The following is a 218007-nucleotide window of genomic DNA, read 5'->3' on the forward strand; positions in this document are numbered from 1 at the left end:
TTCCTCCTCTCCCCCTTCCTAATGTTAGAAGTGTGCAATATTGCAATCCTCAACTTCCGCAAACTTTCAGATTAAGATCACCGAGAGCTGTCATTTACTAGAAATGACAGTTTTTCCCTCCCTTGACATCGTGGTGGCCTGTATGTTGTATGCGTATTCAGGGTTAGCTGTGCTGTGGCCATACAGCAAAATAAAACAAAACCCAACATCCACAAAAAAGTAGTATCTTTATTGGTCAGCCAAAATGCACATAACACATGATGTAAATTTTTCAAGCTCGACTGGCTTCTTTATTAGGCAAAAGATGTTTTAAAAATCACACAGGAAGAAGAAAGAATGACAATGCTGAAGTCACCAGCCTACACTGTGTATGAATGTTGTCTCTTTTCTAATGCAGTTGGTTTGGAGGGTGGAAGCCATACCTCTCTTGGCCATGTAGGGACTTTAGCCAAGGACAGTGGAATTTAAACTCAATTAGCGAAGCCACAGGCCCCTTTCTTGTTTGTTGCATGATTATTATCATATATATTCCAACTCTTGTTTTACCAGAATATAGTCATATGTAGTTATTTTATTTGGATAGATCCATCTTGCCCATGGCAAGCTCTGTCTGCTCTTTGCTGGTATGAGCAGAAGTCAAAGGACTGAGAGGTAGTAATGGGCTGCATTTAGGGACTTATAACTTGTGAGAGGGCCTATGAAACATTCCTTCTTTTAGGTACCCCATGGAAAATAAACATCTTTTTATGGAACTACCAATGCTTTTGTGACATTTCTAGTCAGTATCATACTATTCACCCTTATTTTACACAGATTTGCAGGTCCAGTAACCAACAAACCTCAGACTAGGGAAAACATCACCATGCTTAGCAAGAGTGAATGAATGTGGGTAGTAAGGATCAGCATAGCTAATCCAAACATATTCTTGCCACATGGTGTGCCAGTCTTCTAGAACAGTGTTTCATGTTGGAAGCAAAGAGGTTTCAGACTTTTTAAAAAAGTGATTAGTAAGAGAGGGGAGTCTAGATCAGGGGTAGGCAACCTGCGGCCCGCGGGCTGGATGCGGCCCGGCGAGGCCTTGGGACTGGCCCCAGCCTGGTCCTGCCGCCGATTGCCGCCGGGGCCTTTGGGGGGGCAATTGCCTATAGAAGCCTCAGAAACATGCATTTATATTAACATTTTTTTAAAAATCAGCAAATTTTTTCGTGTGTCCTCCATTTTTTTTTAAAAAGTGTCTTCCATTTGAAAATTTTGTCCTACATTTGTCCTGATTTATTTATATATTTAATTTTTTTTAAAAAAATTATTTAATTATTTATTTTTTGGCTTCGGCCCTCCAGTTGTCTGAGGGACAGCAACCCGGCCCCCAGCTCAAAAAGATTGCCTACCCCTGGTCTAGATAATGCCTGCCCATTGTTTTCACCTCTCTGTATCTTTCTTTGGTATGTGTACTCATGCTATTTGCTTCCTTCTTACCTATAAAAATCACTTCCCCCTTCTCTCAACAAGTCAGTCTCTTTGTTCCCTTTGTCTGGGAAGAAGTATCCATGTGGCTCCAACCCCAATAATGGATGCTAGCCTGTACCTACATATGACATCCATCTTTTATACACTCTTCTAACCAAGTATAGGTCAACTTCTTTTGCCTATCTCCTTTCCTATCCTAAGATGGATTTCCTGGGACAGTAAGCATAAGTTCTCTTTTTACCTTACAAGAGCATTCTGAGTAATTACTCTTCTTTCTAACACAAGTTCATATTGTGCTAGCTGCACTTTGCTTCGTACTGAAATCACGAACTGTGAAAAGATGCAGATATTCCTTCCTGCTCAGTATGTTAGCCAAAAAACTGAACAAGAAGCCAGAGGATTTTAAACAGGAACAAAAACTTTATTTGATTTTGCAAAATCAAGGCAAGTTTGACCGAGACAAGAGGCAAAGCTCATTTTATACTTTTTCAAACCCTCTCTGACATCATCTTTGGCAAACCCCATTACATCATTACACTAACAATACCTGCCATTTTAAAAACTAATTCTATCCATTAACAGATATGGTTACAAATGACAGATGAACACTCTAATACATAGCCATTACATGTATATGTTGTAAATACAATGGTGCACTCATAGCAGATTACATTATCTTAAAGACCATAACTTTTTAGCTGTTCTTAAACATAATTAACTCAAAAAGAGGGTATAGTTAGATCATATAACTCCATCTGTCCCCTGTAAACTGAGTATACCATAGAATATAGTTGTTCTTTGATTGCTGGAAAGGTCAGGTCACAATATGCCTCTGCATTTTAGACAAAGGCACCTTCAGTTCTATATGTTTCAAGTTTATCTTTGAATTTTAACAGTTTTGAGATTTGGAGTATCACTCTCATGTTTAATTTCTCTAAATCTCGCGGCTTCAGTACCAAATATTACTACATTTCACATGTCAGTTTGCATTTGCTTCTCATCTTGAACCAATTCCCCAGCATAAGAAAAGAGTTATAACTGGAAAGACAAGGGGGAATGAAATGAAATAGTCCTGACTTGGGCCTTTTCATGCAGGACAAATTCAAGACAACCTCAGATTTCAGTATCTTGTGAACTTCATCAGTCAACAAGCATTGTTTCTCTTCTGCTCATATTGATATTTGCAAAATTCTGTCCCATGTCATAAGACAACTGGCAAAAAGCAGGGCCAGACATGGCAAGCACTAAGTTCCTAGAGAACTTGAGCAAATAATGTTGCCTAAGAACAGAAACCGCTCTAACCAGCAGTGGTAAGTTTGAGAGGGGAAATAAATACATTAGATAGTTCTGAGAGAAGAAAGCTGGAAGGAACTAAGGAAGAAATATCTCAGGGAGCAAATAGATGTGAGAGAGCAAACAGAATCAGGAGCTGTTCTTCATTTTGGGATGAAGTTCTGAACCTATGTTTGGCAAGACCATATGAAAAGGGAGGATGAGTAGTCTCACTTATATAGCTTTTATTTATTGCACAAAACCGCACTGATGTTTAATAATCCCATGTGAAAAACCTGCTGTAACCCCCCCCCAAAAAAATCTAGAGAAAGCATTCTCCAAAATGGGAAAGATGCCTGATTTCTGCTTTTTAAATTTATTTATCTACTTATTCACTAGTAAAATGGTGCACTGACACAAGAAGCCAGCACTGTTAAGCAAAGCTAGACAAGATCCTAAAGAGTAAAGATATACAACTGAGTACTAACATTACAATTGTCCACATCACTGCATCTCTCATCACCCTGTATGGGTGTGAGAGGACCAAAAAGACAAACAAATGGGTCCTTGAACAGATCAGGCCTGAAATCTCCCTGGAAGCCAAGATGATCAAACTGTTGTACTTTGGCCACACCTTCAGAAGGCATGACTCATTAGAAAAGACAATAATGCTGGGAAAGGTGGAGAGAAGTACATTAGAAAGAGAGGAAGACCTCAAGCTAGACAGATAGTCTCAATTAAGGAGGCCACAAGTATAAATTTACAGGACCTAAGCAGAGCAGTAGAGAACAGAGGAGCCTGGAGATGTCTCATACACACAGGGTTGCCATGAGTCCAGGTCAACTCAAGAGCATTTAACAACAAATGACAAATGATGGGGAGGAATCAACCCATGGAAATTGATATGAATAGACCAGGAAGACAAAGGATTTGCTGTGTCAGCACAGGTATAAGCCATCTCAATGGCATGCACTTAGCATCATTCATATTCAGCAGCAACAGCCCCCAGGTCTACATGACACTGGTTCAAGCTTGGTGATGGCATGCTCTGTGTCACAACATATCACTTCACTGTCTGCCTGTGCCTTTCTTCAATACTTGTGTATTTTAAAATACTTTAAAAAACACTACACTTGACTGCCTGATGAACTGAAGCAACATATTACTCAGTACATGAATCAACTGTTACAAGTCTTACTTATGGGATCGCCTTCTCCCATATAATCCATCCCACATATGGAGGTCCTCTGTAAAAATCTATTGCAGCCAGCTAAAACTAGGCTGGCTGCAGTTACTCAGAGGACCTTTTCTTTTGCCGCTCCCAAATTATGGAATAGCCTGCTGGAGATTTGATGTATTGCTTTAGAAAGGCAATCAAGACATAGCTCTTCCACCAAGCCTTCCCCGGATTAATATTTTAGCAACCTTGTATTTAATCATTCAGCAAATTCCCTAACCACCTCTGCCTTGTAATTTTAATAATTGTTTTAATAACTGCTTAATAATCTGATTGTATTTTATTGTGGATGGGAGGGTTAGGGATGGTTTGGGATACAATGGTAGCAAGCAATTATTGTATTTTAGGGATGTTTTTAGTGTTAGCCACTTCGATCTTCTGGAGAAACAGGATATAAATTATTACTATTATTATTGGATGAAATAATGCAAACAAAAAAACCTGAGGAGTTCAGTTTTTGTCAGTACAGTTCTCTGCTTTACACTTGCATCTGCTTGGTTCTGCAGCAATTTTTGGTAAGTATTGAAAACGAGGAAGAAAGAAGCTGAGTGAAAGAGGATCAAGGCAAATGTCTAATTTAAAATAATGTAAGCCGCTCTGATAGCCTTTTGGCTGAAGAGCAGGGTATAAATACTATAAATAATAATAATAATAATAATGAAATGTTAAGACATAAGACAGGTGACAGCTAACATAGTACACAGTGTATTACCTTTCATATTTGTTCGTAAGATCCAAAGTCATGTTGGTGCTTGTGAAGTAGTTGGCACAGAGACTATCAACTCCATGGAGAAGGGAAGCACAAAACTGTTGCATAGTGAGGCATGTCATAAGTGGTTACACAACCCACACAAGTAAGAAGGAAGTGACTAATGAGAATGGGATTTTCAGTGCAGGGAAACATCCCGAATTTGAACCACACATTCTTTTAAGGATGTTACAGACTGATAAGTTTGAGGCTAAATTTTTTGGTTCCACTTTTCTTGTTGTGATGGTGTGCTTTCATTTCTGACTTATAGCAACCCTTCCACGAACCTATCATGGGGTTTTCATGGCAAGCTTCTTCAGAGGGGGGACTTGCCATTGCCATCCTCTGAGGCTGAGAAAGTGTGATTTGCCCACGGTCACCCAGTGTGTTGATATGGCCCAGCTGGGATTTGAACCCTGGTCTTCAGAGTCATATCCAATGCTCAAACCACTAAACTTCGACTAGACACCATTTAGTCCATCAGGTTTAAAGAACATTAAATATAAGCTAACAACCATCTTGTCCAAAAGTGTGAATGTTAAGCAGTACACTCCCAGAAAGGTGAGACTGGCAGCTTTTTTGCTATCTTTCCACAGACAAGAGTGAAAACTTTTGTCTTGTTTTGTTGGGCCTTGGAAGAGTTGATTACGCAAGGGAAAAGGGAGACTTCTTTCTTTTTCTTCAGTGGTTTATGTTTTTCACAGGTTTTTTTATTTTTTACTGTTTCATTACGTTTTTAACTTTCCAAGTGCTCTAAGCTGCCCTGAGACCCAAACTTTGGGAAAAGGAGGGTTAGGCATAGTGGCTTGAGTGTTTGACTATGACTCTGGAGACCATGGTTCAGTTCCCTGCTCAGCCCTGAAACTCCATTGGGTGACCCAGGGCAAGTCACACTCTCTCAGCTTCAGGGGGAAGGCAATGGCAAACCTCTTCTGAACAAATCCTGTGAAGAAAAACATGACAGAGTTGCCTTTGAATTGCCATACGTCAGAGGCAACTTAAAGGCACATGACAATAAATAAATAAAATTGTAAAAACAGTACTTGGGAGTGAGCAACTAGGATATAAAAAAACCTGAGTCAGGATAGATTCTGGGAATAAGAAAGCAACTCCAGCCCTGTCTGTTGGTGGTAGTTTTACATTTTTAGCAGCTACCAAAACAAAACAAAAACCATCCCAAGCTGCAGCAGGAATGCCATAACCATCACTTTCTCCCAACCCTTCCGTTGCAAAACTCAATGTGCCATTGACTGTAGACTGTACAGTCAACCCTCCATAGCCACAGATGTTTTTTATCCACAGATACAACCATCCCCAGCTTGGAAATATTAATCTATATAGATAGAGATATATGCACTCCTCCTTCCACAAGAAAGCCAAAGCCACAAGGTCTGGAGTCTTTATAATCTGTTCATTAGTACACTCATCCCTCCACATTCGCTGGAGGTAGGGGGCACAGGATCCCATGAATGTGGAAAAAGCGCAAATAACAAAAACACTGTTTTTACCTGAGAGAACACCTCTCTAGGAATCTCTAGGTCAACATTTGCCAGACATTGACCACAGAATTGCGCTGGAGGAGCTATAGATGCCTAGTAGAATATTCTCTCTAGGAATCTCCAAGATCCTTCAGTGCAACTTTTGGTTAAAGTTGACCATAAAGTTGCACTGGAAGACCTAGATATTCCTAGAGAGGACATATTCGTAAAATCCGTAAATAATCAAATACACAAAAGTCAAAGCCGGAAATGTGGAGGAATGAGCATGATTTTGCTTTTATATATATATAAGGGGCACCATTTTATTAAGCCACTGTATGTAATGGGATTTGAGCACCCATGGGTTTTTGGTACCCACAGGAGGGGTCCTGGCCTGGAACCAAACCCCGGCGGAACCAAGGCCCACTGTATTTTCAGATCTTTTTAGGAGGACTACTGCCATCATTTCAACTTCCATGGCCCAATACTATGGAATTTTGGGATTTGTATTTTTGACAAGGAGGGCTCAATCTCTCATAAAACTACAGTTCCCAGAATCCCACAGCATTGAGCCACAGCAGTTAAAGTGATATCAATCTGTTTTATCTCTACAGCACGCGCTAATTAAGGCTGCAGCCGCCCTGCAGATACAATCCAGTTTGACACCGCTTTAACTGCAGTGGCTCCATCCCACTGAATTCTGGGATTTGTAGTTTGCTGAGGGCACCAGAGCTCTCTGACAGAGAAGGCTAAATGTTGCACAGAACTACAATTCCCAGAATCCCATAGCACTGAGCCACATGGCAGTTAAAGCGGTGCCAAACTGAATTATTCCTGCAGTGTGGATGCTGCGCATAAAAGTCCAGTTTGACACCACTTTAACTGCCATGGCTCAATGCTAGGGAATTCTGGGATTTGTAGTTCGCTGAGGGCACCAGAGATCTCTGACAGAGAAGACTCACAGGAACTACAAATCCCAGAATGCCCCCCCAACATTGAGCCAGGGCAGTTAAAGCGGTCTCAAAATGGATGTACCCTGCATCACACGACACAAAAGGAATCAGCAACATTCCCACAAAAGGGCGAGGCCGAGGACCGACTACGCAGGCGCACAGCCACGCCGCCCGATTGGCTCTTCCCGGCCACGTTCGGTCCCGCCCCTCGCGCAAGGTGATTGGCTGAGAGACCAGAGTGGCACCTCCGCGCAGCCGGAGAAGAATAAAGAGGCAAAGCGGTTAAAAGGCGGTTGCGCATGCGCAGTCGAAGCCTCGGGAGGGAGAGGGAAGATGGACGAGCTTCAGTCTGCGGAGGAGGTAACGGGGGTTCAGCGGTGCTGAGGTCCCCGGGTGTCTTTGGTTCCCCTGAGGCGTTGCTAGGGGAGACCCCGCGGGGAGGGGGGCGGGGAGGAAGCCGTTCGGCTCCCCGGCTTTCGCCCCGCCCCGCCCCCCTCCCTGCGGGGTCTCCCCTAGCAACGCCTCAGGGGAACCAAAGATACCCGGGGACCGGTACGGGGTTTCCCCTAGCAACCTCTCAGGGGCCTCGAAAGCCACGCCTCCTTCCCCATTGTCCCTCAGAGCCCTTCCTTTGTCACCCCTCGAACGAAGCAGAGCATAGGGACTCATTGGGGAATCTTTGCTTATAGGGAAACATTGGGGAATGCTTTCCCATGAGGAATCATTGGGGGACATCTCCAGTGTTTCATTGTGGGCAAGTGTTTGCCTGTGTTTCCCTATGGGCAAGGATTCTGCAATGCTTCCCTATGGGCAAGGATTGTCCAATGATCCTGTATGGGCACCTGTTGTGCAGTGTTTCCCTATGGGAAGGTAGTGTCATTTGTTTAGTTCGTACTGGTTTCGACACAACTGCCGTGTCACCTTCCCCCAGAGAAGGCTAAAGACCTTGTAAAACTACAGATCCCGGGCTTCCCTGGGACGGCGCTGCAGCGCTGAAAAGTGGTGTCGAACTGCGTTATTTCTCCAGTGTGGATGCACCCTGAGAGGAAGAGGCTGAAGCCCATGAAAACTTCCTGCTGCCAACTTCTCTCTTTCATTTAGCCTCACAGGTGCCACAAGGCCACTTTGCCCACCGATTCCCCAGACTATCATGGCTAGGTCTTTGAAGTCTACATTGTTCATGTGTGTAAAGCGGAGGTGGCAATCATGGAGGCTGAACTGGACCCTTCAGAGGGAATACTGTGACTCTTGGGGCACTTCATTGTCCCCTGACTTAAAAAACAGCCAACTTTCGACCCAAAAGACACTCCACTGACCATGGTTTGTAAATGATGTCTCTCCCCCAAACAGGAAGAAACTGCGTGTTAACAGTGGAAGGAAACGGCTTCTGGGCCCCTTGGCAGTGGGCCTAGAGACTCATGGCGACCCTGAAGCATCTCCAGGAATCCTGCCCTCCTCTGCTCTGCTTAGCTCTTGTAGATTCACACTCCTCACCTCCTTAATTGAGCCCATCCATCTAACACAGTGGTCCCCAAACTGTGCTCTTCAAGGGACTTTGGACTTCGACTCCCAGACTATTGGCCAACGTGGCTGAGGCTTTTGGGAGCTATAGTCCAAAATCTCTTAAAGGGCACAAGTTTGGGGACCACTAGCATGAGGTCTTCCTTTCTTTCTACTTCCCTCCACCTTTCAGCTCAGGCCTGTGATCTCCCTGATCGAGTCTGTCTATCTGGCGTATGCTCTTCCTCTCTTTCTGCTACCTTCTATCTTTCCTAGCATTGTTGTCTTTTCTAGTGAGTCATGCCTTCTCATGATGTGGCCAAGGCACAACAGCCTCGCTTTAGTCGTCTTGGCTTCCAGGGAGAGTTCTGGCTTGATTTGTTCTAGGACCCATTTGTTTGTCCTTTTGGCCCTGCATGCTATCCTCTGCATTCTTCTCCAGCAACACATCTCAAATGAATCGATTTCCCTCTTATCCTCTTTATTCATTGTCCAGTTCTCACATCCATACATGGTAATACAGTGAATTGGATGATTATCATGGGAAGGCACAACTCATTAGAAGAAACAATGATGTTGGGAAAGGTAGAAGGTGAGAGAGAGAGAAAGAAAGAAAGAAAGAAAGCCACTGTGGCTTAGTGGTTTGAGAGTTGGACTACAACTCTGGAGACCAGGGTTTGAATCCTGGCTTGGCCATGAAACCCATTGGGTGACCGTGAGCAAGTCACATGCTCTCAGCCTCAGAGGATGGCAGTGGCAAACCACCACTGAACAAATCTTGCCAAGAAAACCCCATGAGAGAGTTGCAGTCACTACAACAACAAGAAAGAGAGGGAGACTGTACACCAGCTGCATAGACTCAATCAGGGAGGCCAGGGGGCTTGAGTTTGCAGGACATACGCAGAGCAGTGGAGGACAGGGGACCTTGGAGATGCCTCATCCACAGGGCTGCCATGAGTCAGAGTCGACTTGAGGGCAGTTAACAACAGCAACAGACTAGAACTTGTATGTGGTTTCGCCATGATATATAAATCAATAATTTAACTGCATAAATTAACCCCATGTAAAATAAACCACTGTATCATCCCTCCTCCTTCGTTTCTTTTTTGTAGTCTAGTCGGTATGCATTTTGAGGGATATTAGGCATATGGTTCTCTGAAATTTCTTTCTCTGCAAGTGGTTATGTTTGCTGTAGTTTAGTCACAGGGTTTAGGCAATCACCTGATACTCTTTTTGATGCTAATACTATGGATCATTAACATTTGCAGGTTTGATTTTTTCCCCCTAGCAAGTGTATTTTAGCCAGTTTTGCAAAAAAGCAAAATTGCATCTTTTGTTTAACATGATTTCTTGTTTTCCTCTTTTTAAAGACCGCGTTTATTGTGGATGAAGTAAGCAACATCATAAAAGAGGTAGGATGGCGTGTGTGCACATTTCACAAGAATATAATCTTGCAGTATATTTATATTAGATGTTTTTCTTAATTAAAATTTGAAGAGAATCAATGCCATGTTTACACTGTTGGGAGAGCCAGTGTGGTGTGATTTGAGCATTGGACTATGACTCTGAACAAGTCTCAAGTTTCCTGTCAGCCATGGAAATCCATTGAGGGACCTTGAGCTAGTCACACTCTCAGCCTCAGGGGAATGCAAATGAACCCCCACCCCCAACAAATCATGCCAAGAAAACCCTATGATAGGGCTTCTTAGGGTTGTCATAAGTCAGAAATGACTTGAAGGCACGTATCAACAATCAAGTACTGTATATACTCAAATATAAGTTGACCTCATGTATACCTGTAAATCGAGGGCAGGTTTTGAGGCCAAAATTATGGATTTTGATATGACTAGTGGACAAGTCATGGGTAAAATTTAGGGGCATATAGCAAAGGATTTACAGGATGAAGCAAAGCAAAACAATGTTAAAGAACATACAAAATTCCAGCAGACATAACTCTTTGTGCTCACTCTTAAGGCTGCATGGATGAGAGAGTAGAGGGGTTGTCGGTGCTTCCAGGACAGATTCTGTTGTTGCATTTCACCAGGGAATGGATCCTTCTTTTAAATAAGAGTCAAGACACAGTACTTACGTTGACCCTTGGATAAGTTGACTCAGGGTTTCGGGGTCAATTTTTTGACCGAAATTTCTAGACTTATACATGAATGTATACAGTACTCACTGTGTTAAATTTTAAGCTTAAGTCTACTTATGAGAGGGGTAATATCCACGTGCCAGACTAAATAATTTTGTTAACTCTGACTAGAGTAAACCCATTCAGTCAGTGGGATTTACAGATATGTTAATTCAATATTAAGCAGTTGATTAATTGGGGGCTGACAGGATGCTAGCTGTAGTGTCTTAGCAAACATCCTAGCATGCAGTTCTTAAATTTCTTATCTGAAATTTGTTGAAGGGAATGCTGTACAGATATCTTCTGTTTCATTTGACACTTGTAGTAAGCTAGTCATGTAATTTGATCTTAAATATTTAGATAGTGTTCTTACTAGAAAATATAAGGCTGAAAAAACATATAGGCCGGTTACAAACTGGCACTTGGGACGTCCGCAGGACGTCCCATTTTAAAAACGGGGCGTCTCTTCTAGACGCCCCTGGGTCTAATACGGACTCTGTCCGTACAATATGGCGCCGGCCGTTCCACCCGGCCAGCGCCATCTTTATGTATCGGACGCTGTGCGTCCGAACGTGTCGCGGCGCCTGTGACGTCGCGAGTGTGCCAGCGGTGCCTCGCAACATCACAGAGGCGCCGCAGAAAGAAGCTCCATTTTGGAGCTTCTTTTTTGCTCCGCAAGGGAGCCGCGCGGTGTGGCTGTGATGGCTCCCTTACGGAGCAAACGGCGGCGGCGGCAGACCGCCTCAAAGTAGCGGTCTATAACCCGCCATAGAGTTGCTTCTACAAATAAAAAAGGATATCTAACCATATGTATGGTCTTTTTTATTTGTGGAAGTAACCTTGTATATTTTATTCAGCAAAAATTAAAAAAAGGACCATACATATGGATAGAAAGCCTTTTCTCCCTGTCCCCAATCTTGAGTCTACAACTCCTTGTGCTATATTGCAGGGTTTTTTTTTTCCAACCTTTGATCCTCCAGCTGTTAGGACTTCAATTACCAGAATCCCAGACCATTGGTAGCAATGCCAGAGGCTTCAATGAGCTGAAATCCAAAGCATTTGGAAGACTGTAGATTGAAAAACAGTGCTGGATAGAGTTCAGTTTGGGAACATAACCTGATTTTCATGAGTGATTTTTCAGGGGGTGTAAAGAGTGGTAAGGCAAAGCCTGGAATGTTTGGTTTTTTTGTGCAGCATTGCAGTGCCAGCAGAGAGTTCACAAAAACAGATTTTCCCACCACATTCTTGCCACCAGCCCACTAGTCATTTCATAGAGCTTCCTGAAAATGTTATCCAAAGGGTTAAGGTATGTTCCTGAATTTGGTGACCTCTGGCAAGGAGAAGGCAGAGAACCCCCTAGAATGGTTGAATGCACCTGCTGTGAGCAAAAGCTCAGTCTGCTAGTGGAATGACACCATTGGAAGGAACACCCTATGAGTGCAGTGTTCCCTGTGTGATCTGTTGAATCCCAAATTAGTAGAGAGCTATAATTCTCTATTACTTTCTTGACATCCATACAGAACTGCTTACAGTTTTTATCTCTTAAGGGCATCCGATTTAGGACTTTGCCTTATGTAATATGACCTGATCTGTAGCCTAATCTGCAAGCTGTTTAAACCTACTTGAACTCTAGTTGTGACATCAGAGGGACAGAGCTCAGTATTTAACGCTTGTACATCAGCTTAAATTCTACTCCATTAAATTCCAGCTTCAGAAATAAATTGTGACTTCCAGCCATAGAATCAATATAGTTGCTAGCTTTAGGGGAAGTGTCCTTGGTAGAAGAGTTGCCAAGACACCAGTGTTTTTGTTACTGATGGCCTGCTGTAGCAACCTTCTTGATGATTAGTGATAGGAGCATACAACAAATATGCTGTATATGAAAGAGCAGAGAGGTCATGCCATTTTTTTCTGAAACACATGCTTGCTTTTAGTAACCTCACAAGTAGGAATAACTGTTTTAGAACTCCTCATACACCCCTAAACTAAGTACAATATGCTTAGCAGGTGCTGGCATATTTTTTCCACATTTGTCTGGAAATTTAAAGTCTGCAAAAAAGAGTAAAGAACTCAGAACATGATGACATCCAGTGGACAGCCACAGTCCAATATACGGAATACCACCTTTTTTTTTTTTTTACAATTATCTGTGATTATTTCAGTGTTTGGATGCACCCCTGAAGAATTCACCAGCCCAAAGACTGAAGCTCAAGCAAGCAGCTCAGTTGATCAGTTTGTTAGTTTGTTTTTGAAGCATGTGCTGTTATTTGGAGGCACATGTGTAGCCTAAATTGCATGTAGAAAAATTATGAAGTGATTCTAGCCCTTGAAGCTAATGAATACACTTTAAAAAGGAGAAATAAAGGCACTTTTTGAATTAAAATTCCTCAGCAGGATGATGGTAAACAGGGACCTGTTCTCTTTTGTAGGCCATTGAAGGGACAATAGGTGGAAATGCATATCTGCACAGCAAAGTGAATCAATGGACTACAAGTGTCGTAGAGCAAATTCTAAGCCAGTTAACAAAACTGGGGAAACCATTCAAATATGTTGGTAAGTCCATCCGTTTCTGTTTTCTGCTAATGGTTTGGACAGAAATGGATTCAAGTCAAATTACAGGAGGAGGGGAGAGGTAAGTTTCTCCATGCTGTAATATTAAATCATGCTGTAATATTAAAATGGTATAAAAATAAGACCATACAACTTCAAGGTTAAAAGCAAAAATGATCCATCTGTGCAGCCCTTTTCTAACAGTGCCCTTGCCATCTTTTTACAGTGACATGTGTGATTATGCAAAAGAATGGTGCTGGACTTCATACAGCAAGCTCTTGCTTCTGGGATACTACTGCTGATGGTACAAGAATATTTGAATATTTACTTTCTTGGTTTCTCTGCTGAGGTGTTTCACATAGAGTTCATGTAATTCTGGAAGCAGTTTCTTTTAGGATTGGTTTTCTACACACTTACCCTTTGGTTACTAGCTTCAGATTCCGGCAGATAAAAATGATCAAAGGCAAAGTTACTTATATGTTTCTTGCCTCAAGGTGGAAGATATGTATTTTAGATTTCTGCAGAGCAATCACTGGGTGTTGTCCATGAATTTAAACAATGAGAAGTTTGTTTAGTGCTGAATTGGCTTAGACCCAAATATAGGTTTGGAACAGGGACGGGGAATCTCAGATTGTTGGACCAAATACTATGCTCCTGGAATTCCAGGGTATCCTGGAGGGTGATGCCTCCTTCCTTATGATGCCATCATTTGGTGTTGTTCCAGCTTTTGTACAGGTTCATTTTCTCCTATAGTGCCCCACCTAAAGGTTTTACTGCTAGTAAATAATTTTAAACTGGTGGATTTGGTCCAAATCTTGCCAAGAAAACTCTGTGATAGGTTCACCTTAGAATTGCCATAAGTCAGAAACAACACGAAGGCTTCCCAACCACTGATTGTGGCCCCTGTGGACATCTTAAAATTTGGTCCAGCCTTTATGATGGAGGAAATTCCCCATCTTTGGTTTAACAGGAATGAGAGTAGTGTGACCCCACCCCACCCCTTGAGAGCTTACCCACCCACCCACTAAAACAAACAAAAAAAGTCATCCTCCCAAATGGAGACTCTTGGCCCTTGATTACTCTAGGAGGTGCAGTTTTACATTTTAGGGATGTTTCAGAGGACCTTTTGGAGCTGGAAATATTTTCCTTACCAACCCCCCCCAATTGTGTGGACATGGTGGGAAATGTCATAGGTACGTCTTGATTTCTCCACAGCTCCCTAACCTTGGTTATACGGTAGAGTCTCGATTATCTATCCTTCGGTCATCCAACATTCCGGATTATCCAACATCCTATGCTTCTTCGTGAGTGCACCACATGGGCAGCACGCTCACAAAGAAACATGGGACGCTGGATAATGGTGCCTCGTCATTGGAGCCTGCCCGTTTATGTCAGATAATCGAGACTCTATGATGTGAAAAGTACTATATTCTATAAAGAATCTTAAAGGCATAGCTCTAACTTGATGCATTGGTATCTTTCATTTACCTTAATGGAATGCTATCCTAATGGAATGCTTTTTTTCCTTTTGGGTAGGAACCTGCACTGTGAGATGGGAGAACAAGACTATGTACTGTATTGTCAGTGCCTTTGGACTTGCAATATGATTGCCTTGGAACTCTTCAACCTTTGTGTCATCACTTCCATTTCATAAATCCACTGAAACTGTGAATTCAATGAACAGATCTTGTTTTTTTTAAATAATTTCTTTCTTCCAGCGAGCAAATGGGAGAGCAATTTTTATGCTGTTACATAAACACATTGTCCTTTGTCCATATCTAAAGCACTTCCTGTCTTAACACTTTAAGGACTCTTTCTCAAGGTGCTAAAACCTGAAACTTGCTGCACTTCTTCAGCTTTATTGCAACTGGTTTGAATAAGACTAATTTTCACACAATAGCTTTGTTTATTAAATTATTGAAGTTCTGGACATGTGTATGTGTGTTTATATACAATACAAGTTCAAGAAGGAAGAGTGAGGCTAATTCCATGCCATTCCTAGTCTGAATTGCTGGGTGTTCAGCTATCCTGGTCAGCGCCACCATTGTTTCCCTTACGCTTTAAAACCTATTGCAATTTCAGAATTGCCTTGTCTCTATTCTCTACTTGGGTAGCTGAAGCGCATGTAAAGAAGTCTTAATATTTACAAAGAGCTGAAAGGATAGGACCAAGGATGGGCAACTGGCATGCCAAAATGACTTTTAAAAACAAATCTTCCAGCAGTATTGGCCAGCACTGCTCACAGGGAAGGGTTCTGAGAGCTGCAATTCAGAAGCATCTGGTGCACTGCAGTTGCTCAACCCTGTTTCGAGGACTGTAAAAGTGAAAGCATAGGTCGCCCACCCATGAATGTTGTCCCAGTTCAAAATTGTATTTTAAAAAAAAAGATACAATGTATATCTATTTCTTCTATTTGGATGCAGAAAACAGTGTCTTGTTTATCCCATCATATTATCTCTCAGAACAAAGATGGAAGAAAAAGCAGGAAGGTGTTACATGCCGGAACACAATAGCATCCCTGAAGTCAAGAGGATCTTATTTAAAGTTTGCAGGGTATATTAATACAATACCATAGAGAAAAGGAACATATTACAACATACTTGGACAACATGCAATGAGCATACTTGTCTATATCAAGGCAGGGCCTGCACCAGGTCAATCAGAAGATGATTTATCTTGTGGAACTCTGATTTTATGACTGGTCCTCATAATTTACTGTAACATTGGCTTGGCTATGCAGCTGTAATCAATCTGATCTTTATATAATTTCATTTATATAAAAGTACACACAGGATAAACCACAATGCTTATGTAATTAATACATTTTTGCCAAGAGGGGCCAATAACACATTTGTAGACACTTGAGAGAGATGGTAAATAATGCTTTATTAGAAATTTTTCTAGCGTACCAAGCAGTGGGCAGCATTTAGTGATAGCAAGTGAAGTTATAATTTTGTCAGTGGTTACTTGCAAGTCCCCTGATGGAATCCAGGGTGTTTTCCATAAATAAAGATGGCACAGTCTAGCCAAAGCACCTGTATTCAGATACCTTGCCACTTCTAGAAAATTCAAGAATGTCTCGAGGCATGCATAAATCAACAGAAGCCAAACGCGAAACATCATGGGTAAGCACTAGGCAAAGAGCCAATCAGCACTATCTCTGGAAAAGGAAGTGACCAAGGATTTCAAGTACCAGTCAAAGGAATCCTTTCTGTAGTGACAGGACAGGCTATTGATCAGTGCATGCAAAGAACGGGGGATTTCCAAGCAGCTGGGTGGCAGGAGCTCCAATTGCTGGCCAAATCCCCTTGTTCACTATCCCAGTGGGGACAATGAGTAGCACACAGCTCAAATGGTGCTTGGAGAAGCTGAGGCTCAGCCCCAGCACCATTCCCTGTGCAGAGAAGATCCAGCAACTGGAATCACTCCACTACCCAACCTCTTACTTCAGGGTTTAATCTCCAGTCATATACATGCCTATACTTTCCATTTTTATCCCCTACTGTAACACTACATAGTTGGAAGAGTGACTGTTGGAACACTGATTCTTTAGATAGGTTCACCTAATTCTAGAGATTCATAACAGATTTGTTAAGTAGTTTTCTTTTGTATCTACTTGTTTTTTTCAGGTAGAAACAAGTCTTGCGATCCACTAAATAGCCACTATTTATATAAATCCTAAAAATCTAAGGACTGTAGAATATTTGAGTATTGTTTTAGGGTAAATTTATTCAATTTTCTTGAGTCTCATTCATGTTCCCTCAGTCTTCCCTCCTTCCATGAGAGAAATATCACAAAAGAGAGCAATGGTCACTATTGTGAAGTGACACTAATTTACGGTATATATACACACCAGAAAAATGAACATATGGTACTATTTATTGTCTCCAGGAAATTAGGCAACTGATGTGGGTACAGAGGCTCAGTATAAAACTTTATTATGAACAGGTTGAACACAATGACTTTATTATGCAGCATCTCCAAAGCATTTCAAAACCCAATACGTACTTAGTGTAAATCTTAATTTTGCTCTTAGATTATTGTTCAGTGAATGTTATCACCCATATTCCTGGTTTCCATCATAATTACAAACAGCATTTTCCCTGAAGCATGAAGATAACATATTAAGATAAACCATGCATATCTTCTGAAAAGCATAACTATTTACAATTTCTCATCAACATGAACATCACTTTGAAAATTCTTTAGCCATATTTTGGTATAAAATGTTTTCTAGAGATTTATGTCTTTGTACATTTATTTACAAATGTTGGGTTCAGTTGTACACTGATGTCAGGATCTTTACACATCAATTACTGGCACAATTAAAAATATGGCTACAAATGCAACACAGAGAATTATACCACTGAAATGCAACATTTGTCTTTTTGCTCAGTCACCAATGTAAAATATTTTATCATTAGAAAGCCACAATGTTTTCCATTTCATATGGGAGTAGTCCTATTGAACCAATTAGGATAAGCCTGTAGAGTAAGTCTGACAAGGATCAGACTGCAAATCTCTTGGTAAAAACAAAATATTTTCAATCATACTTCTTATAGAGATCATCATATGCTTCTACTGGGTTACAATGAGCTGAGATAAAATTACTTTCTTGTACTTTTTGGCAGTAATGAAAAGACTGAGTTTTTGAGACAGGATTCCCCCCAAAAAATGTTCCTTTGTTTTAAAATTGTCATCATACAGCCAAATCCAATTGGCCAAATGGGAGTTATAACACCAGCCCCTTTCATTACCTGATCCGGAGTGAGTGGGATCATCTTTGTGACTGAATCAGGAACAAAGCAGCAACAGGCACAAAGAAAAGGATGCTAAAGCAGCAGAGAGCCAGTGACTTTTAGAAGCTCAGCAGAGAATTTACACTGTCTGTAGGGCAGTGGGGACTCATAAAAATTTCCAGTTTCTATTCACAAATGTTGAATGGAGAATATTCAGCACAACCCTAGTTATGCTCATGTGTTTTAGTTTTATTGGCATTGTACATGTCTTTCTGTTTTAATTCAAGACTTTAGTTAACGGCAGAGGTAACAACTTAGATCTTCAGATGCTTTTATCTATACAGGTACAATCACAATTGGAAAGTTAATGTGAATATAGCTACAACCAGGTCCAAAAAGAAGGCGGTATAAATTAGAAGCATACATGAACACACTACACAGCTAAAAGACAATGCTCATGTTTCTTTAGAGACATTTTGCACCCATGAAACATTAAACAAAACTTTCTATACATGCCACTGAAGCCATTTCTTGAGTCCTCTATACAAAACCAGCAACGTTTTTGGTAACAAAGAAAAATACCAAGTTTACTAAAAAGTGCTATTTTCCTTCACTAAAGCTGACAATTACCTTCTGAGGACTGTTTTATTATACAAGGGGAAAGACAATTAGCAAGTTTTGTAAGGAATGTTACTTTCCTTCACTGAATCATACAGTTATCTTCTGAGGATCGTTTTATGTACAAGGGGATCTATTTTACTTAAAAGCTCACTCAAGTAACAGGGTTTGGCAACTGTCTTCACAGGTGCAAATCCATACAACAAACAAAAATACATTTTCATTGGCAGTTATCAGCAACTTGTAGGGAATATGGAATGAGCATACCAGTGAATCTCCTGTTTATTGAAAGGGTGTATTATACATCCCGATTAATTATATCACCACTACATCAGTGCAAAGAAGTTCTGATTAATAATAAGATTAAAATACTCTCAGCTTCTAAAGAGCAAAGGATCAGAAATAAACACACCATGTTTCTAGCTTCATCACAGACTACATCACAATTATTACTTTGCTTTCTGAATTTTTTTTAAAAAAATTGAAAGCTGCCTTGGATCCCTTGGTGGGGTGAAAGTAAGGGTATAAAAATTTAGGTGTTTTAATCTGGGCATTCAAGGCTGCATCATAAAAAAATACAAACAAAATCAACAAAACATTTGTTTCCCACAAAAAGTTTTCTGAACAAAAATGATTCATCTCTACACCAAGGATTCCTTTCTTTTACAGAAAGAGGTACACAATTATATTCAATACCATTTGAGCTTCGTCTGTCAAACCAGTTTAAAGATGCCAATCTGGACAATGAAGTTCAAGATGACAAATACATTAAGATAATATTGTTTTAATATTTCTTTCTCTTTTTTTTACACAAAATATTTCTATATTACCAGCATAATGCAGCCACAATTTAGCATGTAAAAATCTCAAGTTTTTAATTTATAAAATTTTTATTTCTGATTATTATTTTGTTTTGCTGAAATCGATACAACTTACATTACCAGCTTAAAAAACAAAACTACCTTTCTAAAATGCAATGAACTTAGGGTCATTTAATAAGGAAATGAATCCAGCAATTCATTTGCTTTCTCTGGACTTAAAGGAGAAAAACAACCTGGAAACTATGCCAACCAAAATTAGATTTATAAAAGCTTAGATAAGCAAAGCAAACAATCTGAAGGAATATGTACATCAAATGGTGAATAGCACAATTTTTTCACATGATTACCAGGAGCCAACATAAAGCATTTAAAAAAGCCAGGAAAAATGCACATTAATTTTTCAGTTCTCTTTATGAGAATTTTGAATATACTGTACTCTGTTTTGGCTTTAATTTACAGTAAAAAAATATTATGTTAACTATATACTAATATTCTAATATGCTAAACACCACAGAATGAAGGCATCTGAAATGGTTTAACCAACGTCTGACTTTCAGCTAAAGTGATGTTTCAAACTCAGCTGATCATATTACAGATCTAAGACTTTTGATATGCAAAATGTGTTGCATCTTTTAATAGCTTTAGTATCAGTGTAAACAATGACTTGCAAAAATTAATGAACTAATCCTTCATAATATATTAGTTGCTTCATTATATCACTTATTACACACTTCTTTTATGTATGTGGGATCCAAAGCTATGTATGCAGCATTTTGTGGTCACACTAAGCCTTTTCCCCACTGTAACCCCTTGAAACAATGAAGAGCCACTTGTTGTCACACAAAGGGAAATACTTTCTACCCACAAAAAAGGTTCTTTCTAGCCCAACTTAGGACTTGAATCTATATGTGTAGAATGAACTGTTGACAAGACTACTTGGCAGCCTAAAGCATATTAAGGGCAATATTTGAAAAACAGAGATAAATTTGTAACAATTCAAGTGTGAACAGTAGAAATTGACTTTTACATTCAATTTGAATGGGGCTCATTGGTCTAAAGCTTTTGACCAGTTTCATTTTGCTCTGTAGTATACGTTTGAAATGCTTGTGTAACCGGAGTTTACACAAATTGCAGTTTTGAAAGAACATTAAAATACTGAAATACTTTTGTGAGGTATGTGGAGACTATCAAGTAAAATTAATTGTCTGTGCTACTACTTCACATAATGTGTTTAGAACCAAGGCCCTGGAAGATTACAGATATTCCCAATAAACAGTAACTGGTGACACCATTTTGGCATGCCTTTTCATGTTCAATACTATAGTGTAAAATTCCAGTATCGTCAAGAAAGGAATACACACAAGTTGGAGAAGTATGTCTAAAATATGTCTGGAAAAAAAGTCTTTAAAAAAGGCTAAAATAAAAGGTTGCTTCCAAACAGGCAGGATCTAAAAGGGTCAGATTAAACTTGTTACTGAATCGACTTTGAGCACGTTCACAGCCACATGACACATCATCATGCCACTGCTGTGATGTTTAGAGCAACTTGATCCCATTGTACTCATGTGCAGTGATGAACTATTTCACGTTACAGCCAGCATATGGGACAGCCACCATGCAAAGACTATCTCAAGCAACCTCCACGTTGTCCTCTTCTAAAAAGTAATTATCAAAACTTTGAAATCTAAAGACTTCTGTGCAATTTGAACCTTCATTTGCCAACACAAAAATTAATCCAACAAAAGGCTCAACTACCACTTTTGCATCTTTCTTCATGAAATGAGGTTCTACTTACATATGTACTAATCACCTAAGTACTTAATCCAACACATTATGTGTTTGTTTCTATGTTACTGGTTCTTAAGGTCCAAACTAATATATTCATATTCAGGGGGAAAAAAGATGTAGAGAGAGGTTACAGGAATGTGTGTTTAAGTTACCAGTGGTTCCCTTTCATAAGAAAATTAGCATCCACACATTTATATGTGCGGAAGATCCTCAGGTATAAGGCTAGGCTTTTTACTAAATTCTGCAGTCTATTTTGAAAATTTTAAGACAAGAAAAAGAGCCTTGAAACAATTCTCTTGCTCAGATTATTTTCCCTGTTTATATAATATCACTTAAAATTACATTAATCTCAAGATTGAACCTTTGTGCACTAGTCACAAACTGGAAAAAAATCTACTTCATGAACTCAAGTCACAACTAGGTTAATCACAATTGTGATTCTTGCCTAACATCTCTCCACCTATAAAATGAGATCCCAATCTCTGGGTAGGTTTGGGATGAAGAGATGTTGAGAGTTGAGGCACTCTGTTTTCTTCCACTCTACCCACAGTTTCCAACTAAAATAGTACATTCCTGAATATCACCTCCAAGATAACAGCTATGAAACAACTGGGAAATTGATATTATCACTGAACACATTGAATTATCACTCCCAAGGCCTTTTGAGCTCAGCAATCTGGTGCCATCTTACTACAAGTGTCTTTTTTTTAAGCTAGTGCTTTTGTATTTTTTAAAACCACAAACTGGGTTTTTTTAAAAACCTAATATTCTCTCTCCTACACACACTTCATTTTGGAATTTGTAAACACAGAAGGAGAAACAGGAAGTATTTCCACAGAAGACTAGGCTTGTTAACTGTAGACATGGCAGAAACACGGAAAAGGTCAGCATTGCTTCTAGTTCTCAATACAGCAAGTCACTTTAATCACTGTCCGATTCTTCTTTGAATTTGGCTCTGATTGCTTGACCATTCTGAAGAGGCATTTCTTCATAGTCACTCCTGTTTAAAAACATATTTGAGAACAATGCAGACACAAGCAACATAAAACTATGGCTGGAGTCCTCTGTGGCAGTTATACTGTAAATGCATATCTACAGTTATTCAGTTGTGACCGTTACCTATTCATGATCCCTATTCAGCTCCCAGTTTAGGAGCTACCTAGGGACTGAAAGCCCCCAATCTCCACTTACCAGGGAGCAACTGCTGCAATAAACAGAGCTCTGTTCCCCTGTCGACCAGGAAGCAGATGATTGACAGTCCCACTCTCTGAACCCTTCCCACAAGGCATCTGACTCCATCCTTGCCTCTGAGGGGGAGAGAAAGGAACTGAACCCTTCCCACAAGGCATCTGACTCCATCCTTGCCTCTGAGGGGGAGAGAGGGTGGGCCAATGCCGTCAGGCCTATCCTTAAGATACAGAGCCCTCCATCTGTTCATCTGCCTTGGTCCAGGCCTCAGAAGGAGAGAAGAATGCTGGACCTGATCCTCTTCCCCACCCCCCCACCATTCCATTTTCCTTTTGTGTCGTGTCTTCTTAGAGTGTAAGCATGAAGGCAGGGAACCGTCTAATTAAATGATTTTACGTACAGTGCTGTGTAAATTTACAGCGCTATATAAATAAAGCTTAATAATAATAATAATAATTTTCCACAAGTGATCTCTGGCACAAGGGGGAATTGCAACAGGATCCTGTTTCTGCCCATCACACTGAAAATTACTCATGGGAGGGGGTGAGAACAGCAGCCAGCTGTTTCGTGAGCAAGAGGATGGCTGCTTGCCATGTATATAGTTCAAGCTGCTGTGTATTCTCCACAGCCCAAAAGGGTACGAGCACAGCTGTTTAGGCTGGTCTTGAAAGGGATGAGGAAGCAAATCAGCACTTCTTCTGGCCCATTCAGTAGATAACTATGTGCCAGAAGGGACTGAGGTAGAATGTGCATTTTTACAAAGCAGCCCACTTTTATCTGTGAGGGTTGGCAGCGAAAACAGCTACAATTCACTCACACAAATCTACATACTCAGAAAAATACATTTCATTTGCAACATATACAATTACCTATCCTTGACAAGTGTGTTTCTCTTAACCATTATACTTTCTGGACCACACATCATTTGTACATGAAATTCAGGCCTTACTCTGCTCTAAAGGGTGATTTTGTCAACAAATAGGCAAGATTTCTTGATGTCCTAAATTGCTGTTACGTAATACACTGGGTCATGAAATGATCAGAAGTAAGGCAATTCTGGACTCAATTCTAAGCAGTGCTGCCCAAATACAGCAAGAGATATGAGTGCAGCTGTATCCAGATACCACAGTGCTACAAAGGGTTACATCTCTTGGGGGCTAGTCATGAACACAACAAGAGACTCAACTAGAATGTGCAAACAGGCAGGGAAAGAAAATATATTGTTCAAAAGGTCACCAGCATGGCTAGCAACAGTGTAAAAGGAAGCTATAAGACTAAAGAAAGAAAGAAAGAAAGAAAGAAAGCTATTAGAGATAAAAAGGTTTCTTCCAGAAACCAGACATCTTGGTTAAATGAGATGAGCACAAAGGAATACAAAATGACATAAAGGATACACAAGCTCACAATTAGGAGTGCAAAATGGGATTTTGAAAACCACAACTCTAACTTGATCAAGAACAGCAATAACAAAAATCTTTAAATATATTGGGAGCAGGAAGTGAGGTAGAAAGGCATTTGAACAGTTTGATGACAACTGAATTAGAGGGTTAGTAAAGGTGGATACAAATGATAAATGATTTTTTTCAGCTCTCTTCACAGAGGATAAGCAGCTAATGAAAACTGTGACAGGACAAGACAGGAAGTTCTAGGCCTTATTGATAAATTACAGACAAATCATCAGGTCTAAATGGCACCAATTAAAGAACATAAATGCAAAATTGCAGATCATCTAATTAAAATATGTAACATGTTCTTAATCCAGACTCTGCAACAAGTTTTAATAAGGGAATTGGGAAGAGCTGGGGAAGAGTTCGTTTAATGTGTGTTCCGGATAAAGTGGTAGCGAATGCTATTAAAAACAACTGTCAAGCATATAAAAGAATAAGATCTTCTGGGAAAGGTAAACTTGTGTAAAGTCTTGTTATCACTAACCTTACTGAAGTCTTAGACAAGGTAACTAAACACAAGCACCGAAGTAATCTAATAGACACTATTTATTTGGACTTCCAAAGGCTTTTGGTAAAGTCCTTCATCAAAGACTCCTGAGCACATTTTGGGGTAGGAAAAGTCTTCAAATGGGTCAGAAACCGGATAAAGGACAGAAAGCAAGAATTGTCATTTCTTACAATGGAGGGAGGGAGATGAGTAGTGGGATCCCTTAGGGATTTGTGGGAGTGATGATTTTTAACTTGTTTCTAAATTAAAAGAAGTGTAGTGGCCAAAGTTGTCAATGTCGCCAAATTATTTAGGATGATTAGATAAAAACAGGCTGCAAAGAGCTCCAAAAAATCTCTTCAGACTGAAGGAATGGACATTAAAATGATAAATGTGATTCAGCACTGGACAAGTTAAAATGATGCAAACTGAAACAAAAACTGCATTTCTCATATACACTGATAGGATCTGAACTATTCCTAACTCACTACAAAAGGAATCTTGGGCTGTTGAACATTGTATGAACCAGACCTTTAGTCGGATCTGGCATGGGTTTTCTTATATTGTTGTAACATGAAGGCAATAAAGAGGTAATTTGTAAGCCAATGTAGTTTAAACTGTAAGAGCAAAAGAACTAGATGATGATGATGATGATGATGATGATGATACAATTTATTTATATCCCGCCCCATCTGCACTCAGGCAATCAGAGCGGCTTACAGCATTAAAAATTATACAAATCATATCCCCCCAAACCTCCCTCCCTTAAAATAGAATTAAACATTTTACACTTTAAAACATGTTAAAAGTTAAATAGTAATTTTAACAATAGATAAAAACAAACAAACAACAATAGAGAAGCAAACAGCAAATGGGATCGATCCATTACTTTCTCTCTTTGGTGGCCAGACATCTATTCAGGAAAGGCCTGCCAGACTAACTAAGATAGGAGAAGCTGTGGTTCAAAATGATTTTCATCCATGAAACATGGGAAACCATGGATCACTCACTCTCAGCCCAGTCTACTTTACAGGGTTGTTAAGAGAATAATGTGGGTTGGGGAACCACGTGTTTCTGATTCCCATAGTGTCATAAAAATACAATAAGTAATAAGCAAAATTGACTCAATTTCAACCACACCACTACCATTTCCTTATAATCTTACGTGAATTGCTGACTTACACCTATTAAAAAAATTAGCCAAAGAAGTCCCATGGTGTTTCTAACTAGGAGAACATTTATGATGGGGAAAACTACCTTTAAGGTTTTAAAAACAATTACATCACCCTTGCTTACAGTTTTCTTTCTCTTAATAAAGAACTGAACCTAGTTAAAGTGAAAGCTGCATTCTTTCCCCAATAATCATGCAGCAATCCTTTTAGACCTATTTTCCACAAATGTGGAATGCTTTTATGCCACAGTGGCTATTTAAAAGGTGGCCCAAGATTATTTCATCCCACTCTTTAAGGACTTGTTGTCTTATGATTTCCTTTCACTGTGCAATCATGGCATTAATCCAATTGTTGAGCCCCACCAGAGTAGTAAATGAATTGAACTGATATTTAAGTGTTAGGACACCAAGGATATTTAAGTGTTAGGATACCAAGTTCCCATTGATTTAAGGGGCATACTCAAAGACCTCAAACAGCCCAAAAGGGCTGCCATCAGGCTGATTCAACGGCGGGGCCTGCACATGATACACGCCTCCGGATCTCATGGAGCCTAATGAGGCGCAAACCCAGTAGCAAAAGGAGTGATTTCTTACTATTCCTTTGCAGCTTGTTTGGGACCACAGCAACAGCCACCCTCAAGACCACGGCATCTGGTTGCTGTAGTCCTGTGGGGATCAGTACAGGAGCAACCTCGGCTGCTCCTTTTACCCTATCTGCTTCGCTCCAAACAAAGACTACCAATTGAATTTAAGCCAGGGGAGGGAACTGTATAGCCCTCCAATGTTGAACTACAACTCTCACCAGCATCAATCAGCATAACTATGAGTGAAGAATGATGGGATTTGGACTTCAGCAACATCTGAGGAACTAGCACAGTTTCTATCCTTGATTTAGCACCATTACTGGTGAGGGGTGATCCTTTTAAAAAGAAAGTAAATTCTAAAGTCAAACATGAAAACCCATCATTTGTAATCTGTAGATATAATGGGGTGTGTGTGTGTGTGTGTGTGTGACATAAATGACACTGTTATTACGTACCCATAAATCACATCATCATCTGAGTCATTCAACATGGAAAAAGCAGGATTATCTTTCAGCTGAGACTCTGAAAGAGATTGCAAGGAGTGAAGTTCATTTTTAAACATATTGCATTCCTCACTGGAGTGAAAATTCATAAGGTATATCAAATGCTTTTCAATATTATCTATTCTTCCTTGTCACACAGTTGTTCCATTTTGTGAATACCTCCAAACCTCCCTTGCAACCATTTTTCTTTCTCTTGCTTATTATTAGATATACACAATGGAAAATATGAACAAATCCTTGAAATGAAAAACAAAAACACTTTTTGTCAACTCTTTCAAGAATGTTTATGAACTGACTTCCAACTTTTATATTGCTCTTGATTTCCATGTAAAAGAGGGCATTTTAATGGCTGCTATATAAAATAGGTAAAAGGCAAAGATAGTGCCTTGACATGAATGTCTAGTTGTAACCCAATGTAGGGGGTGGTTACTAAGCTGAACAGCCAGCATTGTCTGAGGACTACTCTGGTGGTCATGTGGCATGACTGCACCGAACACTGTTACCTTCTCACCAAAGTGCTCTCTATTTATCTACTGGCATTTGCATCCTTTTGAACTGCTAGGTTGACAGAAACTGGGACAGGAGCAAACCCAACCATGAAACACTCAGGCCTCGAACTGCCAACCTTCTGTTCTTCTGATCATCAGAATTGGCATCTTAACCACTAAGCCACTGCATCCCATATATAAAATAGCATAAAAATATACTCATGTATAAGTTGAGGGCAGTTTTGGGGGTGAAAATCATGGATTTTGATATGACCCGTGGATAAGTCAAGGGTCAAGCAGAGGGGCATGTTACGAAAGATCTGAAGGGGGGAAACAAAGTACCATGTCCCTCCCTACATCTTCCTCTCTAGACCTCTCCCAAGGGTCACAGTCTCAGCATGGAAAAGGGGAAATAAACCTCGGCACACACACACACACTACTTCCTTTACCCCCCTCTCTCTCTGCCCTTCACCCCAGGATTCCCAGGGCTTATGGCTTGCAAAAGGGGGTTAAACCCCCCTCTTCTCTTTACCCAGGATTCCCAAGGCTTATGGCTTTCAGAAGGGGGGGGGTAGAAATTCCTCCCTCTCTCTTCTCTTTACCTAGGATTCCTCCCCCCCCTTCTCTTTACCCAGGATTCCCAAGGCTTATGGCTTGCAAAGGGGGGGACAGACCTCTCTCTCTCTCTTTCTTCTCTTCACACAGGATTTCCAGACTCATGGCTTGCAAAACGGGGTCCAAGCCTGGGCATACTCACTCTCTCTGTCCCTGGCCTCAGCAGCTGCTTGTTAGGTTTGGCTGAGCGGGAAGGCTGGGGGATAATACACACACATGGAGAGAGAGAGAGAGAGGAGAGCGAGCCAGGGACGCAAACGGGGAGCTGTTACAAGATCCCTGGCTACAGAGGAAGGTGGGCACTTCTTTCAGGAAATTTATAATCAGCATTAACATTGCCCCGTATTTAAGTCTACCCATGATTTTGGGGTCCATTTTGGGGCATAGATTTCTTGATAAATGTACTTGACTGTACATCAAGATTGATGGGGTGGTATTTCCCACAATGGTGCACCAATTTTCACAACAAACAGAATCTGGCAAGAACGAACTGAGATTAACTTACCATACAGGGCATTTTTTGATGGCGAATACACAAAGGCTAAAGTGTAGAGATAGAAGTTCAATAAGCCATAAAATGATAAGAACTCTGCAGGTGATAAGGGTCAAGGATATCACAGCATATTTTACTTCTGACCCTCCCCCAATCAAATGACATTCTCCAAGTTTAAGAAAAAAAATGACTCTAGTTACTGCATGGGCCCATTCAGAACAGTAGTTCTCTTTTGAACATTATAGCTTACTTATTGTCTACCCTGAAAATGAAAACTGATTTACAAAGTTTCCCTAACCTATACAAACATATGAGTCCACCTGTTTACAAATATATTCTACAAGAGTTTCCATCATGTCTCCTCCTGCAAATCTGTATTGCCTTGGTTGGGATGGGAGAAGAAGGCCTTTTCAGTGACTGCACTTAGGCGCTGGAAGTTCCTTCCTCAAAGTCTCGCCTCAACCAATCAGCTCCTTGAGAATTTTCAATTCACAGCATATTCAGAGCACATTCCTAGTTTCAAATCTTTTTGACATGTCAGTTCTTGGAGGGATTTTTCATCCCATGTCCACTTTAAAGTTTCTCTTACTTTATCAAGATCCATACTATTGTAACAACCTGAACTGATATTTTGCATGAGATTCTGTGTACGCAGAGATGAAAACACAAGGTCTAGATAGAATTGACTATGGAATTTATAAACGAAAATGCAGAATATTAACCCCTTATCTTGTCCCCACATATACAGTTTGATTGAAGCACCTCAGAAACAGGATGTCAGAAAGGATATAATTATGATAATGAGTTGAGAGTTCAGTCACAAAGTTGTCCTGTAGAACTTGTGATCCAAAACGCAAATAAAGTATGGTAATGCTGTAAGAGGGGAAGGAATGAGGAGAAATAAAGGCTCACTCCATAATTATTTTTCAAATCAAAAACACATTTCAGCAAATAGTAAAGTTATCTGTTACATTTTATTTTGTTTCCTCTTTTCCTGACTTATTTTTGCTAGTTGGGTGATATATGTGTTCTGTGCCTTCAAATAGCTTCCAGTATATAAACCTTAAACAATATTTTAAATATTTTTGACATTATTTTTCATACACAGAGATCTGATGTATATGTAAGGTCAGACCATAGGTCCTAGCTCTGACCAATAGCAACTTTCCAAGGTCCTACACAAAAACACATTGTAAACCGCTTAGGCTGAGTGTGCTTAAATGCACTGATAAGCAGTATAGAAATGTACTAGTGATTGCTATTGCTAACCTTCACCAGCCCAATTCTATTTCTCTTACACTAGCAATAGCAGGGACTGATATGTAGGAGCAAAAATTAGGTAAACTGCTATTTTAAGAGTTACACTATAATCCTGCATGGATCAGCATAGCATAGTAGTTCTGCATGAGGAACTACACAAAGCCTTTTCCCACTCCCTGGACCTACCATATAGCCACAAAAGTCCACCACCCAAAGCAATGAATAGCAAGAGGAGAGCAGTTGGGGGGCAGGGGGGGGGGGAGAAGTATCACAAGAATATCTAGCTGTATTACAAGAATATCTAGCCAGACACAAAATGATTATGTCATCCACAAGACTTGCTGTGGTCCCCTAGCAGTGTCAGCAGCTGAGATAATCATTTTGTACATGGTTATAGGAATATAGTCAGAGGCTCCTGCAATCCCACTAACTCTACTCCAAACAAATGACCAACGGGGGGTGATAATATAGTAGATCTGACGGCTGGTCTGTCACTATGTAAGGGAAGATGGGAGGGACTACCAAGTTCCACAGCGATCAAAAGTAAACATATGCATAATTAGGGTTAATTTACACACACGCATGCCACCAACAGGATGCCAATCCTAATCTAGTTTGTTTTGCCAGAAATGTGAAGCATTATAGTGAATTGCAGCCTACGATTTGGTACAACATATTCTACATCTATAATACTTTTTTATTTTGAAATTAAACCCCAAATGTATGGCTCTATCTTCCCAATAATGTTCCCAATAATCCCAGTACCACTGGGGTTGTGGCCTTTGGAGCCTATTTTACCATTGACACACCTTTCCTCTCACACCATTTGAAGAAAAAATTGTGGACTACATCAACTTAACAGTGTCACTCCCCACCTCCTTCCCTGCATCATTTTTAGAACACCACTGCTGCTGAAAGACCTTTGGTTGAGGAAAGGCACATCAAGATTTTTGTACATTTTGATTGGCCTAAAAAAAGGTCTAGTACCACATTATGGGCCACATTTATCATCTTTCACACTTGCAGCCAGCTTTATGATATTTTTCCTCCCCAAGGAAACACCATCTTACCTAAAGACAAGCACAACAAATGTCAGTGCAGTTAAGAATTTCAACCTGAGATCTGAAAGAATGGGAGAGAATGGGAGGGGAAGAGAAAGAGTTATCTGAAAGTTTCACTAGGGATACTAAATCTTGATTTCTTCAAATCTCAACAGATATCAAAAATAATTAAAACATTTTTTCTCCCATAGCTTTGAGACACTTGAAACCTTCCCTCCCTGCAATCATGGGAAACTGCATAGCTTTTCTACAAAAGCTATGTAGCTTAAACAGAAAACTAGTTTTCTGGAAGCTATGTATCTCCTCCTGAGAACTAGACATCCCTCTTTGAAAACTGTACAGCTTTTGATATGGAAATCATGGCTTTCGGGCAGCTGTGCATGTGTGCTTTGCACAAGATTTTTTTTTTAAAAGACATAAATGTTGAACAACAAAAATTATCTGCATACTTGCTACATAACTGGATTTTGTGTAACTTATTTGTTGTGCAGCATTGCTGTATTTTATGTAAAAACCAGCAATATTGCATTACAAAGTTGTTGTACAACAAAAATATTGAAAACCCAGAAATATTGCACAACAAAACCACATGGCTATTTTTTGTGCAATAGGTGATTTTGCACAACATTTTCATTATGTAAGATTGATGTTTTTCTATGTAAAAACCCAGCAATGATGCACAATGAAAATGTGCATAATAATAATGATAATTATTATTATTATTATGTGTATCCCGCCTCTCCCTGTATTGGATTGAGGTGGGTAACAACAAACATAAGAACAATAAAAATAATGAACAATGTTGCACAACAAAACCATGCAGTTATTTTTTGGTGCAACATTGTAGTTTTTACACAATACTTTGGTTGTGGAACACTGCCATTTTCTTTGTAAAAAACATCATTGTGGCACAACAAAAATGCTGCACAAGACTGTGCAAAATCAGCAATGTTTCACAGAAAAACCACATGCGGCTTCAGCTTCAGTTGGCTCAAGTTTCTTTTCCTGCTGTGTAACAACTGGTTGCAAAACTTTCAGCCAACAAAGGCTGCAGCCACAATGTTGAATGTTGCACCAAGTTGTTTGTATAGTATAGTGTGCAGTTTAGTTTTGTATTTTATTTAGTCTCCTGAAGCATATAGAGAAATACAGTGTACATGAGGGTGGGTTTTTTTCTCCTTCAGAAGCTATGCATTTTTCTGTACATAATAATAATAAAAAGAAAAACAGTCTGTGAGTGTAGTTTTTTACTTCAAAGATGTGCTGCTTCCCAAACATTTGCACAGTTCTCAAAAACTGCAGCTTATGTTGTGCTGGGAATACGCTGTATTTCTTCCCACCTAAGTTTCTCAAGGGGTCGAGAACTCCAAATTTGACTCCAAATCGGAAACTGACAAATTTTCATTCCATCCTTAGATGAACCAGTCAGAAAAAGAATGCCACAGAAGTAGTAACAGGCACAAAACACAGCTTACCAACATAGGGCAGGTTACGAAGTTCTGAGCAGGCTCTGATGATCAGGAACAAAAGGTACAAAATGTACACTGTTGCTACCACAAGGAAGAAGATTTTCATTCTCTGTAACAAGAACATCTTACTAACATTACTCTGATGTCACTACATTATTCTGCTATCACTAAATTTCCTCCTGAGTCCTTTATACTATACAGAGGGCACCATTTCTAAAAGTTGTGTTATCTGCTTGCAGAAATCATGTACAACACATCTAGGAAGAAGAAAATGCAATGTCAGCTTTCTGCAGCCTTGTACTCTCCAGATATGCAGAGTACAAATTCCATCATTTCCAGCATCCAATTACTTAAGACCTTTAAGATCTTAAACAATAGTTCACCTTTTGGGGCAGTTAATTGTAACAGCTACATGAAAATAACTCTAGGAACATCCAAGATTTATTACTGTATATACTCGACTATAAATAGAAAAATGTATGCCCAAAAATTGACCCTAAATTTAGGGTTAACTTATATATGGGTCAAAACAGTAATACTACTTAGAAAGGTCCTAAAAAAGCACCCCCGTTGTGTGTGTGTGTGTGTGTGAAAGAGGGATTCCCTTCTCAATTCAATGTTAAAACCATCTCTCCCTATCCTCCTCCAGATTTCTCTGCCCACCAAACACCCCCTTTCCCTCCACTTCCTTCCCCTCTCAATCCAATGTTCAATGTTAAAATCTTCTCCTCCCCTAAATTTTACCCTTGACTTATCCACAGGTCATATCAAAATCCATGATTTTGGCCCTAAAACCTTCCCTCAACTTATACATGAGATCAACTTGATCACGAGTATATATACTGTACTCTTCTTTGGATGTACAAACCACTTGCTGTTAAAAATTTAATCAACAGTATGGCACAGAGGCTGTCCAGGCATGTAATCCAGCTGGACTTATATGTGCACATTTGGTCAGATTTTACAGAAACTTAGAACTAATGTGGTTATTTTCTTCTTTTTTGTGTTTTTATTTTCCTGCTTTTATTAGACGAGAACATTATTATATGTAACTGAGATCCCTTTTGAATGCAAATAAATTTAAAATTTTCTTTTAATCTTTCAATATTCAAATACTTCATTCTACAGAAAGAGATCTTGTAACACCTTTGGGACTAACTGAAAGAAAGAAGTTGGTGACATGAGCTTTCATATACTTAAGTCTACTTCCTCAGATGCATTCCAAAATGCATCTGAGGAAATAGACTTAAATCTAGTAAAGCTCATACCACCAACGTCTTTCTTTCAGTTAGTCTCAAAGTTGCTACAAGATTTCTTTACATACTGATTTTACAGAGTAACACGGCTATATCTTTGAATTCTCATTCTACTTAGCCAGCTATGTTTTTCTCCTACTCTTTCATTTTCTCTTAATACTATTATTATCCCCTATCTGGCATGTTGTTGTACTGTACTGTTAAGAAGTTTTAATTTGCACTGTACTCAGAACCATCTCAAATGTTGTAATCAAATTAGGTTTCTAATTATGAATGCAAGGATCATATTAAGCAGATATAACTCCAGGAGTCAGTCCTTTCTTGAAAATTAAATATAAATACAATACATTTAAGAATAAATTGAAGTCTATATTTACTACTTTGCATTTCAAGCAAACTGTTTTGCACCAAGGTCATTGAAAGAACAAAAAGGCAGATGAAAACAGCTTCAATTTTTTTGTATTTATTATTTCTCATGTAACCCCAACTATTGCTTCATACTCACTTACTTGAAAGTTACTTGTGTCAATCCCATACTGGTAAGTTGGATCATGAAGCTCATTGACTCTAAAAACAACAATCCACCACAGTCATGAATACACAGATTTCCATGCAGTGTCGAAGCTTGTGATAAATGTATAGATATAAGCATTTTAACAAACATTTTCATCAGAACAGATCCACTGAATCAGTGGTAACTTGGTTTGTCAACACTCATGTAAATTACACGGATTCAGTGTGCTGATTCTAGCTGGAACTAATAACAGGATTCAGGCCTCTAAAAGCTATGGAACTTTACAATGTTTTCTAATAATTATACAAAGCGTTCTTGATTAGAAACACTGAAAGCAAAGGCACAATGACAATAGTAAGTTGCTATAAATTGCAGGAACATCCTGGCCGTATGTTAATAGGGCAGGCAATATAGCTAAGGAAGAACTATTTTGAATTAATCAACAACTCATGCATGAACCCATCACTTTCCCTAACAGCAGAGACTACACATTACAGAGAAATAAAAGAAAAAGACAGCAAAGCCTGCCACAAAAACAGAGGTGCAACTCCCATCAGTTCTAGCTAGGATGGCTAGTGGTGAAGAATGGTGAGTTGCAATCCAATAACAAGGAGCGACTACATGCCCCCCCATTCCTGCATTAAGTTATTGTCCTCCTTGTTAAGGTTGATTGTCAAACAGAGGAAAACAGGGAAATTACTTACGTCTGCCATATTCCTAATGTAACAGAAGCCAACCACAGAAGACCAACAATGAGGAGTTTAGGAAAATAGAATGTTACGCACTTCCTTTCTCCCTAATAAAAAAAACAAATATTGCATTTGTTTTATGGACTTCAGTTAATGTACTATAATGTGAAAATGTACCAAATATAAGTGAAATGCACTTAATTTATCTTACTAGCTTGTGTCATCCTTTCCTTTAAAAAACACCCTCTCACTACTAAGAGAATAGTTCTCAAACTTGTGGAAATTCTTCCAAAATACATGCAAATATACACAAAGGTTTCCAAATTATTCCACATTGTGTTTATTACTGATTTTAAAAAACCCACCTCATAGAGTATGGTGAGTCAGTAGCCCAGTCTGCTCCCCTAGAAGGGCCAAGAAGTATCCCTAATATCTGAATGCAACCCACAAATACAGGTCAACAAGAATGCATTCCCCCCCATATTTTGAGGGAAGCAATTCTGTCTTCTCTGATGAAGGTGCCACCAAGTAATCACATGTGTATTTGTTTATTTGATCATTCTGTTATTCTTAAGAGGTAAAGAATAAAGAAGGAAAAAGAGAGAGAGAGAGAGAGAAAAGAGAGAGGACAGAATTTAGGTGGTGATGAAATATTTTCCGCTCCTCACCTGCACTCTGATCCCATGGTAGACACAGAGCCAGAAGAGCAGCAAAGCACACAGAAACAATGACTGGAAGAAGTCATCCAGCATTCCAGGAAACCAACTACTGATTAGGAATGAAAGGGGAAAAAAGGGATCTGCAAAAGAACGGAAACAAGACAGTTGCAAGTCACTTAAAAGGTAACTCAAGATGAAGTTGGAATTCTTTTTGAAGTTCAGTATCAAGGAACAATTAATGCAATGGGTGACAGGCTTTTCTATGTACCATGCCCAGTACATTCTACCAGGTATTCCCATTCAGTAATATGTAGCGTGCTCAGAAGCCCTACTACTAAATTTGGAGTTAGAACCAAAGTTAATGCAAGCCTAGTAACAATCTGATTAAGGGTTTGGCATCTGTCAGCTTTATTGAGAAATCTGATTTGTATTCAGAACTACAGAGCCCAAAAAACTGGGAAGATGTAACAACAACAAACGAAACCAAGTTTCCCACTTGTCATAGGGATTCCGGCCTTCCCCGTCCGGTCAAATACTCTACCAATTTTCAGGGCACCCTAATGAATGATGAGAAATGAGGGGAAAGCGCACTGCACCAAAAACCAGGGCAAATACACCACCTTGATGCCTATAAGACCAAAGGAAACTGGTGACCTACTGGGTGACAAGGCACCTGAGATAAGGAAAGAGTAACTGGGCTAAGAGACACACAGACAGAGCATAGGAGGGCAACTTACATCTGAATGTTCCTGATTATTTGTAAGGCTCTTCTGTGATGCACCACTAGAATATTCTTCTTCTCCCTAGTAGTGAGATTACGCACCATCTTGCAGCCTGAAGCCACACCATCAAGCCTATGACAAGACTGGAATTTGGCAGAGACTTCTCAGTGGCACACCCTGGGAACTCTCTTCCCAAAGAGGCTCACTCTCAGACAGGCTGAAGCAGCAAACAAAATATTTATTTTGAAGAAGATTTTAGCTTGATACAATGATTGTGTTATACCAGTGGGACTGTTTACTGAAGTCATGTCGGCTTTGACCAAGGACTACACTATGAATGAGAGATTTCTAAGTTATCATCAACAGCCCTGCTCAGGTGTTGCAGATTCAGGGCCGTGGCTTTCTTGATTGAGTCTATCCAGCTGTAAGACAGTCTCCCTTTTTTCCTACTGCCTTTTACCTTATCAAGAATCACTGTCCTTTCTAACGAATCATGTGATAGCACATGGTTTTAGGTCAGAGACTGTTTTTGTTTGTTTCTGCTTTTCAGAATCTTGGTTTATGATATCAGGGGTATAGCTGCAGGAGGGGAGCAAAATGATGGCATTGCCCCCAATAAGAATTCTCTCCCTATGGAAGCTTCCTTCAGTCCCAAATTTTTAGCATTTCGGAGAGTGAGACACTGAAAATAGTTTACACCGAGAAATCTTTGCTGTGAATGCAATTTCTTGATAACTTTACCTGTACCTTTTTGTTGGATATTTAAACTATCATTCTAACTGCTCAAATGAAGCTTTAAATTATAGCAATGCTAGAAATTTGGAGGCTGAAAGAAAATTTCATAGGGGGGCATAATTATTGCTTAGGCAATAAGAGCTGGTGTTGAAAACATCTGAAAGACCACAAGTTCCCTTTCCCTCCACTAGGATCCTGTCAATTCTCACAGCAAATCCAATTCTGCTTCACAGTATAGACAACCATTATTAAAATAGGTATGTATGTATTGATGTTCTCTTTTACCCATCCCATCAACAAATTAAAAAGGGTTTTATCAAGTATAGCCCTAGAAACCTATCATAGCACAATGTACTTTAATATAAATACCATTATAAAGCAGCAGCAGAGGGAGAAGGATGGACATCCACTTCTGCTCAATTCCCCAATCACGCATGGAGAACTTCCGCAGCGAGTGTGCAAAGAGGCACTGCAAAAGAACACAAGAGAAACTGTCAATGGCTATGCAGTGCCTGTTTCTCTCCAGGAAAAAAAAGGAGGTGGAGTACAGCAGGGGCTATATCAAAAAGCAAGGTTAGAAAGGATTTCTTGTACTCCAGAGAACAGAACAAATGATTGTAAGATGAAGACAAGATGTAGCATACAAATTCCTGCTCTTCCACGGAGCCACATACTGCCTTGTGAACAAAACAGTGCCAAATAAAGTCATACAACAGAAACTACTCCAAAACATGTTTGTGGGTCAAAGAGCTTAGAAAACGTACTTTGTTTGGACTACAGTTATGGCCATGCTGACTCTGGGATTCTGGGAGCTGTAATATTAAAAGTAATTTTCCAAGCTGTGTGTTTGGGAGGGCATGTTTCAGATCTCTCCTCTTTCTAGATTTTTTCTTTCATCTGTATTGCAGACAGTCTGAGCTACAAAAGTTCGTTTTTAAAAGTAGTGTTTCCTTGTTACAGTGTTTGGAAATTAACCCACTATTAGTTGAATTTAAAAAAATAGTTTGTTGCTTTACATGTTGCACTGTTCATTGCTTTTTTCCTTCATTCTGTTCTTCCTTACTTTCTTGCTTTCTGTATGTGTGTGTGTGAGAGAGAGAGAGAGAGAAAGAGAAACCCCAAGGAATGATGTGAATAGCAAAGAATTTTAAAGCCTTTGTCAAATTGCCTCTAAAATGCCTTTTAAAAAAATGTTTCAAAGTAACTACAAACTGTCAACCTGTAACATTAATATATTAGCTTCATATGTTACTTTTTAAATTTAAGTGTAATAAACTAACTAGTTACTATTTGTGACTTGTTACTTCCAAGCTCTGCATATAATGTTCAAACACAGCAAAAGAAACAAAGCAAGTAAGAACATGTATAACCAAAGGAGATAATGGTCTATCTTACGGAGAGCATACTTTCTGATAGTGATACAGATTAGTTACAAAAGAACACAGCTTGCTTTTTGTACCATTTGATCACGTACTTCCAACCCATGACTCCTCCCCCCCAGCAACCTCTAAATCTTGTATTTAAATAATCTAAGGAGGCAATACTCACTGTGACTATGAAAGTAAGAACGACAAAAACAAATCGGAACCAGATTTCCATTTGCGAGAAGGACGGATTATAGGTTTTCCACTGAAAGAAAAACAGTGAGCATGTTATCATACACACACACACACACCCCTCTACCTCTCCAGGAATGTAGATGGCATTAAAATACTTAATATACACAGAAACAATGCATAAAAGAGCCAATGTGATGTAATGGTTTGAGTGTGGGACTACGGCTCTGAAAACCAGGGTTTGAATCCATGCTCTGATTTATTCAGAAGAGGTTTGCCATTGTCTTCCTCTGAAGCTGAGAAAATGCACTTGCCCAAGATCACACAGGGGAGTTCCAATGCCAAGCAGAGACATGAATCCCAGTCTCCCAGAGTTCTAGTCCAACACTCAGATTATTATATTACTACAATGACTCACCCTGATTTATGAACTCTTTATTATTTCTTTGGCTTCTTTCAAATTTCAACATAATTAAGTCTATAAATTAAAACAGAGGTCTCTCTCCATTTGCCTGACCAAATACTGAGACCATCTGGAGAGGCTCTACTTCTAGGTCTGCCAAATTTTGAACTACCATATATACTTGACTATAAATTGAGAAATTTATGCCCCAAAATGGACTCCAAAATCAAGGGTAGACTTATATAAGGGGAAATAGGCTATTACTCCTGATAAAGTTCATAAAAGAAGTGCCCACATTCCTCTGTAGCCAGTTCTTCATTTGAGCCCTGGTGCTAGCAGGCTCTCTCCTCTCTCTCCATGTGCGTATGTGTGTGATCCCTCAGTCTTCCCTCGCAGCCGGAGCTAACAAGCAGCTGCTGAGGGCAGGGACACAGGGAGTGGTAGTATGCCGAGGCTTGGACCCTATTTCGAAAGTCATGAGCCTGGAAATGCTGGGGTTAGGAGCAGAGGGAAAAGGAGAGGTTTGTGCTCCCAATTTTGCAACCCATGAGCCTGGAAATGCTGATGCAAAGGGGTGTGTGTGTCTGTGTGCATGCGCCCAGGCTTGATTCCCCATTTTCCATGCTGATACTATGACCTTTGAGAGAGGTTCAGAGAGGGAGATGCAAGGAGGGAAGTGGTGCTTTGTTTCCCCCTTTAGATCTTTTGTAACATGCCCCAGTGTTTGATCCTCAACTTATCCACAGGTCATATGAAAATCCATGATTTTGGCCTCAAAAACTGCCTTCGACTTATACATGAGGTTGATTTATACACGAGTATATATGATATGTTTAGTGGCAAGAGCGCCCTATCAGTGTCCACAGCTCAGCTTAGAACTCCCTTTCCTCAGAGATTTGTTTGTCTCCTTCTCATCATGTAAATATTTTATTTATTTGCTTGTTTAGATACCGCTTTGGTCCATCTGGTTATAAGTCTTGTGTTTCTTTTTTAAACTGCTTAACATAAGTTAATTGTCTGCTGTTTTTAGTCTGAGGGATTTTTTAAAATTTTCTTGCATTTTCATCATTCATTTATCTGTTCTCTTATGCTTATCCTTGAATATATTATTTAGATTATACTACCCACCACTTTAATGCCATTGACAGAAAAGTGGGATATAAACTGAAATGGAAGAATAAAAAATGCATATCAACTGCTAAACAAAGCTTTCAGTATTAAAGACTGGCTGTCCTTCTGCATTTCACCCTCACAATATGCTCCCAAAATTCATTCTTCATAAACCAAAGCATTTTGCAATTCAATAAAACATTTTGAAACTAAGCCCAGCCTATGCTGACAGCTCTGTTCCATGAAACAGAGACTTTCCTTACATTACAGTCTGCAAAAAGATAAAGGACTGGATCCAGGCTTGCTCCTTCATGACTGAAAAGGCTCCATTCTCATTATCACTAACTCCCTTGCAGCCTCCATGCTATTCTGTACTGTCACCCAATCTTAGAGATCAACACAAGAGATGACAATGGGGTGAGGATCAGAGACAACTGCATGCTGCCATCCAGAGACAGGGAAACTCTACCAGGTGCAAGTCTTGACCCATTTCCATTGTTGTTTTTTTACTTGGAGTCATCTCAAGATCAGAACCAAGTCAACTGCCATTTTTTACAATGGCTGCATCCATACTGCAGAAATAACCCAGTTTCACACCACTTAGGTGGTATCAAACTGGATTATTTCTGCAGTCTGAATGCAGCCAGTGTTACCTAATCATATTCAAAGCTAGAAAGGACATTTTATCCATTCAGAAATAGAGGTCTAAAATTGTATTCAAAATTGCCATTTTATAGTTATCTAAAACAGATTATTTTTCATCATGTACTACAATAACTGATATTTGGGATTTTAGCAATGCTAGCACTATTCTAAAAATTGCTACTGATTCTTTTCTGGGAAATACTGTATCTTTTAAAACTGTGACATCTATGCATGGAAATCTGTAATTCAAATTAATATTTTATTTTATGTTTCCTTTCCCTATATTTACACTTACTGTGAAGTCGTAACTCTTGATCTGGTAGAATGGAAGAAGATTGTCAAAGGATACACTGATATCGTAACGAATGTAGTTCAGGTAACCCAGATGAAGCACAATGATTTCAGCACATTGCTATGAACACACAATAAAGAAACAGAGAAGGGCAGGGAAAGAAATACAAGGACAGTAAGAACAAAAAACACATTGGCCAGCAGTTAATATTTCTGGAATTCTGAGACATTCATAGCTATGTCATAATGAATGAGTAACAAGCTAAAACCCCTTTAGAGAAGCAGTTCAGTCTGAGTTTCTAGAGTTAGAGCACATCCATCCTGCTTCTGGCATTAGATGTCTTTAAAACCATCTGATATTCACTAAAGCATGCTGCTCTGTTTTCATAAAAAACTGGTGGCAACTGTGTACTTCCACCAGCCATAGTCACCATGGCTAATGATGAGGAACTATGGAAACTGAAGTCCAACACCTGGAGTGCCACAGCTCCACAGCATAAGACAAAGTAGCAGGTCACCTGGGACTATTAGTTGCATGTAATATTTACAGCAAGCAAACTGATTTGGAAACATTCAGTCTTTCTAGAAAGTTGAGTTAAAGATTGAAAAATAGCTGAGGCTGCAGCCAATATGAGCAAATGACAGCTGGCACAACCAGTCTTTCTAATTCACCCTGCAGCTCACTCACACCACAACCCACTTCAGAGGATGTGGGGCCCTAATTAATATCATGAGGTATATCACATTCAACTGCAGTAGCAGTGGAAAACTGTGCAATATTGGATGAAGGAATCTTGCACCAGCACCAGGTCATGCAAGGTTCCTCTCCCTGCAGTTCCATGTGACGCAGCCCATCCAGTTCAAAAGAACTCCCTGAGCCTCTGGCAGAGGTCTTTAGGGATACAGGAGGGTATAGGAGTGAGAAGGGGCAGGGGAAGATTAGTTAGTCTTCCCTTCACTTTACTACTGAACATGGCACCTGGTGAGTAGATTATCAATAAACCTAAATATCCTTTGGTTTGTAGATGTCAGAAACAGAACTTGGATGCTCATATTTAAAGAACTTGCACTTAGTAATTCAGATATCACCCTTCCCACTTTTTTCTTTTTTTAAAACTGTCTTTACCAACTAACACAGTGTAATCAGTCCTGGTTGACAATGATTTCCCAGGATTTTTGGAAAATCTTTGCCTATCACTTCTCCCTGGAAGGACAAGTTTTGAATTTTAGGTATCACATGAAGAAGCTAATATTTTTGAAGTAATTCTACTTAACCATATGCTCACACCCCATTCCTTTAATTCCACTGTAACAAACTTCACAAAGTACATACTGGTGCACAGCTGAGTAGCTTTGTCTGGTTGTATTTTTCCTTGTTGAAATGTCTTACGCTTGCATTCTCTGTTACACCACGTATTGTCACTGACATATTAAAACCAACTTTCAAGTTTTTCCATTTGTCATCTGAAAATTTAAGAACAAAGAATATTGCTTTAAGATGCAGGTTGGAAAATATAAATTGAAAACAAGATAGCATAAGAATATCAACTCAAAATTAATGGATTCTACTAAAAAATCAACAGTACATCAGGTTGTCATTAATGACAACCTGATATCAACCAGCTGCTGCAATTTATGCTCTGAAATCTTTTATGATCCTAGAGGTGTGGTTCATCAAATTCACATGCCCTGGCTTGGCAAAAGTACCAGATGTCCTCTACTTTCAGCACCTTCTCCATTCACACGTGGGTACAAGAGAACAGGTACTGGTGTTTAGCCCAATGAATGAGCACTCCAGAAAAAGATCCAGCAGCAAGAGCCATATAAATAAATTGTAAATTTAGCATATAGGCATGGTTTTTCTCACACGTGACATTCAGAGAAATGTAGGTTGCTTTTTTCTTTTCTTTTTTTTTAAAGAAATAAATTTTACAACCTCACTCTTGAACAGGATAGTTTAGAAACATATGGATAACATCTGGTAAAAATTAAAAATAAAAACAAAATATGCTTAAGGAACAAGTGGTAAGGAAATGATAAATATCCTACACAAGCTACTTCTTCATCTCCTGTAGATACCGTTCCACATTTTATTCACTACATCTGTTCCTAATCTCCAGTTGTCTACTTTTTCATCCTTATATTCTAAAAAAATGGGGGGATCAGAAGCTTGGAAGTAATATTCCTAATTTATTTATCTCCACAATTCATTCTATAAATAAGTACACCCACAGTTTCATCTATGAAACTGTAATGCACCTACTGGGGGCTTTGATCCAGTATTGCCATTCAAACTGCCATTTTACAAATAGTACAAACAATTTACCCTATGAAATAAAAAATATATAGTGACATCTATGCATTGTGCACACTATCACAAGTCCCTATCCGTAATGTAGTTTGCTGTCACCTACCCCATCTGATAAAAGTTACTGCAGAAGCCCTTATATACAGAACATCTGTATATACAATACATCTGATGCAACTGTATATACAATATAGTTCATGCAAGTTTGATAGCATCTGACACTTAGGAAGATATTTGATTTTCAGAAGAACTTTCCTTGTCTTTATTTTTTAAAAAAACAAACAAACCTCTGTTTGTGAAATTCAATCTACTATTTAACCCTAGCCATCTTCTTTTTACAGTTTGATTTTCAAAGCAAGATGTTGCAAGAAGTCATTCTGTATTGACAAAAGGACTGGGCACATAGCCTAGCCTCCCCAAGCCTGCACAACACATTGGTAATACTCTGCAATCCACACCATGCTTGGCACCACTTCACCATTTCTGTTACCTTCTCAGAGATACAAAACCAGGAGGTGAGGGGAAGAAATCTAAAGGTAACACATCATGCAAAGGCCAGGGACCTCTATGTTGTACAGGCATGGGACAGACAAACATATTTATGTGCATATTGATGTGTATACAATTATATGGTATAGTCAAACTAATACAAAACAAACTAAATAACTCTTACCATAAGGCTGACCCAACTGCATTGTGCAAGTCAGCCATAACTGTTGATTATAAGTAGATAATGGTTTGGAACTTAAATTAAATTGGCTTATCTAGAACAGAAAAAAAATAGAAGCAAAGGTTAAATTACATTAATTTACTCTACTGTATTAGTTATTTGACATTTTATTAGCAAGTTAAGGTCTGCGATCAAAAGATCTCCCTTCATAAATCTGGCCACGACATTCCTGTTACAGGCTAATAATATAAGCATTGCTTAATTCAAGACCAAGGAGACTTATTTAGCAATATGGAAGCAAATTAAATAAGGTCTCACAACTAAAGAGCAATGTGCACTTTACTGATACAGTCCTAACAGAACTTTCATTAACACGCTCTCCTTGGCAAATCATAAGTGCTGCTCAAACATTCACAGTAAGGTTTCACAATGTGTGAGGAGGAAAAGGAAGTGTATGCTAACCCCACACTTTCTGATATCTTTTTTCAAGAGAGGACTTTGGGGGGATACAGACCGGCTTGGGGGGGGGGAACAGTCTTAGACCTGGATCTTATTGGTACTCCCAACCAGATTAGATCCATTGATCTATGTAAATCCCATTAATTAAATGGGTTTACTCCAATTGGGGCTAACAATAGGATTTAGGCCTTAATGCATATAACCCATAGTCTGAATAATTCTGACCCCTGTCTACAACTGAGATTATGCTTACTTGCACACAGGCCTGAAAATGAGCCAAATCAATCTGATCAGCATAAGGAAGGGCAAAGGCTTCAAGAAGCAGAAATGAAAAATGGCAGTATGCCCAAGCAACACAGTAGAACGTACACAGATTATTCTGTTTGTTCTCTCTGATTTTTACCTTTATTTTGCTAAACTGTATGGATTAGGATGCAGACATCTCTTATTTTTGAACAACTGGTACTCCACTTAAAAAGGAAAACAGTTGTTATGTTCTGTGCTATGAACATATGGGTATTTGATAGAATTAAGCCTCGAAGAATGGGATGTTGTTAGGTATTTAAAAGACTTGGGCTCTGTCCCACTTTGATGTATATTACCTGGCTATTCGTTCCACAGCCAGCACTTTGTTGGACAGGCCAACGGGTGCATAATCAATCTGGTAGCAGCTATCCAAAGAATTATGCCAAGCCAAATGTAGAGATGCATTATATAGGTCCCACATGCCTCATGGAACTTAATAATAAAAAAGACACTGTGGAAACATATACAAGATTTTTCCTTACATGCCTCCTACCCAGTCAGGTGCTTCCTGCAGACTGGCTGGCCAGACGGCATTTTTGCTGTCTCTGTTGACTGAAGTACAGGAGCTACAGCTTGGGAGAGGGGCAGCATCTATTACATCCTTTGTTATTAATGGGCTGAAGGTGATGGAGAGAGTCTAGATATGAGCTCGCTGAGTCGCAATAGCTGGCTGGGGGACTGTTTACTGTCTTCCCACACACAGAGGAAGCATTATACTGAGTCCATTCCACAACCTCAAGACTATAATCAAACTTCTTGCCTCAAGTGCTGCAGGAGTTAGAAATAATTAGGTAAAGTCAGCATGCACCCTCTACAGACAGAATCCAGTAAGACTTACCTTGGAACTATTATTCAACCGAGTTGTTTCTGAAAGAATGACATTGGGACCTATACAATACACAGAGAAACAGCACTCAGTTAACAAAAGTTGCACCATGATATGTCAACGTCTACATTTACAACTGAATACTTTAGAATGGTAGAATATATTGAAGGTCTCTGTTAAGAACAGCAAACATTATTCTATTTTACACATCTATCAAATGAGGGGCAATCTCTAACATGCATTAGCCAGAGATTTCTGCGGCACAGCAGAATTCTAACAAAGTGCCAGGCATGAGCTGCAGGAGAGGATTTTTTGCCTTCATGCCTGGTTTCTGGGCTAAATACTGCTGGAAAGCAAAAGAAATTGGACATGGAACCCACTAAGAAAGAGACAATGGCCTGTTACAGACTGCCAAAATAAAGCTGCTTCGGGTCTCTTTGGAGGTATGCTATTTAAATGATGCATGGGTCCTAAGAGTTCGGAGGTCGTGCCAAAGCCACACTCCATTCCTAAGCACTGGAGTGCAGCTTTGGTGCAACTTCCGGATTCTTAGGATGCATGCATCATTTAAATAGCACCCCTCCAAAGAGACCCAAAGCAGCTTTATTTTGGCAGTCTGTAACAGGCTCAAGATTTCAAGAAAGTGTTTCACTGAAACTCACGAATGGCAACTGTTCACATGCTTAGCAACTTGAAAGGCAACTTAAGAGCACATTTTATTAAAATACCTGAAGGAAAAGTTCTAAATTGTTTTCCTGCTCCAAAATGGACTGAACTATGGGAAGGAGAGAACAAAATCCATTTTTAATTAACACAGAGGCTTTCTCTTTTATCTTAGACAATGCTGGCAACAAGCTGATGAAGTAGACAGCTCACTGGTCTGACCAAGCAAAGCTGTTATAAGAAGGAAACACATTTTGTCCATGCTTGGTTTCCCCCTCTTTCCTCTCCAGGTATTTCTCTGACCATCTATTTTTCTGCATCAAATTTCCCATCCTGTTTTAAAAATTTAAGAGTCCTTTTAAAAGCAGCTGAAGTGTCCTGCCTACAGCTAAAGCAAGCAAGGATTATCAATAATTTGAACTCAAGTCAACAAATCATGCTGCCAAAGTAACCTTGTAAGGTTTTAAGAATCTACTGCATCACTAGTGTTTTTCCATGATAGCAAAGGTCAGGTCCAACTTTCCAACATGGCACAAAGTAGCAGACAGTATTGGAAAACAGTTTTAGAGAGGAATTTATCTCAAGCTAAAAAGCATGAACTTATTAACTGTATTTTCTTTTTCTTCAGAGAACAGGAACTCTTTGGGGATAGCATTCTAATCCTAAACACTCTAAGAAAATTCCATTAGAAAACTTACTTCTGAGTCAATGGAGAGACACTTGCAGCCTATGGGCCAAATCTCCATCCAACTTGCAGAAGCTCCCATTGAAATCCTCCCCAAAGTCTCATTCGCTCTCAGCTAGAAGTGAAATTCTGCTATCTCCGGTCCTTCATAAGAACCAACAACAGGAATTGTATTTTGTGCCCTGTACAAACTACGGGGTCTACATTCCTCCCTCCTCTGCCCCTACAGGGGAAAGAGGAATGAAGTCAAGTTCTGGACTGAAGAGCCAGGTGGAAAATCTCCATCCTGAAGTTTAACTGGGGACTGGACAATTTAGGGGTACATGCATCCCCAACTCTGTCATCAGGTGTATGGCAACACCCTCTGACATAATCTGGTCCAAGAAGGGGCTCTTCTCTCCTTCCAGCAAACATAGGCCCCATACAGACAGACCGAAAGCCGCACCAAAGCCACGATCCAGTCCTAAGGACTGGAGCACAGCCTTGGCACAACTTCCAGACTCTTAATACACATGCATCATTTAAACTGCATACCGCCATAGTGACTCGAAGCAGCTTTATTTTGGCCTGTCTGTATGGGGCCATAGTTTGCCACCCCAATCTTAAGTAAAGACTTTAAGCAAAAGCAAACATGCACGAACCCTATCCCTATCACCCTCACTTCAAACACAGACATTTGCACTCACTGCAGCCTTCTTTGTGAGTTCTCTGTCAACTGCTGAACAGGTCTTCAAGTGTATTTAAAATTAATTTCTAAAACCATACATTTTTCTTTTTTTTTTAAATACCAGTATACAAGGGTATCTTATAGCACCTTGGAGACTGACTATGTGAAAGAAGCTGGAGCATAAGCATTTATAGACTTGGTCTATTTCCTCATACATATGGAGTGAACTGTTGCCCAGGAGGGTCCTTTATAATCAGAATTTATGAACAACCATAGACATACCAAACTTTGGGTATAGAACCATAGAATCATAGAGTTGGAAGAGACCACAAGGGCCAGCCAGTCCAACCCCCTGCCATGCATGGGTGACCCTTGTGGTCTCTTCCACTTCTATGATTCTCTGATAGCCATCCAGACTTTGTTTAAAAACCTCCAAGGAAGGAGACTCTCCACCACAATCCAAGGGAGTGTGTTCCACTGTCTAACAGTTCTTACTGTCAGGAAGTTCCTCCTGATGTCAAGGTGGAATCTTTTTTCCTGTAGCTTGCATCAATTGTTACGGGTCCTATTCTCTGTAGCTTGCTCCATCCTCAACATGATACCCATGTGATGAGGTATGGTGTATGCTAACAAGTTTTTAAATAACCACACATTATTTAGAAGCTGTATATTCTTTAACACTGCTCAGTTACAGTGCTATGATTCCACTTTAGCTACCAAGGTTGTATGGAAAGCTGGGATCTTTAGTTTGGGGAAAGATTTAGAATTCTCAGCCAGCAGGTTCATGGTAGGATAACCCTTTCCAGAAAGGAAAGATCAGCTTACTTTGAACTTTTTAGTAGCCATGACTGGGACAGTGTAAAGGAAAGAGTGCAAAAACAATTTAAAAGTTGGCCTTATGGGAAGTCTATTGGGCAAGGTATTTACTTCATATTAGCTTGAAGCAGTTGCACAAAACCATTTGCTACATTCTACATTCTAACCCCTCACATATTACACATGGAAATGGTACACATACTAGGTTATCTGTCTCACTAACAAAGCAGCATTCAGTAGAATGACAGGCATGCACCTATACACTTTGTCATTTTTGTTGTGTGCCTTCAAGTCATTTCTGATTTATGGCAAACCTAAGGCAAACCTGTTACGAGGCAAATTCATAGCTTTATTATGGCCACAGACCAATCTACACAGACAAGCCATTGCAGAATCAAATGGGCAAAAATCTTACCTACAATACCAATTAAGACAGTCAAACCAAAACATAGGAAGAATACAACAAAGACCAAGACAAAGTGGCGCTTGGACAGTGTATACAATCGCATTGGGGCCAACCTGCAAGGAAAAATAGAAATAATCAAGTTAGAAACATTCCAACAAGGAGGCATTTAAAAAAGACTTTAAGTTGCTGTTAGTTTTAATGTACTACCAGAAAGCTGATGAAACAATATCTTCAACCAATAAAATGAGCATGTCTTTGTGAAAGTGGTCTTCCTGATTGAGGAAACTGTCTAAAGCTGAGTTACACTAATAGAATAACCCTTAACAGTTCTTTACATCACAGACTTTTCTTCACACTAGAATAGTTTCATCAACTCTTTGACCTTTTCCAGCACTAGGAGAAAAGGACTCCACTATCTGTTATACTGTAAAGAGAAGAACTTTAAAAACACACACACAAAGAATGTGCACACAACTAAGCAGATGGTATGCACATCCACATTTGTAGCTGTGGAACATTGGATTATCTTACTGCCACAATCTTGACATGCATATACAATATTTTGTTGATTTACAGACAATAGGTAATGGATCTGTGGCAAAATCAACTGTTTACTTTGTCTTCAGAACAGAGAGATGAATGAACATGTTCCACATGGATAATTATGAAATGAAATGAAGATTGTGCTTGGAGCAATGGGGAAAGCAGTAGACAGATAAACTATGGAGACATTTGCATTGGGGCCGGATCTCCCATATACACTAACTCAACTGGAAATATAATGCCATGTTTACTGAAAAGGTAATTGGTGCAAGTTTTACTATTCTGTCTCTTGGAAATGCCAGGGAAAACTGAAATATTATTTTGAAACGTGTCCCTGGTATTATATTTACTTGTACTTTTTAATCGTTTACTCGTTTTCCTTATCAAAGAAATGCTTCTACATTATAGAAGCTAGATGAAGAGAAATAGGAGAAGGAAGCATGGTAAAACCAAAAGTGACGATCAAGGGAAGGGTTAAAAGGTCATTCACAAAAAAAGTAAGAAGGATTGATTTCAGGTTCAACAGCAAACATGAGGCTGGAATGAGGGTTAAATGTATGTGTTCCCACTGTTCTCCTTTGTATGTGCCATAATTGCTTTTCTTACAGTATTCCTAGAAGTATAAGAATGTGACTGCAGACAGAAAACAGTAGGCAAAGGAAATGTTAAGTACACACAGACCTGCAAGTTATCACTCTAATGAATGTGCCAGTACACTGAAACACCTCACCTACACCAAACAAAAGGTGCATCTACACTGTAGAAATAATGCAGTTTGACATCACTTTCATTGTTATGATTCCATCCCAGAGAATCCTGGGATTTGTGTTTTTCTGAGGCACCAGCACTCTTTGGCAGAGAAGGCTAAAGACCTTGTAAAACTGTAAACCTCAAAATTCCATAGAACAGAGCTACAGCATGTAAAACTGCATTATTTCTACAGGGCATATGCACCCAAAGTTTCTGTCACTAGGCACAAGAAGAACAAAAAACTGGAATTTAATACAGTGGACCCTTGTTATATGCTGGGTTTTGGTTCAAAGATCCCTGTGTATAAGAAAATCTGTGTATGCTCAAGTCCCATTAAATATAATGACATAGCAAATTTGACATTTATACTTTTTTTTTAATATTTTCAAACCGTGGATGCTTGAAACCGTGTATAAAAAATCCATGTATAAGAAGAGCCAACTGTAATATGTTTCCTGCTTAGATAAAGTATCAGCTTTTGTTTTACTCTGGTAGATGTTTACAGGGAAGTGACCCATGTAAAAATATGCTGCAGGGAAGAAGGTAGAACTACTTTCCAGGGCCCTGAATGTTCAGGTGTTGGTCATGATTGTACATAAAAGATATGGCACATAACAGTGAAGGAGACAAAATTGTACACTGACGTCTTTATCAAAAGAATCACCTTTGAAAGTCCTAAGCAGGAAACACAAACAGGAAAAGCAGAAAATGATTCATTGACCTTTCTTTTAAAGTGTCTTAAAAGCCAAGATCAGGTAATTCAACTTATTCCTATATATGTGATAAAGTTATTTTTTTTTAATCTAGACAGAGGACCTTTAGCTGTTTTTCTTCTTGACATGCCAAAAAAAATGGGTATGGAGAGATCAGAATGAGAACCACCTAGAACTCAGCAAACTAAGCTGATCCTTCCTAAGACATTTGCAAACATGACAAATAATAAACCTTTAACCCCAAATAACAATATATTTAAACAAACAAGTGGAAAGAGCAAGTGACAGCACTTGTTTCCTTGAGTTTTTTAAAATGCAGAAACTAGAACTTTCAGTTTTCACCATCAAGGAGATCAAGGAAGACTCTGGTCAATTTTTAAAGCTTTGGAATCTCCTTACAAACAGGGGCTGCATCTGCACTGTGGAAATGATCCAGTTTGACACTACTTTAACTGCCATGGCTCAAAGCTATGGAATTCTGGGAGCTGTAGTTTATGAAACATTTAGGCTTGTCTGTCAGAGAGCTCTGGTGTCACAACAAACTACAAGGCATATAGTAAAGAACTAGTGATCCCTGTCCCCACACTTCGTTATAACCTTTGAGATCTTGTATGGCAATGTAAACATTCAAACTAATGTTCTGGGCATTTTTACACCCGCCATCCAAATCAGTACACCCCAACTTTATTGTTGTAGCATGGCTCTACAAGTGGAAGGAGGCAACACTCGTTTCCACTGTGCATTTTGGATTTTCTTTTTAAAATCTGCATCAGCCCACTAATACCCATAACATGCTCCTGATACTTCAACAGGTGACAGATACATAACAAACAAGGATCCTCACAGGTTCACTCCTCCTTCTCCCATGTCACCAATAAGGATAAAGAGAAGAAAGAGTCATTCTTGTTCCAACTTAGTGCTCCATATATGTTTTGGACTTCTTGTTGTTGTGTTCCTTTAAGTCATTTCCAACTTATGGCAACCCTAAGATGAGTTTTTCTTTGACAAAATTTGACCAAAGGAGATTTTCCGCTGCCTCCTAAGGCTGAGAGCGTGTGACTTGTCGAAGGTCACCCAGTGGATTTCATGGCCAAGTAGGAATCAAATCCTAGTCTCCAAAATTGTAGTCCAACACTCAAACCACTATGCCACACTAGCATAGTTTTGGACTACTGCTCTCATAATTCCTTCCCATTGATCACCCTGGTTTGGGATGATATGAGTTGCCATTCCAAACATTTAGTGGGCAGCAGACTGGTAAAAGCTACCTCAAGGGTTTCTTTCTATAATCAGTGAAGCTGTGTCTGAAATACTGTGTTAAAATGGTGTACACTGAAAACAGCAGCTCTTACCTTACCCATATTTGCAAGGGGCAGGAGTCACCAAATACTTTTCAAATGAAAAACTACTCCTTTTTCCCCCAAGAAAGGAACTTCCCAAGGGGAATTATGTTAAGATTAATTTAAAAGCAGAGTGGGAATCATATGGCTTGTCAGATGCTGAACTACAACGCCCAGCATTCTTTTCCCACATATTATGCTGGCAAATGCTGTTGGAATTTGTAGTTCACTAACATCTGGCTGACTCTCACTCTGATTTAAAGCATGACTCAGTTTCAGCCAGGTGGGGATGGCTGCTGACCCTTGTTGCTGTTAACTGCTGTCGACTTGGCCCCAACTCACGGTGACCGTGCAGATAAGACATCTCCAAGAACCCGTCCTCCACTGAAAATTCAGACCCATGACCTCCCTGACTGAGTCCACCCATCTGGCATGCAGTCTTCCTCTCTTTCTACAGCCCTCTACCTTTCCTAGCATTGTTATCTATTCTAATGATTCATGCTTCCTCATGATGAGGCCAAAGTACAACAGCCTCAGTTTAGTCATCTTGGCTTCTAGGGAGGGTTCAAGCTTGATCTGTTCAAGGATCCATTTGTTTGTCTTTTGGGCCATCCACAGTACCCTCAGCACTCTTCTCCAGCAGCCCATCTCAAATGAGCTTTCTCTCTGTCTGCTTCCTTCACTGTCCAGCTCTCATATCTGTACATGGTAATGGGAAATACAATGGCTTGAACCATTCTGCCTTTAGTGCTCTTTAGGATTTTGTCTACTTCTTTCATGGCTGCCCTTCTCGTTCCTAATCCTCTGATTTCTTGACTGCAGTCCCCTTTCTGATCTATGTTTGATCCAAGGTATGGGAACTCTTTAACTATTTCAATTTCTGTCTTTTTGGCTGTCCTTGTTATTCCCAGACCTCATCTCCAGCACCACAACTCAAACACGTTGATGTTTTTTGCCCTTATCCTCTTCCTTCATTGTCCAGCGCTCACATCTGTCCGTGGTAAAATGTAAAGATATAGCCGTGTTAGTCTTGCAGAATTAATATGTATAGAAATTTTGTAGCACCTTTGAGACTAATGGGGGGCGGGGGGGGGGGAGTTTGTAGCATAAGCTTTCATAGACTTTAGGCTTGTTGTGGAGTGGAAGCCAGGTAAAGACAGGATTGCAGGAGTTTAACTGACTTAAACTCACATAAAACTGCTGCACTCCTGTCTGTCCCTGGCTTCCACTCCACCATAAGCACCTGAGGAAGCAGACTAAAGTCTATGAAAGCTCATGCTACAAACTACTTCTCTCCCCCCCCCCCCCCAAGCTCTACAAAATCTCTATACATATCTGTACATGGTGATGGGGAATACTACAGCTTGGAGAATCCTCCCTTTAGTGCTCAGTTGTTTGTCATTACTCCTTAGGCTCTTTTCCACAGTCCCTCCAGCCCATGTCTCAAAGGAGTGGATTTAAAACGCTGTCCTTATGCTCTGCTTTGCCAGACTCTCCCTGGGCACTTCTGGCAGTCTCTCCCTTTCTCTCACTTTCTTGAGCAGGGGAGGGGGGAAAAACCTCTTTGCCACACTATGGGCAAACAGAAGTGCTACAAGATGGAGTTGACATATATATATATATATGGTCCCCAAATATTGGTCCTCCAGGTTTTTGGACTTCATCTCCCAGAAGCCCCAGGCAGCTTGGCCAGCAGTCAGGAATTCTGGGAGATGAAGTCCAAAATATGTGGAGAACCAAAGTTTGGGAAGTAGTGATATATAACAACATAATATAAGAGTTATACTGGGTGGGAGACCCATTCCTGGGCGAGGAGGGAAGGGTGGCTCTGAGCCCCCTTTCCAACCTTTGCAACGATTGGCCCAGGCCTCCCTGACCCCTCTTTTTGCCGCCCCCACCACCCCCTTTTGCTCCCCAACTCACAGCTCCATGCCCTCGCCGCGCATGCGCAATGCGCCACCTTCCCTCTGACGGGTTCCTAGTCTAGGCGGCTCCTGCACGACTGCACTTCCGCAAACGTCACCCGGCAAAGCAGCCCCTCCCACCCGGATGCCCAACACGTGACCAATGAGGCTCAACCTGAGGCATGGCGGCTGTACGCATGCGCATTATTGCAACTAGCAGGCGGAGCGGGGAAGTTCGAAAGCCACCCAAGGCCTGGGCAGTGGGGCTTTTCCTGGAGAGTCCCATGATGGCAGGATAAAGACTTGACACATTTATTACAGCAGGGCTCGCTGCAGGGTGCATCTACGCTGCAGAAACAACCCAGTTTGACCCCACTTTAACTGCCTTGGCTCCATCCCATGGAATCCTGGGATTTGTAGTTTCAGAGGGTCTTTAGTCTTCTCTGCCAAAGAGGGCTGGTGCCTCACAAAACTACAGATCCCAGGATTCTGTGGGATGAAGCCAAGGCAGTTAAAAGGGGGGGGGGGATCAAACTGGGTTATTTGTATTATTATTCTATTATTATTTGTAGTTTTCTGAGACACCAGCCCTCTTTGGCAGAGAAAGCTAAAGTCCTTCCAAAACTACAAATCCCAGGATTCCATAGGACGGAGCTACAGAGCTTATAAATGGTGTCAATCTGCATTATGTCTACAGCACAGACGGCACCCACAGTCAACAAAAGCACATAGGATAATAAATGTGGTAGCATGAGCTTTGGAAGACTTGAGCCTACTTCCTCAGATGCATGTTTTGGAGCAGAGAATCCAAGCTCACGTTTCCAGCTTCTGTCACTTAGGTCCAAAACACACTGCAAGAAATCATCCAGATTGAGACCGCTTTAACTGCCCTGGCTCAATGACACGGAAATCTGGGAACTAGTTTTGTGAGGCATTTAGCTTTCTCTGTCAGAGAGCTCTGGTGCCACAATAAACTACAATTCCCAGGATTCCCTAGCACTGAGCCAGGGCAGTTAAGGCGGTCTCAAAATGTGTTATTTGTGCAGTGTGTTTTGGACCTGAGTCTATCCATCTGGAATGGGTCTTCCTCTTTTTCTGCTGCCTTCCACCTTACTAGGCATTATTGTCTTTTCTTACTACTGTACATTTTCTATTGGGCTCAAGAGTGTCAATTTTGATTTGTATGATTAATTGTAAGTATAGAGACAATGGCTAGTGATTATTCCACGTTAATTAACATTAGTTTGTATGCAATGGTGACTTTACACAGGTGGAAAACACTTCTACACTCACAAGATAAGGCACCTGATTTTCAGAGATCTCACTGACCCATTGCAAGTGTCCACTCCCTCAGCGGAAAATATAAAAACAACTGTTCCTGAAAATGGGGGGACCCTTTAGATCTGTATGGTATTTGACAGAAAAGACTGTGGTCCGTGGTATACTTTGTGAGATATTTAGCCTTCCCTGTCAGAGAGCTATGGTGCCCCACCAAACTACAAATCCCAGAATTCCATTTCACTGAGTCATGGCAGTTAAATTGGTGTCAAACTGATTATTTCTGCAGCATAGCAGCATCCCCCAGTTATAGCACTATGGTTCTACTTTAACTGCCATGGTTCCATCCTATGGAATTCTGGGATCTGCAGTTGAGGGAGGGCTATGCAGAATTCTCAGCCAGAAAATTTTAATTCCTCCCCAAAGTATAAATCCCAGAATTCCATGGGATGCAGTCACCACAGTTAAGTGGAATATTTGTGTAGTGTGAAAGGATCACTGGTGCCCTACTAATACCATGTCTCCACTGGAAACCACTGAGGAAATAAACAGCAATCTGACATGTGACATTTTTACTGAACCTAGCAACAGAATAAGGCAGTCACCTCAGACAGTTTATTTTGAGTGTTATTAAAGGGCAGCAAATTCGGTAGCTATTCTTTTTATTGGGACTGTATTTTTATTGTGGGGAAGAAGTATTTATGGAGGATTTTCTGTCATATGGACCAAAATAACTCAGCCAACTTTGATTTAGGGTAGAATGGATGGCTGCCATTTTCAGTTGCGGGAATAAAATGTCATAGACCACCTCTAGATCCTTATGAAAGTATTACTCTAGTATAGTTTATGGATTGTCTAAACCTCTTATGTATGCTGTTAGTCATATGCCTACAATTAGCAATAACCTATAGTAAATTTCCTATTGGTAACATTCTCTGCCCCATGGATGAGAAGGTTTTTGTCTTATAATACAGGCATTCCTTGCTTAGTATTTTTCCCCCGTTTAAATTTCCAAGACTCTAACTAGGGAATTCAGGGGCAAGACAGAAATGCAGAAAAACACCATAATCAGTTGCATTTGAACACACATATTTACTATTAGTAAACCATATCTATCAAAATAAGTGTAGTTTAACTACAAACTATTATACTGAGTATTGGAATGAAGGCAGCAGTCTTAGTTGTACTTACTAGGGATTTAGCCCAACTAAGTACAGTGAGGAGTCTCAATAAGCCTGCAGAGGATAATACTGTATGTTCTTTGCAGAGAAGCAGGAGTGGGAAAAATCAGCCCCACGGATTTTGATGGACTTTACTAATGTTCAGTATGTTAAAAAGGCTTTTTATGGGGAGAGGAATAAAAAAATACAGAGCCAAGACTATTACTAAAGCAATTATTTCCCCTTCTTTTTAAATAACCCTTTTGATAATCTTCAGTCTGAATCCTGCTGAACAAGAACTACAACGGATAGGCCTTTAAATAGAAGACAGTCCTCCCTCTCCAACAGCCATATTGAAAAGAAATGCCTCTTTTCCATCACATTATTATAAACAAAAACAAGAAAAATTTCATTCATGATGAAAGCGTTGTCGCTGAACTACCCCATCCAGCAAGGAAGGGATGTGATTGAATGAGAAAGCCTCACCCTGATAAGCAGTCTCCTAAACGGTCAGTTTACTCCTGGGAAGGCCTGCTGATAATGGCCATGGCTATGCTAATGCTCATAAGTGGGTTGTTGCCTCTGAATAACAATATTGTTATGGCATACATATCCAGGGGTAGCCATGTTAGCCATACTATAGTATCCAAAATCTACAAAGCTGTGATACCTTTATTGCACCATGTCTTTTGTGCACTTTAGTTGTCTTCATAAAGGTATCACTGTTTTGTGGATTTTGGATACTGTTATTGTATGGTGTAACAGTTTGAGTGTTGGACCACAACTCTGGAGACCAAGGTTCAAAACCCTGCTCAGCCATAAGACCCACTGGGTGACCTTGGGCAAGTCACACTCTCTCAGCCTCTCAGGGGAAGACAATGGCAAACCTCCTCTCAATAAATCTTGCTAAGAAAACCCCATTAGGATGTGAAGGCCTAATGACTTGAAGGCACACAACACCTATTGTACAAGATTATTATTGTTATTAATATTGCTTTCATGATCTAGTAATAATTTGGATTCTACACAAGATTAGGAATCAATGATGTTTGGTTGAATAATGCAACAAATTCTATTAGTATTTTTCTCTTTTTGACGGCCGTTTCCCAGAAGCCTCTCTCTCAGCCTCAGCCTCTCTTCCTTCCTTCCTTCCTTCCTTCTCCTTGCCCTAGACCAGAGAGGTTTGGTGAGAGCCCCCTGGACCCTTCCTCTTTGTCTTCAGACTGACCAGCCACCCTCCTTTTCCAGGACATGTCCTACATGTCAACCTTCTGTCCAGGAATTCTAAAATGTCCTCCACTTTGAACATGACTAAGAAGCTTGCGCAAGCATGGCCAAGTGGTTTGAGTGTTGGGACTACAACTCTGGAGACCAGGGTTCGATTCCCACCACAGCCATGAAACCCACCTTGGGCAAGTCACACTCTCTCAACCTCAGGGGAAGGCAATGGCAAACCTCCTCTGAACAAATCTTGCCAAGAAACTCCCATGATAGCTTCGCCTTAGGGTCCCTATAAGTTGGAAACAACTTGAAGGCACACAACAACAAGAAGAAGCATGATTTACAGTGGGCCCTTGGTATCCAATGGAGTTTGGTTCCAGGACCATCACTACCCCACCTTACCCTGATGGATACCAAACTCTGTGGATGCCCAAGTCCCATTAAATACAATGGCACAGTAAAATGGTATCCCTTCTATCAAAATGGCAAAATCAAGGTTAGCTTTCTGGAGTGCGTGTGTGTGTGTGTGTATAATATTTTAAAGCTGTGGACGGTGGAATTTGTGGGTAAGAAATCTGTGAATATGGAAAGCTGAGTGTTTTTAGCTTTGATTTGGTCATGTCTTCCATTTTTCTTGAATGACCTCCATTCTGAACATGACTAAGAAACACGGATTTCTATTTCTAGAAGTGTTCATAGCTTTTATTTGGTCATGCCCTCCCCTCTTCTTGACTGTCCTCCATTCTGAGAATGACCAAGAAGAATGAATTTCTATTTCTAGGAGTACTTTTTACCTTTTATTTGCTCATGCCCTCCATTCTTCTGGACTGTCCTCCATTCTGAGCAGGACTCAGAAGCATGAGTTTCTATGTCTAAGAGTGCTTTGAGCTTTTAGTCATGTCCTCCCTTTTTTTTCTTGAATGCCCTCCATTCCAAGGAGGACTAAGAAGCATGCATTTCTATCTATATCTATATCTATATCTATATATCAATTAGTGCTTTTACCTTTGATATGGCCATGTCCTCCATACAGATAGATAGATATATAGATATAGATACATTTTTCTTGAATGCCCTCCATTCTGAGCATGACCGAGAATCATGAATTTCTACATATCTATTAGTGTTTTTACCTTTGATTTGACCGTGCCCTCCATATATATATATATACACACACACACACACACACACACACACATATATATATATATTTCCATGCATATTGAGCATGACCAAGGAGCATGGGCATCTTATTCCTAGGAGTGTCTATATACCTTCGATGTGGCCCTGTCCCTCCCTGTTGGCCGTCCTCCATTCTGTGTTGCCTTGTCCTCCTCCCCTCCCCTGCTTTTTAGAAACGTACAGTATTCCTATTGGATAGTTTTAAATCCGTTGATGTTTAATCTCTTTTTCTGGGTCGATCACTGTTTTTATGACTGGGGGGTGGGAGGGCTGTGGTTGGGGGGGGGTAACTGTAATGTTTTAATTGATGTTTTAATTTATACTGTTGGGACCCGCTTTGATGCCTTTGTGAAAAAGCGGAATACAAATAAATACTAGTAGTAGTAGTAGTAGTAGTAATAGTAGTATCATCATCACCAGCATCCTCATCCTCCTGCTCCTGGTCCTACCTGTAGTATCTGTCATCCTTGTAGGGGGTGAGGTCCTCCTTGATCTCCTTGTAGGTCTCGCGCAGCCGGTGGCAGATGTGCTTGAGCTCTCCGCAGAGCGGGTTCTCGAAGGCCGGGTAGTCGGCCTCCATCCCGCAGCCCGACATCGAGGCCCCTGGAGGCCTCAGGCGAGGAGGCCCTCCCTTCTCCGCCTTCGCCTCTTCGCCATGGCTGCCCCGGGGGCTGGGAGGAGCAGAGGCCGAGGCCAAGCAGCCGCGATACCAGCAGCAGCAGCAGCAGCAGCAGCAGCCCTCCTCCTCCTCCTCCTCCTCTCAGCACAGCGCCCCTGCTGGCCAATGCAGGGACTGTCTGTCGCCAAGGAAGGAGGGCGTCTCTAGCGTCTCCTTCTTCTTCTCCCGCCATTATTGCGCTAGCAGCCATTTTGCTTCCCCTTCTTCAGGGCGAAACCACATCCCCCCCTCCTCTTCCTCCCCCAGGAAAGTGGGGCCCGAATAGAGGGACCTTTACCCCATGAAAGAGAAAAACACAGCCCTAGAAGTGTAAACCCACTGGTCAGGAATGTAAGCTCCTGCTCAAAATGGAGGACCTTCAAGGAAAAGTAATAAATGGAGGGAACGTGACCCAATAAAAACGAAAGGCATTCCTAGAAATAAAAAAATCATGCTTCTGAGTCCTGCTCAAAATGGAGGACCTTCAGGAAAAATGGAGGGACATTTTACCACATAAAAGCTCAAAATACTCCTAGAATGTAAACTCGTGCTTCTGAGTCCTGCTCAAAATGGAGGACCTTCAGGAAAAATGGAGGGACATTTTACCACATAAAAGCTCAAAATACTCCTAGAATGTAAACTCGTGCTTCTGAGTCCTGCTCAAAATGGAGGACCTTCAGAAAAAATGGAGGGACATGACCCAAATAAAAACTGAAAACACTCCTAGAAATACAAATTCGTCTTCCTTAGTGTTGCTCAAAATGGAGGACATTCAAGAAAAATGGAGCGACATGACCTAAGAAAAGCTAAAACCATGCCTAGAAATAGTCATGCTCAAAATGGAGGACCTTTTGAAATTCCTCCTGGACAGAAGGGTGAGATGGAGGACATGACCAAACGAAACTCAAAACACTCATGAGAAATGTAAATACGTGCTTCTTAGTCCTGCTCAAAATGGAGGACGTTTTGAAATCCCTCCTGGAGACAGGGCTGAAATGCAGGCACAGGACCCAATCAAAACTAAGAACACTCATGGAAATATACATTCATAGCCATGTTCAAAATGGAGGACCTTTTGACATCCCTCCTGGAGAGAAGGTGATGTAATGTAGGACATGGCCTGAAAAAGGAGGACACGTACTACATTGTTGCATTTCACTCTTATAGTGGTGCTAGTCCACTTTTCCTGCTCTGGCTGACTCCTGTTGCATTCTGGGATTTGTAGTCCAGTGAGGCCTAAGAGCTCTCAGGCTGAGAGTTCTAAATGCAACTCCTTAAATTGCAAATCCCAGAATGCAACAGGAAGAGGCAGCCAGAGCAGAGCAGCTTTTCCCCGCGGCGCTGCCTCCCTTCATTCAGGCTCCCTGGCTCAGCACCACGGACAGCGCCCTTATAGGACACATTCATTGTGCCTCCAGCATTCATTTATGCTGGGTTTTAGTGTATTTTTTAAATGTATATGCAATTTAATTGTTATTTTAAGGCGGGGAGGGTACAATTTGGGGTTATTATGCACTGCCATTTTACTATGTACCAGATCGCTTTTACTGTAAGCCGCCTCGATCCTAACAGTATTTTATGTATTTCATTCTTTTTGTTTAAAGTACAGTTGGCCTGCCTTATCACCTGATTCTACTTCCCTGGATGTAACTATCCATGGCTTGAAAATATTTCCACATGTGTGTGTGTATAATTTCAGTATTCCAATATATATATATATATATATATATATGAATACAAAAATATAAATTCCATGCTAGAGCGCTATACAAAATTCATGCTTCTGAGTCCTGCTCAAAATGGAGGGCATCCAATATTCCAGTATATTCATGTGTGTGTGTGTGTGTGCATACACACACACATATATATACACACACAACATTCCAGTGTATACATATACGAATATACACATTTCTGTAATATTGGAATGATAGATATATAGCGTTCTATCATGCAATATATATATATATATATATATATATATATATAAACATATATATAGTGTGTGTGTGTGTGTGTGTGTGTGTGTAGTACACATAAACACGCAATATATATATCAATATACTGGAATAATGGAATAATATTATATATACATGCATACATATTATTCCAGTATTCCATTATATTGATGTGTGTGTGTGTGTGTGTGTGTTGTGTGTATACTATATATATATTCCAGTATTCCAATATATCCATATATAGGAATATTTTCAAGCCATGGATGGTTGAATAATGGGAAGCAGAATCTGGTGATAAGGAAGGCTGAAAGTACATTAAATAAAAATTCTATGATAGAGCACTATACATCTGTCTTATCATTCCAATATTCCAGTGTGTGTATGTGGGTGTTGGTGTGTCCAGTATTCCAACACACACACACACACACACACACAGGAATATACTTGAATACTGGAATGATAGACAGATATACAGCGCTCCATCATGGCACCCCAGTGGGTGTGACCTTAGGCAAGTCACACTCTCTCAGCCTCAGAGGATGTCCATGGCAAATCCCTGAAGCAACTTGCCAAGAAACCCCTGTGATAGGTTTACATAAGGGTTGTCATAAGCTGGACTCAGAAACAACTTGAAGAGAACAACAATAACAACCTAGATTTCTCTCTCTCTCTCTCTCTCTCTCTCTCCCTCCCCCCAAAAAGTAAAATTTTATTTATATAAGGGACATTTATATACAGTGGTACTTGAGCATCCTTGGATTATGGTATCCATGGGGGGGGGGGGGGTCCTAGAACCAAACCCCAGCAGACACCATGGACCCACTGTATTTCTGTATCACCTCCAAGTCCTTCAGGGCTCCACAGGTGATAAACAATAACAACCCAATTAAAACAACACAAAGATAGAAATGTTTTTAAAACACATTAAAATACTCATTTTTAAAATCCCATGTTTGTTAGAAGCCAGGTTTGAAACAGTTAAAACAGCACTGTTGAACACTGAATGCCATGCAGAACAACACCATTTGGGCTGCTCACCTGAAAAGAAATGAGGCCAGCCGAACTTCCTTGAGTATGGAGTCCCACAGTCAAGCCACTGTACCCACCAACCTAACTTCAATTTATGGTGACCCTATCATGGGGTTTTCTTGGCAAGATTTGTTCAGAAGGGGTCTGCCATTGTCTTTTTCTGAAGCACAGAAAGTATGACTTGCCCAAGGTCACTCACTGAGTTTCCATGGCCAAGCAGAGATTTGAATCCTAGTCTCCAGAGTCATAGAATCATAGAATTGGAAGAGACCACAAGGGCCATCGAGTCCAACCCCCTGCCATGCAGGAACTCGCAATCAAAGCATCCCTGATAGATGATCATTCAGCCCCTGTTTAAGAGACTCCACTAAACTCTGAGGGAGTGTGTTCCACTGTCGAACACTGTCGAGGACAGAGTTTATTTTGGGATGTGGACCCTTCGTAAATGCAGCAATACTGACATCATATAATTTATGAATGTGAACAATTCATTAATTTTACAGAGAACTACATGGTTACTGCCAGTATTTTTGCTAGATATGTAGTCTTCAAAGGCAAAAACTTGATGCGTATTAACTCCATTTGAATCATATTTATTGAATCATGCAGCCAAATTTTACAAAAGGTTCACAAGCTCAGTTTACATTGAGGGATTAGATGTGAAGTAAGTGTCAGAAACTGATTTAGCAGTATAAATTTCAGTCAGTGATTGGCCTTGTATTTAGACTTCTTCCCCCTTTAAATTTAAATCTGGTCTCACCAAGGAGAATGTGGTCAAAGTTATTTACAAATGGTACCTAATCGCTGTGAAATTAGAAGTGTAAAGAAAGTTATCCCAGTTTGTTGGGAGGGGTTATTCCTCTGAGGTTGCTTACCTTTGTTATGTGGATAGAATGCCCCATTGTGGAGGGGTTTTGGTCTCAAACTTTAAAACAGGCATCCGTGATAACAAAGCACTACTGCAAAGGTCAGTTGTTATTATGCCTCTTTATTAAGGACAGTAAGAAATTACAATACAAATAATTTATTACTTTTCTCCTAGTTGCTGCCCAATAACCATTGTGAAGCACTGCAAACAAACTTTGAATCCCACAGAAGGCTGGTGAGGAAAGTTTGGGATGATCTTCTTAAAAATATTGCATAATATAAAAGCAGCCAAAAACAAAAGTGATGCTTTTATCACATCTTGGGTTCCCTTTATAGATTGTATCAACAGTAGTATCAGATCCTTACACCCGCTATTAACCGATACCTCTGATGTGTCATCTTAAACAAAACTATTGTATTTTCTATTCTGAATGTCCCAGTCTCTCTTTTCCTCCCACTTCCATTTGTCCACAGCTTCCTTCAGTTGTTGCAGACTGAGTTCAAAGTGCAAAAATAGCTTGCACTTAATTAACTCAACAGAGGGTAGCTGATGAGGAGGTGTTTTATTGCTCAGGCCAAAGCAAACTGCTTTGTTACATGCTGAAGTTTCTCTTAATTCATGTATTCTTCCTCATTAATAACTTGTACCATCTTGACCATACTCTGATGTTGCTTGCCTACGTGTGTCCTGATTTTCATCTGTAAAATATTGGAGATTATGCAATTGCAAAGCAAATACTTTGAAATATTTCCCTCCTTCACATGGAAAAACTGTTGTTGTTTCCAATATTTCTATAATAAAAATGAACCAAAAGGATCTCTTTCACTGAGCCACCATTATATACTGAGACCCAGTGCACAATTATAATTACTATGAACTTCAGTGGGATTAAATTTGGATGCCTAATAGGTGTGAAGACAGTTAACATATGGGGAAAGCTTTGCAAGATGCTACAAAATCTCTCTATATAATTTTTTTAAAAACCTGTGTGGCATATGTGACATGTCTTTTAGTAAAAGTGAGGAATATTACATTTTTTGTGTCGTTACTGATTCCATCTACATTTAATTTAATTGTCACAGAATGCTATCAGAATACACTTTATAGAGTTTTTTGTATTTTTAAAATGAAGAATAGGTATAAAAACCACATCTTCTATTATTATTATTATTATTATTATTATTAAACTTTATTTCTATAGCGCTGTAATTATACACAGCGCTGTACAAAGTCGGTAAAATCTTCTAAGCAAGCTTTAACAAATGTAATGTTGCATTCCAATTAAATACAATGTTTTCTTTAGGGGAGTATATTCACTGTAGCATGTTTTTAAAGGTAGCCAGTAAGAGATGCATCAGTGTACATTTATTAGTAAACATCCATTAAACATAGGTTGTATAACTCTGTTTTGAAGAGATTTGGACTGTTTTTAATTGTAGAAACTGAATGTGGATGAAATATGAATATTTCAGATCATGTGAAAGGGAAAAATAATATCCATTGTTGTCTCATTGTTACCTTTCAACTATCAGGAGGAGCTTGTGGAATCTTTACAGATGTTTGTATGCTGCTGTTATGTACCATAAATAATCTTAAATAAATATCTTCAAATCAGAGTAGATGCCCAATTCCATGCTGAAAGCAGGACAATATATAGTCCTTTGGAGAAAATGCTGATGTTTAAGAATCCCCTGTGAACATACATTACTATTGTAGCTGGGGAAGGTTCATGTTTGAGCTTAAAGGATATCTTTGAGTTTGAAGGACATTTTATTTAGGATCGGTTCCCCTTCTGCGCCCAAATGTTTGGTGACTATACAGCCCTTCTGGTAAACTGTTGACCGACTGACTGACTGACTGACTGACTGACTGACTGACTGACTGATTTATGGCCTGTATTTCTCATCTCATGACCAATCAGGACTCCTGAGGTGAAGCACAATTGACAAAAGCATTTTAATAACATCAAATAATAAAGAACAAAAAACAATTTTAAACAGTTCAAATCTCTTCAAAAAAACAACGAGCTTTTTAAAAGCAGCTAAAGGAAATGCCCCTAATTTTAAGAGCCAAAGACCTGACCTTCTTCAGGAGATATCATTCAAGGTACTCCTACAGAGAAAGTCCTGTCGTGTACCACCAGCCTTGCCCCATAAGGTAGTGGGACACATAACAGGGCAGAAGAGGCAGTGTTTCAGATATCCTGGCCCCAAGCTGTTCAGGGCTTTATAGGTCAAGACCAGCATCATGAATTGGGCTCAGAAGCTATTTGGAAGCAAGTGCAGTTCTTCTAAAAACAGTGTTATGTGGTCTCTAAAATGCAGACCTGCTAATAGTCTGTCTGATGTATTTTGTACTAGCTGTATCTTCTGAACACATTTCAAGGGCAGCCCCACATAGTTCATGTTACAGTAGTCTGTCCAGGAGGTGATTAAGGCATGAACCACTGCGGACAGATTTGCCCTCTCTCAGAAGTTAGCTGTAACACTAACCCAAACTGGGCAAAAGTACTTCTTACCACATCAGGAGCAGTGCTGGGTCCAAAAGCTTTAAACTGCATGGTAGTTTTAATGCAAAACTTATACATATTTTAATTTCTGTTAAGATCTTTCATACCAGGATAAAACATAAAGTAGACTAGTTTATTCAATCCTATATTAGAGGCATCACAGTTCTCCTATGATTATGCTTTAATTCTAATCCTACAAGATTAAACACTGAAGCGAGCTCTCCTTCCAAAAGATTACCCAGTCTACATTTACCCATCTTTAGAATAGATCCTTAGAATGGTTTCTTCCAGTTTTCTGGGTCATGGATAAATCCAGAGTTCAACAGAAGATTCTACTCTTTAACTGAGGATCAACTTTCAGATTTTAAACCTGATGGTAGAAACGGTCCTGTAATATCTTTCCAAGCCACCTTTGAGGCCAGCTGACCACATTGCCCCAGTTTCAAGTTAGTGTTAGATGAATACAGGTTGCAGGAGTTAGCATTAGAACTATGGCACATATATTCAAATCCAGCCATATAAAATCATTGTTACCAGGGGATGAAGCTCTATCATGGCAGCAAGTGCATGAAGTCTTTGAGTTTAGCTGACACATGTGAAGGGCACCAGGCTCAGGAATGCGTTCAGTGAGGAAAATGTGTCTAAAAGACATTCCTACAGGTTTTAAGGCATCAACCTGTATTCTCTCCATCCACCCCCAGGCTAGGAAGGAAAGTATCTTGACCATGACTTTGTGAGAGACTTCAGTCTGAGGAATTAATCAGAATCCAATGTTGGTTGTGCTAATTAATAGTTTGTAGCTCTTGGTCATCCAACAAATAATTTATCGCCTGAAGCCTTGCAGAAACAGGTTCTGTGACAGTCCTGATCATATTATTTGACCAACAATCTGGAGAATGTGATATTGATACAAAATCAGTCTCCAAATGATGCTGATGGCACCTTCTACCAATTCTTATAAGATCTTTTGGGAGCTTGTAATATCAGCCTTATATAGCCATGTATCTGGAGTGTATGTGTACGTCAGAATATCTTTAATTTTCTGACTAGAGCTTCTACAGATCCACTCTCCATGTGCTTCCAATGAAAAATCATGTGGAGCAGGAGCCAAAGCAGGGCTTCTTTGGGAATTCAGTGACATGTTTATGTAACCTCACTTGGTTCCACTTTAAAAAAAAAAAATCTTTCTATGTTGAAATGCATTGCTCCAAGTACACGAGCTTTCATACACCAAATTGCATCTTGGCTATTATGTATTCATGAGGATTTTGTGAAAGAATAAGAAACAAAAATGCTATTCATAGACGTTCATTAAGTAGTCAGAGAAAAATGAATGTTGCCCAAATTTGGTTGTAACAATATTATAAAGACAGGTTTCTGGGGCAAAAATCCTGCTATATCAGTAACAGAAGGTGTGATCGATAGAGGAATGAACAATGGAAGTCTCGATGAGAGTAAAACTGTTGTGAATATTCAGGCTTCCAGTGCAAAAAATATGCGCAATAACGGACAAAATACCAGAACCAACTCACAAACTCTTCTAGTTTGCAAAAAATTTAATAAGCAACACCTGGACAATTCTTACAGTTCCAAATTCATCAAGGAAAATAGGGCAACTGACCCAATCTCAATCATGTAGACAGTCAAAAGTTTGGACAAACCACATTATTGAAGGGAAACCACTTAATGCTTTCTAGAAACCTTCTGCACAATCTATTACACAGGGCACATAACAGGAGAGAAAGGTCATGGGAAGGGTCATAATTACAAAGAAAATCCAGGTCTGAATGTCATATTTTAAAAATAATAATCCATAATTTTTAAAAGGCCATTGAAAAATATTGTAGGTATGGACCAGTCATCAGAGAAGTGTACCATTTTCTCTGCAGAACTGAGAACATCATGCAGGTTTGGCATGGTTAGGAAACCCATGCATCTAACCATATATGATTCATAAATTTAAAGAAAAAAATCCCAGCTCAAAATAGAACAAAAAAGAACTTTCAAATGACAATAAAAATGCCAAAAAGTAGTAAATCAAAAAACAATGATCAAAGTTACAGTACCCAAATGATGCATTTATAAACAAATGCAATTTTTTTAAAAAATGACCCCTTTTCCAGTAAAGACTACAATGCCTTTTTCAACCAAACATATCCCCATGCAATTCCACAACAATACAAAAATTGTATCTACAACAAACAGCAAGATCTTGAAAACCTCCTGTAAATAATGTACACGAGAGGATAAAACATAAAGTGAAAAGTGGGAAAAACCAAAATGGATAGCCAGATTGACAATAGAAAGAAAGGAAAAGGAGGGGAAAACTTACAAGCCTAAAAAAGGAACTTTAAATGACAAGATTGATGAGATGTATGGCATGAGCTCATTGAGCACTATCTTAATAAAACACTGGAAATACAAGCATCTTCTATTTTAATTTTTTTTTGCAGTTTATTTTTTTCTTCTTAACACATGACTTAAAAGGCCTCCTTTAGACAACCATTTACGAGACAGACCAAACATTCATAAAGGGAAGACTGCCTCAACTCTCCAAAACACCTTGAGCAGGGGACAATGTTCTGCATGTCATATATTGGTTTACAAACTACCCTGACAGAAAAGGTTGAAATCAGATTTGTTTTCCCTTCCATACCCAATAATTTTGAATTGGAAGTGAAATCATAGGACTGTAATTACAAGATGGACTTTTTTGAAAAAAATAATTCTTCCAAAAACATTCTAAATTTTATTATTATTATTATTTAAAAAAATCCTTTGTAAACCATGGAAGTTCCAAATGAGACTTCTGCCTCTCATGCACCCTTATAGGTAAGAATGGACTGCAGAGAAAAGGAGCTGACCAGATCTCAGTGACTACCATTGCCTTGCTTGGATGGATGTGATATGGCAAGGCTGGAAATACAGTTCCAATAGCACATAGATCCAAGATGCTGCAGAGAATGGAAGAAAACATTGCCATTGCCATTTCCTAGCACATCCAGCCCTATAAACCACTGCCATTTGTCCAATACCAAGACCAGTTAAAATGTTATTTTCTCCTCCTCACTTCTTTTCAGGTGTGAATGAGAGCCACTTCGCAGATTATGGTTTTTAGGTCCATACCCACAAAAGTAAACTGGGGGTGGCAAACACAAGTATTCTGCAGGTACACTTGGCCAGGAAATTTTGATTGGCTATAGCACCTTGCCCAGTGTACACTGTGGGCAAACCTTTTGGCTTTACAAAAGGTGTGGAATGGTCTTGAGAAGGCAGGAGAAATGATGAGATATGTTTCATCTGCACAAGATGCTACAGTATCTGTTCCCTGTAGAAAACTAGAATTTGTTCATGTATATCCCACTCATTTATATCCCAAGCTTAAGAAAGTCTCCTTTTGGATGACAGCGCTAGAATCCCCTCGCCAGCACAGAGGAGTCTGGGAGCTGTGGTTCAGAACAAAATAACTTTCCCAAACTCTGTTTAGATCCCATCTGTCTTCCATGTAATTGACATCTGCTTATATAAGGTTCTCAGAACACTGCTTAGCTTCAGACCACTTGCTGTGTCATGTTCCTTCACCCTTGAATCCAGGGACTTAGCCAGTCAACCAGCAGAGATTTCCCCACTGCAGCACAGACAGAGCTTCCCAATAGGAGGTGCATGGATTACAGTCTCCAAAAAGCATTGGATTCCTGAATCCAATGAAATGCTCTTCAGATGCTCAGATGGGACTACTGAGCTGGAGTCCAAGGCTGAATGCTTTAATACAAACAGTGAATATGGTCTTACTGGCTTCCTGTTTTGTCCTTTTACTTAGTTAAGTTGGTCTTGCCTTCCTTTTCACAAGCACACCAAAAACATATTACCAAAATGCTTTATTTTCTCAATATCTACCAAGACTTCCCTTCAAAGAAAATGCTTACCATTGGGCCCAGGTCATCTATTCCCAGGGTATCTGGTAAATAATATTAAATTTGTGGAAACAAGAATCATTAACAATTAGACAGCATACTGGGGGACATCTCACAGGCATGTATGATAAACATAACCAGAGCAGAGAGAGGACCACAAAGCTCATTACATTCTTGCAACAGTGAGTGAAGTGAAATACATTTTTTACTCCATGGCCAGTGGTCTGTGCAAACTGGTCTATTTGATTCAGTTGCTCTTCTAGAATTGGGCTCTGTACTTGACAATCTTTGTTAACTGCAGGAATAGGCACTTTTAAAAAAAAGATCATCAATCCATACAAAAAACACAGCCTGAACATTTTAATGACTCTGCATTGGCTTCTGTTTGTTTGATAATAAAGTTCCAGATGTGGTTTTTGTGCCTATCTGGCATGTTCATGGCTGGATCAAGATTTGAGGGAGGGAAAACATGTCTTCCAGGCACCCCTTCTTGCATCAGTAGGAGGGCATACCTGAATATGGTGGCAGTACTGCTGGGCTCCTGACTCTATCCAACCTTTTTCTTTCCCACAGTACTCAGGAGTAAAGCTAGGTCAGGGGCAATGTGGAAAATTAGATGGTTTTTTTTTTTTACTGGTTGGAATACCAGGCCTCCACCACCATTTCAACATTTGAACTTAAGCAATTCTCCGAGACATATATTGCTGTCATAAATTTTTGACTTTCCTCAATGGATTAACAACCTCAATAGCAGTATCAATCTGATGGTTTTATATTTAACTGTCATCCTTCAGCCTGCGAGGGAATGAACAGGCAGGCCCAGCTCCACCAGGGCTAGCCTGAAGAAGCCTCCATTCCATCTGCCTTGGTCCAGGCCTCAGAGGGAGAGAAGAACCACTGGACCTCATCCCCTTTCCTGCCACCATTCCCTTCTCCTTTTGTGTCATGTCTTTTAGATTGTAAGCCTGAGGGCAGGGAACCGTCTAATGAAAAATAATAATTGTAAGCCGCTCTCATAGCCTTTACGGCTGAAGGGTGGGGTATAAATACCATAAATAAATTAATAAATAATAAATATACTTTTATTTTATATTATGTCTACTGAGCTGTGGTTATATTGGAACTTAGCAAGTTTTTGTTGTATTCTGTTTTAATAATAATAATAAAAAAAGAAATACCAGGCCAAAGAAGAAAAACTGAGAGACCCAGAGTAAGCACTGTCATTGTGCCCTACCAGATAGCTGGCATTTGCCCAAAGATGCCAGGTGCTAACACTAGCCTTGAACACATTAACATTTCTCCCCTCGCTTTTATTTTGAGGTATTTGAGAAGAAACAATTATGGTACTGTAGGTGCACTTTTGGCTGCTGAACATAACAGATTACTTTGTTAAGGAAAATGCAACATGGGATATACAGTGTAAGAAATAAAACATGTATGTGAGAGTCAGGATGACTCAGCAAAAGCAATTAGGAGCCACACAGGTGTAAAAGGTAATGTAATTAACAAGTCCTAAATGCCAAGGACAGAAATGCAAAGTGGATAATTGAACACACCTGAGAATTGTTAAAGTGGACAAGGTGAAATGATGAAATCATTAATTATGGGATGAACTAAGAGAACCAATGAAAATGGTTGTACACGCCCACTGGGTGGAAACTGACAAGAGTGGGTGGTGTTTTCCAAGGGCTATAATAATGGCTATGATTCCCAATGTATTTTGTGGGTAGTAGTAGTTGGTAGTAGTGGAGGAATATTGGAGTTGTGTTGGATAGTTTTGGAGCTGTATATAGTAGAATAAAGTAGATCTTTTATATAAGACTACTGAGTTGTCTGGTGTCTTGAGTGAAGATACAAGAGCCAGCTGGATCCTGAAGAAGTGTGAAGACTTCTGTGGAAGCAAGAGTGAGAAGGCTTGGAGAGTTTGTCAGGGTCTTCAGCCTATTCTCTGTAACTCTGCTGCTTTAGAGCAAAGCTTTAACCACTGGCCAAAACTGGTCAGCGCCGGTGCGTAACAAGGTGGTGAGTTCGAGCCAGAGGTGAAGTGCTACAACTCCCATCATCCCTGACATACTTCACATTTGCAGATGTGTTTTATGTGGGCCTGAACTTAAAACTCCACTTGATATAGTTATTTACTATAGTTCGGTCTCATGTTTTCTCTTTTTAAGGAACAACCTGCACTAGAATTCTTTCCTTCTCAATGTCAATGAGCCAGGGAACTTGTCATAATCTTTCTCACTCCTTCCCTTGCTGAACAGAAGCAGTGATCTGAGTTTAAACTAAGGTTTTGCCCCAACACCAATGTCCTTGTTAAAATACTAAAAGTATTCATTTATCCTACTACTGATTTCCAATATTACTTGGTGGCCTGGCATCTTGTCCTAAATACTGCCTATCACTATAATTTTCTCTTCTATCTTTTCCCAGTCCTCCTGTTGAGTCAACTAGCTGGGATCCCCAGGTTCTTCCTTTCATGTGGAACTGTGATTAATTCTGTTGTAGCTCACAAACTGGGAAACACTTGTGTAGAGCCGTTTCAGGTTTCTCAGTTCTGGGAGCAGGGAATGCAGTTGTGGGACTGCGGAGGGGGGGAGCCTTACACAAATCCCAAAAAGAAGGGCAGGATGCCGCAGAAAATGGCAAGACAGAGTGTTGGCCTTCTCAACTGTGCCACCTCAATTGTGGAATATGTTTTCCTTGAAGGTCCAGCTAGTGCAAGCACTGGCTTTACTTAGGCACCAAGTAAGAACGCTGCTATTCATGAAAGCTTTTGGGTGCTGATTTACTCCAACATATTTAGGCATGTGGTTTTAAATTGTTTTAACATTCCTAATTTATTTTTAATGGATCAACTTAGGGGCTGTGCAGATGGGCATGATACCGCAAGCTCAACCTATGCTATCCTAGCCTTGGTGCTCACCCAGGTGTGGGGCCAGGCAAGTGTTTACACACCAGTCCCCATGCCGACCTGGGAACTACTACCAGTGCACACTCCTTACTTTGCTGCACTGTTGCTGGTATTAAGAAGCCCTGTCATGTGTGATGCAGAAACAGGTTGCCTGGCTGCACCCTCACAGTGAGGTGCCCCATTTCTACATCAGGCATGGCAACAGGAAGCTTCTCAATACCAGTGATGGCGCAGCAAGGTAAGGAGTGCAGGAGGGCCATGTAAACATCTGGAGTTTCTAGGAAACTTCCCAGCAAACCAGGGATCAAACTGACCTAGGTGAAGGCTTTTTATCCTGCGAGCGGGCCAGATCCAGCAGATCTGTGTGCAGTCTGGCAGGATTGGGCCCGATCCTGGCCTGGGGTTTGGTCTGTGTCATCTGAACTGGATGTCCAGAAGCTGGAGAAAACATGGCCCTTTTGGCTCATACAGACAACCTTTAGTATATTTGTAGTCGACCCATGTTCTATACTCCCCTGGCATAAGGCCTGTATAATACAGTCAGCCCTTCTTATACACAGATTTTTTTATACACGGATTCAAGCATCCACGGTTTGAAAATGTTCAAAAAAAATGTATACATTTCAAATATCAAACCTTGATTTTCCAACTTTTATAAGGGACATCATTTTGCTATGTCATTATATTTAATGGGACTTGAGCATCCGTGCATTTTTTTATCTACAGGGGATCTTGGAACCTAACCCCAGCATATAACAAGGGTCCACTGTACAGCAGAAGACTTTTCCTAAGAGAATCTGCTCACAGAATGGCATTTGCCTCCTTCCACCACTTCTGCCCATGCAAAGTTACTCCCAAGTGCCAGGGGTTCACTGGAAGATCATGGGGTGGGTGAGTAACAGGGGGAACAGGTAAAAATCAAGGACCTTTCCTCGAGTGAACAGAAGTTTCTATTCTACTTTAGTCAGACTTCACCTGGAATATTGTGTCTAGTTCTAGGCACCACCGTTAAAGAAGGATATTGACAAGCTGGAACAAACTCAGAGGAGGGTTAGGATAATAGTAGGAAGATATTAAGAAGTGTGGAAACAAAGTTCTATAAGGAATGGTCAAGGGAGGTGGATATGTTTGGCTTGAAGAAGTGAAGATGGAGAGATACGATCTGTCTTTAAATATCTGAAGCTCTCTTTAAATATCTGAAGACCTATCATGCAGATGATGGAATAAGCTTGTTTTCTCCTGCTTCAGAGGATATAACCTAAACCAATGGATTCAAATTACAAGAGACAAGATTAGAAGATTCCCTTGATTGTAAGAGCTGTTTGACATAGTCGATGACTCTTGGGATCCCTTCTTGATTTAGGCCACCTGTAATTTATGCTGTGAGAGACAATGTGGCATAGTGGTTTGAGTGCTAAAGTACAACTTTGGAGACCCAGCTCCGATTCTCAGCTTTGCCATGATACCCACTGGGTGACCTTGGACAAATCACATTTTCTTAGCCTCAAGTGAAGGCAATGGCAAACCTCGTCTGAACAAATCTTGCCAAGAAAACCCCATGATAGGGTCACTTGAGGGTCACCATAAGTTGGAAACTACTTGAAGGCACACAACACAAACAGACACAATTTATGCTGTATGTGAGAATTATGTGAGATTTCAAATGGGGGAAGGAAAAAGCTGTTTTGTTCATGCAGAAAAAAACATTTTCAAAACAACAGTACCAAAAAAAATGTCAGAGCTTGAAATGTCACTTTGTGTGAAACTAAGGCTCTCAAAATCTCCCAGCCAGCTTTGCCAAGCTCTGAAAAACTGGTTGGTACCAGCATCACATTGCAAGCTAGTCCTTGTGAAGTTGCCTCAATTGGTACTTGATCAGAGTAACCAACTACGCTGCTTTCCCCTCAAATATTCCTTCCTCAAAGCATTATGGGAGCACCAGAGTGTTCTACAGCTTCCAAGTGGACCTTAGACTATCAGCAATGTCCTGGTTTCAGGTTCATGGATATACTGGGATTCTGTGACTATACCATTCAAGGATGGAGTTTGTACAGTGCGCCCACGCCATACGCAGATGCACTATAAACGGCTTTAACTTTACACAGAAGGTTAAGCCGCCGGAACTGTAATGGTGTGTGTGGTGTGCCGCACACGGAAACACTCCCCCATTAAAAATAATGGAGTTTGAGCATACACATTTTTCCCCATACGTGGGGGGGGGGGGGGGGGGGATCCAGAACAGATCCCCTGCACATGGGGAGGGCCCACTGTATTAGGCAAAAAAATCAGCAAACTCATAATTTGAGCTTTTAAAAACTATAAATTTCTAGCTCTTAAGACTGTGAAGATGGGGTCAAAAGTATGAAGGCAAGGCCAGATGAAAGTTTGGAGGCTAGAGGTAGATCAAGAAGTGGACAAGATTTATAGATTTTGGGACCTCGTATACATGGGATTCCCCCCATCACCACCTCCCCATATTTTATTTTATATTTATATATTTATTTATGGGATTTATACCTTCCTCCCAAAATGGGACTCAATGTAGTTTACAATAATTTGAAAAGATTAACAGAAGGAATAAATAACTAAGGGGCTAAACAAACTGACATTTAACGATGGCCTCAGGGCAGTGTGGGGGCATGGGGTCTGCACGCTGCATGCTCTGATGCCACCCTGATGCCAGCATCACGTTGCATGCTCAACTGCACAACAGGGGGTGTCACAGCACTCTTTTGGCACAGTGTTTAGACATACTGCGCCAAAGGAGTGCCAAAAAGCCACCCTTGTAGTGACAAGGGTGCCTTTTTGCCAGCGCTAAAAGGAGCAGCATTTTACCATTCTTTTTAGCGCCGGCAAAGCTCCGGATCAGGGCTGCAGTGTGTGTTTGCCACAGCTCCAATCTGGTGCTGAAAGCTGTGGAGCCGCTCTTTTGAGACAGTCTGTAGAACCCCTCAGTCTGTATTATGCTATAATTGTCACAGAATATAGAGCAATTTTTTCAGGACCAAAGTTTCAAACATACAATTTGCATTATGTGAGCTCATTCAGTTTGCATATGATCTTGTTTGCTAATAGGTTTTCTGCTGGAGACAACAGAGCAAAACAAAAACAACCTCCTAACCATCACCTGCTTAACTTTACTCCTAGTAATATTTATAAAGCTTTTACTTGACTTGGTTGATATCTTCTTTTTAAAATATAAAATATGGTGAACATCCTCCCTTGAGGAATGAATAGATATAAATGAGGTAGAAGCCTTCACAGCCACTGTGATGTTTAAATGTTATCTCTTGCCAAGGATCTGCAGTTAAACTTTGCTATCTGATGTGAAAAATTACTCACATGAAATTTATTTCAGTTTGCACACACTCACTGGTGAAGCAAGGGCCAGCTTAAAATCAGGAAAATACAGGAGCATAATGAGTTTATGAAACAGATTCACTCTCTCTTGAAACCACCTCTTCTGAAATACCTGTCATGGCCTCTGACACATAATGGAGAGTTCATCAGGTAGAAACAGTCTCTCTGACTACATAAAGTTGATTAAAGAAACCATTATGTTCTCCATCAGTTTGGGCTTTCAATCCATTTACTGGAGCATTGCCCACTTCAATTTATAGCCAGAGGAGGCACGCTATGACTACAGAACAGGGAAATAGCAAGTATTCACCAACTCTTTCACTGTTCAACCAGCAAGTTACCAGAGTCAACTGGACTTGAACTAGGAATATTTTGATTTGCACACACTCCTCCAGTAGTGAACAACTCCAGAATGTTTGGAGAACAGGAAGTATTATCTTCTCTGATTTCCAGAATGGCCCCATTTGCAGCAATCTATTGATCTGCTCTGACTGAGCCAGGCTACATATCCTTATGCGTTTTTGACTGGACAAATGCTGGCCTTGGCATTACCTGGTTGGCAATTCCTATTCTAGCCAACATTTGTGTCTCAGCCTTTTATCTATCTCATTCCTCCCTCCAGCTATCTAAGACCATGAGTTTTAGCTTCCTTTCAGCTTCAGCTTCCTCCAGAGAAACTCTCAATATTCTTCTTCTTGTCCTTACTGCAGTGTGCTTGCATGGATGTATTCATAAACTCAAGACTCAAATTGCTAATGCAACCTCCTGCCAATTCTGTCCCACACAATCCTATCAGATCTTGGCTCACCCAGGAAGCCAGATATGACTAGGCTATCTAAGGCTTAATCTTGACAAAGACATGTACTGCTTCAGCCTATGGGACCTTTCGCACTATACAGTTACAGCACTTTGGCCTGATCCAGACAGGCCTTTGAGGCACCCTCATCACATGCGAGGGTTGCCTGGTAGGCGGAGCGCCCACACAACCAGCAACCCTCACATGTGACGAGGGTGCCGCAGCTGCAGCGCGCCCACCAGATGCGGCACGTAACGGTGACATCACAGCTGCACTACCTCCAAACGGGGTGGCGCAACTGCAATGTCTCCGCGCCACCACTGGTGCTTTGGGGTGGCGGAAGTGTGCCGCAAAAAGGAGCCGCTTCCAGGTGCTCTTTTTTTGCTGCGCAGGAGTGTCATGCAATTTGGTTGCTGTGGCGCTCCTGTGGAGCAAGGAGAAGCACTGGGGACATGCCATGTTCTGGCGGTGTGTACCCCGCCTTTGATTCCATTTTAACTTCTATGGCTACATCCTGTACAATCCTGGGGTTTGTAGCTCTCTGGCTGAGTATTCTAAATACCATGGAGCCATGGCAGTTAAAGTGGAATCATAATGCAATAATTGGGTAGTGTGAAAGGATCTTGTGTTGACATCCTCCAAATTAACACTATAATGTTTTGAAACTGATTGTGCATCTTGAATTGATCAGAGGATACATTGTTAGTCAGATGTAAACATTATGAAGTGAGGATCAGCAGATGTGGTTCTTGCTCAGTTGTCACTCCTAGCCAAAGCTTGGAAAAGTTAACAAAAATCCACCAGTGATACCTTTATTGACCAACCAAAATGCACAATATACTTGTTGCAAGCTTTAGAAGCTCCATGGGTTTCTTCATCAGGCAAGATGTTAGAAACCAAACAGGAGGTAAAAGAACAAACAATTGGAGATGTTAGTGAGATGCCTGCATGTTGTTTCAGTCCTTAGTAGAGATGGTATACTGGGGAGGATATCTTTTGCAGGCAGGCTTCTCCTCCTTCTGGCCATGTGGCAATAGGGAGATTTTCAAATTCCATTTGCATCTCAACAGGGACCCCTCTTTTGCAATCCAATGTCCCTGCTGAGATGAAAATGGACTTTAAATTTCCTGGACTTTGAAAATCTCCCTATTGCCACATGGCCAGAAGGAGGAGGAGCCTGCCTGCAAAAGATATCATCTCTGGCATACCATCTTTACCAAGGACTGAAACAACATGCAGGCATCTAGCTAACATCTGCAATTGTTTTTCCCTCTCCCATTTGATTTGTAACATCTTGCCAGGTAAAGAAGCCCATGGAGCTTCGAAAGCTTGCAACAAGTATATTGTGCATTTCAGGTGGCCAATAAAGGTATCAGTGATAGATTTTTGTTTGTATTTGTTAAATGGCCAACACAGCTACCCCTGCATGTTTTCTACTTGGAAAAGTTATTATTTGGACCACAACTACCCAAATCCCCCAAGGTTCTGGGAGCTATAGTCCAAACAAATAACTTTACTTAGTTCTGGTCACAACCTTTCATTCCACACATATGAACCAAAATCAGTACTGTATAAGTATTTTAAAACAATATGTGCACCTCATCATTGCCTCTCTCCCCTGCCCAATTTGCCAGTGGCTGGTACAGACTCATAACCCAGGTCACAGAACAAAGGAAAAGAAAGGGGGAAAAATCTTTAACACAGTGTCCTTTTTCAAACAACCCCAAAGGTAAATACCTTGCTTTGTTTTTTTTCACCTGCAAATGATATTTTTAGAAACTAGGTAAGGACTTCCAAAAAAATCTCCATGGCACCTACAGTGCTCCATTATCAGAGAATAAACATATGTCTTCAAGTATATTATAGCTTTTGTCTTTCTTTGCCATTTGCTATTGAAGTACAAAGTGGTGGTGGGGGGTTATGTTCCTTACTTTAAAAGGAACAGCATGATATAAGGCAATCTATAAAATAATGAAAGAAAGAAAAAAAGAAGGGCAGTCTTTTAAAATCCTTCTCTCGGCTTACATTAGCTACTTTTTGCGGCAAACACAGAAAAACCATCACAACAAGCCAAAAGCTACATTTCCCAACAGAACACAGAATAGCTCCCATCTTTTGCTTGCCCTGAAAAACCAGCACGATGTTGAGTCAAAGAAAACAAATCCCAAACCAAAAGAGCCCCACCCTATCCCCATTAATGTTCGAAGCTGATGCCCTTCTTAGGGCACTTGGAGACTTTTTTTTCCAGTTGCACTTCCTTCTTCACTTCCAGATTCCTTTGCACGCTTCTCCCAGGCCACTTCCTGCGATGGCCCTTATGAGAAAGCTTTGTTACGTTTCCCCCCCACTCTTTCTGGTCTTTTTTTCTTTCTTTTTTTTTTCATTTGAGGCGTTGAGTCACATTAGCCAGAGCTACTGCAAAGGCTTGCACCGCAGAAAATGGATACTGAAAGTCCAAAATGTAAGCGTTGCCATCAATCCTCCCAAACTGCATGACCTGAAGGACAAAGTAGTGGGAGGAGGAAAAGGAAAAAGAAGCGGACAAAGATGAATAAATAAGGACTGAAAAAGTCACTAAGTAGAAAGTGTGCCATTAAAAGATGAAAATTGTACAATCTCTTGCCTCATACTGAGAATTAACATTTCATTTGGTATGTGGTACAATAGAGTCAGTAGGGCTGAAACGAGAAAAGGGCAGGGTGACCAGACATCATCCTTTTTGAGGACATTTCAACTCCCTGTCCAGGAAGAATTCCAAAATGTCCACCATTTTGAGCATGATTAAAAAGTCCATTGACTAACACCATGTTTGTTGTTTCCCTTTGAGAAATTCATCTACTTGGCAGCCTCTAATTGCGGCACATAGGGGGATGTGTAGTATAGATTCTTCTGAAGTTTGTTTTTCCTAGGAGCAGCAGCAGACAAGAGTTGCCCCCAAAGCTTGGGGCACATTTGTTTCTTGGAACAGCAAACATGTTAGGCAATGGGATATTTGAGGACACAATACAAAGCAATCTTTCCTTAATTTCATCACAATGGACAAACAACAAAATTTCATCACAATGGACAAATAATTTAAATATCGATTCAGTCATGAGTTTGTTGCTATTAAAGTACAAGCCTCTGTCTTGCTAAAAGTTCTATAAATATATTGCAAGCCAACAAGGCATTTTAACAAAGGTAAGTTCATAAAAAAAATAAGGTTAAGTATATGTAATATAGCTGTAAATAAACCATATGAAATGAATGTATATTTATATTAGTGTTTTAGCTTTCATTTTGTAATGTTCTACATTTTGCAGTGCCTTGTCCTCCTCTGCAGTTATGACATTTACTCACCCTGGAAATAGGATGTTTTCCCAAAAGGGATGGGGAGGGCAAAGCAATTTGAGAGAGAGAATTCAAGAAACTATGGTGTGTCAGCACAACAGGAATAGCAGATTCAAACCTAAGAGTTCTGCTTGTCCTTGATTATTTGGGAATCAGTTGGACAAAACATGATTGCAATCTTAAAATTATTTATGAGTGTCATAGGCTAATTGGGGGTCATTTGGCGAGGGAGACTTAAAAAATCTCACAAAACAGCAGAAGTAGCCTTCTTCTTGTGCTCAGAAGGTACCTAGAAGTTTGTAAACATACTGGAATGTCTGCAAGATCACTCATGTCTATTCCAGGTGACCATTCTGGAATAAGTGAGACATCCTGGTTCTGTTCACCTAACCTGAAAACATCATGGTACATCATTACTTAATTTAGAGAGCATTCTTGATCCCTTCTTTTATTTAACTTGTGTTCTGTTCTTCCTTTAGAAAACCTAAACTGTTGGTGATAACATCTGCCTGCATGGGGCTTTTTGTCTCTCATGAACAGATGAGAACTGGAGCTGGGGAAAAGTATTCTTTGGACTACAACCCCCTGAATCCCACAGCCACCATGGCTATGGAAGCCGTAGTTCAAATAATGTAAATAACACTGAAGCCTACTGAGAAGCAACACAGACAAGGGTCCTAAGAGCCCACATGGCTAGTGGGGTTGAGGCTGGCAAATGTTCTATCATTTTATGTAGGGGGATGCGGGGTACAAATAAATTATTATTATTATTATTATTATTATTATTATTATTATCTCTGAGTCACACAACCTAATTGCTGCTACCAGAGGGAGACTGCCATAGTTGTAATTCAAACCAATCTAAATCTCATTTCTTATTTGGTTTTTCCAGGGGCAAGCTAAGCCAAAAGAGATAGACTGAGATGTGCAGCAGGAAGGTTTCTGCTATCTTCTCACCCTACATCCCAGATCATTTACTATCTCCCTTCCTGCTCAGCTTACCTCAAAGAAAAGTAGAAGAAAGAAACAAACAATTAGAACAGCAGCAGGAAGAGGATTCTTCATTTCACTGATCCACTCAGGTCTCTATTCATACCTACTTTCAAGCAGTGTCAAGGGTTCTGGATCATGGACATAGCAAGGATTTTGGGAAGGGGGGGGATCCAGACTAAGTGCCATCATTATAATGGGGCTTGGGTGCGGCAGTGTGGCGACACGCACCATTCATTGTATCTAATGGAACGGGGGATCCAGAAAACCCACCCCCCCGGCTACATCCCTGTGTGGATGGGACAGAGGGTGAAACAAGACTGATAGTTGGAATGCCTAAATCTAACTAGTAGAAATTAAAGTCAGCTTTTCTTTCTTTTTTTGGCAAAATGCTATGTACTTCTGTTTATACGTCTTAGCTATTCATATGCAGCATCTCCTTTGAAGATTTAAAAACAAATGAGCAAGATTTCCAGTTCATATATTCTTTCATCATTTTCTGAATATATTTTACTGTTTTCTGCTTTAGACATTAGGCACACCTTAGATAGCCAATCACTAGTATGGTTGATTCTTGTGCATGATTAAGTACAGTCTCAGGACCTAAAGACTCTTTTGCCCACTGCATTCTTTTGCTAGTAAATGCCATACACAAATGTGAGCACAACATCACCCTACAGACCATGACGTTTTCATACTCCTAGTTACATGGCCCTACATGTCTGCACACACTGGGTCATCACACATAATCAGCTGAAGCTTCCCTAAGGAGCACAAAATGATAAGCAGCTCTTCTCCATAGCTTTCCTTCCAGAATGGAACACATTTGGGTTTATCTATCCAAACCTTTTCTGCTTCTGAAAAGTTCTATTATCACAAAAGGGAACCACTTTTCAATACGTGGGCTGCTTTGAGGAAAAGGCACTGAGAGACACACAAATATCACACAAGAAATCTATGTCTAAGACACATTTACACTCATTAATTTATTTGATTTATAGTCCACTTTTCTCCCAAAACAGGACTCAAAATGACTAGTTAATTATACCTAGGAGCCTAGGCAAGAGTGGGAAACTGATGGTCCTCCAGATGTTGTTAGTCTTCAACTCTCAGCTGCTCTAGTTAACATGGCCTATGGCTAGGAATGATGGGTCCCACATCATGTGGAGGGCCACAGGTCCCCACAGATGGGCTAAGGGATCCAAATCATCTGCACCAGGCCTTACATAGACCACTATTTTACTCCAAGGCAGAAAAACATGTCTGCCATTTTAAAAGAAGTCACAGTAAACTAAACTTGATATTTGTGAAGGCCTAACATGAGAAAATAACATATCAAGGCCTAACACAATGAAATGTCTTCAGTTTCTTACTTGTTCTCCTACCTGTCTCCCTTCCAGCTCAATCTGGAAGTTTTTTGCTGATTCTTGGGTCACTCTCCCTCCAAAGTCCAGCTGATAGACTTGTGTTGCCTCATTCCACAAGGGCTGCTTGTTAGCCATCACATACACAAAGCCCTGGCTGCCCAGTCGTCCATCTTCTTTTTCATTTGCTTTTCGGCACTTAAATTCATCAAGCTCACTGGCTGTCCTCAAGTTCCTTTTCGTTTTCCACCCCTTTTTACTGCCCTGGCTCTGATTCATCAGTTCATCCCCACTAATAAATAGTTCAGGCTCACTTTCTGAGCTGTCCTGAAATTCATTCATCTTGTTCAGTTTTTTTGACTTCAGCTGGTCCTTCTGACTTTTGACTTTCTTCTTCTCCCTGCCCAGCCTAGGGCTGGATATCAGTGAGTTGAAGTCAGTCAGTGTTGTCCTGGCCTCCTTTTTGACTTTCCCCTCTGTGATAGCCTGCATATTTCCCTCATCTGCACGGCTATCCAAGCGCTTCCGGTTCTTCTTCCCAAACTTGTCTGTCCGTTGAGGGATGGGGCTCTCTGTCAATGAGAGTACTTCCTGGAAGTTGTCTGCTGTCTCCGCCATTGCATCTGAGCCCACATGACCCGGAGGATCTGCTGGGGGTGGAGACATAACTGGTTTCTCCACGACCAGCAGGGCCTTGGGGGGGAGAGTGCTTTGGGCACTCTGCGCAGCAGGTGGGCATGTGCTGTAGGGATTCCATGGGTGCAAGGCCATCGGTGGCAGCTGTAAACTCGAGCAAGTGCTGTTTCCAGGGTACATGGGAGGCAAAGGACAATAGGAGAGGTTGGAGGGATAACCTGGCTGAAGCACAACTGTTGGCTCCTGTTGTGCAATTTTAGGAGGGGCCAGACTTTCTTTGGGAGAACAGGGCACCTGCATTCCCTGAAGAGGTGGGGGTGGGGGAGGAGGGATACCATAGGTCCCTGGGTAGGGTGCTCCAACCCCATAATTCATCTGGAAAGTGGCAGTGGGACTGGTTGGAGACTTGGGAGAAACAAATGGTGCCTGTGAAATATCCAGATGTTGAGTTTGGCCAATAACTAAAGGGGTGGGTTTAACAGGATGAGGCAAAGTATGTGCTGTCCTTTCTTGAGGAACCCATATCTCCTCACTCACCATAGGTTCCCACTGATAGGGAGGTGGTCTTTTCACACCAATGCTAGGCTCTGCCATGGCTACCGGAATATGACGTATTGATTTCTCTATAGGGCAGTGCTGAGAAAGAGCCTCATCCTCCATGAAGGCAGAGTTCACATAATCTGTCCGTTCACGAGAGTTATCTGGTGGACCCAATAAACTGTATGAGGACTGGGAAGCCAAAGGTGAAGTACTGACTGAGTGTGCAATGACAGAGCTGTGTTGAGAGCTGTTCCCCGTTGTTACATCTGGCCTTGTGTTGCCAATGCCAGATGTGTTGTTGTTACTGTTGACACTGCTGATGTTCCCATTCCCAATATTAGCAGCACTGCCACTGCTCCCGCCATTGCTGTTGCCATTGCTGCTGCACTGACTGCAGGTGTATAGTGCTGTTGGCACCCTCTGTTGGTACTGGGCGGCCACAACATTGCTCTTTAGTTTGGGTGGGAGCTGCAAGGTGGCTCTCTGGTTGTCAACCATTTGAGCCATTTTCAGTGCTGCCTCCCTGCTATTCCTCCGCAGAGTGGCATGGATGATGCTGTTATCTAGCCTCTGCGTGATGCCACGGCCTTGAGACAGCTGGGCAGCAATCTCTGGGTAAGGAGGTGGATCCCCAGTGGGAATGGAGTAGCGTGGAACCGTAAGTCTATTCAAGGTAGCACTTGTACAAGGTTGCTGAATCTTTTTCTCTGACGAAGTAATCCTTAGAGTGGCAGAGCTGCCAGGTCCTGGCAGAGTGTAAGTGTTCTGGGAACACAACATGCGCGTCCGAGGCCGACACACCTCCTCAACATTCCCACTACTGTCAAAAGTGGTTATTCTCTCATAGCCTAGAGGGGTCTGATAATGTCCTGCTGGATAAAGCGGGAAGTCTCCTTTTTTCAAGCAGAGGTCTACCGGAGGTTGTTGAGGTACAGGAGGAGGTGGTGGTGCTGTAGTAGGAGCTGCTGGTATGGTGCCTGGGTATGGGGGAGGGGGGTTCATTTTGTTCATCTGGATTTCTTGAGCAGTGCTGAAGACAGGCACTTCTCCTTCAGCCACCTGTGGAACTGGACGCAATGTTTTTGCCTTCTGTAGGTGTTCATGATCTCTGTCCCCATCTCTGTGTTCCATCATGGTCATCTGGATTGCACCCTGAGGAGGCAGGGGTAACTGAGGTGGTGTCTGGATGATGCGCCCCATTTCTACTCCTCCAAAGATCACCTGGCCTGGGTTGGAGTACCTGCTTGGGATTGGGTAGTGGATTCCATTATCATTCATGTGGTCTGGTGCCGCCACAGCTGTTGTCTGGTTTGCAAGGACATCCAGTTGTACATTCTGATTGGCCAACAAAGACTGGACCAGCCCTATGCTCTGAGTCGGGGACATTGCTTGTGCTGAACTGTGAATAGGAGCAATTGGGATGTTTACGGTGCATGGTGGGTTGTTCTCAGGAACTCCAGATGCTCCAGTCACTATGACCAAAAACACATAGTATTTTAAAGTTTGCAATGGGATATTGTGTTACCTTTGAGACTAACTGAGAGAAAGAAGTTTGCAGCATAAGCTTTCACAGACTGAGTCTACTTCATGCAGATGCAGACTCATCAGATGTATTATATATTATATAGACTGTAAGCCCGAGGGCAGGGAACCGTCTAACTAAAAAGATTGCATGTACAGCGCTGTGTAAATTTACAGCGCTTCATAAATTAAGGTTAATAATAATAATAAATAGTGTATTATTTAATATTATGACAGAATTAATCTAAAGTTTTTTGTTCATGAGAGACATCATTCATCCATCAATTTGTTTATGTTTTAAAAATCCCTGAGTGATTTGTTAATCCCCATTTAGCAAACATTATTTTGCTTTGGCCAGTGCATTTATTAGATGGTTTCCCTGTTAAACACGGGAAGCAAATCATGAACTAGGCCTGGGAACATACACTCTTTCTGCTAAGCCCCTCTGCTTCTGCAAATCCCCCTTCCTCCCTGCTCATGGCTCTCTCCCCAAGTTTCCAATCTTGGTTTAAGAGAAAGCCCAGTTAGTTTCAGCATTAGTAAATTTTGGAGCTAATTGTGTGATTATAAAAAAGAGCTTCTGTATAAGTAAACTTTAACCAACACACCCTGGTTAGCTTTTTTTAAAAAATTCAGATTAAATATCAATAGCAAGTACATTTTTATACCGCTTATCAGTGCACTTAAGCACTCCCTAAGTGGTTTACAATGTGTAAGCTAATTGCCCCCAACAAGCTGGGTACTCATTTTAGTGACCTTGGAAGGATGCCAGGCTGAGTCAATCCTAGAACCCCTGGCTGGTATCAAACTCACAACCTTGTGGTTTGTGAGTGAGTGGCTGCAGTACTGACATTTAACCACTGCGCCACCAGGGCTCCTAAAATTACCTATGTGTATGAGGTATATATGAAACATAAATGAATTTTGTGTTTTAATTTGGTTCCCATCTCTAAGATATCTCATTATATACATATATGCAAATGCAAATATTCCAAAATTCAAAACACTTATAGTCTCAAGCATTTCAGGAGCATAAGGGAGATTCAACCTGTAATGAGTGCCCCTATTTCACTTAAAGCACTGCTTAATATTATACTCAATTTGTCCCTCAGTCAGAGCAAGCAGGCCCTGGAAACTTCCAGACATGCAAGAACAATCCAAGACAGCTCCTATAATAGCATGAGGACTACCTAAAGGTTGTACCCTCCTTGCCTTTCCAAAATGTTACTTGACACAAAGAAAGACATTTAGATTTCCTGCATGGCAGGGGGTTGGACTGGATGGCCCTTGCAGTCTCTTCCAACTCTATGATTCTACATGATTGTGGAAGATCTCTGTGCTATGCCAGCTCCTGATGATGTCATTGGAAGTATAAGGCCCACAGGCCCTTTGAGCCCAATGTTCAAATCTAAGACAGTACAATGGAGGCAAAACAGAGCAGGCTACTAAACTGCCCCCTCCCCTAGTCACTACCACAGCTTTCAAACATTTAAAATAATATTACATCTTGGTTTTTTTTATTGTAAAATGGACCAAATTGTACTTTTGGGATTGAACTATACATTAGTACCCTAAAGAATCCAGATCCCATCTGCTATTGGAATTTAAGCAAGGTCAGCCTTGGTTAATACTTAGATGGGAGCCAGCCAATGAATACTGGGTGCTGTAGGTTACATTTCAGAGGAAGGAACTGGCAAAACCATATCTGAGTAATCCCTTGCCTAAGAAAACCCTTTGAAATTCAAGAGGTGACCGTAAGTCGATAGGCAATTTGAAGACACAAACACACACTGAACTATATGTATGTAATTGTACATAGCTGTATGTAATTATATGTCTCACCTGGCAAATCATCTTCATCTTCACTAAAAACATTTGGGTTGAAAACAGGCAGGTTTATATAGTCCATGGAAATCTTACGTACTTCTGGAAGATATATTGTCATTTGCCTGGGCTGGAGATGCAGCAAGCTGGTTTTATAGATAACTACGGGAAGGGTGCATGAAAAAGAAAGTATTTGTAAGAGATATATATATATATATATATATATGCATTGTTATTCCAGCATACTCTAGGAAAGAGTATTCAACAGATGGGGATGTACTTTCTATTTAGGTGTTTTGCCACTACTGAAAGAACCAAAACAAACGAGAATACCGTATATACTCAACTGTAAGTAGATCTCATGTGTAAATTGAGGGCAGGTTTTGGGGCCAAAATTATGGATTTTGATATGCCCAAGGATAAGTTGAGGGTAAAATTTAGGGGTATGTAACAAAGGATCTAAGGATGAAGCAAAGGAAAACAATGCCAGAGAACTTGCAAAATTGCATGGTTCTTAACTGTTTGTATTCACACTGAAGGATGGATGGATGAAAGAGTAGAGAGGGGTTAGTGCTTCCAGGAGAGACTACATTCTTGCATTTCATCAAGGGATGGTTTCTATTTTTATGAAAGTTAAAGTACAGGACTTACATTGACCCGTGGATAAGTCAGTGTTTTGGGGGTCAATTTTTTGACTAAAGTTTTAGACTTATACATGAGTATGTACAGTGGGCACAGGCAATTTGTGGCTCTTTAGATATTGGGTGCTGCAGTCCAAAAACACTGGGAGGATTCCAGGTTGACCACCTCAGTTCTAGAAAAAAGATAATAAGGGTGCATTTACATTGTTAAAATAATGTAGTTTGACACTGGTTTAAGTACTGTAGCTCCATCCTATGGAATCCTGAGATTTGTAGTTTTACAATGTCTTTAGCCTTCTCTGCCAAAAAGTGCTGGTGTCTCACAAATCTACAAATCCCAGGATTCTGTAAGATGGAGCCATGGAGGTTAAAGTGGTGACAAACTGGATTATTTCTACAATGTAGATGCACCATCAGTTCTAATGCAGAAGCAGAAAAAGTTGGGATCAGGCCAGTGTCTGGATGAGACTGCTTGGGAATCCCACATATAAGGAAGGACAGGCTACTAGTATGACCACAAAAGAGAAGTACAAATCAAGTACAAACTATTAATAGGACTGCAGATATTATTTATAGCTTGACATTATAGTTACAAATCAAATGTAATATGTTTAAAAAGAAAAAAACAGATGCAGTTTATCTTTAAAAATATGTCTAATATGCAATATGTTTAAAAAGCAAAAACAGATGCAGTCTGTCCTTAATAATGGTAATATAGTACTGTCATTCTGTTTGCTGGAGCAAAGGAATTTCACCCTTTATCTAGAAGAAAAATTCTTCTAGATAAAGCTCTCATAGCTAGACACAGTATCTTTTAAATCACCTATTCTAGAGAGCTGCTAACACAAATAACTCATAAAACTGTTCTTGGCTACTGACAATGTGGCGGGATTAAAAGGAAGATGGCTGTTCTAAATTTCATCTTAAAAGTATTTTCTTTGCTATTTGTTTGCTTGATGGATATCACAGGTGACAGTTTTTCCTCCTGAGATGAGAAGTATTTGTCCCATTTGAAACCAACCAATCAATGGATGAGGTGGAAAAGAGAATGCATGCTTGTGGAAGGAAAAATATTCTTGCTGCTGTGTTTTAGTGCAATGACCCACAGGGCACAAGGTACAGCCAACTTCAAGACATTGGTCCAGAAAATGATACGAAGGCACAGCAAGTCATGGTTCTACTGCTGAAGTTAGTCCTGTAGGCCAGATGGAAGACTGCCTGTGAACTAGATCTATGGATATAGTTGGTTGTGTGTGCAAAATAAAAGCACTGGCCCTCCAAATAAGAATTCTGTCTCCCAATGAAATTTTCCTTCAACTCTCAAATTTCTATCATTGCAGACATTGAAAATTGTTCACACATTTCCTGTGTTTGCATATCCTTGGTATCTTTGTTTGCCTCCTTTCCTTTGGATGCCTAGACAGTATTTCTGTTATAAATTTGGAGAATGAAGGACAATATTAGGGGTTGGGTACACATTTTACTCTCACACACAACCCTTTGCTATACCTCTCATTATATGTAAGTCTTTCTGGGGGGTTTTAGAGGAAGAGTAGAATATAAGTGTAATTCATTATCAAGCATCATTAAATTTTAAATGAATTAATAATCAACAATTTTTGAAGAGGCAATGCACTGTAACGCCACCAAATAACATTCACAGATTTAGATGAGTCATATTCCAGGGCATCCATAAGATTATTTATCTTGCAAAACTGCATTAAAAATCTGCTCATCCAAACTTCATCACACAAACCATGGCTATGGGAGTTGATCCTTATTCCTAAGACATTTCAGTGGGACTCTATGTAACCATGTTGAGTAAAAAAAATCAATTCAAAAATAGGTTTTTAAAATCCTCAGTCTGCAATGCTCTGGACACAGTGATGGTGGGGGGGACTACCAAATTAAATTTGGATTTGCCAATAAGTCTGCAAAGTTTGTGCTGGCTGAGTACTTATGGCTTGCTATATATTAGGATTAGATACTGGGTGTTAACTACTGCTAAGAAAATGTGTGTGCTTGTTTCAGGTTACCAAGGAACTGAAATGAAGAAAATTCAGAATTTTTACCTGCCCCAAGATTGGTTGGAAGGAAAGCAGCCAAACCTACAATTTTGAATTTGGTTCCCCAGATGTTTGATGTGACCTGAGCAAGGTAGTTGTGCTGCAAAGAAAAGATGAAACAAAATATCCACTAGCATTGTGTAAGGTTTTTAGTTTGTTCATATACATTATTTTAGCAATATTTCCCCCAGCCCTTGTTATCACTATTATAATCCCCATATTGAAGATGCTGACACTGAGGAAGTGTTTTGATTCAATGCATGATGGAGGTGAGATATGAACAAGTGTGAAGTCCACAATTAAAATGTTGGTCTATGTTATGTAAATGGCCATCTTCCATGCTGATACATCTTTCATGTTAAGGACTATTTTAGAAATGCTCATAGGTAATTTACCTGAGTGATATCTTCCAAAGGAAATTCCCGACGAGTTAGACTTGGTGAACCTATGGAGGGCTTTCTGATGGGGAGCCGAGGAGATCTTGATATCTCCTGAGCAGCTCGTGATAATTTGGGAGATTTACGAGCTTCTATATTAATTCTGCATAGAATACCAAAATAAGGAATAGTCAGGCAACCGCAAATAATTATTTTCTGCCTCTAAAATAGAATGTGGAGGATTATAAATGAGTGTGGTTAACATGATAACAGGCTTCTAGTGGAGAATTTGCTGCAAGACATCATTCTTCCCCCTGGTCCAGAATTCTTCAGATGTGTTGCCTAACTTTTTCCAGAGCTAGGAAAAGTTATTTTTTGGCCTGCAACCCAGAATCCACTGTCCAGAATGGCTAGTAGCCAGGCCATCTGTCAGGGAACTTTCATCCAAAAGAGTAACTTCCTCAAGTTGTGCTCTTTCCTATGTAGTTGTTTTTCTTTTAACATGCTGCATATATATACAAGTGTACCTTTTATTTGTCCCTTATTAATGGAATAGTAACTTTCTTTTTCTTTTTAGAGTACAAAATTGCTCTTAGGGTTAGCAGGGAAAGGGATTCTGGCAGCATTACAAGGTAATATCCAGCTAGTGGCTTCTGCTTCATTCTTGCAAGCTGGCTTTTTTTTTTTCAGAACTTGACAATGGAAAGTAGTGCATGTTAGTACTAAATGCAGCATTAGAGTGCTCAAATAGGCTCTGCTATTACAAAGAATTGCTACCTGTTCTTCCCCATGCATACCAAAGGCAAACACAATTCTGAGTAAGTGCTGCATGACATCTTACTTTTGGTATTGCTTAACAGTGAAGCCTGGGCATACCTAACACAGGAGGTTTAGCTGACTTTTTATACTAGAAAAACAAAGTTGTATTTTAATAATTAGCAACTGGCTTGTAGATACAGAACCTGACAAATACCCTGTGCTGTTATATACATCAACAAACATCTGAAACTGTCCACAGTTAGAAACAGGACTCTAGTACTTGGGTCTCTATCCTGTTCTATGCACAGGAGCTTTGTTTCAGCTTGATGAACCTTCCATTACAAATATGGGAGCTATTTCTTGACTATTCCTGTGGCATATCATAGAGGAGAATTCCAAGGGCCTTATAATATTTTGCATTGAGAGACTAAAATTTCTTCAGGAGTTCATTTTCTATGCACCATGTAAAATGTTCCCATTTTTTCTAACCCTATAGGATACCCTCTTGGCATAATAAAAACTTCAAAGACCCAGAGAAAAGAAAGATGGAGTTTTTAAAAGGCTAGAGTGATTACCTGGGAAGTTTGGGTGATTTGCTAGCTCGAGTGATTTTGGGAGACTTTTTGGCAGCCCAGTCATCACTCAGTTCAATATCACTGGAATCAGAGCAGTTGCAGCTGTCAATCACAGTGGAAATCAAACTGTTTCCATAGATTTCATCTATCAGCACAGGCCCCACAAAGAAAGAAAGAAAGAAAGAAAGAAAGAAAGAAAGAAAGAAAGAAAGGATCATTTCAGAAACCAGATCCCAATTACAACTGTCAATCATCTCTTAAGATATTTTACAAGCACTAGCTGAGATATCTCTGCAGCAATGAACACTTGGAATCCTTTGAAACTTATGCAGAATCAGCAACAGCCTGAAATCAAGTGAATGGTGCTCAATTATGCTATCTGACAGATATATCTCCAAAACCAAGGGGAAAATATGTCCACAGCTAATTAGACTTTTTCTTCCCTCACCAAGACATAGAATATTATAACACACTACAGATGGCACACTTGAAACATAGCTTCTGCCTCCAGTCTAATTCAAAAAGGTTGAGAAGATGAAAAAGAAAGTAGTGTGGCCATCAATTCTTTGGTGGATAGACCAGAGCAGATCTAGAGGCATTATTCCTTTTTGCATATGAAGATCACTTCCTCCTCAAATAAAATTAACCATCTTTCTACAAGAAATCATTGTCCACGCTGAAATCCATGTGGATCTCTGCATCAAATTGTCCAGATCTGAAATCTAGAAATACACCTCAGTAACCTGCTAAAAAACTTTGTACCTGCTTTTCCATCTGTTTTAGGATCCATAATGACAAACTCAGGTCGCAGTTTGCTAATCCTCCGTCCTTTCAAGATAGGCACCAGACCTCCCAAGTATTCCAAGTACAATGTATAGCAAGGCCCTCCAACCTCTGGATCATCTTCTGTCCTCTTCATTGTACAGTGAAGCCTTTCATTGCCGGATGTTGGGTAGCTAACAAAATCTCTCATGTTATTAGGGTCTGGGATAGGAGGCTGTGTTAAAATACAAAAGGGTGAAAATGTGATTCACAGAAATAGTTCTCCTGCCACCCAGCACCATTACAGTCACAGAAAGTCAATCCATTATTATTCTGAACCTTAAATATATTAAAAACTATCAACTGTTTAAACAATTGATATGAAGTATCATCTAGAGCTGTGCTACACACAATGGCATCCCTAGGGATGGTGTCACCCAGTGCGATAACTCCTGATAACTCCCCATTGAACTCCTCCTATACCACACCATATAGAATCCCTAGGAATGTTTTTGTACAAATTTACTTATAAATAATAATTGACATATATCACTGCATGTAATGGTAATAGTTGTGATGTAAAAAACTAGCAAAACTAAATTTATTCCTTTAAATTAAGATATATACACAGATAATACATGCGTTTACCTATACGTAGTTTCATGTGACTAAAGTGAAAATTTGGTAAAATGTGATTTTTTTTGAAATTTTTTTTAAATATATATATATATATATATATATATAATTAAAATATGATTTTTAAAAAAATCTCTAGGTCGTATGAGAAGGTTGGACTGGATGCAAAACATATATGAGCAGGGTATTTTGGGAGGAGGGGCTGGGAACATCTAAGAACAGACTGGAAGATTACAGGAAGCTGGAAGTAGATCAGGAATATTATTTGTGTATTATTTTCAATATTGTATATATGTAATAAAATTATTTTAATAAAATTTTAAAAAATGAACAAAAAATCTCTAGGTCTTCTTCTTTCTCCTCCCACTGAGCTTCGCCCCACTCCCTCCATCTCTTAAAACAGTGATGGCGAACCTCTGGCACGCGTGCCAGAGGTGGCACTCAGATCTCTCTCTGTGGGCACATGTGCCATTGCCCCAGCACAGAGTTTGCCAGACTAGAAAGCCAGAGGGACATGGCACTTTGCAATAAATAAGTGGGTTTTGAATTGCAGTTTGGGCACTCAGCCTCTAAACAGTTCACCATCACTGTCTTAAAACATTTTAAAGGGAAGCAGATGAATGTCACAAGGATGGCCACATGCACCAAGCTGCAGTTTGCCCACCCATTTTAGACCCTGAGAGATATTCAAATTCAGCTCATTAACAAATACCCAAAACATCTCCATCCTTTCCTGGATATCCATTTGTAATAATAAGAATGTGTGCAAACTTACTCATCATGAAAACAATTGAATGCAGTAACTACGAAAAATAAGCACTACAGTCACAAACAGCTGCTTACTGGATTTGTAATTAGCTGGCTTTGTCCATATGTTATCCATAGATGCAAATGCCTGGTGCACATCATTAACTAATTGGTAAACCAGCTTGTACAGCCAAGATAGCAAAAGACAAAGTGCTATCATTGTGTAGCGTGAAAGAGACCTTAGCCATACTGTATTTCTCTTCCTTTGGTTGCTTTTTATGATAGAATCCAAACACAACAGGAGAGCAATACTTTCATTGGGAAACAAAATGCAGACAATGTTTTGCACAGGACAGAGCAGCCTGGATCTCAAAGGAAGTTAATGGAGTTGTAATTTTATTATCTGTCTTTTATTGCCCTTTATTCACCCACATGGCCAAGAAGGTGAATGGCCTCTTCCTGCATAGATATCCCTCTGGATTATCTTAAATGATAACATAAATAACACCTGAGACAAAAATATAGGCCTGTGACTCTAACATTGTAGTTTTCTTATCCTGTATGACGTTCAACATCTTTGCCTGATAAAGAAGCCAGTGAAGCTTCAAAAGCTTACATGATATATATATATATATATATATATATATATATATATATATATATTGCATTTTGCTTGGCCAATGAAGATATTACTGTTTTGTGGATTTTGTTGTATTTTGCTGCATGGCAATCATGGCTACCTATGAATATGCTTATGATAGAGTTATCAACCCATCATTTGTTGCCTTGTATTTACCTTGATCGTTGGTGTAAAGGCAGTGGTGAGGTATGAGCACAGGCGGGGAGGCAGGATCAATTTGCTGATATCTTTATCATCCCGCAAGGAGCTAGCTATGGTCTGTTGGCATAGAAGCTGTAAGCTGGACACTCTGTGTTCCACTCTGACAACATACAGGGCAGGGCCAGAAGCCATCAACAGACGAGAGTCCCTGTGACCCCAGCAGATGGAGATAATAGGGCGCTGTATGAAAAATAACATTTGAGATGTTTTCCTGTCAATGAAACACATTTTAACGACTTTTCTGTAGCATACATCACACAGGTCATATCACCTTACTTACAGAGCTCAGCTACATGTTCAAAATGTAATTCAAAATGGCTCCTGGGACTACCATATTCCAAATCATAGAGTTGGAAGAGACCACAATCCCCCTGCAATGTAGGAATATGCAATCAAAGCATTCTAGACAGATAGCCATCTGCATTGCAGAAATGCCTCTGTTTAAGAACCTCCAAAGAAAGAGACTCCACCACACTCAGGATAAGGTGTTATTTTACTACATATTGTCAAAATATAATTTTTTTTCAGTATCCTCTTCATTACTTTTTGTTCTTTACTGAATATTATCATCATTGCTAATCTGAAACCCCATCTGATTCTGTTGTGTACAGAATAGCACAGAAAATTAAATACATTACACTGGTCCTGACCAACTGTTCAAGCCTCCCCTACATATAAATTAGGGACACATGGGTAATATTGGTAGTTTTTTGTGTTTGTATGTTTGTTCTGAGGAACTTCAAATTAATTGTTACCTGCACAGGTGTCTCCAGAGTGTAGATATGTTCTCCATGAATATTGTAGAACTTGACGAATGCACTTTTCAGAAAAGAAGCTCCACTAAGTTCAGCTAGTTGGCTTAGTTTTTCCATTCCTGCTACAGCCAATAAGTCTCCTTGAGTGCACCATTGAGCAACTACATCTAAAATCACAAAAAGGCTCATTTTGCAATACAGCAAATAGTCTTAGTCCTAGACACATATGTTGTTCTTGTTGATGTATGCTTCCAAGTTATTTTTTACTTATGATGACTCTAAAGTGAACCTATCATAGGGTTTTCTTGGCAGGTTTCTTCAGAAGGTTTGCCACTGCCATCCTCTGAGACTGAAAGCATATGACTTTCCCAATATAACCTAGTGGTTTTTTATGCTCAAGCGCAGAACTGAACCTTCACTGCCAGAGCTATAGTCCAATGCTCAAACCGCCAGACCATACTTGTGCTCCTCACATACATATAATCTGTCTCTAAGTCACATAAGCTTCTTATCAGCCTTCCTGATAACAAAATTTAAGGTGGTAGCCACTAATAATTAAATAAATGAAATGGTATATAAAATTGAGCTAGCATGTGGAACTACACATAATAGTGAAAAACAGTAGTGAAAATGCCCCTTGTCATGTTCTTGCCCTCTCCTTCCTTAATGCCTAGGTCCACTACTTACCAGTGTTGTGAGATCTTCACATCATGCATTTACCAAGCTTTCACTACATGATGAAATCACAGTCTAAGTAAGTAAGTATGCCCTGATGTTATGGGAGAGAGGAGGAAGAACTTGACATAAGGCTTTCATTTTGAGTGATAGAGTTGGAAACACCTTGTTCCCCAATCCAAACATCACGTTCTTCCAGTCTCTAAGTAAAGATGCAATCTGAAACCAGAAAATCATTGAACACTGTGGGAAGCACAAAATGGCCTGGTACACATGGGTGCTTTGTGATGCCCTGAGGCCAAAATTAGGACTCAATAGGGCTGGGCATCCAAACACGCCCACCCTTAGTGATGTCACAGGTGCACGCGCCTGTCCACATGGTGGGTGCTGCAGCTGTGGCGCCACATACAGACGCCTGTCAGCAAAAGCAGTGTCATAGGGCTGTGCTGCAAGCAGCTCTTATGTCACAAAAAAGGAGCCGCCTAGAGCGGCTCCTTTTTTAGTGTGCATCTGTGCAGTAGCATGTGGATGCTGCTGCACCACTGCACAGCAAAGAGGGATGGCATTTCACAGGCTGTGTGTACCGGCCCTTAGGCAAAGATTCAATATTGATTCCATAGCATATAAAATGGGCCTCACTAAGTTTGCCTAGGAATATATCCACACTATGTAATTATAGCACTCTGATATCACTTTTACGGTCAATGGCTCCATTGTAGATAAGCCTGGATCATAGTTTCATGAGGGACATAGAATTTTCTGCCATATCACTCTCATACTATAGCTCAAGTAATCCCGTGAGATAATTCTGAGTATTTTATCTTGGTATCGAGACATGGAAGTTAAAGTGGTATCAAACTGCTACAACTGTGCACTGTGGAAACATCCTAAGGATGTTGAGATAGAATGTAAAGTTGTTCTTGAAAACTCTTTTGAAAGAGGCAGGAATTACTCATATAAACCAACTTTAGCCAAAATAAAGTGAGTGCAACATGGGAATGTGTTTCAATAAAAAATAATCCCACTTTAATTAGGGTACTTAAGTTACAAAGAAATGGACACAAAACTGTTGAATTGAATGTAATCAGAAGGGGGGCCTTCCTTAATATGATCAACAGCCATCCCATTTGTTTGATTTATGAGGAGGGTATCATCTTGAGAGAATTGTCCAATGTTAAGGATACAGTATATCAACAACAACAACAACAACTTTATTCATTAGTCAACTAACCATATCAAGGATATATCAAAAATTACAATTATTCTGTCTGCTAAGTGTACAAAATACACTGTACTGGTTGACCTGAAAGGAGTAATACACCAGTTGCAAAAACAAATTAACAACAACCCTACTCCGGTTTTTTTCTTCTTTGCAAAATGGTATATATGTCTTGTTTTGAAGCCCAGCTTTGATTCCAGGAGCACAATTAGGCTTTCAGTGGAATATGCCATTCCCTGTATATCTCATCTTAACATGAAAGTGTGTGTGTTTGTGTGTGTACATAAGTATGCAGAGAAGGAGTGGAGGTATTGCTGCCATACAAACATTGAAATTTGGTAGTGAGGCAGCAAAGGCTGGAGTGGTGGCAATAAAAATGGGTCAAGCCCACAGGCAGCCTGATATGCACTCTTGATTCACAGCATTAACTGATTTAAGCTTCCAGCTCTATTCTGAAGTATCACTTCAAACTAAAGTAACGTTAGACTCTGGCATTTCTTTTGGCTTCATTTTCCTTCGGGTTTTACAAAACCATTTAAGGTAGAGAACAGACAAAGCAAAACAGAATGAGTCATTCCATAAAGCTAGAGGTTATTTTGGAAAGCAGATGATTGCCATTTTCTACAGTGAACGCCAGAGAACATAAAACAAGCTCCAAAAAAGTAGTTCAAACAAAATCCCTTATTTGAGTTTTGTGCGTTCACCAGTAGGTGTCACTCACTTCTGTTAAGGAAATCTCTGCAAAGGGATGCTGAGCTTTCAAGAGACAGACCCTGAAATATTCATGTCAAAGCAATCAAAATTTAAAATGGAAGATAAATTGGGTGGAAGCAGGTAAGAAGATGTCTTCCTTTCCTACCTTTCAACCCTGAGCGGATGATGGTAGGTGACAAGTCGTCATAATTGTTCATTAAGCTAATGTCTCCTGATGTGAAACTGACAGTGAGCAGTGGTTTGGTGTTCTGAACCAGGACAGGATATGAAGCTGGACCATCTGTCAAGGAGAAAATATATTTTAGGAAACAAAAGTGATTCAAAGCCAGATTTCCAGCTCATCAGCTGTTGGTCATATCAATCATGCCACCAAGTGGACACCTCTCCACCACACCTTTTTTATTGTCAAGAAACGAACCCCATCTTCACCCCACAGCGAATGGGATGGTCTGTAGGATTATATGAATACCACAGTTTTTGCATCCTCAATGGTCCTTAAAATACAACTCATCACACAGAGATGAATATGCACTCAATGCAGATTCTATATTTCTTAGTATTCATGAACATTTTTGTACACTTTTATACAAGCCAGTTAGCCTTACAGGTGATTCCATTGCACCACTGTTTCTTAAATCAAGGAGAGCAACCTCCTACTGGGGGCATAAGAAGGTATCTGGAGAAGTTGTGGGGTGGTGGGTGGAATTCATTTTTTAAATGACAAACTAAACTGAAATAATCAAAAATTCATAAAGTTGGCTGTGTTAGGTTAATTAAAGGGGGGAAAAACTCTCCTTGATTTGTGATGTAGATGCACAAATGAGGAAAGAAGGAATGAACAAGGCAACAAAGAAGTAAGCTTTGATGATAGCTGCCAGTCATGAAGCAGCTTTTGAGACACAGGTTACTAGAGGTGGGTTGGCTGGGAGTAGCTGGTCGTTGCCTGCAATGTAATGTGTTTCTTTTAATAAACTGAAGGTTCAAAGAAACTGTGTTGTAGCTTTTCATCCTTCAAACTTAGAGTTTTTGAGCTTGCAAGGAGAAACAGTATTGTAGTTGTTGTTTCTATCCCATCTTTCCCCCAGATTGGGACCCAAAGAAGCTTACAATGATTAAAAACGAAAACGTTAAAAATCCACAAGATACAAATGTTAAAACACAATTAAACAATAAAAAATTAAAACCAGGTTAAAACATACATCATGAAAACACACACACACACCAATTAGTAATATCTACCACATTGTGTAAGATGGCCTTATATAATCACTCCTCAAATGGATGTCAAAATAGAAAAGTCTTTGCTTGTCTGCAAAAGGAAAATAGGGAGTATGCTAGTCTAATTTCTCTGGGAAGAGCATTCCAGAGCCTGGGAGCAGCCACTGAGATGCCCTTCTCCTGGGTCCCCACCATATGTATATGTGAAGATGGTAGGACAGAGGGAAGGCCCTTCTCATCTATCTCACTAAATTGTTGCTGTTATAGTGATCCTATCAATAGGGTTTTCTTGGCAAGAAGACGTTGGCTCCTACTTTCCTTGAAGGCACAAAGACAGTGACTTGTATAGGGTCAACAGGTGGGTCTTTATGTCTGACCAATTTGAACTCTGGTCTCCTGGATTTGAAACGTTATTGTCTTAACATTTCTGTTTTCTTTCCCTCCCACCCTTCATTCACTCCCCCTGCAAAGGTAAAACACTGGAATTCGAAGTATTTGGTGATGTGCATTATACATTAAAAGAGACAACGTTATTTTTTGTTCATTGGGAAATTTCAATGAAATGGGATGGCCTAAATCTAATGCATAACACCAATCTTTCTTTCTCCCTGTAGCCCCTGGCTCCAATGCATCTCAAAAACCTAATCCACAGATCTGGGGAAATCCCCAGAGCTATTTGTGTGTGTGTTCAGTGTAAGCAAGAGTTGCAGAGAAAGGAGAATAAAAGAAAATTCTGTTGCGTTGGCACCTGCAACAGCAGGGTCATTTTAGAGTTAGGCCAATACGATTCAAGTTTTTATGAATATATTTCTATCTTCTCCACAGGCATCAAATTCATGGGTAAAATCATTACATGATTGTTTATCAGGAACAACATTCTGAAAAGTGAAAGGAATATTTCCAATCTTGCCTCTTGAAAAATTCTTTTAGGAATCCCCCCATTGTCCAAACTGAGGACCTCATAGTACTGAAACACATTTGCTCCATACCTATGAATCCTTTCTCCTAGATGATGCCAACTTTGACATCGCACCTCATCACTGATGAGGGGCCATGACAGATTAGGCCATGAGAATGCAGAAGTTGGCTGTCTTAGTTCTATGCACTGCACAAGGGGGCCTTCTATCTATGAGATTATTCTTCAGTGTTCACATCATCTCTCTTTGTATTTTATATTTAACTGCCTGCATCACCACCTGTGGCCTTCAGGATTTAATTCTTTGTCTTTAACAAGTTCTGACAGAAGGTGCTGCTACCCCAAATGATAGGCATTCTTAGGACATTAGCTAGGTGTATTCTAATTAATCATACAGGTTACATTGAGTAAGAACAGAATGTTGTTGTTCACACATTTATTGAAACGAGACAACTGAGATACAGGGAAGGTGTGCAGTAAGTAACCATTTTAAAACCAGCACATCATAATTGGTGCACTTTTATAGACAAGAGAAATTCAATCAACCTCCTCCTACTCCATTGTATGAGTCAAACACATGTCTCTTTCAAAAAGTTTCAGAGGAACATGCAATACTTCATTAAATTATATTAGAATAATCATTAGAAGCAGGCATGTACCACATCCACCCACTCCTGACTGACTCAGCACTGTTTACACATTTGCCAACTTTACTCATCAACAGAGAAGCATCAGATGTCCTGCAGAGAACTGCAAATCGATCTCATGACAAACATAAAACCATAATAGTCATATAATTAGGATATACTTTAATGTGGGGAAACCCCAACACTGGAAGCAATTCCCCTTACCAACAGGCAAACAGATATGTGAAGAGAAAGCCTTTTCCTCTTACTACCACTGTGTGCTGGGGAGACATTTTTTGCTTCCATGCTTCCATGCCCATAAGATTATGGACTGAGGGAGGACTAGCTGCAGACTTCCAATCCTATAAAATCTGTGTATGGCTGAGGAAATTTAAGATGGCTGTGTCCTTTCAGAAACCATACTAAAGTAGCTTCTTCTTCTTCTTCACAAAGTACAAGATAAACTACTTTCCATTGGGTGTTAAGGAGGAATTTGGGGACAGACTGGCAAACATTGCCTGCTTAAACAACCTTTGCAACTACAAGGCACAGACAAGCCATGGGCCATGACAAAGTTAAGTTAATGTGAAAATCATATATCAACTTCCACAGATGTCTTGAACAACCAATGCCATCACTTGAAAGACTGGAAATATCTGCACAAATGGGAAGATTTCTCTTACTCCCATGCTTATTTAGAGCTATGAATCATTTTCTTTAATACTCTGTTTAGTACTGCAAACCTGATAATGCAAAATGGTGACATATATGAGAGCCCTTGTTACATCAGACCAAAGGCCTCACTATCCCCATAATCAAGGACATTAAGTACATGTAATACATTTTTCAATGTTCCTGAGTTCCTAAAAATTAACTATGGAAAGGTCCTAAGCAAAATTAGTGTTCTCAGACATGTTTTTTGTTTTAAGAGTATATATGGAAAGGCCCCAAAGTTACAGAATTAGATCTGAATCTGTGAGGCTGATTTGGATACATCTTTGTTTCATACAAAGTTTTATTTATACAGGTTGAATCTCCCTTATCCAGAATTCCAAAATCTGAAATACTCCAAAAACCAAAATAGTTTGATGGGTGGCTAAGATAGTGAGACCTTTGCTTTCTGATGGTTCAGTGTACACAAACTTGGTTTCATGCACAAAATTATTAAAAATATTGTACAAAATCACTGTCGCCAGGCCCATAGCCACTCCTATAGGTGTAGATTGGAGGTGGGGGTCCATGTTAGAAAGAGTGAGAGACGCTCATGGATGCTCAACTTTCTTTATTCCAACTTTAACAAGTCCCAAATGGGAAACTGCCAAGGACTGGTTACATCACCATCCGTTTATAATTTCCGCCCAGACTCTGACTCAGGGACGGTGCCTTCCGCGTCTGGCCCCATCTCTCTGACTGCCTTGACTCTAGAGCCCTGGTTAGCAGGCTTGGGCCCAGGGTACTTGGCGGACCGCCTCTCCCCATATAATCCGCCCCGCACACTCAGGTCGTCCGGGAAGCAACTGCTACGAGTTCCAGAAGTAAAATATTCTACAACAGCACAGAGGGCCTTTTCCACCTTGGCCCCACAACTCTGGAACTCGCTTCCCGACGAGCTCTGCTCGGCCTCCTCCCTTGACTGATTTAAGAAAGACTTAAAAACCTTCCTGTTTCGCCAGGCTTTTCCCTGATGGTATCAGGATATCTCCCCTCCCCCTCCACAGACCTTTTTTGCACTATGTATTTAATGGAAGTTGCTAATTTTGTATTTTGATCGTAATTGAATTTTTAACTTATGTATTATTTGTGTTTTTGATGTTTTATATTGTATTATTGTGCAATCATTCGATTGCTTTTGTAAGCCGCCTTGATCTGTGGAAAGGTGGGGTATAAATAAATATTTTATTATTTATTTTATTATTTAACACCTTCCTCGTATATCCCAGAGCAGGCAAGGTCCTGGGCCAATTACAGGTCGTGCTTTGTAAGGCCCACTGGTTTCTTCCAGTGCCAAGGGGTGAACACGGGTGGCGAAGAAACCCTCCACTGGGTGGTCTCGTTCACTACCACGCCCACCTCCCTCGCCTTTGCCCCTCCAAATACCGGCATCCTATTTCTGCCGTCCAGGCGTCTCTCACCCGGGCTGTAATCTCCTCCTCATAACCTGTCTCCAACTCCACACTCGGTGTCCACTTCCGCTCCCCCTTCTCGGTGTCGCCCTTCCCCTCTGCTTTTCTCTCTTCTAGCCTTGACTCCTCCCCGGTCCCTATCCCGTGCCCAGCTGTTTCCCCTTGGGCTAACACCGCCCGTCCTTGGCATCTCTCCCAGGCTCCTCTTGCTCGGTGTCTTCAGGTGTGGAACCCCAACCCGACTCCTCCCCTACTTCCACCCTCTGACAATTACCTTCAGGCTATGTGTATGAGGAATATATGAAAAATAAATTAATTATGTGTTTAGATTTGGGTCCCATTTCCAAATATATATGCAAATGTAGCTATTCCAAAATCCAAACAACAAAAAATATCCAAAATCCAAAACACTTTTTCGGATAATAAGATACTCAATGTGTAATACAATGCATTAATAATAGATACTCAACATGTAATACCATGCAAATTTCCTTAGGAGAGATATTGGCTCACATATTGATAACAGCATTAGAGTATCAATAAACATTTCTGGACATCTGTGGTCTAGTTCTCACTGAGTGGTAAACTTATATTTTGCTGTTTCACTTTAATCTGCAGGAGTAGAAGTAAATTTGTACCACTTGCCTGCCTGCCCTCCCTACCTATCCCTCCTAACAGAAATGTAGATGTTTGGGGTAAGTGTTCTAGAACAGATTCGTCTGACTAGTGTATGTAACTATTTTCTATGTGAAACAAGCATTTTCATATAAAGGCATATGAGCATTCTAAATCTGTATAGTCAAGATCCATCCTTAACATTTCAGAGAGAAGTAGACCATTGGCATTCAAAGAACACTAAAACAAAGCAAAAAAAAAAAAAAACCCACAACCTTGTGGTGGAGAATAATCATCTGAATCGGTGTCACTCTCACTGCTGTCTTCTACCAAGAAGCTTGGATAGTTCCAGGACATACTAAGAATGCCATCAGATTCATGAAGGAGAACATGTGCTAGCATTCGGCCATGGCAATCCATAACGATCACTTGCCCATCTGCAGTACCAAACAGGACCTAAAAGTATACAAATGTAAAGGAGAACCCTTTTTTTAAAAAAAATGTAAACAAGACATTTCTTTCCATCCTCTTGTCTTCCCAACTCTTACCCCTGTTATGACTAGTTTATGTCAAAAATCTTGTGCACATGCTATCTTTCTACCAGAAAGGAGTCTTTGATTTGGTCAGCTTTTCAGATGTGTTTCCCCTGGAGAGGATTCTGAAGTGGCACAATCTAATAAGGACATAACATAATACATTTTTAATGTATAGCTCAACAGTTAGCGCCTCCCCCACATGGCACACAAGTGTTTACTTAAATAGAAATGCTATGAGTAATTTCAAGCAGACAATGGTCTGACTGCAAAATATTTAGCACACTGGATTCACAGTTTGTCAGCCAGTAGCAGTTTACAGATGGTTGTGGATTATGACAAAGATGGAATACTCAACCAATGCATCGCCAATCATCTGAGGGCAAGCAGATGCCTGTCCCTGCAGCAAAACCGGCAAAAAATCAATATGAATTAATCAGGTGGAACTAGAGCATTAGAATCCAGGTGGAAAAGCAATGTTAAAACTTCAACAACAACAAATAAAGGAAAGTTTCCACCCACAATGTCAAACACAGAACGGATGAGGCAAGCCTTTTATGTTGTTTAAAATAGCAGCTAGCAGACAGCCAAGGTACATCATCTTAGATAAGAGAGACTATAACCTACAGATATCTCCCCCTGGAGCATGTTTTGTTCTCTGATGTACTGAACAGTCTATGGCTTGCACATTTTCATAGATTTTAAAAGACATGCAGCATAATTCAGGAGGGCACACATCACACTTTTCCAGTGACACACCTAGGAAAGTAAACTCTGGACTATAATCTTGCGCGTACATATAGTACTTGCACTGTAGTTCCACTCCAGTGACACTAATGGACTCTTTTTCACATGAATATTTTTAGTATGTGTATTACTACAATCCATTTATACTACCAGCTGAAAACTTTAATATAGGTCAAGAGTCTTCCTCAGTCTATTAAAGGAAATGAAAAGGACAGAGCAATTTTTTCATGACATGCTATAAACAGCACCTGCAGGATAAAACTAAATCTCACCATTGCTATATATCCATGAAAGATTCTTACAGTTCATATAAAACAGGATAGTATGACACATACTTAACTAGCAGGACTAAAGAATAATTAACAAATAACCATCAGTGCTATTAACTTGACACCAATGTGGCTTCTTTCAATTGGCTTCTGGTTTCAATTGGTTGCTTTAAATTTGATGTTTTCAAACAGGGCAATTTAGAGGTTTTAAATCAGTATGGGGAGAAGATTATTTGTATCTTTTTATGTTATCTGTAATGCTTTGGAAGACCTTGTGGGTCAAAAGGGTAGGATAGTGCAATCCTATGCACACTTACCTGGGAGTAAGCCCCATTGAACATATTGGGACTTACTTCTTAGTAAACATGCATAATATTGTGCTGTATGTCCATCAACCTTTAGTAAATAAGAGATAAATAAAGGCATTAGTTTGTATCAGTATTGACAACTGCAGTTTTAGGGATTACATCTGTGTCTCTCCTCACTCATCCAATGCTACAAGGTCATTGGCAAAGATAGATTTTACTTTTGTTTCTGCACTGTAGACAAAGAAGTCGTGTGGCCCTTCAGATATTACTGGACTGCAACTGCAGCATTCTTTACCATATCTATGCTGCCTAGTTTCAGGTTGACCACATCGGGAAGGCTTTATGATTCCCATCCTTACCTGTAGTGTATAACAGTCTGCACACTCCTTGTAAACGATCCTTTTCTGAGGACTATACATTGGATAAAAGTTTTCAAGAAAGATTTTCTACCTCTTTGATGTCCTCCCTACTAAAGATGAGGCTTTGATTCATAGAACACAATCAAATCCACTTCCAAATTTATTAACTTCTAGATCCGTGATTCTAGATGTGTGGGATTTTCACCCTGTAAAACAGTTGCTGCAGAAATGGGGAAAACTCATCCAGGAGATAACTACTGATGAAGAATATTTGCTCACAATCAAACTTGGCTTGGGAAATAGCATTCTGCAGAAGAGAGACAATAAGCAGCAACTGCATCTGTTTTTATCAGAGGAACAATGCCAAAAGGCTACATGGGAAATTCTGCTTCAGTTCACCCATCTGGCCTTTTATGAAAATATACAGGCTAGAAAATTATTTTACAGTCTTTACCCACAGCCCTATTGCATTCATAAATAGAATTATGAGAGGGTAAAAATTCTGATTTTTTAAAATGAAAATCCCCCTTTTCAAAGTTTTCAAATGCTACCAAGATTCTTGAAAAGCAGGGTAGTCAAAGTGCAGGTCTCAGGATGTCATTGGACTACAATTCCTATGTGCCATAATTAGCATAGCCAATAGTGAGGAATGTTGAGAGTTGCAGTCCAAAAACATCTAGAGTGCTACATTTTGCTCACCCCATAACAGAGGCTTTATCAGCCTTCCAATATCTCATGCTCTTATGTAACTATTGTCCAAGAATGCATTCTACTTAAAGTAAATTTTACTGATGCATTTTCCTTTTTGTGCCACTGAATGTGTATAATCTTACACCAGTTTGCAATTAATGAAATGTTATAATAATGTGATTCCATTTACATTAACTGTTTTAGTTTTATTGCATCCAGAAGAGATTTGGTCCATAGAACTAAATAAAGCTAAGAGGCAGAATGCTAGAAAGCACAGAGGAACCTTTTCATACACTATGAATATTTTCATATTCATAACTGATTATTAGGAAAGAGTGCAGCTGAAAACAGCCAGTTAAGAAAACAGAAGAAAAGGTCGATCTCCAAATTAGCCTAATTTCTTTTTATATGGGGTCTATAAGTCGTTTCATGGAAACTTATAAACATAAAGCAACTGAGCAAGAAGCAATGCATGTTATCTGTTTCCATAATTTATAATTATATAAAAGTAAGCAAGTATCACTAAAATATGTTTAAACATTCTAAATATAGAAAGAAAGCCATGTATCCAGCCCAAAAGTGCAGCAACAGAACATGAAACATTCATAATGCTCTTAGCATGAGCAACTGGAGATCATTAATTTTCAATGACAAGACTAACACAAAAACCTGAAGGAATTCTAAAACCAGTCTAAAATATTATATAGTGGGATGTTTTGTTTATCCTGCAAGAGATCACTTGTAATATCAGCTCAGGTCTTTGCTTGTTACATTTGAACTTTCCAGATAGAAATGTTACTGATTACTACAGGACCCTTTATGCAAGCAATTTATCCATTGTCTTTAATATACGCAGCTTAAGTGTACTAATTAATTAAGAGTGCTTCTTTCTATTTGCTGTTTGGTGTGGCCATAACTATCAAAACTGTAACAAGCATACTAGTTAGGATGGAGAATGCACTGGAAATCACATTTTGCAACATATCTTTGTACCCAGGATGAAAAACACCCACAATATTTCCTGGCATTTTCAGACTTTGACAATAGACCTAAATCACTATATGGAGCTTGAGGGAGTAATAAACTGCAGATTGCTAGCTGCTGGAAACCTTCTAATGCTGCTTGGACAGCTGAACCCTGGCCAAGATATCTTAAGGGCTCTGGTGGGGCAGGCTCATGCTTTGGACATAAGAGGAAAATCTTATGGCATTTCACCTTCTCTTTCTATAACAATGAACAAAGAGAACAAGCATGGAATCTTAACCATATAATGTAAAATACATCATTTTTTGTATTCTGGAGATGGAGTCCCAATATATGTTCTTGCCTATGTTAGTGAATTCTGTACACAGTATGATTAAACCTGAAGAAATTACCACAATCTGACTCTGTAATCTAGATTTTCTAAACTCCATTTTCTTTTACTACCATAGTCTAAATAAAACTACAGTCGGCCCTTCTTATACACTGATTTTTTATACACGGATTTAAGCATACACGGTTTGAAAATGTTCCAAAAAAGTATAAATTTACCTTGATTTTCCTTTTTTTATAAGGGACACCATTTTGCTATGTCATTATATTTAATGGGACTTGAGCATACACAGATTTTGTTATACACGGGGGATCTTGGAACCAAACCCCAGCATATAACAAGGGTCCACTGTATAACCCTCAGTTTTTTGCTGTGGTTTTGTCTGACCAAATTGCAGCTGCATAGCCTCTGTCTCTGGAGGAAAGCCATGTGGCCAAGTTCAAAATGTAATGTGACAATGAGCCACATGTGTGCAATGTGTCTGTAGGACACAAAGTGTACTAAATGTGACTGGTTCTGTGTGAACGTTTTCAACCCTTTCTGATTCCCCTAGCATTTTAGCAGCAGAAAGTATTGTGAACTCAACATGAGTTTAGAAGTCTTAAAAAGGATAGGTAACCAAGCAACAATACTATGTTTCAACCACTAAATTCGATATTAAAAACTCTGCAATGAGTACAGGTGATGAACTAAGTGACTATGCTGGGAGCAGGCAAATTTGTGATCTGAGCCAAGCATTCTCATTTAATTGTAACCTGATAATCCACTGGAATCAGTGAGAACTTTCCTATCAAGCTGCAACAAGATTTGAATTGGTTCATCCCACAGATACTTTTAACCAAAGGAATCAATTTCTTACTCTATTTTTCTATCTGTGCATCAAAATGAAGAGATGAGAAGATGCACCCCTAAAAGAATGGTAGGGATATAAATTATTCCCTCTTCAAAGTAATATGAGACCCTCTCAGACAGATAAAACTTTAAGAGTACTATGGTATATTTTATGAACATCTCTCTAAAGCACTCACTGTGGACTATTCCATTTGGCATGGCTTGATAAATTCCCACAATCTATAAAACAGCACCCTGAATAAAGTTTCAGATCTAAAGTCTACAAATGCCATCCTGAGTTCATCTGTGATTATGTATCTTTCAATTAGCTGGGCACCCTGCTTGACAAATACAAAGCTAGTTCTCATGTCTGACCTGATGCCAAACTTCGAAAGCAACAACCTCTTGCAGATTTTAGTATCACCGAGCTTGAAAAAGTTATTTTATGGACTACATCAGAGAGTATTCGAAAGGGTATCACCACTGTCTTTGCAATGTTAAATGGCTCCATTCTAGTGGTTGCAGGCTTCAAGGGTTAACTGGGTACAAAAAAGGAAAGGTGACCTGCCAGGTATGCTGGCCTTGAGACATTCAGGATTTTGTAGGGAAATAAATGGCTCCATAGCTAATAGGCAGAATCAATACAGTTCATCCAGCACATGGGCATAGCCTGGCCCTCCACTGAGCATCCTAATTGCTCAACTCAGCAAACATTGCAAGTTTTGAAACAGACACAAAGACAGCTCTACACAGAATATATTGCAGCTGTCTAGTTATGTGGTTACAAGTTCATGAATCAAAGTGACAAGGCAACTCTTACCTAAGAATGGCTTAGCACCAATCAAAATTGGTAGTAGGGTGACTCTGACCTACTGAGCTCTCCTAAGCCTCCAGTAACAGATTTAAATATAGGAAATTCCCCAAATTATACACCTTTCCCTTCAGGGAACAAGTAAACACATCTGGTGACATCCAGAGAATCACTGTCTTCAGCTTCAGTTAATTAGTTCTCATACAGCTCATAACTGCATTTAGTTCAGAGAATTCACAGCTACTTTTGATGTTACAAATGTTACCGAGAAAACGGAATGGCTTATATTATGACACTTCTGTCAAATCTCTTAACCATTCCCAATAATTTTACACTGATGTAAAACAACACTGTGATATCCCACAGTAATATAATAATAATAACAATAGTTTTATTGTTTACTCTAACTCTCTGTCAAAAAAACCAGTCAGAAGGTACAGTAGGTATATCAGTAGGTAAGGCATGTGCCACTGTGGCCAGATCAAACACAATGGGCACAATTGGCATGGGCAGACACTCTGTGCAAAAATATTTTTGGCTGCTGCTACAACCACAACAACTGAGTTCAGGGCTGAATCCAGGAGTACAACCAGACTGTGAGTGTAAGTCCTCAAGGGGAGTGATAGGAATTTATTTAGGCACATGGTCTGTGCTTAAATAAACACAATAAACATTTTTAGCTGGGCAACCATGAGGAGTGCATTAGCCACTGAATGAATGAGAGTGCATTGAATAAATCTAACTTTTTCTTGTTCTGTTGAAGCAGAAATATATTTATTAATGAATGCAAACCCTGATACACACACACACACACACGTACATACACACAGAGTGAGATCCAAGGCTTCCTCTTAGAATAACATTACCTGTTGATCATCAGGAGTCCATATGCCACAGGTGATCTGACTCTCCAAGTTAATCTCTGAAGACCAATGTCTCTGTCCACTGACTGATCCAACTAGCACAAACCCATCTCTATAGGAGATAAGTGCTTGTGTTCCATCATGGCTCCACGTAAAGTCGCTCACCTGAACGCATACATAGATAGAAAGTTAGATATCATGCTCATGATGTATACCACAGTTAAATAAACAGTAGCATACAGAAATAACTAAGGTCACTGATATAAACATCTCCCGGAGGCTCCAGTTGAAGAATACATCTTTTCTCTTTTAGAAATATTCACACAGTTATTCAGCTCCCAAGCTAGACCTGCCACTGGTGTATTTTATATTTCAAATGGTTCTCCCCAAAAGTGTACTCAAGACAAAGATAAACAGCTGATCTTAACAGGCCATGTATACATTTGATCTCTCTAGTTGAAATGTACATGGTTTTCAAGTGCCTCTAAACAATGATTAGTTTTAATAGTGCCTTGATTCATATTTAATAGTAAGCTAGGTTGCTATGTCTGAACCTATCATAGCAAACAAACCACCATTTCTTAAGCCATTTACAAACCACCGTTAGAAACTATATTTTGCTCTTGGCTTTATATTTCTGGCTTGTTAAAACCGTGCTTTATCATTACAATCAAACCCAAAACAGGCTTGCTCATTCCATTAGTTGCCTGCCTTGCAAAAAGTGCAAACAAAAAAGATGAGAGAGGGAAAAAAACAGAAATTGGGAGAAAAAAATGTGATTTCTTTAGTCATCTGTGGAAAGTTTTTTTTAAAAGCAGTATGGCGAATATGGCTTAATGCTGCAGTAAGCACAGTGTGACCATATACCCTGTGACAACTTACACATGACTATAGTTTCCATTTGGGAGTCAGATATAGTTGTCTTTGTGGCAAATGATAAGAATGTTCCTCATCTCAATTTAAATGTTTCTCTAATAATTTCATTTTCAGTTTTGCCACCAAGAATTAATTAATTTTTTTATAGAAAGTTCACTAAAATTTTCAGACCAAACCAAAAATATGAATACTAACCTGTGCCCCACGATCATTCACAAGTTCCACAGACCATCTCCCTTCATACTGAATCCAAACAAATATTCCACCATCTGCATCGCAGGTTGCTAGCTTCTGAAATGGTTCATTCCATCTTACAAGCACCACCTAAGAAGAGTCCAGAAAATAAAAAAACATTTTTTCATGATTCTGGACAGGGTGCTAACTTACTATCTGCCAACCCATATAGCAAAAATAAACTGTCATGTTTACACTCTGAAGTACAGCTATCAAAACAGAAATACTCAAGTGATATTTCTCCCTAAGAACAGCTGGATATATTTCACTGCAACTGTAAAAGAAATTGAGAATCCTCATGGATGCGCTTTGCTGAAATCCAGGATGCTTATGTTCAAATCTCTCCAACATTTTAAAACAGAAACAAATCAAGTTCCCAGTACATTATCAGACCTTCTCTCCACTCTAAGCATAATTATAGCTTCCAAGATCCACACACATGCAAATATGTCTTGATATCTCATTATTCTTTCTCATTGAACAGCCACATGAAAAATCTTTCTGACAAAGTACTTTGTATCTGTCCTTTCAGTCTTGTGCAGCCAGTTTGTCCCAGACCTGTCTTTTAATGTAGTTTCCTGTAAAGAAGACTGTAGCTGTTGCCACACTACAGAATTAATGCAGTTGGACACTGCTTTAAATGCCATTTCCATCCTATGAAATCTTTGGGTTTGTAATTTGTTGGGGCACCAGATCTCTCTGACAGAGAAGGCTAAATATCTCACAAGACTACAAACCCCAGGATTCCATAGCATTGAGCCATGACAATTAAAGTGGTGTCAAACTGCCTTAATTCTGCAGTACAGATGCAATCTAAGTCAAGAACGTGATCCTCCCCTCCACGAGATCCAAGTCAAGCCACTGAAACTAACTGGTCATGTGAGAAAGGTATAAATGATGGACCACAAAGAACTTGTTCCATCGTTTAGAACCCCATATAATCCAAGACAACCAGAGCCAATTCTCCCCAACCCCTGCCGGTTGCACCTCTCCAAGTCCAGACACCCCTATTTTCCTCTGCATTTTCTTTCAAAATGATAACAGGAGGTGATGCAATGTCACCTCTAGATGCCATTTTCAGATGGACTGCAGAGGAAAACAGAGTTATTTGGGGGTTAGCATGGTATTCTAGAAAGTTTGTATGGGTGGTCTGGGAGCCTTTTTGCATGCATTTGAGGTTTTTTCCTATAAGGATTTGGAGGTGAAAAGTGCCTGAAAACTGTATCACTTTATTTTATTTTATTTTTTTAAATGGAGCTTTGGAGCTTTGGAGGACTGGTGATGGGTTCAGGAACCATAAAAGTGGGGTCCAGGGGTTATGTGCAGCCCACTGGTCATACTTTGCCCACCTGGATCTAAACATCTGCCTCTGTCATTTAACAAATAAAAACAGCTTTACTAGATCTTGTCCTTCTTGTCCAGCACTGATCTCCAAATGTGGTCAGCCAAATGCCAGGAGAAACTCTAGGCAGGCTATGATGTAAAGTGGCTTAAACAAACCACAGCAACTCTGCATTTCCTCTCCCTCACAAAACCTAATGATCCATAACACAGTCCATGACACTGTCATCACATTCCCTTGCTCTGCTCCACTTCACTGGCAGCTGTTTGTGGGGCGAGGAAATTAACAGTACAATGACAGTGCAGTCTCAAGTTTTAGATCACTAGATGCCTTTGGGACAAGCAGAGAGGAAAGAAAAGGTCAACTGCAGCCACACAATTATCATAAAGTTCACTTCCAGCCACAGCCCAAATCCACTGTGGGTTACAGGCTTGCAACAACCAAAGATACATTCAGAGCATGGAAAATAACTCTTTATAAAGTTAATTTGTTCCCACTAGTCATTACAACAACTTGAAGGCACACAACAATAACTCATTATAGAGACTGAAAAGCAATCCATTGTGTTCATTGTTACCATAGTGAGAAAGTTGGTTTGAATGTTACTTGTTACTTCTTCATTGAGTTAAACTTTTAGGATTGATAAAATAATGGGATAAAACTTGAAAACATCTCATGAAAGTGCCCTTTAAAAGTAACATTTTAAGTTAGAGTCTGCTACCTGTTACACCAAAAAATAATGCTATTTCCATTCATCGTATTACTTCTGAAACGTGCCCTTGTTATTCTCCCGCTTCCAAGAAAAGCAATTCATTACAGGTAACTTTGCTGCTTGCAACCTGATATTTCTAAGCTCACAGTGCACTGCACTGAGGCATAGAGGTGCCATTTGAATTTTGTGGCAACAATTCAGTGGCACCTCTATGAATCTAGCTAATATTTTATTTTTAAAAAATCATGTAAGGAATGGGTGACTGCAATGGTTCTGAGGGCCAATTCTATGCTTCAGAACCCTCCAGAGATCACATGGAGTACCAAAAATGGAAAGGAAGGGGGAAGGATGATGACTGGTAGCAGCAGTTAATTATGCATTGTGTGGAGAGCATCCTTTTCTCTGAAATTACTTCCAGCCAACTGCATTGGAAGGAGAGACAATTTAGGATTTCTTTTAATCACTGCAGGATCTAGGGGCATCAAGTTAAGAGCACAATCTGTCTTGTTTCTAAGGGGACACAAAACTATGGATTTCAATCTGTTAGCACTGAAGACATAATGTAGCACTTCCTGAATATTCTGAATCCATTTGCAAACTTCACAGTACAGTATTTAATTTCCAATAAGCATGACTATAGTCCTAGCAAGGTATCTATCAGTTATTTGAAGTGTTATAGTAACAAACTCTTCGGATTTCATGCATCAGCATGTAGGATGTTATAACTCATTGCAGGGACAGTTCCAATCCACAGCCTTAAGTGTATGTTGTCTTCTGTAGCTAATAAGGCCATTCCTGCTATAAAGCTGGCAATGTTATACAATTTTCCTAAGGCCAGAACACTCTGCAATGGCACCACTGTTTACAGGAAAAGCAAACAAACCACTGCAGTGTGTTGTTGCCATGTACTAACTCTTCCGCAGATAGGGTTGCCATAACCCTCCTGCCGGCGGGACATTCCCGGTTTTTCACCACTAGGGGGCGTCCCTGCACGACTTTCACACCAAAATGGGTCCTTTTCAGAGCCTTCGGTGTGATTTTGGTGGTTGGTTTTAATGGTAATTTTGAGAGCTGAAATAAGTTCCAATTATTTTTATTCAATTAGGGCTACGTTTTATTGCCATATGAACATTACAGGGACTTTTCAGGGATTTTGACTGAATATTTGGTGAGATATGGGGGGATTTGGTGAGTTTTGGCCAAACGTTTGGGGAATTATCTTTGAGGCTTGTTGGCAACAATTGTTGCCAGACTCAGGAAGAGGAGCTCCTCCTCTATTTGGTCCCAGCAAGGCAGCAGGGGGGAGAGGGCCATTTCCTTTGGCACTGAGGCGAGGATGATGATGAGGAGGAGGAAGAGGTGCTTGGCCATTTTCAATATTTATTTTGCCCCTGTGTATTTTTTCTAACATTGACTGCCCTGGCTCAGTGCTCTGGAATTCTGGTGTCTGTGAGGCATTTGGCCTTCTCTGTCAGAGAGCTCTGATGCCGCAAGAAACTACAATTCCCAGGATTCCATAGCACTGAGACCTGGCAGTCAAAGCAGTGTGTTTTGGACACAGATATCCTCCTTTTGTGAGTTAATGAATGAATCCAGTCCCTAGCCTTTCTATCTCTCTCACACACTGCAGGAGTAATAACCCACTTTGAGACTGCTTTAACTCAATGGTAGGGAATCCTGGGAATGCTAGTGTTTGGGAGACATTGAGACTTCTCTGTCAGAGGCTCTGAGGCCACAATAGACTACAATTCCCAGGATTCCCCAGCACTGAGCAGTCTCAAACGGGACCATTTCCTCAGTGTGGATGCACCTGGTGAGGCATTCTGGGCACTGCAGTTCAACTACGTTTGGAGAGTTATGGGACTCCCTGTCAGAGATAGCTCTGGGGCCACAGTGTACTACAATTCCCACGATTCCTCAGCACTAACCCAGGACAGTTAAGCCACTCTCGAACTGGATTCTTTCCCCAGTCTAGATGCAGCTTTGGTGAGGAACTCTGGGCATTTCAGTCCAGCTATGTTTTATTTCTGCAGTGTATTTTGGACCAGAGACAAGGTGACCAGGCATCCTCCTCCTTTTCCAGGACATGTCCTCTTCTGTCAAATTTCAAAATGTCCTCCATTTTGATCATGCCTAAGAAACATGCATTTATATTAACATTTTAAAAAAAATCATCAATTTTTTGCGTGTCCTCCATTTATTAAAACTGTGTCCTACATTTGAAAATGTTGTCCTACATTTGTCCCAGTTTGGAGGTCCTGACTTATGGCAACCCTATCCGCAGAGGAACTTCATTCCACTTCTATGTAAGTAGCTCAAATTATGTATTGCCTTCTTTAACAGTACTTCTTCCCCTCTGCCTATCCCATGCTTTGCATGGTCTCTTACAGATATACAGAAAACCCTAAAGCAGTTGCTTCTCTCTCCACAGTCAAATGCAGAAACAAGTCTGTCAGCACACATCCAGGATGTACACAACAGTAACAAGGAGGTGGTGAAGAAAAAGCATTCTTTACTGCCAGCATGTGGTTGATTTTCTCCTTAAATGGAACTGAGTGTCTGAAGCGTCTACTGATTAACTATTGTGGCTTAGTGTTTTGAAAAATAAACACTTTTTAGAACTTGATAAAATAATAAACAGAGATCTTACAGATAACATAAAGGAAACTTGCAATGGGGAGATCGCGCACAGGCCACAAACTAATTACCTCAATAATATGCTAAGCCCTATCTGATACCAAGAAAAGCCAGTCAATTTAGCTAAGGATTTCACAACACAGCTGTTTTGAAGAGACAGATTCTTTTTTTTAAAAAAAAAATGCAGACTGCATGTAATATTACAAATTATGCTTAGGGAAATATCCAAGAACAGAAATCTGCTGAAAAGCGACAAAATTTAAATTTGAAATGTCATGTTTTGGCACTCTTAAACTGGATTGTCAGTAATATCTTAAGGTCGCCAAGTTGGTGAATGGAAAAATGTGCTATTAGCAATATCTATTCCATTTCTATACCACTTACTGATGTACTAAGCAGTTTACAAAGTGTAAGCTAATTGCCGGGATGGTCTTGGGTTTGGTGATGGAGTATCCACAACTAACAGTGCTGGGTGACTTCAACATCCATGCTGAGACTGCCCTGTCAGTTGTGGCTCAGGGCTTCATATCCTCCATGACAACCAAAGGTCTGTCCCAAGTGGTATTCTCCTATCACCTCATCAAGTGATTCTGTTGAAGGTCTGGCTGACCTCTGGAATGGGGAAATGGCCAGGGCAGTGGACACAATCACTCCTGAGAATCCTCTCTTACAGAGTGGAGTCAAACCAGCCCCCTGGTTTTCCAGGAATTGGCAGTGATGAAGCAAGTGAGACAGAGACTAGAGCAATGTTGGCAGAAGACTCAAAGCGAGTCTGACTGAACATGGGCTAGAGCCTGTTTGAAGGCCTACTTCATGGCAGTGTGGGCAGCAAGGAAATTATTTTTGATGCCACTGTTGCATCTGCAGGGAGCCATGCAGCAGAGCTGTTCTGAGTAGTGAGACGTTTATTATATACTGGTCCTCAATCAGAAAATGCAGACCACCCAACAGTGCACTTCGAAGAATTTGCATGACCCTTTGTATCTCCCTGAGTGTGAGTTGGGCTGGACTCTGAGCTCATCAGGAGAAAGGCCCTTCGGTCAGTCCCACCATCATTGCAAACATGATTGGTGGGGATGCAAGAGAGGGTCTTCTTGATGGTTGCCCCTAGACTCTGGAAATCCCTTCCAGGAAGCCCAGAACAGCCTGTTCCTTGTTGGCTTCCATAAGGCGCCAACAAGGTTTTTTTTTTATTCAGATAGGCTTTTAAAACAAAGTTTTCAAAGAGAAGACCAGGGCATGCTGTAAAGCTTTAACTGTACTGTTTTAAAGGCTTTTAATCTTTTTCAATGTAGTTTATTTTTTCATTTCAAACAGTTTAATTCCCTTTTAATGCTTATTTTGTGTATGCTTTTAAATATATTGTTCCTTTAAATTGTGAGCTGCTTTGAATCCAAATTTTTGGGGAAAGGTGGGATATAAATAGAAGAAGAAGAGGAGGAGGAGGAGGTTTAATACTGAAAAATCTCGCTCATTCTCTCTCACTCCCATATACACACAGCCTGCCATATTGTTTTACAAAGACAGTGCTAGGATTACAGATAAAACAAAGTCATGGATATTATAAGTCTACTGGTCACTAACATGACAACATTTTATAATTCAGGTGCATCTAAAAGAAACGTTTGCTTTCCTTTTAAAATATGTCATTGGACCAAAGCATCTGACTGCTTCAGCATCAATTTAGTAGCATTAGTTTATGACTGGTGCAGTTTTTTGGGAGAGGTAAGAATTGGCTTCAGCTCTTCTTGACCTTCTCCATTGCTAATCCCAGGTTAATGCTGCTGTTACCTGCCCATGCTTCATACTCAAACCAGACCAAATTAACTGCTTGGCTCCAGCTCTTACCATAGCTACCCTTTCAGATTTCTTAATGATTCTCCCTTGACTTTCTGTAGTGCAACATTCCACAGGTTGGAATCCTCTAGATGTTTTTAACTTCAAACCTCATTGTTGTTTACCACTGTCTGGGGTTGATGACAGCTGTAGTCCAAAACATCTTAAGGGAAGCGGGTTAGGAAGAGTTGTCCCCGCATGTGGGACTCTGCTGATTTTGAGGAACAAAGCCAGTAAACAAACCATATAGGAAGAGCTCCAAAACAACGTATAGCAGGACATGGATGAGAAGTGAAAATCACTTCAGTCTGCTTCTGCAACAAAGTAGTAGCCAAAGTAGACTTCTAGGATCAGATCTGTGGAATATACATCACTCACACACACTCTCTCACACACAATGTGTTTACTCTTCAGATTATACAGAGTAATGTGAATAGGCATAAAAACAGCTGTGGCCTATGCTACCATGATTTTGATTGGGTGTTTTTTAAATTTTTGTATGTTAGATTGTTTTAACTGTGATGATTGTAATGGTTTTAAAATTGCATGTTTAGATTTTAATTGATTTTCTTCCATGAGCCAACTTGGGTCCCACACTGAGAATAAAGGTGTCATATAAAATAAATAAATATGATTAGAGCTGGGAAGGGTTACTTTATTAATGACTCCCAGAACCCCTCAGTCAGCATGGCAAATTTCCATGCCTCCCTCTTTCCTCCAGAAGAGGCTGGATCTGCACCTACCATATTTCTTCCCTCACCTTACTGTTTGTACTGCACCTACCTCCACACTTTACAAACTCTGTTAAATTAACTCATGGGCAATTCTAATCACCAACTACTAGTGTACCATATTAATGACTGAATTGTGCAACTGGACATTAGTAGTACTACATGGCCATGAATACATACTCGATTGTACTCATTACGAATGACATACCAACAGCAGTAATTACTACAAACATGCAATAGACTTTTAGTTTAAATAAGTATAGGTCTTATCTATACTACTATTTCCAAAGACACTGGCAAATGGGTAAGAGGGAGACAATAATCCTACTCTGGCAGAAAAAATAGCTGTGGGTCAGAGTACTCGAAAAACTACAGCACTGGCAACATTGAAGTGTCTAGGTTTGCCAGATAATGGCTGCTACAAACAGAAAGAAATATATGGGAGCTATCTGTAGAAGGCATGATAACTTATCTTCTGTTCTTTCAAGGATAGGACACAAACCAATTGTTGTTGCTGTTGTTGTTGTTGTTGAGTGCCATCAAGTAATTTCTGATTTATGGCAATCATAAGACAAACTTATCAAAGGGTTTTCTGGGGCTGTGAGTGTGTGATTCACCCAAGTTTGCCCAGTGGGTTTCAATGGCCAAGGAGGGAACTCAACTCTGATAGCCAGAGTCCCTCCATCACTCAAACCACTACACCTTACTGACTCTCATGAACCAGTATATCCAAAGTAAAAGAAAGGAGTATTACCCAAGTGTCAGGAAGATAAAGAAGAATGATACAACAGTTGTATAAACTGCTGTAGTGAGGTACTCACCCAGGTGGAGAGAGCTGAAGGGGCTAAGGGCAGCCAGGTGGTGGAGGTTGAGGGGAAGGAGGAGGTTAACCCAGAGGTGGAGCCAGTGGAGGAAGGAGGAGGAGCTGGAAGGATTATAAAAGCAGAAGGGCTGAGGCGTGCGGGGAAAAAGAATGGATGTGGAAGAGTTGGTCGGGCAGTTGTGGCCGGGGAAGGGAAAGAACAGGGTTTAAGGAGGCCAGAGAGGGACAGAGTCCCTGTGCCTCTTCCAAGAAGGGCCCTACGGCCAAAGGAAAGGCCCCAAGAGGAGGAGAGGCGACAGAACCCTCGAGAGGAGGGAGTCTGGGCTTTTGTGGGCTCTGGGGAGTGGGCAACCAGAGACCTGGAGGATTTGGAGGATGAGTGGTGGAGACCACAAGAGAAGCTTTGAGAAACAAGCCATGTCACGATGGGAAGATGTCTGACTTGAAGACTGGACTTTATGTTTTGAGTTATCTACTGGATACAAAGCTATTTTCTTATTAAAGGTACAGTTGTACCACACTTGCCTGAGTAAGTTTGTTGTACATGTGGGAGAGAACATAAGGGGAGGAGTCTGTTTCCTTGCAAGATGGAACCTGCTATGCCAGCCCTGCCCACAACTGCCTTGGACTTTCCTTCACTTAAAAAGATTTTTAAACAGAGGTTGTTTGATCACCAGACAGGGATGCTTTAGCTGTGGATTCCTTTAGCAGGGGATTGAACTAAATGATTCTTGGGGTTGTTTCCAACTCCACAATTTTATGATTCTGTAATTGCCAAGGAAGGAGGCATCTCACCACCTCAAAAAGAGGTAGGGGAATGCCATTACCCTATTGAAAACACTGAAAATGAGATGGCAATAAAGTCTCCAAACCTTTCTCCTTTTCCATGATCCCTTCTGATATCAAACACAGTTTAAATAACCAAGCAAAGTATCAGGAGGGAAGAATTAGGCCAATGGGTAGCCAATCTCCACCTCCATATGGTAATTTCTGTAGTAAATGAGTGCTCAGCTACTGTTTAACCCAGAAACTCTGTATAAGTACCTGCATGAATACCTGGGGAGGCAGCATGATGACAAAAATTCCAAACTTTCTGTATCATTTTTTGAACAAAGTAGTGGGCTTATTATTGAAAGACATGTGTTCAGACTGAGTCATATTTCAGTTGGTGTCAGCCAAATTACTACAGGATGGCAGATGGCTGAAATGGGTGCTTTTCAGAACTCCTCTATAAAAAAATTAACATAGATATATTGTCACATAGAGGTAGAGAAGCTGAGAGGTATTCTTAGAATAAGAATGAGGAAATTCTACAAAATACTACTAACACAGACACATATCTTATCCACTGCTCTACTGATTTTAGACAAACAGCCAAATGGCTGGATCACTGACTCCTCACTCACAATTCCAAGCAGAGATTGTATGAAAATTATTTTTATATACAATGATGATGATGATGATGATATGCTCTGTCAACACACGTGTCTACAAGCATGTCTTCATTTCCATTTCAAGACATTTCTGCTGAAATAATTTCTCTCATTCCTCTTTATACATGCTTAGGCGGTATGAAGTGGTATATAAATGAAGCTTGTTTTGTTTTGTTTTATTGTTATACCCATCTTTCTTTAAATTTCTACAACAGCTAGAGTCATCTTCTGAACCAGCTTCCCATTCAGAAGTTCTACTATTTTTCTATCCTTGACAAATTGACCAAACTGGTTGTTTTTAAGACTGGCTTTCATAATAAACAGTTTTGCATGCAGATCTGTTTGTCTGAATAGTTTCCCATGAGCAGAGATCACAAGGGTGTTTGTCTTAAACCATATATGTGCGACTGCTGCCTATCCGTTGTCCTTCCAGGAGCACTGCAGACCAGCCTCCTACTCTCTAGCTGATCCCTTTCTCTACTACCCAACTGAGAAGACAAAGAGTGATCAGATGGACCCAACTTTAGGGATGCTCTGGAGCCTTGATGTGTCAAGAAATATTGCACAGGGATAATCAGCGGCAATCCTACAGCCGTTTCAGACTATTTCACTTCAGGCAGCAGGTGGGAGGGTCACATTTTTTCAGTTTACCCTTATATTAAAAAAAATTCCCTGTATATAAGACAGAGGTGATACTAAACCTTTCTTCCTGATACATTGGTTTAATTACACAAAGGGAGTGCATAAGGAAACATCCAAAAACATGACACACATACCATAATAATAATAATAATAATTATTATTATTATTTATATCCCGCCTCTCTACAAAAGCAATCGGGGCGGCTTACAAAGTTAAAATATTAGCAATCTCTACAGTCAAAAGGAACAAGATAACATCTGATCTTGGAAGCTAAGCAGGGTCAGCATTGGTTAGGGCTTGTAAGCTATTTTTTCGAGGAAGAAACTGACAAAAGCACTTCTGAGTATTCTTTGCCTAAGAAAACTCTATGAAATCCATTGGCATCACCATTGATAGACTTGAAGGTGCATGCATGCATGCACGCACACACACAGAATTCAACCATTGCAATCTACCACCTCCATTCTGCATGTGTTATGATGGCCATGTAAATCAGTTCCAAAAGTCAAACAAAAAGAAAAAGGGATAAATTACACATCCAAGTGACTTTTTTTTAATCAACCTCAAATGAATCATGGGAACTGATCTTTCATTCTCAAAGGCTATTTCTTTTACATGTACTTTGTCATTATTGTCATTGTCATTCTTTAAAATGACAACCTGTGTTAGTTAGTTTCACAGTTGTCCACAAAAGCTTACACTTAAATAAATTTATTAGTCTTAGATGAGAATAGAATATCCAAATTTTGGTAGAATATCCAAAATGGTGGCACATCAGTTCAAAACATGCTCTATTTTGAGCTATTGTTAGATATGGGAAGGACAGAAATTGACTAAAAAAGTTTAAAAAAAAATGAATCAAGGCAGAACTGATGGAAGAAAAAAATTAAATTAAACAACTAACTATCTGCCACCCTTTAATGGTACCACTAAGTAATAAATCTGCCACCTGAGGTGGGCAACTTCACATTGTCCTCAGGCTAGCCCTGAAGAGAATTGTTAATGGAAAAACCACTTTAAAAACTGGCACTGTTTTGAGTTAACAACAACAACAAAAATGCTTCAGATTAATAACTGCCCATTTCCACAATGCCAAAATGAAGAAATTGTATCTGCTGAATAATGTAAGAAAAGGAATTATAAACCCATTTCCCTTCCTACCTCATCATCTCTGCAAATCACTCCTGGGCATTTGTCTGAAGTGAAATCATGAAGGTTACATAATCCACCTTTTCAGGTTTTTAAAAACTGATCTTATATAATGAGTATATAAGAGAAGGTACAAAATAATTGGGTATGCTGATCTTAGAGAAATGGAGAAGAGGGCTTTGAATTTTTTGCATTATTAGAAGGTTCATCAGAGGTAGGGAGAGGAGAAAGAACTAAAGATCATACCGAGCTCAATGCAGGAAAAAAACAACAATAAATATTTAACTTGGATGAAGGTAGATTAAGTGGTGTCGTATAAATCTAATCTAAAAAACAAGGGCCAGACTCTTGTACAGTCAGCTCTTCAAATCCACTGATTCTTTATCCACAGATTCAACTATTCCAAAAATATATAAATTCCAAAAAGCAGACCCTAGTTTTGCTATTTCATAGAGGGCACACCATTTTATTATGCTATTGTACATAATGAGACTTGTGGATACCAAAATGGATTTTGGTATCCACAGGGGGTTCTGGAACAAAATGCCAATGGATACCAAGGACCCACTGTATAGCAATTGGAAATGTGTAACCTGGAATTGCACACTTGTTACTGCTTTGTATTCACAACCTATATGTAGTCCCTCATTTAGGGGACTGTGAAAGTCCCACAATCTTCACTTACTAGGAAGCAACCCTGTTGATCAAGAAGCTGACGGTCTCTCTCACATACACACATACACATACATTGAGCAAGCAATCTCTAGTGTGAGAAGGAATTGTGACAGTATTCTTTCTTCTTGTTTCATGGGTGAGCTTTAATGAGGTGGGAACATTGATCAGCCATTTCACAAGCAACAAGAGAACAGACCACCATCTATTGCAGCTGCTGCTGACAAGAAAGCTGGGATTGGGTGGTCAGGCCGGGATTCACTATGGAGCTATATCTTAAATACTTTATCTGTTACTGTTCATTGCTTTAGGTGGCCTGTTGGGTAGAAAAGTAATAAGCAATTGTCGTTGTTATTGTTGTTACCAGTAGTAGCAGCAGCAGCAGCAGCAATTGTTGTTACTGTTTTTTCAAAGCTGTAAACTTTCTCTCAGAAATGGCTAAAGGTAAACAAGAATGCATCAGAGGGTAACTGCAGCCTCTTTCTAACATAACCCACAAGGAGATGTGAATTATCATATGATAAAATGCTACAAAATATAGTTGCTATGTACCAAAAGGCTATTCAGTCAAACACTTAGCTGTGAAGCAGTAGCTGCTTAGCAGTCATCATCAACCCACCATGCAGTAGCCTACCAAACCCTAATCACAGCATGAAATGGGGAAAGGAGACTTGCAAATGGCTCAGCTAAATTAGCACAGCTATATTCCACAAAGGAAGATACAATTAAGTTTGAAAATGAAAAGGAAGGAAAATGGGGGTGGGGGTGGAAACCTTAGAATCCCAATCAGTTGAAATAAGTGGAAAATGCCTTTCTAATTCTTAATACAGCAATCCATGAGCTACCTGAGCATGAGAGAGAGAAAATGATCCCAAGGGAAATTTTTAACCCAGTTCAAGTCTATAATGTCTCTAATTTCTAATTCCAAAGTACAATAACATTCAAAATCCACATAAGAGTGATACCTTTATGGGAACAACTCAAATGAACAAAATACATGATACAAACTTTTGAAGTTCTTCATCAGGCAAAGGTGTTAAAAATCATACAGGAGAAAGAAAAATATGACAATATTAGTCACAACAGAAAATGGTAAGGTGACAAGCTCCATGTGATGACTCTGAGACAGTTAACTGCATTGCAGGGGGGTCAACTTGATGGCGCCTGAGGTCTCTTCCAACTCTTCAATTCTATGATTCTTTGATTTTATGAACTGTTTATTTGTTTAAAAACCCAACACATTTCATCCACAGTGAGAAAAGGCTCTCTTCAGGGCCTTGAAAATAATTCACTCATAGATACTCAGTGGTGCTGTGTTTGGGAGAGTGTTCTCAACTCCAGTGAATTCTGCTGAAGGCTCCTGAAGAAGGCCTTTTCTCATTGAGGCCAAAATATGTTGGGCCTTTTAAACACATAAACAGCTGACCATCTCAGAACGTGTGGAGCTTGTCTACTTTAACATTTCAGTGCTCTGTTCACTACGTTAGCCACAGGCCTACATTTTGTCAAGCTGTTGTTATTGTTCTCAACTAAGACGGTATGGAGGGATATCCATGAAGGCAGTCCACTCCTCCTTCTGACCATGTGGCTTGTGAGAGACAAAGAGTGTAAAGTCCAAAAAAGAAATTTAAATTCTATTAGCAACACAAAAAGATACGTCCTTTGAAATCAGGACTGCCTCAGTCCTTTGTGAGGCTACCAGCCCCTTTGTTTGACAGAGAACATTGAACTTATAGGTTGGCCCAGTAAAGGTATCACTGCTGTATGTACTGTACATTTAATCCCTAATCACCCTCAGCTACCAGGAATACTTTATGTATTTTACTTATTCATCCCTGTATAACTGTTAAGCCAAGGTGGGGAATGAGAAGCTGGCACATGTCTCCGAATACCATGTGTGACACCCCAAGCATCCCCAACACTGCCACATCCCCTAATCAACTTGAAGTTCATGTTTTTTAAAAAAGCCTCCCCTACATCTATACTGGATGGAAGTTTGGGAAAATTAGCCCCTAATGGGTATGACAGATATATATATGCTATTTTTTAAATAAAAATAAAAATAGGGTGGTATGGTATGTGGGGGGCACAGTGCAAGGATGGATATGACCCTCCAAGGCTCCATGGAAGTTGGACTGAAAAATTATCTGCTTCCACACAAAAAGTCATATTTTAAGAAACAACGATGACAACAAGTATATCATCTTCTGGGATTCAGATACTAGAAAAATGTCAGGAATATTCTTTAATGACCTTAATCTCTCTCAACCACTGGACACAAAGAAGCAAAACTCACTGACAAGTTCAACTTGCCAGGACAGCAGTGCAAAAGAAAAGACGCACAAAAGTCCCCAAAAGCCATGTTGGACAGTGGCCTCCAGTTGAACTCACTTTTCCAATGCTGTTCCTTCATCCTATGTTTATGGTCTTACTTCAGGAAGATGAATTATCCTGCCAATTACTGTCATCTTTGGTTTCTTCCTCTAAAGAGCAGGCAATAAATTATGCACACATTAAAGCAACCAGGGACGTAGCCAAGGAGGGGGGGTTCTTGGGGTCCGCCCCCCCCTTCCATTAGAAAAATGAATGGTGTGTGCTGCTGTGCTGCCGCACTCAAGCCCCATTATAATGGTGGCACTTAGTCTGGACCCCCCCTTCCCAAAATCCTAGCTACGTCCCTGAAGCAACAGGAGAGATTAGGAGTTTTAAAACTAAGTGCTACGATTAAAACATGTTTTGAGTGGCATTCGATTAGTGGGCTTTCAAAAATAGATCTCCTGCTTTGGTTCCCTTGAGAAAGTGTGGAATATAAATAAATTATTATTATTATTATTATTACAATAAGAACATCCAAGCCCATTTTCCCTTAAACTCAGGTGGAGCTGCGAGTGTGTTGAATCTGTACCTGGAATCAATAACAGACTGGATGAAGTCCAAAACAGTCTAGGCAAGACAGAGATACAGCTGATAGGTAATTCAACTATGCTGGATGAACGGGGTGGGCAACTGTGGTCCTCCAGATGCTATTGCACTGCAATTTCATTCAGTCTTATCCAGCACAGCCAATGCTAAAATATTATGGAATCTATACTCTGCAAACATCAGGAGGATCACAACTATCAATATTGCTCTAAAAGATCAAGCTTTAGATTTCTTTTATTTATCTCTGACATGCTGCTCTTAATTTTGGTCTTCCTCTATTTACAAGTTAGTGCTGTGGTTTATAATTTTGACACAGACCATTTTATTGTTTCTTGTATATTTCATGTACTATGAATCATTTGGGAGCACAAATCTTACTGAAAAACTAGGAGGAAGAATAGGACAACGAATTAGAAGAAACAACAGCACAAATGGATACTTCCACCCTACCTGTGGTGAATATAGCAACTATCCTGTGATAAATTCTACAAACACAGAATCAGAATCATAGAACTGGAAGAGATCACAAGGGCCATCCAGTCCAACCCCCTGCTGTGTTGGAATACACCATGTAAGCACTCTTGACAGACAGGCCATCCAGCTTTTTTATCTGCTGCACCACACTGTTGAGTCATGTTTAGTTTATGGTCCACTAAGACTCCTAGATCCTTTTCTCATGTACTATTGTCAAGCCAGGTGTCACCCATCCTATATCTCTGCATTTCATTTTTATTGTCCAAGCGTAATATCCTACTTTTCTCCCTGTTGAAATTTGTTGTGTTAGTTTTGGCCTAACTTTCTAATTTGTTAAGGTCATTTTGAATTCCAACCCTGTCCTCTGGGCTATCAGCCATCCCTCCCAAATATGGTGTCATCTGCAAATTTGATAAGCATGCTCTCTATTTCTTCATCCAGGTCACTCATAAAGATATTGAATAGCACTAAGCCCAGGACAGAACCCTGTGTCACCCCACTGATCATTTCTCTACAGGATGAAGAGGACCCATTGTTAAGCACCCTTTGGGTTCAGCCAGTCAAACAATTACAAATCCATCTAACAACTGCATTGTCTAGCCCACATTTTACTAGCTTTTTGCAAGGATATCATGAGGGATCTTGTCAAAGGCCCTACTGAAATCGAGATACACTATATCAACAGCAATCCCTTCATCTACCAAGCTTGTAATTCTAAAAAAACAAGTTAAGATAGCTAAGATTTTAAAAAAGTAGACACTCAGTGAAATGGGCTGGATAAAAAAAAACACATGCTATCCCACTGTCAATATTGTTCAGAAGATATCTTATCAGGATTAGTTATGGAAAATACAAGTTTTGTGTTAAGGAAATACAAGTGAAGATTATGGAGATGCTTCATAAGGTTGTCATGAGACATGAAGAATAAATGAAAGCTACAGAATGTCCCAACACAACTGGAGCAGGTGATGTGACTTTGGCTGTTCCTCTTGCAGGATTTGGAATTACTCTTATGACCTGCCATCTCATGTACCTTTCCCATGTTAATAAGAGAAAAAGCCCTTCCCATTGCACAGAAGGATTTTTTCTCCTTTTTAAACTGTCAAAATGAGCAAATCAATGTAATAATTTGTAGAGATGAAAAATGCACTCCTGTTCCTCATGTGTTTATTTTTCTATTGTAATTAAAAAAAAAGACATAATAATTTTGAATGTTCTCCCTGTGCATTTTCGTGAAATCCTGAAGGAAATTATTTGAGGCAAAGTAAGCACACATTTCCTGCCTGAGGACAATGGTTTGTCTACTGAGAATCTGGAAAGTGACAGAGGGAAAAAAATACTCAGTGAAAGAATGAATTATATTTAGACAAGTAAGACCATACCTTGCCTCTCATTATCCTCCCTGTGCTATTTTCCTCCCTCCTGTCAAATAAAAGAACACATGCCTTAAGGCAACTGGCTGCTCCCTTTCAGGCTTTCAATAAATCAGGTATTAAACTGGATAGATGGGCAAAGAAGGAGAAGTTTCTCTGTGATTTTTCTGACTGAGGACATTATTATTGTAATATGGGTAAATACTCCAAACTGTTAAAAAAAACACACACACACACTAAAGAATTTTTGTTTCATTCCCTGTGGCTCAGCAGTTCTGGTTTAGAGCCAAAATGCCCAGTTTAATAGAAACAATGCTTCTAAAGTATCCTGTTGAATCTTGGTCAGTGAAAAATCTGCTGGGAAAACCTGTCCCAAGGTCCAGCTTAACATATCATCAGTATGTAGATGCCTTATTGTTCTTGTGCTTGTTTCCTTCTACATTCCTAGAAAGGCAATGTAAAATGTGAAGAGGCATCTGGAGACAGTGGAGGGGTGGATGAGGATGAGCAAAATGATAGTTAATTGAGATTAAACAGAGGATCTATGGATGAGGAAGCCTGTTGATCTGGAGGGAGACAGGTGATTGGTACCTGATGGTGTTACACACCTCCATGGAGGGTATGAAACTGAGGGAGGTGTATTTTGATGTGGGAAAGAACACTATACAAGAGTGTCTTCAACTAGCATTATTTATTAACCCTCCTGGAACACAGAGCAATTTCTGACTTGAAAGAAGCCTAAAGATTAGCTGAAAGAAATGCCTAGGGCTGTCCTAGCCTTGGGGGTCTGCTGAAAACCTCAACTTTTCTTCCTAGCTTTTGCCAAAAGCTGACAGCACTCCCTTCTATTCTTTCCAAAAGGCCTGTTAGTTCTGGGGCCTTCTGGACTTATTTCTATAAGAGGTCGTACACTGCTCCTCCTGGATGCAGCAGTGTTACCAAAGGATGTACAGGTACTTTTTATCAGCTTCAGCTAATACACCAATAGCAGTTTTACCGACAGAAAGCACACCTTGTCCCAGCTTAGTCCAATTTAGTTGTTCCTTAAACAGGTACATTAAACAAGTGGAGGGGGGATGCCATCTCGGATGCCCTCCACTGTCTTCATAGTCACTTCTGTCAACCTCTAAATGCAGAGGTCACCAGACTGAAGGAGAATGCTTATGCTATACCTGAGGGCTTTTCATGTGAGTTGGAGCAACACAACATGTCTCTATGTGTGCCATAATTACACTAAGCATTGTGTGTATACATGTGCCTTCAAGTCGCCAGTTGACTTATGGTGACCCTGTGAATTTCAAAGGGTTTTCTTAGGCAAGGATTACTCAAGAGCAGGTTTTGTCAAGTTTCTTCCTGTCAAATATAAGCTATAACACCTCCTAGTATCTGTTGATGGTCTTCCATCCAAGTACTAACCAGGGCTGACCTTGCTTAGCTACCAAGATCAGACAGATCTGGTGCCTTTAGGAGCCCTGGTGGTGCAGTGGTTAAATGCTTATACTGCAGCCACAAGCTTGTGAGTTCGATCCCAGGCAGAGCTCCAAGGTCCACTCAGCCTTCCATCCTTTCATAGGTTGATAAAATGAGTACCCAACCCAAGTAGGAAGAGCTAGTTCACTGATAAGCAGTATAGAAATGTACTTGCTATTAGTATCTATGGTATTTAGAAAAGTATTCTAATGTGATGTAAATAAGACTGCATTAAGATCAGAGAGCCCCCTTCTTTGTCGCCACCTCCACTCCACCCGCATTTATGACTGCACCCCAACACACTTATTGATCTCCTGGACATGTGTAACATGGGAAGCTTCCCAAGTAGTTGACCCTGAACTTTTTTAAAAAAGGATTATATATAATATAGTAATTCTGATCCCTTTGGTCCTTTCCATACTAGCCCCCTGTTGCACTGAAGAACCAGGGTTTGTACCACTGCCGTGCCACTAGGACTGATTCCTAAAAGGTTTATTTTTTCTCTCTGCCAAGATAGATGTCTTCAACATCAAATCCTGCTCATGGGAGAGCCCCTCACCAGCTGCTCAGATTTGGGGAGGTAGCTGTAATCTGAAGCCAGAAACTCCTAACAATTCAACTCCTCTGCATCAGATGCCTCACATGCCAGAAAGTGAGTTATAACACTTTTGAATGACTGCCCAGTACTTTCCCCATCCCTCATCCTTATCTGGCTATTTCCCAGGAGGCTGTTTTCACTTTTCTGAGCCCTGCATGTCCCACTTTAAAACAAAAAGTCCCTCCATTAGTTGTGCTAATGTGACATTGTTTCAACATGCTCCAATGGGCTTTCTTGCTGCTGTACTGCTATCATGGCAGTATGACATTCTTTCAACATCCTTCAATGGTCCTCTTGACACTAAACCACTATAGCGGTAGAGTGAAATGGATTTTTTTTAAAAAAGGAAGAATCAAGGAAATAGTTACAACTCCCATACTGCAACCATGGCATACCCAGACCTTCCTTCCACTTCACCTATTAAAAACAGGGAATGGGGCAAACCTAGGAGTACCACACATACTGCCATTTGTACACTAGTTTTAAAAAGAACACAAAAACAATATCATGACCTGGGTTGACAAAGGGATTATTTTTGTGACCCCCCCCCTAAAAAAACACCTGGGGATTACTCCAGGAGGGAAACAAAATAGCAGCATTGTCATGTGAAAAGGCCTCCTACTTACCAGTGCTAAGCTACCTCCATTCCACTATAAAAGTCTTGTGTGAAAATGGCTATCACAGATTCCTGTTACACATGATAGCAAGATCCCAGTTTTATCTCTGAAGTTAACTGGAATATCTGTTTCAAAGACTAAACACATTACATCTCTTACCACCCATGAGACAATATTTATTCAGACTGAGTTCTCTCATCATCTAAAACTTGAAACATGCTGATAATTGTGAAGCCTGGTAAGATAAAATAATACGGTACATCTTGCCATTTTGGTTAACTTATCATGAGATTATTTCCCTTTTTATATTATATCCACAGGGGATGAGTCATTCCTTTGTTGTAGCTTTCCTGCCCCCTTTATGAATGTTCAGCTCTTCATTCATGTTTGGTTGCTCTTGTACCTGAATAGATACACAGGAAGCTGTCTTAAACTGGATGAGCCCTCCTTGAGTATTGCCTTGATTCCCAATTTTTGGAAGAAAGACAGCAGCAGCAGGAGGAGGATGACAATAAATGCCCAGCTCAGTGTTGATAGCAAACACTGTTTGGTGGCCACTTTGCAGAGTTCTATGCAAAAATCCCCCACAGCCTTACATGGACATGCCAGGGATTGAACCTGCTCCTATCTGCATGTAAATCATGTGTTTTGCCACTTAATTATGACTCTTCCCAATATCTGGCCTGGATTGGATTGTTTCCTTCATATTTAGGGGTCTTTGCCAATGTACACATTTACCCAATTGTAAAGAATAAGATATGATATGATATGCGGACAACTAAGATATGTGGACAGCACAATAATATTCGCAGAAGACATTCAGGAATTGGAACAGTTAATAAGGAAGGTCAAAGATGAAAGTGCAAAGGCATAAACATAAGAAAACAAAAAAAATTACCATACAATACACAAATTCAATCTAGACAAAGAGGAAATTGAAATAGTTAAAGAATTTCCATATCTAGGATCAAACGTTGACCAGAATGGAGATTGCAGTCAAGAAATAAGAAGACTAGGAATGGGAAGGGCAGCTGTAAAAGAACTGGAAATGATACTGAAGAGCAAAGACATACAACTGAGCACTAAAGTCAGAATGGTTCAGGCCACTGTATTCCCAATGACCATGTACAGATGCGAGAGCTTGACAGTGAAGGAAGCAGGCAGAAAGAAAATCAGCTCATTTCAAATGTGGTGCTGGAGAAGAGGACTTAGAATAATATCGACAGTGAAGAAGACAAACAAATGGGTTCTTGAATAGGTCAGACCAGGACTCTCCATGGAAGCAAAGATGATCAAGTTGAGACTATCGCACTTTGGCCACATAATGAGAAGGCACGGATCACTAGAAAAAACAATAATGATAGGAAAGATGGAAGGTCATCCGGAGACATGGGGCGCGGGGTTATCAGTACGCTGATGACACCCAGATAATTTTCTCTATGTCTCCGACTGATGCAGTGACTGAGGATGGTGTCTCTCCTCTCGTGGCCTGTCTGGAGTCAGTAATGGGCTGGATGAGGGAAAACCGACTCAAGCTGAATCCAGAGAAAACGGAGGTACTCGTGATAGGTTCCCCTGGTCCAGGAATGGCGGTGGTTCCACCTGTCCTGAACGGGGTCACGCTCCCTGTGAAGGACTCCGTGCGCAGTCTGGGGGTGCTCCTTGACTCGTCCCTTCACCTGACTGCTCAGGTGAATGCGACGGTCAAGAGCACCTGTCATCAGCTTCGGCTCATTAGCCAGCTGCGCCCATACCTGGCCCAGAGGGACCTTGAAACTGTGGTACACGCCCTGGTAACCTCGAGACTGGATTTCTGCAATGGACTCTACATGGGGCAACCCTTATACCAAACCCGGAAGCTTCAAATGGTGCAGAACATGGCAGCCAGGCTGGTCACTGGTACGTCCAGGGCCAGCCATATAACACCGGTTTTAAAAGATCTCCATTGGCTGCCCATTCGCTTCCGGGCGCAATATAAGGTGTTGGTGATGACCTATAAAGCCCTAAATGGCCTGGGCCCAGGATACCTGAAGGACCGCCTCTCCCCGTACATTCCGCCCCGCACCCTCAGAACATCTGGGCAGCAACTACTTAGGGTTCCCGGGGCGAGATTGGTCTCCACTTCCAGGAAGACTTTCTCCATCACCGCCCCGGCCCTTTGGAATACGCTGCCCATAGAGCTCCGCTCAGCTACCTCCCTGGCCCAATTCAGACGGGATTTGAAGACCTACCTGTTTCAGATAGCATTCCCCGAATAAGGTCCCATAGGCCCCCCCGCCGCACAGGCAATGGGATTGGCTAACCTGGGGGCCTTTTGTTCTTGTTCTTGTTGTATGGTTTATGTAACTTTTGTATGGTTTTTAATGATTATTGTGTATTTTAATTGTTGTAAACCGCCCTGATCTTATGGAAGGGCGGTATATAAATAAAATTTTTATTATTATTTATTATTAAGGTGGAAGAAAGAGAGGAAAACCACAAACCAGATGGATAGACTCAATCAGGGGGATTGTGGGCAAGGGCTTGCAGGATTTGGGCAAGGCAGTGGAGGATAGGGATTCTTGGCGATGTCTCATCCACAGAGTCGCTATGAGTCAGAACCAACTTGAGGGCAGCTAACAACAACATCAAAAGATTACCAGTGGCCTGTCTTCCAAGATTTTGTAAAATATTTTATAATTTTTAACTATTTGACATCAGTCTTACTACTATTTATCATCATTAATGTTGTAATATGAGAAAATATTTGAACCTATGAAGCATTTTTTAAAATAGAAATGATCTTCTTCCATTACTTTTACTATTACTTCGAAAGACTAACTGATCAACTGATATGTCCTTTATAATAACAATACAGTTAGTACATTTATTACAGTGGGCCCTTGATATCTGCTGGGGTTTGGTTCCATGATCCCCTGCAGATACCAAAATCCATGAATGCTCATGTCGCATTAAATACAATGGCATCATAAAATGTGTCTCTTATTTTAAAAGATTTCCCTTTGGTAATTTTTTAAAATATATTTTCAAGATATGGGTGTTTGAATCAGCGGATGAAGAATCCATGGATACCAAGGGCTGACTGTACAAAGATTTTATCATTAAAGCAGCAGCTTAATTGCACTGTTTAGATCCCTATTCAAACCAAGCCATTTCTCTTTTTGTCTTAAAGTAGTCAATAATATAAATATATAGAGAGATTTTCATGAGGAATATTTCGAAGACTCTCAAATTCTTTACACAGCTTTACAATTTGTTTACAAAGGTTAGTTACTGGGCTTTATAGACCAACAGAGTTATATCATCATCTTTTCATATTTGTCTGACTCATTCTATAAAAGCCACAAGGCTTATAGGCTTTTTCATGTTAGCATGCAGTTCAGCAAACAGATAAGCCATTCCATCCACCAAGCTTTTATCTTAGTTTCTCTTTGTTGTGTCCATGTCCTCCAGCAGCTTCTGGAGATAGCCTCTCCACAAACCCAGATTTTGTTGTTGTTGTTGCTGCTGCTGCTGCTGCTCTGTGCCTTCAAGTTGTTTCCGATTTATACTAATCTTAGAGCAAACCTATCATGGGGTTTTCTTAGCAAGATTTGTTCAGAGGAGGTTTGCCATTGGCCTCCCCTGAGGATGAGAGAATGTGACCTGCCCAAGATCACCCAGTGGGTTTTATGGACAAGGTGGGAATTGAACCTTGGTCTCCAGAGTAATAGTCCAACATTCAAACCACTATGCCTCTAAAAACCCAGATTATGACAGATTACTTGACGGAGTAAATTAATGAAAGAAGTCATTCATCTTCTCCACAAACTACCCTGAAATAACAGCATCATAATATATAACTGTACTTGATAAACATGATTGCTTTTGCTATTTAAATGTAGTATGAGAGCATGAACATGTAGAGGCATACATGTAGTTTCTCTCCAAGGTATGTGATAAATTCACAAACTGTGTTCTTCACCTACCAGATAGCAGAGGTTGAAATACATTAAAAACTAAATAAAAACATCTGCATCATAAAATAAAATAAATGCAAAACATTCAGTACAATATATCTGAGGCTGTATCCACAATACAGAAATAATAGTTTGTCACAACTTTAACTGCCATGGCTCAGTGCTATGTATTTCTGGGAACTGTAGTTTTGTGAGACATTTAGCCTTCTCTGTCAGAGAGCTCTGTTGCCACAACAAACTACAATTCCCAGAATTCCACAGCACTGAACCATGGCAGTTAAACTAGTGTCAAACTGCATTATTTCTACACTGTCCATGCAGCCTGAGAGAGAAGCAAAGAGTAACATGAAACAACATAGAATTCAAATACATAGCCATGATAGTGTGGAAAATCAGTATGCAAAGGGATCTTGTAGCACCTTTGAGACTAACTGTAAGAAAGAAGCTGGTAGCCTGAGTGAAAAATTGTAGACTTGAGTGTACAAAGGACTAAGGAAGTAGAGAAAACTCATGCTACCAGCTCCTTTCTTTCAGTTTATCTCAAAAATGTCACAAGACCCCTTTGCATAAAACAAAATAGTACACAATCGAAAACCCAACAGGATCATCTTCACTGCCCACCTCAGCATAATAAAGAAGGAGCTAATCTAACCTTTCTAGGGAGGAAATTTCATAAAGGAGTGCTGTTACTCACAGCAACTGCCCTGTCCTGAGTACCCACCAAGCTAGAATTTGTTGAGCGAAGGAATGTGTAGCAGGTTAGGAGAAGATGATAAATTAGATGGGATACAATGCAGCCCTTCTGTATTCCTTCATCCATCTGCCTAGCCTACATCTCCCACAGAACTAGTAAACCTATTTCTTTCCCAGATGGAACAGGGCATACCAATGTTTGGCTTTCTGCACTACAGATTCATTGCTAAGAAGTGCATGGAAAAGTGCCCAAGAAAACACCATGCTAAGTGCCATTTTCACCACATTCCCCAGCATGGATTTTCCACCTAGACAAGGTCTCTGGCAGTCTGCACAGCACATTCATGTGATCATGGAGTGAGCACAGTCAGTACAGTCTACACCACAAATAATGTTGTTTTTGGATTGTCCCAGATGCTCTACATCAAGGAACAGCTTTTAAATAATTCTTCTGGCTCAATGTATAACTAAACTCTATTCATATACATGTTTCTTTTCTTACATTCTAGATTCTCTGAACTGAGCTGATTTTGGTGCCGGGGTAGGGGTGGGGGTGGAATAATCTGCAAACAAGCTGTGTATGCTCAGATAATATTCTATTTACTTAATTAAATAAAAAGTATACCCTAAAGGAACAAGATCCCATCTGACCTTGGAGGTAAACAGGGTCAGCCCTGGTTAGTACATGGATGGGAAACTGCCAATGGATACCAGGTATGGTATTTCAGAAGAAGGAAGTGAAATCACCTTTTAATTTTCCTTGTCTAGGAAAACAGTATGATATTTATAGGGTCAAAAGGCAACCTGAGGGCAGGCATGCACATTGACATATGTGCACACATGCATACATGCACAGTATTGCTTTTAATACATTCACCTGGCTTGACATGAAGCCATTTTTACAAACAGCAAAATCATGATTCTTAATGCCATAACCTCCAGCTGCCGGGGGGGGGGGTGTTGAAATAAATTTAGCTGCTCTGTCAACAAATCAATGTAGAACAGACAAAAGCTCTCTGTTGTTGTTGTTTTTTTTTGGGGGGGGGAGATAACAAAGAAGTCATTAAGAGCTGGTAGCGATTTCTCTACCAACCTTCTTATCAACCACCAACTTTCATGGTAGTTATTTTCTATTTTCTATTTTATTTTTTATTTTGGAGTTATTCAGATGTTGGAATAGTTGTATATACATAATGAGATTATCTTGGAGAGGAGACTCAAGTCTAAACATAAAATTCATTTATGTTTCATATATACTTTATACACATAGTCTGAAGGTAATTTTATACATTCCTTTTTTTAAATAATTTTGTGCATGAAACCAAGTTTGTGTACACTGAACCATAAAAAAGCAAAAGTGTCACCATCTCAGCCACCTACATGGATAATGCTGGATTTTGGAATTACACATAAGAGAGAATTAACTTGTATTACCATGTTATACACAAGTCCACACAACAACTATGTTATTATTTCTAAATAACTGTCATGATAAGATGATTTCAGATGCACAGTAACCAGGTGAATTTTTTTTTGGAACTTGACTCTCTATCAAACCATATGCACATGAGTGCGGGGAAGAGTTAATGCAATGAAGATCAGTGGCAGACAGGAGACCCTTGCCTTGTTAGCAGTTTCTACCCTGTACATTCCTCCCCCATTTATTATATTCAAGATGTAGCACACATCTGGGAAACCCAGCTCATTTGTTAATTAGGGTGCCAACAGTAGAGGGGAGAAGCAGAGAAATAGCAGAGGGGAGAAACAAAGAAAAGTGAAACATTTCTTTCAACTTCTCCTACTGTTTCTAGACACTTCCAGCAGTTTTCCAATCTGTAATAAAGCTACAGATCTCTCTGATTAATCAGACACAAGTGAGATCAACCCTCTGATTTACCAATGTACACGAGCCTCTAATTCAAGTATGTTAAGTATGAGGATAAATAAGTAGACTACTACACAGTAATACAAAAACTGCACAGAAAGAAAATAGAACACACTGGTGGGTTACAGACCACCCGTTTGGGGCGGTCTGCACCCGCTCATTTCCCCGGTGTATCGGGGCCTCAGCGGCTAGACCGGCAGCCGCTGAGGGCCCGATTCGCTGCTTTCCGGGCTGCGGGGAAGCGGCAAAAGGCTGCTTCCCCGCAGCCTGGAAAGGGGTGTCCTTGGGGCTTCAAGCCCCAAGGACACTCCGCGGCGGCGGGGAGGAGGAGAAAGGGGCCGCTTGGCCCCTTTCTCCTTTGTGCCGCTGGGCGCAGCCGTGTGAAGGCTGCGCCCAGCGGCGCAAACCAGGAAGGAGCTCTGAAACGGAGCTCCTTCCTGCTCCGCGCTAAGGGTGCACTAGCGCCCTGGCATGGAGCGACGACGTCACGTCCGCGCCGCCCCGTATAGAGGCGGCGTGGTCGTGATGTCGTCATGGCGGCGGCCGTGTGGAATGGCCACCGCCATTTTGTGTGTGCAGAGCATGCACTAGGGTTAGGGTGGTGCGGAAGCACCGCCCCTTCCTAACCCTAGTACGCGCTCCGCGCGTACTATATGGCCCGTCTGTAACGGGCCTCTATTTCTAGTTAGCCTGACTGTCATAGTTAATAAGAGTTTCAGAAATTTACAAAAAGCAGAGAAGAGATGCACCAAGAGATGCAAAGAACTCATAGGTGAAGGAAAACTAGAAGAGCTCCTTAAAGCAAAAAGAGTAAAAGAAAATACTCAATTTACCCCATATTTATGTTGGGATCCAGGATGGGTGACAACTGGCACGTGAGAAGGAAAGTTCCAAGCAGATAGGAAATTGAGGTTTGCCTAGTCGAACACATACAAAGAGATCATAATTCTTGGCACCTTACTTAGCCAATAGAAATAGCTTTATAGAAGGTATACACCTGGAGAGTGTTCCATCTTCCTTCCATGCAAACTCCTTTTATTCAGATGAAGTGTGCAGTCTACATTTCCTGCTCTATTAAGGCACAAATATACTTAATGGAACAGAAGGAAGGAGCTTGGCTTTCACCTTATGCATCTTCTGCCAAAATATCCAGTTTGCCTGAGAAACAAATGCAAAGGTCAACATTAAACCAGCTGGCCATAATTGTTAAGAGTGCCAGACTAGGAAGTGAAGGCTATCTATCAACTGAAACATCAGTCACATTGGGTAAATATCAAGACTAGGGAAGCTAAGGTTCAATTCCCCACGCAGCCATCAATTTCACTGGTTGACTTTAGGCTAGGCACATACTGTCCTAGTCACCTGCCACACAGAGATCTTGTGAGATTAAAACTGAAGGAGGGGGAACTCTGTATTCCATCTTTACCTCCTTGGGAAATGTCAGGACAGAAAGGTAACGGGCTGGATGCAAAGTCTCTCTTAATGATGGAAAGCAACACAGCACATCCCATTCATCAGAGTCCCCCAATTCTCTGGGTAGCATTTTCACGGGGCTGGAGAGCCTGCTGGAAGGAGACAATGGCGGGATACAGACAGGCAAAAAGGGGTGTGTTCATGGCGTCATGAAGGTAGAACCTTCAGACGGCCCTTACCTGAATGCCGCCATGAACACGCCGCCCGCACGGCCCAAGCGGGAAGAAGCGGCATTAAAAAGGTGCTGCTTTTCCCTGCTTCTTTTCTGTATGATGCGCAGCTGCGCAGCTCCGTCTGTAAGCTGCTGCACCAGTACACCAGAATTGTTACGCTGCTAATTTAAGTTGCCCATTTAAAAGCTCCGTGTCTGCTGTGTCACATAATGAGTCGGGGTCCTGGAACATGCGCAGTTTGCAGTCAGGCTTTAATTGCAGCGTCAGCTGCCATGCAGGTGTGGAAGCTGCAGCATAGCTGCAGCGCATTTTAAGACTCGTAACCCTAACCCTAACCCTAACCCTAGAGCAACATGTACGCATGCGCTGCTAGAATCGGGGAAAGTTTGGAATTTAAAGTGAACCCCTACACACATTCCTGTGCCATTTTCACCTAACAATAAAAACCCCTAAAACTTTAAATATTTACATATGTACAAGGGAGGTGATGGGGGATGGCAGGGGGACAGCGGTGGCAGCGGTGACAGCTGTGGCTGTGCATTGCAGATTCAGCAAGAGCGCGGGGACCAAAGGAGAGGAGGCATCCATGATGCTGGTGACATTGGCAACGTGCAAGCGGACAAGGATGCCAACACCAGCTGATCACCAGCTGGCAGGAGACCACTATTGTTCTTGGGCAGGGCGAGGGAAAAAAGTTTTAAAGGGGCTTGGGCGCTTTAAATGTGCACATAAGCTTTCTGCTGCCACTGCTGAGCACCGCAGCTGCGCAGCTGCGTATCCGCCAGCCGGCAAAAGAAAAAAAAGCCCCATTTTTGGCCGCCCGTGCGGAAGCTGCCTCTCTCTTTGCAGCGTCCTCCGAGGTGGCGGTTTGGAAACTGCGGGTCAGAAACGGCCCCAGGTGAGGCGTCTTCACTACCCCCCATGTGGAAGCCCCATCACCTGAGCCACACCCCCGGGGCGGGCGGTCTGGAGGCTCCGTAGTCAGCAGAATACACCTCCAAGACGTCTTCCCCTGCCCGTCTGTATCCCGCCAATGTTGAAGTTCCCTTCCCTAGTTGCACACATCTAAGTCTACATCTAATACAACAACCAAATAAATAGAAAGAAAGCAAAAACAAACAAATCCATATAATGGAATGCAAGATACTTTTTTAAACCCACAACAGCAGAAATGCAAGACTTAATTTAAAAACACACACACACCAATTTCTCTGTGGTCCAAAGAGATCTAAGACAATATAGTTGGCCCTCCATATCCACGGATTCTGCTCCCAAAGATTCAACTTTGAAAAAGTTTTTTAAAAGAAAAACCCAAAAAGCAAATCTTGGTGTTTGCCATTTTATATAAGGGACACTACACTATTGTATATAATGGGACTTGAGCATCTGGAACCAAACCCCAGCAGATACCACTGGCCCACTGTATTTCAGGCACATCCTCAAAAATTGTGACTATAGTATACAGAGCAGCAGGTAATAATAATAGGCTAGAAAAGACCAGAAAACTGGTAAACACAATTCAAACATTGGTGAGGCCTGCCAAAATATATATAACGTTTTTTCAGCCAGCATCAAAATAGCATCAAAGGCCAGAACAGTCTACGGTACAACAGTCCACAATATCAGCCATCTGAATGAAACAAGGAACAAAGGGATGGGTTTTGGGTGCTTCCAGATGAAGATCAAAGCACAGCTATTTCCTTTTCTTCTCCTTAACAGATTTTTTTGTCTTTTTTTCTAGGAAAAAAAAATGCATTAAAAGCAGCAGTGGAGAAACATAGGAGGACCCCATGGAAGATGTACCTGGCCCACTTTTAAAATTCCATGAATGAGGCGGGATGACTGTAACAGGTAAATCTCACCTGGGCACACCTTAGCCTTCCCCACTCTCCCCTTCCACCACTTAACCAGCTAGTCAGCTGTGTTTGGAGTTTCTAATCAAGGTTTATATAAAAGGACTATTCAGAGGTGGTTTGCCAGTGCTTTCTCTGAAATACAAATGGATACAAGACCTAATATTTCCTGGCAGTCTCCCATTCAGCTATTACCTAAGTCTGTCCTTGAGAATTTTTTTGTTAAATACTGCAAACTTTAATCTTCTTATAAAGAGAAGCAGATTCTGTCCACAGAATGAAAGTGGTAAGAATAACAACTCTGCATTCTCTGAATGTGAATCCTTACGTAGTCAAAACAGTACCATCAACACAAAGAGTCTATCACCAGGGCTGGGCAAGGGCCAGAGTCACAATACAATAGAAGCCAAGGTGACAAAACTCAGGTTGTCGTACTTTGGACACATCATGAGAAGGCATGAATCATTGGAAAAAATAGTAATGCTAGGAAAAGTAAAGGGAAGTAGAAAGAGAGGAAGGCCACCTGCAAGATGGATGGACTCTATTAAAGAGATCATGAGTATGAGTTTGCAGGAGTTGAGCAGAGCAGTGGAGGACAGAGGTTCTTGGAGATGTCTCATCAGCAGGGTCGCCGTGGGTCGGGATCAACTCAAGGGCAGTTAACAATAAAAGAGGAAGACAGTGTCATGTGGAATGTGCTGGGAAAAAGGTATCACTGTGCAAACAGAAGCATTTTGAACTGCAACATCTTGTTGCAGGTCCCATTTGTGACCTGTATTTTCAAAAGGGGGTAACAATACCAAATGTTAGCACTGTATTTAAGAAATATGAACACACAGTTATCCCAAAATGGGATGGAAGGACTAAATTTCATATAAAAAGGGCACATCATGCTTCTCTGCCACCCTGTCCCTTATGCTAATGTTAACATCAGTTTATTTTAACTATTCAACTGAAGGAAAAATGAGGAGGCCCCAGAGTCTTTTCTGAGGCAGTCTGTGAGGTCACTGTTGGTATTCATGCATGAATGAACCATTCAGTGTAAAAATTTGATTTTCTCTCCTTCCAAAGGAGAACAATGCCTCATAGTACTACAGGCATACCTCAATTAACAAAGCCTCTGACAAAGAAATTTCTTTTTACATAAGGTTTTAATGCCTGACCAGCCCCCAACCCCCTTTCTTCATCATCCTCTGTCTACCTAGAAGGGTTTTAACAGCAAGAGCATGAGAACTATGGTGAAGGAGTATATTTTATAAAGTATTTGAAAGGCAAGATATAAAAATAAATAAATATGTAAATGGGTGGAGAAAATGGGTACCATTTGCAGGTTTTCATCTCAGGAGCCAATTGAATAGTTTCATATTAACCCTCTAAGGGAAGGATGATCACCTGCAGCCTACAGAGCTGAATTTGCAAGTACTCTTTCCTGCAACACAGGGAATGCTTTTACTACTCTTGATATGAACAAAATGTGGTTTATCAACTCTGCGCCTCAGCTCTGCTTAGTTATGACTAACTCCAAAGAGGAATGTACATTCTTAAAGCAATTCGAGTTATTTTTGGCTGTCATTGTCAAACAGATTTTCCTTTCAGCACAGCACAATTTATTTAGGATTATTCAAGTCCTGGATATGCTGATACAGCAAAACGAATAAAGGCAGCAATCATTTTTCTACAAACATGTCTCAATGAGTGATGACTGCCCAAGTGTTAAGATGGACAGAGACGTCAATGCTGGGTTAATTTTCAGGGGGACAGCTTGCCAATGCACAATGGTTGACCTTATATGCAAAATCCACAAGCAGCAGCAAAAACTGATACCTGATCATTCAAAACAAACCAGGCATTGGCAAAACACTGGCATTCAACCAACTAAAGCGCTTGGGAAAATCACAAAAAGTAGTTGGGCTAAGATGATGGATCCATTTAATCACCAATTTTGGAAGGATGCTTTTACGCCTAGTTAAGAACCAAAAAACAGTATTTTGACTAAGGCCCCCCCAGATGGAGGCACACCAACCAAATGGCACAGCCTCTGCGAGGCATAAAAAGAACCATGCACTGCGCATGGGATGCCTTCGCCGCCCTCGTGTGCACTGAAGACATACATGCGGTATGGTGCTGTTTGGATGCTGTGCCAGGTGTATGACATCATGGCGGCCCCCGTGTGGATGCGGGGCTGCCATGATGACGTATTTATAGGGCTCAGGAGCATGCGGACGCTCCGCTCTCCCAAGCCCTAAAATCGGCCCTAGGCCGGTGCTTTGTGCCAGTCTGTACCGGGCCCATGTCTCTACCATTACTAACCTAGGACCCTTTCACACTTCACAGTTACAGCACTATGATTCCACTTTACTTGCCATGGCAAATCTTATAGATTCCTGTGATTTCTAGGTTTTTGAGCCACTAGATCTCTCTGGCAGAGAGTTCTAAATGTCCCTTCCTAAACTGCAAATCACATGATTCCACAGAATGTTGCCATGGCAGTTAAAGGACAATCATAGTTCTATAAGTGTGCAGTGTGAAAGGGCTCATGGCCATTTTCTCTAGTTCACCTGTGTACACACACCTCATTTCTGAATGTCAAAAACCAGAATGAAAGAATCTGGTATTCTTTATCTTACAAGCACTCTCTCAGATGTTTGCTTGAAATCGGTAGTCAACATGGCAAGGGGTTATTTAAAATCTTGTACATAATAATATGGTACTTTTGCTGCTATGTTCAAAATAAAATCTTAGACTGCCGATGAAAGCTGCCCGCCTTTTCCAAGTGTCTGCTATCCTTTTTAAGAGATAAATCTGAATAATCTTGTTAATCTGACATTGTGATAGGGCAGTAGTCCGAGAAAGAAAGAATTCCACAATGCAAGATAATTCAGAAAAAAATAAAGCAAACAATTGACTATACAGTATAGCATTAAAATAAATATAAAGTAGAAATTAAACTACATACAGTAAGTTGTTATTAATCCTCCAGATGGCTTTGATTTCAGCTCCCAGAAGTCCCAGTCAGCTTTGTCAGGGATTCTGGAAGCTGAAGTCCAAAGCAATGGTTCTATTGAGAACCACTGACCTACAGAGCAAACATCTAAATCTTGAAACTGTTTTAACAGCTTGTTGAAATGCATCTATGAAACCAGTTACAGGCTAAGTTTCCCTTATCCAAAATGATTGGGATCAGAAGTGTTTTGGATTTCAGATTTTTTAAGATTTTGGAATATTTGCATATACATAATGAGATATCTTAGAGATGGGACCCAAGTCTAAATATGAAATTCATTTATGTTTCATATATATTTTACACACATAATCTGAAGATAATTTTATTTTTGTGCATGAAATAAAGTTTGTGTATATTGAACAATCAGAAAGAAATGGAATCATTGTCTCAGCCACATGGGAACAATTTTGGATAGTTAATGAGGACACATTTCTTAAATCAGATACAGTGTATCTGTGGGTGTATATTATATTGTTCTTTGTTGCAGATGACAGGCACCATCCTACAGAAGGCTTCTCTTCATTCTCATACAATAAATTGAATATGTTTTTTAAATGGGTATGTGCTGTGAACTGATGTGATATGATAACCCTGTTTAAATATTTGAAAGGATATATTATGGAGGGAGCAAGCTTGTTTTCTGCTGCTCCAGAGAACAGGACTCGGAACAATGGATGCAATCTACAGGAAAAGAGATTCCACCTGAACATTAGGAGGAATTTCCTGATGGTAAGGGCTGTTCGACAGTGGAACACGCTTCCTTGGAGAGTGGTGGAGTCTCCTTCTATGGAGGTCTTTAAACAGAGGCTGGATGGCCATCTGTTGATGATGCTTTGATTGAGAGTTCCTACATGGAAGGGGTTGGTCTGGATGGACCTTGTGGTCTCTTCCAACTCTACGATTCTATGATTCTATGATACAAGTCTCTCCATCTAGAAACAATATATGCCTTTGACTTCACTATTACCACTGTATATACTCATCTATATAAATCCAGAAATTTTAGTCAAAAAATTGATCCAAAAAACCTGAATCGACGTATCCATAGGACAATGTAAGTACTGTAATTTAACTCTTATTTAAAAAGGAGCCATCCCTTTTTAAAATGGTAAGAGCCTGGAAGCACTGATCTCTCTCTATTCTCTCAACCATCTAGCCTTTAGGGCGAGCAAAAACAGTTATGTCTGCTGGAATTTTGTAAGTTCTTTGGTACTGTTTTCTGTTGCTTTCTCCTTTAGATATTTTGATAGATGTCTCTAGGTTTTCCCCTCGCCTCATCCACGGATCATATAAAAATCTGTAATTTTGGCCCCAAAACCTGTCCTCAACTTAAACATGAGGTTGACATATAGCCGAGTATATACGGTACTTTATATAATGATGCGGGTTCCATTAATCCCTTGATTATTCTATGAAACTAATTAGATTAATCACTTGACATTTCTTTAACCAGATGACAAACCTACTAAAAAAACTCATATAGCATAATATTAATTTGATTTGATTACAACCATACTCTTGTATAGTTTCTATGCATTCCACCGAGGGTTTAGTAAAAGAACATCTGCATGGATACAGTTTGTTGTTTTTAATTTAGACAAATCATCTTGTTGCTGTATGCTTTCAAGTTGTTGCCAACTTATAGTGAGCCTATCATAGGGTTTCCTTAGCAAGATTTCTTCATAGGGAGCTTGCTTTTGTCTTGAGGCTGAGTGAATATGACTAACCCAAGGTCACCCAAAGAGTTTCCATGCCTGAGTGGGGATTTGAACCCTGGTCTCCAGAGGCATAATCTAACACTCAACCCATTATACCATGCTAGTCTATATACACCTCAATAATGGAGTTTTGATGCAAAATCTCAGTTAAAATGAACAGAATTGCTTGAGGATTTCCTTGTTGCTGCCTGTTTTTAAAAAACAACATTGAAAGCAAGTGCCATTGCTATTCTCCCTCTCTAAAATTAGGTAAACCTCCATATGGCTTCTTCTTTGAAAAGCTGTAATCCTCCCCCCCTCAAATGTTGACTGAGATTCTGGCAGTTCTTCTTTAAACATTAAGCCTAAAATATAAACAAACAGATCCCGCAATCATTCATCTGAAAGATTTCTCCTCTTTTATTTTTCAAAACAGAGCCGTCTATAATAACTTAGAATAAACATAAACTCAGATTGTCGTAGTGCAACCTATAATCCACTTGATGGAGGGGAGGATGAAAAATGTTGCCACCCTGAAGAAGCACCGTTTGATTTCTGGCAGAGTTGCTAAAAAAAATCAGGCTGGCACATAATCCGGCACGGAGGGAGATGGCAGTGTTTCCGCATCACCCCCACAGTTTTGAACATGATGGAAAAGAACAGATATAAGGCACAGCTTCTGAGCTAGAAAGTCTACAGTGATGCTCTTCATGGTAGCATCCAGCAACTTGGCACAGAGTGAAGGGAAACCAGAGACACAGGCTACATCCGCACTGCAGAAATAATCCAGTTTGACACCACTTTAACTGCCATGGCTCAATGCTATTGAATTATAGTTTGTTTGTCTAGCTCCACTCTGGTGCCACAAACTACTATTCCCATTGAAAAGAAAGGAGGAAAAGTCATAGTTGTATTGTCACATGTTTGTTTCGACGAAGGTGTTTGTTTTTCCTCTGTTGCTCAGAAGTCATCACCATGGTTCATTCCTTGTTTCTAATGACACAAGTGGGTGTGCGTTGACATTTCCTCCTATTCAGAATGATATATGGTATTACTCACTCTACTAGCTGGCTTTCTAGCCCTGTAAACAAATATGAACAGCAAGAAGAAGGAATCAAAAGCCTCTAAATTAAGTGAACTGGTGAACAAAATTAATTTATGTCTTCCCAAGGGAGAGTTTTTCTGTAGTGGCACAGATAGTTATACTTCATCTTCATCACTTTGGTCATATACAAATAGTAGTCAACAGTAGTTTTCCCTTTACAACATCCAATGTACAAAGCAACTTTAATGGAGAATAGTATCAGCTTTCATAAAGTGAGAAATGGACTTCCACTGCAAGGTATATTCCATGCAGGCCAGGATATATCTTCCAATTCATCATCTCCCAACTTGAATTACCAGATAGACTTACTATCTGAACATATGGATTGATCAACTGATGTGGAACAGTGGAACAACTCATTTTCCTAGTCTAGTCTAGTCTCTAGGTGTGCAAATTGTTCACATATTCTGCTATCTTCAGCTTCCATTACTATGGATGAGGCTTCCTCAACATGCAAATTTTCTATGCACAAGGCAATGTTGCACTATTTATGTGTGAATGAACATGCAGTCTTGTCTCAGTTGCTACCTGAGAATGTTCAGTCTAGGAAATAAAAATGTTATCACTTTTTTCTGCATACTCTAGGCATAGACAAGTTTGCTCTTGTCTTTCTTAGAAAAATGGCTCCACTCAAAGGCTAAGCAGCCTGGAACTACCTGACTTCCTTTCACTTAATATCCTCATTCATCCCCCCTTTTTTTCTGTCAGCCAAGTTTTGGAACAATTCCTTAAATGTATATTAATAACTGGGTGCTATGCACCAGATCCTGATTGACCCTGGATGCTAAGCAGGGTCAGCGCTTATTAGTACTTGGATGGGAAACCTCCAGAGAATATCAGGTGCTGTAGGCTGTATTTCACTGGAAGGAACTGGCAAAAACCACCTTTGAGTATTTGTTGCTTAAGAAAACTCTATAAAATTAATGGGGCCACCATAAGTCAACAGGCAATTTAACAGCATGCGCATGCATGTATACATACATACACACACAACTGTGAGCTTGATAACCTAATCCTCTTTTGCCATACTGAATTACCATTCATTTTTCTCCTTTTTATCCTGTGATAAAGGTAAGTGAAACCCTCTAAAGCACACCGAAGTGTGAACCCAAGAGAATGCAAAAGTTACTTATGTGGACTATAGCTCCCCAAGTCTCTCAGACAGCATGGCCAGTAGTAGTCTCAAAAGGTTTTTTGGGCAAAAAATTTAGGGCATCCAGTGGAATTAGATAAATGGGAAAATGCATGGGGGAAAACATTAAAATATACAGTATCACAAACACCGAGAGAGAATTGGTACAAAATGTTATTTCAATGGTATCTGACCCCAGCAAAAATTTCAAAAATATATAAGAACACCAATAACAAATGCTGGAAGTGCAAGGAAGAAATTGGAACTTTTTACCACTGCTGGTGGTCATGCAATATAGTTTTAAAATATTGAATGACAGTCAACAACACAATTAACAATATCTTATCTATCAAAATGCAAAAGCAACCTGAAACCTATTTGTTGAATATGATCGATAAAGAATTTGAAACTAAATTTGGAAAATTACTTTTTTATCTGATAACCATGGCACGAGTAGCCTTTGCCCAAAAATGGAAATCTGAACATGTTTCTAGCAAAGAAGAATAGCTATTGAAACTATTTGACGCAATGGGAATGAATAAATTAACCCAAATTTTAAATGAGAAACAAACCAATAATATGAAGAACGATTGGCAACTAATACACAACTACCTAATCAAGATATGGAGGATTTAAAAAGAAAAATTAAAAAGCAAAAGAGATGTAATTTCCTTTCTTGACCTCAGAAACATATGTAATGAAGAGAATAAACTAAACTGAAAGAAAAATAGAAGATTAAGCCTTAGTAGGGAGGAAGAGAATTGTGCAAGGCACAGACCACCCAGCCAAAAACAGGTAGAATATACAAGGAAGAGACCTGCAAAAATAGATTGTAGGAATGTATAGACTCCAGACTAGCAAGTTAAGAATTAGAATGATTAGGACAGAATCGACTCTAATTAATTAATCAAAATAAAAATATATATATAAGTGAGCCTTGCATTAACTGTAATGCATCTATAACAATTTAAGTAGATGTGATCTGCAATACGTATTAATGTTAGAAAGTCAGAAATAGAGGGATAGATAAATTGGCAAATGATGGGTAGGAAGTACTGTATGAATGATGATGAGGAGTAGAAAGTTTAAGTAAGTGAATGAAGGTCAGAGTAAGTGAACTGAGAGTGAGAGACTGAATGAATGAACTGATTCAGATTGTATGGGTAAATCAAAGGTAAGAAGAAAAGAAGAAGGAAGGGAAGAAGAGGTAGGAGAAGAGCAGAAACAAAGGAGAGTGAGAAAGAAGGGGAAGAAGGGAAAGTAGGAGAAAGGAAAGCAACCGAGAAGGGGAGAAGGAAGGTAACAAGTGCATGGGAAGAAAGAAGAAAATATCAGAGGGCCTTTATTGCCAATATATGGATGGACTACAGGGTGGTATAGATACAGTTACAGGTAAAGTAGAAGATGAGTAGGTATGTATTTATGAGTATGTGTATGTATTTTTATTATGATATAACTTTTTTCAACAATGTACGATGTATGAAACTATTTTTTCCTTTTTTCTTTTTTGTAAAGATTTTAATGATTTAATAATAAATAAATAAAAATTTAAAAAGGGTTTTTCCCCCTCAGTTCTGGTAAACATTACAACTACTTAACTGCTTGTCTACCACCACTGTGTTGCTATTAACTACCATCTAGTCAACTTCAATTTATGGCAATCCTAATAATGAGAGACCTCCAAGTCACCCTGTCACTAACAACAGTGCTCAGCTCTTGTAGACTCAGAGCCAAAGCCTCCATGATTGAGTCTATCTATCTATAATGCCGCCTTCCCCATTTCCTACTACCTTCTGCCTTACTAAGCATTGTTGTCTTTTTCTAATGAGCCAGGTCTTCTTATGATGTGTTAAAAATACAATACTCTCATTTTAGTCATCTTGGCCTGTTACAGACAGCCAAAATAAAGCTGCTTCGAGTCACAGTGGAGGTATGGTGTTTCAATGATGCATATGTCTTAAGAGTCCAGAAGTCACACTAAAGCCACGCTCCAGACTGGAGCGTGGCTTTGGTGTGGCTTCTGGACTCTTAGGACGCATGCATCATTGAAACACCATACCTCCACTGTGACTCGAAGCAGCTTTATTTTGGCTGTCTGTAACAGGCCCTTGTCTTCCAGGAAGAGTTCAGGCTTCATTTGCTCTAGGAGCCATTTATTTGTCTTTTTTGCATCACTTTACTTGTGTGGGAGATTAATGCAATGGTCTCTTGTTATTAAAATCTCAGGTGTTCCCTTTTGTGGGGATTCAGCTATATATTGAGTGTTCTAATCTGTGGGCCATTGTTTTGTTTTCCATGTTTGTTGACAGATTTTATTTAGAATTTGAGTGGATTCTGTCTCTGTTGCTTATACTATTTAATACTGTCTTAAGGGGGGGAGGGATAAAGGGTTTTTAATTGTCACATTTTATATTTTACTGTTGTTAATCGCCCGGATTGGTTTGCCAGAGGGCGGTATACAAATAATTATTATTATTATTATTATTATTATTATTATTATTATTATTAACAACTCTATTGATATGCCATTTGTTCCTGGTGATTTATTTCCCCCAAGTGCTCTGAGTGCAGCTTCCACTTAACATTCTAAAATTTTGGGTTCATTGTCAAATGGTTATTCCTTGAATGAATCTATCATCCTTTCATCTTTTTTTAAATATAGTTCTTCAGTGTATTGCTTCCACTGTCTCTTTATTTCTTTTGATCATCCAAGGTACTTTCCTGCTGGTTGTACAGCATCCCCCTGATGGTTTAAATTTCCCTTTGAATTCCCAGACCTTGTGGAAGAGGTCTCTTGTTCTACACTCTGTTGTTGTGGTCTACTTCTCTTAATTGATTATTATAGCAGTTTTCTTTATTCCTGCATTCAGAGTTCTGATCCTATTTTCCCCTTTTTACTTTTGCTTCTCTCATCTGTCCTTAACCGCTTGAAGAGTTTCATCTGTCATCCAGTGGGACTTCTCTTTCTTTTTGGCTAAATATATTGTCTTTTTGTTTTCTTTCCTCACAATGTCCCTGACTTTGGGTCCAGAGTTCTTCAGTCATGGATAATTAGGCTTAATAGTGCAAATCTATTTTTTAACATTATCTTTAAATTCTAAAGGGATTTTCTTCAGGTTACTTTTTGACACACTGATTGGTTTAAAGTTCTTCTTTAGCTTTATTCTAATTTTTGATAATCAGTATTATTCATGGTCTGGGTCACAATCTACTCCTGGTCTTGTTTTTACAAAGATAATGGAGCTTCTCCTTATTCTCTTTCCACTTATGTAGTCCATCTGATTTGTATATTGGTCATCAGGTGATATCCATGTATACAATCACTTCATTGATTGGTGGAAGAATGTTTTTGCAATGAACAAACTTTTGGCTTCAGAAAATTCAATCAGTCACTCTCCTGCTTCATTTCTTGATTGCAAGTCTAATTCTCCTACAGTGTTTGGTTCGGCTCTGTTTCCTACTTCTGTATCCCAATCATCCATGAATGCCAACATGTCCTGTTTTGATGTGCAATCCATTTCCTCCAGGATTCCTTTGTACAATCTTTAAGTCATTTTCTCTTCTGCCACTTCTACCTTGAATTATGGTTATATTAACCATATATTAAATCAGGGATTTATTTTATTTATTTATTATGCTCCCTTTCCCCTGGTGTAGGATCCAAGGCAGCTTTTGCAAAATATTTGCTATTAATGCCACCCCATTTCTTTTTAGGTTATCATTTCCCAAGTAAAACGCTGTGTAATTATCTGACTCAAAATGTCCCATTCCTGTGTGTTTCAGCTTGCTCACCCCAATATTGCAATTTTTTATATGTTCCATTTCTTGTTTTAAAATGCCTAGCTTTCCCTGATTCATTCTTCTCACATTCCATGTCCCTATAATATGTGTTTTGCAGCTTCAGACTTTCCCTTCACCTCTGAGCAGGTCAATTGCTGAATACCGTCTTGGCTTAGTCTAGTGTCATCATTAGCCACATCACTACTTGTAATTGTCTTCTGCTCTTCCCCAGTAGCTCACCGAATACTTTCCAACCTGCGAGTCTCATCCTCCACTCTTGTTTCATTTTGGACCATCTTGTCATAGGGTTTCCGAAGCAGAAGTCTTCAGAAGTTGTTTATCATACTGCTGCTAACCAATAGCTGTTTGGCACATTTAATTTCGCTTCTGAACAAAAGCCTATCTGACATAAGAGACCCTACCAGCAGCAGTGCTACCACTAGTATAGCCTCTTGTCTCACAGAAGCAAGCAATCCCACCACCATGAAAAGGTAGTGCTGCATTGGGTCACAATGTGTAGCTCTGGTTTTCTGAAGAAAAAGCAGCACAAAAAAAAGCCACTCTGATAGCCTTGGCTGAAAGCGTGGAATGAATGAATGAATGAATGAATGAATGAATAAATAAATAAATAAATAAATAAATAAATAAATATTATTATTGTGATTTTTGTGTTGGACAAGTACTCTGGAAGACCAAGGTTGGAATCCCCACTCGGCTATGGAAACCTACTGAGCCAATCCACTGGGTGACCTTGGGCAAGTTTCATTCTCCCAATCTCAGGGAAAGACAAATGGCAAACCTCTTATCTGAACAAATCTTGCCAAGAAAACCCCATGACGGATTCGCCTCAGGATCGCCATAAGTTGAAAAAAACTTGAAGGCACCACAACAAACCTTAGATAAGTCACATTCTCTCACCCTGAAGAGAAGGCAATGATAAACCTCCTCTGCATCAATTCTGCCAAGAAACCCCCATGTCAGGTTTGCCGTAAATTGGAAACGGCTTGAAGGCACAAAGCAACAACAACATAGTGCTATAGCATTTGTGCTCTTTATCTCAGTTTTAAAAGTCTACTGGAGAAACCAATGGTTTCAAAATGAATTTATTAAGTCACAACATATTAAAATCAATAAGGCTTTTCTAGCGAGATTAGATCTGAAATGGAAAATAAATACTACATACCCTTATTTCTTCCAAACTGAAAAATATTTTTCAGTTACCAAAAGATGATGAAGAAAAATGTACCAACTGACATTCGTCAAGAAAATAGTGTGGTGGGATGCAGAGAGGCAATGCTATGTAGAAAGCTGTTTTATTTGCTTTTTTTGCCAGAGGTCCGCCTATGGCTGTCCTGGAAATGACACAATAAATGTCATGGGCAAAAGGGATGTAAATATCTCTGGCAACAGATTGCAAGCACTGCTTTGAAAATGATTTAACTGTGATGAGATTACAGCATCCTGGTCCACAAGATTATGTAGATTTATTTTGAAAAATTTATTTCTCCACTGACACAGTAGACGTCATTCCATAAGTTCTACAGATCTACACTCACACTGTATTCCTTTATAAATGAACATATCAAGAGTGTAGCTTTTCAGCCTCCAGGGATGTTGTAGGTGGCCAAATGCCACTTCAGGGGTAAAACACATCAGAGAAAGACACCTGTTCTTCAGATCCAGATTGTTTTCACTGTTCTGTTAATAACACCTCTGTCATGGATAGGTTGCATCATTTTTACAGAGGTAGAGGACCAGTTCAGCTGATCTGTCCTCCTCCCCTCATTCATTCAACTGATTTTCAGATGTCTCTGGCGGATTTTCCTGTGGACAAGATTGGTGTTCCTGTTGATGTTCTGGTCAGTCTCCAGAATCTGGAGTTAACCTGGATACTGATGCAATTGCTATTAGTCATTATCTTCCATGGATGCAGCCAAACTGAACTACACATGATGAACTGGAGAAATTATTGGAAGGCAAATGGAGAAAAACTCACATTGTGTCTGACCGAACACCATCTGAAAGCCTTCAGAGCTAACAACACTGAAGAACCTTACTTACTCCATCACCACCACTGTTTCTATGCAGTGCCAATTTTCTAAACTGTGAGGGGGATTTTTCATCTTACCTTTTCCTCTGAAGACCACTGTAATGTTTTAGCTTGACTTTGCAGTCACAATGTGAGCACCGCTAGGCTATTTCTTATTCAGTTCCAACATGCCCCACATAACACTAATGAAAACTAAGCAGCAGCTTTTCAGATATTGCATCTTTTCCCACATTAAGAAATAATGGTGATGATAACAGACACATAAAGGCAATTTTGCCTCTGACACGAGCTGAATCAAAACTGTGGTTCTACCTAAAAGAGGAATTTGTCTTATCTCATCCCTTTATGTCTTCATGGTGCCCCATACTGCCTTTTCATCTAATTTAGGAAACCAACTGGCACATGCATGTAGAACTCTGGTTCAAGTACGGACATCTGGAACACTATAAATTATTTGTCTCACTGTTGAACTGCTCAATATCCATTGTTCTAAAGCAAATGCTTAACCAAATCAAACTTATGTCTAATTTACCTGGTACTGCACCATAAATTGACCTAATTCTCTTTCTTTCTTTCTTTCTTCCTTTCTTTCTTTCTTTCTTTCTCCCCCCCCCTCTTTCTTTCTTTTTTTTTTACATCATCCTTGTTGTCTCTTTACTCAGCCTGTAGTCGCTCTTTCTCAACGGCTGCTGTACACAACAGCTGTTGTTGATTTCTGCTGGAAATGCTCTGCTGATACTTTTTGCAAACAGACAGTTGTATTATATATGGTCTAGTAGCATTCCTACAATGGGCATTGTTCCTTCCTTGTGCAGCAATGCATTAGTGAAATTTTTGTTAATTTGATTCTGAAAAAACATGGCAAAGCCATCAATACTTCCCGATGCCCGGTGCCTAGAGAATGAAGTTTCTGTGAAACCATTCTAAAATCAAAATGGAAATACAAGGATCTTCAGATTAATTGCTTTTGCCCTTTGAAGATATTTTGTTAAGGTGCACCTGTGTTCACCATTTATTTCTAGGCAACAGATTACATCATTGACACCTAGAGGAAATCTTCCAGAAGGAGACTACTGTGAAAATTTTGTAGTATATTTATCCAACATAAGTTTAATTGGATTTATCTTTAATTCAATTAAAGAGAAATTGCTCCTGAAAGGAAATGTGGAGCAAGGGAGACAAATGGCCACAACACATTTAACTTAGTTGGAGTACTGCTTTACTTTAGGCTATTAATTCATTAGTACACTGTAGCCACACTTTAATTCTCACTAAGTAGTTCAGGTCATCCTGACAAGATTGTTCAGTCCACAATATAAAAAGGTACTTACCATCCTTTCTTCCATTCGGAAGTTCTCTGCCTTTTCCTTCAATAAATGTAGAACATTTTTTCTGATCAATAATGCTGACCATTTAACATTTGGATGAACTTTTAAAAAATCCAACAACTTTTATTATAGAAATACAGCCAACCTGCATCAAGTGATCTGATGATCTCTTTAAAAATAAAATTATGCTTTTGCCAGTTCAAACTAAAATCAGAGATTTTATTTATTCATTTATTTATTTTGCTGCCTTTCCCCTGGTGTAGGACCCAAGACAGCTAAAATGCTAAAAATAAACAGAAAGCCAATAACCTAACACAGTGGGACCTTCCCATCCACAGGGGTCAGCTCCAGGTCCCCCACGTATGAGAAAAAAATGTGGATGGTTGTGCCCCATATTATTCACATCTGCATGCATACACGACCATTGAATAATATGGGGTGTGGTGAGCTGTGGGTGTTCCAATCCGCAGATCACTAGCCTGCTGATCCAGCGGTCCCAATTGTGTTAAAATATAATTAAGCAAATTATCATATTAAAATGTCATTACATTTTTTAAAATATGAAATCATTTAAAAACATAATAATAGAGTTAAAAATACAGTATACAAATAAAAATGATTCTCTCCAGCTACTGAATCATTACATGTATGCATGAATAGAAAAATCATTGCCTGCCAGTGAACTAGCAGGAGAGAGACAGGCAACCTAGCCTCCCATGAAAGGAAATTTCATAGCTTGAGAAGAGTCACTGAGAAGGCTTTCCCTAGTGTCCTCATGTGATGGTGGTGGGATGTTAAGATTCTGGCAGGCTCATATACAGAGATTTGGTCTTTTTGGCTGCAGCCACATGGCAGAATTAATGCAGTTTGGCCCCTCTTTAATTGTCATGGCATCATCCTGTGGAATCTATAGCAATAGGGCTCCCTGACAAAGAAGGCTAAATATCACACAAAACTACAAATCACAGAATTCCCTAATTCCAGCTCTCTGACAACAAAGGCTAAACATTTCATAAAAATACCAATTTAAAAATTCCAGAAGTCATCTCAAACTGCATTAATTCTGCAATGTAGATGCAGCCTCAGATCATCTGAATCTAACCTGCATAGAACTTTAAAGATCATGACCAGCACTTTGAATGCTGCCCACAAACAAACTGGTAGCCAGATGTTTCAACAGAAGATGTTTCAACAAGAGAGTTATATGTTCTTTGTAACTAACTTTAGTCAATATACTGGCCATAGCATTTTGAACCCATTAAAGTTTTCAAAGAATTTCCAAAGGCAGTCCCACCTAGAATGTGTTATAATAATTCACATGAAATATAATCAAGGCATGTTTCACCGTACCCAAACCTGACTTCTCTAGAAACGGCTTCAGCTCACATTTTAGTGTTAACTGTGCAAATGGACTTACAGCCATCCATGAAATATGGTTATTTAGGGTCATAACTGTATAGCACAACCAAGCTGTGAGCCTGAGATTTCAGGGGGAGTGTATTCCCATCCAGCACAGGCTGATTCCTATTCCCTGATATGCCTTTCAGCTGACCAGAAGCACATCTGTCTTGTCTGGAGTAAGCTTCAATTTGTTCGCCCTCATTCAGTTCATTACTGATGATAGACATTGGTTTAGCATCAAAAGATCTTCCTTGGAATTAGATGGAAAGGAGAAAAAAAGTTAGGTGTCTTCAGCATACTCATGATACCAAACCCCAAAACTCCAGATAACCTCTCCCAGAACTTTCATGCACATGTTGAAGAGCACAAGGGACAAAACCAAATCACTCTAGCTACCTTTAAAAGCCAGGAAGTTCAAAGGCTCAGTACACATGAGGTGGCTCCCATCTCTCCAGGGATCCTGTCCACATCCTTAGGCTGCACAAATTGGAACATATTGATTACATTCACTGGAACTGTATCAGCTACAACATCTAAGTCCACATAGATCTAAGCAATTTTGCCTGCAAAGTGTCTTGCAAATTCTTCACAATTTTGCCTAAAAAGTATCTTGCAAACTGAGATGTCCATGTTCTCTTCCTGTGAGGCAGAGTGTAAAAAGCCCCTGCTCACTCAAGACAGCACTGCCGAATGACATTATTCAGTTATAACGGCAGCAAAGAAGTATGCTTTCTTTGCTGCCACCACTGCCACAATGTAGTTTTTCCAATAGCCTCTAGCTTATGTTCAGAGACAGACTCACTCTATGTTTTCCACCTGGGCATTCTAGTCTCTGTCCCACATTGCATCTAGTAAACCAGACATATGGCTCTATTCAGTGAGAAGAAACACATAGGAGAGACCATGCCCATCACCCTGGCCATTTTCCTGTTCTAGAGATCGTCAAAGGCTTCAACAGGATCACCTGCCAAGGCAACAAGAAACTCCCCAAGAGCCATCAAGAATCCATTTGGATCCATAAGCCTCCTGTGGTGGATGATCAGATCCACACCATTGCATAAGCTTAAGCCCCAGTGAGTCAAAAACCCACCAAGTAGTGATCTTTCAATGCCAACAAAACTATTCAAAGTTCCCCCCACTCCCAGATCACCATCATCCAGCCTACCACAGAAAACTAAGTCCAGAGTGTGTCTTGTAGGATGGATGGTATTGGATATAAATTCGAACAGACCTATGGTCACCACAGAGGACATGATGTCCTGGACCACTTTGAACACAGTGTTTTCATAATGAAGTCTTTTGGCATAAAAAAGAGTGACCTAGCAGTGAATCGAAGACTGCATCCACACTGGAAAAATAATCTGGTTTGACACTACAGTACTTTAGCTGCCATGGCTCAGTGCTATGGAATATTAGGAACTGTAGCTTGTTGAGCAGCACTCTGGTGCCACAACAAACTACATTACCCAGAATTCTATAGCACTGAGCTGTGGCAGTTAAAGTGGTGTCAAACCAGATTATTTCTCTAGTGCAGATGCAGCCCTAGATGTCTCAAAAAACACAAATCTCTGGATTCCACAGACCAGCACTATGATAATTACTGTGGGGTGAATCTGCTATAACTGTGTAGTGCAGTTATGTTCCAGGTCTGTCATCCTAACATTCTTAATTTCCTTTCCCTCAAGTAACACAGACCCTGAACAAGATAAAAACTGATTCTAACCTGAAGTTCCATTTCTCCTGTGTTTTCATCCTTGCTATAAATCAAGCACACACAAGTTTTACATCAAAACATAATTAGCATCAGACTGTCTTAGAAGAAAGCATTAGCTCACCAAAATACAGCAATGGAAGATGCCACATCCTACACATTTTTATATTGCTAAGTGCAGGCCATTGTTTGCAAGAATAAACTATTTTCTAATTTCAGACTCTATCTGCTATTTAACTCTAATTACCTTGAAGAATTTTATCCCTTGATAGATAACACATATACATCAGAAGCAGCAGCACGGCTGTGATACAGAGGTTGTCATGTGCAATTGCTTACGGGTCTATGAGTCATTTCACAACTGAAAAGCAGCCTCTAGTTCCAGGCACTGTAAGTAATCTGTTATCATAGGGTCTTCTTTGACAGTTGTTAAAGACATGAATGAATACAATCAGATTGAGACAGATTCCTACAAAGGCAGTTTTTACTGAAATCTTTTCCATCATAACTCCAGCATGCTAGAAAGCAACAGAAGCATTCAGTTTTAACCTAGCTACCATATATCTGCTCTCAGAAGAGACTCAATGCTCACATTAGCCTGCAATTACCATAAGCCCTATCCAGGCCCCCTGTGGATACCAAAATTCATGAATCTTGAAGTCCTATTAAATACAATGGTGCTGAAAAATGATGTCCCTTATGTAAAATAGCAAAATCAAGGTTTATCTTTTAAAAATAATTTCAAGCCATGAATGGTTGAATTCATCAATAAAGAATCCATGGATACAGAAGGACAACTGTATAATCACTTGCCAACACCTCACCTGTGATTCTATGCTCTCTCTATTCAATGGCTTCCATCATTCCTAAAGCTGTGGTTCTCAAACCTTTTACCCTGGCTGTGACCCCCTTTACAACTACATGCAGATATCATGCCTTCACACACTCAATGTAGTATATGAATAAAAATATTGTGGTTGTTTAGCGTGCATATTTTTGTTCACACATTCATATATATTCATATTTTAACATTTTATAAGGAAATAGCTTTCCTACTTGTCCTTCACCTCCAGGTAGAGGCTCCAAGCACCCTCCTTATTTTTCTCTTCCCCTCCAGGAGAAATAAAAATAGGAAGAAGAGGAGCTGAAGGGGGGGGGATCAGAGCCTCCTAAGTCTCACGGACCCCTTGAGCAACTCTTGCACACACATACCCTTGGGGTCCTGCCCCACAGTTTGAGAACCACTGTCCTAGAGGACTTTCCAGTATCTAACTCTTTTACAGCATAAGAACAAAAATAAAGAAAGAAAGAATATCAAAAGTCAATGACAAATTAACTACTAAAACAAAGGTGGGCAATATGCAGTCCCTGGGGTCACTGTCATGACTCCTGTGGGCCTCCAGTTGTCATTTTTCTTTTTATTTTGCAAAATAACCTTTTGCACCTTAGGTCCCTGAGAGGCCTTTTTTGAAACATGAAGTGAATAGAAAGTGACTTTCACTCACTTCCTGTTGTTTAAAAAAAGGTCTCTCCTGGGCTTAAAATGGACTAGGAGGCCTAAAAACATGCCCAAAATGTCTAGTAAAAGGTATTTGGGGGCATTTGTGTGTGTGTGAGAATGTAAGAGGATGCAGCCCTCCAAGGTCTCCTGGAGGTGGCTAATGCAGCCCCTGGTCTTCCACAGGTGATCACCCCTGCACTAAAATAAATCCCTATTATTAAAAAAAAATTTAGCTAAGCCACAAGATCAGAACTAAAATGTTTTTCCTTCCCTCCCAAAAGAGACAAAAGATAACTCCATGGGGAAAAGGATATTCTACATTACTGGAGCAAGTACTGAAGAGGTCATGCCCTGAGTGATTGCTACTCTTGTATATGCAAAAGATGGATTCCTGAACAGGGTCGCACTGTCAGATTTCAATGCATGCACAACCCTCTAATAAATTCAACAGACATCACTCATTCTGGATTCGGCCCAAAATTAACATTCTGAAATGTCTGGCTATAAAAGTCATTCTCTGGGCCCATTCCCTACTCACATTAATGATTCAGAAACTTAAATTATAATGCAAGTTGCCCTTAAAAATTTTACAACCATATATATTGCAGTCTTTGGCATTCTTGACACATCCCTGTGCATGCAAAATTTCATGCTGCCCAAGATGCCTCAATGCTAAGCAGCGAATCTCTGTCTTAAGCTCTGATCCTGGCACCAAAAGCATTCCCACAAGCTACATTTCTGATGAACTAGCCTTATCCAGATTTCCAATTCAGAGAACTAAAAATGAGTTTAAGAAAAACAAAACAAAACAGCAGAACAAGGTAGCAATGCATAAAGTGGCTTGAACAGGAAAATCCACTACCTAAATAAAAACCTACTAATGCTAAAAATCAACTTACAAAAAACCAGACAGGATTAATTCACAACACAGAGCCTTCAGCTTTTTTTATGCGACTTTTCAGCACTCTGAGCACCAGCTATATGCTTCCTGCTACATTAACAGCAAGGAAATGCTTAAGGCAAGTGTAGACTCTTCTAATAAGGCAGGAACATTACTCTTCCTGCTCTCTTTTCCACATAAAGAAATATTTTGCATCCTAAAACTTACATATAAATCTTAAAACGTGACTATTATTAAGATAATAGCAGCAGCAAGAGCATTTTTCCTGACCCCGGAAGTACAGTAATCAATCAGTGTTCACGGTTACACCCATCTTCCTGCACCACTTGAAAGGGAATTGGAGTGCTACACTCCATTCTGCTTTCCTACAGCTCTCCACAGTATAACCAAACATGTGGCAAATTATCAGGATTATAACAACTCACCACACCTCCAGATCCCTCTTACATCGGTACATGAGATATAATGGTTGCACACTGCCCCACATTTTTGATGTATAGACTGTCTAGTTCAGGCCCACACTCATTGCCCTCTTGCCCATAGGCACTTATGCAGGCATAATGTCCAAAACCTGTATTCTAAGAGAATCAGTAGAAGGACAAAGGAGAGTTCACAGGCCTAATTATGTTATTTTGAACTGTCTGAACCTGGTCCGTGTTTGTCTCACCAATGGCAAACCACTGCCAGACATAAACTTTGCATCTATAGCAAACAGAAGCACAAGAGAGGTAGTGACAAGAAACAAAAGCTACCTTCACATGCAATTCTGTGCCATGTTTTAGCAAAACATGCATATGCAGGAAGGAGCCACAGTAAACCAGTGACAACTAGTGGTTTCCATATAATTGGGGTAGTGACTCTGTTCTAGGTCTTAATCTGAATCAAGACCTTTAAAGTTTGGATTAAAACCCAGAATGGATACACCGGGCTAATAACATGAGAATCAACACTCACAACTGCAGCAAGCACTCCCTCCTGGTCTCTTCCTCCTCTCCTGTGGCTGAGAAGCCATCTTCAGAAACCACAGTTCAAAATAGGCTTAATTAACAGAAATATCAGCCACAAGTTATCACTCCAAACCATACAACCCATCATATTTAAGACAGAACAAGAGGATATTGGAGGATAACTGAAGATCAAGGCAATTCATTCCTATTTTTGCCTATTTTACCAAACCATGGTGTAGAGTACTGAATGTATTCCGTCAAAGAATGTCAAAATCCAATTTGCCTAACTGAAGCCAGGTTCCAAGCATTTTTATCTTGTCTGGTTATCTGACATGGGTATTTTGATCAAGGCAGACCATATTATTATTCTTTTTCCTAAATTATAACATAGTACTTGGAATTCACTCACCTCACTGTTGTGGCCCCTTAAATTAAAATTGATTCTCTGTGGTGTATTCCTGTCTCTTCTACAGTGGCTGGAAGTGAAAGTAACGCCAACGACTCCCCGGCCATTGCCAGTTGCCAGCCATCCTTCCTCATAATATCGTCTCCGGCATACAGGCTTCTCCTTTTCACTTTTAGGAACCCTGCCTTTCCAAGAGAGGCAGAGGATGTTGGAATCGCTGCAGAGAACAGGCCCATGTTCCACAGCTGCATACATGCTTTGCTCTATTTTTCCCTTTTGACATAAGAAAGTACTATGTCTAGTGCAGAAAATGTAAATCTTTTGTTTTGTTGATACCACCAAAATTTTAGACAGATCAGAATACGAGAGGGTAAAAGAAGAAGAAAAGATCAGTTTTTATAAATATCCACCAAATGCATAGTGAAAAATTTCTCTATAAAAGATGATGACAGTTGGCTAAGAAAACGCAATGCTTAAAAAAACCAAAACAAATTGGGTTCATTTTGATTTGGAGTCGTAAAAGTGAGGACACACTTATACTTTGGAGAAACAGCTACTGCAGAAGAGGCGTTCAAAGAAGCGGCAAGCCGCCTTTTTGCTCAACTGGATATAATCATCATACAGCCTGAGATTTCCAGTATAGCATTATGCAGTTCCAGAGACAAAAGTTTGCAGATGTGTAGGTTTCAAGTAACTTAAGGCTTTAAAAAGATTTTCTCCAGTTTGATTTTCATAGGTATACATACAGGACATTCATTCAATCTTTTCCCAAAGCCATCCTCAGGCATATCTTCCCCAACAGACCAAATTTCTGCTGCTAAAGCTGAAATAGATTGCATAAGGAAGGGAGGGGGAAGGCACACAGACCATGTGAGACCACAAACCAAAGTTTTGTGCAGTTAACAATGTGCCAGGCCAGACGGAAAAGCCCTTTCTGAACTCCACTGCTCACGGTTCAACCTGAGCGCCTTTGCAATCCAAAGGCAATCCCATTTCCTTGGCAGCTTCCATTGGAGTCTCTGTTTATCACACTGTCTTGCCTGCCTCCTCACGACCTGCTGCCACATGCAGGCATGAGAACAGAAGTCCCTTTTCATTTAGCAGTTGTTGTTGTTTTTAAAATGCTCTGATGCTTTTAAGCTTTTAAAGCAGATACATTCACCTCAGGTGAACCAAAAAGTTTTCTCCCAAACATTGGGTTGCTCTATGTTTTTGTCCTTTCCCTTTTTGCTGTGAGAAGAGAATCGCCAGACTCACTTTTCATTCTCTTGTAAAAACAAGTGCCAGAACTAAAAGCACATCCAGTAAGCAATTATTTGCAGGTCCTGTAGGATTCAAGACAGGAGGGGGAAACACAAACTAAAAAAAAGCAAGGCCATTCACATACAAAAAAATCCAACTTCCCCTTCCTTTTAGAGTCTTCTGTGATGTGTTCTTTGCTTGGTCAAAATGCCCCTTCCTTATTGATGCTTTTCTAGAGCAGAGATTCATAGTTCTAACCAACACATTTGCAGCGGTAGAATGTAGTTTTTAAAAGTATTCCAATGCTCTGTGTAACATTTATTATCAAATATTTATCAGCATTTGTAACATATTAACAAAGAACAAAACCAAAATAAGAGGGCAGAGAAGAAGAAAAAATAGCAAATTCAAGTGCAAAACTCAATATAAGATGACAAAGTCTCTGGAATTCAACCCCTGGATCTGTCCCACCACTTCACAAATCACTTTCTATGAGTCAACACCTCACACTCAATTATTTATCACTGCTTAATTAGCAACCACATTAAATCCAACTGAAATGCACCAGGAACTTGAACATTATTCCTCCTCTGGGAACGACAGTATCAGTCTCTTACAGACAGTTTCATAATTTTTTTTTCATAGAGGTATTTATGTCTTTTCTGCTGTGCAGTGGGTGTGTTGTCTTCTGTTCCTTCTTGCAATTTTTTTTCAAGTGCTGTAAACCATACAGAGAGGTGACCACTACTAGCAGAAGGTATCGCATGGGCTTTTGGTCCTCGTGCTGTCAGGATGCTCCATCTGGTGCTTGAATTGATTTTTATCAGTTGCTAAATCCTTCTAAAATATGTAACTCCCAGTCTCTGTAGTTGCACATATGTATGCGTATGTGTATACACGGTATGCACAGGCACTCTTTCAACTTGGCAATTTGGGTTGCATCCGGCTTCACAGCTTAGCTACGGCAGTCATATAAGTCATATGGCACTCAAAATTAGATCTTCCTAGAAGCTTCCAATTCTGTAAAATGAAAAAAAAAAAAAGAAAAGGAAAATTATATATATACACATATACTGAAATAGAAGGATTGTTTAGTTATAGGTTGACCAATTGAATGGACTCCAAATTCAGATTTTCAATCAATCCTCCTATCAATTTCAGCATTGTTTTTCAAACATTCCAAACACACACAACAAGAAATTGACAGATGATATTTTACACATATGTGGTTCAGATAAATTGGGTGAGGAAGGGCAAGCTGGAGCAAGAAGAATGCAGACACTATAATGATTATTGGTTCTAAAAAGATACATGAGATTTCAAACAGAGGTGATTAACTTCTCAAGATCAGGATGGGGACACAGAATTCACTAATCAAAAGCCATACTGCCACTGATTTTGGCACCAATATTTGAAGTCAACCATTACCGTTGCCATAGCTGTCTACAGTACAGGAGGATGCCACAGAATCCTCCCGCAAACTGTGAAACTGTATAGCAGAGAATCTATCAGCATTTCCATAATACAGTTATTTTGCTCCATAATTTAGGTGGCCAATTCAACAGCAACTGGGTTAGTGAACACAAAGAAAAGGGGTGAAATGTGCCACATGTTGCCTATCCTTGTTCTAAATTCTGTCCATTTTACCCATCCTTGCTCTAAACATAGTCTAGCAATTAATAAATTCAGTTGTCAGACTTCCAGAAGTGAGTCTTAGGGTCAATATAAAGTGTGTGTGTGGGGGGGGGGGGAGATTCATATAGCTGTATTCAGAAAAGTAATTGTTGACACCCCCCCTAAAAACATTCTCTGAACAATTGCTACCTAAAAGATTTAGTATTGAGTCCAAAATAATTAATCCCGATCATATTGAGTTTAAACTTCTGATTTTCAGAAATGTAAATAAAGTATTTTCCAGTTACACTGTTACTTGCTTACACTACCAATTTTATTTTATTACAATAAGCAAATTTGCTTGTATGTGCCTGGCACTGGAAGAGGCCACTGTAATCTGCCACGTAACTCTCAGTATGTTCAAAGTAGTCTGTAACCCTGCTTCGATCCACTGGGAAAGGCAGGGAAACACAAATAAATGTTGTTGTTATTATTATTATTATTATTAAAGTAGCAGAAATAACTTATAAGTGCAAATACGGGGGCACAATGAAGTGGAGAAAAGGAAACAATAATTTTCTTTACTTGGAACTGGAAAAGCAATTCCTGAAAGTATAGCTTTATCAATGTTTAAAATGTCAAAAGGCCAACTCAAGAAGATATATCAAACACATTTGGTTTTTTTCCATCTAAATCCATACTTCATGTATATAACCAAGTATTTGCAAAGCAGCTGCATCAGTATTTTTCTTGCTGCAAATATTTGTATCTGTCTCCTTAAAATTCATGCAACTGCTACATTAAATGCAAACTTGTCTCTGATGTCATACATATGGTTTTGAAACAGGGAGCAGAATGTGGTATCAAATTATGTTGTCCCAATGATGGAACCACTTCAGACAACATAAAAAAGAAGAGAAATCCCTTATTATTATTATTACTATCTATTATTACTACACTGAAGCGGATAAAGGCAGGGCAAAGATTCATTGATTGGATAAGTTCCATATATTATAAACAAACTGCTAGAGTTATTATCAATGATCAAAGAACTGATGCAATTGTATTATCTAGAGGCACCAGACAGGGTTGCCCTCTGTCGCCGCTATTGTTTATTTTGGTGTTAGAAACCTTATTAAGTAATTTGAGAGATGATCGAGAGATTATAGGGGTTAATTTTAAAGGGGAATGTTTAAAAACAAGGGCCTATGCGGACGACATTGTAGTTACAATGGAGGACCCAATCGCTGGTTGTGATAAATTAATCCAACATCTAAAAAAATTTGAAAGAATAGCTGGGCTGAAAATCAATTTAGAAAAATCAGCGGTGATTACAAAAAATATGGACAAATATGAGCAGGAGAGATTTACCGAAAAATCAGGCTTCAAAATATCTGAAAAAGTGAGATATTTGGGTGTGATTCTTACTAATAAGAATTCAAACCTTATTAAAAACAACTATTTGAGTAAATGGGCAGAAATCAAAAAGGATATGAAAAATTGGCTGACATTGAATCTCTCATTGCTAGGAAGGATATCGGTAGTCAAAATGTTGGTGGTCCCTAAGCTACTATTTCTATTTCAATGCATCCCCATTATTAAACATGATAAAATCTTCAAGGATTGGCAGAAACAACTGGCACAATTTGTGTGGGCGGGGAAAAAACCCAGAATTAGAATTAAAATATTATACGATGCTAAGGAAAGAGGTGGTTTTGCCCTCCCTAACCTAAAATTATATTTTGAAGCTTGTGCCATAACCTTTCTGAAAGAATGGTTCACCTTAGAAAATAGCAAATTATTGAAACTAGAGAGCACAAACATTAGATTTGGCTGGCACGGCTTTCTGTTCTACGGGAAAACAAAAGCTAATAGAAGTTTTAATGATCACTATATTCGTGCCTCAATACTTAGGGTCTGGAATAAGTATAAAAAACGTATATGTCCTAAATTTCCCTTGTGGCTGTCACCACACGAGGCATTATATTGTTATGATCCAAAGAAAAACCAGACTTGGATTAGATATAAAGACTTATTGAACAAGGATGGATCTATCAAAACTCAAGAAACTTTAAAACAGGAAGGTTGGGAAATAGGATGGTTTCTGTATAGGCAACTGACCTGTAGATATAAAGAGGATAAGAAACAGGTGGGCTTTTCTAATTCCAAGAATGAGATGGAAGAAATTATTTGGAAATCTGAGTCTAAAACAATCTCCAAGATTTACAAAAAACTGTTGGAATGGTTTACTGAAGAGGACATTGTTAAAGACTCAATGATTAAATGGGCACAAAATTGTGGGAGATCAATAGAATTGTCACAATGGGAGAAGGCTTGGACTAAAAGAATGAGTTACTCAATGTCGCAATATGTAAAAGAAAACTATTATAAAATCCTGTACAGATGGCACTTAACACCAGTCAAAATAGCCAATATGTATAAAACGGGAAAAAAGATGTGTTGGAACTGCCAAAAAGCGATCGGGACTTATTATCACTTATGGTGGACTTGTAACAAGGCTAGGAAATTCTGGAAAGAAATACAGGTTGAAATAGATAAAATGTTGGGAGTCAAATTAACATTAAGAGCTGAAACAATGCTGTTATGTATGTTAGAAGAAAAAGATGAATCTAGATATGGAAAAATTTTGTTTTATATGTTGGCAGCTGCCAGAGTGATATTTGCCAAACATTGGAAATCTGAGAAAAAGTTAGAAATAGAAGAGTGGCAGGAGAAATTATATGAGATGATGGAACTGGATTTGCTGTCACATAAAGTACAAGATGAAAATAATGATAAATGGAGGGGATGTTGGGAAAAGGTAATGGAATATTTGCAAAAGACTTGGGGTGATGACGTAAACTGGGCTTCAAATATTGAGGAAATTATCTGACATAAAAAAAAAATGATAAAATTGGCCTTGTTTATCTATTTGTAAGGTGGTACGGTAAAGCTGGTAAGAGAATCATAAACAAGATCAGATGACAGGAAAGTTAAGAAGGAAATTGGAGAAGTAAAGAAACAAGAAAAAAGTTCTAAGTTAAAGGACATACCTTTAATGCTTTTGAGTTGATAATGTTACAACAAACATAGAAGGAAAACAACAATAATTTAGTTCATTGTAACATAAAATAAAGGTGGGAGGAAGGTAATGATATTGTACTGCATTTACAGAAGTGTCACAAGAATTGTTTTGTGTAATAATGATTAAGGTGAATTATAGAAGTTTGGGGAAGGGAAGTGGAGTAATATTAATAGCAAAGCATGTTGGTACAAAGTACGGTTAGAACGTAAAAAGAAAGAGAATTGATGGATATGTTGAAATATGTTATGTTGGTAACAGATGGAAAATTCAATAAAAAATGTTATAAAAAAAAAAAAGAAGAGAAATCCCCACTCGATCCCCGTGTCACTCTGTTCACTTTCAGAATATGCTCTGAAGGGTTGGAGAACCATATTCTGAATCTGAGAGAAGGTACAAGGCTGAGGACAAAAGGAGGTGGTCCTCTTACCCAAGATGATTTTGCTCCAGTGACCCTGGATTTCACCATGCAAGTACTGCGTCCCTTCCTCAACAAAAAAACTGTATGTGTCACTGTATGCACACACAAACATAAAAGGTGATAGACAATGGGAAAAAAATACTGTTAAATTTTAGGCCAATCCAATTGCTAACTGAAGTAGACCCAATGCATCAGCAAGTTTACACAAGTGCTGATTTATCATTCAGTAATTGATTCAACAGACTTACTCTAGATCAGCCTAGCAATTTGATTTGTGTGTATATGTGCATTCAGGCTGTCTGTCAACTTACAATGACGCCATGAACTTCATGGGGTTTTCTCAGGCAAGGAATATTCAGAGGTGGTTTTGCCAGTTCCTTTCTCTGAAATAAAGCTCCTAGTATTCACTGGCTGTCTCCCATCCAAGTACTAACCAGGGCTGACCCTTCATAGTTTCCGAGGTTAGATGGCCTCTGGAGCCTTTAGTGTATGTAGGCCCTCAGCAATTGGATTTAGACCCTGCTTTTTTGGCATCCTTCTATCCACAACCTTGAAGAAAGTTGCTGGCAGACAACAGATATGATTTAGTCTTAGTCCTCAGGTACAAATTCATACACTATCATTTAACCAACTTTTTTTTAATGCCTAAATTGTTTCTGTCACTATTGATACTCTGCAGCATCCAGACAATCATATATATGTATTTACTAGTATTTTATATTTTTCCAGTTTGCAGGACTGCTAATCTAATTCATGGGCACCACTGTTTTTGTCAAAACAACAATCTTACTTCTAGATTCATTCTGCTGACAGTATTCCCAAATATCTTCACTTGCTCTGAGTAAGAATGCCTTCCACCTTCCTCTTCTTATTAGGAATTTTAATATACGTCTTCAAGAAAATGTCTTGACACAGTGACCTAGTACATGCTGCAAGAATTTTTAAAACTTGTTTGAAGAAAGTCTAAAGTCTTAGATTGTACACCATGGGCAGGTTTACTTTATCCATTTTATTGTTTGTATGTACAGCACTGTGTAAAATCTACAGCACTATATAAACCAAGCATCATCATTCACACAACTAAGGCCTGAAACTAGTGTCTGAATGCCTGCCAGTGCAAAAAAATAAAAACAAAATGTTCCTCCCTACTGCAGTCCTCTGTGCCTGCCCCACCACAAAAATAAATGGCACTGGATGGTTTGAGGGATACACTGTTTGCTGGCAGGAGGGGGCTGGAAACATCATTCTTCTGTGCCGCAATCATCCATTGAACAGGCCTTCCTCGCTCAATGCAGCTTCTGAAAGTTAAGGTAGGTGGGACCCGGGGCAGGCTAGGAGATGTTATTTAGTTACACATTCATAATTATCATACATACTTGAATATAAGTCAACCTCATGTATAAGTCAAGGACAGGTTTTGGGTCCAAAATTAGGGTTTTGATATGATCCATGGATAAGTCAAGGGTCAAACTTATGGGCATGTAACAAAGGATGTAACGATGAAGCAAAGGAAAATAAAGATTTCAAAACTTGGGTGGGCTTATATAAAAAGACAGATAGTCTGGACCCAAGATGCCTAGGGCTGTACAGGTTACAAGCATTTTCAAATATGCCCTGAAACAGACCAGTAGCCATTGAAGCTGTTGCACTTATAATCACCCTGTAACCAGCTACAGTCAACAGCCTAGCTGCATTGTTACCAGTCTGCTGAAGTTTCTGAACACCTCCCAAAGGCAGCCCTACACAGAGTGTATGACGGTAATCTAAACTGGATTTGATCAAGACTTTGGTCACCATGGACTGCTATAGAAGACAGCTGTCTTTATGAAGTTACAATCTCAAATTGAAATGACAAGACCTTGTCCCCAAAACATAGAAAACTGTTTTAACATTATGTTTGCCCCCAGTTCTTGCAAGGAAAATTGTAATGAAATCGAAGCAAGAAAAAACATCATGTACAAAAAAGAGACAAAATATATTTCTAGAACTGAAGTATTAATATTCTCCTTTCCAATATCTAAAAATGGCACTAGCAAGAAAATATAATCACCCTGTAACCAGTTAGGAAGAAAATACAGTTTTGGAAGAGGGCAAAATCTAAAATCACAGTATATATCAGAAATATACAAGTTAGTTAAAAACATAAAAATGATATTTACATCAGCCAACACTTCAAATATAGTACTGCAGGGGATCAATTCCAGACCCTCTCTCACAGATACCAAATCTGTGGATGCTCAAGTCCCAATGTTCCTAATGCTGGCATGGCCAAGCAGCCATGCCACCATTAGGAAAAGCAGGGCTTCTTACCTGCCTCCTTGCCGAGGACTCAGAAAGCCAGAGCAGCCTTTCCTGGCTGGAACACAAAAAGTTAACTCAGGGCCCATTGGGCAGCCTCTGCCCCCCCTCTTCCACATTCTCATCAGCCATTGGTCAGAGGGAGCCGTCAATCACCAGGAGAGAAATGCTATGGGGTTTCAGATATGGTGAGTTGTTGGGTGTGCACAGACACATCTATGCAGGAAAGCCTTTGTATAACTGCAAGAGAAGCAGGGAAAGGAAATATCTTCTTTCCCGTAAGAAAGAACTGAATCATATATTGGAAATTTAATGTTTTGCAGCAGAATACCCAACAGGGAGATGATGATATTCTTGGTGTTTTTTGTTTGTTTGTTTTGGTTTGGTTTTTTTGCAGGCTCCCCATTGTGGTGTCTTAAGAACTGCACATCAAGTCTTCCACAGCAGTAGCAGCAGCTCTGAAAGATCTTCATACTGCCATGGCTTCTCCTTGGAAAAGGTGCAGAACTCCTAGATTGCAAAAAATGAACTTCCAGAAATGAACATGTGTACCTCTTGGCAAAGCAGCATCAAGACATGTTTCTCACCTTTGCATTTCTCCTGCCAAGTGAAAAGCTGGCAAGAGGTAGAGCCCCTGATTTTGGTACTACACAAGAGCTGACAATGCTTACACATTGTCAACAGCTGGCTGGTGCTGTGCTGAGAAGCCCCGCACAGTAGTTTTTTGTCATCGACTATCCATCTCATGACTGATCTCTATTAGAGAGTCATGGCTTTGAGCTTATCTCTGGAAGACAAATAGACAGAGAGGGGGAATCAACAGATATACACTTTGTACACCTATGTTACATCTGGTGATGTTCACTTTATCTTTCACCAGCCAAAGCTAGGCATTTTGCAAGAGAAGGAAGAAAATGTAGGGTGCACCACAGCTATTCCTTTGCACTCACCCACTTTTGGTAGTGTAAAACAGTGCTTCACAAGCCATCTGAGGTTGTGGACCAGCAATTTTTCTTTCTTATGTACCAAAGACTGGTACTACATTTGTGCCATATTATTTTCATATTTGCATAGTTTCCTGATAACTCACCAGCAGCCAATGGCTTATAGATGAGCATCATTCCATGGACCACCACTGCTCTAGAAGACATGGCCCTGGCCCATAAAACAGACTGCAACATATATGCCATTGAAACTGCAGAATAGCTCATAATACATCAAGGCTGTGTCCTGAAATTATCAAGGACCAACCTGGAAACCATCAGGTTGGGGAAAGCTCCAGGCTGTCATTTCTGCTATCTACTAGAATCTAGTTTCTAACAGAGACATGCAGAGTAAATGACTTCTTCTTCCTCTTGGATACATGATTACTATAACACTAGTGGAAACACCGGCATCATGAAAAACTCTCTCTTTTTCTGTGTCTTTCTTTGGGCAAGAAGAGAACTTCCTCACTGATACATGAAATGCAGGTATCCTATCCATCAGTGACCAGGGTCAAACCTAGCATAAATAGTACTCTGGCCAAGAAGAGCCTTTGGAACAGACACACACACACAAAGCAATGCCATCTTACATTCTAACATGCCATTTCTTTTTTTCTTTTTTTAATATGGTAGGGTCAGGGCGATAGCTAATGACATGCACAGGAACTGAGGCAGGGGTCCCTTGCTTCACAGCAACCTGTGGGAAATTGCCAAAGTCACATCTCTTCCCTCAGGCAGCTCTGCATTGTTATCAGGCTGTATGGCTTGTGCAGGACTGCAAAGCACAGCTGTCTAACAAGTCCTGCTCCTTTCAGGCTTTTCTCCACCAATGGTTAGGAAAAGGACCCAGAATGAGCTCTCTCTTATTTGCTGCTTATCTTTCAGTGCAGTCCTGCTCCACTTCTTGGATCCCAATAAAATCTCTGTCATGTGGTTCTTGAGGATGACTCCCATGGAGTTTTCTAGGCCCATAAAGTTCTTGCTATAAGATCTCCTCCCTAACCCCCAACACTTCTTCCTCAGCTACAAGAACCAGACCCTCTGTTACAATGGTAGAACTAGTCTTAAAGAGACAATATCACTAGGTACTACAGTGTCCCAAGCTGCAACGTCTTCTTCATTTATCCCTCCCTGATGTTTTCTTTCCCCAAAACATTTAATAATACCATAGATCCAAAGTATTTAGTTTAGTAAGCACATGATCAAGCCAAGCAACTGCCTTGTATGTCAAGCAGTTTTGTAGCACAAGTGAAGCTGATACCATCACACTCCCTGTGTCTATATAAAAGTCTTAACTGGGTTATTTCTGAAGATGTGTTCTAAAAACTGGCTGGAGCACAGGATAGAAAATATAAATGATAGCAACAGAACAGAAAGACAAAGGTGGTATGAAAACATCCCTTAGCCTTCTGAGTTCTTCAAATAGTCATAGTATGAATGTAGGAGTTGGCATATTCAACAAGGACAGTTCAAATGACCTGGTTTCCATTAATTAAGATGATGCTGACAGCTCTGCTTCTGATAGTAAAAGAGAAGAACCCCATTTATAACACCAATCAACAGTAAACTCAACCTTTCATTACCAGTGGCTTCCAGAATAGTATGGCCAAAAACCATAGCCACTAAACTCCTCTTGATGCCCTCACAACTCAGTACACGCCTTGCCCACCTTTAAGGCCAGCCCCATCAGAACCTGTTAATCAAACCTTCCATTTCTTGTTCATTTCACCTTCTGCTGCAATCTCACAAAACTCTCATAAACAGTGAGATTCCAATGATACCTGGTACATGTGAGTGGATACTATCTGACTGAAGTGCCAAAGGTATTCCATTAATCTACTATTCTGAACTCATGCTCACCCAGTTCTTTCACAATTCCTCTTTGAAGTCATGTTGTATTAGCAACACTCAAGACTTTGAAGCAGTCCTCTCCAGCTTCAAAGGATCAATATGTTCTTTATTCAAGAGCTACAAATAAATGCAAACCCAACAGTGCTTTATGGATGAAATTCTGACAACACAACAGTGATGCAAAGGTGCTTTATTCCTACTGATTTCTCTATTGACAGCCCGTTCCAAAGAAAAAGTGACCACTCATTCAAAAGGGGAGGGGGCAAAAATCAGATTGTCCATCAAGGATGCCATTTACTGATCATGTAGCACACACTTTCAAAGGTGTGCCCCCTGGCAGACAAACCCTTTCCCCACACTGGGTGAATACTGTAATGTTATAGCAGTTTTCAGATTATAGTTTTTTGTGGGGATTTTGGGCTATGTGGCCATGTTCTAGAAGAGTTTCTTCCTGATGTTTCGCCAGCATCTGTGGCTGGCATCTTCAGAGAATGCTTGCCTGGAAAGGAGTTGGGTATAAATATATATTGTGTGATCTGGGAAGGCAGGAGTGATTTGCATGTGGATTGTTCTGTTGCTAATGGCAGGCCTCCTGCCTTCCCAGATCACACTGTATGTGTGTGTGTGTGTGTGTACACACACACACACCCAACTCTTTTCCAGGCAAGCATTCTCTGAAGATGCCAGCCACAGATGCTGGTGAAACGTCAGGAAGAAAATCTTCTAGAACATGGCCACATAGCCCCAAAACCCCACAAAATACTATGGTTGCCGGCCATGAAAGATTTCAACTCCACAGTTTTTCAGATTATCTGGAACAAAGTACAGTAGGCCCTTTGTATCTGCTGGGGTTTGGTTCGAGGACCACCACCACCTCCAGCAATATCCATGGATGCTCGTCCCAATAAATACAATGGTGTAGTAAAAAGGTGTTCTTATATAAAATGACAAAAATCAAGGTTTGCTTTTTAGTACTTATATATAATATTAATATTTTCAAGCTGCAAATGGTTCAATCCATGGATAAAGAAACAGTGGCTAAAGAGGGCCAATGGACCATGGAACCTAATTCTGGGTAGATATGTATAACGTGGCACCATTAAACAATAGCCATTGTTCAAAGGCAATAGTCATTGTTCAAAGGTTTAAGATTCATCTATCTGTCTGGCTACTATCAGATGCACATTTGCAGGAAGAAAATGAGTGCCTTCCTTGTGACTGCTCTCTGGCTTTGAAGCTCCCTGCCAAGAGAGGCAAGACTAGCTTTTTTCTGTCTTTCCATGTGCTGAAAACAATGTTTTGATTCAGTCATATTTTTTTTCACCTTCAGGCTGTTGGCTGAAGCAGATTTTAACTGGAGGGTACTATTTACATCTTTGATCAACTTGCTTAGATATTTTAATCTATAATTTTATTTTGAATGTTACTGTTTATAAATTAAGAATATAAACTTCTTGAATTTATAAATTTAAAAATAAATATTAATGTTCTTGCAAAAATAAATAAGAATTCTTCCTCCTTTTTGCATATATAGGTCTCAAGGCACATACTAGAAAAGTGGCACTTTGAGTTAAGATGGGCTATAAACATTCATTTATTTGCATAACCATTTGCATTTAGATTCTTCCACATAAACACTAATGCTAAATTCACCTGCATGCCTAGAAAAGTAGCCTCTTTGTTGAAATGCCCCTAAAGTAGTATTCATTACACAGCATTGACAAATGAGGCCAAGGCTTCTTGTGTGTGCAAATATATCAAGATGCAAATAAACGTTAGGACCCTTATATTTAAATGTTCTGTGTGTGCATAATAAATGCATCCCTTCTACATTTTGGGGGAATGAGGAGGAGGAACTTTTTATCTTGCCTTTTTCCTAGAACCAGAATTCAAGGAGGTTGTTGTTGATGGTGCTGTGTACCTTCAAGTTGTTTCAGACTTATGGCACCTCTATGACCCTAAGGCTAACCTTTCATGGGGTTTTACTGGCAAGATCTGAGCACATGGGGTTTGCCATTGCTTTTTTCTGAGGCTGTGAGAGATTGACTTGCCCAGGTCACCCAGTTGGTTTTCAAGACCTAGTGGGGATTGAAGCCCTAGTCACCCAGACTTTTACTCCAACCCTCAAACCACAATACCATGTTGCCTGTCTACTTGAGGAGGTACTTGAGTCTATTCTTTAAGCACACAACATATATTTTGTATCATGTGTGCATGATACACATGGGGCAATGGATACTTATGATTCCCTCAGCCCAGGCCTGCACAACTTGGCAGTAGGTAAGGGCTAAAATTTAAAAAGGCTGAACTTCTTTGGGCCGCAGATAGGTTTTTAGCGGCTCACTTACCAACTTTTCACTTGAGGGGCGAGTGTTCACTCTTCCTCTGCTCTCACCACCCAGCTCTTTTCCAAGAGAAAGCTGGGCAGCAAAGGAGCCTTGAGGTCTATAGTGTAGGTGCAGACTGAAAGAAAGAAGCTGGTAGCATGAGCTTTTGTAGATTTGAGCCTACTACCTCAGATGCATGAACTTTCAGTTAGTCTCATAAGTGCTGCAAGATGGGTAGAGGTGCCTTCAGCAGCTCCCTGCCCCATGACTTCAGAGTGAGGGAGAGTGGAAATGAAGAGAGGGGGGTTGCCCCACTCCAATTTTATGCTACTTTCTTGTGGGGTAAGCATAGTGATTTGGGTATTGGACTAGGGCTCTGGAGACCAGGGTTTGATTCTCTGCTCCACCATGAAACCCACTGGATCACCTTGGGCAAGTCACATGCTTTCAGCCTCAGGGGAAGACATTGGCAAACATATTCTGAACAAATCTGGCCAAGAAACCCCCATGATAGGTTTGCCTGAGGGTCATCATAAGTCTGAAATGACTTGAAGACACACAACAACAACAACAACAACAACAACAACAACAACAACAACACAAAAATGCCTCAAGAAATAGCCAGTATGTAGTGGTTTGAGCACTGGACTATGATCCTGGAGACCAGAGTTTGAATTTCTGCTTGACCATGCAAACCCACTGAGTGATCTTAGGCAAGTCACATTCTCTCAGCTTTGGAGAGTGGCACTGGAAAAACCAGTATCTTAGCCACACATTAAAAAGGTTTTTTGTTTTTTTTAGTATTTCAGATTTCAAAATTCCAGATATAACCCATAATAAAGTAACAATTAGGATAACTCTTTTTATGTTTAACTTGGGATGAACATCTTGAATAATAAATGATAGTGCTGGTTTAGTTGCTTTAATTGGAATTAATTCAATGGGCGGGGGGGACAAGTAGGCAAAGCATTTTCAATTTAGCACATCTGTTTAGAGAGACGTAAGGCATCCAATTGATTAGCAAGTGTTCAGAACTGCCTAGTTTATTTCAGCAATTGCATTCCAAATTAACAGCATGTGTTATTTATATCAATTTATGACACGTAGAACGGGATGTGGAGCTTTCAATTTTTTTTATTTTATTTTATTTTTTTACGAAATGGGAAAGCCAGTTAGATTTAATGTCATCTAGTACATCAAGCTCCTTTCAAGCACATAGTACTTTCTTAAGCCTCAAAGTGATATAAACAACAACTAAAGAAATGAGAGTCATGGCCACCACATCCCATGCCTTGCTTAATAACATAGTCAGCTGACAGATATTATGTTCTACATTTGGTATACTTGACATTGTTTTTCAGAAGCTAGAAACTAAAGAAAGTTTACAATCAAATATTACTGTATGATATGATAATGATATATGATAATTTGATATTTCAGCAAGTTTCATCATACCTACTATTGCTCTAATGATTTTATGAACTACAATGAAAAGCAAATTGGATTTAATAATCTTTCCATTTAAATGTTTTCTGTATGTGTGCAACATACAGACATTTCCCCCATTTGTGATGCATGGTGTGCATGACTTCATTAATATTTTATTGATGTTTGGAGATTTTAAGGAACTAATAGGGATGTATAATTCAGTATTAGTATTTTATTGACTGTTTAATTGCATTGTATTATTTTAATGATGTAATCCCACTTCGATCCTTGGAAGAGGCAGGACATATAAAATTATTATTATTATCATTATCATTATTAATATTATTAATATTTAGGAAACTGAACAAAATTAGCCTTTCAGTACCCCAGCCCATGGGCCAATGACAGATCTCTAAGCCACACAGTCCAGATCTCTAAAATTTCCCCAGGCCACAGTCTATTTTCCTAGGTCATGTCTATTAATAGGCCCAATTCCAGGTTGCTGGTATTATTTATTATGTCCTGCTCAGTCTACTAAGTACAAAGATGATAAAGGAAACTTTGTGCAAGCAAGTTGAGGGGAAAGATTGCTTGAATACAAATTGTGTTTGTTTCCTCCATTCCATATTGAACAAAGATAGGTATCACATACGTGCCTCCACCCATGTTTTGATTATGTTCACTGAAGACATACTGTCTTGTGGCTTTGGCCATTCTTTCCCGACTTTGACTAAGATTACTGCTGGAATGTAGACTTTGCCGGTTTTGACTAAGGTAATGCGATTCAGTAGAAAAGTTGCCAACTCTTGGTACAATCAAGCTGATCCAGAGATCTTGAAATCCTATAAAAACTCAGAGCTTTTGCCATCTACAGTCAAATAATCAAATGCCAAAGAAACATAAATACAGTCACCCCTCCGTTTTTGCAGGGATCCATTCCAGACCCTCCCCGAAAACAGGAACCCATGGGGGCATGGGGCATTTTGTCCCTCTCCATTTGCCACCCACGAGTGAGTGAGGGATACAGATTTCAAGTCTACAAAAACAGAGGGGCAACTGTACTGTATAAACTCATGTATGTGTCTAGAAATTTTATTCAAAAAAATTGACCCCAAAAACCTGAGTCAACTTATGCATGGGTCAATGTAAGTACTGTACTTTTATATATAAAAGGAACCATCCCCTATTGAAAAGCAAGAATGTAATCTGTCCTGGAAGCACTGACTCCTCTCTCTACTGTCTCATCCATCCAGCATTTATTATTAGCACAAACAGTTAGGCCTGGAATTCTGTAATCCCCTTGGCACTGTTTTCCTTTGTGTCATCATTTAGATTCTTTGTTACATGCCACTAAGTTTTACCCTTGTCTTATCCACAGGTCATCTCAAAATGCATAATTTTGGACCCAAAACCTGCCCTCAATTTATACATGAAGTTGGGTTACAGTCGAGTATATATAGTATTTGTTATTCAGAGAAGAATATCAAAATTCTTAGAATGGCTATCACAAATTATTTCACTTTCAACATATTAAAATAAATAATAATTATTTATTATATTTTATTGATATCCCGCCTTTCTCCTTGTGTAGGATCCAAAGTGGCTCTTCTGCTTCTTAGCCATATGGACTCCACTCTATCATGATACAAAATTGGCCACAAAGCTATCCGCACAGGCATTCTTTAGGCTTGAATTGAATGGTCTAATTTCAGCTCATAAAACATCATTCTCCAACTAGGCACATCCATGACAATGATGAGAGAGATTATTAGGGAAGGGGGCTGGGTAAAAGAATAAAGACAAGGTGTACACCATGTATGTGAGATGGAAGTGACTTGGGTAAAAAAACAAAGACAAGGTGCACACCATGTATGTGACATGAGTGGAAGCCACCTCATCTACCATGGATATTTTGATCGAGTGTCATAGATGTCAGGCCAGAACAAGAAGCATTATATATGGAGGGTGAGTGAGTGGAAAGAGAAAGTGTTTGCTGTTCTTTGCATTTGCCTGTGACCAGAAATAATGAACCAGTAGGGATGCATCAGCACAAAAAAGAATGTTATTTTAAAAAGATCAGGGTAGCATTGATATGATAGTATTAATTCTCTATTCTGTGTTCATTGTGTGTTATCTTATCCCCATGTGAAAGTAATCTGTTCATAATTTGAACAAGGCCAGTTGCACAGTTCACACCTGAAAGCTTTGTTCAATTGTGCCAAATACCCTGAAACTGGCTTGACAAAGCACAAGTGAAAAGACCAACTACCCAGGACACAAAGAGAGAAGAGAGAACTGCAGTAGGGAGGAGAGAGTCTGGCTCCTCTGGATTGTTTGAGTAAATGATTTCAATGGGTGAAAAACCTAGAAGTGAAGTATGATACATCCCTGTCATTGCTTCCTGACAGAGCCAGCCCTGTCAAGGTGGGGCAAATGCCTCAGGCAGCTGAGGTTGGGGAGACCTTACACCTCTGGACATGCTCTGTAAGCCTTCCCCTTTGTTGGAGGACAGAAGTACATGTGGCACACAGCCTGTACTACTCTCTCTAAGGCTGCTGTCCTCATGTGCTGAGAAAGACACTGTGCCATAGCCAGATTTGAAATAAAAGGTCCACTTTACATCTGGGGAGAACGACCTTATCCTTTCCTGAAGCAGTAAATATATGCGACTATCCTGTTTTCTAAGTCCATGTTCCTGCTGATGGTGATGTCTTTAACCTGCTACATTACTGACAAGAAACTGGCATTATTATCATCCACTAAACGCAATTCTGCGAACACTTGTGAGTTCTTCAACTAATACTTCAGTGGGTGAGAGGAGACAATTCTGCTTTCCCCAGAGGTCTTGTACATGCCTTCAGTATGATTGATTGTTACCGGTAGAACCTCAGAAAGCTTTACAAAGCAAGGAACACATACAACTCCTTTGCAATAGAGAAGAGATTCTAAAGCTAGTGATTCACATTATGAAAATACGCAGCACTCAGCTGCATCCCCATGCAAGCCAGGAAACTCTCAGGACATGTTCCAAGGTATTTTAATGACTATAAAAACCACAAAGGATTTTGTTTCTCAGTTATAAAAGTTGCCCATTGAAGCCACACATGGTATTTCTGCCTAGACTACTCCACAACTGGCAGCCAAAAACTGGCACCACCATTGCTAATCCGGCTCTTTGCTGAGCCACAATGTACATCAGCATCAGCTCTGCCAGAAACTCCTGTATTTCTGTTCATCACTGCAAACCAGGAGACAGGAAGTGACACACGCTCCTGCAGACATTCACGGCTCTATCAGACAGCAAAAACCCACATGAAAGGTAGGAAAGGGACTATATGTTACAAGTCTCCATTGGTTTGGAACAGAAAATGAAGAGGGAATAGTGCAACTGGGGAAGAGATGCACAGGAAGGAGAGAAGGAAGACATAGTGAAAAATAAAAACGCTCCAAATCATGAAGGAACAGAAATATTATACAGAGTTACAGCAGAATTGCAACTGTTATAACTGCACAAATAAAGCAGTTTTGACACAACTTTAATTATCATGGCTCTCTCCTGTGGAATCCTGAGATCTGTACCTTGGTGAGATATTCAGCCTGGTCTGTCAAAGAGTTTGGTGCCTCACCAAACTACAAATCTCAGATTCCATAGGATAGAGACATAGCAGTTAAAGTGGTGTCAAACTGCTTTATTTCTTCATTGTGGCTACACCCAAAGAGAATTACAGTGGGGCCTTGGTAAAGCACTGGAGTTTGGTTCCACTCCCATCCCCCATGGATACCAAAATCCATGGATGCCCAAGTCCAATTATATATAATGGTGTAGTAAAATGGTGTTCCTTATATAAAATGGCAAATTCAAGGGGATTTGGGATTTTAAAAATATGTATATTTTCAACTTGTGAATGATTGGATCAGTGGATGCAGACTCCATGAATACAGAAGACCAGCTGTATACATATTATTTAATCCAGAATTTGACATTTTAAGGACAACTTTTAAAAGTAATTGAAAAGAAAAATAGGTGTAATTCCACTTACACCTACAACCATTTGTGTGTGCTAGTGGGCATGCATTTATGTGCAAAGAAAGACAGCAAGGTCTGATCTCCCTACCAACACTAATACTGGACTTTACTTTGGATAATACTATATTTAATCATTCAAAGTGCAAACTACCACAAAAGGAAGACTTTTTTCCACTATCAGGATGAGAAACTGCACCAGGATGAGTTCAGTTGTCATGCATCTATTCTCACAGTGATACCTATGGGAAAATAAAGGTAAAACAAAATGTTGTGTCACCTTTAGATCTTTATTTTTGGTTCAATTTGGGGGGCTTTTTTCAGGGGCAGGCCCAGGAGCTTTGAGAGTATCCTAGGTGTCATAAAAAGCTGCAAGATCTACCTGTAGCCATGGACTATAGTACTTTCGCCATCTCTGTTCAGATAATAGAAGGCCTGAACAAGGACATGAAGAAGACGACAATCTGTAACAGGCTTGGACATACCATCTAGCTAATTTTAGAGATTTTAGATGGCATTACCCAGCTGTATATTTTTCAAAATTTTGTTTCCTGCTGTTCTTTTTTTCCTCATGGGGAAAAAAACACAATTGCTATTGTTGTGTGTTATTTAAACTCGTTTTCCAAGTTTCTTAAAATTTTGTTTTGTCTTTATTGATTTTTTCCCCACATGGAAAAATGCTGCTATCTTTGTTATTTAAAACCTGTTTCTCCAGTTTGGCAAATTTTTGTTTTGTCCATATTGATCTTTTTTTCCACAGGGGGAAAAATACATTGCCGTCTTTCCTTATTTTTTAAAATCTGTTTCTCCAGTTTCTTAAAATGTTGTTTTCTCCTTATTGAATTTTTTTTCTCATTCAAAAATGTTGCAATCTTTGTTTTGCTTTTTAAATCTATTTTCCTTGGTTTCTTTTTCTATTTCAACTTTCCCTCTCCAGAGTATTAGTTTTGTACTGGAAAAGTCTTTGGCATTTATAGGCATGTACATTAATATCCTTGCAATATGGAATTTCACTAGTGGTCAACATGGCTGGATTCTGTTACCTAAAAGACTTATATTTCATGGGAGGAAGTTCCTCTGAGGTTGGAAAGAAAAACATTCAGGATCTATAGTGTGATGGTTGGAAGATCTCACTAGTTAAGCACCTCACATATATAGTTTCAAAAATACAGTTTCAAAAATATAAAGTCGAAGGCTTTCATGGCCAGCATCCATAGTTTTTTGTGGGTTTTTTGGGCTATGTGGCCATGTTCCAGAAGAGTTTCTTCCTGACGTTTCACCAGCATCATTCTCTGAAGATGCCAGCCACAGATGCTGGCGAAATGTCAGGAAGAAACTCTTCTGGAACATGGCCACATAGCCCCAAAACCCCACAAAAACCTAGTCAAAAATATAGTCTGCTTATATAACTGTACATACCTAGCCCTTGACCATATCCTGTATGCATACTCCACCCTATGTTTCTCTCTCAGACTTCACTGTTTCTTTTCTTGTGTAATCATACTTTAAATATTCAAGTAACTTTTTAAAAACTTTCCCCTCCATGTTTCTTCAGTCCCAATGCCTCAGCATATCCTCACCAATAGTCCAACTCTACTCCACAATCTCTTCAGAGAAAGATTCTCCATCAGGCTTAAAATAGTTGACTTCAGGCATCCTACAAGAGGTTTTATATGTTGGATATAAATGTAAATATATATATGAGAGAATGAATGATGATTTTGCACAGTGTATTGTCAGTGAATAGCTCAAAAGTAGAAGGCAGCTATACAGTACTTCTAGAAAGTCAAGGTTAGGGCTTTTGTTCCCTTTCCGCTGCACTCACAACCATTGTTCCTTCAGAATTTATTTTTGGGGGTGTCCTCGTTGTTTGTGGGTTGACTGGTGGAAATGACATGCCTTTGTGACTGAGAGGCAGCATAAAATCAATACAAATTTCAATCCAGTTTGCCCCAAACTGGCCAAACAGTAAAGCTATTATAGTCAAAGCCTGCCAAGTGATTTTAGACAGCTGAGGTAGAGAATCCTACCAGAATGTCTCCTGCTCTCTGACAGCATAAGAAATAATATCCCTTTGGTGCCCCTTTCAGGACACTGAAAACCACCCACCTAAGATAGCCACCTCACTCTGTTAAATAGCAGGGGTGGCCCTGCTCTTGCCCACCTCTCTCCAAGCTGAACTTTCTCAGTTGCCATTCTGCTAGGTCTTCCAAAAACAAAAACCAGAATATAGCCAAACGATTTTAAAATCTGATTATCAAAGCATAGTAATTTATGTAACTGAAGGATCTAGTCTAAACAGTTTAATTTACATCACTTATCCAGATCAGAGAACATAGCTGTTGTCATGCAGTGCACACTGGGTTGTGTAAAACTATCAGAGTATTCTTTGATAACATTTATTCAGAAGCCAGTTCCACCACAAAGGACACAGGACTGCAATTGAAGGCCTTAAATCCAATTGCTGTTGTTGTTATTGCTGTGTGCCTTCAAGTCATTTCTGACTTATGCCAACCCAGCTACAGGAAAAGAGATTCCACCTAAACATTAGGAGGAACTTCCTGACAATAAGAGCTGTTTGATAGTGGAACATGGTCCTTTGAAGAGTGATGGAGTCTCCTTCTTTGGAGGTTTTTAAACAGAGACTGGATGGCTATCTGTCAGGGGTGCTTTGATTGGAGTTCCTGCATGGCAGGGAGTTGGACTGGATGACCCTTGTGGACTCTTCCAACTCTATGTTTCTAAGATTCTATAACCCTAAGGCAAACGTATCACAGGGCTGCCTTGGCAAGATTTGTTCAGAGGGGGTTTGCCATTGCCACTCTCTGAGGCCGAGAGACTGTGACGTGTCCAGGGTCACCCAATGGGTTTCCAACTAAAGTCGACCCACAAATTCAATTGCTATGTCGTCAATCAACACTTGGGTAGCTCACACTGACACAACTAGTTTACTCTAGGTTTTAGGACTAAAATTTGAACCCTATAATACTAACCTGGGAGGTGGAGTGACTGTAACTTAACTCAATGGTGCATATTTCTGAGCAGATATGCATTTTTGTGTGCAGCAGGATAATTCTCCTTTCCATTTCTCTCCTTGGCTTAAACAACTGCACATGGATAGTGAACAGCAAGCTAAAATCACTTCTTTGATACCCTTCATCTTGTTAATCCTACCGTCCTTGATCATGCCTTTATAAAAACAGCCATTTGAGTAACAGGCCACAGATTCAAGCAAGTCCTTGTTAGCTTCATTCAATTGTGCAAGGGTATTTCACAACCCAATGAGCAATGCATTATCACTGGATATCTTGCAACACTACTGGAATTAAACTAAATAAAGATCTTTGGGTGAGATTTCCACTGACACAAAGTGCACAGAATCCCTGAAATTCTGCCAAAACTGAATTGGAGTTGGAGGAATATAGCTGTGCTTTGCATTTCAAGAAAATGTCTCTGTAGTGTTTTATTGCTAGCAGGACTCTCATTACATACAACTCTTTTTTCTGTTCCTTTGTTTGTTGTTGTGTGCCTTTAAGTCATTTCCACCTTATGGAGATCCTAAGGTGAACCTATCACAAGGTTTTCTGAGGCTGTGTGACTCACCCAAGGTCACTCAGTGGGTTCCCATGGGCCAGTAAGGATTCAAAACCTGATCTCCAGAGTCTTTAATGGTGAAACCCCAACCTGAATTCTTCAGCAGCATACAGTGGGCCCTTGTTATCCACTGGGGTTTTGTTCCAGAACCCCCTTTGGATTACAAAATCTGTGGATGCTCAAGTTGCATTAAATACAATGGCAGAGTAAAATGGTGTCCCTTATATAAAATGGCAAAATCAAGGTTTGCTATTTGTAATTTATACTTTCTTTGAATATTTTTAATCTATCGATAAAGAATCCATGGATACCAAAGGCTGACTATACTATACCACGACACAGAGGAAAGCTGCTGTTATTACAGTTTGCTGGGAGGTTCTTTGAATAGTTGCAATAGTAGTTCTGAAGCTCTGCAATAGAACGTACCTCTTTGAGATACCTCCTGTTTGTCTGCCTCCATCAGGACACAATGCCAGGCAAACTGTATCAGAAGAACAGACCGCCCAGAAGAGCACATTAGAGACTTGGCTCTTGTGCAGTATAGAGAACTAGAACAAAAATCCACTGCTGCAATACCTAAGATGAATGTGTTCTATTCTCACAGCTTTTGAGGGAAAGTGGGAGAAGGACACTTAAAAAACAGGGTGAGATACTATATATCTGAACAAAAACAGATGCTTCATTATTAAGCATTTTCTAAATAGAAAATAACCCCAGGGAAAGCTAATTTACCAATCTACAAGGCTGGTAAATTTCTGTAGAGGTAAGGTTTCTAGAAAGCCCGCTATGTATTGCATCCTGGGAAGTCTGCTGATGAATCACAACTCAAGGTCAAAAATGAAGGTAGCATCTCTACTTGCCTATTTGGATGAAGTAATGTTGGCAGATGGAAGTTAAGACTGTAAAGGACAAAAAGTTGTCAAAAGTAACTAATGTAACTTGGGGGTGAGTTTTTCTAAGTTTTAGATACTTTTTCATTTAATGGGGGGGGGGGGGAATACCATGCTATGGCATACAGAATACCTGATTGGAATTAAGATACCTCTTTTCTAGAGAAATTCATCAGGAAACCAAAATGAGAATTTTCTGTAAACCCGGTCTGGAATGTTTGCTGGAATCATTAGTAAAGCCAAAATATAATATCCAAGAGTGACAGATATGCATTATGCCACTACTGTTGACTTCATTTATGCACATGCACCTCCCATTACCATTGAATGGTCAATATAATCTTGCCTCTGTAGACTATAAAATATGTTGTTCAGAAAATGTATTCATCAATAGTCAGAAAACAGATGGTTTTCTTTTCACAATTGCTCAAAGTAATGTTTACAATCACTGGACGTTGTACTTTCACAGCTTTCAATGCGGTATTTTGCTTTTATTTTACATCCCTATTATACATATCATTGTAGCCTTGTGGATCCTTGTGCTCTACACATACTTGGTCTTTTCAACTAACAATTTTCAAATACAGACCAAAATCTAGTATCGAAAGGACATGCAACTAGTTGGATGAGCTTACTCTTACCTTTTCAGAGAATCATAGAATAATAGAGTTGGAAGAGACCGCAAGGGCCTTCCAGTCCAACTTCCTGCCATGCAGGAAATCCAAATCAATGGATCATATAGAAAGGAATGTGTAGACCATGGGTCCTTTCACACTAAACATCTATAGCACTTTGATTCCACTTTAACTGCCATAGCTACATCTTAAGGAATCTTGGGGTTTGTAGTTTAGGGATAGGCATTTAGAATTCTCAGCCAGAGAGCTCTATTACCTTCCCAAATTATAAACCCCAGGATTCCACAAGATGCAGCCATGGCATTTATAGTGGAATCATAGTGCTCTAACTGTCTAGAATGAAAAGGTCCTTACTATCAGTGCTCTTTACTTTAGCAGTGATAACCCAACTCTCTGTGTTGGGACTGTAAAGCACTAAGGAACAAAAGCTGTCTACGATAATGAAGAGGTGATAGAACTATAGCAACCTACTCAGAGACAAGCCTTCCAAACCTGGCTTTCCCCCAATATAATCACTGAAGGCAAACAAAGACAGTAGCCAAAATCTAACTGCTAGTCCCAACTATAGCAGATCCCTTAAATCAATGGTATTCACGTAGCTGTTGACTTAGCCTTCAGAGGCTGAGACTTGAAAATGGATTTAGACTTGCAAGTCCCAACTGCTATAAGCTATGTTAATGACAAAAGTCTCCTCCTCTGCCAGTCTTGATCTCCTAGTGCTTTTTTCTCTTGATGTTTCTGCCTGTCCAAATAATGGCCTCATTATGCCCATCAATCCCAATCTTTTAGTTTCTCTACTTTCATCGGGGTTTTCTGAATTTCCGAGTCTCCCCTAACTACCCTGTGGATGAGACATCTCCAAGACTTCTTGTTCTCAGCCTCTCTGCAGGCTCAGGCACTTGGCCTTCCTGATTTGGTCTAGCCATCTGGCATAAGGTCTTCCTCTCTTTCAGCTGCCTTTCACTTTTCCTAGCATAATTGCCTTTTCTAATGAGTCTTTCCTTTCCATTGGGTGTCCAAAGTACAGCAACTTCAATTTAGTCATCCTGACCTCCAGGGAGAGTTCAGGCTTGCCTGTTCTAGGATACTTGTGTTTGTCTTTTGGGCCATCCACAGTATCCTGAGCACTTTTCTCCAGTACCACATTTCAAATGAATTAATTTTCTTTATATCAGCTTTCTTCACTGTCCAATTCTCACATCTGTGCATGGTGACTGGGAACACTATGGCTTGAATGATCCTCATTTTAGTATTAAAAGTTACATATTTGTACATTACGATCTTGTCCAGTTCTTTCTTAATACTTCTGCAAACCCTCAGCTTTCTGATATCTGTCCCAATCCTAGTCTTCTAATTTTTTGACTGCAATCTCCGTTCTGATCAATGTTTGATTCAAGGCATAGGAATTCTTTGGCTAATTCAATTTTCTCACTGTCTAGGACAAATTCTTGTAGATCTTCTGTGGTCATTATTCTTGTTTTCTCAGTGCTCAGAATTAAGCCTACCTTGGCCCTTTCTTCCTTAACCTTCCTTAGTAATTGTTCCAGGTCCTTGCTGCTCTCTCCTAATAATATTGTGTCATCTGCCTATCTTAGGCTATTGATGTTCACTCCCCTAATCTTCACTCCTCCTGTCTCTGAGTCTAGGCCTGCTTTTCATACTATATTTTCTGCATACGGGTTGAATAAATAGGGTGATAGTATACCGCTTGACCTGGCCTCCTTGCTGATCAGGAACCATTCTGTTTCTCTGTATTCAGTTCAGATGGCAGCTTCTTGTCCTGAGTACAGGATACATATCAGGACTATCAAATGTAGTGGCACTCCCATTTCTTGGAAAGTAGAGTATTCCATAGCTTTCAGTGATCTATGCAGTCAAAGGCTTTACTGTAGTGAGTACCGGTAGTTATTACAGTGCTACAATGTGTATGAGATTAAAATACAAAGTTGCACATGCTCTGAGTGTAGGTCTGTGTGTGTGTGTGTGTGTGTGTGTGTGTGTCTGTCTGTCTGTCTGTCTGTCTGTCTGTCTGTCTGTCTGTCTGTCTGTCTGTCTATCTGGCCAACCATTGCCAACCATTTCCAACAGTTTGGTGCATGTTGGAGGGGATTGCATTAATCTGTCATAAACACTGAAACAGCTATAAAGCACAGAATGGAGGGAAGGGAGAGCCACACTTCACATAAATAAATCCAGCACAGTCATATTAAGGGGGAGCCTTAAGATCCTTAACACTGGCTATGCTGGCTAGGCGTGCTGATATTAGGAGTCTTGCCATATCTGGAGGCCACATGATTCCTGTCCATGCATTAAACCATTAAATCTAGGATCTAAAAGTTTCTAGCAGCCACGAAAAGAAGCAGATTTTCCCTCTGCTATTGATGTCTACCTTTAACTCTGTCTTTAGACACACACAAAATAAATAACAATAAAACAGAGCTTTGGGTAAAACCAACATCTATAAAAGACGGAGTATGAACATAGGTAACCAGAAATGTGCCAACATGGGTATAACTGGCAGCTTGTCAAAGCTGGCAACTTTCTGCAGAATCTGCTACTGATAAAACTCTAGTGTATATCTGAGCTTGTGGTACGTCACTTAACAACACCCAGCCATCTGCTGTTATTACATTTTATATTTCATTAAAGAAGTGCCAGCGTTTGCTTAGTCTAAATAGAGCCCCCCTATTTGCAGTGATTCTCCTGCTCTTTCTCCATTACCAGAATCTTTGCCCATTCTTCACTCCTTTCTTTTTTTCTTTCTTTTTATACCTAATCATATATACTAAAAGTGAACTCATTCTTCAAGAGGCTATCGTCACACAACTGTAATGGGACCCTGCATGCTCAAGACAGATATCAGAATAGCATTTTTTAAAAAAAGGTTCAGAGGGAACTCTGTGTGGAGTAACAAACAGCCCAGTAAAAATGAGTTTGCTCAGTGGAGAAGGAACACTGACTGTTGGAGCTGCTGGACAGAAAATGAGGGGACAGGAAAATTTAATGGAGTATCCTGAAATAGGACATGAGTGGCTGACTCAAACTCTGAGCACAACGAGTACTACACACTATAACATTTTATGGCCATCCACACATCTTAAATTGTGGTCCTCATTAGTGACAGTGGCTTTTTCAAATGTGAAACCCTTTGTACAGAAAAGGCATTGCCTTCTCCTCTTTTAAGTTTTAGCTGTGCTGGCAAGACATTTAAAAAATTTTGCTGGACATTTAACTATTTTTTTAAAAGAAAAGAATCTACTTTTATGTTGATTTTTTAAATCTACATTTAGTTTTATGGTACAATATTGATTTGAAGAATTGTTGGTATATTGTGTTTATTATTTTTATACTTTATTATTTTTGTATATGTTAGGAATTTGAACTCCACTTTGTGTTTATTTATTAAGAAAAAAAAAGTGGTCTTTTTTCCAGAGATATAGGCGTGTTACTTGTTCTAAGATGAATTAACACAGAGTATAAAATTGTAGTATGCAGAGCAATCATTAATGGAACAGTTTGCAAGGTCAGAAACTGAGCTGCCAAATAGCTTTAGTATCCCAAAACTGTTCAAGCACTTGCAAGTAGAACAGTGTTTTCTCTCTTTCTGTATTCTCACAAGGTCTTTCCTCATACGCAGAACACACACCATACCTTAGGAACCATTTTTATGATTGCAACATGAATGAGTCCAAGCTGTATATGCCCTTGACATACAATTGAAATCCTAGTCCAAACAACACAGACACAGTGAGCAGCAGCTGTCCTCTTCTAAATGAAACTACTCTATAAAAACACAGTTTCCCACAGACCCCTTTCCTTGATGTAATTCTCACTCAGCTTCTAGTTGTGCTTTAATTGATTCTTCTTTGTAAAGGGGTGATCTTGGGCAAATCACACACTCTCGGCCTCAGGAGAAGGCAATGGCAAACCCTCTAGGAACAAATCTTGTCCAAGAAAACCCCATGATAGGTTTGCCTTAGGGTCACCATAAGTCAGAAAGGACTTGAAGGCACACAACAACAACAACAACAACAACAACGAGCCCCTAAACCTAAGTCACCTACAGTGAGTGAGAATCACATATAGGTAATCAGAGTAGGTTCTGCGTATTACAAGAGTTGTTTCTTTTTTTATTTATTTATCACTATCAGTGTACCCCATCCCCAAAAGCAAGTATGCATACATTTAGGCATGAGTGCTAGGGAAAGTATTATTTTCTAGACAAGAGTAAAAAGATGATTTCTTTCAAATCTTCTTCTATGAAGACTTTACATTTCTTATTTGGTCTAGTGTATTCCAGTACTTTATATAAAGTCAAGGGAAATTCATATATCAACCTTCCTTTATAGATCAACTTCCCTTTCACAGGTTATATTAAGCACACTCACAACTTGTGTGGCCCTATAGATCAACCATGACATGTTATACCTCTGGAGAAGTAATTTAGTATCTATTCATTGATTCTGAGGATCTAAAACCGGGGTAGGAATAATGAAAGTACAGGTGCTACAAGATGATTGGGTATGTTTGTATGTTTGCATATAAGTATGCTAATTAAAAAGACCAATAAAATGTTAGATGGAAACAGGTATACAGAGACAACACTTGACACAATAAGCCCCTTTAGAAGGACCAATGGTACCAATGCTCCAGTTATGCATTATGAGAGGGGAGCTTAATGAAATGTGCAAGTCCTGCACTGGGACTTCCCTTAATTTTAATCAAATCATCCCTTCTAACAACAGTAGATAAACAGCACTGCTACGGAAAGCAAGGAAGCCCCTCACCAATCCCACAATTTGAGCTAGGTTGGCACTAGGAATCCAATTTTCAGAGCAAAGATTGCAGAGTTGAGTTCTTGACACATCCTCTATCTTTGTAAATGCCCACCGAAACAAAATAAACCACTATAGTCAATGCCTAAAGGAGGTAGAAAGAACGGCATGCATTCACCTTGTATGAATGAAAAGATCTAGAAAGCTTTGGGTGTGGTCTTCCCCAGTACAAGTGAGAGCTGCACGCACATGTGTGTGCACATAAAAAACACAACACTGGAATTTATCTTTCCCTGTCTTTATCCACCTAAATTTTGTTTCTGAGAATAAGAGAAATGCCAACTGTTTATTCCTTTATGGTCCTGCTCTGTTACCACTATAGACAGATAGCACAGAGCTATGTTTCTCTTGCAATCAATAAAAAGCCTCTTTTTGGAGGGTGAGGGAGAAAGGCTCACTGGCTCTTGGGGGAAGAGCTCAGGTCAACCAATTGCTCAATCCAGAAAAAAATATAGCAAATGTCAAAACACAGCATCCTTTCCTGCCCTGCCTCACCAACCACAAAATGAAAGCCTAATCAGTTGCCTAAAAAACCCGCACACATACACACAACACAAAAAACATGCACTCAACTAATTAGGGGTCATCAGTAATTCAGAACTCCCACAATGAGACACTCACTGTCTGTTTTCTTTTCTTTTTTCTTTTTTTAAAGCTCAAAATCCAATGACAAAACTGATGCTAATTAGATATTTGCAAAGGAAGAACACAGACTGAATTCCAATAAATGGTGGTTCAATTTCAATAAAGACTTTTAATAAAGCTATAAAATTTTGAAGCTGGCGGTTCAGACTCACAGATGACACATGATCCAAAGAGGTTGCCTGTTACGATCATCCTTTCTGGATTAGAGTTCTAATTCCCAAACATATCAGCCCTGGCAATACCAAAGAAGCAGCTCACCTGGAGGTAGGCCAGTTACTCCCTAGCAAACCAAAGGGCTGCCTCAAACCACCTTCAGTTTAATCCCTTATTTTTCTACTAATCATCTAACCAGTGAGGTTTCTTGGAGGGGAAGGTTGGTTCTCCCAGGAACCATGCTCCTCTCTCTTTTCAGTAACACAACAGAATCAAAACAGCTTCAAAAACCAGGTCCTTCATTCTCAGCCCCAGCAATTAAAGCTTGCCCTCACTGATTAATATTGGTGCTAAAAGCTTTTGCTGCTTAATCCACTGATAAAACCAATTAAAGGTTGCAGCCGTAGCTAAGTTACGAACTTACGGGCAGAGAGAGAAAGTGCCAAACAAGATACCAACAGCCAGGTCTTCTGTTGTCCCTATTTCCATGCCACACTAATTTCTTTCCTTATGACACTATTTGTTTCTGTTATTTCAGTGTTAGCCTGATGCATTTCACTATACAGTGGACCCTTATTATACGCTGGGGTTTGGTTCCAAGATCCTCCGTGTATAACAAAATCCTTGTATACTCAAGTCCCATTAGATATAATGACATAGCAAAATGGTGTCCCTTATAAAAATGGAAAATCAAGGTTTGATATTTGAAATTTATACTTTTTTGAATATTTTCAAACCGTGTATGCTTGAATCCGTGTATAAAAAATCAGTGTATAAGAAGGGCCGACTGTATTTGTGGGCAGACAGCAGTACTTGTCCAAGCATCAGGTTCATCCGTAATGCAGAATAAAGCAAACCCATCACAAGCCTAAAGCATAGCCCCACTATCTGCATGTGCCAGGATATACCAGCTGCTATTTCCTCCCCTTGTTACCTGGCCCTCCATTCCTATGCCACGGCAGTGGTCTGCATGGGTCTCCCACTGAGCATTCACTGCCACCATTGGTCACTCATTTCTGAGGCCAGAATGAGGCCCTTTTCCTGACCTCATAGCAAGTGATGGGTGGTGACAGTGAATGTGCCAGGCAGTTCAGCAGGATGCCCATGCAGATAGCCATGGCAGCACAGGAACATAAGACTACAGATCTTCCCAGAAGATCTGAAGTAACAAGTAAATATTTAAAAAACATTTTAAGTATGCTATCCTTTCTGGTGCAGAAAATGCTGGACTTCGGTGAACTTAGGTTTGGGATGTGAATTGTCAGAACAAGATGATGTCAAAACAGAGGGGGGAAACGGACCTTTGGGCCTGTGCAGAGCCTAAAACTGCATGTAAAAAGGTTCAAGGGAAAACCTGTTGCGTTGTTCCAGTTACTGGTCATTCTCTTTTCTTCTTCCCAAATATGAAATAAGTGAACTACAGTTGCAATATCTAATTGGTTAAATCAGTGGATTAATCAGCTACAGCTTTAGGACTAATTTTAATCAGTGAGAGCAAGCATTAACTGGTAGGTTTAAGAATAAAGGGGGTGGTTTTTGAGACTATTTTGGTTCTGATGTGTTGGTGTTGGTTTTATATGCCTCCAAGTCTTTTTCAATTTATGGCAATCCTAAGGTGGGTCTATCATGGGGTTTTCTTGGCAAGATTTGTTCAGAGGAGGTTTGCCATTGCCTTCCTCTGAGGCTGACAGCTTGACATGCCCAAGGTCATCCAATGGGTTTCATGGTCGAGTGGGGAATCGAACTCTAGTCTCTAGAGTTGTAGTCCAATACTCAAACCACTACACCACACTGACTGTGGTGATGTGTTACTACAATAGAAAAAAAAGGGGGGAGGGTAATTTTTGAAATGTTAGTGGCAGCCAGTAGCTTTTGTTTATAAAATCATACACTGATATACTATCTCAAAGGAACAACTCTGAGTATCTTCTACATTAGAGGGACAGCTCTCTTAAACTTGTGTTGGTGGGAAACAGTTTAGTGTCTTGAGACACTATAAAGATACTTCAAACACCAGGGTCTACTTCCTCATATTATCCTGGGTAGGCAGATTTTCACACAGAGACAAGCCAGTAAGGCAGTGATGGCGAACCTTTTAGACACCGAGTGCCCAAACTATAACCCAAAACCCACTTATTTATCACAAAGTGTCGCGTCCCTCTGGCTTTCTAGTGACAAACACTAGTGAACTCTAGTGTTGGGACGATGTAAGGTGTAGTAGCTAGACTAATACTGGGAAGATGCCAGATGCTGCTCAGACAGAAAGCCTGCCTTGGCCTGGTCCCTCTCTGCTCATCCTAGTCTACCACACATGGCTCTTCCAAGAGTCAAAGGAATCAGTGTTTGATGTCTTTCACTCTTCAAAGAAACAATTTAAAACAGAGGTGGACAACTGTGGAGGGCTAGGAAGCTACATAAGCCAAACAACAGGAAAATTGGAGAGCTGTACCCCTCTGCAAATAATAATAATAATAATAATAATAATAATAATAATAAACTGCATTATGCCCCACTGCAAAAAAGAAAAACTTTGTGGTTGCCCTCAATGTTCTCTAGGGGATATAGGAGCATTTTTTAGCCATACTTGGAGTGGTCTATTTTAGACCCAAGACAGTCCTTTTTCTAACAATCAGAAGTGAATGGACATTTACTTCCTGTTTTTAAAAAAGGCCCAGGAGGCCAACAATGTAGTGAAAATGCCCTCAGATCTCCTAGTAGATACTTGAGACAACATTTTGACCCTTGGGGGCCTCATGCAGCCTATGGCCACAGCTTGCCACCTCTTGCCTTCAAACATATATAGCAGGCAAGGAGGATGCAAAGTAACCCACCATATAGATGAGATTATTCTGCAGGGCACAGAACAATGGAACACTGAGCAAAAATAACTTAGGTTTACTCCGAAAAACACCTCTCATGTCCAGCAGCCTTATCCAACCCACTCGCAATAGGCACAAAAGTCACACACACAGGTCATCATAAGTCAATGGGCAACGTGAAAGCATATGCAAGCACACAGAGGATATCTGTGTGTGAGAGAGAGCCTTCAAGTCATCAGTCGACTCATGGTTCACAGGCTTTCTTAGCCAAAGAATACCCAAGGTTTTGCCAGTTCTTTCCTCTGAATACCTACAGAACCTGGCATTTGTTGGCAGTCTCCCACCCAAGTACCAACCAGGGCTCACCGTACTTAACTTCCAAGATCAGATGTGATCTGTTGTTTTTAGGGTATTTAGGCCCTTTGCACCTATGGAAATACATACATAGATAAAACTCTTCCATGTTATGCAGCCAACTGTGACTCCTCTTCTCCTGCCTTTGCAGAAAACCCCTATGGATATATATTGGTACATTCAAGATGTTAGGGTTGCCAGATTGAAAACTAGAAACAATTCATATTTAACTGTTGTGTGGAAGGGGGAATTTCAGCAGGTGTTGCATGTTAACCTGGATGCATGACAAGCAATAACTGCTGAAATTCCCTTCTTCTACATTATTACTAAAGGGACAGGAGTTGTCTCCAGTTTTCTCTCCGGCAACCCTAAAGGGTTATGCTTGCTTGTTCTTCAACTTCCCTAACAGACCAAAGCAAAGCACACATTATCCATCACTAAAAGAAATTAATGGGCAGCACAAATTGAAAGGTGTTCATAAATGCCTAAAGAGGGACAGTTGCTGTCTGTTAAACTCCAGCCATGCCCAGCTCTACTAAAGCCAAGTCTGATAGTATCAAAGCTGTGGAACAACTCAAGCTTTACACTGTGCCGCCTTTCACAACTATTACAGAAAATCCAAGCACAATGAAATGTTTCCACTTTTTTAGTGTTACCATTTCTAATGATCAATTTGTATCAATTCAGTCTGTTTTCCCATTTTACATCACAGAAGGATGGGTGTGTATGCCTTTGTGTTTTCTTGGCAAACTTTTTCAGAGGGTACAGCAGTTTAATCGATTTTTTATAAAAAAGCAGTCGTATGGAGAGATTAACTGCATTAACAATAATGTTTTGCATGTTTTTCCTTATGTCTCTGTAGGTGCACTTTATCTACATTTGTTCTAATCTTTGTACAGTAACCTGGGTCCTAGTTTTGCAAAAACTGCAGCATATAAATGAATAAATTAATTACTACTGCTGCTATGATTAACACTACTATTATTATCACTGCTATATGATGCTATATATCATGTTAAAGGATCAAAATCACACCAGATGCTATGACTCATATTATTGGGTCCCATTATAATAATTCCTGTTATGCCAGACTCTTTTGATCTTCCTGAAGATCTTGAGGTTTGGTGACAAAACAGATTTATTAAAACTGAATAATTTAATTGATTGCTGCTAGGGTTCAAATCCCTGCTCAGCCATGGAAACTCACTGGGTGACCCTGGGCAAGTCCCATTCTCTCCGCCTCAGAGGAAGACAAAGGCAAGCCCCCTCTGAACAAAACTTGCCAAGAAAAACCTGTAATAGGTTTGCCTTAGGGTCGCCTTAAGTCGAAAACAACTTGAAGACACACAGCAATAACAAATTAATTGAATTCACTGAATGGCCACTGAATGGCCATTTCTGTCTTGTTTCTCCAAGATCAAGCAGGCACTTTCTTGGAAGAGGTCTGCTGTTTCTAGCACATATTTTTATTTTATCCTACCTGAAACATCAAAAGAGTTAAAGATTTTCTGTACCTTCACTCAGTCATGAATCAGAATGGAAACTACAGACATGAAATCAGATGAAAACAAAGGGATGGAACGGTAGCTATGAAGACACTAGATTAGATCCTCAAGTGTGAAGGTGCTTCTCTATACACCAAAGTTGGAATCACCAATGCAATAGTATTTCTAATTTCTATTTATGTTTTTGAAAGCTGGACAGTGAAGAAAGCTTACAGGAAAGCTTACACATATATGTTTGCTATATTTATGTCTCATTTTTCCTCCGGGGAGGTCAAGGCAGTGTATAAAATCCTCCTTCTCATTCTTATCCTTACAACAACCCTGTGAGGTAGACTAGACTCAGTGAGCTTCATGAGCGAGTGGAGGTTTGAACCTGGTTTTCAACAGGCTCTAATCCAACTTTAAAAAAAACACCACCACCACAGTGGCACTCAGTTTAGCAGTAATTTCTTAACCAAGCACACAAGAAAGGCAAATATTGAACACTCTTATGGTCACAAGTGCAATTTGATCACACCAATCAGTGCCACAGATTTCAAAGAATACTACAGAAAAGTGAAACAAACTAATCCTGTAATCCAAAGTGGGCAAAGAGGGAAAGAAGATCTTTGCCTCATCCAAACCCTGCCAAGTCATGCTCACCACAACGGAAGGCAGTAAAGAGGTCTCCACCACCACCGCTCATTTTTATTTAGTGGTTCATTTTTATTTTTAAAGTTCCCTTCCTGTTGGTTAGAACGGACATGGAAATTCTGACACAACCGCAAGTGAGGGATCCAACTCTTTAGCCCAAAGGAGAGTTTCAGGCCCTTCTGTTGGCTACCACCCACAAAAACATTACCAAGTGGCTACAGCTAAACCTACAGAACTCAGGTCCTGAACAGACAGACCAAAATAAAGCTGCTTTAGGTCTCTTTGGAGGTATGCTGTCAATGACACACACATCTTAAGAGGTCAGAAGCTGCAATAAAGCTGTACCCCAGTCCTTAGGACTGGAGCATGGTTTTGGTGTGGCTTCCAGCCTCTTAGGATGCATGTGTCATTTAAACAGCATACCTCCAAAGTGAGCCAAAGCAGCTTCATTTTGGCCTGTCTGTTTGGGCCCTCAGTTAACATAGTAAGATTCTCTGCTGCAGAAGGTCTCCTCCCTGCTACACATGTTGTACATATATGTATGCATGTGTGTCCACATTTAATAAGATGAAAAATCAAGGAAAAGCAAGCATAAGTAAACTAAATGCCTTGAATGTTTCTTCATCATTTAGGTATCTTTTTAATGGAAGGCCCACAACTCACTGGCAAAGCATATGATTTGTAAGTCAAAGGCTGCAGGTGAAATCCCTGGTATCTCTAAAAGACTGGGAAAGACCATTCACTAAGGTCCAAAACACACTGTAGCTTACTGTGGCACCAGAGCTGTCTGACAGAGAAGGCTAAATGTCCCACAAAACTACAGTTCCCAGAATTCCTTAGCATTGAGCCAGGGCAGTTAAAGCGGTCTCAAACTGGATTATTTCTGCAGTGTGATTTGCACCTAAGACTCTGAAAAAGCATTACCACTTAATGTACACAATGCCGGGTCAGAGTCAGTGCAGTGTAGCCTTCTATTAAAACTGTAGTTAAGGCATACAAAAAAACAATTTGCTCCTCTTTTAGGAGTTTAAAATTTAAACAATACAAACATTCACCATTCATGTTTAATTAGTTACACATGAATGAGCATTTTATAGACACCAACTCCAAGAAAATGTATTTTCAGACATAGGGTCAGCTTATAAATGAATATTCCTACCCCACATTCATATCTTATGTACCTTCCACCCCTTTACTTCTTTTCTTTTCTTTGAACTCATGCTTTTTAAACTCCAGGGGAAAAAAGAGTGAGGGGAGGAGAATTTATTTAAAAATCAAAAATCAAAGTGAAAGCAACCTTCACTATAGGCTTCTCCACACCCCCTCTGGTCAAATATTCTCCATTTCAGTTTTAAAGTTGCACCACGTGCAAGGCTCTCTAAAGAATCACATATAAGAAAGTTAATAGTAACTATTACTCACTTTTCATGCATTTAGGTATTTGACAGTTGCCTTCCACTAAAAAAAAGTGGTTCATATATACCAATTATTTTCTGAATCACTCAGTTCAAAATTGGTCTACACAGCATTTCTGAAGCAAAGATTACCCACTGGGACATCAATACAGGGGAAAAAGTTAAGTTGTATCTTTTATTGGACCCATCAGTTCAGCAGAACTCTTCCTGAATACTCTTCCTGAATAGATTTTCACAGGAAAATAGAAGCAAGATTTTATGACTTATCCAAGTGAAAGGCTGTCCTATGAGCAAATTATATGTTTGGTTACATGAAGGCTACTTTAATTTGCTTTCCAGGGGCCTTCACCTAGATGACAAATAGTGCATTCTGCCCAAAGAACAGCTACGGTAGCTGGGTAAAATATTACCAGTTCAATGTGGCAAGCCCACATAACATATATGATTTGCAGATGAGATTTTACTACAGAGATTTTACTAAGGACAAGATGCTGTGACATTCCTACAGTTCCTCTACTCTCTTTTCTTAAAAGAGTACTGTATTCTCAGGATTGTACTTTTTTTAGAAAATATCTCTTGGACAATAACTCAGGGATGCATGGCAATTTATATTTCATACCAATGGAAAGAACATCTCACCAAAAAATATTGAAATAAGCATGGCTTCCTTCCTAATCCAAATTCATTACTCACTTGCCCTGGTTATACTTCCTATCTAGTACAGATTTAACAAATAAGCCCTATGAAAATCATAGGCAGAACGTGAGGGATGGGACCTTAGATCAGCAGTACAGCATGTATTTTGCATTTGGGGGGGGGGGGGGGGGAATCCTTTCAGCAATTCCCAGAATCTCAGATAAACAATTTCAGGTAGCAGAACCTACACCCAAGATCCAAAAGAACCAAGATGGGGAACCTTTGATCCTCCAAGTGTTGCTGGATTCCAACTTACTCCAGCCTCAGCCAACAGAGATGACAAAAGATGGAAATTCTTCTCCCTAAAGAATAGGGGTCCTTTCACACTACATATGTATTCCCCTCTGTCTGGCTTGACAATATCCTATGGAATTCTGGGTTTGTAGTTTCATCAGGCATTAAAGCTCTCTGGCGAGAATTCTAAGTTGTTGTTAACTGCTGTCAAGCTGAGTTCCACTTTTCCTGCTGCCTACTACTTTACCAAGCATTTTTATCTTTTCTAATGAGTTATGTCTTCTCATGATATGCCCAAAGTATAACAATTTCAGCTTAGTCAGCTTGGCTTCAATGGAGAGTTCAGGCTTGATTTGCTCTAGACCCATTTATTTCTCATGTCCATAGTATCCACAGAACTCTCTTCCAGCACTATGTTTCAAATGAGTTCTCTTACTAATTCTGTTTCACTATCTAGCTTTCACAGCCATACATGTTTGTATGTATGTGCCTTCATGTTGCCGGTCAATTTATGGCTACCCCATGAATTTCATAGGATTTTCTTAGGCAAGGAAGGTGGTTTTGCCAGTTCCATCCTCTGAAATATAGCTTATAACACTAGTATTTGTTGGTGGTCTCTCAAATTCAGACAAGATCTGGTGCCTTTAGATTATTTATACCAGCTATATAACCATACATAGGAATCAGAAACACAATGGCATGGACAATCCTGTCTTTGGTATTCAATGATACAGCTTTACATTGCAAGATCATGTCTAGTTCCTTCGTATCTGCCTTTCCAGGTCCTAGACTTCTTCTAATTTCATGACCACGGTTTCCATTTTGATCCAGCCAAATTTTGGAAATCTTTGACTATCTCAACGTCTTCATCATTTGCTTTACAGTTATGTAAATCATCTGTGGTCATGGAGAGTGGGAGAGAATTCTAGGTTTGTTGTTGTTGTGTGCCTTGAAGTCATTTCTGATTTATGGCAACCCTAAGCTGAATCTATCACAGGGTTTTAAACTGCCAAACCCAGGATTCTGCAAGATGCAAATAAAAATCATAGTGCTATACCTGAGTGATGTGAAAGAACCTGTGATTCAAATCAGGATGAACTATACTGAATGAAATGGACCAACAGTCCCATAAAATAAAAGGCAGAAACATATGTTAATTGGTCCAACTGCAAAGGGAATGCATACAAATACATGTATTTTAAATACAGGTTGAGTCTCCCTTATCCGGAAAGCTTGGGATTTTTTTCAGATTTTGGAATATTTGCATATACATAATGAGATATCTTGGAGATGGTACCTACCGGTAAGTTTAAACATCTTCCATTCACCACCATCTGTTGGCATCAATGAGATTTACCTCAGACTAAAGATAACAAGTAGGACTCATACTAAAGACTGTATATAACCTACTGAAGCATCTCAAACACCCTCATATTTTATATGGCACAATTTTCTCTAGGTTTTTGAAGAGTGGCATCACCAAGGGATGCACCTCCCCTTCAGTTCTCTCTTGCATCCATTTTCCCCTCTTTTAATCTACGTTTCACCTTTTTCTCTCTCTCTCTAACTTCTCTTATTAATAAGTCTGCATATTAAAAGTATTCTTCTTCCTTCCTGCCCCTTCCTTTATTTGGTGGGTTATATGAACCATCTCCATTGCCATTTGATTGTTTCTATTTTTAATAAGATCAGTAAAAATCTTAAAAAGCAAAAAAAAAAAAAAAAAGGACTGGCTGTCTTTCACTAAGCTTATGCTTAAGTTTGAGTTTTGCAGTAATTCCTTTTCCAAGTTTGTTGTGTGTTCTTACGTTTGGGCATCAACAGCTTGATACCCATTGATATTGCTTTAAGCCATCCTTTATAATAAGCCCACAAAAGTTATCAGTATACCAAAAAAAAAAAAATACTTACTGGCTTGCATGGTGATAGGGGCTTCCATCCTATGGCAGCCCACTTAATTTTCTATACTGGGCACAGTGAAGGAACAAAATAGAGCCACTGGTAATGCTGGTTGGTGGTTTCTGTGAGTCATAGTCCTCAAAAGTAAGATTTCCAGGCTCTCGGACAGAACAACTCATTCCTCTACAAATGGCCCACTCACTCACCTGCATGGAATCCTTTGTTATCTATGGCTAGTGGGCAACTGCTCAAATATAAGGCTGCTTTAAGATGGATAGAAATATATATTATCATGTTAAATGGTTATTCCTTGAGCTTCATCCTTACAGTTGGATAGTGGGTTTTACCTCACATTCAGGTGCCATTGTGATATTCAGAGTTAAGGAAAAATGTTCCTAAGGATAGGTTACATGTTTTTCTCTAGCATGTAGTTCAGTTCACAATAGTCACCATATTATGCAATCTAAAGTTTATGTAAGAACCTTGGCAGTTTTCTTTCTTGTAAATGCACTAATCTACAAAAAGATGAATTTTTCAAAGTATAGATTATATCTTCTTTGAGATGGAAGTTGAATATCAATCAAATGGCTAGACAGACAAAGAGTAAGAACTGCTTAAATGTTCTCATAGGATAAATGTTCTGGATCACCAAAGTAATCAAGATTCTACCATCAAATCAAAATCTAATTTTCACATTATTACTGTAATCACAATAATAATGTGTTAATTGAACAAACTTGAGAGTCGTGCCATAGTTCATGTATCATACAAAACATCAAAAATAAATATTGCAACACCTTAAGCTCCTGTGAACTAATGTCCATTGCATCAGGTGGACAAGCCACAATAAAGTATGTTAATTTTAATTATGTGTGACACAAAAAATTTTTAAACACTAATTGGATGGGTTTTAAAAACAACAACAACCCAAATTAGCTTAATTCTAAAATGAAAATCAGGGCGCCCTATGAGAGAGAAAAAATAAATGGAGTCAGCATCCATAAAACACTATAAAATAAAGTGGTCTTTGTTATTTTAATGGTGTGCATTTACCATCAACGGTAGGAGAGAGGGGAGACTGAGCTTTGTACCTCAACATCTTAAACTTCACAAGCAAGTATTGCAAAGATGGCATGTAAAACCAGTCTTGGCACTGTTTGGTTTTGTTGCTGCAAACACTTACCTCAATATAAACATAAAGGTATCACTGTTTGGATGTTACTGGATTTGCTGTATGGCCAACTCGGATACCCCTAGATGCTTTTCTCAATATAAAAGCTTATCAAAACCTCTCATTTCCAAAAAGAGTACATGGCTCAAGCAAGGGCTTGCCTTGGGCAGGCAGTGGGGAAATGGGCTTGCCAGTACAATATATTTTATTTTACAGTACAGTGTAATATTCTTCTTTAAAGAAGGCCAACTGTTCTCTATGAATGACTCTTTAGACCATGTTGGCTACTACACCAGCAAACTAATCCTTCACTTTTCAGGAGAATGCAAGTCTGGTAGTAACTGAGCCAGGGCAAATCTTGTCAGCAAACAAAAAAAGAGGATCCGCTCTGCCAGCAAAACTACCAAACCTTGCTTTTATTTTAAATGAAAGATGGTTCGAGACAAAAGCCAACCAAACCCATTGCCAAGGCTGCAAATCTTGCTTGGTAAGCTGGATGAGGAAAATGTATCATCTCACTAATATCCTGTAGCAACAGGAAAACCTCCCAGAAGAGGACCTTCACAACTGCAGGTTCCCTTTCTTTGGAGTTGGAGGAATCAAGCTTTTCAATGTTTGAGTCGTACAGGACTTAGCATCATGGGGGGAAAATAATGCAAAATGTCTACATCAAAACACAGGCCAGCGTTATGGTACGTCTGGCACGGCCGATAAATGAGATCAGTCTTTCCCAGACAACCGCTCTTCCGCCTTTCGTTCAGGGCTGTGACAGCTACCTCCAGGTACATCTTAGCAATGCTGGAGAGCCCATCTCCCAAGCTATATCACAAAGGAAGGTTACAAAACAGCATCCCTCAGACGGTGACAAGGTCCCGGAGAAGAGGAAGGGACTGCTTTTTGGTTGTGTTGCTTTTTTGCTGCAAAACCCATTCCTCCATCCCCCAACAGACAAACCCCAAACAAGGGGCTTCATGCCAGACAATGCCTCCTTTTTTCTATACAGATGACAGACAAAGCTAGACAAAAACATGTCAAAGGGGGGATGGGGGGGGAGAGAAAGAAAGAATCAGGTGGTCCATCTGAACAAAAGAACACAATTCAGGGCTCCTGGTGTGTGTGTGTGTCCTTACACCCAGCATACACAATGCCAAGATCCTTTGTAAATGTCCTTACACAAACACACACATACACACAACCATCTTTCTTCTAGCACACCTCACTACCCCCAGCCACTAACACCCACACCTCTGGGCAGCCTCCAGTTCCTGGTGCCCATGATCCACAAACACACACACATATATCCCTCTTTGAAACACACACACACACACACAAATACTCCTTCCCCCCACCCTAAGAAATCAAAACAAACCAATCCCCCCAAGGCTCACCAAAAAGAAGAAAAGATGAGCATCTGAGCTAAGGGAGGAACAGTCAGCACAATAGCAATGCACAAAAACACACACAACACACAGAGAGAGAGAGAGAGAGAGAGAGAGAAAGCCTGCATCTTGCAAAAGGGGGGGAGGCAAAGCAGGGAGGGAGAGGGAGAGGGAGGGGGAGGCAGCAGAGGGCCCCTTTGGCTGGACCTCCTGGGGCTTTGGGGGGCTGGGGCTTACCTGGGGCTGGGGGCTCCCCCTCTCTCTCTCTCTCCCTCCCTCCCTCCTTCGGGGGCCTCGGCAGGCAGGCAGGCAGGCAGGGCAGCCTCCGACCAGACCAGCCTCCGCCTCCTCCTCACCCTCCTCCTCCTCCTCCTGCTGCTGCTGGGCCTGGCTCCCCTTTCACGTGATGCAGCCACATGATCCAACATCCCTCCTGCCTGCTTTCTCCTTCCTTCCTTCTTTCCTTCCCAGGCTCCCTTCTCCCCTCCTCTTCGCCTTTCTTTTCTCTCTCTGCAGCAGGAAAGCAAAGATATGAAGAAATCAGAAGAAGATTAGGAATGATCTAACATCTGCTTGCTTGCTTGCTTGCTTGCTTGCTTTCCTTCCTTCCTTCTTCTTTTTCCTTCCTTTCTTCCTTCCTCCCTCCCTCCCTCCCTTCCTTTTTTCCTTCCTTTCCTTTCCTTTCTTCCTTCTTCTTCTTTTCCCTTCCTCCTCCTCCTCCTCCTCCTTCTTCTTCTTCTTTCTTCCTTTATTTTCTTCCCAGGCTCCCCCTTTCCTTCCTTTTTGCCTCTCTCTCCCTCTCTCTCTCTCTCTCTCTCTGCAGCAGGCAAAGAAATCAGAAAAATGCTAGGAATGGGGCTGACCTAACATCCATTCTGCTTTCTTTCTTTCTTTCTTCCTTTCTTTCTTTCTTCCTTTCTTCCTTCCTTTCTTTCTTCTTCTCCCTCCTCCTCTTCCTTTCTTTCCTTCCCAGGCATCTTTCCCTCCTTTTCACCTTCCCCCTCTGCAGCAGGCAAAGAAATCAGAAGAAGATTAGGAACGGGGAGGGCAGCTGTGAAAGAACTAGAATAGATCCTAAAGAACAAAGATGTACAGCTGAGCACCAAAGTCAGAATGGTCCAAGCCATGGTATTTCCCATCACCATGTACAGATGTAAGTGATGGACAGTGAGGAAGGATAGGAAGACGATCAACTTATGTCAGATGTGGAGCTGGAGAAGAGGGCTGAGGATTCCATGGACAGCCAAAAAGACAAACAAATGGGTCCTGGAGCAAATCAAGCCGGAAAGACCCCTAGAACCCAAGATGACAAAACTGAGGCTGTTGTACTTTGGACTCACCGTGAGAAGGCACAATTCATTGGGGAAAAAAATAATGCTAGGAAAGGTAGAAAGTAATAGAAACAGAAGAAGATCACATGCTAGATGGATGGACTATTAAGGAGGTCACGGGTATGACTTTGCAGGAACTAAGCAGAGGAGAGGAGGATAGGGGGTCTTGAAGATGCCTCATCTACAGGGTCACCACGAGTCGGGGTCAGCTCAAGGGTGGTTAACAAAAACAACAAACCACAACATTCAAGAGTCCTGATGAGAAATCTGTACCCAGGATAAGAAGCTACTGTTAGAACAGAATATGAAAAAACTGAATGGCTCCCAGTTGGCAAAGGGGTCAGGCAAGGATCCATCTTGTCACCTTATCTGTTCAACTTGTATGCAGAAAATATCATAAGAAATGTAGGGTAGATTCAAAAAGAGGAGAAGTGAAGATAAGAAGAAAGAACATCAACAATCTAAGATATGCAGATGATACCATGCTACTAACAGAAAACATGAGAGAACAATCACTAAAAAAAGTCAAAGAAGAAAGCGCAAAAGTAGGACTAATGTTAAACATGAAGAAAACAAAAATAATTACCACGGAGGAGCTACATAATTTCAACCAAATTTCAAAGTGAAAGATTCCCCATATCTTAGATCAAACTTTGATCAGAACAAAAACTACAGTGAAGAAATAGGACAACTAGGAATGGGAAGGGCAGCCATAAAAGAACTAGACAAGATCCTAAAGAGTGTAGATACACAATTGAGCACTAAAGTCAGAATAATCCAAGCCATTGTATTCCACACCACCATTTACAGATGTGAGAGCTGGACAGTGAAGAAAGTGAATAAGAAGAAAATCAACTAATTTGAGATGTAGTGCTGGAGAAGAGTGTTGGGGGTGCTGTGGATGGCCAAAAAGACAAAGTGATGGATCCTTGAACAGATCAAGCCTGAACTCTCCTTGAAGCCAAGATGATCAAATTGAGGTTGTTGTACTTTGGCTCCATCAGGAGAAGATACGACTCATTAGAAAAGACAATAATGCTAGGAATGGTAGAAGGTAGTAGAAAGAGAGGAAAGCCACATGCCAGATGGATAGACTCAACCAAAGAAGTCATAGGCCTGAATCTACAGGACATAAGCAGAGTAGCTGAGAGTCATGGAGCTGTCTCATCGTCAGTGGCACCATGAGTCAGGGTCAACAAGAGGGCAGATAACAACAGTGGCATCATGGTTTGAACTTTGGACTATGACTCTGGAGACCAGGGTTTGATTTCAAATTCAGCCATGAAACCCACGGGTGACCTTGGCCAAGTCACATGCTCTCAGCCTCAGTGGAAGGCCACTTCTGAACTAATCTTGCTAAGAAAACTCCATGATTGGTTCACTTTAGGGTGGCTTTCAATGACTTGAAGGCACACAACAACAACAAAAACTGGGAAGGATGTGGCAAAACCACCTCTGAAGATTCTTTGCCTGAGAAAACCCTACAAAATTCACGGGGTTGCCATAATTTGACAGGAGATTTGAAAGCACAAAGACACACAGGGTTAGTTCCATCCAGTCCTCTGCACCTGTATTTGGGAGCAGGTCAAAGGGCTGAACTTTAGGGTTATATTATTTTTGATGATGATGAATCAAAGGGATCTTGTAGCACCTTTGAGACTAACTGTGTGAAAGAATTTATAGCATAAGCTTTCTTAGACTTGGGATGCATCTACACTGTAGAAATAGAGCAGTCTGGCACCACTCCAACTGCCATGGCACCATCCTACAGAATCTTGGGATTTGTAGTTTGGTGAGGCACCAGGACTCTGGCAGTGAAAGCTAAATAACTTGTAAAACTACAAATTCCAGGAGTACATAGGATGGAGCTGCAGCACTTAAAGTGATGTCAAACTACATTATTTCTACAGTGTAATGTGCCTTGGTCTGCCTTCTCAGATGACGAAATAGACCAAGTCTACGACAACTTATGCTACAATTTCTTTCACATAGTTCATCCCACAGATGCTACAAGATCCCTTTGCATACTGATACTCCAGACTAACATAACTATACTGTATCTCTATTAATATTATTAGTCCCATCACCCTCACAGGCTCATTTGGTAAGGACATGGGAGAGAACCTACTCGGTGGCTGCTCCCAGACCAAAGACTATGCTGACCTCATCTCTGCTTAAACCTTCATACAAACCCTCGCAAAGGTCTGTTTATTTAAACAGGACTTTAGCTTTCAATTGGTCATGGCAGCAGAATGGATTCTATTGGATTTTTATCATCACTGTGTTTTCGGTGTGTTTTTAGCTTTTTTAATTGGATTGTCTCATAAATGTTTTGTATTATTTTTTGTTGTAGCCATAATGTGTTTTAACTTATATTGTAAAGCATCTTCTGTCCCATATTGAGGAAAAGGTAGTATATGAAAAAAGGTTTTAATGTGGTAAAATGTGGACTAGACAATGTGACTGTTAGGTGGATTTGTAATTGGTTGACTGGCTGAATCCAAAGGGTGTTCAGCAACGGCCCCTTTTCATCCTGGAGAGAAGTGACCAGTGGGGTCCCACAGGGCTCTGTCCTGGGGCCAGTGCTATTCAACATCTTTATCAACCATTTGGATGAAGGAATAGAAGGCATGCTTATCCAATTTGCAGATGACACCAAACTAGGAGGAGTAGCTAATACCCCTGAGAACAGGATCAAAATTCAAGAAGACCTTAATAGATTAGAAAGTTGGGCCAAAGCTAACAAAATGAATTTCAACATGGAAAAAAGTAAGGTACTGCACTTAGGGCGGACAAATGAAATGCATAGATATAGGATGGGGGACACCTGGCTTAAGGAGACTATGTGTGAAAGGGATCTAGGAGTGCATGTAGACCACAAGTTGAACATTAGTCAACAGTGTGATGCAGTAGCTAAAAACACAATGCTTTTATCAAGGAAAGTAATAGTGTCACTCTATTCTGCTTTGGTCAGACCCCACCTGGAATACTGTGTTCATTTCTGGGAACCACAGTTCAAAAAAGCCATTGACAAATTGGAGCATGTCCAGAGGAGGGCAACTAAAATAATAATAATAATAATAATAATAATAATAATAAATTTATTTATGTTTCCCTGCCTCTCCCAGTGGATCGAAGCGGGGTTACAGACAAAATAAAAGCACAAAGTGTTTACCTGAAAATTCAATTTAAAGCAACTAAAAACAAAATATCCAACATCAGACAATAACAATAGCATCAACAAGCAAGGCAGGGATCATACACAGACAGGGGCATATCATTCATATCAGGAGGGTATTTATATCAGGTGGGGTATGCTTGGCTAAAAAGCTTGGTTTTAACTGCTTTTCTAAATGTTTCTAATGAGGCCACCAAGCGGATCTCCTCAGGGAGACTGTTCCAAAGTCTTGGAGCCGTTGTTGAGAATGCTCTTTGTGAAGCAGCAACATACTTAGAGGTTGCTATCTACAATAAGTTCTTACCCGATGTTCTATTTGTATGAAGGGTCTGGAAACCATGCCCTATGAGGAAAGTCTTAGGGAGCTGGGTATATTTAGCCTGGAGAAGAGACAGTTAAGGGGTTATCTGATAGCCCTGTTTAAATATCTGAAGGGATGTCACATTAAGAATGCAGCAAGCTTGTTTTCTGCTGCTCCAGAGAACAATGGATGCAAGCTCCAGGAAAAGAGATTCCACCTCAACATTAGGAGGAACATCTTGAGAGTAAGACCAGTTTGACAGTGGAACACACTCTCTCAAAGTGTAGTGGAGTCTCCTTCCTTGGAGATCTTTAAACAGAGGCTGGGTGGCCATCTGTCAGGGATGCTTTGATTGAGAGTTCCTGCATGGCAGGGGGTTGGACTGGATGGCCCTTGTGGTCTCTTCCAGCTCTATGATTCTATGAACATTCTTGTGAGGAGAAACAGTTCTAATCTACTGGTGTGTGTACAAAGTAAAGTATTCCCTCTGCAGTGCATTTCAGTTTAGTATGTTTATAGGCTTTTGTTTTTTTCCTGGAGCTTGATTGCCTTTCCCCATACCACTACCATGGCACCAAGTTTGATGGCAGATCTATAGATTAAGGCTGCATCTGCAATGCAAAAATAATACAGTTTGACACCACTTTAACTTTCATGTCTCAATGCTATGGAATTCTAGGATTTGTAGTTTTGTGAGATATTTAGCCTTCTTGGAATGTTCTGGTGTCACAACAAACTATAAATCCCAGGATTTCATAGCATTGAATCACTGCAGTTAAAGCAGTGTCAGACTGCATTATTTCTGCAATGTAGATGAAGCCTCAGCTAGCCTCTCTTAGCCTTTTTGTTCTGGAGGGAGGCTTGAAATAATTTTCAGGTCTCAGGGAACCTCTGCATAACAATTATTAGATCTATAGATTAAAAAATGTTTATTTTATTTCAACTACAATCTCTCATAGAACCCACAGCAAACTCTCAGGGAACCCTGGTTGAGAAACCTAGTTTAAGTTATGTATAAATATGAAAGTGTACTTCCTTAGAAGAGAAAAGTCATTTCCTCCTTCTCCTAGTTGGAGTCACTCTGCCTAACTTCACAGAATTTAAGGTGACCTTTCAACTGACTAAGGGGCTTTACAGACAGAAGGAGTGGTGGGACACTGCCCCTTTCCTAGCCAGATTGAGGCCGCAGGAACTGCATGCCGTAGCCCTGCTCTAGCCTTTCTGCAATGCAAAAAGGAGCAGCAAAAAGTGGCTCCTTTGTGTGCTGTGGAAAGGGTATCATAGCCGCTGATGCTGTGGCTTTTTGGTCCTCCTTGGGCATAGCGCATGTACATGCTGCACCAAGGGAGTGCTGTGCTGTGGGGTGAGCAGCAGCACGGGGGCAGATTCACGGTGTGCAACGTGTGGTCGTCACACCCCCACTCCATCCCAATGCCAATGTTTATCACCATTCTGTACAGCCTCTATATTACAAATACTGTGTGGTCCAACATACTGGTTCTAAGGGGAAATGCAAATTTTATCCAATGGCAAATAAAAAAAAAATACTGTGGCATTGGCATATTTCAATTGTCTCAACAATTTTTTGAATATTTTTGTTAACACATAAATTTTGATAATATAAAACAACACATTGGGTGACACTACAAAAAATGCATCCAGTCTACAAACTTAAAACTTTTACAAAGTATACAAAAGAACAATATATAAAGTAACAAAAGAAAAAAAGAAGATGTGGCTTTGAGCTTACTACGATGGTTGTAAATATCAAATTCTTCTTGTTCCTTTAAGTACATGTGTAACACTTCTACGTGTTATTTCAGTCCACTATTGTTCAAATACCAAAACTGCTATTTTCCTCCCAATATTTTCGCATAAAATCAAGTATCAATTCCCACTCTTTTTAAAAAACTATTAACTTATTCTCCACCTGCTCATCCATCATACCCAATAAGAAAAGTCCTGGTTTCAATTGGAATTGGAATTTCAGAATGTCCTCCATCATACAATGTATCAGAGTCAAATATTTTCTCACCTTGACTCAAGTCCACCACATATAATAAAAGGTTCCCTCTTTTTTATTACATTTCCAACATATATTAGTGGAACCTTTATACATCTTGCAAAGTCTTTCTGATGTCAAATACCATCAGTACGTCATTTTATAAAAATTCTCCTTAAGATCATAAATTAAGGTAAACTGTAGGCCCTTCATCCACTCTACTATCTTGCTTGTGCTTTCTGTTCCAGGGACTCAGGGCTGTTGACTCAGCCAAGGGTCTCCTCTTTCATCCCTTCTCCAGTGCTGCTCCCTACACTTGGAATCTCCACTCCATATATATACATGCAAACTACCACCTCTTTAGCCAACTTTTAGTCTGAAATAAAGACAATATTGTTTAGGGAAGCTTTCCAACCTACAACCTGATTTTGATGGTAGATAATGTGTATCAGTCTGCATTGTTTTATAAGCTGTTTGTTGTAGTATTATTTTATTTATATGTTGTTAATTTTATAATTTCCTGCTTCTTGTTTTTAGACTATACGCCATAGGCAGGTTTTTATCTGTATTTCAGTTGTTTCACTATGTAAAGCACTGGGTAAACTTACGGCAATATATAAATAAACTTTGATGATGATGATATGTCCCTCTTCCAACAATAAAAGATCTCAATAAATTACCCGTTTGTCTTTAAATACAGTTTCCCTACTATATAAAGCTTCATGGAGCAAGATCTATAAAGACGTTTTAGGTCATGGACTTATTTTGTACAGTGCACCCAGAAAGGTGAGTTATTTCAATGCTGGTTAGTGGGAGGAAGCCCCAAAGCAGATGTGGATGTTGTGAAGACAGTCTGTACCCAATTTGAGTCCTGCATCATGTAAGCATGATGCATTGAGCCCAGGGGGAGGTGGAATTCAGGGTACATCACCCATGTAGGCAAACCCTGTGACTGAGATTCTTCCCAACAATGACAATTTCAGTTTTTGCAGGTCTTGCTTAATGTTGTTCCACGTTTTAACACAGATTAGACATCTCTAATAATTACACTGAAATTGGCATCATTCATTGCAGAATTGATAAGGTCCTCCAGATGTTACTGGACTACAGCTCCCAGCATTGCTGACTGTTAGTTATACTGCTAGGGATACTGGAAGGCTCACTCCAGACGTGAAGTGGAGTCCATGAATGCTTATGCCAGATAAAACTAGTTAGGCTGGAATCCTGTTTAGTATTTACAATGTCATGAGCACGACTCACAGCATAGTAAATACCACAATTTACGTTTACAGCTGTGACACTGTTACAATGACCTCAAATGCCCTCTCCGCACCCACCCAATCCTGCCTTAGAAATCAGGCAGCTACACCATCCAAAGGAGGACTTAGGTGCTGTGAGTGAGGTGCAGAGCAATGATATGTCCAGCCCCATGTCTGACAATGCAGGAGCTTGACTATTAGACTTTAAGGTATCACAAGGCATGTTGTTCTTTCAATAGTGTCATGTTACTATTTCTGATGCTGAAGTAAGACCAAAATTAAAAGTCTCCACTCAAAGGGGGAAAACCTCCTTGGCAGTTTTATTGCCAAAACAATAGCAATGACAACAGAACACTGGCAGTCTTTACGTGTCAGCACAGAAAAGCTGCAAATCTTTGAAGCAGATTTGTATGTCTGCCCCATAAATATGAATGCCTCAGTGCCTATTTTTTCTTCATGGAAATGGTTTCTGAGTGCCCTCCTGTGAAAGCAAAGGGTATTATTAGCAGCAAGCCTGCGTTAGTAGAGTTTTAATAAACCAATCATATAAAACCTTTTTTCAGGGCCAAGTTAAGATGAAGCCCTTGGTTCCATTTTACCATTGTTGATGTTATATACTGGTTAGTGGGTGATTGGTTCATGTTGAATGGCTTTTAGTGATTTTAATCTACCTTGAGATCCATTGCTTTGGGCAGATTAAAAATGTTTAATTTGGTAAATAATTTCTCTTTCAAAAACATCTGTCAGCAGGAAACTAGCATAGTATAAAAGGAGCATGTTTCTCTTTTGCTTCTGTTTTGAGCAAAACCCTATTACCAGTTCAGTTGATTCAAACTTGTAAAAAGTAGGAGGAAACAAATGTTTCTGTCCTTATTCAAAAGTTATTTTCTTTTTCAGTTAACCTGTTCACCACCACAGACCTATAGCCTCTTGCACCCACACCCACCCCCGCTCTCCATCAGCCACTGAATAGCTGTGAAGGGAGCATTCACAGAAGCTGTTCCCTCAAGGAAGTATTTTGTCCTCCTAAATTAAATTTTCTCTCAACTCCCAAATGTCTAGCATTGGAGAGACTGAGACACTGAAAATCATTCACAGCAAGTATTCCCATGCTAACGTTGGATGCTGGAACTGAATTTCTAAATTATCAGCTGAAGTTGTAAGTTATTGCTGCTATTGTTATGTACCTTCAAGTCGCTTCTGGGGCGACTCTAACACAGGGTTTTCTGAGGACTCACCAAAGGTCACCCAATGGGTTTCCATGGCTCAGCAGGAAATCAAACCCTGATCTCCAGAGTTGTAGTCCAACACACAAACCACTGCACCACACTGGCTGTCTTATTGCAATGCCAGGAATTTGGGGACTGAAGGGAAATTTCATTGGAGGCAGTCAATGCCTTACTCCAACCCTCCCCTTCCTGAGTAGCTATACCACTGACTTTGACAGAAATGGGTAGCAAGTAGCTTGTACTCATCTCCTAATACTAGCACCTACAAGCATCCAGTGAAGCAGAGTAATGCAAGATTCATCACAAGTAAGTACAAATAATTCAGTACACATTACACATGTTATAACTATGAAGTCCACAGCCATAAGATGTGGTGAATACCACACTGGATGTCTTTAAATAGGTGTTCCTGAGAATTAAGGCCCTGTTTAGATGGGCCATTAAGCACGTACTCAGTACATGCTAGGGTTGCCCAGGAGCATCCTTTACAAACACTCCCTAACCCTAGAACGTACTGAGTACGTAAAAATGGCGGCACCCTGTCTACATGGGTGTGGCCATTTTGACATAACGGCCGTGTTGCATTCAAATGGTGTGGTGCATCCGTTATGTCTTGGCTCCGCTGAAGGGCGCTTGTGGTGCCCTTTCAGCGGTGCCCAAAGGAGCTCCAAAACGGAGCTCCTTTAGTGCTGCGTATTGCTGGCGCAGCCTTTACACGGCCGCACCAGGGATGCTAAAGAGAAAGGGGCTGAGCAGCTCCTTTCTCTCTCTCCCCACCACTGTTGGGGTGTCCTTGGGGCATGAAGCCCCAAGGACACCCCTTTCCATGCCGTGGGGAAGCGGCCTTTTGCTGCTTCCCCGAGGCCAGGAAAAGCGGCAGATCGGGGCCTCCGGGGCTGCCGCTGTGGCAGCTCTGGCCCTGATCCATCAGGGAAAGGGGCAGGTGCAGGCCACCCCAAAGGGATGGTCTGTATCCTGCCTAAGGCAAACAGTGTCTACTTCTAATGCTGGCTAATATACTACCACTGGAATTCGAGACCCATAAAAAACAGTCACTGGAGTTGTTCTCCACATGTCTTGCTTGTGAGATGCCCATAAGCAGCTGTTTGGCTGCTTTGGGAACAGAATGTAGGCTAGACAGGATGTTAACTTGATCAGGTTAGTGTCTCCCTATGTTCATAGAGAAGGGCTATATTGTGAGTAACATGAAAGGAAAAGAGGATCCACCAAATGAGGTTTGTGTGCAGAGAGCAATGGACACAGCTGAAGGTGAATGCGTGGAGACAAGAATAATATTGTCGCCCAAGAAAGGAAGTGAAATCTATCATTCATCCAGCTCACAGCTGCAGTGTACCTTTATGATCACAATTCTGTACACTTTTCAAGGGTACATTTTATAGAACTGAGACCAACTTGCTGTTAGTGACCACTATAGTCACGTTGCATATTCTTCTTTCTTTATTTGTTTCATTATTGATGAATGGAACAATATGATTTGAAAACCCTGCAAATTGGTGTGCTTCAAAATATTAAAAGATGCCAAACAATAAAACATAAGTAAAAGATTACAACAAGATTAGCAATTTCACATTTGATTTCTTCTGAATGCCTGGGCGGAATGCTTTCTAGTGACTTGCTAATTTCTAATTTGTCAAACTCTAAATCTTTATCTGTAGTTAATTCTGTTTTGACATTAGAGAATAATAACCATGTCACAGTATATTTGATAACAGGAGATAATTGCCCTGTTCACGCATTTCCTCTTCCATGTGTTCAGAACAAGTAAGCAACACCAGTTCTGTTGGCCAAAGGTTGGAAAAGTTCCTTTTTTGTACTATAACCCCCAGGGTGTATTTCCACAATAGAAATAATGCAGTTGGACACCAGTTTAAGTGCTGTGATTCCATACTGTATAATCCTGGGTTTTGTAGTTTTAAATTTTTTTAACCTTCTCTGCCAAAGAGCACTGGTGCCTTGCAAATTTCAAATCCCAGGATTCTGTGGGGTGGACCCATGACAGTTAAAGAGGTCTCAAACTGCATTAATTGTGCTGTGTAGATACATGCCCAGATACCTCCAGCTAGCACAGCCAACAACCATGCTGGCTGAAGAATTCAGCGAGGTGTAGTCCAAAAAGAAGTTAATTTTATAAATTCTGCTCATAGCCCTAATTCTGATATCAACATGTTGACCAACGGGGAGGTGTTACAAACTGCCGGTTTGCGGCGGTCTCCCGGCACTGCTGTTTGCTCCGCGAGGGAACCGCCACAGCCAAACCGCGCGGCTCCCTTACGGAGCAAAAAAGAAGCTCCAAAATGGAGCTTCTTCTGGTGGCGCGCTAATGACGCCACGAGGTGCCAATGGCGCACTCGTGACGTCATTAGCGCCACGCGACGTGCGGACGCACAGCGTCCGTTACGTCAAGATGGCGGCGGCCGTGTGGAACGGCCGCCGCCATTTGTTACGGACAGAGTCCGTAACAGGAGTAGGGGCGTCTGGAAGAGACGCCCCTTTTTTAAATTGGGACATCCTGAGGACGTCCCAAGTGGCGGTTTGTAACCCGCCCCAATTTCTTTAAACACGATCAAAGAGAGTCCCAGTCACAATGTTTGTGATCATGCAGACAGCCTGACATAGCTGTGTGTGACATTATACAAGCTGTTTTTGAAGGCAGTGGATTCTAGCTCATACAATCCTTGGCTATATACCTATGGAGCAGTCTTGAAAACTGATCATATTTAAGCACTAGCCATGACAAATTATGTCAGATCCAACTGGTAGTGCCTGAGTCCAGAGAAATCTGGAAAGGCTATTCTCCAGCTTTCTACACACTCCTTGTAATACCTGATTATCCGGCTTAATGATTGCTGAGCTGAACATCCTTCACCGAATTAGTTTCCTCTCATTTGTGTCCCAGGCATAATCATCAGTGCAATATAATACAGAGCATACATAAGAGCAATCCATTCTTTCCATTAAGATGTAGTTCACAGGCACATAATATCCAGAGTGAATTGGTGAGCCTTCTGTAATTAAACAGTTCAGATTGCTATTGGATTTGTTAAATCAGGATTGTTATCTCAGCAACAATCTGCTTTGGGCTTAATGTACACATTTGCTTATCAGTTAAAATGTTACAGCCCCACCCCCCACACACCAGTGGTAAAGATACGTTTGTCGTATTACTCACCCTCAAATCTGGGCCGCCAATATGCATATTATGCCAAGTATTATAATTGTGGAAATTATTAATGTATATTCTGATTATGTAAATTCAACACATTAATTATTGCATGTTTTGTACCACTATGTTTTACCCTTTATAAGTACTCCTCTAAGAGAATTAATAGAATAAAGTTTATAGTGCTGGATTTGGAACCAAGAGACACAGTTTGAAATCCTTGTTTGGGCATGGAGTTGACCATGTAACCTTGGGATATTGCATTCTCTGTCTCTTTCAGTAAAGCTACCTTACAAAGTTGTTGTCAGCATTGATAGTGGAACAGAAGTCAAGTAAAATGGATGTGTATATTCCTGGTGTAGTACATAACAGCAACACCGTCACGCACCAGCACTTCTAGTGCTACTGTATTTTTATGAGATGATTCACTAGAGTTGGCATCACTCGGTGTGGTAACTTGTGTTGTCACCTCCCACACTGAAGTGCTCCCATATCACACAGTACAGAATCCTTAGTAATAGTTTTTGTACTAATGCTACTAATAAATTGTAATTCTTGTATATCTCTGAATGTAATGGTAATAGTTGTGACATATACAATAAGCAAATTACATCTTTAAATTTAAATTTCACAAACACAGCCTAAATGTATTTTCATTTGCATAGTTTCCTATGATTAAGGTGAAAGTTTGGTAAGATGTTTTTTAAAATATGGAAAAAAAAACCCCACATCTGAGGCTTCTCTGTTCTCTGCCCACTGAGCCTTGGCCCACTCACACCTTCTCTTGTGCAGAGCTCCAGGATTTTAAAGGGATGCAGGTCAACACCACAGCCTGATTCTGTCAAAAGGCAGACAGTTGGGGAGCAGTAGTGTCACCCAGTGTGGCCTTCATCCCCCTCACTCCCCTAGTGATGCCCCTGAGATCACTACTACTCATATTACTTTTATTTTGCAATCAGCTTTCTTGCCAATGGCGAAAGGTACAAATCCATGAAAATATCACAGGAAGTCCGCCTTGTCCCTTTTTCATTTCCCTCTCCCTTGGTTCTTGCATTACACTACTTACATCTCCCACTCTGCTTCCCTCTTTGTCTCTCCTTAGGCCACCACTCCCTATCTCTTGCACCTTCCATCACTTACACCTTCCTCTCTTGCTCCTTCCACCCTTCCACTGCACTCCTCACTCTCCCTTCTCTTCTTTCCCATTCTCCACTTTGCCATGTCTCCTGCCCTTGCTTCCTGCATTCCAGCACTTCCCACCTTCATTTGCTTCCCTTTATGCTGTTGCCTACTTACACCTGAAATTAGCAGAGGCTGCAGAAAGCTGCCACTATTGCTTTCATTTAAACAGAGACAGGAAAGAAGGCAGGTAAAGGCATGGGTGCCACCCTTGCTTCAAGACAAAGAACAGAAGCACAGGGTAGTATAATATGGAGGGGGGGCGTTTATAGTAGGAGCAGAGTTGTGGTAGGTGGCAAGGTGCGTTAGAGAAAACATGACAATAATAAGAGTGCCTGTGAGAGTGGCCTGAATGGAATAGGCCAGATCAGGCCATTTTAGAAAAAGATTAATAGTTCAGGAATAAGGAATCTGACCTTCTTCCCACCCACCCAGGTCCAAAATAGACAATAAATATGCATATTTATTTATTTAGCCCATATGCTTTTCCACTCAGAGACTCAAAGACCTGTTCATCTATGCACCTAGCAGGAAAAATGTAAAATGGTATAGGCATGCTCAGTGGAGAGGAGGAGAATGAAAGCACAAAGGAATAAGATTGGAGGTGAGGAGTGGGAGGATGAAAAACATCAGAACAAAAGCAGGGCCCACAGAGTGGGAACACCATTACAATAATACCATTGTGAGCTAGAAAAATAATTGTATAGATCATGTGATGCCTATGAGCATCATGAGCATGTGATGCCTTGGCTCTACATTTACCTGGCACAAAATGAGGATTCTCTTCTAAAACCTCATTTTCCAGATTATACTTTGTCCTGCTTATCTGAAGCAAAATTGATCAAGCTGGGGAAAATAGTAAGATTAGTAAAAAGTTAACAGCAATGAAAAGAAGATCACAGAAGTTATCTCTGCTTAAAAGGGGGACACT

General features: G+C 40.1%; 3 protein-coding genes across 6 annotated transcripts; 1 reads left to right on the plus strand and 2 right to left on the minus strand.

Annotated features, from left to right (window-relative positions):
* The first annotated feature begins 7402 nt into the window (after nucleotides 1–7402).
* On the plus strand, nucleotides 7403–15264 carry DYNLT1 (dynein light chain Tctex-type 1). Of its 2 annotated transcripts, none has more exons than XM_089530118.1 (5): nucleotides 7403–7515; nucleotides 10026–10067; nucleotides 13216–13339; nucleotides 13563–13640; nucleotides 14873–15264. In XM_089530118.1, the coding sequence occupies exons 1-5, from the start codon at nucleotides 7489–7491 to the stop codon at nucleotides 14941–14943; spliced, it is 342 nt and encodes a 113-aa protein (XP_089386244.1). In that variant the 5' UTR covers nucleotides 7403–7488; the 3' UTR covers nucleotides 14944–15264. The 2 variants fall into 2 exon arrangements, with proteins under 2 accessions (XP_089386244.1, XP_089386246.1); XM_089530120.1 differs by lacking the exon at nucleotides 7403–7515 and adding an exon at nucleotides 8156–8475.
* A 1979-nt stretch (nucleotides 15265–17243) lies between these two features.
* Nucleotides 17244–59267, minus strand: TMEM181 (transmembrane protein 181). 2 transcript variants are annotated; one of them, XM_089530116.1, is made up of 17 exons: nucleotides 58997–59267; nucleotides 48466–48569; nucleotides 45232–45281; nucleotides 43632–43722; nucleotides 41984–42114; nucleotides 40655–40771; nucleotides 38194–38274; nucleotides 37015–37114; nucleotides 35198–35328; nucleotides 34545–34636; nucleotides 33836–33893; nucleotides 32077–32179; nucleotides 30611–30662; nucleotides 29071–29153; nucleotides 28293–28382; nucleotides 26636–26702; nucleotides 17244–22302 (listed from the first exon to the last, which is right to left on the minus strand). In XM_089530116.1, exons 1-17 carry the CDS (start codon nucleotides 59140–59142, stop codon nucleotides 22224–22226), a joined length of 1575 nt encoding a protein of 524 aa, XP_089386242.1. In that variant the 5' UTR covers nucleotides 59143–59267; the 3' UTR covers nucleotides 17244–22223. The 2 variants fall into 2 exon arrangements, with proteins under 2 accessions (XP_089386242.1, XP_089386243.1); XM_089530117.1 differs by lacking the exon at nucleotides 48466–48569 and having other exon boundaries at nucleotides 58997–59099.
* Nucleotides 59268–78550: 19283 nt separating this feature from the next.
* On the minus strand, nucleotides 78551–203730 carry TULP4 (TUB like protein 4). 2 transcript variants are annotated; one of them, XM_089530122.1, is made up of 15 exons: nucleotides 203654–203730; nucleotides 161290–163548; nucleotides 110818–110946; nucleotides 109750–109911; nucleotides 103296–103476; nucleotides 97668–97802; nucleotides 94915–95081; nucleotides 94115–94339; nucleotides 91936–92170; nucleotides 91174–91318; nucleotides 89858–90002; nucleotides 89469–89562; nucleotides 86774–86917; nucleotides 82256–84882; nucleotides 78551–79047 (listed from the first exon to the last, which is right to left on the minus strand). In XM_089530122.1, exons 2-15 carry the CDS (start codon nucleotides 161539–161541, stop codon nucleotides 78931–78933), a joined length of 4758 nt encoding a protein of 1585 aa, XP_089386248.1. In that variant the 5' UTR covers nucleotides 161542–163548; nucleotides 203654–203730; the 3' UTR covers nucleotides 78551–78930. The 2 variants fall into 2 exon arrangements, with proteins under 2 accessions (XP_089386248.1, XP_089386247.1); XM_089530121.1 differs by having other exon boundaries at nucleotides 82244–84882.
* Between the last annotated feature and the right edge of the window lie 14277 nt (nucleotides 203731–218007).

Source organism: Sceloporus occidentalis, unplaced genomic scaffold (genome assembly GCF_023333645.1).
Source record: "Sceloporus occidentalis isolate IW3139 unplaced genomic scaffold, rSceOcc1.0.p SCAF_6, whole genome shotgun sequence".
In the NCBI taxonomy this organism is placed as follows: domain Eukaryota; kingdom Metazoa; phylum Chordata; class Lepidosauria; order Squamata; family Phrynosomatidae; genus Sceloporus; species Sceloporus occidentalis.

What these genes read in the sequence shown, in the direction of transcription:
- TULP4 (XM_089530121.1), bottom strand. Translation starts at nt 161,541, where the DNA reads ATGTATGCAGCTGTGGAACATGGGCCTGTTCTCTGCAGCGATTCCAAC. An exon ending in TCCAACCAATCTTGGGGCAG is followed by an intron (nt 86,918 to 89,468) that starts GTAAAAATTCTG and finishes CCCTTCCCGTAG; the next exon opens with TTATCTATAAAACCAGCTTG. An exon ending in GGAGACAGGTAGGAGAACAA is followed by an intron (nt 79,048 to 82,243) that starts GTAAGAAACTGA and finishes TTTGTCCTTCAG; the next exon opens with GTCATGCAGTTTGGGAGGAT.
- DYNLT1 (XM_089530118.1), top strand. Translation starts at nt 7,489, where the DNA reads ATGGACGAGCTTCAGTCTGCGGAGGAG. An exon ending in AGCTTCAGTCTGCGGAGGAG is followed by an intron (nt 7,516 to 10,025) that starts GTAACGGGGGTT and finishes CTCTTTTTAAAG; the next exon opens with ACCGCGTTTATTGTGGATGA. An exon ending in TAAGCAACATCATAAAAGAG is followed by an intron (nt 10,068 to 13,215) that starts GTAGGATGGCGT and finishes TCTCTTTTGTAG; the next exon opens with GCCATTGAAGGGACAATAGG.
- TMEM181 (XM_089530116.1), bottom strand. Translation starts at nt 59,142, where the DNA reads ATGTCGGGCTGCGGGATGGAGGCCGACTACCCGGCCTTCGAGAACCCG. An exon ending in TTCTTACTTTCATAGTCACA is followed by an intron (nt 37,115 to 38,193) that starts GTGAGTATTGCC and finishes GTTCTTTTGCAG; the next exon opens with TGCCTCTTTGCACACTCGCT. An exon ending in GATGATGATGTGATTTATGG is followed by an intron (nt 22,303 to 26,635) that starts GTACGTAATAAC and finishes GTTTTTAAACAG; the next exon opens with GAGTGACTATGAAGAAATGC.